This window comes from Cavia porcellus, unplaced genomic scaffold (assembly GCF_034190915.1).
Source record: "Cavia porcellus strain 051 isolate PalLab524CR breed Dunkin Hartley unplaced genomic scaffold, mCavPor4.1 scaffold_5, whole genome shotgun sequence".
In the NCBI taxonomy this organism is placed as follows: Eukaryota; Metazoa; Chordata; class Mammalia; order Rodentia; family Caviidae; genus Cavia; species Cavia porcellus.
Genome location: NW_026947488.1, coordinates 107273815 through 107517607, shown reverse-complemented (window position 1 = coordinate 107517607; position 243793 = coordinate 107273815). Strand labels below are relative to the sequence as shown.

Sequence of the window (243793 nt, the reverse complement as noted above, 5' to 3'; positions counted from 1 at the left end):
CAATACACACATAAGGCTGAAGACTGGAGCCCATGGTAGGGCCACACATGAAGCGAAATCATGCTCAAAGGACCAAAACAGAAACAGCAAATGGCATCTTTCAGCTGACAACCTACACTCAAAGATGGTTGTTACCCTGCATTCATTAGAGGACCTCACTATGTCAGACTCTGCAAAGGAGTCATTGAAAAGGCTTCATTAATGTTTTATGAAACAAAAGCTGGTCGAAACAGTAGAAGACAGGATTTTCTTGGTGTTGATGATTAGTTTTTTTCTCCAAATGTGATGGGGATTTCTTTGTGAATTAAGCTTAAATATCAAAATTGATAATGCATTTTTTCTGTATATTACTTTTTAGGCTTGTGAAAAGTAGTAAGTGTTTTCACAGTTATACCTTTTTCAAATAACCACAAGTAAGAAATTCCAAATATTTTAAAAGACTTACCAAAGTAGAGGGTCTTTGAGTTTGATCCCCATACTGAAAAAAAAAAGAAAAAGTAGAGGGTAGTATAAGAGAATGTATAACACTGTGATAGAAAAATACCCATTGAAATTTAAGAGGGAAATATAGAAAATCAGAGTGCCTTTGGGGACTAAATTGTATATTAGTGAATCAAGGGAATTTCTATGAATCAAGTAATTAAACAAAGGCTTTAAATTCTGAGTAACTCAACAATTCAGTCACTCTACGTGGAATCAGAACTTACATTTTTTTTTAAAGATGTGTTTGCAATTTCTTTGGGAATCTGAAAGCTGGTCTTTTCAGGCTAATTAAAAAAAAGTCAGAGCTGAAAGATGTGTGTCTCTTTAATTATTAGGAGGAACTGTTCCCGGGGCTTAGGAGGGTATTCCTGATCCACCTTTTTGCCTAGTAATGTTGGAGGGGTCTTCTTGGGAAGCTCCAGAACATTCTCCATGAGTCCAGCCCCAACGCACTGCACCACCTGTGCCGTTGGTACGTTACAGCGGATCCTACACAGCAGCGGCCCTGGTGGGGAGTCAGGAAAAGCTGAGAGGCCGGGTCCACGTGGAGGTTCCCAACTGGTAGGATTTTTCTACTTCTGGAAACATTCTGTTACTGTAGATTTTCCTCAGGGTAGGAATGGCAGCAATGTTTTCCCCTCAAGCTGTAGAGAGACTCTGAGATACTGTTACTAAATGTTAGTAACAAGATATTGTTACTAACACTGTGGTAGTGTATTGTTATCTTCTCTACACTGAGGACACTCTGGTGCAGTTGCTAGACCAAAACAAAGCCAAACTGAAAAAACAACAAAAGAAAATTCTTGTCATCCAGGAAAACACTGAATGTCCAGTTCTGCCAGTGATTAAAATGGTAAGCCTTTTAATTGGTCCCAAGTATAAACATGCTCATTTGGCCAGTCAAATTCCCAATCAGCATTAATAACGCTAAAGTCATTTGCTCATCTACATTTTTAATGGACTTACTCATCTTGGTATTATTTTATTCTTGTCTACATTTTACACCATAATTTTCTCCATATGTGAAGTCAACAGAAAAGTATTCCAGGTTTTGGCTTTTAAAACACCAATAGGCACTCTGTCTATTGTATCCACTTACAAACAAACATCTCTCTGTGCATGTAGCGTTTCAAGAGGAGTGCAGCTGTTCCTTAGTTCAAATGAAGATTTACATCTTAGCCTGATGCTGGTGTAACAAGTGGACTTTAGGATTTGACACAGGTAGTTAACTTTAGTTCAGGGAACACCAAGATGATGAACTCAAATTTTATTAATTTTGGCAGGCCTCATAACAAATATTATCAGTTTGGCCTGGAATCAGATAATGTTAGCAGGCCCAGTAGGGAAGCAAACAGATTACACAGAGAAAAAATGAAGACCAGGTGGGAAGGAGACAGCAGCTGACACAGCTGTGCATTTAAGACCCTCTCTACTGAATTACCTTGGCCTTTATTCTGTTTTGCCTCGTTAGGCTAAACAGCATGATTTTTCCCACCAGCACAGCTGCACCTGAGGAGCCTGCGCAGGAGCATCCTGACTGTCTGCCTGCACTCTCGGGCTTACCTGAGGCTCTCTGTTCATGACTACTAGAAACTGAAAATTTTCATTTCTAATTTCATGATAAAACCCGAGAACGGTATCTGTTAACTTCTTCATCTTCTTTAAGTGGAACTCAGGTCCTTGTTCTTTGACACAAAGTATATTAGATAATTACAAAGGAAAAAATACAGGTTTTCCAGGTAAAGAATCAAGATGATTGTGACATATCCGAGAGCATTTTTCTTTCTGCATGTCTCTTCTACTTCATTTCATTTTTACTGCTTCCTTCATATTGTGCAACTTTCTTTTTGCATGCAAAGGGATCCTTTGCTGTTGCCCGACAGCATGCAGTGCTGTTGCATTTGGCTTGATATCCACCTTTGTCTATCACTGCAGTCTTGTCTTCTGTTTTCTGCTGTTTCTTAGCTGACCTCTCCGCCTGTCCTGTGGGTTACAGATTCTCACTGAACAGCTCACACAAGTATAGATGTTCCCTACAAACAAGAGAATTGTAAGAACAGCAAAAGAATATAATACAGTAATTTCAAAATATATTTTAGTAGCTAAACACACCACTAATATCATCAAGTATTGTTAGTTCTGTCCAGTCAAATGGCTACAATCATTTCCCTCCTAAGTCACATTTCAAATTAAACCTTGTATGTTTCCATGTCTCTGCACTATGTTGTCTTTATGTTTGCCTCTATTTTTCTCTACTTGCTTTAATTATTTGTTATAAAAATACAGAAAAAGTACATTAATTCTTCGTAGTGTTGTAGTTTAATAGGTAGTAAAGAATATGTTCTGGTGTCATTGGTTATCCCCAGAGTACTTCACAATTAGTCTGAAATTTTAGCTAAATTTCATAAAATTCAGACAATTTCCAACTATTTGATAGATACTCTGCTGTGCTCACAAAGGACATTGTCTTTGTTTATAGCTTAAATATTTATTTGGTGAAAAAGTGCCCTATCTCACAGTTATTTATCCTTCAGAAAAGAAAATCCTTTTATCTTCCCTTAGCATGTCTGAGCCCATTCAATGACAACTTGGTTTCCATCTATGAGTATTACAACTTACCTCTTTTCTAAATAGGATATGTATGTAACTTTCCTTCTTGAATGCCATTTTTATGCCTTGACTTCCTTGAATTCTGTATAATTAAATATATTTTTCCATAATTTTATTTTTTACACCCTTATTGCCTGTACTATGAGAAAAGTACATGATACTTACACTCACAAAAAATATGTGTAGCAATTTTGATTATTGATTCAACCTGGTATTCCTAGATGGAGACAAAGTTAGAGAGAATGTAAGGATAAACATTAAAGAATGAATTTTTTAAAACTATTTGCTTTTTCCCTCCTTGGATTTCAGGATGTATTTAGAGGCGGGAATGAAGATTTCATCTACCAGACATCATCCACACATCTCCCAGAAGGCAATAAGTGGAAAAAAAGGGCACACGAATGCTTTGTCTATGACTTCCATTCTACCATGTGATTACAATGTCACCACCAACTGAAAAAAGAATGAGGAGAAGCCAGTAGGAGCCAATACTTACAATAATTTGAACCAGGTATGTCAATCCAGCAAAATTCACTAACAGCAAATGTTCCGTGGGTCTCTCTTGCTCCCCAAAACCTTGCAGTGTGTCGACTAGAGAAATTTAGCAGCTTATACGGATAACTCAGCACTTCTACATCCTACAGTGTAGAGGACATGCCCTTAGGGCTCTAGGATATTGTATTAATTTGAAAAGTTTAGAAGTTTAAGGGACTCAGCAGGGGGTCAGGGTCCTCACTTGGGAAAAGTTCTGAGACTGTGCAAGAGAGGGGCAGAGGGTGTGAGTGTTAGACCAGCAGAAGGTGGAGAGCTTGCATACAATATGAGAGGAAAAGAGGTTTGCTCTCCCCTTTTTGCTGTTGTTGCTTTGTTGTCTTCTGCAGCCTTGAACTGTTGCCCCTCAGTCAGGCCACCTCCCTTGGAACCAGCTGATTATGGACTGAAACAAACTGTCTGCCATATCAGGTGGTCAGAAAAGGAAGAAGAGCGGCACACTTTTAACCAACTACCAGAGTCTAGGTATCTGTGAACTGCACTTATTTCATCTCTAAAGTCTATGTCTGATGTGCTTGGGAGATGGCAGGTGTTATGTGCCTGAAAATGATCTGAAAAATAGTTATCCTCCTTGGTCTTTCTGCTTGGGTTTCTTGTTATCTACATACAATATTTGTGTAGGGAAGCATTTGCTTACCAAAATTATTATCCACTTTGTAAGTTTCAGAATAAATGTAAGAATATTTAGTTAAAGTGTTAATATTTATGTAATTTTAAAATTATTATGCACAAAAATGTACATCAATGAAAACATATTACAGTAGGTTAAAGTGCAATAAAACTATGACATCATTTTTGACAATAATAAATTTTTAAGGTGATAATGAGGATTAAATCAAAAGCTATTTTCATGCAAGGTACGTGTTTTACCACTAAACAACATCCCTAAGTCAGAAAAAATAATGTTTTAAAAATACTTGTATCTATTAACGTATAATGCTATAATGAAGTACAATGCAAGTATTTATGATGGAATAGAATGTATGATTATTTGAATAGGAAGGTCAGCTAAAAGTACTTCATGTGAAGTATTATGTTTATACTATGTGCTTCATTTTAAACATTTACATTTTTCTTTAGTGAGGACTTAGACTTCACCAGAGAGTATCATTATAATACCATCAAATATGGGTTTCTACTCCTGAAAGTTAAACAAAAACGTTTAATGAAAAAGTAAAGTGTTCAGTAAAATATCAAACCAACAGAAAAAAATTTAAGTTATACTTTGGTGTGCCTGTCTTATCTATCTTCCTTTCAGAGCATTTTGCTACTCTCAAAATTATAAAATTTTACCAACAATATCAATTAGTTCTCACACACCAAAATTTATTTAATTTTTTTCATTTGTCATATGCATAAAAAAATTGATATCTGAAGCAAAAAGACAGTTATATTAAACATCAATCTATATTTAAAGAAATACATATGTGATTTGTTAGAGTCACAGGAAATAAAAATCTCATTATATGTACAATATTACATACTCAGGAAAGAAGTCAGCAGTTCAGATCAAAATTTATGTATGTTTACATTTACTGCAGCATTGTAGATAAAAAAAATCAGTGTAACTACTTACATGTGTTTTTATTTTTCTACCAACATTTCACATCTTCCATAAAAAGTATGACACAATGTATTACATATTCATTATGAATAAGTTGTGATTTGTATTTATCAAGAAATTTGGTTGGTATAAAATTATAATACAGTAGTGCTACAAAAATTAATAGGGAAACAAAGTTTTTGATTTATGTGTCTACCTTTATGACAAAAATGTGAAAATTTGACATAAGGGAAAATTGGAAGCTTCGTACACAGCTGCTGAGACCTCATGAGACCATGAGGGGTTGTAGCTGCTATTGCCATTAGTCTGCAGGACCCAAAGTCTCAAACCGAGAGGCACCAGCAATTCCACATCTAATTAAGTAGACAGAAATGCCAACAAAACTTGGAGGCAAAAATTCATTTCCATGTCAGGTTTTATTGCTCCGTGGTGATGTTTAATTCATTTTCTTATTGTAAATTCCACTGAGGTTTTTCAATAAGAGTGAAATAGGCCATGAAAGTCTTCTGCTATCACTGTGGAGATGTTTATTTTCCTTTTAATGCAAAATCTTCAAGCAACACAACTGTTCACCAATTGTTGAATTAATTTTTAATATATTATATAGGAATATGATGCAATATTGTCATCACTAAAAAAGAATGAAGTTCTAATAGGTTCTATCACATGAATGTACCTTGTAAACATCATGTTAAGCGTAACAAATCAATTATGATAGGGGATCTTTTGTATGTTTCCATTAAATGAAATATACAACAGACAGACTTAACCAGACAAAAAAGTATGCTATTATTTTTCCAGGGTTGTATGTTGGAGCTTGTTGAAGGAATTCCATGAGGAAAAAGATGTCCCTGTTAGTGTGCATTTATCTTTTCTTACTGGTAGGTTATATTTGTAATAAAGTTAGATTTTGATAGTGATTGAAGAATCATGGGAACTTACTAAAATTATTCAATTTTCCTTTTAAAATAGATTGTATATCGATGAAATGTCTAAAAACTAAAAATATTTAATTTCAAAATCATTATAGTATTTTATAATTCTGATTACTTTTATTTATTTATTTAATTTTGGTACTTGGTATCAAACTCATGACCTCAAGCTTGCCAGGCAAGGGCGGTGCCACTGAGCTGTATCCCCATCTGATTAATTCTAAATGATATATAAAGCTCAACAGTGGATAAAATCTCTTTTAAACATGTGGAAGCCATTAACATAAAATACATTGAGTATAATTACCATGAAACTGATAAATATTAAATAAAAATTCTGCCTCATTCTGCACAATCCAACATTTAATGCCTGAGAATTCTACATACTGAATTTTACTGAAGTTATAACAACTATAATTACTTCATAATAAAAATTCATCTAGCAGTTATGTCTGAAGATATTTTTTATACAATAATATACAGCTAAATCTGTTTATTAAAAAGTCACTGTTTCTTGAAAACATCACAGTTACCCTTACCTAACATTATCCACAGATGTAGTAAGGCTCTGTATTGTTTTGATTATCAAGCTACTATTAACTTATGCATAACTAGCGATACCCATATGGAAAAAATGCAGTTTGAGAAATCCTGCTGTGATAATTGAGACATGTTCTGTATTGATCCAGGAAGTACTTGGCTTATAATTTAACATTTTCCAGTTTGATATAACAAAATAAGCATTCACTAAACTGTTCACCTACACAGGGAACCATGATCTTTCAATTACACTGAAGTTTATTGAGGCCATAAATAGTAGTGATTTGTAAGGTCAAGAGGCTCAAACTTCTAACTCTGTGTTGGAGATCTAGTCACAGATTTTGTGGATGAAAATATAAAGGAAAGTAAAGATGTAAAAATTATAATTTATATTTTATGATTTGAAATTGTCTGGAATTTAAATCAACTATTTTTCATAGTATCCTCTTAATGTTTATTAGCTGTAAAAACTGCTTTTCATTCTAGTGAAGTTTCAAAATAACAGGACAGTATACTTTTTTGATTTCTAACATAGGAGAACCCATGTATTTCATTCATTTTCATGCAAAGTACTACTTTTATAACTGATATTGTTTATTTTTAATGCACAGCGGTATTATATTTGGTAGTATTTTTACTTAATTAGCAAAATATCATTGTTAATTTTACTACTTCATTATCAAAAGACTATGATATTAATATTATAAGTAAACACATATACAATCAAACATAAATCAGGAAAAGTTAGTAATAAATGATCCTTAAAGAATCAAATGAATATTGTATTAGTTACTTTTCTTATTGCTGAAACAAAATGCCTGACACCCAAAGTTCAAAGAAGAAAGGTCTATTTGGCTCATGGTTTGTAGAGGCTTCAGTTCATAGTTGGCTGGTTCCAAGGCAGGGTAGCATGGCAGAGGGGCAACTCACAGAAGGAAAACGTCATGGTGGGCAGAAGACATCAAACAGTGAAGTAAATGAGAAGCAGCTCACAACAACTACCCTCTTTCTATCTGCTATATCTTATTCAGGCTACCCACCCTTAGCATTCACACCCAAGGTGAGGCATCCTTCATCCTAGCATGGCTCCATGAATCAATCCCAACATCACATCCTTGATGCCAGCAGCACACGTCTTAGATTCATCTGTGTCCCAAAAGCTTAACCTATGACTGCATGAGGATGTGACGTGATGTCTAGGTACGAGCCACAACAAATGTCTGGGAAATTAACACATCAAACAGAAAATAAGCAATAGAATTATAAATGAATTTTAGACTTCTTGACTTTTTGTCTTTTAAGTTATAAAATTTATTAAGTATATATTTAAGAGGCCTCACCACAAACCATATGTACTATCCACCACATGCTTCAATGATTAAATGGTGCTTCAAGTTCAAATACGAAGTTGTTTGTATTATGTTATCAATAATATTAAAAAAGATAAAATACTTTTATTTTTTGTTAAAAATGAGATGCAGACAGACATGAAATGCATAGTATAAAGTTTTCCTTTGGATGTTACATGAAAAATTTAAGAATTTTCTAAATTATTTCTTTTTTTTCTAAGTTATTTCTTAAGGAGTAAATATATCACCTTATCGGTATAAGACTGGATGATATATGAGGATGACTTACCTAACTACATGTTGCTTGATCTTTACAATTTTATTTGTCTCACAAAATCTTTTATTACTGACTCTGAGTTCAATGGCTTTAAATATATATAACAGTCTGAGATTTCTTAAATGCTATCACTGCTTTTATAGGCCATATTCAATTACTTGATACCTTATACTCTCAATCCAGCTTTGTAAATGTCTAGAAAACATTAAAGTTATCATTTCAGTCAAACTATTAGGTTGTATGAAATTTTCTTGAATAGAAGATAAATATTTGATTTAGACTTACTGTCTGTATATTTCTTCACAAACTGCAGAAAGGTTTGGACAGCAGACTTGAGAGGAAGCATAAAAATAATAAATAAAGAACAAATTTTGGCCTTACAATTGATATATTTTGGATTATTTCCAAGGAAATTTTATTTGGACAAAAGTTTTCAGGAGACAGAAGGTCATTAAAATTGCTGAGTTAAAAAAATTACCAATGCAGGAAATTTTATGAAAACGTATCTTTTGTCAGTATATTCACATTATTTAATAAATGAAAACAAATAAAAACTTTACAAAAAGAGTAAAACAACCAGAACTAAGCTCTACTGCTTATTTTTTCTACAGGAAATCCACCTTCTATAACATTGCTCTGGTTCTTATAAATAAAAATAAAATATTATTGTATAAAGGACCTTTGTAATTCATCATGAAAGAATACTTAAAGTAGGAAGTTGACATTAAAAATAAACTATTCTAAACAGTTTTACCCATTGCTTCTTTGGGAATTACATGACATAGCATCGAGCAATAGCTTATCAAAATTGTTTTACCCGCACTAGCAGAAAACTATGTATACTGAAACATTTTTTCTCTTGTGCCCAAAAACTTCACAAGTTCAAATTTTCTATAGTTGTACAGGAACTTAATTCAAACAATTTTTGATAATTATGTATAATAGTGTTCACTTAAATTTGCTTACATAAATGTTCAGTGAAATTAAAAAAGATTTTAAAAGGCAGCAGTCATTGAACAGCTTCCTTATAAATAATTGTGAATAATATCATCTTTATGGAAGAGATCTCACTGTTCGATACTGATGCTACAAATGTTACATGAATTATATTATAGACTTTGAGTTGAAAATTATGAAGTGTAACCATCTTTATTTCCTTAATTTGTTTTCATACTTCTTAAAATAGTTTTAACCCAATGCATTTTATCATAAAATTGATATCATTATTAAAGGGAGTGTCACTAATAAGAAAATGAAAGGGGAATCAGCAGATGAGAAACAGATGTATCAAATCACAGATAGGATAAAATACATATTGAGAATATATACTGACTTGTATCTCGAATATATACAAAGACTTCAAAAGCCAGCATACAACCCCATACATAAATTCAGAAACTATCTGATCATATATTTCACCAAAATAAGAATAATGAATTCTTATCATAACATAAGTGGATGTCAAATTAACTATGATTCCTAAATAAAGACAGGCAAAAATAGTTTTATGTAAACATTTAGATTGATCTATTGGAAATATAATTTAATTTGTTATGGCTGAAATTGCCTTGATGTTTATTAAAAACAAATTACATAGAGGTTAATGAACATTTTAGCAGAGAATGTATATCATCAATATTTGATTATGATAATGATCTGCCAGCCATATACCTACATGTAAACCAATTAGCTGAAACAAGTAAATGATTTACATTTTTGTTTTATATTGGGTATAGCCCAATAAATGTAAAAATATTTTTAAAATGAGTATGTATATTGCAAGTTCTATCTTTGTGGGAATTTTCAGGATTTAAAATATATGTTTTGGAAATGTTGATTGAAATAAGGTCAAAAATTATTTTAAGTGTGCTGCTTTTGTGAGTTACCTACCACTCTGAATAGTAAATGTTTAGGCAGATGGTTATTCTTCATAGAAAATATTCCAAACTAATTGTGAAAACTACTTTTATTCATGAAGTAATAAACTTAATATGTAGATATAAACTGAAATAAAATCTAGCTCGTTATTTATGTTTTTATTTCTGACATTAATTTTATTACAGTTCATTAACTGTCACTTAAACCTACCCAGATTAAGATACTGTTTTTCAACAAAACATATATTCAGAAAGCGATAGCAGACTAAATTAGGTAACCACCACAGGCTGATCCAGGAATTCCATCCAAACCATCAAGTACATGGTGCTGTGAGGTTACAGGAAAACCATGGAAAGTGTGAGACAGAATTTGAACAAGGTAGGAATTTAAGTGATTACAAATAGGGAAGAAAGAAGTAAAATTATCCCTATTTACAGATGATTTAATTCTTTAGCAAAAATCTGCATCAGAATTCTTTCAGTGCTTATAAATTAATTCAATGAAGAGGCAGGATATAAAATTAATACATGAAATCAATTGCATCCCTGCATGCTAATAAACAATATGCTAAGAAAAAAATCAAGAAATAATTTCAGTCATGATAGCTTTGAATTACGTACCTTGGAGTTAACCTACCCAGGAAGTTGAAGTCATTTAAACTAAAACTTACAGAACTCTGAAGAACAAAACTGAAGCTGACTTTAGAAAATGGAAAAACTAAACTAAAAGAAAACTGAAATGAATTGTTACATTATTAAAATGAACATATTACCAATAATTGTGTGTAGATTCAGTGCAAACACTATTAAAATACTAACATTGATTTTCGCAGCACTAGATAAAAGATATTAAATTTCATTTGGGAACAGAAAATAATCCTGAATTTAATCTGGGATGGAAAAAACAAAGGACAGCTAAATCTCAAGATAAAAGACCAAGGCTGAAGGCATCACTATGCTGAAATTCAAGCTATACTGCAGAGTCAATACAATGGTAACAAGTATTACATGGAACTAGCATGAGAACAGGAATGGAGACGAGTGGAGTAGGAGAGAAGACAGAGAAATAAACCCAAAGGGCCATAGCTGTTTGATTTTCAACAAAAGTGCTACAACACATGCTAGACAAAAGACGATGTCTGAAAGAAGAATCTACTGATAGAATTTTTAGGGTCTCCTATGTAAGTAGTCGCATCATCTGCAAATACTTTCCTATTCATAGCACACTTACTTCCTGATGTAAACTGCCTGGCCTGGCTAAATTTTAAGCACTATATTGAACAGGTGTGTGGAAAATGCATACACTCTTCTCCTTCCCAATTGTCGATGAAAATTTCATTGTGGGGTTACAATGTATGGCTTTTATCAGTTTGAGGTAAAATATTTCTGCAGCTTCAAGGTTTTTAGTTATTAACATATGTTGTATTTTGGTGAAAGTTTTGTTCTGTGTCACTGAGATGCTCACTTGTATATACATGCATGTGTATACATATCTGAATTATGTATATATTATTTAAAACATATTTTATGTACTTGACCATGTATATATAATACATATATTTATATGTATATAAGTATAAATTCTATATAGCCCAATTAAAAGCACTGATTTTACTTTGTGCTATGACTTTTGCCTTTGTTATTAAAAGTTTGGTGATTGTTATTCAAGAATTTTTACTTTTAACTGCTATTCATAAGAAGATTTTGACATTGGGAAACTTTTTAGGAAATTCAGTAATTATAAGACTTTGGCCATAATATATTAGGAAATTCAGTAATTATAAGACTTTGACCATAATATTTCCAAAACTATATATGTGGGTCAAAAATACAATTTAATTTATAAATTTCAATTCTTATACTCTAAATAGTAACCAAAGTGTACATAGTAACCATAGGTAAAGTTCACATTACACTTCAAAGAAAACCCCTAATTAAACTATCAGTTGGGCCATACTTACTTTGAATACCCTGGAGGAGAATTCTTCCTTATCCCCTCTACCTTCTGGTGGAGTCTGACATCCCTTGGTCCTTGGCAATATACTATATCTCCAGTCTTTGCAAGACATTCTTTTAGTATCCTTGTATCCCATATTCCTACCTTTTCCTTTAAAGACATGTATATTTGGATTGAGGGCACACTTTAAATTCAGGGTGATCTTATTCTGAGATTCTTATTTATGTCTCCAAACACTGTCTTTTTTTCCAAACTGAGATCATATTCACAGGTTCCTTGGATGGAGAGGATATACCTCTCTGGGAGTCACTATTAAAGATGCTACTCATACCAGCTTTTCTGAAAGTAACTACTATGCAGAGTTCCTGAGATATTTTCAAGAAAAATATTTAATTGATTAAAGAAATAGCTTCCTAAAGATTTGTTTCATGTTCTGTCTTCTCATATTCTGTCCCCTCCTCTGTCTCTTTCTCTTCATCCTTTCTCTTACCATTTCTCATTTCTCCAAACACACACATACACACACACACACACACACACACACACACACACACACACACACAATTCCAGTGTATTATTTTATATAGTATATTATGTTATTATTGTATCATTTTAATTCCATTTATTTAGCTGTATGTCACATATATCAGTAACTTTTTAAAAATAACTTTACTAATTTCTCTGGAAATATAATTTACGTGTGCAGGTACAAAACTGGAATAGCAAGAAAATCTTATGCCAAGCTAGAATGATGACAAAAGTTCTGAAATTTGAGTAACATCTAATTTTTAATTAGTTATTTCTTTTTATGTTAACAACAAAATTTAAAGTATAAGCATAGGCATTTATAGCTCCTATTGATATGAGAAGACATTGCAATTAACAAGATTGCAGTTTTAGTAAGATCAAATGGCAGGTAGGACCCAGGTAAGCAGGAGGACCATGCATGCGACTTCATACTCTAATTTCATCAGTTGCAAACGTACTTTCAAGATCACTTCATACACCAAATCGTTCCTAACTTACAAGTCATCCTACAGTCATCCTGGCTTGATCTCTGTTGGGTCAACCCATTACTACTTTATAGATCACCTTTTCTTTGAAAAATGACTTCATCCTATCGTACATCCTCAGATGTACATCCTCTGCCTGCCATTTGGAATAGATGCATTCTCTAAGTTTAAAATGTGCTTTATAAAATTGATGGCTTTCCAAACATAAGTGTTCCTATAAGATACTTTATGCTTGATACTAAGACAAGATGTGATTCCAATAGATAGGAGAATTTCCAACCAATGAAAAGAAGAAATATTAGGGAAGGAAAGTTTCTTTTTTTAACATAGCAAACAACAATATCATTGATACACATTTCTATAGTAACCTTTTTCTTTAAAATTATTTTCTTAATAAAAGTTTTTGGTATGTAATGCAAATGTTTCTTCACAGGTCTTGGCAAATGTCATTTGGATAGAACAAATATCACTTTATTTCATATTTTGAAGGACATTTAGTGACATGGATACAGCAAGCTATTTTTAACTGTTCACTATTAAAATTTTAACTAAAAGAGTATAGTTCAAACTTAAAATAAGACCTATAGCTACTTACAAGACTACACGCTTTGAAAAGTTTAGAAGATCGGATGATTTTTATTTTAGACACTAAGCTATTAAAATAATAGTAGCATATGTGATTTGGGTAGAGAGTGCACACAAGAGAGATAGAGACAGAAAGACAGAGACAAATAAATTTCTTCTTTACTATAAATAATACTTCAAGATATATGTCAGTCATTTCAATTTTCTAGAAATATTATGATATATTGCACATTACATTTAACCTCAGCCTTTCGGATATAATTCATCAAATGATGACAAAGTCTCAGTTTTGTTTTGTTTTGTTTTGTTTTGTTTGGTGAAACAGAGTATGTAGCCCAGAACTTGTTACATAGTCCAGTGGTGTCACTGTGGCTTATTTCAATTATCTTGCCTCAGCCTCCTCAGTGCTGGTGTTAGAGGAATGTACCATTATGCCCATCTCAGTCTCACATGTGAAATAAAAATATTATTACTGTATCAGAAAACTACTCAATTTTTTTCCTAAATGGCTCCTTTACTTCATTTTATCAAGATATTTTACTGAGATTGATATTATTGAAAGATAGTTACACACCAAATAAAATTATCAGAATAATTTTAAATTTAAATACATATTAAGTTACTGTGATCATTAATCATGATATATGGACTTGAATGGATTATCAGCTCCACATAAAAATGTAAACATTATGTGCTGCAACTATATACTAATAAAAATAAACATCTAGGGATTTGTAAAACAGTTTTTGTAGTGTCCGTGGATGTTTGATGTAAAGGACAGCAAGCTGGGGGGAGCAGATCCACCTTGGATGTGATTGGCATCAACCAATAGGATTGTAGCTTGAAGAGAATAAAAAGGGAAAGAAAAAGGAATTGGTCCCATTTTGGAAAACATACTGACTTTGTCTTAACTTTGGATATGATCTGTAGTGTCTTCACCTCTCAATGTAAATTCACACCTGTGACTCTAGACTGAACTTCCAGGGCTCTAGGTTTGGGATGGTGCTGTGTTATTAATATTTCTTTTTCTGGCACTTTCATCCTCTTGGACTTCAGAGATATCGGACCTTCCAGCTCTCCATGGTACAGATGGTCATTGTGAATTTTCTGCTTCTGATCTTTCAAGCCTACTTGATAAATCTCTATTCTGTTCCTCTAGAGAACTTTAACTAATACACTTAAATATTATTATTGTAAAGAAATGTAACAAAATAGGATTTGGTAAATTAGTTTAGTAAATTGAATCAAATCAAGGTATACACATGCGAAGGTTGTTAGAATGTCACATTCTTAATTATTCAGAAATTAATTATTAATCTTCAGCTAAAGTAAATTGAATTGCAAAATGTAAAGAATACTTTCCTTGACCAAATAATTGTACTGATGTTTTATACAGTCCATTCAAAAATAAACTTCCTAACCTTGGCATGTATGAAAGCAAGTGCATATATAAGTTATATAGCAATGATTCAGTTAATAAGGTAGAGACTGTAAAATCTGAAAATAATGCTGTGCTTATTCAATAGATATTGGCATGAAATAGCACACTACACTAAAATATAATGTACTCCTTTAAAGTCACAGTTCAGAGTTCGATGCCTCGGGCCTTCTCTGAGTTTTCCTTAAAGTTTAACTAACTTCTGCCACTTTGTGGTGAAACCACACGTATCTACTTTAAGTGGATGTTCTCAGTTTTGTTCTTAGAGTCCTAAGGTCCTTAAGATGATAGGAAAATGCAACCTGAACTTTTTAAGCTTTTATAAGTATAGTTATTTTGTTGAGTTACATAACTGTGGGAGACAGGGTATTTAGGGCTTAAACTATAAAAACAGGCTTTTATAGGCATTTTTCTGACCATAATTGGAATTCGCTGTTTTACACAACTTGCTGGTGCTCTAGGAGTGTAACCGAAGCAAACTTTGGTGGAACAACCTCTTCTACATGTTTGTAATCGACATAATGATAACATTTTTTTCCCCATAAGAAGCGGAATGAAGTCACAGACAGCTTCATAACCTTTTTTTTTTCTCAGAAACCTTAAGGAAATAAAGACAACATACAGAGCATAAGCTATATACTTACATACAGATAAGAAGAAAATTGATGGCACATTTATATATAAAAATAAAGCATGCGTACTGCTGAATTATGCCCCAAAATCATTCTTGCTTTGAGAGTGGTGCCAACATACTGTAATCTCAACTACTTAACAGCCTAAATCAGGAGGGTTTCAAGTTCCAGGGCAATCTGGATTGGTCTCAAAATTAAACAAATTAAGAGCATTTGATACTCTGCTGTATGGTCCTATCTCTGCTAGTATAAAAAAGAAAGGAAAGGGCTAGGGATTTAGCTTAGTGGCATAGCGAGAAAAAAAATAGCTTTTATACAGGGGATCAAACTCGAGACCTGGTGCCTACCAGGCAGGCACTTATGCTGCTGAGCTAAATCTCCAGCCCCCTGATTTATATCTTTGGTAAATTTGTCAGTCATGCTTTGTTGATTTTGGTCAGATCTTATTTGATTCTTCTTTAAACACACTGGCCAGTTTGTCAGTTCCACTCCCATTTTAGGAGCTTACAAAGTTTCTTTGCTTCCATTTTAACCATTTGTGCAGATTAGCTATTTGGTGGTTTTTTTTTTTTTTTTTTTTTTTTCCTCTCCAGGAGTCTCCCTTGTGTCACCTTGGAAAAATTGAGAGTCAGTAAGTTTGTGATCTCAGAAATTCATATGGTTACAATCTACTCATGAGTATGGGCATACTGGGAAGTGGAATCTTTGGAGGTTATACGTTAATGTGAAGTTATAAAAGTGGTGCCAAAGAGTGAGAGTGCTGTCCTCGTAGGAAAAGGAGGAGCGATCATAGCTCCTTCCTCCCCCATGTAAAGACACAGAAAGAAAGTTCTGTAAGCCAGGGTGAAGCCTCACCAGAATCAATCAGTATTTTGCCCCCAGAATCCCCAATATAGGGACAGCAAGAAACTGTCTCTTGTTTATATACCTTGCCTAAAAAATATTTGATATGATAGTCCAAACAGATTAAAATACTTCATATAAATTTCAAAGGAAATTGTGGAGAAAAAAATAAAGGGAAAGAGAGTATAGAAAGAACAATATGCCTGCTGGGCTTGTTGGTATAGACCTGTAATCCTAGCACTCAGGAGGCTTTGGCAGGAGAGTGTCTGGGAACTTGAGGCCAGTCAGTGCTACAAAGTGAGTTCAAGGACAGCCTGAACTGCATAGTGGGATCCTGTCTCATATAAACAATCCAACAAAAATCAAAAACAAACTGCATTCTTTTTATACTTAAAATTGAAGAATAAAAATCAAACTAATTTATATTAATCTTTGAGAAGAAAGGATAGGCAGCCAGACATATCCAGTTCTTTCATTTTGCTTAGAGGCATTAACTTTTAAATATGATCCAACCTGGAAAGAGAAGTGAATCTGCAAAGATGGTAACAGATGAAACACAGTATGTTTTGGGAGAATTTAAATGAGGGAAAAATATTGTGACATAAATAGTGCACCTGAAAAACAAAGTCTAACATGACTTTTATAAAGCAGGTGTTAAAGACTTGTGTGGTATAGAATGACAACTGGAAATTTTATGGTAAAGTTGGTGTACATTATCATTTAAGGTAAGTAAAATGCAATCATTAATAATTTTATTTTACACACAGGTATGATCACAATGTAACAGCTTGGTCAGAAGCATGGATGTGCTATTTAACTAGTTAGTTTTCATGACTAAAATTTTCTCTATAAGAAATATTTCAGCCCTTCCCAAATTATCCTTTCCAGATTACTAAAAATTCTTTTTCTTAGGGACAACACAATGGCACTGTCAGATATTTTATCATGGCCACTTATTCCTGTTTCCAATGTAGGTTTTCTATATTTTTAACTCTGGCTTGAGAGAGTTATTCCACACAAAAAAAGTCTTCAGACTCACTTTCCTTTTAGTTTACAACCTAAGAATTCAAATTTTCAGGAGGGATATGTGGTTCAAGCTAGAGACTTGCCTTGAGGATATTTTTTCTCCATTAAAGTAAGAAAAATTATAAAACTTCTTTCATGGTTTCTGCTTTAGGCCTGAGGTTCTTTTTGATCCTGGGAAGAATATATGATAATTTTCATAGTTGCTTCAAATTTTGACACTCCCATTTTACACATAAAGGAACTGAATTGAAAATGAATAAATTATTTAAATATACACTGGTTTTTAATTATAAATGTTTTGTTGAAAGTTACATAAAAAGTCACTAAATTTATTCTTATCATTGAGATAAAAGGGTATCTGTCAGAGGTTGAAGATTATATAAAGGTTCCAAGATAATTATGTTCAAAACATTTGCCATGTATTGAAAAAGTTTATTTAATATACTTAATTAATGAATATGTTTAATATGCTTAATTAATATGTTTAATTCACATTAGTGAATTATTTATATGAAGTATTTTTTTTCTTTTGAGAATCAATATTTTACAATCACTCCATATCAAGTGAGTATTCTTCCAAACCACAGCTAATAAAATTATATTTCCCAATTACATAAAAGGTTCAAAGTCTATATCTTAATTTGCTTATCTTGCTTTAGTATTTTACATTTAAATACCGTTATATTTTCCTCAAAATACCATGTTTCTTTCATGAACCCTGTATATCATAGGCAAAAACTTTTGTTTGCAGAAATTTGGATGAATAATTATGATCTGATTAAAATGTAAAGTCTTCAGAGATTCTGTTAATCACACTCCTGTTAATTTTCTGTTTGTGCAAGTGAGTGAAATGTCTTTCATCATCCTATAACTGGGTAGCAATGCATTTTCCCTGTGTGTAAAATGTACAAATTTAGAAGACAGGTCACATTTAGTGCCACATCATGGTCACCAAAATAATTACTTGGCAGTTTCCCTTTAGGATTCTTCTGTATAAAATTGCATAGATTCCCCGAGCCCAGCCGCGCCTAGCCATCAGCGTGCAGAGGAGGAGTTGGGTGGATCCGGAGTGCCTGCAGAAGCCCCTTCCTTTGTCTGGAGGACTGAATACTTCTGCAAGCAGGGAGGGATCGCAGGTTCCTGAGGCACCTCGGCCTGTGGTGAGTGCCCAGCACAGTCTACCCAAATCTCAGACTGTTCCGGACCCCCCAGGCTTCTGGGTGCAGTGAAGTGGAGCAGTGGGTTAGAGGCAACTACAGCCGCCTCCCCATCCCGGCTACACCTGGAGGTCTGCGGAGCTCACGATGGGTGGGCGGGCCTACACTATCCCCCGAGCTCAGCCACGCCTAGCCATTGGCGTGCAGAGGAGGAGCTGGGCGGATCCGGAGTGCCTGCAGAAGCCCCTTCCTTTGTCTGGAGGACTGTGGATATCTCTGCAAGCAGGGAGGGATCACAGGCTCCTGAGGCACTGCGGCCTGTGGTGAGTACCCTAATCCGGCTGTGATTGAAGAGCTGTGGATCTCCCAAGGGGCAGGTGGGCGCACAGTGTCCCTGAGGCCCAGCTTGTCTGGAACTGCAGAGTTCTGAAAAAGCAGAGGAGGGCCATTGGTTCTGCAGGCCCAATGGCTTGGGGTAGACTGGTGCCAGAGTCTCAGTAGCTGCAAACATACAAGGGGATTTTCAACAGATCCTGAGGAAGCTTTCAAATAACACTTGAAACACGGAAATATAGGAAAATGACAAAACGAAAGACCAAATTACAACCTCAAACCTCCAGCCCATCTCAGGAAACCCTAGGAGGAATGTATTTAGAAGAAAATATATCCCATCCTCCTCATATATCAGATACAATAGCTACTGAAGTTGACAAGCAACTCCAGGAAGCCTTAAAGAAATTCAAACTTGAAATAATATCCCAGATAAAAGAAGAAATGATTAAAGAAATGAAAGAGATTCTAAATATATCTAAAGAAAACACAGATAAAAAATTGGAGGAACTAAACAAAAAGATAGAATCCCTAGATGAGCAATATAAGAAACAAACAGAATACATAATGCAGATGCACAGAGATATACAAGAAATAAAAAACTCCACTGAAAGTTGTAAAAACCGCCTTAATAAAAGTGAAGATAGAATTTCAGACCTTGAAGACAGGATCGCAGCTACTGAACAGGAAAGGAAAGATCTTTCAAAAATAACAAGGAATCAGGAAACAACAATTCAACAACTGCAAGATGATGCAAAGAAGAATAACATAAGAATGATAGGGATTAATGAAAAAGAAGGAGACAACATAAAGGATATCAAGAGGATATTCAGAGAAGTAATAGCTGAAAATTTCCCAAGTATGAGATCAGAAACTGACATCAGGATCAGTGAAGCATATAGAACACCAAATAGTCATAACCAAAATAAAACTACACCCAGACATATAATAATCACCATCTCAGAAATCCAACACAAGAATAGATTATTAAAAGCAGTCAGAGAGAAAAGACAGATCACTTATAAAGGAAAACCTATCAGAATCACAGCAGACTTCTCATCACAAACAATAAAGTCAAGAAGAGCATGGAGTGAAGTATTCCAGATTCTAAAGCAAAATGATTTCCAACCTAGACTGATATATCCTGCAAAACTATCATTTAAAATACATGGTGAAATACGATACTTCCATGACAAAGAACAGCTGAAGAACTTCATGAACACCAAACCAACCCTGCAAAAAATATTGAAAGACAGTTTAGATACACAAAGGAGAAAACCACTAAGCAAAGCAAATAATTAAACAGAACAGAAAGATAAAGATGCAACAGCAGAGAGATAAGATTCCTACAATTAACCAACATTTAACAGTAATAACCATTAATGTAAATGGTCTCAATGCACCAACGAAAAGAAACAGACTAGCAGAATGGATCAAGAAACAAAATCCAACCATCTGCTGTTTACAGGAAACCCATCTAACCCAGAAGGATACTCACAGACTGAAAGTCAAAGGATGCAAAACAATTCTTCATGCAGCAGGAATCAAAAAAAAGGCAGGAGTAGCCATTCTGTTTGCAGACAACGTGAACTTTAAACCAACAATGACCATAAAGGATAAAGAAGGTCACTACATACTCGTAAGGGGAAAACTGCAAGAGGAAGAGATAACTATCTTAAATATATACGCACCAAACTCCAGAGCAACCAGTTATATAAAACAATTATTAACAGAAATGAAAACTCAAATTATCAGTAACACAATTGTAACAGGAGACCTTAATACGCCATTGACACCAAGGGACAGATCAACCAGACAGAAAATGAGCACAGAAATAACAGAACTGAATCATACCTGTGAACAAATGGGTTTGATAGACATATACAGAATGTTCCACCCAACAACATCAGAATACACATTCTTCTCAGCAGTACATGGATCATTTTCTAAAATAGACCATATATTAGCTCACAGAACATATTTAAACAAGTGCAAAAGAGCTGAAATCATCCCTTGCATGTTATCGGATCATAGCGCTCTGAAATTAGAAATTAACGATAAAAGATACTGCAAAAATCCCACAAACACATGGAAACTGAATAACACACTCTTGAGTAATCAGTGGGTCACAGAAGAAATTAAAGAAGAAATCAAACAATACCTAAAAGAAAATGAAAATGCAGATACAACTTACCGGAATCTGTGGGATGCAATGAAAGCCATCCTGAGAGGAAAATTTATTGCACTGAGTTCCCACATCAGGAAAACAGAATGAATACAAATAAATAACTTGATGCTACAACTCAAACAGCTAGAAAAAGAAGAGCAAGTCAAGCCCAAAGCCAAAAGAAGAGAGGAAATTATAAAAATCAGAGCAGAAATGAATGCAATACATACTAGGAAAACAATCCAAAGGATCAACAAATCAAAGAGTTGGTTCTTTCAAAGAATAAATAAAATCGATAAGCCCCTAGCCAACCTTATTAAAAAAAGGGAAGAAAAAGCTCAAATTCATGCAATAAGAAATGAAAAAGGAGAAATCACTATAGACCCAATAGAAATACAGAAGATCATCAACACCTATTTCGAAAACCTCTACTCTCAAAAGTTTGATAACACAGAAGAAATAGACAGATTCTTAGAAGCATATGAAGTGCCAAAGCTAGATCAAGAGGGTGTAAAACTGTTGAATAACCCAATCTCTGTTACTGAAATTGAAAATGTAATTAAGTCCTTACCCACCAAGAAGAGCCCAGGCCCAGATGGATTCACTGCAGAATTCTACAAGAAATACAAAGGAGACCTAATGCTGACACCCCTCAAACTATTCAATGAAATTGAAAAGGAAGCAATCCTTTGTGGGGGATGAGGTGTCACTTTGTAGGCCCCAACCCTCTAACCTGCAATATACAATAGCCCCTGGTATGCGAGACAGAGGTAGGACAGGAATGCCTGTTCTCAGTGAGATCTCTCACCCTCTGGAAACCATACTGTGAGCTGGCTTTGTTTTGCAGAAGTCTTGAGGAAGTGGCTGGCCACCCTTTGTGACACTAACAGCAGACAAATTAACAACATTCTTGAGCTAATGAATTTCTTCCTGGGCTAGAGAAGTTAGGAGAACTGTTTGTGATTATTTACTTCACTTAGATAGTTTAGAATAAACATTGTAGTCTGTCACATTGTAGCTTGTCACAAAGAATGCCTTTTCACTACTTAATTGTCTGGGCTCTGTGAACTGATCCGGTTTACTATATATGAATCTTAAAATAAAGATTGTGCGTGCAGTGCAGTGCAATGCGGTGCAGGCAGTAAAAGTGCCGTGTCTCTCCTGTCTTCCTTTCCGAGCGCTGCACCCCCCGTGTCCCGATCAGGCGTGTTTGCGTGTTTGCCTTTCCCGGAGTTCAGAGTACCCTAGATACTCACGACAAGTGGCGCCTGAATTCAGGGACTCTGAAGGTTGCTTAGGAAGGTAAGTATAATTTTATTACGGGGATATGGGACAATCGGCTTCCTCTCCTTTCTTAAAAATTCTTAAACATTTATTATCTATATATGGCATATCACTCAGGTCAGCTGACTTGGATATGTGTATTGATACAATTAAAGAATACAATCCTTGGTTTCCAGATGAAGGAACTTTGGATGTAGAAGTATGGAGGAAGGCAAGGGTTAGTATAGAAAGGGCTATGCAACAGGAGGAGAAGATTCCTTTACGTTTTTGGGCTATTTGGTAGGTTGTGTACTCTTTATTAAAAGCTATGGAAGATGAACATATTGTAGAAAATCTTCAACTAGAAATTAAACCAGTTATTCAGGAATTGCCCCTCACAGAGGAGGAGCAGAATGTAGTTCAAAATGACGCTATCGCTTTAAGTAGTGAAAAGGCGTCCAAACCGAAAGTAAAATCTGCTGCAGCTGACTCAGCTTTAGCTGCCACAGCTACATCAAATTGTGACAATCGCCCAATTTTACAGGCTATACAGCATTTAACACAAGAGGTAAAACAGCTCTCTGTTAAACAGAACCTACCTATACCTCCCTCTGCACCTCCTCATCTAACCCTAATTGGAGTAAAGCCAAACTAGCTTTGGCTGATCTACCAAAATTAGGGGATTCTGACGAGGAAACGTCTGCCTTTGCTTTCCCTGTAATCAGGCCGCAGCCAGTAGATGGAGCGGCAGTTCCCCCTAGATGGGAAGCATTTAATATGGATGATTTAGCAAAATTAAAAAAAGCTGTAACCCTTTATGGCCCTCAGGCTCATTACACTAGAGAATTAATAATGTCGGTAGCAGATCAGTATGGTAATCTTGCTCCTTATGATTGGAAAGCCTTGGCCAAAATTCTTTTAAAAGAGCCAGAATATTTACAGTGGCACATGTGGTTTATGGAAGGTTGTGCGGAAAAGGCAAGGCAAAATGCTGACGATCGAGATCCTAATATTAGACTCATTTCTTATCCCATGCTCTCTGGTACAGGTTTCTTTGATACTGTTGAGCATCAGGCAGGGGCTCCAAAAGAGATTCATGCTCAATTAAAAAATATTGCTTTAGAAGCTTGGGATAAAATATGGCCTAAAGGATCAGAATATGGATCTTGGGCTAAAGTTCTGCAAGGAACCAATGAACCGCATGTTGAGATTATTGCAAGACTTCAAAATGTTATAGAAAGAACAGTAGTGGGACAAGACTTACAACAACATCTCTTAAAACTTTTAGCTTTTGAACATGCTAATGATGAATGCAAAAGGGTTTTAATTCCAATAAAAGATACTGCAACGATTGACAGTTTTATAAAACAATGTAAAGATTTAAATTCAGAATCTAAGAAAGTGCAACTGTTTGCTGAAACCATGGCAACCACGTGGACTAATTTACAGTCTAAAAAGGAACAGTCTTTAAAATGTTTTAATTGTGGTCAGACAGGACATGTAAAGAGGGCCTGTCCAAAACTTTTAGGCAATGATCAAAGAAAGAAATCTAAGGCCCCTGGCTTATGTCCAAAGTGCTGGAAGGGAAATCATTGGGCTCGTGAATGCAGAAGTAAACAAGTTAATTCAGCTGAACAGAAGGGAAACGGGAGAGCGGGCCTTACCCCGGGCCCGGACAAATCAATGGGGTAAACCTACCATATTCTCCCTACAACCAGCCACCCAACACAGTGCCGCAGTGGATATACCAGCCTTAAAAGATATAAAATTAATAGGAGGACAATCCCCTGTGGGAATTCCTACAGGAATTTTTGGTCCCTTGCCTGCAGGAACTTTTGGCTTGCTCATGGGTCGGTCTAGTTTAAATCAGAAAGGCATTACTGTTCATTTAGGAATTATTGATGCAGATTATACTGGAGAAATTCAAATTTTGATGTCCTCACTTACAGATTACAAATTATTAAAGGGAGAACGTATAGCTCAACTCATTTTACTGCCTTATATCCCAATAGGATCCTCTGTTGTTCAGCGAACAGGAGGGTTCGGCAGCACTAACCCTATTAATGTAATGTGGACAGCTAAATTATCTCAACAACAACCTCTTATTAATATTTTTATTGAGCATAAGAAAATTCAGGCTCTTATAGATACGGGCTTGGATATTACTATTGTTAAACCTACTGATTGGCCTTCTCATATTACTTATACTATTATTCCATGTAATATAAAAGGAGTAAGTAAAACTCCAGTAAATACAATTGGACAAGCCACAATGCATATACGTATAAAAAATGAAGAGGGTCAAGTTGCTGTTATTAAACCTTATATCTTAGATGTGCCAGTTTCTATTTTAGGAAGAGATATATTAGAACAATGGGGAGCTCATATACATTTTTAATATTTTACATGTTTCTGCAGCTTAGGAAAATGAATCCTTTAAAGCTTAATTGGAAAAATGATGACCCTATAACTTTGATAGAAGAAGATATAAACAATATAGTTATCCCTTTAACTAAGGAATAATGGGAATATTTGTTGTCAATTACTGAAACCTTATAAATTGCTTTAGCAGATTTCATGGGAACTTTTTCGTATCATTTTCCTAAAAGTAAATTATGGGATTTTTTTAGATGTCAACAATTTGTGGTTAATATTTTATTAGCTGTACAGCCAATTCCACAAGCTTTGACTATATTTACAGATGGGTCTAAAAATAAAGCTGCATATTGGACTCAAAAATCTTATTGGGTACGTCAGACAAATTTTAATTCTGTGTAACAAAATGAACTTTTTGCTATATTGCAAGTGTTTTTAGATTTTCCTGACCAACCTATTAATATTATAGCTGATTCAGCCTATTCTGTTGGAGTAGTGACAAATATCTATTCAGCTGTGTTATATTCTAATAAGCCTGCCTTATTGTCTTTATTTCAGAATTTACAAATACATGTTCAAAAAAGAAATCATTCTTATTTTATTACTCATTTACGTTCTCATTCTCAGTTACCTGGACCATTAGTATCAGGTAACAATACAGTGGATTCCTTAGTTATGTTCACTACACCTGTTGAAGAACATCAATTTAATCATGCGAATGCAGGACATTTGCATCTTAAATATAAGATACCTTTTACAGAAGCTAAACAGATTGTAAAAGCCTGCCCTATTTGTAGACCATTACATTTAAGAATTATTCCCGCAGGTGTCAACCCTCGAGGAACTCAACCTAATGAGTTATGGCAAATGGATATTACACATGTACCTTCTTTTGGTCGGCTTTCTTATGTACATGTAGTTATTGATACCTATTCTTCATTTTTATGGGCTACTGCTCAACAGGGAGAATCCACTAAAAATGTTATTGTACATTTATTGAAGACTTTTGCAGTTATGGGAATTCCTTCTAAAATCAAAACAGATAATGGACCTGCTTAAACTAGCAGAACATTTAAACAATTTTGTGATCTCCATAATATTATTCATATTACAGGGATTGAATATAACCCCCAGGGTCAAGCTATTGTTGAAAGAGCACATGGCGCTCTTAAGTTACAAATTAAAAAATTAAAAAGGAGGAGTCAGGAGGATATTCAGATACCAATTCTGTTTAAATTGCAAAACAGTCCAAAAACATTGCTGCATCAAGCATTGTTTATTTTAAATTTTCTCAATTTACCACAAGGTGAAATATTAACAAGAGCTGAAAGACATTTCGAACAGCAACAACAGCCATATGTAATTAATGAACCTATTTGGACTAAAACAGCCCCAGAGGCTGAATGGGAGAAGGGCACACTGCTCTATAAGGGGAAAGGTTTTGGTTATATCTCCACAGAACATGGAATTCGGCAGTGGGTCCCTGGACGATGGATCAGGATCCGCGCCTCCAGACTCTGTTCGCCAGTCCCGGAGACAACTCCCCCAGGAACCGTATCTTCAGAAGCGAGCGCGAAACCAGCTAGAGGCTGAGGATGCTGAGCTTGTTCCTGTCGCAGCCATGGCCAGATTACAGCTAAGAAATTCCCGCCGCTCACAGCTACTAAATTTAAATCCCCTCCCTACATGGGGACAAATAAAGAAATTGACCATAGAAGGGCAACGGCTTGTCCTTCAAGCAGGGAAGCCTTTAAACCCTGAAAACTTGTTTTTAGCTCTATGTACATTGCTCACCGTTGCATCGGGGACTGAGGTACCCCAACATTCTTATTGGGCCTATATTTCAAATCCCCCTTTATTGGAACCTGTAAAATGGGGAACTAGTGATATTTTACTTTATACTACACCTAGAGAAATTTTGTCAGCACTGTGGGCTGATTTAACCCCCCACAATCAAGGTGATGGGACATTATTCAATTTTACTTACTATGGTAATCAAAGGCCTATTTGCATTGGAGAACCGCCTTGCATCCCTCTGGGATGGCAGTATTGGATTCAACATGGAATAAAAGCAGGCAGCAAAAGGACAAGGCTTCAAGCCTTGGCTGCTCAAACCTTTATAATGTGACCTGGAAAAATTTAACAGCGCCTGATAAAGATACATTTCCTATATGCCCTAATTTCACTTATAAGAATATTTCTTATTATCCCATAATTTGGCAACAGTGTATGGGAAAATTTGCTAAAAATATTGATGGATATATTATTTGGGGACCATTTGGAAAATTCGTTAATGGATGTGCTGAATGGAATGAGACAAGATGTAATCTCTCTGTTGTGTATAGTCTTCCAGATCCAAAGAAAATAACTGATGGAGTTCCTGTCTTCCCTCAGAAGACACCTCTTTTGTGGTGGGGAGATGGTGGAATCACTAACCCTGCTGTTGCAGCCGAAGAATACCCTCATCACCTCCAAAATCATATTTGGAAGATTCCAGCTGCTATGCAACCTGTAACATTGTACAATGTTTCCTATTCAGGGACTAGTCGATCTGTATCTACTACTTATAATTTTACTAGGTTTAAAATGTATAATATTACTGTTTGTGCACCTCTGTCTTATGTCTTTTTAGTGGGAACTTTTAATTTTACACATTTTTCTTGTACTTGTTTAAATTGTCAATTGTTTACCTGTTTAAATAGCACATTGATTTTCACTAAGCCTTATACAGTTATGCTGTTACAACAAAAAACTCATATTTGGTTGCCTGTAAATTTAACTTGACCATGGTCTCAAGACCCAGTAATTTCTGTTACTACTGAATTTTTTCAACATCTGTTAAAACGTACAAAAAGATTCATTGGAATAGTGGTGGCTGTACTGTTAAGTCTGATATCTGTAGCCTCCCTAGCAGCAGTCTCAAGAATAGCTTTACAAACCTCTTTGCAAGAAAAACATGTTGTAGAATTATGGCATGAAAATTCTCATGAACTTTGGTTGACTCAGTGGCAAATAAATGCCAAACTACAGCAGCAAATAGACCTTCTTAAACAAACAGTTGAATGGATGGGTAGAAAAATATTGGCTCTTCAGCATCAAGTATTTTTAAAATGTGACTGGAATTCAACTACTTTCTGTATAACCCAACGACCTTATAATCAAACAGAACATGAATGGGAAGTGATTAAAATGTGTCTAAATGGAAACACCTCTGCCCAGGAGGAAATAGAATCTTTGCATAATCAAATTGACAAGGATTTTGCAAAGCACAATGATGATGAATCCCTGGCACAATTCGCGCAATTGCTTGCTCAATCTTTGAAAGGATTAGATTCCAAAGGAATCTGGCAGAGCATAACCCACACTTTAAGCGGCATAGGACTTAGTTTAATTATAGTTCTCACTGCCATAGTTCGTGTGTATTTTTACTGCATAAGACGAAATACTATTAATAACCTGAACTTATGGAAATTGTTGTTAAAAAATAAAAAGGAAGGAAGTGTGGGGGATGAGGTGTCACTTTGTAGGCCCCAACCCTCTAACCTGCAATATACAATAGCCCCTGGTATGCGAGACAGAGGTAGGACAGGAATGCCTGTTCTCAGTGAGATCTCTCACCCTCTGGAAACCATACTGTGAGCTGGCTTTGTTTTGCAGAAGTCTTGAGGAAGTGGCTGGCCACCCTTTGTGACACTAACAGCAGACAAATTAACAACATTCTTGAGCTAATGAATTTCTTCCTGGGCTAGAGAAGTTAGGAGAACTGTTTGTGATTATTTACTTCACTTAGATAGTTTAGAATAAACATTGTAGTCTGTCACATTGTAGCTTGTCACAAAGAATGCCTTTTCACTACTTAATTGTCTGGGCTCTGTGAACTGATCCGGTTTACTATATATGAATCTTAAAATAAAGATTGTGCGTGCAGTGCAGTGCAATGCGGTGCAGGCAGTAAAAGTGCCGTGTCTCTCCTGTCTTCCTTTCCGAGCGCTGCACCCCCCGTGTCCCGATCAGGCGTGTTTGCGTGTTTGCCTTTCCCGGAGTTCAGAGTACCCTAGATACTCACGACAATCCTTCCTAAGTCATTCCTGGAAGCAAATATTACTCTAGTACCAAAACCTGAAAAAGACCCAACTAAAAAAGAGAACTATAGACCGATCTCCCTAATGAACACAGATGCAAAAATCCTCAATAAAATATTGGCAAATAGGATCCAGCAAATCATCAAGAAGATTATACACCATGACCAAGTGGGATTCATCCCAGGAATGCAGGAATGGTTCAACATACGCAAATCAATAAATGTAATCCACCATATCAATAAAGCCAAAAATAAGAATCACATGATCATTTCTATAGATGCAGAAAAAGCCTTCGATAAGGTCCAACATTTATTCATGATAAAAACTCTACAGAAAATTGGAATAGATGGTCTTTACCTCAATATAATAAAGGCCATTTATGACAAACCAACAGCCAGCATCATACTAAATGGCCAAAAATTGAAAGCCTTTACTTTAAAATCAGGCACAAGACAAGGATGTCCTTTATCACCACTCCTATTTAATATAGTACTGGAAGTACTAGCCAGAGCAATTAGGCAAGAAAGAGAAATAAAAGGGGTAAAGATAGGAAAAGAAGAAGTTAAGTTGTCATTGTTTGCAGATGACATGATACTCTACATAGAAGACCCCTTAAGCTCCATTGAAAGACTCTTAGATACAATAAATAAATTCAGTAATGTGGCTGGATACAAAATCAATACTCAGAAATCAATAGCATTCCTATACACAAACAACAAAATCACAGAGAGGGAAATAAGAGATACTGGACTATTCACATTAGCAAGCAAAAAAATGAAATATTTAGGAATTACTCTTACGAAAGAAGTGAAAGACTTATACAGTGAAAACTATAATACACTGAAAAAGGAAATTGAAGATGATCTCAGAAAATGGAAAGACATCCCTTGCTCATGGATAGGAAGAACAAACATTGTGAAGATGGCCATTCTCCCAAAACTCTTATACAGATTCAATGCAATCCCAATAGAAATACCATCAACATACCTTATAGATCTAGAGAAATCACTCCTAAATTTCATCTGGAACCAGAAGAGACCTAGAATCGCAAAGGCAATTCTAAACAGCAAAGACAAAGCAGGAGGCATCACAATCCCTGACTTGAAATTATATTACAAAGCAACAGTAGTAAAATCAACATGGTATTGGAATCAAAACAGAGCTGAAGATCAATGGAATAGATTAGAAGATACAACCACAACTACAAACATACTCAACCACCTTATCTTTGATAAAGGAGCCAAGCAGTTTCACTGGAAGAATGACAGTCTCTTTAATAAATGGTGCTGGAAAAACTGGCTCTCCATTTGCCGTAAACTAAAGCTAGACCCATGCCTATCACCATGTACTAAATTAAAATCTAAATGGGTCAAAGATCTGAATATTAAAACAGAAACACTAAATCTATTGGAAGACAAATTGGGTAGAAACCTTGGAGACATAGGAGTAGGTAGAGAATTCATGAACGGGACTCAAACTGCACGGGAAATACTTCCCAGAATCAATAACTGGGACCACTTCTTATTAAAAAGTTTCTGCATGTCAAAAGAAATCTCCAGCATAGTGAAAAGAAAACCCACAAACTGAGAAAAGATTTTAGTGAACTCTCTCTCAGACAAGGGACTCTTGTCTAAAACATATAAAGAATTAAAAAAACTCAGACCTCCAAAATTCAAAGATCCAATCCAAAAATGGGCATCTGAGATGAATACACAATTCTCAGATGAAGAAATGCAAATGGCAAATAAATACATGAAAAAATGCTCATCATCATTGGTCATTAGAGAAATGCAAATTAAAACTGCACTGAGATATCATCTCACTCCTGAAAGAATGGCCAGGATTAAGAAAACCAACAACAACAAATGCTGGAGAGGCTGTGGGGAAAAAGGAACTCTCCTGCACTGTTGGTGGGAGTGTAGACTGGTACAGCTTTTGTGGAGGTCTGTCTGGAGGTTTCTCAAAAAGTTGGGATTGGAAATCCCATTTATTCCAGCTATTCTACTTCTAGGCATATTCCCAGAAGAACTGAAAGCATCATACCACAGGGTTATATGTGCACCTATGTTTATAGCAGCACAATTTGTAATCGCCAGATCTTGGAAACAACCCAAGTGTCCATCAACTGAGGAATGGATAAAAAAGTGGTGGTATTTCTATGCAATGGAGTATTATTCAGCTATAAAGAAGGATCACATTGAGATATTTATCAATAAATGGGTGCAGCTTGAGACCAAACTCATAAGTGAAATAAATCAATCTCGCATGTATGAATACCGAATAGTTTCCCTAATGTAAGTAATGATTCAAATATATAAAAATATGTGGTAATCATGATTCCCCATTATGTGGCCTTGAAGCCTTATAAAATTTTCACTTATTAATTAGAAAGGCTTTATTCTGGGCTTCTTGATATGGAAATATTTGAAGCTATAGTATATGAAGTTTTATCCAAATATTTCAAGGAAAAAGACAGACACTATGGTAACTACTATTCTTTAAAAAAATTATTTAGTTATTTCTTATGTTTATTTTAATTAAGGGAAAAATTTAAAAAATTAGGATATATAATAGTAACTCTTTTCGATTTCCTATTAACTTGTTTTGAAGTCCTGTAATACTCCCACAATCTTGTTTTGACTGATTAGACTCTGTTCCATTCTGTGCGATGGTAGCAAGTCTGAGGGTATAGGCAACCAATTTGAAGGCAATAAGATTCACAAAGATGCCCATTCTGGTTTGACTATTGTCTCCTTTGGAAGTCCGGTAATGTTTACAATGCCTAAGTTTTATTGGTCTTGTTCTCTACTGTTCTGTCCAACTTTATAATATCTGATGAGATAGACAATTCTTTTTAAGAAAACAAGAGACAACGTTGATAACCATTGTTAATAACCTTGTACTCTGTTCTACATCATGTGCTATGTCTATCCTTGGTTTTGACTGACAGCTTTGTTTTGCCATATTTGACTCTATTCTCTCCCCCCCCAAAAAAGTAATAAGAACTAAGGAGTAATAAAATCCAAAATGTGTAAATTATATTGTAAAAAAGAGAGGGAGAAAAAAAAAAGAGCTCTAACGGATATAACAGCAAGTGTGTTTAGGGGTGTTAAATAGCTGACTATATTAATGTTTTTGGATCATTGAACACAGCTGTTTTCAGTCTCTCTGTTTGAATGTCCACTTTGTATTCTTTGATACTGTGATTTGAGCAACTATTTCCAAGATGATAATATGTAATCTATTAACAGGTGATTTCTTACTGTTATGTTTTTTTTTTTGTAGTTCTGTATTATGTGTAACCTTACACTGCTTTGTTTTGTTTTGTGTTTTTCTCTTTTTCCTCTTAAATAAAAAAAATTGCATAGATTTATGTGTTTTCAATCTAAATAACATTTAGGTTTAAAATGTGACTTACTGCTTTTTGAACAGCTCCAGATTCAGATCTGTAAATGGTGAAATCTAGCTTTATAGATCATTATTTTTCTATGTTTGAGAAGTAGTAAGTACCAGTCAGCCTAATTCATTTTGTTAGTCCTTGATCCAGTACAGAATCTCTACCAAAAAAATTCTATGATATATTTTCTATATTAATAAATTTAGAACAGTTGAATATTGTCACCAAATAAATACAAATCTAAGAGTTTAAGTTCATATCTACAAATAATAGTTTCAACTATGCAGCAAGTTACAGTAAACAGTCACAACCAAATGTATCTGACATACATAGAAGTAAACACTTACATCATTCTTGAAAACTGGGTATTTTTATAACCTTTTGCTATTGTTATCTTTGCATTACCATTACACAAAGGAGACTGGAGGTGAATCATTAGGACAGATTGCCCTGTTTCCTATAGAATGATATGAGCAAATTAAACTTCTGAGAGCTAAGTTCCTCTGAATTGTGTCAATAATCAAAGAGACATTTCTTAAATTCAGAATGTACTGATTTTTTACAGAACACTGATTGGAATGCTTTAGTCACTCACTAATTCCTGCCTCCCAGATGTTTTTCTGGAAAAACTCTAATTCTTATGCACCAAATAACAAATTTCAAAACTCTGAAAAACTATAGAATCACAGGGTACCATGGAATCACAGGGTACTATGTTAGTGTGTACATTTACATATTAAAATAAAGTGAAATGAAGGAAGTTATTCCTTAAGATGTATGTAGTTTTATCTTTGATGCAACAACATACTTTTCATTGATTTCTATTTCATCATATTATAAAATGCATTTAAATATTTTTGAATGGTGCACGTAATTAAACCTAGGACCTTGTACATGCTAGAAAAGTGCTCTAAAGTTGGTCTGTAAATCCATCCCTCAGATATATTTGTTCAAATTTTATTATAAATATTAATCTACTAGATTTCTTTGCATTTGACACTATAATTACCTCATACGCTACATTTTTACCTACACCTTTTGCTATGATGGCCTCATAATTTTCTGGAACAAACATCACTGTTGTTAAATTTATTAAATGGATATCATTGAAGAGGAAGAAATGAATATTAGGCTTACAGGAATATATAAGTCATTGACTAATGAAAAATATATGCAAAAAGAGAAAAAAGTTACTATAATCCAAAACAATGTAACTTGATTTAGTAAATTGTCTTAATCATTTATGATTTTTAGCCTACTACTTTGTTTTTTTATCCATATGTATGATAAGTAACTTTATAAAGACTCATGCTCTAAATATATGAATCTAATGCAGACCATAACAAAGGAGCAAGTGGAGAGGAAGGGGAAAAATAATTGAGATGTGTTAAGTAATATATATCAATTCCCACACTGAATGTGATCATTTTGTACTGCAAATATATAATAAAACTTTTTAAAGAAGAAAATAATTTTGATAATGATGTGACATTCACTTTGAACTTAACTTTGTAAACTAGAACAATACTTTACAGTAGCATATATGTTAAAATTGTATGTTTTGTACTAGTACAAAAATACATGTACAGCAGAGCAATATATTTCCTTTTCTTTACAGGAGCTTATACAGTCACCAGTGATTGGAATGGTAAAAGCAGTCAATTACAGATCAAGTGCCATCAGTCAAAAATTCACTTGATTTTTCAGATGTTTTGTTCTCAGAATACTAAATGTATATCATGTTAAAAAAAAACATGGTAGTGTTATCTAAATATTGTATTATTGTACCAAAGGAAAACACATACAAAATCCAAGATTTGTTACCTAGTACTCTGAAATCCTTTCATAGTAGCTGTTCTGTGAGTTAAAAGAGATAAAATTTGAACAACTGTATTTATAAGTGAGAGCAAACATTTTTTGGTTAGCATAAGTCAAGGTAAAATGCTGTTTACTTAAACTATCTTTATCATTTCTTTTTTGAACAATGAACTAACTCTTATGTATGCTATGTCCTAAAAGTAACTATTTTCTAAAATAAGTTAATCTTGCTGAAAATAAAGAACAAGATTAAAATATTCTTTTGGTTAGAAGCAGATATCATTTGCAATGAAGTACTGCTTTATAACTAATAATTTTTGATGAATTATTTGTCTACACACATCTTCAGAATTTCAGAATCCAAAGAGTATATGAAATAACATTAAATATCTTTCCATTTTGGTAGATTAAGCTGATTTAACTAAGCCAACTCCAACTATATCTATTTACTTATTTCTTATATAATTGTATTATGCACCGTGATTAAAGCTAGAGATTTAGGTGCTACCAAATATCCTCAAATAATTAATTACCTAACAGTGGAGACAAATTTATAAGCAAATAATCATTGAATCAAATTAGTACTACAGAGAAGTGTGAATTTTATGAATCTTCCCTATTGTCTGCAAAGAGAAGGCAAAATATTATTGTAAAAGATCCGATTATGAAGCAAGCAAATGTTAAGGCCTGTGTGTCCTTGAATATTTTAATTCCCTTTTTGTAAGCTGTGTTCAGATAGAAGATTTTATAATTTACACAATTACATGTCAGTAGTTGAAAAAAGGAGTCTAAAGTTCGGAGGGAATGTGTGAAACATAGGCTTTGATGGGAAAGAGAATAGTAACAGGAGCCCATGCTCACTACTTGTTAGTTTTGTGAGTTTACATGTCGTTGACTTAGTTGATGCTCAATTTTCAAAATAAGAAAAATTAAATGAAATAAAATGAAAAAATTGTGATGCCAATGTGAGACTAAAACACATTTAAGAATTCTCACATTGAAGAAAGGAGAATTACTTCTAGCATCTTGGATCTGGCTGCAGTAGGAAGAATGTCACATCAGGGCCATAACTCGAATGTGGGGTACAATCTGCTCTTGGCAGCCCTTAGCACCTACGTATAAAGCCTGACTACATGAGTATTTAGGTTAAACTGTCCATTCCCAGAGCAGCTGAGGACACCTGGAGATGCACTGGGGCGCAGTTCACGTTTCTGCCATTGCACCCATCTACTCTCAGATTAGAAGGTAATAATGCCTCTTAAATCCTACAGATGAGACCAGGTCCCTGCTGAATACCAGCTAGTCAGCCTCAGCTGGAGCAAAAGATTTGCTCAGCCCATACACTTGTACCAACAGAACAAAACTCATTTTAACTGATATGTTCCTGTGCATTGGGGATTATTGTCACACGATTAGATAATTGGAAAAAATGAAAAACAAAAGCACTTAGGGTTTTGTTAGAGATGAGAAAATCATGTGGAAAACTTCCCACCATGTTAGAATCTCTAGAAAACTGACTTTTGAGTTGAAGGCTGACACTGTGGCCATTAATTCTATGGAGCTCTGATTTTACTGGTGCATATGCAAATGCATACCAGGAAAAAGATGAGAAAAGGAAAGGGAAAGGAACCAAAGCAAGGGGAGGGCATGGGAGTGGAAACAGAGGATATAAACAAGGCAAGGAGATCTGATGTCATCAAAGCAGAGAAGGAACACAATTACATAGGGAGAGCTGCATGTATTTCCCAGTACTATTAAAGAGCTTTGGCTGTGAATGTACAGTAAATAGGAATCAATGCTGGACACAGAGTGCGATCTACACTCAAGTGTAGATGAAAAAAGGAAAACAAAGATAAATTGGTGTATGCAAGAACAAATTTGTTTCTTTGGTGATAATATTAAATTGGTTGACCTTGTTGACAAAATTTGAAATGATGGAGTAGTTTAATGTGTATTTTCAACATTTTTTGGGACCTGTCACCCATGGCTTTGGCTCAATTTTAACTCTATTTGTTCCTATAGCCACATCCTAGTGACTTTTCACATGCCTGAGACAAAATATCCAACATCCAAAGTTAGAGGAGGAAAGATTTACTTAGCCTATAGTTTGCAGAAGTTTCAGTTCATAGTTGACTGGCTTTGAAACAGGGTGGTGTTGGCACAGGGGCATCACAGAGAGAAACACACTAGGGCAAAACAAGAGCAGGCAGTAAGCTGCAAGCAACCAACAAGCGATGGCTATAGCCCACTTTCTTATATTTTATCTAGGCTATCAGCCCTTAGCCTACTTACCCTTAGAGAGGGTAGCACTCACTCCAGGTTGGGACACCCTTAATCCCACCCAGAAGTATGATGAACCAATCAGCGGTCCAATTCAGTAACCATATAATCGTAATCCCAGCATTATACACTTTAGACACAGCCACCTCCAAAATTCCCCATTGGCATGAGAATTTGGGGAAACATCTAGAAACAAGCTATAATGTCATATGCTCCAGACTGAACCTCCTAAATCTTACCTTTGCTACACCAGTAAATATCTCCCACTTGCTTCCCTAGAGACTCTGCAATGTGGACCATGACAGAAACTGATTAGTTATTCTACAACATGTGTAAATCTCAGTAGGGAATTAAAACCTGTTGCATGGATACTAAGCACTGTAGTAAGAATGCTACTGATTTGTTATCTAGTTGTGAATTCTGAAAATAACATCCTTCCATATAAATACTGAAAATTTCCATCCCGTTAAGATTTGTGAAGCTAGATTTTAGGAGCTACTATTTTGCATAGCAAGAAAGGGCACTGGCTTCACCACAGTTGCCTTCCACAAGGCTTTCTTATGTACCACTATTTGAAATTAAATATGTGTCCATTTTCTCTGTCATTTAACTGTATCAGTATTCGTGAACATGCAATTAGCTAATGGAAAATCTTCACTATAGTTATTTATCACTCCTGGTTTGCTTAACACAGAGTGATTATAAACTGCTTCTCTATACTCTACTGTGTTTCTTACATTTTATAAACACTACAAATTCTATATGTTGACCTCTTATCAGAAACATGACTTACAAATGTTTTCTCACCCTGTAGACTTCATTCCCATCCTGTATCCTTTGATGTACAGAATTTACTAATTCTGACATGCATGCAGTCTATTTCCTTTAAAGGAAGATACCTATGATACACTGAGTACACACATATACATATAAATACACATGTATATAATTCTAGTTTAGTATACAGTGACTTAAAATATGTGAGTCTGTTTTTCTCAGGCACTTCTCAAAATGTTTTTAATGTTTTTTAATAAATTATCGAATCCTAGGACTAGAGTCATAAAAGCTACAGACATATGTGTACAGACTTTCAAAGAGTGAATTCCAGGGAACTTGTCCAAAGTTTTCTCTTTTTTTAATGTGTTTTTGAAACAGGGTCTTGCTATGTATGTTCAGGCTGGCTCTGTACTCACTATGTAACCCAAATTGGTCTCAAATTCCCAATCCTTCTGCCTTGGCCTCCCCAGTGCTGGAATTATAGGAGTGTGCCTCCATGTCTGACTTCAAAGTCCTTTCTTATACAAGCTGGCAGCTTCCCTACCCCTTCCTTAAATCTGAGAAATTATTCCCAGTTAATATGAAAATATGCCCCGCAGGGATAATTCTTAAACAATAAATAATAATCAACAATAATAATAACAACAATAAACAACAATAAAATTGGAAAATCACTGCACTCCTAAACATATAAAACTATTCTGTTTTAGAAGAGTAGAAAGAGATAGTATGAAGAAAAGGGTTAACAGTCTCTAATAGGTTCTTTCCCAAAGAGTAGAATTTTGGCATTTAGTTCACCGTGATATTCAATATGGGTGTATGGTAGAGTTTTGTACATTTTGATGGCCACTTCACTAAAATATATTTAAGATAGAACTGTATATAAACAATTCAAAATAGGTTTCTTTTTTGCGAGCACTGGAATAATGAGTGACTATAAACTGCTTGTCTATACTGTACTGTGTTTCTCACATTTTGTTAGGCTAAGATTGTAATGCTGTGTATATCTGATGCATTTTTCTCACCATGGTGACAAAATATCTGACACTCACAAAATAAAGGAAGGGAGGCTTATGCATAGGTCATGGTTGCAGCCCATGGTTGGCCCCCTTCAAGAAAAAAACCCAAGGGCCTGAGGGCAGAGGGTGAACTAAGAAAAGCTGCTCTGGTCATGGCACCCAGGAAGCAGAAGGTGAGGGAAGACACAGGGAGACACAGGCTTCCACGTTATGGTCCAAGGCCTGTATCTTCCATCCAAACCTCTCTTCACGGCATATTCAGCTATGAATTTATCTCTACTAATGAGAATAACATTCCCATGACCCAATCACCTCCTCAAATCCCACCTCTGAAAAAAATGAGTTTTATTGGAGTGGGGCATATTCTAGATCTAAATCATGACAGTGAATCAAATTCGGAAAATAAAGATGATGGAAAGATTCATAGTTGTTACATGTGTTAATTTCTTCAATATAACATCTTCACCTTATTTTGTGATTAGCCTCAGAGTTACTCAGACAATAACTTTGTGATAGTTTTTAAACATAAAGACACTGAAATAAAAAAGTCACTATCATTTTGTGCTGTGGCTTGTGTGCCTCTTGATGGTCCCCCAAGGGTCCACTGTGATTGAGCACTTGGTTCCCAGATTGGGGTGTGAGGGTATGTGTGGAACCCTGAAGAGGGGGCACTCGGTGAGGATTCCCTAGATTATAGGGTGTGTCTCAGAGGCAGTTCTGGCACCCATTGGTTCATGTCATGGAGTAGCTGATAAATGCCTAGCCTAATAGCTGCTAATAGCTGCCATTATTCTTTGTGCTACCTGTTCGAGGTGAAATCCCTTGTTTGCTCTCAGAAGACCTTCTACCATTGGTCAGCTCTACCAGGTGATGCGATCAGGAAGCCACATTTGCCATGGAAACGTGCTCTTTGGACTTTGAAACTCAAAATCGTGAAGTGAAAAAAAAACAATTCTTTTCTTTTTTTCTTTTTTTGTCTTTTCTTTTTTTATCTGTACCAGGGATCAAACTCACAGCCGCCTGCTTGCAAGGCAGGTGCTTATGCCCCTGAGCTAAATCCCCAGTCCCAAAAACTTTTTTCTTAATAAACAGCCTGTGTCAGGTATTTTACCATAACACAAATCTAATAAAATTTACATTAAAATGCATGTAAAATGGACTTTTAATTAACATTTTACTTTATATTTATATTATGTTATTAAATCTAGGATGTAAACATCTATATGAATCTCTACTGAAACCTTGTGAGTGTGGAGGCAATGAAACTAATGAAAGAAGCTGATTATTTCTCCAAGAGTCTGTTATAAAATTGTTTCTTTTTTTACATTTTCCAGATGTATGAATGTGTGTTCATGCATGAATGTACACATGCATGTTTTAGTCTATTTTTTAAGATCATAAATATGGAATACATGGTCTTAAGTTTCTTCATTATGATTTTCATGGAACAAACGCTCCAATATTGACTGGTAGACAAAAATTTAATTAAATATTTGGAAAATAAGTGGAATTTTCATAGTCAATATAATTCCTAACATGCCTGTAAACATCATGAATTCAAGGCATGCCTAGGCTTCATAGGGAAACCCTATCTCTAAGAGAAAGATAGAGAGAGGGATGGATGGAGAGAGAAACAGAGAGAGAGACACACAGAGAGACAGAATGAATGAATGAATTTCCCAAAGAGAAATTTTTTTTCTGAAATCTAGAAGAAATTCCTTTTGGGGACTGCAGGATAATTAGGGCATCTTAATGAAATGAAAAAAGAATAATTATGTTGCTCATTACCATTGCAGCTTAGAAATGGAGCAGTGTTTTTCTAGCACAATGGAAGAGGAACTGTAAGTATTACTTAGCTATTTCCACATTTGAAACTCTCCTTTCATGCTGGAAGGTTTATCTTAGATAGGACATGCAACTGTCTGTGTGGATGCACAATATAATCACAATGAACACATGCATTTGATCAATCAATAGAGAGTAAGTGGCATTTGCCAGTGATCTTCTATGTTTTTTATCCCTCAGCTGTGTTATTCACTAGCATTCAACTTGTACTGTCAGTATTTTGTATCAATGTCAGAAAGTGGTCATCTTGTCTTTAGTAAATAGAATAATGAGAGTTAAAAGCTGAACAAGACAACAGCTATTGAGACAATTTTAGTCTCCAGAAGACAGACATTTTGTCATAGATTGATAACTGTTGTATTTTAAAACGAATTATAAAAATCCATTTTCAGAGTATAAGAGTTGTGAATAACAATTAAAAAGCTTTACTCTGCCAGGTCCCCAAGTAGTCAGTCACATCTGTGTTCCTTTTGCCCAAAGTACAATGTTGTTGTAAATTAAATACTGGTTTTATCAACTGATGCTTCTACCCAGCATTTTGTTTCCTTAAATGAAAAGCAATTAGAATATATTGCAATATGATGGTTGAGAAAGGAAGCCAGAAGTAGAAAGATGAGGCTGGCATTTCCTCTGCAGCACAGAACCAAGCATGCTTATCATGGCAGCACCTGCGGGAGTAGAAGCATGAAGGTCTACATGACAATACTCTTGACCTCAGTCTTTGAACTTACACCTGAATCAATTCTGCGGCATTGAGTGTACCATGAAGTCTGGAGGAATACCAATGCGAGTGACTAAGTAACATTTCAGGGCTTCTTGCAAATATATTTTAATCATTAAAGCAGCTTAAATGTCCACTGAGGGATAAGTAAAGAAAATATGGCATAGTTACAAAATGATATTAATGAGGTATAAAGAAGAGTAAAATGTCATCTCTAAAAACAAACTGAACCTGGGATAATTATATAAAGTAAAATAAGCAAAACTCAGAAAGTCAAATTTTCAAGTTTTCTTTCATATGTAAAATCTAAAAAATAAAAAATTAGAAAGGAAACACAAGCTTATATGAAAGCATAAAGGAAGCTATTACAGGAAAAAATCAGGGAGGGGATCAAGAGAGGAACAGGGAATCCATGAGGGAGAGAGCTTGCTAAGTGTAGGTTACACACATGAATAAATATGTCAAAACTTCCCACCGTGTATAACTAATAGGACCCAATAAAACAAACATGCAAAGGAGGTAAGAAAAATGTTAAAGACACTATAATGTAAATACTATTTTTTGCCTAAAAATATCCCAGAATCTACATCCCAACACTTCTGATCTCATAAATAAATTCTATAAAGTTGCAGGATACAAAAATAAGTAGCATTTTTTCATATGCTAGCTATTCAAAAAAGAAATCAAGAAAATAATCCAATATAGAATAACTGAAAATATATACTCAAGAATATGTTTACCCAAGGAGCTTGAAGCTCTTTTTAATTGAAAATATAAAACACTGTTAAAAAAAAATTGGTGAATAAACAAAGAAATGGGAAGATGTCCTGCGTTTATGCTTTGAAAACTCAATATTGGTAACATGGCCATGTTTACCCATCTGGGACTCTTCAGAGACCCTGCAATCACTATTGAAATTCTAATGATATTCAACGTAGGTCTATAACATATAATTTGAATTGTACATAATTCCATGAAAAATCTGGAATAGCCAAACTGATTATGAGCAAAAAGTATGTGTCTAGAAGCATCACACTGATGCTAGGTATACTTTAAAGCTATTATAATAAAAACTGACTAGCATAAAAACAAGAATACAGGCTAACTGAACAGAATATGGAGCTCAGAAATACATCTATGCTTTTTTAAACAGTTGCTCCTTGCACATTTCCAAGAGCGCATAAAAGAATGGCTACCTCTGATGCCCGGAGTAGTAGATATCTACAAAGCAATGAAATTATGTGTTTTCCTTATGCAATAAATAAAAATAAATTTTAAATGAAGTTTTAAAGGTCTGAAAATGTAAAATTTTTAGAAATTTGAGGAAAAAGTTTGTGAATACTATGGAAAGCTGTAGTTATAGGTCACTGTATGATAGGGAACTGTTTAGCTGTATGTCTCCTAGAAAGCATATAATCCGTAGTTTAGACACTCATTGTTAGACTAAAAATTTTAAAGCACCAAAAATAAAACTAAGCAGTTTATTTAGAGTAAACAAAATATGAAGTGGGCAAAAATCATACATGTGATTAGAGTTTAACATCCAAAACTAGAAAATACTTCAGCTCAATAACCAACCAAACAAAAATAATGTGAATAAAATGATTAAATGAAGTTATAATATTCTCAATTGACAACATAAAAAAAATCTATCAGTTTTGTGAAAAATGCTCAATGTCATTAATCATCAGAAAAGTACAAATTGAAGACACAAGGAGATACTGATTCATAAATGTCAGCATGACTGTTATCAAGAATACCAAGGATAAGAAGTGTTCGAAAGAGGTGAAGAAGAGTAACATCTTGCACACTGTTATAAGGAATGTAAACTGATATCGAACACATGGTGGAAGTTTCTCAAAAAAATAAAACTAGACCTGCTATATGATCCAATAATTTTATTATTTGGTACGTGACTAGAAATTTAAACTGTTATGTGAAAGTGTGATCTGTATTCTCCTATGGATTACAGAATTCTTCAAAATACTCAAGACATGAAATGCACTTAGATGTTCACTGATAGAAAAATGGATAATGAAAATATCATTCATAAGTGCTGTGTGTGTGGGTGTGCTTGTGTGTGACTGAATGCTTTTCAGTCTTACACAAGAAAGTATTCTGTCATTTATAATATATAGAAGAACTTTCACTTGTTAAGTGAAATTAGGCAAAGAAAAATGCTACATGATCTCATAAGGGTAGAATGATATTTAACAAAGGCTGATGCACAGGAAGTGGGGGTTCGTGGTTAATCGAAAAAGGGCTGTTAATGAAAAATCACAAACTTCATTTAGGTAGAATGTTAAGTTCTGTATATTTATTTTAAAAAATGGTGACTATTGATGATTTAACACATACTTAGAAATTGCTGAGAATGGATTTTTAAATACAATAATACCTCAGTATATGAATTCTTCTGTTTGCAAACAATTTGGTTTGCAAACAAAACATTTAGCAAACTTTGTTTCCACACACAAGTTTTACTTCCGTGGTTATACCCATGCAACCACAGTTATTTTCCCCAAAATTGTGAAACAAATAGATTGTAAACCAAGGCACTACTGTATCTCACCACAAGAAATTTGTATTTTTGCCATATTAAATTCCTTTTCTTTTAATCTTGAAATGGGTCTACATCAAAAGCCACTATATTTTGGAAGTATAATTTTTTAACTTTCAATTTTCTGACCGTAAGTTCCCCTCTTCCAATTATAATTAATTTACTTTCCTATCTTGAAATAACTTAGATTTATTTGAAACTATTCATGTATTTTATGGAGTAATTATTAACTATGTACCGTATATCCTCTTTTGATGGTTTATGTATTTATATGGCTTATTCTACATACTATTAATAAATTGCATCAAATTAAATATATTAATGGTATTAAAGCATTGTTTTAGCCTAGGAAAACTGCTCACATTTTTAACACTTCTGTTGTTTTTAATGGCTATCTGATTTCATTTTGGACTAGTAGAATGGAATACTTGAGACGTGGTAGATTAAACTTAACAGACATGTTTCAGCATATGGGTTCACAGGCTGTGAAGGCTACGGTCAAGGTGTAGGCACTTGTCAGCAGCCTTCTGTGGCATCTCCCACAAAGTAGGAACAAAGTGGTTGAAAAGATATAAGAATGGCCCTCAAACACTTTTGTAATGACAGAAATCCCAACCATGAGCATAAATCTCTAGACACAAACACCTAAAGCTTACCATTTAATTTCAGCAAGTCTTAGCAAAAGCTATAAACCATACCACGTAGTTTGTTTCATGTACCACTTAACATTTTACATCATATTAAATAAGCTAATATTTTAAAAACTCTAATTCAATGAAATTCACTCAAATTGCATAATTTTGTTGTTTTTGACTAAATATTCATCAATTTTAGCATGATTACATTTATTTTAATGTACTTTCCCTGTGTTAGCATTTAGTCTCATTTAATGCATTGTAAGTTTAATTTTATTATGTAAGAAGGTGTTCTAAGCCTTACATCTCATTTATAAATTTCATATGCTATTTTGCTTTACCTTTAAAAAACATTTAATATGTATTCCAGAACACTGCTGAAGTAAATCACCTTGAGAACTTTAAATTTTAATTTTAAATATCTAAAAATTTTTAATTTTTTGCTTTTTTAATTTTTATAATTTTGAAGATTTTGTATCTCATAAATTTATGAGATAAAATGATCTTTGATGCTGGCATCTCAACGATTCTTACTGTGATGTTTTATTTCCTTGTTTCTCCACAGAAATATAATGAAGAAATAATAGGCCTCAAGCAATGCACAATTTACCTTACAAATCTGGAAATATTCTGAAGTCAAGGTTTCCTGAATCTCCTCTCTCAGAACTCCAGCTGTCCCTCCTGGATGCAAGGGACCAGTACCAGTCCCACCGCTGTTACTGCCGCTGCTGCTGCCACTGCCCGGTGAGGAGGCAGTCAAGCCATCCAAAACTTTTCGGAAATTCAACTTCTTCATTTTAAGAACTGTTGAGAAAGTCAAAGGAAAAGAGAAAGGGTTGACTAACTACACAGAATTACACTGGGTAAAATCATTTATTTTTCCATATTCAAGGCAGCAAAAGCCAGCCCCATTTTATGAGCATTGGCTGAAAAGTGGAAAAGAAGAAAGGCCTCGTTTTGTCAAATTTTAATTCTAAAATACATATCTTCATAAAATAAAGACCATTCCTAGAGCAACTGTATTCCTTCTTCATACATCAGATTTTCAAGGGCTTTATCCCCAGCTGTAACTACGCTTTGACAGCACTGGGGTCAAAATAAAAGGCAGTGTCGTCCTCGTCATTAGTATTATATCATCATTATTATACAATCAAACCAGAATCAAAAGAACAAGACCCTCCGCGTCTCTCTTCAAGGCGGGATTTCCTTCTAAAGGTTCAGCTAGAATAATTTTTATTTCCAGAAAAACGTTGTGGGGGGGGGGGGGTTGCTGCAATTTACTCTGCCACCATCTTCCAGGCGACCCCCCCCCCAACCCTCTGTCATCTTCAACCCTGCCTTTTTTCTCGGCAAGAAATTTGGGAGGCAAAGACGCCTTTTATTCCACTCCCCATTCCCAACAGTCAGAGCCCAAAACATCTGCGGCTGACAGCACCACAGCCGACGGGAGGGACAAGCGGCGACGCCGGCCGCCTCCGCGCTGCCCCGCACCCTCATCCCGGCCCCTCCCGCCCGCGCCTCTAGACCCCCACCCCACCTCCTCCCACCCCAGCCAACCAGCCGCTCGCAGCCCCCGCGGCGTCCGCCCGCCCGCCCCGGCCCTCTCCGCAGCACGACAGCGGCCCTCAGGGGACGCGAGGCGGTAGCGGCTGCGGCGCAAGTCCCGCCTGAGCCGGCCGGGCGCGCGGAGTCAGGCACCCGCCGTCGCTCCCCGGGGCCGAGCACCCAACGCGCGAGCACACAAACACCCTCAGCAGACCGCCGCGCTCCGGGCCGAGCGCACACACACGCGCGCCCACGGGCCCCTACAGACCCTGCGCGGGCGCCCACACGCATGCCAGCAGGTGTGAGGGAAGCGCGGCTGGACGGCGAGCGCGGCGTCCCGGACGAACGTCTAAGGACCCGGATTTAGGCGCCCGCCTCACCGCCGCTAGCCGCCTGCCAATCCGGGAAGAGAAGGTCGCGGAGGGCGGCGGGCTTACAGGCGTGGGTGCGCCCGCCTAGGGCAGCTCCGCCGGTGTCTCTGGTCCCGGCGCCGGGCGCTCTCCAGTATTAGAAGAGTGTCCATCATTTTGTTTATAAATTCTGTGTTTTATAAGAATTCAAGCCTCTGGCAATGCCTTTGGAATATCTTTTAAGAAATTATCAATGGTTTATTTTGACCAAATTTCCTAAAGTGAGTTCATTGGAATTGTAATTCCTCCATGATAGATTGTGAATGTCAACTTTCAGTCTCCCAAAATTGCCTCTTAATTGCCTTCTACCTCTTGCAATACATTAGAAATTACATTCCACTTTCTGTTAATATGTATTAAGTGCATGGGACAGTAATAAAATATGCTTCAATATGCATTTTATAAATATAATTTTAATCCACAAATTCTAAAACCTATTTTCTGGGTATGCAAAATGAAAGAATTGTCTTTAAAAGATATTTGATTATTCCTATTTTAAGTACTCATTTGGCTGCTTTTCATTTAATCTTTATTTTCATGTTTCTAAAATTTTATATAGGTTATTTGGAGCCTGAAACATTTTGCATTGAAAGAGTGATGACTAAGGATATCATAGAATGGCAGTACTAAAGTGTCATTAAAAATATTTCTATGAGAAAATATAGGAGATAGCACAGGAATAGTTATTTCTGGTGGAGTACATACAGTATTTCTAAAAATGTAACCTTTTTTTCTACATATGATTAAATTTTATCGTGACATTTTGGAATTCTTAGAGTTAGGTTTGCTTTTAATGAAACATTGCTATTTGAAGAAAAAAGATTAAATAGAAAGATAATTATTATGGGAAATATATTTTGGCAATTCCATAAGAAAATCATCTGATATAAACCTCAGAAAAGTCTCTGTGAAGGGAATTATATCTATGCTGAGAGCCGAAGGATGAGTTTTCAGATACACAAGTGAAGAATCAGGACAAAGATGACAATTTTCCAGGAAAAAAACCCAAAATGTTCAAAAGATAGATGGTGAGAATTTTATGTTCCATGACTAGAAATGTTTTGAGTTTTGGTTGGGTTGAATGGCTGGAAGAGAAGATGGCAAGAGATATATCTGGGGCTGTAATCAGGGGATATATATAAATGGTCTTATAAGCCACTTAGAGTAGTTTGAAAATTAAAGTCAATAGGCAGCTAGACTTTAAATGGTTTTAGACAGATGTAATTTGATTAAATTTAAATTTTAAAAATATCCTATTCAGGAATGGAGAAATGATTGGAGAGAGAGTAAAAAATTATACTCTGGGTAAAAATGATAATACTTTGTGGGGAAGAGTTAAGCTGTTTTATTTTTAAAATAGAGGAAGAAGTGGAACAAATATAAAGAGAAAATTCAAGGATGGTATCGAGGTATTTGTCTTGAAGAACTGTGTATAATAGTGCCTGTTACTGAAAGAGAGCCAAAGATTTAAGTTTTGAAGTAAAGCAGTGTTCAATTTTAGGTGTGTTGAACTGTAAAGGTTCATTACATTCAGATGGTAATTAAAAATGAGAAGAGGGATATAGCTCAGCAGCACAGCGCCTACCTGGCAAGCACACTGTTCTGAGTTCAGTGCCTGGTACCCTCACGCCAAAAAAATTAGATTCCCAGTTTTCAGTGAAAGAATTCATAATGAAATTATCCTACTGCAGTATTCTTGCAGGGATCTGTGAAACAATTTTGGTTCTGTAGGCGGGCAATGTGCCATCTAGTTTGTCACAGTTCTTATCCTTTTTAACTCAGTGATTACCATGGATTTTTAAATTCATGACCACATATTACATAGAAATAGATGGCAGTTTAGGACAGGATACCACGTGGTATTAACATTTAGGATAGGACAATATGAAAAGACCAACAAATCAATTTAAGATTCAGATATTCTTTATTATTTTGGGCAGAATCTTTCATGATTTTCATACATGCTTAAGCCATGATGAATGGGAGAAAGAGAAATGAATTGTGATGTCCAGAAGAATTACTGAGCATTGTTTAGGTGCTGTTATATGAATTTATTGTCATTGATTTTTCTATCTAAAATAATTTTTTGAAATTTCATGATCCATAATTTTATATTTTAAAAAGTTCATTATAAATAACAGAAATTTATTCTGATAAACAAATATAATCCTACTATTCTGCTGAATTAGTTGGTTTTATAACCAACTAGAAGAATCTTGCATATAGTTTCATTCCCTAAAAAAATATTTTAGTGATTCCCTTATGGTAAATGAAAAAATATTTCAGTGTACCAACAAGCTTGGAAAATATTGAAGATTTGGGATAACTATTTGCGTAGTACTGGTTCTAAAAAGTTTTGTAGGAAAAAATATTTAACTTTATTTAATTTAGAGTTTTCCAAACTTTAAGGAAATGAGTCACTCTTTCTGTGGAATGTCTTATATCTCCACTAGTTGAAAATGGAATACACTTTGGTAAAAGCAGCTCAGTCAAACCCTAGAGACAAGAGGTTTTTCTTTTATTTTGTGCTTTTGCTTATTCACTATTGTTAGCTACTAAGTGGTAACTTAAACATTATACTTTATTAGAAGTAGTTATATCTTTATGGAAACTATATCTATAAATGGTGTTTTACATATCACTGTAGAAAAAAACTGCAAAATACTAGTATGAAACCTGTTTGTTTTTCTTCTTTCCAGACTATATCGTAGAATGCAAAATAATAACAAATTCCCAATGATTGTCAGAAAAATCATAAAACATACTATTAATAAATGGGTTAATGTTTTGCCATTATATTAGATATTATGTAAGTATAATTTCTAATCTGCACAATTATTCAGTAAGATCAGGCTTACTGAATGGAGGCTAATACTTTGTTTTTAGATGAGAAAATTTAGAATAAATCCACTATTAATATCTAATCTGTATTTATTTTTTCTGGGTCACTGAGAATTTAGTATCGGGGAGCCTAAAATTACTTAAATTTTCACTTTTATCTAATTTTAAGTAGTTTTTAAAGATTCAAATATTCTTCATTGCTTTGTGCTGACTCTTTCATGATTTTCATGTGTATTTAAAAATAAACTAAAACTAGATAATGTGTGCATCAAAATAAACTAGTCAGGTGTGGTAGCACACACCTGTAAGCCCTGCACTTTGGAGGCTGAAGCACAGGATTACCATAAAATACAGGCCAGGTGGGGTTATATCAGTGAGTTTAAGGCTAGCAAGTTCATAGCAAGATCCTGTCTGAAAAACAAACAAGAAAACTAACCACAAAGAAAGTGAACACTAGGTGAGTTTAACCTGGCACGATTACTTTTATTTAAAAAGACTAGGAGAAACTGAGCACTAATAAATCTCTGATCATATCAGGTTATTTCATAATTAACCATAATATAGACCATAATATAGACAATGAAAAAGTTAAACTAGGTATTATGAAAAATATATGGCAGATATCAGAGTAGAATAAGATCAGATCCACAAGGTCCCTTTAAGAATACCTTGTTGGTCTTACAATTGTGTTGTTCATTACATGAGATAACCACAGAATATATGGACTATAGCTAATGAATTAGGGTTCCCCAGCTTATCAGTTTTCTGGAAGATGGCAATCACTAGAATGAACTTCGTTTTAAATTAAAGGTCCCACTGTACTTTTGTTTGGGAGTAAAATCAGAGATTTCATTGTCATAAACAAATTAAATCAGGTATGTACTTTCAAATTCGGTTGAAACAAGTTCACTGCATCAATTTTGTGGTTGTAATTTAAGTCGATTTCAAATTTTCAGATGTTCATATACACAACAAATAATGACAAATCTGATTTTTATGCAGAAATTTGTTCTTAAACCTGATTTTTTAAAAAAATTGCATCTCATTTAGCGCTAATAGAGGGAAGCAAAGTAGTCATAAATAAAACCAAAAATTGTACAAATTTGAGCTTAACTCCTGAATTTCTTTACTTCAGTCTCTAATAACAAGTTAATTTAATGTTTAGTTTTTAATTGCTGCTTTGAATTAATTTAACAGGTCCACCAAAACTCATCCAGGTCCAGTTGAACATTTAAATGATAGTCCAAGAGATGAAGGGAAAGTAAGCATTATAACATCATTATACATGCTTTTATTTTACTCATTCTTGATAAAAATGTGTTCTCCTCCCTATCTTCCTCTTTTTTCTCCTTCCTCTTCTCCTTTCAAAACATTCAGTGTTACAATTAAATTTGAATGTATGGAGTGAGAAAATGAATGAGTGCATGAATTACTCATGCTTGTAAAGGTCCCTAACTAAATCTTCAGTATCATTTGGAGCTAAATTTGATACTTAATTTGAAACTAGAGGAAGTTAATATGTAGAACAATGTTTATTGTCTAATATTTAATGCTTGAGCTTTATGTCAATATCATAAACATTTGTCTTTGTTGTTTAGTTTTGATAGTGATAAATAACCAATGTTAAGTAACATAAATCAGCCAATCTTGAGATCATAAATGTTACTAAAATATAAAATGTTAACAGAATACAGAGAATCCTTATTACTTTTGATTATTTGATAATTGGCCTTTGATGATGAGGAAATAAAATTGGTAACATGAAGCGATCTAAATAATCACTACTATAATATGCTATGCACATGTAATGATTATATACTGAAAGTTTGTATTGATAGAAATAAAAATTTGCTGTCATATATAAGTTTCTTCAAGTATCTAATTTTTGATAAAGACTGTAGAAAATATCAGTAAGTTATTTATCAGGCATTTCATTCTTTATTGGTAAAGGATAGAAACTGAGCTATCTGGTCATTGTGCTGTACACCTGTAATCTTAGCAATTCAGAGATTGAGGCACAAGAATTGTTGCGAGTGTCAGGCCAGCCTGAACTGTTCGTTGTGAGACTCTGTCTTAGAAAAAGGAAAAGAAAAAGAAAGAAAGAAAGAAAGAAAAGAAAAAGAAAGAAAAAAGTAAGAAAGAAAAGAGAAGAGAAGAGAAAAAAGAAAAACTGAAATAACTTAATAAAAATTAAACCAGAATGGCAAGTGTACATGATGGAACTACATTGCATTTCCTCAAACTGATCTAAAATTTGGTGTAATTCCAATCAGGTGCCATCAGAATTGATTTATTATTAAATAATTCAGAAGCTGATTTTGAAATTGATCAGAGAAAGAAAAAGTTTAAGAATAGCCAAGACATTGTTTAAGACGAAATGCTATGTAGTATTATTTCATAAGTGTACAAGAATACCAGTTGTCTAAATACATATTCCTGAAATGGTTCAGGAGAAATTTTACACATTTTAGAGAAGATATTTTAGGACGTAATTTACTTATTTTATAAATAGTATTGAAAAGTTCACTGTCCACTTAAAAAAATAGCAAGATCTCCACCTTAAACCTTTCTCAGTAGTAAATATCATATTAGAAAATACATAAAACACATAAACATTGAAATCACGTCTTAGAAAGCATTTGAAGAAACTTACAGAATATAGTTTGTTCCTTTAGAGTAGGGACACAGGCAAGACATAAAACCTACAACCAGTAAGGAGTATAATAGCATAACAAGATGATCATAAAAGACAATATTTACTACAAATAACAGGTAAATAATGAATATTAAGAAAATACAACAAACCTTTGGTAATAATAAATCAATAGATGATACTTAATAAATTACAAAAAGGCAACAGAAATATATTTAGATATGTGAACATTAGTACTAGAAAAAGTATTTTAAGAGTTGAAAACATGGTTTTCTTATCCCTAAAGATCAGTGTCTGAGAGTGAGGAGGAAATAGCCTCCCAACTAATTACCAGTATACCAATTTCTCCCATCATACTTGCAAAATACTAAAAATTTATAAAAAGCTAGCAATACTCAGTAATGAAAGAGACCACTGTTGCATAGACATCTAGATATATGTTTATATACCAATATGAGAAATTTAAAATTATCTATATTTAAAGCATGTATTTTAAAAATCATTACAATGCAGGAAATCAATTTCAAATGTTTTTATGAGATACTAGCGTGAGATATTTCAAATGTTCTAAATGTCTATCAGTAGAAAATTGAACAAATGAATGCTGATATACAATGGAAACTTCCTTCAGATATATTTTTGAAGGAAAAGTTGTGAAGCAGGAAGACATAGAACCATTGGAACAATGTATTTATATTTGTGTTCATACATTCATTTGCCCAATATAAAAAGCCTGAAAAAATATACGCAAATCAAGGAAGGACACTGGAAATTAGAATTGGGAAAAATAGTAAAAATTACTGGTTTTCCTTGTGCTGTTCGTATTTTTAGGAATGAGTGTAATATGTAGTAGTCATATAATTTCAATTAAAGAAATGCAAAATAAAAGAATACTGGCCTCAGAAAACTATGTGAGTTGAGGTTGTACCACTTACTAACATATAACCTTAAATCACTCTGTCAGTGAATGAAGTAATGTGAAGTTTTTAAATTTACCTACATTATTGAATGTTTTGTTTTTAATAGCTGTCCTTAGATTTTCTGGCATAGTTGTGTATCAAAGCACAACAAATGTAGATAAATTTGATGACTTCCCAATATTTATACATATATATATATATATATATATATATATATATAGTATATTTTAGTGTTTTCTTGGCTGTTACTCTGTAATGTTGAATATAATGACCTTACCTTTGTTTTCAGTCTCAGAGGAAAGTTTTTTAAGATTTTAACAATAAGTAAGATATTGCTATAGGCCTTTGGCCGATTGCTTTTATGAAATTAAAAAATTTCCACCTATTTACAGAATTCTAAGAATTTTAAACTGCGAATCTTGATGATTTCCATTATCTATATTTTATGTTTATCATTTAGATAATTATTACCTGACTTGTTAAGTTTGTTGAAATATGTTAATAGATTAAATTTTAAATAACTATGTACTTCTGGGATTATTCAATTTGGAAGAGAAAGTTCCCTTGAGGTTTGCTGGTTAAGTGAAAGAAAAATTAAAGTATTGCAGCTAAAATTCCTATCCAACAAGCAAAATAGATTGTAAAATCAGAAGACAGAACATTTTATACCCGCAAGATATAATTACCAAAAAAATGCAATTAGTCTGTCAAACAAAAAAGTACTCACGAATGGTACCTATATTGAGCATAGTAATGATTTCATCTCTCAGATTCTGAGCTTTGTTTGTCTCCTAAACCTTGACTGTTCCTTCACCTGAGCTTTGTTAATTTCAAGCAGAGTTAAATTCATACAGTAGTGCTTCCCGAAGTTGGCTATGCCTAGAGTCTCTGGATCCTCTCATTAATTAAGAATTCAAAAGATGTGCCATAAATAGGACCTTCACTTTGGCTTCCCTAAGAAGATATAGGAAATTTTTCCTGCTTTCCTTCTCTTCTCCCTTTTGACTCTGTGATGGATGTCCTTATTCTGGGCTACTTGTTTGTTTGTTTGCTTCCTTGCTTGTTTGACACAAACTGTTAGAAACATGCTACAAGTTCAAATCAATGAAACAATTGCTAAGTGACTGGAATATCTCTCTGCTTCTCCACATAAAATAGTGGTTAGTGGAATAATGAATCACCTTTCTTTTACTTCTTTGTTTTATTTCACTTTCCCTTTCCTGTTACCTTTCTGTATTATTATGCCCTGACATTACACTTTAATGAAACATTCACACTTAAATTTTTCCATGAGATTTTTTCATATAGAATCAGGTTGATAATAGTTATCATAGTTGTTCTAGGTTTAGACTATAGCCCATGAGCCAAATCCAGCCTGCTGCCTCTTATAAAATGTTTTATTTGGAGTACAACCATGTTTTGTTATTAACATATTATCTGGGGCTGCTTTCTTTATATCAAAGCAAAGCAAAGCATTTGTGATAGGGACCATATGGCCTGCAAAGCCTAAAATATTTACTATCTTCCCCTTTACATAAAACATTTGCTGACTCCTATTCCTGATGGTAGACCCTCAGCATGGGATTTTGCATTGGATTGTCTGCTTTCTAAAATCAAAGAATCTATTGAAGGTGCCACATAAGGTAGGCATTAAACTCTGCCACACAGTCACATAATAATTACTTGGACATTCTCTTGGTAGTTAACTGGGATACGGGCTGCTGGAAAGATAAGACAATGAGTGATCAGGTACTTGTGATTATTTAATTTATAAGGGGCAATGATAAGCATAATTATGATGACAAAAATAGATTCATTTGATGGTATTTGCATTTTTTATTACTGATATAAATGATTACAATGTCATTGCTGAAAACAGTAATTTTTTACATTACAATTTTGTAGGCCAGAAGTTCAACACAGGTCTCACTGGACTATAATCACAAGGCATTGGGAATTTAGTATTTCTTTAGGTACTCCAGAAAAGAATCTGATTTCCTGCCTTTTCAGAATCTGCACACATTTCCTTGGGTTATAGCTCGCTTTCTCCAGCTTGAAAGCCAACAGTGTAGCTTCTTTCTGATTTTCTGTCCATTACTGCATCCTGTCTGACAACATGTGGAAAACATTCTCCACTCTGAAGGACTCAGGTGATTAGTTTTTATCCACTTGGGTAAGCCAGGATAATCCTAATGTAAAGACATCAACCTCTAATCCTTAAATATATTTGAAATATCATTGTCATATAAAGAAATTTTTGTATGTATGGTGCTAAGGATCAAATCTAGAGCTGTTTTCATAATAAGCACACACTCTACACCCACAGCCCATTTGGATTATATTTGAATATTCTGAGGATTAGACTGTTGGCATTGTTAGAAGTTCTTTATTCTGTTGAAGTCATACTAGAAGTTAATTACTGATTTATCTCACCCTAAAGCCCTGTGAGATAGCTCTAAAGTACCTATTATTTCCTTTAGCTCTAGGTCCAGTATCTATTTATAGAGTCCAAATACATAGGCTTTTATAGGCATCATTGTTATAGTCAGAGCCCTAATGAAGAATATGACCATAATATCTGGTATATTTTTTAGGGTGCCATAACAAATTCCCAGAAACTGGGTGACTTAAAACAATAAAAATTTAACTTCATAATTCTGGAAACCAGAAGTTTGTAATCAAGTTGTTGTTTAGACCATGCTCCCTCTGAAGACTTGGACAATCTTCTCTTGCCTCTTTCAACTCAGATATTATATGTCTTGGTACACTTTAACTTCAATCTCCACTTTTATATCTTCTCTGTGTCCTTTCTTCTTCATATAAGAACAGTAGTCATTGGACTTAAATAAGCCTAATAAATCCAGGATGATTTAATCTCAAGTTTCATAATTTTATCTGCACAAATACTAATTTCAAATAAGGAAAAACATATTCTGAAGTTCTAGATAGGCATGTCTTTTTTGAGGACACTAGCCACACTCTACCCAGACTGGGTAAATGTCTATAGATAACCTGATAATTATAATCCCCCTCCTGATCCTTCTGCAAGGTGCCTGAACCCTCAAGACTAGCATTTGTGCCACATTCATATTTCAGGGTGAGATGAGTTTCTTATTTCTGGGAGACTATATAATGACTTCCCTTGAGACAGATGAATTGTATGATGTATATTTTCACAAGACTACTTCAGTATCATTCCAGCCTATAATCAGAATCAGAAATATATTTCAGCACATCCTAAGCATAGAAATGAACCACATATAAAAGGACAGAACATTTACCAAAGGAGCTGAAGACCTTTTAATACTGTCATTTCTCGAGGGAATGCGCCTGGGAATGACAAAAAGGATTGTGTAGGGAAAAGTTTTTTTTTTTAATTTTATTTAAGGAGAAAAAGAAAAAAAAGCAGAAAAAGGGTACAAGTTTACAGAATTTCAGAAAAAATAAACAGTAGGATATCACTAGTTAATGGATTACATATTGTCATCTTAGAAATATTTGTTCACATTGCAAAATTAAAGCATATAAAGTGGACATTCAAACATACAATCTCTCTCCTTTATAGTTAGTGCAACCACAGAATGTTTTCTCCTAGCGGCAGTGGTTTATGATCACTATGTAATTGCATACAATCCTTTGCTTTACCCATTCATTGTGACCAATAGATTATGCATCAATCTATTAGTTTTATCATTTGTAGGTGGCTTCTTAATGCCTTAATTCATAATAGTTTTTTTTATTCAGATTAACATTCTGTAATTCCCACCTCATACATGACTTTTATTGTTAGGTTATACCATTGTTTAAGATTTATTGTACAGATCCTGCTCTTAATTATCTACTGGTTTTTATTTTCTTTGATTCATTTCAGGTACTCAGAATTTTGATTGTTCTTATTTCTTATACACTTATTCTATTCACTGTTTTAAACAAGAAGTCTCTCAAAGGCATAAGGAAACCCTTCGCCACCTGCAGAACCCATCTCTTGTCTGTGTCTTTATACTATGGCCCCCTTCTCTTCATGTATGTGCACAGCATCTTCACAAGTAGATGATCAGGATATGATCTTTGTCTGTTTTTCAACATCAGAAATTCTGCATTAAATCCATTTTATTACAGTTTGAGAAATAGACCACTCATAGATTCACTGAGAAAAATGTTCAAGAGAAATGCTTAGGTCTCATATTAATATCTACTCTCTTTTATCTAAAATAAAACATAAAAATGCACATTTTCAGTATTTTTCACAGATTTTTGTGGTTATAGTTCTATAATATTAATGACTTAAGTGTGTGTGTCTTAGTATGTTCTGAAAACATTTGCATCGTTCACTCATAAACAGTTTTAATATATTATGTCATACAAGAAACTTTAAAGCTGAAAAGAAGTAAAACACTTTACAGTTTGTGTTCTTGCATTATTTATATATTGATCAATAAACTACATTGTTCCAAATGACATGAGTATGGCAAATTTATCCAAATAATAACACTGTGTTGTTTGGACTCATATCACATTTATGTTTCTGTGGCTGCAAATTTGTTTTTGAGTAAAAAAAAAAAAGCACTGTATTACTGCTGGTCATAAACAGTTCTTTCATTCTACTTTTTTGGAGAGAGGAAATGGTGAGTTTCATATCTTGGAATTATTCAACTCGTATGTGTTAGAGAAATATCATCTAAGCTTTGAATACTCAAGAATAAGATGGTTACTAAAACATTGAGGTCAAGGCTTAGAGTAAAAGTTGTTTTTAAATTGGTGTTCAAGTAAAGAAAAGAGATGTGCTAGCTTTTTTTGTCCCTGATTTGTATTCACCTTCTTTAAAGCTGTCTTGATTTGTTCTGTGCAATGTAAAAAGCCTCGCTAATTCAGAAAACTAGTGATGAAGTTAAATAATGGATGAACATTGGAATCAGGAGCAGCGTAGGAAATTTTCATCTTCCCTAAGTGTAAACAAAACTAAAAAGATTAACATCCAAACATTATTGTTCACATGAGGGGCTTTAAATTGATTTTACCAAAGTACAAATTGTTAACTCTGATGTAATGAAGTACTATCCAGCTTGGGGCTGGGAAAAACAAAAAAACTTTGAATGTTGGGTTTCCTTGCTCTTCAGATTCTCTAAGTTATAATGTGTGATCATGCTACAGGTTTCCTTTTGCCATTTTTCTCTCACGACTAATATTAGACATAAAGCCAAATATTGAGGCCATTTATACTACCATAGTGAAATTCCACGTTTTTTCTTGTGATACCACTGATTCCCTCACCTTAAAAATTACTTTTTTGTACAGAATTCTAGCTAATATATCCTCCATTCTGCTTATACTTTGATTCCTCTGCCTTACTAAACTTTGCTCTAACATGTTTCTTCATATACAGACTTTAGATTCATTCATATCTCAATTTAATAACACATTAGATTGTCATTATTTCTAGATCTAGGTCACAGTGTTCTGTAGGGTCACAGTTCTGTAGATAAATAGAATAGGTACTTCATTATGTCTTCTAACTAATCTTTTTTAAAATGAAAAAAGAATAAAAATGATGATACAGTATTTCAAATGAAAATAATCAGAGACTAACAGTGGCTAATACATATATGTATTTATCATTAAAGTAGTTGCTCAGATTACAAGACTGGGGCATAAAAAATGATAAACAATGAAAGCCCACACTCTTCATTTTTCAGCAGTTTCTTCCCATTTCACTTTCACAGTATCTATCAGGCATTTACTCTTTCAGTATTTCATACTAGTGAGACAATATGCTGCTTACACAGCAAGTCTGACTTATTTTCCTTATGAATATGGTCTCAAGTTGCATTGATTTATCCATAAAATCTCAAATTCCCCTGGGTAATTTGTAGATAAAAGGTAGAGTAAGAGAGAAAAAAAGGATTAAAAAAAGACACCAAATGTCCTTAGGACTTGCACCAAGGAAGTGGAGAAAGAGCTGACAGGCAGGACACAGAGAGAAAGCCAAGTACACAAATGGTAAGCTGTCCCTCTCTCCAATAGAATATAGGTGAGGCAAATGGGGGAGGGGCAGTGAGTATGTTTAAGACAAAATATATTCACACTTTCCATATACATATGCATTCACTCTAGGATCACTATATTCATATCCAGTCTAGGTCACTATATAAATTTCATCATTATAGACTACAATAGACATCCATACTCCCTCTTACTAATTGTATGTTAATGATGAATAAGGTATCTCTTTGTCAAATAGTGGTCCACTCCAAAAATAAAGTCCTAAAGGTCAGAGACAATCAAGTAGAAACAAAGAAGATGAAAAGTGCCATTATGCAGAGGTGTCCAGAAGCCTATCCAGGTATAGGAATTTCTGTGTATGGTGGTGTCTCCACCCAATACAAGCATCCAGGAACAAAGGAGTGATGATTCCCCCATTTTTTGGAGCCCCGCTCTGAATGTTTCTTATCAAAGTACTTATCCGTCTTCTCCATCTACTCATTCCCTCTTCAAAAATAAAGTATCTTTCATTAAACTTTGTCTCTAATTTTTTATGTATTTTACCATCATGGGGGGTTGCTGGGACAGCACATTTTGGTTGCTCATTCTCTGGATTCAATACTTTTATGGTATAATTATGTAGATCAGCAAAACTTGATATGTACATCAGTATGTCCAAATTATCCAATTTATATGTCAATGTTCACACATATGTATAAATACACATATATTCATATATAGGTATATTAATTTTTGCTGCTATTTTTGCTCACAGTGGCATTATTTGTGGCTTGTAACAATATCTTTGTTAGTTGAATCTTTCTGTATTTTAGTTTGGCTTTGAAGTTACAGTGATCCTCTTGTCTCAGTCTTCCAAATGCTCAGATTATGGATATGCCCCTCCATACAATTTTAGCTGTTAAAATTTTAGTTGTATAACACTTATGGTGATTTGAAGTTTATGGTTTTATAAATCTGTGGTGACTGGGGACAGTGTGGAGTTCTCATTCATGCCTAAATTCACAGTGTCCAACTCTTTGATGCAGTGGTCATTTGTATCATTTTGTAATCTCCAATGTGATAATTTCTGCTCTGCTGTTTATAATTTCCTTCCCTATACAAGCTTCTGGCTTAGCCTGATCTTTTTCTAGAAGTTTGAGTTTCACCATTAAATTGTTTCTGTGTACTTGGTCTGTTTTCCTGGTATGAGTATTTACTGCTATAAATTTCGTTCTTAAGACTGCTTTCATCCTGTCCCATAAAATCTTATATGTTGTACTCTTGTTAACATTCAACTGTAAAAACTGTCTAATTCCTTTTTAAATTTTATCTGTTACCCCTTGGTTGTTCAGATTAGTACCAGTTAATTTCCATGTGTTTGTGAAGTTCTTATGGTTTCTTTTGTCATGGATTTCCAATTTCTTTACACTATTGTCTGATAATATGCAAGGAATGGGATAAGTTTGGTTCCTTTGCATTTACTTAAGGTTGATCTATGGGCAAGTATATGGTATATTTTGGAGAATGTCCCATGTGCAGTTGAGTAGAATATGTATTCTGATGCTAAGAGGTCGAACATTCTGCAGACATCTACTAAGTCCATTTGTTCAAACCTTTGGTTCAGATTTTTTTCTGGTCTACTTGATCTGTGAGAGTGGTTTGCTGAAATACCCCAACACAATTGTATTAAGCCTTATTTGATTTTTCAGATTATTTCTTTTATATTATTGTGTATACAGGTTATATATTTGTTGCATATATATTTATGATTTTTATCTCTGCCTCTTGGATTGTTGCCTTTATGACAATATATTGAACTTATCTCTCTTAATCAGTCTTGGCTTGAAATTCTGTCTGTCTGAAAATTCAATAGGTGCCTTTGCTTTTTTCTGGGTTCCTGTTACATGGCATACTGTTTTCTATACTTTGAATTTCATCTATGAATCTACAGTTTTAGTTAAATGTGTTTCTTGTATGCATCATATTGTTGGATCTTGCATCTTGATCCATTCTGCTAGTTTGTGTCTTTTGATTGGTGAATTGAGATCATTAACATTGATGGATAGAACTGATATGTATTGACTTATCCCTTATAATAACTTATGTTATTTTCCTGTTGTTGGCTCCCCTTTTTCCCACTCTCTGTTTGTCTGCTGGGTTCATTCAGTTTGGGTTCATAGAGTTGTAGTACATTTTATTTCTTTTTAGAATGACTTTCAAAATATTTTTGAGAGCTGATTTGATGATTATAAATTTCCTCAGATATTCTTTATCAAGGAAGTGTGTTACTTCCGCGTCAGTGTTGAAAGACAGTTTTTCAGGGCATATCAGTCTGGGTTGAAGGTTGTTTTCCTTTAGAACTTTATGTACTTCACTCCAAGCTTCCCTTGACTTGAAGGTTTGTGTTGAGCAGTCAGCTGTTATTGTGATGCTTTCCTTTATAGGCTATTTTTCTAATCCCTAACAGGTTTTTAGATTCTATTTTGTGTTGAATTTTAGGATTCTTGACTATACTATGCCTTACTTTAGATTGTTTTCTATCATAATTAACTGGAGTTCCTACTATCTCAATTATCTGCATGTTCAATTTTTTTCTTTATCCACAAAGTTTTCTGCCAAGATGTCTGTGAGCAGTTTCTTAAAAATTATTTGTGTTACCTCCTGCTTTTTTCGTAGACTCCAATCAATATTAAATTATTTTTGTCTCATCTAGTAACCGCTAGCTTCCTTTGTTGTTATTTGATATTTATGAAACAACAAGCCTGTCTTCTATCTTAGACCCTGCCCTCACATTGGCTTAATTTGCTGTGTGTACTTTCAATAGAATTTTTATTTTCCTGAATATATGCTTTAATCTACTTTATGAATTTCACTTCTTTCCTATGCTGTTCATTCATGAATTCCATAATTTTCTTAGGCTCATCTATTTTTAATCTGTATCTATTCTAGAATCACTAAGCACCATCTTTATTGTGGACACCATCTCTGCAGTTACCTGAGAAACCATTTCTGGTTTGATTTTTTTCCAGAGCCTAATTCAATTGCTCTTCTGTAACCACTTCAGAGAGATCACTGATGGGCTTTCAGACTTTCCCACATCATTGCCCCTGGCTTTGTCTTTGGGGAACTCAATGTATGTGGTTGCATCTTGTTGAAGTATCTTCTTATTTTCTTTCCTTAGTTTAATTTCTGGAATAATGCTTGTAAATTATCTACAGTATGGTGCTTTATTGCTAGTATTGAAGACATTTACTAAATGGCTACTTCTCTGGGGTATCTTCCAGTATAGCTGGTTTTGGAGTTTTGAGTCTATTGAGAGATTGTACCTCTTGAATTTGTTGGCAATGAGAAGTTGTTGCTTCTTTGGCACTCTGTCAAAGTATTTTCTATGATACTTATTCAGTCTAAGTCATAGAATACCAGGAGGACCAGTTGTTTATAACAATTATGTCACTTTGGGCTATAATGGTACCAATAGCATCACACACAGTGTAGAAAATGACAAACTGAGCAAACCATTATTTGCTACTTTTAACAATATAAAATAGATTTTTTGGTTACATAACAAAATTTGAACAACCCAGAAAATTACATGCCGTATACAAGTCCTTAATATGTCAATTTTGTCCTCATGGTTAATTTTTATTACGGATTAAGGAAAAATGGAGAAGTGGAAAAAAGGAAGAGATTACAAGTAAGGGTGGAGGATAAAGGGGATCACACTAACTTTGGCAAACTGGTGCAGAATACTGGAAAGAATGAGAAAAAAAGAGTTAAAAACAACAGAACAGAACCATAACCATAAACTCATCCCTACTCATAAAAACAAGATCAAACAATAAAAATTTAATTTAATTTAATTTAATTTCAATAAAATTAAAACAAAAATCAGAAAACAGAAACAATCTCACCACAACAAAACACAAACAAGAAAGAGGAAAGAAAAAAATCCACTTTCAAGTTTCCATGACAATCTTCCAGCAAGCCAGCAGCAGTTTATTGGTGAGGCAGTAGATAATCTCATTAAACCTGCACTTTCTGGTTAAAATGAGATTCATTCCACATGCTGCTGTCCAAGCATATTCTGAGGGTCTAGCCCAGCTGGAAGCCACTAGATAGAAACGCCAGCAGTTTCGAAATTGATCTCAGCTGGTCCATGTCAAAGATGGCTCTGGGCCAATTGCTCTCTTCTGTGGGAGGACTGAGCCCTCCGCACGCATTGCCAGCCAGTGCAGTCCTTCAGGTCCACTGTCCCCTCCCCTGCTGCATCTCTCTCTGAAGGCCGCTGAGGTCACCAGCATATCAGCATGTGTCTGCATGTTGGAACCACTCCTCTTGTGTAGTGACTTACATCTCAGGGTGAAATGTCACCAGCTATCTTTTTCTTACTTATTGAAGTTCTCTTCAATATCTCCATTGGCTTAAATTCATGCTTCAGATTCTTCCTGTTTCCAGATGACTCACTTTCCTTCTTCTTGTCTTCCTCACTTTACTGTATTCCAGTGTCTAGATGGTGACTCTCCAAGAGGCGCTTTGTCTGCTGATTACTTTTTGACCATCTTGGTCTCCCAGGTCTTCTCTGTTTTAAAACTTTTATTAGGTGCTGTACAAGAAATATGGGTTACATTTGAATACACACAATACATGTATAGCAACTGTGCTCCAGTCACTTGGAATATGTTCTTTCATTCTCTTTTCCACTATGTTAACATATTTCCAACATACTTTCAATTGTTTTGTGATCTTAAATGTATTAAATGATAAAATTGCTCTCAATCAAATGACTAAAATTTTCTGAATTCCTACAATCAGATAACTTAATTTGTCATCTTATTAGACTATTTATTTTGGTTCTTGGTAACATGTCTTACTGTGTTATGCTTGAGTATCCTCCCTCTCCTATGTGCCCCAAAAGTTTGAGGATTTTTTTTTTTTTTTCTATTTCTGTGAAGAACTTTTTGTATTTTGATTGGGATTGTATTATATCTGAGTTGCATGACATTTTAATTCTTTCAACCAGTAAATCTAGGTTTCTAATCACCTTTCATATTATCTTGAAAATCTCTCATATGTTCTGTATTTTTCACTGCTGAGATTTTAGTTTTTAAGTTAAAATTAATCCCACATATTTGTTTTTTAGACCATTGTAAATAAAATCATTTTCTTGATTTGTTTCTCAACAAATTTGTTACAAGCATGCAAAACAATTTTTATGTTTGTCTGTTAATTTATATTCTACATTATTACTCAGTTCATTATGTTATCCCTTTGGAGATGTCTTTGTATTTTTGGACATACTAAATTATATCATCTATAAATAAGGATAAATTGATTTCCTCCTTTCTTGTTTGGATGATTGTTACCACTTTATCTTGCCTAATTGCCTTGGCTAGGTGTTCCAGGCCATTCATAAATACCTATGGGGAAGGTGATAGTCATTTTGCTGCACACACTGGTGTCATGGCTTCCAGTTTTTCCCCATTTAGTTCCATTAGGCTATTGAATTATTATACAGTTAATCTTTATTGTGTTGAGGTATGTTTTTTCTTACATAAAATTTTTAAGATTTTTCAAAATAATGAATGGAGAACTTCAGTGAACATTTTTTTCTGCAACAATTGTTATCATTTGATTATCTTTCCTTCTTTGGTATAATGAAGTATATTTACCAATTTGTGTTTGTTGAACTTCCCTTATATAGTTTAAATAAATTCTCCTTGACAACAGTGTACAATTATTAACTGTTCAGCCAGCTTACTTGCATTATATTTAGAATTTTTACGTAAGTGTTCATCAGAGATATTATCTTGCAGTTTTACTTATTCATAACATTCTGATCTCCTTTTGGTACACATGTAAATTTGACATCTTAGTGTGTTTTTGGAAGAGATTCCTGCCTTTCAATATTTTGTAGTAGTTCAATTACTTTGAATGATATAAAGTTGATCTGAAAGATCAACTTGTTCTTGACTTTTAAGATTTAGATCTAAAATGTCCTTCAGTTCTCACACTGAAAGGTGGGACCAAGTCAAAGGGGTGGGTCACTGAGGGCAGAGCATGTAAGGGATTATTTTTGTTGTCTGTGGCTCCTCTCTTCTCTCTCTCTCCTTCTTGACTGACCTAAGATGAATTGTGACCCTCTACCTTGGCCCTTCCACCATGTTTTCTGGCCTTGGAGTCACCCAAATTTGAACTGTTGAAGAAACTGTGAGCCCACTAAAATTCTGTACAGATTTAAACAGACTTGAACAGGCTAGCTTTCTGAGAAGCTTACTTTCTTCAAATTGTGATTGTTGTATCTTGTCCCAACAACAGAAAAGCAACTATTACATGGCCTTCATTTTTGAAAAACCTCATTGTAGATTAAGTACTATTATTACTCATTGGCCTGTTCAATTTTTGTTTATATTCAGGTTATAATTTTGGTTGGTTCGATGCATTTTAAAATTTATTAATTTCTGTATTTTTAAACTTATTGGCACTGAGTTTTTAAAAGTAGTTTTAATGATTCTTCCTGTTTCTCTGATATTAGTTGAGTATTAACTTTTTATATATGATTTAGTTGAATTTCTCTCTTATTCTAGTTAAAGTTTTATCTTTTCATACAGCCAGTTTTGTGATTACTTGATATTTGTATCATATCTATATATCCTTTTTCATCTACTGGTTCTCTGCTTATTATTTCTTTCTTTCTACAATTTTGGTTTAGTTTGTTCTTTCTTTACTACTTTCTTTGGCTGTTTCTTTAAATTACTTTAAAGTTTTCTCTTATTTTGGATGTAGAAATTTCTTTCTATAAATTGTAATATTGCTCCTTTAGGAGTCACTAAATTTTGGCTCTTAAAATTTTCTATTGTAATTTCTGCTCTCTGCTGAAACCCCTGAATACTATGTTTATTATCTGTATTTTGACCCTTGGTTTTTGATAAGAATAATGAATGAGGCTCTACTTAGAGTATTTTAGAATGCATCTGAAAACATTTCTGGACGTCTTCCACAAGCCTGCTTCAAAGACTTGAACCACTAGGTTTGATACAGTCACAACAACAATCCTACTTTTGGTAGAATTTTTTTTAGCATTAATAAATTCTGTTGACACTGAAACATAATACCTGAAACACAAAGCATAAAGGAAAACTGATTTAATTTAGTTCCTGTTTGAAAGTATCCCACTATATGTGCACGAGGGACTGAGACAATAACATTATGACAGGAGGGCATGATGGCCAACATGCTTAGTTCACAGTTGTGAGAAGCAGAGCAGGGAAATAGTGCCAGTGAGAAACAGGTGACAGGTTTTTACCCTTTCAGCATTGTATATATAGAGAGTAAATTAAAATTTCATTAGGCTTTTTTTATCAGTCCCTTAAGATATCAGATTATGCCATCCCAGGTGGACCAAGTCCATCTGCTTTCTTCAGGAGTAAATAATAGGACAGAAAAAAAAAAACCAAGGTATCTGAGACACACTGAAAAAGAAGAAAATATTTATGAAAATTATATTTTTCACTTCTAACCCAGTCAACTAATATTTATGTCCTTTTACTAAATTATTATATGTTTATTATACCTTTGGTAATAAAAGTAGTCCTAGTTTGTTGTTTGGTGTAAGAACAAAAGGATCTGTGCCAGAGTTCTCCCTGGATTGAATTATGAAAGTTTTCCTCTGAATATAGTAACAGATCATGATGACACAAAAAGATGGCCAAAGGAATCTCTTACATCCTAGAATTTTCTCTCATATCTCAATTGTGGACAAACACTCCGGTTTCTTTTAGTATGTAGATAAAAATTTATCAAAAGCAGAATATCCTAACATTTTGGGATTATTTGGAGAAAGAAAGAGCTCAAAATAGTAAGTAGTGGTTTTAGATTGCAGTTCAGTGGATATTTGTGTTTATCCTGGTAGAAACATTCCTCCTGAACTATGTCATCCAAGCCAAAAGACCATGAATTTATGGAGACAGAAAAGAACAATTTTACTAAAGGGTCTCTCACTGTAGTGAATGGTCCAATTTTTGTTGTCTGACTTGGATCCTTGTGATGAATAAAACAGCACCATTTATTTGGTATTAACTCATAACCTATAAAATCTTTTGCAGAATTTTGTGCTATACCACCAGTGAGTCACTACCTAGCTTTTCCTGTACTTGGAAGGTCACTCCTTCTAAGTGACCAAGCATTGACCTTCATAAGGTCACTCCTCTCTTGCATCAAACTGACTTCTTCAAAATTATGGAAAATAGTAATTCAACAGGTAGGAGCTAATTTTTGCATCTCATTTGCTGTGATTTTTTAATATGAAAGCAATTAAATTTGAAAATAAAAATGGATAACTTATTGGTTAGAAATTTAACATTTTATAATTACTGTATGAAGGTATAGCAAGTCCGTATTTATGTGTCATAGTCAATTGTTTGTTACTCTATCAAACATACGAGACAGGGTAATTTTATCTTCTCCAGTCAGAAAACCTAAAGAGTCCAAAATCAGGTATTCCTATGTGTGTGTTATCAAGATTTGGTTGGACCCATGTTGCAGTGGATCTTCAAAAATGCAGAACCAATGTGTTACAATATCATCAGGGCATCTACCAAGATTCCAGAGAAACCAACAGGAGGCCAGGTTGAAGTTTGAATGCCAGCTTGGAATGCCTGATGGGTGGTGTCTAGCAGAGTTACCGGCGTCAGGTCTCCACATCGGCCCTGTTCTCCACTGGGCTCGCTGACCCCTGACTTCAGTGCCACAACTCCAGGTCAGGGCAGCAAATTCAGGTGGCTTCAGGGAGAGCACTGTGGCTGCTAATCTTAGCTGCTCAGATGGTGGCCCCGGACCATTTCCTTGACCAGCTCTTTCCCTTTAGTTTCTTCTTCAGTAGAGAGAACCCATCTCCCTCTGTCTGCTTGTCTCCAGGATGTTTTATTCCTCCATCTGAATTGTTTTTCTCAGGAAACTCTGTATTTTGCTGCTTAATGATCTGCCATCTTTAGCTCCACCCCTATTGTTTCAAATATATCAAATGCACTACAATTTTGTGACACTTATGTAATTAAATTTTAGGTGTCATGAAAAATTCCCATAATTTATAGTTATTCTGACTTATTGGTCTAAGGAGCTTTTTCATAAAGACCATACTGAACCAGGTGTGGTAACACAATTCTGTAATATCAGCACTGAGTGAGACTGAGGAAAAGGAATAACAATGGATCAGAATAAGAAGATGTGAGAGTTTGCCAATGATAGAGTGCCCTAATTTCAGCTCTGATACCTTAAAACAAAACAAAATGAAACAAAAAAACAAGATTCTATTGTTTATGATAAGATCCTACTGCGATTCTTAGGTACCAAACTGACCATGATACTACTATTAGCATTATTTTCAACTTCAGAGTTCTCAAATTTAAAATATTTTTTCATTTAATAGGGAAATTCTTGGTGGTAAAAATTGCATAATCACATTTAATCCATAACATATCTATCTAAATGGATAAGTCATGGAACTACACCTTTGAGTCTTACCCCTGAAAAATAGCTCAAATCAAGTGTCACATTTTAATTATAAGTTCAGAGGTAATTCACTTGATTTTTGCCACATGCTATTTAAAGACATTGGTAACTTCATGTGAAAACAGTCACATGCTGCAGAACAGTGTCTGGTGTACAGATTAGCCTCTTCTAAAATGAGAAAGATTAATGTTACAACAGAGAACATTAACAGAATAAGATGAAATGCTAGTTCAATGATACTTCTCAAAATTTAGCACTCACACAAACATCGAATGAGGAGAAATAAAATTAACCATAAAAAATAATATCATGTTCAAATTCAAATGCTACTTTAGAAATAGTTCTTTAGGTTTTTATTGTCAAAGTAGGATCTACTGTGGAGTTGAAGCTTCAGAACCTGTTACCGAGATTGATGTGCAGGGGTATCACTGGCTATGGGGTCCCAAATTGCACCTCAGAGAAAGAAATCATAAGAGCTTAGGCAGGAATTAAGCCATGATTCAGGCACAGCACTGGTCCTAAGTGATTTCATGAAGAAAATTTGATAATAACTTTGACTGAAAGCAAATTACTTAGCTTTCCATACCATGTGTCATAAGTTGAATGTAAGTCATAGCTCAAAATGTAATACTTTCTCTCTAGACTAGTAGAAGAGGTGTTCATCAGAGAACAAAGACTTTTAATTTGTTGAGCATAGAATGGAAAACTGGAAACTATAACTCCTTCAATGTCATCAGGGTGAGAATAAACTTATACGAACCACAGTAATCCCCCATTTTCAGACGTTTGTTTTTTACTTGAGAGGAAGACACAGCACTATGCAATTGCCATTGAACATGGTAACTGCTGCTCTCAAGGAACTAACTCTAAGCTGAGTTCACAACAATATCTTTGAGGGTCTTCTACTGTCCTATATGAATGTCAACTTCTTGAGTTGTGGCATGCCATAGGAAAAGTAGAACCTATAAACACACATGCTGTAGCATTTCTCAATTTTATAAAAGAATAGCCTTGATCCATAGTGATGATATCTAGGATCTCACACCAGAGGACTAATTAAACTTCAGGTGCTCAAAGCTGGAAGGAACTGTGGTACTGCCAGAAAGAAGTGGGAACAAAATTGAACTTCACTTAATTATGGTCACTTCAGTCTGACATGCCGTCCATTTTAGTATGGAAAGGGCCCAATACAACTAACATCATCAAGTGACATTACTGGTTTTTGAAGGGACGACATGAGGCCTTTGTTGCTGGTAAGTCTGCCATTGGCAGAAATAGCAGTTTTATCAGTTAAAGTTAAGTTAAATTCAAACATATTCTCTGCTTTCTGTTGATGAACATATAGGCTGCTTCTAGGTTTAACCATTAGGGGTTTTGCTACTGTGAACACGGGTAGGCCTAGATCATTCCAATGCCATGTCTTTAATTCTTTGGGGAAAGACAAAGGCTCTAGAAGAACTGGATCAAACATAATTTCTATTTTAAGTTTTATAGAACTCTCCATACTGATTTCCATAGTGGACATACTAGCTGTATATTGCCACCACCAACAAAGAAGTGTTCCTTTCCACACACAGCCTTAACAACATTTACTATTGGATTTCTTGTTGATAGATATTCTTTTGGTATAAGATGAAATTTTAGTATTTTGATTTCTACTTCTGGATTGTCATTTAGTTCACAGAAAATGCTATGGCCTAGATTCCTTCTTCAGGTTTACAGCCATTCTTTACAATACCATTTGATGAAGAGGCTATCTTTTCTCCAGCATATGTTCTTGACTCCTTTTGTCAAAGATCAGGCTTCTGAATGTTCCTTGGGTTGTTTTTGTAACTTCTATTTGGTTATATTGATCTACAGCTTTGTTGTTATTGTTGTTGTTTCTGGGTTTTTTATGCCAGTTCCATGTTGTTTTTGTGTGTCAATGTTTCTTTGTAATGTAACTTGAAATCAGAATTGTGGTGCACTTTGCTTTTTTGTAACTCAGAATTGCTTTTCCTATCCTGGGTCTCTTCTAGTCATCCATGAATTTTAGGATTATTTATTTAGGTCTGTGAGGAAAGCTCTTGGCATTTGGAGTGGAATTATTTTAAGCCTACACATCTGCTTTGTAAATGTGGAGATTTTGACAATGTTGTCTCTGGAAGACTCCCCAAAATCTTTTAATGCCTTCTTAGGATTAGCTGCTAAGTATTCAGTTATTTCTAATTTAGCATGAATGGTCTTGTTTCCTAATTTCTTTCTCATTGGGTTTGTTATTGGTGTACAAGAGTGCTACTTACGTGTGTGAATATTTTTAACCTCTTGTTTATTTATTTGTTCCTTTTCTTTTCCTATATGTATCTCTTTTATTTTGTCCACTTGCCTCATTTTTCAGGTTGCAAGTTTGATTACTACATTGAACATGAGTAGTGTTAGTGGACATCATTGTCTTGTTCCTGATTTTAGAATAAAACCTTTCAAATTTTCTTCCTCCTAATGTGATCTCAGCAGTATGTTTTTGATGGCTTTTATCAAATTTAGAAAATGTCTTTCTATAACATATTTGCTTCAAGGTTTTTATTAGAGCAGATGATGCATTTTTAAATTAATTTTCTGGGTCTATTGAGATGATCATGTGATTGTTTTCCTTGCTTCTATTTATGTGATGCATTGCATTTAGTGATTTGTGTGTGCTGAAGTATTTTAGCATCCCGGGGATGAAGTCTACTTAATCCTAATGTACGATCTTTTTAATTGTTGCATTCTGTTTGCTGGCATCTCATTAAGGATCTTTATATTCATTGGAGAAATTGACTTATAGCTTTCTTTTTTGTTGGGTCTTTTCTGGTTTAAAAAAATAAAAGATTATGTTGGCTTTCAGGAATAAGTCTGACAGTACTCCTTCTGGCATAAGTTATTAAATAGCAGAATATTGACTTTCAATCTTCCATGGAGTTATTGTAAAATTTAATGGTGAGTTTTTGGATTCCTTGTAAAATCTTACTTGGTAGGTTTTTTTTTTTTTGTTTTGTTTTTTGTTTTTGTTTTTTTTTTTTTTTACTGCCTCAATTTTATTGTTTGTTACTCTATTGTTTAACTTTTAAAATCTTTTTGACCTAGTTTTAATAATTAATATATATCTAGGGATCCATTCTGTTGTCTGGATTCTCCCGTTTGTTGGGGTTCAGAATTTTGAAGTAGTTGCTAATAATTTTTTATATTTTGTGTTGTCTATTGTGATTTCCCTTTTTTCATTTCTAATTGAATTGATGCACATTTTTCCTTTCCTTTTTCCTGGCTAAGTGCCTGTCTGTCGAGTTTATTCTTTTGAAGAATCAATTTTTTGATTCAGTGATCCATTTCTTATATTTTAATTTGAATTCCATGAATTTCTGCTTTGCTATTTATTATTTCATTCTTTGCACTACATTTCTAGTTGTATTGTTTTTCTTTTCCTAGGATTTTGAGGTACAGCATTAGACTAATTATTTGGGTTTATTCTGTTTTTTTAATATGAGCATTCACTTCCTTTTTAGGACTGTTTTCTTGTCTCCCGTAACTTTGTTACGTTTTATTGGTAATATTGTTTGATTCCAGAAGCTACCTAATTTCTTCAATTTCTCATGTGACCCATCAATTATTCAAAAATGTTTCATTTAGGGGGCTGGGGATTTAGCTCAGCGGCATAAGCACCTGCCTTGCAAGCAGGCGGTCGTAAGAGTACCCATAAAAATGAAAAAGACAAAAAAAAAAAGTACCCTGGTACCCATAAAAATGAAAAAGACAAAAAAAAAGTTTCATTTCATTTCCATGCATTTACATAGTTTGTTTGGTTCTTTTTTTCCTTTGATTTTTAATTTCCTTGTACTAGGATTCAAAAATACACAAGGGATAATTTTGACTGTTTCTATATTTACTTAAGCATGTTTGTGAGTTAGTAGACACCCTGTTTCTAAGACAGTTTTGTGTGCTGCTTAGGAAAGCATGTATTCTGTTTCTGTTGGGTAGAACACTCTGTAGTTATACCTTAAAACAATTTGTTCAGAAACATGCATCAACTGATATTTGTATGTTGATTTGTCTAGCTGGTTGATATGTGTATTTATGATATTGTTGTATTGAATCTCTCTCAATATTTTTGTTGATAATTATTGAATCTCTTATGTCCAGTAGTATTTGTTTTATGAAGCGGTCTGTGTCACTATATGGTATGGATACATTTACAACTATTATCTCTTCTTATTGATTATTCCATTAATGAGTATCTAGTGACCGATGCCATAGATAATAACATTTGGAATCATTTCTCTTATTAAAAATATATTATACCAACCTACATCACAAAGTAAAAAGTTTTAGTAGAAAATACTATAATTTAAAAATATTTTTTCTAAAGTTTTTGAGTACAAATATCATTATAGTTTCACTGTTGGTTATATTTTTGGTGTCACGATTTGATATATTCAAAAATTTTCTCAAATAGAAGCACCAATGTGAAACTGATTTTCAAATATAGTGATATACTTTTAAAGCACAGTTGAAGGGCCAGCAATACATCTCAGTGGCTCAGCAGTGCAGCCTGGCAAGTGCAAGGTGCTGAGTTCAATTTTTAGTACCAGCAAATAAATAAACAAAAATAAAAAAGACTTGTCACTGTTTATTCCACCATACTTTTTAGGAACTCATACCACAATCACTTTTAAACATCTTAGAAACTCATGTTCCAAATAGGAATTCTTGGAAGGATGCCCATTTGTTTTTGGAGGATGTTCATCTGTTTTTGTTAGAAAAGAATGAAACACCTCTGAGTTTTAGTTCCTTATGTGACCCTTAAGGAGATAAGTAAACTTTGCAGTGACTAAAAATTATTTTTCTCAATGTTTTGACTTCCTTTAGCACATTATTCACATTTGGTTTTATTCATGGGAAAAATGCTCATAGAATTTAATTTTTCTGGCCTACTACTTTCTATTCTTTTATATATTTTCCAAGTAACTAGTAAGTACAGAGCCTGCCAAAAAATAAAAAGATACATACACAAAGACAAAAAACTTGTATAAATATTTTAATGTAAAATTATTGAGACACAATGAGATTAATACAAGTTACCCTTTACCTCTAAAATTAAAAGAGGTATTTAAAGTGGTGGTCCCTACCTTCCAGACATTTTTTAGCATGGCAAACTTAGGTTGAGTGACCTTCATCATTGAGATTGCTAAACATATGTTTTAAATTTCTTCTCTAAAGGCCAGAAGTGTAATGGGTTTTCTGCGACATGTTTTAGGGTTCCGCATACCAGGATAACGCTGATGAAAAAGCATCATACTGAGAGGGGAGCCGGGAGCTGAGCCGCGCGGAGCCAGCCAAGCCGGAGAGCAGCGCCCGCCGAGCTGCGCTGCACGCGAGCCTGTGCCCTTCCTTGAGCCTGTCCCGGTCCCCCGCCCAGTGGCCGCAGCGCAGCGCTGACGTCACCGCGCTCGCGGGGCTCCCGGCAGCGGGGAGCCGGCCTTTATTTCTCGTGGCAAAGTCAGTCCCCTCTCCCTCACCCTTCCGCCTGGCCCCGGCTCATGCGCCCCCCTCACCTGTCTACCTCCGTGTTTTGCTCCTGAGGGCGTTGCAGGGTGGGGGCGCGCAGGGAATGGCCCGGGGTGCAGCTGGGGGTGTCTGTGGGCTCGGGAAAGGGCGGCGGCGGCGCGCCTCGCAGCCGGGGGTGGGGGGCGGAGGGAGGCGAGGGGGAGGGGACCCCGGGTCCGAGGCTGAACGTGCGGGGTGTGGGAACATCCCGCGGAACCCAGGGCACGCGGAGGGCGCGGGCAGGGGCTCACCGTGTGGTCCCCCAGCCTCCGCCCGCGCCCGCCCGCGACTCCCTCCAAAGCTCCGGGAACCTCGGTGCTCTCCGCGGTCGGCAGCGTTGCATGGAGAGAAAGGCAGCGCCGAGGCCGCGCGCTCCCGCTCCCCCCTCTCCCCAGGCTCCCGCGTCCTTCCTCCTCCCCGCCAGGCTCCCGTGTCCTCCCCCCCCCCCCCCCCCCCCGCCCAGCCAGGCTCCAGTGTCCTTCCCCCTCCCGCCCCCGCCCGCCAGCCACACCCCCAGGGCGGGGTGCGCGCTCACCGGTGCAGCAAACTTGGAGCAGGCTGCCGGGTCCGTGGGGAGAAACTTGGGTTGTTGGAACTGGAAGAGCATCACTCTTCGGGTCCTGGAACCTGGGAGCTGCTAGGGCGGCCGACCTCTCTGGGCAGTGGAAGAAAGCCAGCTGGGCTTGGAGAGTCCTGGGGGCATGGGGAGAACCTGCCTGCCGCAGTGCCTGGGGCGAGGATTGCAGCGGGCCTGGAGGCCCACAGTGTCTTGGTCACAGAGCTGCGGCGCTAGGGATCCGAACCTGGTGGAGTCCCAGGACTGATCCCTGGACCGGGACCCTTGGGGCCTACCTAACATTTTAGGGTGGTTATCTTGGAGATGGTACATAGGACCTGGAATTGTCATATCCATTTCTTTGGCAGGTAACAGGAAGAGACACTTTCTCTGTCTCTCTCGCTCTCTCTCTCTTTTTTATGCTTTAAATTTCATTTGGTCAGTAGTTTGTTGACTGCAAAGGTGTTTCAGGTTTTTTGATTTGCCTTAAGTAAAAATGATAGACAAACTTATAATACAGGACCATCAGAAAACTTTTATTGCTAGTGTTTTTTTTTATTAGTCATTGAGAAACTATAAAAATATTATGCATATATTACTTCCTTTAGATTTCTTAATTCTTATTCAAATCATTATATCACAGGTTCAGTGATTATCTGTGTTTTCTGAAGGTGGGTTGTGTCAGATTTTGTTGCCTTGCCCAAATACTAAAAAAAATTAGTTGAAATGGAAAGACATTTTTGTCTCATGGCAGAGGTTTCAGTCAGATGGTTCCATTGCATTAGGACATTTGCAGGAATATCGTGGCAGGGTCATGGTAGAGGAAACCTGCTTCTCTTATGACAGCCAGAAAGAAGAGACAGCAAGATCCAGACAGGAATGAGGTAGAGACCAAATACACCCTTCAAAGCCAGTGACCCCAGTCACTGCTTTAACTAATTATTAATTACTATAATTCCTAATAAGATCACTCAGCTAATTAACTCCTCAATGGATTAATCTACTTGATGAAATTGGAGCGTTTATGATCCATATATACATTGGCTTTGAACACTCCTAATTAGGGATTAAACTTTGAAAAAACTTAATCTTTAAGAGGCATTTTAGATTCAAATTGCGGCAGGAGATTAAGGTTGCATTAAACTGGACAACCAACTCTGTGGTGTGTGCCACATCTCATGGAAAAGTGCAGTTATCATTAGGAAATGTGATGTTTCTTTTAAAAAGAAGATGTGTGCAAAACACTGCACCCAAAATGACTCCAGGAGGCCAGGGATACATCTCATCTATACAGGGTCTGCCTGCCAAATGCAAGGTCCTGATCGGTTCCTGGTACCAAAAATAAAACAAAATAAAATGCCTCTAAGCTTAATGCATCTGGAGCACTGTTCAGGGAGCAATTAGCAAGTGATCATCTCAAATCTTCATTTACAAATGGTCATACTAATCAAATGATGTTGTTCTTGCTCATTAATTTATATTTGGAAAAAGGGCAAGATAACTTTTTGATAGGACAATTTGCATGTGGTGAGAGGCCAAGAGAGTTTTTTTGAGGGAAAAAAGTCACAGAAAAGAAAAAAAGCAAAAAGGCAAACAATAACAAACTCAATACAATAACAGTATAGGTTTCCAAAACAGGATGATAAGAATTTGACAAAGGTTGTAATATTGCATATTGTTACCTTCAAAGGGTGGCTTAGATTAACAGTTATAGACATGTAAAAATGATCTAATCGTATAAGTATTAACTGTTCTTTTCCAATAACCAATACTATTAATAGTATATTCATTTTAGTTATGTTATGTATATATATGTATATATGCATACACACATATATGCATATATACATATATACATATACATGCATATATGAATGAATTTCTGTTTTGTTTTTCATTTTACTTTATTTTTTTCCTCCTTTCCCCTATCCTAGTTACTTTTCCTCTTTGAGCAGTTAGTTCCTGACCTTACACAGTTTTGGATCATATATACATTTTCAGTTTCTCACACCAGAGAGACAATATTTACACATGTGAGTTTGATGTATTTTATTTATTAGTAAGGTCTCATTACATCGTCTTACTTATAAAAGTCTCAATGTGATTTTTTTATAGCTAAAGAGTATTCCATTGTATAAAAATACATGTCTTTTTTATTCATTCCTTGATTGATGGCCACTTAGGTTGTTTCCAAGATTTGGCTATTACAAATTGTGCTGCTAAAAACATAGGTGGACATATATCACTGTGGTATGATGTTTTCAGTTCTTCTGGGAAAATGCCCAGAAGCAGGATAGCTGGCTCAAATGAAATCTCCAATTCTAGCTTCATAAGGAGTCTCTCCACTGATTTCCACAATGATTGAACCAGCTTACACTCCCACCAACAGTGGAGAAGGGTTCCTTTTTCCTCACAGTGCCTCCCGCATTTGTAATTGGTTGGTTTCTTGATCTTGGCCATTCTTTCTGGGGTGAGATGGAATCTCAGTGTTGTTCTCATTTGCATTTCCTGAATGACATTGATGTTGAACTTTTTTTTCATGTATTTACTTGCCATTTGTATTTTTTCAGCTGAGATGTGTATAGTCATCTCAAATACCCATTTTTGGGTTGGGGTCTTTGAATGTGGGGGCCTGATTTTTTAAATTCTTTATATATTCTAGATAGTATTCCTTTGTCTGAGGTGCAGTTGGCTAAGATATTTTCCCAATTTGTAGGGTTTTCCTTTCATTCTGTTGGAGATTTTCTTTGACATGCAAAAACTTTTTAATTAGGTGAAATCTCAGTTGTTGATTCCTGCAAGTACTTCTCATGCAGTTTGATTTTTGTTCATGAACTCTTTGCCTACTCCTATGTCATACAGATTTCTACCCACTGTGTCTTCAAAATGATTTAGTGTTTCTGTTCCAATATTTAGATCTTTGATTTCTTTTGACTTTCGTTTAGTGCATGGTGATAGACATGGATCTGGTTTTAGTTTTTGGCATACAGAGAATCAGTTTTTCTAGCACCACTTATTAAAGAGACTGTCTGTCTTTCAGTGTACATGTTTGGCCCCTTTGTCAAAGATGAGGTGGTTGAATGTTTTGCTAGTTGTGGCTATATCTTTGAATCTATTTCATTGATCTCCAGGTCTGTTTTTATTCAAGTACAATGCTGATTTTATCACAGTAGCTTTATAATATATATTCAAGTGGGAGATTGTGATGAATTCTGCCTTACCTTTGTTACTCAGAACTGCCTTTGCTATTCTAGATCTCTTCAGGTTCCAGATAAATTTTAGGGATGATTTCTCTAGATCTGTAAGGTATGCAAGTGGTATTATGATTGGCATTGGATTAAATCTGTATAACAACTTTGGGTGAATGAGGTCTAGAGAGTTTTTATAGGGCAATTGTCCCAATTTCTTATTTACATGGGATAGGAGTTTTCCAAGGCATTTTGATAATAATTGAGCCTTTCTCTTTATCCTTTGGGCCACTGTGAGCCTTCTTCACCAGTGTACTCTTATAAATTGAATTTTGTTTTCTGCTTTCTGTTTTCAACAAGTCTACATTCTTGCTGCCTTTTCTCTGTGTCTAGTCCAAATCTCTGTTCAAGACATCATTCTTGTGAGTAGCATTGTTGAAGTCTTAAGCAAACTCAGATTTATTATTCTGTCATTAGAAAAAAATAAGGAAATTCACACATAACGTTGCTCTACTCATTTATTGAATGAATAAAACTTTTTATGAAATGAAATTTTATGTATTTAGTGTATGTGGAAAAAAGAGAGGAGGAAGAGATAGAGAGAGAGAGAGAGCAAGAGAGAGAGAGAGAGAGAGAGAGAGAGAGAGAGAGAGAGAGAAAGAAAGGAGTTAATAAGTTGTGTTAATAGTTTTGTTAATAGTTGTGGCTTGGCAAGTCCGGTACCAACATCTAGTTTCCTAGATTTAATTTAGGTAAGTCATTATAAGTAAATAAGAGCCTTATCCTTAATCATTGCAATATATTTCCAGTGAAAAAGTTTTTGTGTTTCATTCACTAAAAGCAGTCACTGGATGTAAGTTTTAAGGTCTATGAGGATAAGGACTGTGTTTGCATGACCCACGATTATAGCCACCGTGTTGATTCCAGATTTGTTTTCAGAATAGATAATCAATACATTTTAAATGAGCGACAAATTTAATGAAGACTTGGTAGCAAAACTTTCAAAAGTAGCTAAATTTTACAACAGTGCTAGGAAAAATGATATGCAATCATGTGATTTATTCATTTACTAAAACATAAAAAAAGAACAAAAATGATGATACAGAATTTCAGACTAGCATAATAGGACATTAGCAATGGTTAGTATATCGCATATTGTTATCTTTGAAGTAGTTGCTCAGATTATGAGTTATAGGCATGAAAAAATAAACACTGAGGTTCCTTCTGTGTGTATGAGAGTGTTTGACACTGGGGGATAAGAAATAAACAAAAGAGAGTAAGTTTGACTACACGCAGCTTACACTTTGAGTGAGAAAACAACAAGCAATGGGAGTGCACATGTGCTGCGTGACTGGCATCGGAATCGACCACTTCCAAGTGTTCCGGTAATCTTGGGCCTTCCCTGCAATAAAAGCAGTGTATCCCTCCATGTGTGATATAACATGCTTTCGGAAAGGTAGTGCATATTATTTCATAGAGCAAGCCTCCAGAAACCTTGTATGTTTTTCTTGACTGCTTTGTTCTTAGGTCTCTGCCATACTTTGATTTCTGTGCAAACATGCCCAGAGTAGACTAATGTATAAGAAAGAAAAGTGAAATGTGGTTGGCTGCCACTCAAATCAAGTGAAAGTCTGAAAAACTTCTAATTCTCAAATAACTTAAGGTGCAGGGGTAATATAATCCTAGCATTATGTGCTCCTGAGATTTTTTTACCAGTTATGCTGTATTCTACAATAGGTTACTGGCACAAAGCAGTCTTAATATTATAGGTAATTAAATGAGGTAAAAATTAATAGGCAGTAAGAAAGGAACAGGCCCAGGAGGAAGTCAATGTGAAAATGAGAATATATCAAAACAGACTGGACTTATCAGAGACTCCTACAGTGAGACCCAATCTCCTGTCAGGTGCTACCATGCACAGAAGAAAGAAAGAAAAAGAAAAAGAGAAAGAAGCAAAAGAAAGATAGAAATGAAAGAAATGAGAAAGAAAATAAAAGAAAAGAGAGAGAGAGAGACAAAGTGGTGGTACAAGGGGATCCAGGATGACCAGTTGTTCACAAGGCTACACAGCAGCCACAAGGAAACTTGACCTCAGCATTTATTGATGGGGGAGGGGATGATCGGATGACAGTAATTTAGCAGGTAGCTGTGGTTTTACACTAATGAGAATCTTGCCCTGGAGATACTTTACTCTTCATAGTTTTAAACTTAATCTTAGTACATGGGAGAGGATGAGTTGCCCCTATAGGGATAATGGAAAATCTCAAAAGTGTGATACACAAAACTTCAAGCCTCTGTTAATCTCTTATGGAAGTGTGCAACACTAGCCATTGTGATTTTTGGTCCCTAACATGAAGGTGTATCTGAAGAAGGCAAGGCCTCAAGATTAAAATACAATGTATAGATTTACATACATCCCTAAAGGGTGAATGGGACTTAAGATTACATTGTAATTGGTATCATCCAGTCCATTAAAACTAGATATGTATTGGACACCCAGTGGGTGACCCGAACAGCTGGACTTATCCATTCTCAAAATGTTCTTGTTTGAGAAGTCATAGATAACCACGGCTAGTGATGTCAGTCCCATACCCTGGCACTCTGCTTCCTATTGGATCAATAAGAGCTAAGTGGCTATATTTATATTCTTGCTGATTGATTATAGTTTGAGCCATGTTGTATCCACATGCTGGACAAGTTGTATTTCACAGAGCCTTCAGTGACAATCCATTTCTGAGACCCCTCTTGTGTTTCAGAGACTATGTCTTAATAAATCTTTCCTATTCTTTACCTGCTTTGTCTTCTGGAATTCATTTTCAAACTCGGCACATCTGAACACGAGCAGGTTTGGTGTTATACTTTTCCTGTATCATTATCACATTTTAAGTGGTGATCATTGCTAAGGTGAAACAATAAAAATAAAGCAGCTCAATGAGAAAATGTTGAACTCATCACATATTCACTGAGAAAGTGTAAAAAGTGAAGAGAAATTTGTGTAGAAATTAAGAATAAAGTGAGAATTCCAATTTAATATTTCTTTTGGCTTAGCTACACACTAAATAGGCCAGTTTCCTGCTTCCTGGTCTTCTCTCTCCTCCACACTTTAGAAAATTTGTAGTTGTAATTTCTGTATGAGATGTAAATATTTTTAAAAACTCCTTGGCGATTTTACAAGAGTGTTTCACTTGAAGGATAGAAAGGCAATCCCTCTGAAATGCATAATTTGATATAGTGCAAAGAAACTAAATGTTCATATGTGTTGTGTTCTCTAAAATTAAGATTGAATTTTTGAATCAACAGACGTTAAGAGCAGAGAAAGAAAATTTCTGTCTGAGAGATACACAGAAAGGGTCCCACGTGGATTGCCCAAGAAAGCCACAAGATGAGGCAGGTCCAACCTGGGCAAAGTGGGCACACAAGATGAGCAAGAGGTGGGACAGAATTATGGTCAACCAGTAAGATTATCAGTCTAATTGCTCAGGTAGCATTGATTAACTTAAGGATGAGGGCCTTTGCTTGTAGCAGCTGAATTAGTGGCCCCTTCTGGCTTCCTCAAGGTGATGTGTATCCATGCAGAATATCAATCCCTGATGTTTATCTTTAGGGTGTGACTGCATTTGTTTTGTCTTTCCTTTTGAGATCTGGCCCAAGGTGCTAGGTATTTGTTTTCCCTTACAGTTGCAAGGTATATGATCATGCTTATAACTGTCAAGGAAGATAGAATCTGTCCTAATGACTGAACATCTATGGGAGTATAAGAATGTAATATAGTTCTAAGTATGAAACTATCTCCTATCCTCAAAACAAGAGAAAGTAATTTTAAAGGTTCTATATGACATTCATAGAGAAATTTGTATGCTGGTGTTTGAAAACCAGTGTAGAATTTAAATGAATAATATTAATTATTATGATACATAATATTCCTAGTTACAGTTATACATAATATTCCTAGTTAATATAATTCCTAGTTCCACTAGGAATATGATATCAAGAGTAGAGTCTCTGATATAAAGGCCTTACCATTAAGACCAGTATCTTCTTCAAGCATAGGCCACCACACAGATAAGCTGTGAGATACCTGACATAAAAAGATAAAGACATATAAGGAGATACAAGCAGATAATTGTGAATAAAAGAAAGGCAGAAAAGATTTTTAGAATATGGGTGGAGAAAGGACTGAATATATAACAATATAAAAATTTACTAAGCTTTTGGAGTAGCTGAGAGAATGAATTAAATGTAAAGAAGACATCACTAAGAAGGCAGTAGAGAATGTCTGGAGAAACATAGCAGGTATATGACAGTTGGCCTTTTTCTTTCAAAAATGACTTTCAGTGTAGTCCACAGGACAATGAGCATATTTATCTTGTTTCTAGTCTTTTTGAGAAATATTAAGAACACTAACTTTTCCCCTTATTTCTTTTTCTTTATAACTGCTGTTTATTTTCTCTTATAACATTAGAATAATCATTAAATATATTTTCAATATTAATGAGATATGTGTATCCCAGCATAAGATTTAACTACCTGGTAATGATAGTACCAACAATAAGAAATACTGTACAATAGTGACCTGATCCAAATTCGGTTTAGATGTTATGCACTGCCAAAGTATTTACCCTGCTTCCTGGGCTGCAACAATTATCCTAAAAGAAATCAGGTAACAGCTTTTGGTATGGAGTGTTACTTTTAGTTACTTTTCTCTTGTTTCTTAGACAAAATGCCCAATGACCACGTGAAAGAAAGAAAGTGTTTATTTAGCTCACCATTTTTAGACTGTGTTTGTTTCAGTCCATAATCAGCTGTTCCAAGGAAGGTGGCCTGACTGGGGGGCAACAGTTCAAGCTGCAGAAGACAACAAAGCAACAACAGCAAAAAGGGGAGAACAAACCTCTTTTCCTCTCTTACATTGTATGCAGGCTCTCCACCTTCTGCTGGTCTAACACTCACACCCTCTGCCCCTCTCTTGCACAGTCTCAGAACTTTTCCCAAGTGAGGACCCTGACCCCCTGCTGAGTCCCTTAAACTTCTAAACTTTTCAAATTAACACAAACAATATCCTAGAGCCCTAAGGGCATGTCCTCTACACTGTAGGATGTAGAAGTGCTGAGTTATCCATATAAGCTGCTAAATTTCTCTAGTCGACACACTGCAAGGTTTTGGGGAGCAAGAGAGACCCACGGAACATTTGCTGTTAAGTGAATTTTGCTGGATTGACATACCTGGTTCAAATTATTGTAAGTATTGGCTCCTACTGACTTCTCCTCATTCTTTTTTTAGTTGGTGGTGACATTTTAATCACATGGTAGAATGGAAGTCATAGACAAAGCATTCGTGTGCCCTTTTTTCCCACTTATTGCCTTCTGGGAGATGTGTGGATGATGTCTGGTAGATGAAATCCTCATTTCACTCCTCTAAATACATCTTGAAATCCAAGGAGGGACAAAGCAATTAGTTTAAAATAATTCATTCTTTAATGTTTATCCTTACATTCTCTCTCTAACTTTGTCTCCATCCAGGAATACCAGGTTGAATCAATAATCAAAATTGCTACACATATTTTTGTGAGTGTAAGTATCATGTACTTTTTTCATAGTACAGGCAATAAGGGTGTTAAAATATGGAAAAATATACTTAATTATACAGAATTCAAGGAAGTCAAGACATAAAAATGACATTCAAGAAGTAAAGTTACACATATATCCTATTTAGAAAAGAGATATGTTGTAATACTCATAGATGGAAACCAAGTTGTCATTGAATGGGTTCAGACATGCTAAGGACAGATAAAAGGATTCTCTTTTCTGAAGGATAAATAACTTTGTGAGATAGGACAGTTTTTCACCAAATAAATATTTAAGCTATAAACAAAGACAATGTCCTTTGTGAGCACAGCAGAGCATCTATCAAATAGTTGGAAATTATCTGAATTTTATGGAATTTAGCTAAAATTTCAGACTAATTGTGAAGTACTCTGGGGATAACCAATGACACCAGAACATATTCTTTACTACCTATTAAACTACAACACTATGAAGAATTAATGTACTTTTTCTGTATTTTTATAACAAATAATTGAAGCAAGTAGAGAAAAATAGAGGTAAACATAAAGACAACATAGTGCAGAGACACAAGGAAACATTGAAATGTGACTTCAAGGTTTACTTGAAATGATTGTAGCCATTTGACTGGGCAGAACTAACAATATTTGATGATATTAATGGTATGTTAGTTACTAAAATGTATTTTCAAATTATTGCATTATATTCTTTTTGCTGTTCTTACTATTCTCTTGTTTGTAGGGAACATATATACTTGTGTGAGCTGTTCACTGAGAATCTGTAACCCACAGGACAGGCGGAGAGGTCAGCTAGGAAACAGCAGAAGACAGAAGACAAGACTGCAGTGATAGACAAAGATGGATATCAAGCCAAAGGCAACAGCACTGCGTGCTGTCGGGCAACAGCAAAGGATCCCTGTGCATGCAAAAAGAAAGTTGCACAATATGAAGGAAGCAGTAAAAATGAAATGAAGTAGAAGAGACATGCAGAAAGAAAAATGCTCTCGGATATGTCACAATCGTCTTGATTCTTTACCTGGAAAACCTGTATTTTTTCCTTTGTAATTATCTAATATACTTTGTGTCAAAGAACAAGGACCTGAGTTCCACTTAAAGAAGATGAAGAAGTTAACAGATACTGTTCTCGGGTTTTATCATGAAATTAGAAATGAAAATTTTCAGTTTCTGGTAGTCATGAACAGAGAGCCTCAGGTAAGCCCGAGAGTGCAGGCAGACAGTCAGGATGCTCCTGCGCAGGCTCCTCAGGTGCAGCTGTGCTGGTGGGAAAAATCATGCTGTTTAGCCTAACGAGGCAAAACAGAATAAAGGCCAAGGTAATTCAGTAGAGAGGGTCTTAAATGCACAGCTGTGTCAGCTGCTGCCTCCTTCCCACCTGGTCTTCATTTTTTCTCTGTGTAATCTGTTTGCTTCCCTACTGGGCCTGCTAAGATTATCTGATTCCAGGCCAAACTGATAATATTTGTTATGAGGTCCTCCAAAATTAATAAAATTTGAGTTTGTCATCTTGGTGTTCCCTGAACTAAAGTTAACTACCTGTGTCAAATCCTAAAGTACACTTGTTACACCAGCATCAGGCTAAGATGTAAATCTCCATTTGAACTACGGAATAGCTGCACTGCTCTTGAAACGCTACATGCACAGAGAGATGTTTGTTTGTAAGTGGATACAATAGACAGAGTGCTTGTTGGTGTTTTAAAAGCCAAAACCTGGAATACTTTTCTTTTGACTTTACATATGGAGAAAATTACGGTGTAAAATGTAGACAAGAATAAAATAATACCAAGATGAGTAAGTCCATTAAAAATGTAGATGAGCAAATGACTTTAGCATTATTAATGCTGACTGGGAATTTGACTGGCCAAATGAGCATGTTTATACTTGGGACCAATTAAAAGGCTTACCATTTTAATCACTGGCAGAACTGGACATTCAGTGTTTTCCTGGATGACAAGAATTTTCTTTTGTTGTTTTTTCAGTTTGGCTTTGTTTTGGTCTAGTGAACTGCACCAGAGTGTCCTCAGTGTAGAGAAGATAACAATACGCTACCACAGTGTTAGTAACAATATCTTGTTACTAACATTTAGTAACAGTATCTCAGAGTCTCTCCACAGCTTGAGGGGAAAACATTGCTGCCATTCCTACCATGAGGAAAATCTACAGTAACAGAATGTTTCCGGAAGTAGAAACATCCTACCAGTCTGGAACCTCCACGTGGACCCGACCTCTCAGCTTTCCCTGACTCCCCACCAGGGCAGCTGCTGTGTAGGATCCGCTGTAACATACCAACGGCACAGGCGGTGCAGTGCGCTGGGGCTGGACTCATGGAGAATGTCCAGGAGCTTCCCAAGAAGACCCCTCCAACATTACTAGGCAAAAAGGTGGATCAGGAATACCCTCCTAAGCCCCAGGAACAGTTCCTCCTGAAATAATTAAATAGACCCACATCTTTCAGCTTTGATTTTTTTAATCAGCCTGAAAAGACCAGCTTTCAGATTCCCAAAGAAATTGCAAACACATCTTTAAAAAAAAAAATGTAAGTTCTGATTCCACGTAGAGTGACTGAATTGTTGAGTTACTCAGAATTTAAAGCCTTTGTTTAATTACTTGATTCATAGAAATTCCCTTGATTCACTAATATACAATTTAGTCCCCAAAGGCACTCTGATTTTCTATATTTCCCTCTTAAATTTCAATGGGTATTTTTCTATCACAGTGTTATACATTCTCTTATACGACCCTCTACTTTTTCTTTTTTTCAGTATGGGGATCAAACTCAAAGACCTTCTACATTGGTAAGTCTTTTAAAATATTTGGAATTTCTTACTTGTGGTTATTTGAAAAAGGTACAACTGTGAAAACACTTATTACTTTTCACAAGCCTGAAAAGTAATATACAGAAAAAATGCATTATCAATTTTGATATTTAAGCTTAATTCACAAAGAAATCCCCATCACATTTGGAGAAAAAAACTAATCATCAACACCAAGAAAATCCTGTCTTCTACTGTTTCGACCAGCTTTTGTTTCATAAAACATTAATGAAGCCTTTTCAATGACTCCTTTGCAGAGTCTGACATAGTGAGGTCCTCTAATGAATGCAGGGTAACAACCATCTTTGAGTGTAGGTTGTCAGCTGAAAGATGCCATTTGCTGTTTCTGTTTTGGTCCTTTGAGCATGATTTCGCTTCATGTGTGGCCCTACCATGGGCTCCAGTCTTCAGCCTTATGTGTGTATTGCTTCTCATTTCATCCTCAGATTTCCTAAGGATTTCATAGCCAAGCCTCGCTCTTGATTTCTCCTGCTCCCCTGGAGCAGCAGGAGATTTGTGGAACGTTCTCAGGCTCTTTCTGTGCAAGATTTTCTTGTCTTGTTTTGCACTTTTTTTTTTTTTGGTGGTCAATAACCCCACTCTTTTTCATACCTCAGATTTTTAAGACTTTTGTGACAGTTATTGTTTCCTTGCATGGCTTAAAAAGTAGTCAATAAAACTTTCAAATCTTTCTTGGGTCCTTATTGCCTTCCCAGCCCATTAGGTTTTTGCGTAGAAGCCAGAACAAAATGCAGGGAAGAAGATGTAGATATGCAAAATGGCTTTCATAAAAGCGCCTTATGTCACATTTATAACTTCAGTACACAGCTGATTCACAGTTCAACAGCATAATCATTAAAGAATAAGAAGGACAGCAGGGACTGTTTGGATGAAAGTACAATGAAAACCTGTTTAATTTTCTTATCTGTAAGTGTGAAAAATGTTTAGTAAGCTGGAATGTCACAAGAGGAAGCCCAGAGAACACAGGGATAACAAACACCAGGAGGACTACGGAAGAGGAAGTTTTATTATTTTCAACACAAGTCTCTCACAGACATTTTCTTAGATTTATGTGTAAGAATTCCACTGGTTTTCCTGTGATAATGGATATTTCACATATATAATTTATATACTGATTTTGTTTCTTACAGCTTATCACTGGATTGTAAACATGTTTTGGATTTTTATTGATATTTTATTTGGATAATCATCTCATTTGCAAAGAGTGACATCTTTTCTCATTTTCTATTTATTGATATATTTTACATTAAAATAGTACCATGTACAACTGTCAAGTAGGTGTACATAATCGATTTTCTGCTTTTTAATTCTAGTTCATTTATTTTTTGCTGATTATTCCCTTAATTATTTGGTCATTTTATTGAGACACAATTGATACTATAACTACACACATTCACATATACAGGTTGGAGTTTGACATGTTCAACCCTATTTTGTTTTGTTTTTTTCATTTACTTATTGGCCTCACTAGTTCATTCACTGTCATTTTGAATATTAATATTAAAACATAATTGTAATAGGTGTTTGAAAAAATAATTCCTACTTATAATTCTTTTTCATCATTTGCTCTTTGTCCCACATTTATGAGAAATTTGCCATTAACCATCTTTAGTCTTTTAATAGGAAAATAATTTATTTCTCATTGTTGGAATAGCCTTGCTTCACTCACATCACGGTGATACTCTCTTATAAATCCTAAATTTTGTAAAGCAATATTTTTTTTATTTCTGTCTATATCAATGGGAGATATGTGTACAATATTTTATTTCCTTAAATATTTTTGCTTTGCTTTTAGTTTAAGGCTTTCCTAAGGAGGAAAAGGATCCATGATAATGTCATCACAGTTTAGCACCTTTCCTTTTCTTGCTTTCTTCTGGTTAATAACCTGAGTAGTGCTTTCTCAGGTCTCCAGGTAGACTTTTATGGCTGCTTGATGAGGTTTGTGAACGTGAGCTCTGATATGTCACCTGTGGGGCCTGTTCTCTTTGTGATTCTTGACCACTTCTCTCATAGCTTCCTCCAATCTCTCCTCAGACTTCAGGAGAGTCATTTTCCTAAACTTTAAGGATTTAAAATATTGTATGTTTTGTTTTGTTTATTTTGTGGTATTGGACATTGATCTCAAGAATCACTGAACTATATCTCCAGGCAATTTTCAAATTTAATTTTTAGAAAAGATCTTACTTAGGATCTTAGGCCTGGGATGGTGATCCTCCTGACTCTTTACCCTCTCAATAGCTGAAATTATAGACCTGTAGCACCAAAGCTGGCTAAGACTAAGGTCACATAAGTAAAACAATAGCTGTGAATTTTCAGGTGATATTTGTCTTGCTTGATTATAGTAAAAGTTCTCTTGGTGCTGACTTTGCAAAAGTATCTTTTAAATTATTTTGATCATATTCCAGGCTATTGGCACACATTTCATTCCTGGAGATGGTTAGAATATGGTGTTTCTAAAATGAGAAGGACTTATCTTTTCTCGTCTACTTTGGAACTAAGATGAGGTAAGTGGCCAGATACCTCCCCCCTCCAACAACTTGTGTCAAGTGTTCCTCCAAATCTGTACTGTTACATGTTTTATGGATACCCTGTTGCCTTCTCCAGTGTTCATGGCTATCTTGAAACCTACATGTGGCAGAGTACACAATTAATTGTATCTAGTTTTATAAGCAGCATTAGGAAGCCAAAAGTAAATACACTATTTTCTGAGTGGTAAAAACTTCACATGTTTTAAAATCTATGACCTGAAATTTGTTCTATGAATAAACCAAATTGTAGATAACACAGGATGAAAAGTCCTCTTCATATCTTTTAAATTATCAATCACAATTTATGAAACCAATCACATACATGAATAATTTTACACTGCCTAGAAAGGTATCAAAATCATTCCAATACTGTGATTGTAAAATGGACCAATTTTTAAAACTATGACAGTTTACATTTGAAAAACTTGAATAATTACTTTGAAAACCAATTGAGCAATACTTATTATGAGCAGTCCATCTTGGGTTATTTTGGAATGGATAAATTTTAAATTGATATAAAAATTTCTGTATCATAATTCTGTGTTATATGGTTCTTGTCTGACTTTCGCAAATGAAATAAAAAGTATGAAAGCTATTTTTAAAGCATCAATTTTTACTCAAATATTATTTAAATGATGAAAAATATTAATGTATTTACAGGGAAAATGTACTCTTAAATCACTACATGTGGGTAGTATAAGATTCAAGAATAAATACTATAAAGATCAGAGGAAGACTTCACAAAATTGCAAATAAATCTGCTTCTGTACATATTCTTTTCAGATGCACATAGAAATGCTTACTGAGTTTTAAAGGAATACTTCTATTATTTGTGATCAGATAATGTTATAAATTATTTCTTATTGCATAAACTTATTTGTAATACTAGAAAAATGAACATTAAATGTATCAGTAGCTTATGAAGTTGATCAGAAATATTCATAAAATCCTGGGCCTCTGACAGCCCAGTTCCTCGGATTGAGAGAGGGTCACTGAGGTTGGGGCAGGCAGCTGGAGACCTGAGGAGCCCGTAGTGTGTGCTGGAGGCCTGGCAGCTCCTTGACAGGCAGCGAGAGCGATGAGCCCAAACTCTGGGGCTCAGGATGGTGGACACTCACTCCAGCCCAGAATTCCTCCACATTATTTAGAGTTTCCCGGCTCATGCCTGTTACTGGCAGACTGTTCACTATCCCCAGGGGCCTCCACTGCAGACTTCCTCTGGATTATCCATGAACTGCTGGCCACACGCCATGGCACAGGGTTCCGGTGCCCTGCACGCCTGGCAGCGCCTGGGCACGCGGGGCTGCGGGACGGAGTCTTCCAACAGCAACCTGGAAACGGTCACTCTGAGGACAGGGCAGCGCCGAGGGGCCCAAACCCCGCTCTGCTCCATACATGCCAGTCCCCGGTGACTTTTTCTTGCTGGTTAAAAACGCGCCTGCGCCTCCAGAGTCGAGGGGCGCCCTTCCCTGGTTCTGAGTGAGCAGCAAGCCAGGCCGGCTTGGTGAGGGGAGCCCTCTTCCCCGCGCCCTGGGCCTTGCCGGTATTCGCCCTCACTCTATAGCAACATTTTTAGAGTGAATATTTTGTGTTTACTTTTTAACAACATTGCAAAATATAAGTACTTAGTACTCAGTGATAAAGTTAACAGTAATTACATCAAAACATGTTTTAAAGGTAAATAAATTTTCTTAATTTATTTTAACCCGTTTATTTTCCCATTTGCTGCTAGGCTACCCACGAGCAGTGGCTGTGACTCTGTCACTTGCAGATTACAGCAAAGAAATAGAATTCAAAGGGCTGCTGCAAAGTTTGCTCTTTTCACAGGGACAAAGTTTGCAAGACTCCAAGATAAACAGTATTTTGGGGTGGAGCTACCTTTTGTAGTTTCAAGCTTTGAAATCTACCACATGAAAATGTCAAATACTGATCATCATACAGCTCTCTGTTAATATTTACTAATGACATTCCAAAATTATATTTACTTTTATCCTACTTTGTATATGCATATAGTACATATACTATTTATATGTCTTGTGGAGAATTATTACAAGTACATAACACACTTTAATTCCTTTTACAGTGCTCCTTCCCTTCCACCTGGCGATCCCCTTCTCCACTGAGAAAGATCTATCCTCCTAATTCTTATTACCTATCATTTATTTTGCTTTATATACTTTTCCTAACTCTCTCATATAAGAAAAGCCATGTGGTATTCAGCTGGTACATTTGTTTAATGTCATTTAACATTTTGTTCTCAGAATGCAATCATTTTCCTAAAAATAACTCAAATTTATTTTTCTTTGTGGCTAAATAGTAAAATGCTTATATTCAAAGTCCTCAGTAGTACTTCCAATGTTTGCATAACTTAACTTTTATTTTAAAGTAAAATGTGAATAATTCAAAATTTCTAAATGGTTTAAAAATATGAGATTTTTATATCAGTATGGTTAACATATATTATTATGCTTAATAGATATTATAACACATAGTATATTATCACAATACAATATGAGTATAATAGTAATTGTGGGAGTTGGTTTAAGAACTGTTACTAATCAAGGCTAAAAAATAAAGGAAATCATTGCTTTAGTTACTAGCCCATACATTCACATCTAGGAAACATTTATTTGATTGATAATTTTTATTTAAGATATATATTTTATTGTTTTCAAAAATATATCACACTTTAATAAACAGGCAAATTGACAGTTTTTTTCTCAGATTGGCTTCCATGTCTGCTTGAATGTTTCATTTTAAGCAACAGAATAGCATGAAAGTAAGAAAAACATGTTTCTAACAAAAATTCAATATGGTAAGAATAGTAAATAAATGTGAACCAGTTTCTAAGAGTATCTCATGGAGGTATTAACTGGAATGCATAAATCTCTCCACCATAGTTCAGAAATGAGGGGCGGTGAAATAAATGTATTAGTCAATTAAGGTATGATTGTCAGTTCGTGAAAAGAAAAGGTTTAATTTTGCCGACAGTTTTAGAGATTCCAGTCTAGATGAGAAAGACTTAGTAGTTTCAGTCCTCTGATGAGGAAGGGGCAGCACAAGACTGCATGAAGTTTGTGGTGAAGTAACCCTGCTCGCATCGTGAGCAGAGAGACAGCCTGAGTCATAATTCCTCAGAGCATCTGTTCATGATGACTGCACAGCACTCACCAAGCCCCAACTCTTGTTTCTACAGCCTCCCAGTCTCAGGAATCACCTTTAACATGTGGACTTTCAGGGAACATTCCAGATTTGAACAACTAAATACTGAAATTGAATATTCTAAGAAAATTCATCAACTTTTATGTGAATTTGGGTATGTCAATTATTTCTCACTCACCATTTACTCATATTAAAATATATATAATGATTCTGCATTCGTTTCTGCATTATATAATTGTTTTGTGAACTCAAGTATGAAAAAAGTTTTATAGGTTTAAAATGGAAACTCTTATCAAAAGGTTTCCAAATATCAAACATATTTTTGTAGATGTTTTTATGACAATTGCACGGTCTAGGTTGTTAGGAATACAAACAAGTATGCATGATATATATGATATAGATGAATATATATATATATATATATATATATATACTTACTGGAAATGTTCAGCTTATTGATTGTCAGTGTTTAATGTATTTAGAGCATACAATATATTAGGTAGCTTGACAGATATCTGAATTGTATGATTGTTTGAGAATCACATTTGTCGCTTTTCTGTTTGGGGCCAAAAATATCTCTCATTTGCAATCCAAATGCACAGAGCTTCATTTTGGCACATACTTTCAGAGATCTCAGTCCCCCTGGGGGAAAAGCATCACAGAGGAAAGCTGCTACACTCATGGCAGCTGGAAAGCAGAGCAGGTTACAAAGAGCCAAAGAAGAAAGTTTCAGTGACTAATATAGTCCGCAACATTATGCTCTCTTGACCCATTTCCTTAAACTATACCCCACGTCAGAAAAGCCCATTCAAGTACAAACTCAGTATTAATGAGGTTACTGCCCTCACAATCTGACACCTCTCCAGGGGTCTCTGAGTCCAGTCAAGACTACAGTGAAGCTCAACTGATTGAAGTCTATGACTTTATCAATTTGACAATTATACATCTTTAAACTATGATTAATCTCTCAATAACCTTATATCTTTCAAATACATTTGATCTTCAAATGAACCATGACCTCATTCTTTAGCTGGTTCTGCTCCTTGCCTATAACTGTTTTGGAGCATGGTCCATTTTCCTGGCATCTCCAAGTTTCTGTGGTATCCACTGCAGCTTCACTCCACTTCCAGGGACTCAGCAGCCTCTCAGGATCTCGTAGCAGGCAGGGATGCTGGTCTTATAGTATTTTTGCTCCACCAGACCACTTAATGCATCACCTTGAACTCAGCCTTACAGAGTTTTAGCATGTGGATAAACTAGAAAAATGATTTGTAAGAATATAGCATTTTGGTCTCTTGTCCAATTGTCAAAAGAATTCTCTCTTTCCATCAGAAGTCTAGAGCTTCTTGAGTACAATTTTTATTCTAAATCCTTTCAACATTCAGAGCTTCTGAGCTACTGTGATAATCATCTATCAGTCTCTGTTTATGGCTTTCTAGGAGTCTGAAGCCCACATCACCAAATCACACATTCCTCCTGAGAAATAGTTACAATGGCTTCTGAGCCCCATGGTCATGTGTAGTTACAGTAATGACCCCACTTCTCTATTGGAAATTTTCTGAACTGTTCACTTTTCTGTTGCTGGACAAAACTTCCAAACCTCATAATTTAAAAGAAAAGCTTATTTTGGTTCATATTTTCAGAGTTTTCAAATCATGATTGTTTAATTTTAAGGCTCAAATATCATGGCAGTAGAGCATTCACAGGAAGACAGCTCAAAATACCCCAGAAGGGTGGGAGAATGGGGCAAAGCCAAAGAGACTTGATGGACAGATGCAGTCCCCGAGGTCCTGTCTCTGTGCCCTGCTTCCTCGAACTTTACCCACACCCTAAAGCCCACTCAGCTATAAACTCATGGATAAACTTACCCATTGATGAGGTTAGTCTCCTCACAATCCAATCACTTCTTTCAAAGTCTCTTCATCTTTTCAAGTTGGTAATGCAGATGAACAGACACAATTTTAAAAGAATAAATACATATATATAATTTAATATAATATTTTATATATATCACTCAGTAAAATCTTTGAAAAAACTAACGGTTAAATATTAGTCCCAATAGGATAGTACTTGTTAGTGGTTCTGGCATCATGTTAAGATTAAAATTCAGTAATTTTCCTTATCTCATAGAAAGAACTGACTTTTCATTGTTTATCTTTTTTCTTTGTTTGTTTTTGTACCAGGGATTGAACTCACAACCTTGCACTTGCCAGGCAGGTGCTTGTGCTACTGAGCTAAATCCCAGGGCATTGTTTATCTTTTAATCAACAACATGAATGCTAGTTAAACTAGTATTATTGATTGTGGAAGTGTGGAGTTTAATTTAAGAAATTCAGCACGATTTCTTCTTGTGTATGTGTGTGTATATGTGTACCAGGCAGAGTATCAAACTAAAAACCTCGCACTTGTCAATCCCCAGTCCCAACATGATTTCATTTTATTATTTTTCTTTTATACTAGAAAGCAAAAGTACTGCGTTAAGTGACATATACAGCACTTTTGAATTTATAATCACCTCTGCTCCGTGGCATCATAATTATGTGGTAGGTATCTTGTAATTTTAACATTTGCTAGAAAAAAATAATGGTCTTATATGCTCTCATTATGTTTACCTGCAGGATCAATTTAGATGCCTCTTTGTGCTGCTAAATAAAAAATTTAAGAATATCAGCTGAACTCAAAACCTTCTTAGAGGTTTTATAAGTCTGTATTTTGTAGTTCATCTGATTATCACTTATAAATTGAATTTTTACAAAACAGAAAATTTTAAAATTTAAGGCAAATGATACTATTTATATTATCTTATAACTTCAGAGTTTGGAAAAGATATGCGGCCATAAAAAGAAAAGCTTGCAAGAATGTTTAATAATAAACATATTGAGACAGCATGAGTTTAATACATCACATTTAGCTTGTAAAATTACAACAGGAGCATGCCCCACTCAACAAGGAAATTGTACATATTCTAGAAAATTCTAATTTATATTTACATTGAAATTAGGTGTTGCAGGTTAAAGAGTGAAAGTGCTACTTTATTTAAATGAATGCAGGATGCATTGTACCTATTTATGAAGTTGCGCCGCATTCTGCTTTCCAGATGTTATATTCTTGAACTTCATCAGTCCTTCCTGAAAACTCTATTTACCAATCTAAACTATCATCTGTGACAAATTCTGAACTGTTTTTAATCTATATCCCTTTCATTCCACCTTTCCTGATGATTGCATACTCATTTTTACTTTCCTCTAGTGTAAATTCCCCAAATAAAAGACTGCGTTTTCTGGCCTTTAAAGTGACATGTGGCCACTGAACTTAGTTCTAGTCAAATGAAATGGCTGTAGTAGTTTTAGATTAGACCTCCTGGAATTTGAGCACAAGTAGAAAGAAAGCTGTATCAAATATCCTGCGTCCACACTCCATTAACCTTCTGGATGTCACTAGGGTCTCTGTACAACCCGTCATCAACACAGTAGCCACACTGACTTTTATAAAGCAAATTAGATATCATTTCTGTCCCCTGCCCAGCCGCTTTCAAAAGCCATACTTTGATTCAAAAACAAATTTCACAGCCTAGTAAATAAAGCCTCCACGCATTTCTTCCATCTCTTACACCTTTAACCACCTTGTCATCTTTCAGGTCCACTAATCTTTAGAATATTTTCAGGTTTTTAAAATGTGCCAAGATCCTTTCTACTCACTCTGCCTAGAATGATCTCCCCCAGCTCTGTGCAGCTAGCATGCTCTTGTCAAAGTCTGCTCTTTAGGGAGAACTTGCCCAATGAACTGGTTCATCTTTTTACAGTACGTTCAATCATGATGTAGTGTGTGTTCTCTGTGTGCTAACCACGGACTGCATTATTTGTTTATTTACTGACTTCTTACAGAAGCACAGGTTTTTAGCTATTCCTTTTTTGCTGAATGAGAACTCATGTTTGGTCCTCAGTGTAGTAAGTATGTGGTGTGAATGTAGCCACTTGCTGTGAAGTATAAAGCCACTATCCTCTTCCCTAAGAAACAAAATTTTCCTTCCACATAAACCGCACCTGTGGTTTTGCCTCCTGTTACACCCAAGACCTAGCCACAGTGCCTTGTTCTTCTCTGATAGACCCAGCAACAGATCCAGCCACAGACCCAGAAATCTAAAAGGCCTACCAATGGGAGTCCTCAGGGAGGGGTACCCCTGACCCTAGTCCTCCTCCCCAGATCCATAGTCAAAGGACTTGATTTAACCTCTCCTCCTCTCAAATAAAAGCACTTTGTCCACTTCCATTTCCTGCTGACACTTAGACCCATGACCCAGGTGTATTTCACTGGAGGGAAAGAGCCCCACTTTAAATTTTCTTGAGGCTGATAATTTTGTTGATTTCACCACAGATCTTTTCTGCCCTAAAACTTCTACACAAATTAATTAGTCACATATCCATTTTACAAATGTTATTGTAAAGTACAAACTCCAAATTGGCACTATTTCCTGTATTTGATTGGCTAAGCAGTGGGTTTTAGAGTCACCCTACTCCTTGACTCATGTTCCTACATCACTGTGAGATGGTTCTGTGAATTAGATCAAGAATGTCCCCCAAATCTTGCTTCATCACCCAGCCTGCTGGAGTTACAGGTTTGTGGCGTCATTCTGTCACTCCTGCTCTCCTTTTCATTCTATAGCTTGTTTTGTTTATTGAAATGTAACTGAACCATAATTATACACAATATATGAATATACAGTTGCTAATTATTTCATGGCCATAAGTGATTTAAATAGTAATATCATGTACAAAATGATCTTGTAATTTTGTAATTGATCTTGTAACTTCATATCAGATGAAATTCATGTGATGTTGAATGTCTTATCCAAGGTGCCTTGAGCCAGTTAGTACACAGGGCTCTCAGAGATTACAGGCTAGTACAGGAAAGATAAAAACTCACATCTGTTCTCTTCTCCAAATAATTGCCATTAACCAAATCTTCAGCAGTTTCACCTTCAGGAGCTACAGGCTAATCTCATTTTGTGCACAGACTTTGGTCTATTATATGATTAAAGTTAATTTGGTGGAATGTAGCATTGACTTTTGTGATTTACAGTTTTCACATGAGATCGGATTAAAACTAATTGACAGATGATAAGACCTTATTATTTATTGCTTCTTTCCTGAACTTTATTTATTCATCTTCCATTGTGCTGAGAGCTTTTGTTTCATATAATAATTCACTTGAAATTGTACCTGAGCATTTACTTCCAAGAAACTTTACTTCCTAAAATAGTGCATCTTAGGAGTCAACCTAGAAATGAGCAGCTGATTTCCAAATGGAAAGGAGAATCTCAACACTAAATACAAGCCATGAATTGACAGCTATTTTGCAATGTAATTGCTAGGGCTTCATTCATAGAGGAAAGGAATGTGCTATATTAAATGATGAGTATTTTGACAATCTAATGCTGCACACATTTAAGATAAATGGGAGAGACAGCAGTTATAAGAACATTAGAATAGAACAGGATAGCTGTTTCTAAATGCCGATGATCAATTTACATGAGAATAATAGATCTTTTAATCAACCATGTACAACAACTTATGAAACTCAGAACAAGCCTGTAACATTTTTAAAGAGCCTCATCTCCTGCTTTGCGAGTGTAAACATAGTTTAATATTGGACATAAGGCATAAATAGTACAAATTCTTAAGTCAAAACAAAAGATGGAGCCTACGATAATAGAGATGTAAACAAAGTATGGAAGAGGAAGAGACAAAGTTTCAATAAAATTATTAGTGCATGTTTGCAGCATGTAACTGTTACATATGTATTATCATACAAACACATTTTTCTTTTCAAAAATTATTTTTGTGAACCTTTTTGTAAATATGAGAAAATGAACATCCCGAATACATTGAATACAACAGTTTTTGTTTACAAATCATTATTTTGCCTATCACTTTGTGATACATAACTATATATTGCATGTGACTAAACTTTTAATATTATTTCTTGGAACAATATCAAATCTTAATAATAGTTCAATATAAAGAGCAGTTAAATATCATATGGTTTCTCTTATATGAGAAAAGACCTGGTCAGGATATCTCTACAGATAACCCCCATGACGAATGTAATCATAATATATTGCAAACATATTCTAATGAAAATATTTTAAAACCTAAAGAGCACTTACATTCTGCAAATGCATACATACGGGTCCTGAGTAGGATAGAATGCTATTGCAATCAAACATTAAAATCCAAACATCCTCACCCAAATTCCTATGATGTGGGTAGTGACTAAAGACGGAGTGATCACTTGCAGCAGAGCCAAGGCCAGCCTGAAGAACACAGAGCGCCCGAGGCAAGTCACTTCACTAAGCAGCTCTGCTCTCAAGAACACTGGGTGCCTGAGACATTGCACATGGAGAAACTATGAGGCAGAGGTTCACATGAGACTCCACCTCCCAAGTGGATAAATAAACGTGCCACAGCTGTTGGCACTCCCGCTCCTTACACCCTTCTTTTTTCTTATTTCTGACTGGCAGAGAGGGCTTCCTGTGGCCTCAGGTTCCTGTATTCTGACTTTGGTTCTCTTTTCTCCATTCTCTGGTTAGATGTGTGTCCCCATCAATCAAAATAGACGAGAATGAAGTAAAAGCAGTAGGATGAATTAATCAGTCCATACTTTATAATGAAAGCACTGTGCACTTTAAAAGAATTTTGTAAATAAATAATAAAGATCTGTATTAGTATATTTTGATAATTTCCACTTTTTTAGCTAAACAAATGGTAATAAATTTTCACCATACCGCTGTGAAATTTTCCTGACCATGTGAATAACATTGTGCTGAACAAGTTGCTACCCTAGCTTGTGGTTTAACCTGTGTTCAAAAGCTCTCTACTTTTTCACAATCTTTTAGCACCCCATGTTTAAAGCTCAATTTCGGGAAAGTTTATGCTTGCTTTCAACATTTTCAGAGACTTCTGTCTTTTGTTGTGATTTGTATTCCAGCTCTCATCTCCTTTATATGGGTTGTTCTTCCTTTTCCTTATTTTTGTGTTGTGTCAGCAACATGGAATGAGAGTGTATCAGGAAGCTGTGGGACAGAATATTCATGTTCACAGCAAGTGTGCAGCCCTGCTTCTCCCTGAAACAGGCCTGCACCCAAGACATAAGCAGCAATCCCCAGATGGGACTCAGCTTTGATCTTACTAGGGCTCCCTCCTCCCTACTGACCCAGCTGCACACAGAACAGGCCCAGTTAATGACTGCACTTGGTGTTCCTGTAAGGAAAGGGGGAAAAAGAGGACAAAGGGTCAAATGGTTAGAAATTTAATCTCATTTGATGCACACTAGAAAGTTCTTGTATTACAGAATTTGGTAGTTTTCAATTTTATTTCTTGCTTGCTTGCTTTTTTTTTCTTTTCTTTTTTTATAGTAGTACTTTAACATTGATGCCAATTACCTTAAGCTAAATATCTTGCAATTTTACATTATGGTTTACTTGTTTCCTAAAATATTTACAATATACTAGTGACTGTGGGAGGCTCTGTTGTATTAGAAATCATGTATTTCATAAAGATATCTAGCTTAATTGAGTTAAGTATTTTACTATTCCTAGGGCAAAAATAAAGGCAAAATCAAACTCAGAAGCCATCTTTACTGTTACCTATATCATCCTTTGTTCTCTTAGAACCATCGTGGAATTTATGAATAAGAAAAGTAAGCACACACTGGCAATAATTTATCCTACATAGAAAATTTTCTTTTAGCACAAGAGTTAATTCAGGGTTTGATATATGGATAAAAATAAATAAGTTAATAAATAAACTTGCAGAGTGAAATGTTACTCTGACTTTCTGCTTTAAAACTTACATTTTCAATAATGACTGTACTTTGAAGAGAAAGACTGAAATATGAAGAAGAAAGAGAATCATAGTTTTTAAATGTCATTTTCATGATTGGGTGACTATTTCTCTCACTGACTGAAGAAGCTTCTTGGTAAAACTATTATGTACTTATTTTTTAAAAAGCTGAGTGAAATACTATATTCACTCATATTCAGAAACAAGAGTTTCAAAAATTGATCATATTTTCTTCTTTAATCAAAGTTTGGAAAATAATATCTAATACTCTCAATAACTCTGTTTGAAGATTTTATTAAAATATAGACTATATCAAACTTTTTGAAGGACCCAAAGCATTTTTATTTGTATACATATATATATATATATATATATATATATATATACACACAAATATAGATCTATTTACCTAACTTTATGCACATTTTTTGGAAACTGAGTTTTTGTAGCATAGAACATAATGTGTTAATGTATGCAATTAAACATTTTGATTGCTTTTAATATGAAATAATAAAAATGTTTAAATAAGGCATAATTTTGCTAGAAACAAGTAATTTTTTATTTTGATATTTTGCGGTATTAAAACCTTCAAAATAACTTAAACAATGACAGAATATTTTTATTTGTTTAACAATAAAATCTATGGTTAAAGGACTTGTATAAATCACCAAGACAGGTAGTTTAATTTCATTTATGCAGGAAGTTATGAGCTATATTAGGATGTATCAAAAATAAGTACTTTCTAAAGGTGTAAGAAAAAGATGCCTTGGGAGCATCTCAAAAATCAATAAGAACCTAACCATCAAAGTTGAAAAGGGTGAACAAGCATAATACATTTATTTTAGAAGATAATGCATGGTACAATTGGTTGGGATAGCTCAAGAGAGGTTTACCACATTTTGGGGGTGTCTGAGTGGGTAGTGGAGAGGAAGCATGGCTGTGGGGACTGTGTGAGGTCTTTGGCCCCTTGCTCTATGAGTCTTTTCTCCTGCTCTGATTTCTGGTCATTATGGACTCAGGAACTTCATTGTGCAACATTCTTCTGCCAACATGCTTGTGTCTTTGAGTAAATTGGGCGCAGACTGTAAACATGAATTAAATCAAAATATTCCTTTAAGTCTTGGATATATAATATTGTGTACTAGAAGAAAAGAGCTGATAAATACAGAAAAATTGGAGCAAAAGAGGCAATCTTTTTGTGAATCTACCTAGTGAAGTTGTCTGAAAACTTTTGGAACTGGCTTATGGAAGGAAATTGGAAAGCATTGGAAACACAGATGGTAGATGTACTAAAATGCTATAAGCAAAACTTCAGGGGTGAGTCTAGTGGGAGCTCAGATCATACTGATGATAGGAATGCAGAGATGAAAAGCCAGGGTTTTTAAATTTCAAGTGCAAATGAACTATACTGGGAAATGGACTAGAGACCATGAGCTGATGTTCTGGATAAGATGCTGTTTCCAATTTGTCCAACCAATAAGACTTTTTTAAAAAACTGAGATAAAGGATAATACACTAATTATTCTAGCAAAGGAAATTGTAAAGCTGTCTAACCTTTAGAGTACCCTTTAGTCCTGGTTGGCTGATTTACCAAATTTTCATGAGAATCAGGGCAAGAAAAACAAAACAAAACAAAATCTTATTAAGAGATTATCATCTATAAAAAGAAAACAAGGGGCTTGGGGTTTAACTCAGCGGCATAAGCACCAGCCTTGCAAGCAGGCGGTCCTGAGTTCGATCCCTGGTACCGATAAAAATTGAAAAAGACAAAAAAAAAAAAAAAAAAAAGAAAAGAAAACAAGTACTTTCTAAAGGCATAAAAAAAAGATGACTTGAGAGCATCCCAAAAACCAGTAAAGCCCTAACCATCAAAGTAGAAAAGGTTGAATAAGAATAATACATTTATTTTAGAAGATAACGTATGGTAGAATTGCTTGGGAAAGTACACTATTAGTAATGTTTCCCAAGATTTATTTTGATGTTGTCAGGATCCAGATTCTGAGAGTTCATGGCAGTCAAGGTTTAAAGGTGTCCAGTTACTGCTCAATTTGAGAGCAGATCTTGACATCATCCACATGACGCTGTTTTTTTACCAATATGCACAAATGAAGAGTTGTGGAATTAGGAAGATGTCTACCTAGATTTCAGAATAGGGCTGAGGAGGCCAAGCAAGGATCTCCTATGAGAGCAATCTGTAAAGCTGTGGGAATAAAGCAGAAAACAAGGCAGAAAGTCAGGGATGCCAGAAATATGAACCATCTAGTAAGGAAAACTAGAGGTCTGGAGTGGGCACTGCTCAAGACAGAGACCAAGTGAACTGCAACTAACAAAGCCATAGTATTAGGGCTACTTAGGCACTCTGGAACTCAAATTTCATCCTTGTTTGCCTTCAATGCCAGCTATGATGCTATAGAACTTAATAGTTGCCCTGTTGGATATTGCTTATTGTCTTGGTTGTTTTATCATTGCTGGGATAATGTGCCCAATGCCCAAAATTTAAGGAAAGAGAAGTTTTCTGAACTCACAGTGTGTGGAAGTTTCAGTACATAATCAGCTGGCTCCAAGACAAAGTGATGTGACACAGGCAACACTTCAAGGCAGGAGAAGACAGAAAAGGCAGCAATAGCAAAAGACGGATACAAGCCTCTTTTCTTCCTTATATTGTATGCAGGCTGTGCCCTCAGTTGAGTGTAGCACTCACATCATCTCTGCACCCTTCTCATGTGCAGGCTCATGTGATGACTCTGGACCCATCCTGAATCACTTAGTTAAACTGCTAAACTTCTCAAATTGATACAATGAGCAATACCCTAGAGTCCTGAGAACATGCCGTCTGTACACTAGAGTAGAACAGCTAGTTATTTAGTTAAGCTTCTAGACTTCTCCAGTTGACAAAGTATATTAACCATTACAATCATGCTTTAACTTGATTTGATTCTAGTCACCTTTTCACTACATATGGAAGAAGAATGTTACCCCTGCACCAGTCTCCTGTGGGATTGCATTACTCCTTTTTGATTTTCACAGAAATATAAAACTAAGCATTGACTAGATTTGGACTTGGACTTTTGAAAAATTCTTGAATTGTTGAGATTTGGGGGGAAAGTTGTTGCATTCCAGCTGTACACAGGATATTTGTTATTATGTAAGACAAAATTATGAACTTTCTATTGTTTTCATTTGGAAAATAAATGTGACTTAAGGAGATGTGTTTTGATGTGATTTTGACAAGGACTAGGATATGATAGCTATGGTAGAGTGTCAACCTCATTAACTTTGAGATCTGATAAGTTTTAGTGATGTACACTTCTTGTTGTGTCTGGGTGAGACATTAACTTGGATCTATGTCCATTCCCTCATTCTTTCTCTCTGTCACTGTTCTCTTGCTCTGCATCCTGGCCACAAATATTGTTTGACTGCCTTTGCTGCATCATGCCATTGTACCATGATTAAAAAGCAGAAATGCTGCTTTGGAGCTGGCTAACCATGGACTGAGTCTCCTTAATATATGACCTGAATGAAACCTCCCCTTTTCCTTTAATTTGTGGGTGTCCACTATTGTTTCCAACAACTTGAATACTCACTAATATATCCTCCTTTTGACAATTGGACAAAACAGATATAGAAGTTGGTATGATGGGTCAAACAGATCAACAAATCAGTTCTCTGTTCTCATAGTTTAACTTTATTTCAGTTTTCTAAATATATCTCTGGTGAACTGTAAATCAGGAAAAAATATGGTAAAAGTAGGATACACTACAGAAAAATTATTAACATTGTATATTAGCTAATATCTGACCAAATATTATACAGCTGAGCCATTAATTAGTCATACACTGGTCATGAATCCAAAGATGTTTATAATGATTCACACCCTCAACATGATAAGTTTTACTATTATCTAATAAATGAGACTATTTTAGATGAAACAATTAGAAAATAATGCCAACATTATTCTTTAATAATATGGAAACTACCCTAATTGAAACAAAGTTTTCTTTAGAAATAGGAATATAGTTAAATAAAGACAAAAACAATTAAAAAATACTTTTAAAAATTCATCCATATTAGTCAGTTAATAGGCATAATGTATTTGTCATTGTACAGAAATTTGACTAGAGCATGAATGGTTTTTTGTGGCAAAGAAAATGGAAATGCAAACATTTTTGTAGTGCTTGAATTAGAAATTAGCATCTTTCGTGATTTACTTGTAATCAAAGCAATGTTGAATCTGCAACATTGACAGGTACCAGTCAAAGGAGCTCTCTTGGTCACTTTCTTGTCACTTGAGAAAAATATCCAATGGAAAACCTTAAATGGACAGAAGTTATTTTGGCTCAGTTCCTACAGGCTTCACTCCATAGTTTCAATATTCCACAACATAAAGTATGGTAGAGGAAGGCTGCCAAAATCAATATCCTTCCAGGTCGTGCCCTAACTCACCTCTAATCAACACCCATCTCCTAACAGAACTCATTAATGAATGAATCCACTGAGTATAGAACCTCCATGTTGCAACACCTTCCAAAAGTCTCACCTCTGATACAATTGAACAAATAGTTGAGATCGGTTTGCAAATGGCTATGAAACATGATGCATAAAATGAATTTATCTGAGAGTGTGGAGGATGAGGAGTTACTTTGAGGCTCTGGCCCCCTTGTGACCTGCAATAAACAATAGCCCCTGGTATGCAGGACAGAGACGGGGCAGGAAGGCCCGACCCCAGTGAGGAAAATGTTCCCCCCTCTGAACCCATGCTGTGTGACTTGGCTTTGTTTGCAGAGTCATGTGGAGGTGGCCGACCTCCAGGTGGCTAGAAAGAACAAACATAATTAAAAGCATTCTTGGGCTAATGGAGTGCATTCTTGGGCTAATGGAGTTCCTCCTGGGTTAGTGGGGCTAGAAGAACTGGTTTTGCTTGTTTAACTTAGAGAGTTGAGATAAACATTGTAGTTGGTCACAAATCTTGTCACAAAGAATGCGATTTCAAGATAATCCTCTGTGCTCTGTGAGTTGACCCGGTTTACTATATAAGAATCCTGGAATAAAGACTTGGTGTGCAGTGCAGTGCAGTTGCAATTGCCGTGTCTGCTGTTTCTTTTCTTCGCGCTGCACCCCCCGTGTCCCGACTTGGTGTGTGTGTGCCTCTTCCTGGGGTTCAGAGTGCACTAGACACTCGCGACATAAGAGATTCAGAGAGAACCCAGATAATATTGCTTGAATCACTAAATCTATTTATTTCTGAAATTAATTGTTTCTTTTACTATTTTAGCCGTGTGAGAGAATAAATTTCAAATTTTGCCTAAATAGGGTGAAAATTCTTTTATCAGAATGGAAAGTAACATTGGTTCATAATTTACACAAGCAGAATAAACTAGAATACAAAGACATTGTGTAAGAAAACAAAACTTTAATTACCCACAAGATATTGCAGAAAAATTTTTGAAGGCTCCATATTTTTAGAAAACATTATAAAAACCCTTACTTAAAGTTAATGATTTGAGGGTTCCTTGTGTTATATTAATTGTTATTATTCAAAAACATCATATTATTTTGTGCTGATACATGTTTCCCTGTAATAGAATCAGAATTATTACTTCAATTGCATGAATTTTTGACCAAAATTTCTCATATTTTGTTATGTAGACCTTATATTTAGTGTCATTTTTGTGAATGTTTCCTGTTAAATTATATCTAGATGTCTTTCTCAAACCTGAAGTGCTTGCAGGTACAGCTTTTTGGAGACCAGGGACAATGGATTTGTGACACTGGATTATAGTGGAGTGATTCTACTGAGATGTTTAGCACAGTTATTGGGTATGAATGATCGACTTACTAAAGAGGAAAGACCCATCTGGGTCTGGGTGGCACCAACCTACAGACTTGCAGCCTGGATGAACTACAAAGGGAAAGAAGAAGGAAGTCCTGCTGCTTGCTGCCTACTCTGCCAAGGACTGTTTCTCCTCTGCTATGACCATCTTTCACAGCACCCTGCATGGAGGTCAGCTGAGTATGTACTGAAACCTCAACACACTATGAGTTCAAATAAACCTTTCTTTGTTTAACTTGTAGGTATGTAATATTTCATATCAGCAACTAAGAAACATCCTGATTTCCACTTCTACATTTATTATAATATCATTTAAATGTACTTAGAATTATTCCTTTCTCAATCACAATAGCCTTTTTATTTTTCTTATCTGTCTTGTTATAGTATAGTTTTAATAACAATCAAACTTCAAGATTAAGACAAAAGAAATGTTCCCCATTACAAAAGAAACATGGACTGCATGTACAATTTATAGGACACCAAAGATTTTTCTATGGATTCGTAAAAATTAGACTTCAATAAGAAATTATTGTGTTAATATAACATGAAGCTAGCATTACTCGAATGTGACACAATTATGAGGCAAAAGATGTTTTTATTAACAATTTTTAACTTTGTTAATAATTTCCTTTCATCTTTCTTTCTTTCTTACTTTCCCTTTCTTTCTTTATTCTTTTTTCTTTCTTTCTCTCTTTCTTTCTTTCTTTCTTTCTTTCTTTCTTTCTTTCTTTCTTTCTTTCTTTCTTTCTTTCTTTCTTTCCAGAAATCAGACTCATGACCTTGCACCTCCCAGGCAGGTGCTTCTTCCACTGCCCTAAGTCCCCAACCCATAATAATATTCTTAATTTTTAATAAGAAATTCAACTTCCTTATAAGCGGCTCATGTTTTTCAAATTCTAATGAACAGATAAGTATAAAAGTACACATTATAAAATCACCGGAGACATGTTTTAAAAGAAGCAGATAGGATAAATTTAATGAAAAGCAAAGAAAAAAGATTATAACAAAATAAGACAGAACTGAATCTTTTATGGTTACTATGGAGACTGGAATATTTGTGAAATTACCCTACTAAAAATGACTCTAAACAAGTTAAAAGTAAAGTAATAATATTTTACTTTTAATACAAATATAAATATATATAATATATATAAATATATATATATACACTTTTACTTATTAATATATACTTTTATTATAAAAAGAAGAAAGAAGAAGAAAAGAATACTTAGAAGAAATCATTTAAGAAACTTTACCTAAAAATTACACTTGTACTTTAATGTTCTAGAAATGAGAAATGAAGAGGCAATAAAAATGACCTACTTATTGAAAATAATTGAGAATCATAGAAAATATCCATAGCAGTCCCTGAAAAATGCTTAGAAAGCCTAAATAACTGAAGCAAATATAAAGGGTAGAAACTTCTAACTAAGTTAATCAAATATCTCTATCAGTGTACTTCCATTTAGAGGGCCTGAAAAACTTAGACAAATATGAGAGTGTACAGACTTTTAAATATACTAATCAAATATTTTTGCTATTTTATTTCCATTCTGTGATGTCATATAATTCCACTTGTTTTTACCTTTTGACAGTTACTAAGCTTATAGAAGAAATTTCACACATTATCCTTGTTACTGAATCTGTACAATGTAGTTTCATAAGAGAATTAATGGCTTAAGGGGTAATGGGTGGAAATAGAATGTTATTATTTTGTAAATGTTTATGGTAAGTGAATATAATCCTGGATGTTGCCTTAAGTGCAAATTTAATATATTTTGAAAATTTTATTTGTGAAAGACATGGGAAGCCATTATTCAAAATAATATATGTTAATGTATTTAATAAACTCAAAACCACTACCTAAGTGTCTGCTAAGTAGGGAAATGATTTCAAGAGTTAGAAAACAAGTTAAGCTAGTTATAATTGATTCAAAAACTGAAAAATATACATGATATTTGCCCATGGGAATTATGACACTAGATAGGAAATGATAACTGTCTCTAAACAAAATTGCTAAATGTTATATTTCCAAAGCAAAATAAAAATGTTTATGAGAGATTCAGTGAATATTCTTAGAGTACAAAATTTTGAGCTTGCCCTCAGAACGTTCTTGTGGTAACAAAAGATGAGACAATACACTAAAAAAGACAGAAAAAATACAAACATTGAACGTGTGAGGCATTTAAAAATAAGATGGCAATTTCTATTAGAAATGCAAATATAGGTTTTGAAATTGAGTAATCATACAAAGAGCAGAAATTCCCTTTAAGTAAAGATTCATAGGGCTTGAATACCTTGCAGGAGGCAAACACGAAATTTTGCTTTATTTAGCATATCACACACACTGTACTAATACACATATGTAATATGTAGTAAGTGTTCAAATTTATTTTCCAAAACCTCAGTTAACACTTTTTCCTAACTGAGTAAGCACTTTTTTCAATTTATACTATCAAAAATGCTATATGATAACCTGAAAACTGAGCTGAAAATGTAAGTGGGAATTAAACACTGAAAAAACTTCAGGACACTATAATATACATTCTTGCATTATTTTTAATTCTGTAAAAGTTACAAAACACAAGAAATGTTTAAGCAGGAGATTTGCATAAGAATTCTAATCACAAGAGGTTATAGGAAAAAAATATTAGGAAATGTAATGTATGAGCCAAGTAAGTTAATTCTATTTGTTATAAAGAGTGATAGGTTAGCTAATTTGGTGAGTTTGTTTATAGTCATAGTTCTCAGGCCTACATGGAAATTGTTCAATAACCACATTTCATCCCAGAATCATTATATCAAAATTCTGAGAAAAGAAACAAACAGAAGATTAAAACTACTAGCTTATGAAGTAGTCTAACAAATAAAATTGTCTACAAGTATTCTTTACTAACAATGATTAGATTGTCTTTACTTTTAAGTGCAGCAGATAATGTTAATGTATTAATTGTCCAATGATCACACTTCATCCCAGAGAAGTTGTATAAAAACTCTGAGAAAAGAAACAAGCAAATGTTTAAAACTACCCTCATGAACCAATCTAACAAATGAAATTATCTACAAGTATTCTTTTCTAACACTGATTAGCACATCTATTTTATTTTTAATGTTAATGTGCTAAACTTCAAACATAATTAGTAACCCCTTGTTTTATTAATGTCATTTCAGAATTTTCCTTAATCTATTATAGTTTTTGTATTCTTGTTCTCCTCACATTGCAGGCAGAGTGAATTCCTATGTATTCATTTGGAATATGCTTTCAAAGTGATAAGTTAAATCTTTATTCTCCAAAAACACACAGACTAACAAGTATTTAGAGTGAGACACAAATTAGACAGTAAGTATGATATAAACATCATTTCTTGAATTTACTAAGTGCATTTCATATCAGTTAAAATGACTTAGATATCTATATTACATAACACAATGAAAATTTAATAATTATTCTCATTATGAATACAAAATATTGTATAAATTCTAAAAATAAATTCTTTGTTTCTATATATGAAGTTGAATTAATTTTATGCAAGCTTATCAAATATTTTGATACTTATAAATTATACAATTTTTAAAATTTAAAAAGACTTCAAGAGACCATCATGATATACTTTCTTGCATTATATTTAATTCTATAAAAGTTAATGTGACACTAGAAATGTTTAATCATGTATAACTTTGAACAAGCTTTTATTTTTTTAATAAAGAAATGGGGTAATACAGTGCTAACTCATATGGTTTTGTGAGGGAGAAGTGAGAGAATCCAATAAAGTTTTTGGCTCAGTGCTTGTCACATAATAATTGCTAAAAGTTGGGCACTATTATAACTATTTCTAACTGTTTAGAAATTAGAATTTCAGTTTGTATTTAACTATTATAAGTAACAGTTAGAATTATCACATCTTTGTTCAAATGGTTGCTTTTTCTTGTTGTGTCAAATCCTTCCAAGAGAAAAAAAGCGTTACTAGGTCAAAAGGTGTGATCCTCCTTTTGTTTTTGTGCCCAATTGTCACATCACCCTTTAGCAAGATGGTTCCCACTGAACAGGCTGCTGCCCACTGTTTTGGAGATGCCCAAACTCCTGGACCCTAAGGTTGCCCTGAGGCCTCTCTAGGTGACTGAAGATGAGCAGAGCAGGGGACAGCCAGGTGGGGCCTGGTGGTGGCCAGCCTGGGCCTTTCCAAAACAGGACTTTATTAAAGTCACCTCCTCCAGGAGGCCTTTCCTGGCCATCATTTCTGAAGGTCCAGCCTCACCTCTGACACTGCATTTCCTCTTGGTAGTCTCTTTTCATCTTCTCCTCAGGCCTGATCTAACAAGGTGGATTTGTCTTGCATATTGTCTGTGGTCTCCACAATATGATAAACACTCAAAGACAAAGATTTTATCCAGCACTGAATAGTGCCTGTCACACACTAGCACTCACTGAGCACATTATCTAGCTGTTGAATAAATGAAAGTGTTGTAAACATTATAAATGAGGTCAAAGTCTTAAAAGCATCCACCAGCTATGATCTCTGAGTGATTCACTCTTTTCTGGACAGCTGGGACCTGCCACAATGTAGCCCTTGTTTCTATGAGGCCCTTTCCATTGCTAGGGACAAAATACCCCTAACTAAGTGCCATAAACCACTCACTTTATCACATTCAGAAATTATGCAGTCAAATTTAGATTAGGACATGGTAAGGGGCTTGTGAAGATTGAATGGCTGTGGTGACTCAAATGGCTGGTGACCAGAAGCATGAAGAAGCTTTTATTCAACCTCCGCCCCCAGTACCACCCTTCATACTGAGCTACATCCCTAATTTTTTCTTTTTAATTTTCAGACAGCATGTTACTAAGTTATGCAGGCTAGGCTTGAACTTAAAATTCTCCTGCCAGAGCCTCCCAGAATGCTGATGTTTCAGGCATGCACTGACATGCTCAGCTTGTCTTTTTATTATTATCTGTGTTCTTAGCTATTTTATTCTTCTAGGAATAAATGCTATAAAATGTGATACTGGTCATGTCTTCCCTATTTCAAATTTGGTCATCTCACATTGGTAGTTTAGAAAGACCATGACAAGAGGTTCTGGGTTTGTGTCTTTGTAGTGCTAGAGATGGAGCCCAGTGGCTCACATATGTGAGGCAAGTGCTGTACTGCTGAGCTATACTCCCTGTTATAACTTGAGCCCCGGTATAAAATCCAAGGAGGCAAGAGACCGAAAATTTAGTGGCAAAGGCTTTATTTCCAGGCCTGGCAACCAGTCTCCGGGAGCCAATTTGGAGACTCTCCCCAAGAAGCTGAAGGGAGGAGTTTAAAAAGGGGCTGGAGGAAAGGGCAGGGGGAGAGAAACAAAGAAACCTTTAGAGCCATCAAACTTGTTGACCCGAGTCTGGAAACTGTATTGCTGTCCACTTAGCTCTGACAATCTAGGGAGTTTCTGGTGTTTTTTAAAAATTATTTCTATCCTGCAGACTGACATTATCTCAGAGTGGCACGTCTGCAGCAATATTTGGAGAAGAAAGTGGACAGTTAATTATCTCAGGACAGCTTGTCTTCGCTAGTGAGTGCGAAGGGGTCACAAGTTATGAGACGCTGGAACTTAAGTTTTACGAAGACCTGATATCTAACTCATTTGATACATACAGAACAAAAGGAAAGCACCGATTGGGGTTTGGGCCATAGTATTACCCGGTAATTTGTTTAAGCTAAGCAGTTCTTAAAATTGGGGCAGGCTCATTTTACAACAGATCATCACCGGGTCAGGGGGAGGTCACCAGAAACCCAAATTCTTTATGGCCTAGATAGATAGGTGAGGGGAGAGGGAGGCAATAAGGCACCATACAGAACAGAAAATGGCGGTAATGTGTCAAGGTCAGGGTAAAGGGTTAAACTCACACGCAAATCTCTCTGCACACAAGCAGGTTACTTTAAACAAATGTAAATTAATTGCCATTTTAGTTTTCCTTAGCTCTTTAGCGGAGAATAGAGGCTCCTAGCAGTGATTAACAACCCTAGTTAGCTTGTTTTAGCACAGCTTCTGTAGTTTGTAGAGAGCAACAATGGTTAACATATCAATTAGGTGAGATTCTTGCAATTCTTTACAGAGGAGAGTGTTGCTCAACAGATCAATTAGGTCCCTTAACATATCAGTTAGGGAAAAAGGATAAAACAAACACATTTAGTAAGCCCCTATACAGGTTTGCTATAATATACATATAACAAAGCTATTTTTTTAGGGTACAACATTCCCCACTGATTTTAGTCAGTGTGTCAAATCATTGACTCCTTAGCATCTGTTTATAACCTTGTATGTGTCTTTAAAATTATAAGCTTTTAAGAACTTTGACATAGTTTATCAACTTGTTTACAACACAAGACCCAGTAGGAGGATTAACAAAGGTCTTGTAGCTGTCATTAAAGCTGTTAACCAAAAGGAGAAAGAAAACCAACATTTAAATTTACTCTGTTTTATCATACAAGTAACAATTTTTAAGTCAGACAGAGGCTTCTTAGGGGTCTCTACAAAAGAGGAGAACACAAAATTATCAGTTATATTAGACAATCTTAAGCTTTAAAGTGTCCTTGGAAGAAATGACAGTTTATTTATCCGCAGGCTAATGGTCTTTTGAAGCTGGGACCTGTCTGCAGTGGGAACGTTGAATCCAGGCAGGCTTTCAGCTACTTTGACAGTCCATTGCAGCTCAAGTGATTTATGGTGAGGTCGCTTGTCTAGGTGTCTAGGCTCTTTAGCTCGCAGTGGGCAGCAGCGAAATAACCAGTGGATGGAAGTCAGAGCTGGCTGAAAAGTCTGGGGGAGACTTAATAAGATCTTGATTAGTTAAATCAGCTAATTTTTAGAAACCTTTAATGATAAGAGGAAGATCTCTTATATAAAACCTCAAAAGAGGAAATATCTGCAACATAGGGGATGCATCACGCACACAAAGGGGCAGAAGGAAAAGAGACTTACCCAGTTTTCGCCAGTGTTTAAGGCCATTAGTAATTATAGTCTTTAAAATATAACTTATCTTTTTATCTCTCCTGAACTCTGAGGCTGGTAAGCCCAATCGAGTTTTTAATTGATCTGCAAAGCTTAGGTTAATTTGAGTTATTAGGCTATAAAAGCCAGGCCATTGTTGGACCCCACGGATAAAAAGGGAGACCAAATCAGGGAAACTGCTATCAGAGCTGACTCAGACTAAGTAGAAAACGCTTTTACTCATCTAATGAAAGTATCAACCATTATAACATTTATATCTTGGAAGTTTTAGGCTTTTTATTTTTGTAAAATCTATTTTTTAGTGTTTTTAGGCATAGTCCCACGATAACCAGTGGTTTCTATTTGTTGCAGTACTTTTAGATTTACCAATTGGCACTGAGGGCATCTGAAGCTCACAGACTGGGCTAGCTTGATATTAGCCCCCGGGAATCTCTCGGAAGTTGAGCTGCCAGATGCTGGTCTTTTTAAGTGTAAATGGGCTCTGACAAAGAAAATAGGTGGGATCAGCAGTAATGTCAAGCTTATCTCAATCCCCACTGATTTTGGGGCTTTCTGGCTGTCTTTTGGAAGGTGGCATTTGCCAAATTATTTTCCCGTATAACAAATCTTCTTTTGCCCAGTGGCTTATATAGCAGATAGTAGCCACTATCCTTGGCATCTAGATGGCAGCCAACAAGTCCAAATTTGGGGAGCAATTTTAATCTTTTGACTCCAGAAGACAATAAACCCCATTTTTGATAAAGACAACTTGAGGCCTCAGTGTGGGCAATGGGTTTAGCCCACTATGCTGATGTCTCTGGCTCTAAGATTTGTTCCCATAGAACCTAAGATTTAGTGTAACGGCAGCTCCCAAGACCCGCTTACCTTGATAGACGTAACTGCTTCCATCAGAGAAGTAGGATGGAACTCTAGATAATGGCTTATCCACTAGATAAGGTCAAAGTCCCGTGAGGTGATCAATGACCTCAGTACAATTGTAGTGAGGCAACGAGGGGTCATCCTCAGGCAGCAAAGTAGCCAGAGTTTGAAGCCGCTGTTTCCAGAAATAGTGCCTGATAATGTATGGCTCAGGAATTAGACATCCGCAGTCTGATGGGGCCTTGATGAGAGTCTCCAGGGAACAGGAAGAAACAAGAGTTTGTGTCCAAAAGTCAATTTTTAAGCTTCCTTTATGAGGGGGCCACTGAGGAAATCACCACAGACAGGGTGGTCATCTGGTTGTTACAGAATCAAGTGTCTTGGAAAGGTAGACAACAGACCTCTGCCAGGGTCCCAAACTCTGGATCAGTCCTGTGGCTCCTAGAAATTTTGCACTTGTCTTTTAGTCACAGGGACTGGAATCTGTTAGATGGCTCACAACAACCAGTGCAGTCTTTCTTTGTGTAGACTGGTTTTGACAAGGTCGGGGGGACTCGCATCAGAGCAGTTACTTTCTCGGCTGGCCTCTCTGATGTGATTGCTACTCTTTGAGAGGCTTGATCTGCCAAATTGTTTCCTCAGGTGAATAGCAGCAATCTGCCGACAGCCAGACTGTTGCCAGCAAATCTAGGATCTGTGGAGCCCCCCCCCTTTTTTTTAAATCTTCGCTCTGCCTGAGGTTAAGAGACCTCGCTCTTAATAGATGGCTCCATGTACATGTATAGTAGCAAAAGCATATCTACTATCTTTATAGATGTTTACCCTCTTTTTCGTGGCTAGTTTTAGTACCTCAGTCAAAGCAATGAGCTCCACCTTTTGGACAGAGATGCCAGGTTCTAACCGCTTAACCCAGAGTACCTCCTTTTGGTGGTCACTGCTGCCCCGGCCACTCATCTGCCTCTGCCGTTCTGGATGAAGCTGCTTCCATCTGTGAAATTTCTCAGGTAGTTGTCAGGCATAAGGGTGGCTGGGTTTAAAACTGAGGAAGTCTTGAAAACTACCAATTCTGGGTCTAGGAGCAGGGCCTAAGAGTGTGAGATTTTAGCACTCACATTTTCAGGAGGGGTTTTGATAAGAGTCTCTAAACTGTGGGAGGTCACTACAGAAATCTTCTGTCCAAAAGTGAGGTTTTTTTTTTTTTTGGCCTCTTTTAAGTAGCATTGCCACAGCGGCCAGAATTTTAGGCATGGAGGCCACCCTCTTGTTACTGGATTGAGCCTTTTGGAAAGATAGGCTATAGGCCTCTTTTAAGAGCCAATGTCCTGGGTTAGGACTCCTTTGGCAATGCCCCTGAGTTCATCTATGAACAAGGTAAATGGCTTGGTAATATCAGGGAGTCCCAGGGCTGGGGCCTCTGTCAAGGCCCACTTGAGCTGCCGCAAGGTCCAGTTTACATTTATCAGTCCAGTTTAGTGAGTTTTTTCCTTAAGGGAGCCCTACAGGGGATGAGCTGTTTTAGTAAAATTTAGAATCTACAGCCTGGAGTATCCGACAGCTCCCAGAAATTCGCGCACCTGTTTCTTAGTTTCTGGGAATGGGATCTGCAATATAGCCTGGACACTTTTTTTGGACAAAATCTTCCTTTTTTTTTTTTTGCAATTTGTAGTCCAGATGAGTAACAGCCTGACAGCACAATTGTGCCCTTTTAGTCGAGACTTTATAGCCTAATTGCCCCAAAGTCCTTAACAGTTTTTTAGTTGTCTCTTGACAAGCTTACAAGCCTTTGTGGGGGTCGAGGCTATTACAAGTCATCCATGAGCTGGAGGAGCACTATCTCAGGGTGTTTTTTTTTTTAATTTTAAAAGATCTCTTGTTAATGTCTCATCAAAAAGAGTGGGAGAGTTCTTGTAACCCTGAGGTAAATGTGTCCGGGTCAGCTGTTTTTTTACCCCCGTATCTGGGTCAGTCCATTCAAAGGCAAAAAGGAGTTGACTCACCAGAGTAAGTGGCAAAGTGAAGAAAGCATCTTTCAGGTTCAGAACAGAGTACCAGGTGTTCTCAGGATTTGGCACTGTTGGGTATAGACTCAGAACTCATGTATTAACTCTCCGAGATCCTGTACAGAGCGATAGTTATTTGTCCCTGGCTTCAGTGACTAGAAGCAAGGGCATGTTCCAGGGAGAGACACAAGGAATGAGAATATCATTGTCTCTTAGCCTCTGCATGTGGACTTTAAATCCCTTTCCAGGCCTGCAGGCTTATCGGGCATTGTCACAAGCAGAAGGGGCATGCTTGGGGTAAGAGCTCCATCAGAAGGGGGACTTGGCTGACTGCTAGCCCTGGAGGATTGTCTTCTGCCCAGACTTCTGGAATCTCCTGATTCCATTTGCCCAACAGTTTTAACTCTAAGTCAGTTGTGAGGACTCAGGTACGCTGGACAAATTTTCCAGTAGACGGTAATTTTTTTAGTTTTAAAAGACCTTTTGTGCTATCTCTATCAACTGGCTGAGGGGCATTTTTTTTTTAAACTCTCAAACCTTTGTAATCTTTTTTTTTTCGTTTCTCAGACAACATTAAAACTCTCAACAAAACCCTTGAAGTTACCTTCTAGTAGTCTAAAACATATTTAATTAATTTTATGTCTTTTTACCACATTAAAATGCTGGGTTTTTTTAAAGCTATAACCTTTTAACTGGCTCAATTACAGTATGACCTGGTTTTTACTTGGTAAAGTTGATATGATTCTTAAAAACCATAAATATACACATATATGTGCACATATATTTATTTTTTAACCAGAAAGAAAAATACTCCTTTTAAAAGGCATGCCAAGGTTGCAAGCAATCAGTTGAAGACTTACATATTAAACAAGGCGCCACAACATTAAAGACACAAACAAAGGGTGCTTTTTGCACAGTTTGGTGAGCTAAAGGAAACAATTTTTCTTATTATGAAGCTTGAATCTAATAAGCCATATGGATCCTGCAACAGAAATGGGCAACAAGCCCCTAAGTTAGTAACAAATCCAAACAGGCAAACAATTTTAAAGAACAAAGACACTGCACATCAATATCTAAATCCCTTTGTCCATTCTGGGCTCGTAGAAGGGGTTCCTAGGAGAGAATGTTCTGTTAGATTTAGGGTAACCAAAAGGAGAAGAATTAGAACAAATGGACAAACAAACAGACATACAAGACGAGACAAGCTGCAGCAAAAATGGCCTTTGCCCAAAAATTAGTCAAATTTTGGGATCTGGAGGAATTAACAAATTAACCAACAGAGTGGTTCCTCACCCGGTGCAGAGTCACAAATGGCAAAAACCAATTGACTCTGTCCTCAGGAGGTTTCACTTCCCAAATTAAGGGCGTCCCCTTCCAAACGGAGCTGTTCCCCACCCGGGGCAGAGTCACAAATGGACAGAATTTGTCCTACAAACCAACTGATTCTGTCCTCGGGTGGTTCCCGCTCCCAAATTGAGGGCGTCCCCTCAAAATTACAAATTGACCGCGGCCCAAACAAATCCTCCAGAGCACTTACTTTTAGATGTTCGGAAATGAATCTGGAGTCTTGCTTCCATCCAGGGCGAGCCCCCAAATGTTATAACTTGAGCCCCGGTATAAAATCCAAGGAGGCAAGAGACCGAAAATTTATTGGCAAAGGCTTTATTTCCAGGCCTGGCGACCAGTCTCCGGGAGCCAATTTGGAGACTGTCCCCCAGAAGCTGAAGGGAGGAGTTTAAAAAGGGGCTGGAGGAAAGGGCGGGGGGAGAGAAACAAAGAAACCTTTAGAGCCATCAAACTTGTTGACCCGAGTCTGGAAACTGTATTGCTGTCCACTTAGCTCTGACAATCTAGGGAGTTTCTGGTGTTTTTTAAAAATTATTTCTATCCTGCAGACTGACATTATCTCAGAGTGGCACGTCTGCAGCAATATTTGGAGAAGAAAGTGGACAGTTAATTATCTCAGGACAGCTTGTCTTCGCTAGTGAGTGCGAAGGGGTCACAAGTTATGAGACGCTGGAACTTAAGTTTTACGAAGACCTGATATCTAACTCATTTGATACATACAGAACAAAAGGAAAGCACCGATTGGGGTTTGGGCCATAGTATTACCCGGTAATTTGTTTAAGCTAAGCAGTTCTTAAAATTGGGGCAGGCTCATTTTACAACAGATCATCACCGGGTCAGGGGGAGGTCACCAGAAACCCAAATTCTTTATGGCCTAGATAGATAGGTGAGGGGAGAGGGAGGCAATAAGGCACCATACAGAACAGAAAATGGCGGTAATGTGTCAAGGTCAGGGTAAAGGGTTAAACTCACACGCAAATCTCTCTGCACACAAGCAGGTTACTTTAAACAAATGTAAATTAATTGCCATTTTAGTTTTCCTTAGCTCTTTAGCGGAGAATAGAGGCTCCTAGCAGTGATTAACAACCCTAGTTAGCTTGTTTTAGCACAGCTTCTGTAGTTTGTAGAGAGCAACAATGGTTAACATATCAATTAGGTGAGATTCTTGCAATTCTTTACAGAGGAGAGTGTTGCTCAACAGATCAATTAGGTCCCTTAACATATCAGTTAGGGAAAAAGGATAAAACAAACACATTTAGTAAGCCCCTATACAGGTTTGCTATAATATACATATAACAAAGCTATTTTTTTAGGGTACAACACTCCCAAGCCTGGTAGAAGTTTTATATCCTAGAAATGAAATGCCACATATCAGGGCCTGACTTGCAGTTTCACTGACTGACTGCAGTCTTAAGAAAATGAGGAAGATTAATGTTAAAAATGTGCTTAATTTAAAAGTGTGCCATGTCTGCACCTGTTATGTCAGCTGCACACAAAATGAAAATGTTCTTCTCCTACCCCAATACCATCATTATTCCATTCAGCAAAAAGTCACTCATATCATTGAGGAACAAGTAACATACAGACATAAGTCCAGATATTTGAACTTTTGTCTTACTACTTAATCTAGAGAAAAGTATCATCCAGCACTTGTGTTGGAACTATAGGAGTTTGTCAGGTGGGGGCATAGGTCAATTATGGATTCAAAAATATAAAAAGCATCCTGTGAATTGATTGGAAAGAGCACTGTGTTTTTACTCTTTATAACTTGTATGTTACATGCCTTTTACAACAGCACAATTTGTAATACACATATGTGTACATGTAATACATATGTATATACATAAACAAATATGTTGGTTATTAAACATTTACTAACACACTGTTGTTAAAATCTCACACTCCATGGGCCTTGTGCTTTCAACTCAGATGTGTCATTAACATTCAAGCTCATAGTCTCGCTGCCCTTGTGTAACCTTTCGGGGCGATTCACCACTGCTCCACACAGAGCGACTCCATGTTGGGAGGTGCTATTCCTCCTGCATGGTCTACTCATTTTGGGAGCGTGAAGGGCTGCTCTGTGTCTGTTCTCCCCCATCAGTGCAGTTGTACTGAGTGAATAAGCTCTCTCAAAAGCAAAAACAATACATTCTGAATGGCTATAGCTTCCTCACATCTAAAAAATGCAGACTATCCCCTTGGGGCAGATAGTACATGGTCTGATTGGGGTAGGACAGGAAGTGATTCCAAGCAGCCAAAAAGAAAGTTTGAAATGCTCTGTGTACATGCTCATTATCACCCCTTGGGTGATTACAAAACTGTCTGCCATGTCATCACCATTTGCTATCCTGCCCCACTTTTATGATTTCCAGAAAATAAAAACAAATCAGAAAGTAACTGACCACCTCAACAAACTGTCCTTGTTTACATGTCATTACAGAGTAGCTATGGAGCAAGAAACTACCAAGGTATAATCTTCTGCAAGATCCTGGTCATCACCATGGTTATGATGAACTGGAGTGATCCTAGTTAGGTCATTCTAGTTATATATTATTTTGGGGGAAATATAATATGTGATAATACTGAATACTACACATTGTATTAAATTCATTAGCTGAAATTCAACAATTCATCACGTGTGTTCCTTAAAACTAGAACCTATGGAGCCACTATCATCACACCCAGATGTTATACACTGAAACAAATATTTTTCTCTCTAAAGGAAAATTAATGTGGAATTTTCTAGAAAGACTCAGTACTACCTAATGAAATAGAAATGATGATATGAAAGAAAAACATCCTAAAATTTCATAGCTCTCTGGGCTCAAATCCCCAGTACTTGATTTCAGTAAAAAAGGCCTTTTTTACATGAAAAAGACCTCCCTGCACTGTGAAAGCTATCAGTGTACACACATGGCTTTAAAAGTGAAGATATCACCAATGATTGAAAGTGCCAGGAGTTTGCCCAGATTTGCTACATATATAGCATGCTGAATGAGACAGATGGTGTATGACTATAATCCCAGCACTCTGGGCATCTGAGTTAAGGAGATCACAAGATAGACCAATTTTGTGACTTAGGAAGACTCTTAGTGTGTATCTAAAAAGAATATCTGAGGATATATCTGTAGTTCACTGTGCAGATGCAAAGTAAAAATAAGAAAAATGCAAATGTAAAAAACTAATAGATGATAAATCGATTCACAGATACTTAGATAAAATAATAAAATAACTAGCCACTGATTTACTTAGCATGATGAAAAAGTTGAGCCATAGGCTTTCTTATCAGTTATTGGACCTCAAGTTATTGGACATAACTTCCTGGCAACATGACCAAGCAGAACTTGGAACCCTTGTAGAAGACATCACAATCCAGTACTGCCCACCTCCCCAGCTCATTTGCCTGGAGACACTCAGCGGAGAGGATGCTGAGTTGTTTCTCCACATCCAGAGGCCACAACCCCAGGACCCCAGGCAGACAAAGTCTATGTCAAAAATTGAGAAAACGCCTCACACCATCCAGATGCCGCAGGCCAAGGTGCGAAAGGCACCCAACTTTCACAGTCAGCCCAGAGACAGTCTCCCCAAGACCAATCAACTGTGAACAGCCAACATCAAGGTACCCACCCCAAAACTCTGTTGACTCAGGTACAAATGACACTGAAACCCAAAAGATTCATGGGCAAGTTTCAACAGGCCCCGAGATACTCAGCAGCTCTGGACAGGTCTCAGCAGAGCTGGCAGCAGTAAAGTCAGACAGACCAAGATGGGAAAGGCACCCAACTTTCACAGTCAGCCCAGAGACGGTCTCCCCAAGACCAATCAACTGTGAACAGCCAACATCAAGGTACCCACCCCAAAACTCTGTTGACTCAGAGACAAATGACACTGAAACCCAAAAGATTCATGGGGAAGGTTCAACAGGCCCCGGGACACTCAGCAGCTCAGGGCAGGTCTCAGCAGAGCTGGCAGCAGTAAAGTCAGACAGACCAAGATGGGAAAGGCACCCAACTTTCACAGTCAGCCCAGAGACAGTCTCCCCAAGACCAACTGACTGTGAACAACCAACATCAAGGTACCCACACCAAAACTCTGTTGACTCAGGTACAAATGACACTGAAACCCAAAAGATTCATGGGCAAGTTTCAACAGGCCCCGGGACACTCAGCAGCTCTGGGCAGGTCTCAGCAGAGCTGGCAGCAGTAATGTCAGACAGACCAAGATGGGAAAGGCACCCAACTTTCACAGTCAGCCCAGAGACAGTCTCCCCAAGACCAATCAACTGTGAACAGCCAACATCAAGGTACCCACACCAAAACTCTGTTGACTCAGGTACAAATGACACTGAAACTCAAAAGATTCATGGGGAAGGTTCAACAGGCCCCGGGACACTCAGCAGCTCTGGGCAGGTCTCAGCAGAGCTGGCAGCAGTAAAGTCAGACAGACCAAGGTGTCCAGAAGTAGAGACTGATGTCACAGTGTCCAGCAACCACCAAACACTAAGAAACCTACAATACGACCAGCTGGGATGAGCCATTATGGAGAATTACTTGGCAGGGAGAGATGCCCAACCCCACACTGAACAGACAATAAAGGCAGTAAGGCCTCCCTCACCCATTAAGCCCTGTATGCCAGTTTTCCTGCATGACCAACCCTTCTCTGACCCATTCTTCCCAAGTACCTCCATGGCCTACACCACCTCCCAACAGGCCCAAGTTGTAAGTGGGGATAAGAAGATGACAAGCCTTGAGATTTTGTTTTCTTCTGAGGGCAATGAACTTCTAGACACCTGCTCATTTGGTAATAAACACCTCACAACAAGATGTGTAGATGAAAAGAGAGATCCATGCAATACGTTACCTCTGTTGCAATTAGAAGATCGATATATGCTTTCTGAGCTTAATACAGATTCTGAGCTGCTAATTCATACATCATCTCATGCACCAAAGTATACTGAGGTGTCTTGTGTATCTGAATGTACTGAAGTGCCTTGCTTACCACAAGATGGAAAGGTGATTTGCATACCAGAAGATCCTAAAGTGCCTTGGGTGCCAAAAACAACTGCCTTGTATGTGTTTAGATCAGAGTTCTTGGGACTGTCTGCAAAAGGATACGGAGGCTCTCCCACCATCATTTTCAGAGGCTCCTCAGGTGTTTTGGGTACAATAACAGCCTAAGACATCTTCTCCAGAAGATAAATCCATCTACTGTAGAGCTTCAGGACACTTGAGAAAGGTTCACTGCGCTAACGGCCACACATTTCGATCTAAAAGGTTCAGTAAACATGCTAATTGTGCTGTCTGCTCAGACCCCACAGGGGGATTTGGACGCAAGGCATACAAATGTATGAACTGTAAAATTTTAGTTCATAAGAAGTGCCATACACTCGCCAGAGTTCCATGCAAGCACCATACTTTGCATGATGAATGCACAATGCCAATAAACCAGGTTTCCATGGCTTTAGATCCCAAACAGGAAGTAGTCTCACCAAATCCTAAAAGTCATGTGGATATGCAAGAAATAGATGACGAGAATGAGACAAATACTGGTGAGGAAAATGGCAGGCCTTTGTGCTCTTCTGCTCTTAAAGACTTTGACTTTCTCCGTGTCCTCGGGAGAGGAAGCTACGGTAAAGTTTTACTAGCTCGGCATAAAACAACAGATCACCTCTATGCCATGAAAGTGGTGAGAAAGGACGATGAAAACCTTATTTGTCTCCAGGTAGAGAAGCAAATATTGGAGAAGAGCTTGAACCACCCTTACCTGGTTGGCCTGCATTCCTGCATCGAGACACCAACCAGATTTTTCTTTATCCTGGATTACATCAGTGGAGGAGACCTAACATACCATCTGCAACAGTTCGGAATCTTTCCCAAAGCACATGTGAGATTCTACTCCGGGGAGACCTCCTTAGCTATCGAGTTTCTTCATGAACATGAGATATTACACAGGGATCTGAAGTTGGAGAACTTGTTACTAGATGCAGACGGACACATTAAAATTACCGATTACAACCTATGTAAGGCAGGACTGAAGGCAGGCGAGAAGACCAACACTTTCTGTGGCACACTCAGTTATCTAGCTCCAGAAATCATCAGAGGCAAAAGCTATGGTTTCAGTGTGGACTGGGGGAATCTTGGAACAGTCATGTTCGAAATGATGGTGGGAGAGCCTCCGTATCCTTTTGCAGACAGTCCCAAGAACTCTGATCTAAACACATACAAGGTCTCGCAATCTATGTTAGAAAGAGAAGTCCACATTCCACATCACCTGTCTGTCGAAGCCAGAAGCATCCTCAAGGGTCTTCTGAAGAAGGAGCCAGAGGTAAGATTGGGCTGTCACCCTCAGAGAGGATTCATCGATATTAAAGAGCATCCTTTCTTTAACAATCTGGACTGGAACATGATGGAAAAAAATGCAAGTGACTCCTCCCTTTAAGACAAGTATTGGTACAGAATTCAGGATAGAAAACTTTGACCCTGAATTACCAACGAACCTGTCCAGCTCACACCTGATGACAGTTACTTTGTGAACAGCATAGATGAATTTGGGCTTTGAGTACATCAATCCCCTTTTCACATAAGAAGAATGAGTCTGATTGTCACCTTCCAGTTAAGCATCTGTTTGTATATCTAATGCATGACAAAACTTGTTACCAGCTTGCATTCAACTGACACTTTTATAATTGCCTGGAAGATCATTTTAATTTCCTTTATCTATATGAAGATGCCCTGCTTGATTTTGGTTTTTGGTTGACAAAGTTACTTTTTATGATAAGACTTAACGATGAGGCAATTTCTTTTTACCAAGTTTGTAAAAAAATTCCATTTTTTTAAAAACACTACATTTCTTTTAGCTGCATTGTACACCCACTAAATCAGTGCATGTGATAGGACAGTGGTAAACACTAGGGTTTGGACTTCTATGCACTTCTCCAGGATGATATTCAATACATTCCAGTTGAAGGGAAAACTTCTGGAAAGTTCAGACCTACATGCCAGAAAGTAATAGTGTAAGAATTCTCACCAGTGAATCTTTGGCAGATAATGCAACCCAACATAACAAGGACAGAGACCTGCTAGAAATTTATGCCTTAAAAGAGCCCCAAAGTCAGTGAAGAAAAACATTTGTTTGCTTTTTACTTCACTGATACATGTTTCAAATTTGTACCCATATATGATGTATTTTAATTCTTCTTTACCCAATCCTCTGTTCTCACTTTAAGAGAGAACAGGCCCAGCTGCAGGCGTGCATGCCAGTGCAGGCGGCCCCAGCAAGAACAGACTGGGAAACGGGTGCGCACTCTTGCAGGCAGGACCTGTGGCAGGGAGCAGTCTGAAGCAAGAGGGAGAATATGAAGCAGCCGCTGGTCATCAGGTGAGCATTAAGTCCTGCCACACAGACAGGAAGAACAGAAGTGGGTGGGAGGATTTTATATCAAAGAGCTCTAGGAGAAAGCAGGAAACAAAAGACCTGCCCCAGTTCCTAAACCCAGAAGCCAAGGTGATGCTCATAGGCTGCCGCACAAGCCCCACTTGACTGGAGTGCGCATTGCTGGATTCGGACTTGGAAACTGCCAGAGAACTATGGACACCAGGGCAATTTTCCTACTTTTATTTTCCTCTGTCTGGCTGTTTGTTCTCTGGTTGGTTTTGCCTGTTTTGTTTGTGGCTGTGTTACTTTGCCTTTATTTTGTCTTTTTCTTTTATTTCAGCTTTCTTTTTTTTTCAACATTTTTTTTTCTATTCATCTTATTTCTCTTTTCCTCAATTATCTCCTGATTTGGTAGCTTCATACGAATGAATACTGTTTCTTGTCTTTCTGGTTTACTTCAATACCCCTTCACTTGCAGTTTCAATTTCTTGTCTCCTGTGTCCTCCAGTTTCCCAAAATTTCAATTATTATTCTTAAACCCCAGCCTTGCTTCTACTATATTTGAACGTTTTCATCTCTCTGTCTTGTCCTTTATCTCTGTAAATTCTTCTCACTTCCCACACAAGGTAAAATCACTCCATTTAGGGGGAAATCATTGCATACAAGTTCCTGATATATATTGCATTTTGTCATATAACTGTAAAATTTGCTCCTTGTTAAAGGTATCAGGTTGACAGTTACAGTTTGTCGGTAGATAGCCTGTACTTGATGCTACTATTATTGACAACTGTACTACGTTAGGCAGGATTTCATATATGTTATGTTTTTGTCCCTTGTATGATATTAATTGATTGTATGAGATCACAGTCACATTCATTGTTCAGGACCAAAGGATTGGGTGCCAAGCCAAATAGATAACAATTTTTCATCCTTAATCAATTGGGAAAATAGGTTTTTGAGATAGACAAAAGACATATCCTAGGGAGTCCTAAATATTACTGATAAAGATGCCTACCATAAGAAATCAGCAAGCAAAACACAGAAAACAAAATAAAGTAAAAGGAGAAGATGAAAATATGCAGAAGCAAAATATAACCCCAGACCCCCCGGCCCACCCATGACAAGCCCAGAGCACAGCGAGATAAAGGAAATCAAAAGCAAAGCATTGAAATTTTCCGAAATGATAGCAAAAGAGTGAAAAAACAAATGGAAGAGGTCATAGAAAAAATCTCTCAAGTACACAGATAAATGGTGATCAAAATGAAAGAAATTAAAGCAGACACAGATTTTAAAAAAGGACAGGACTTTGGAAACTGTGAATGCCCAATGTAGGAAGAAACGGAATCTTTGAAACATAATCAAATAGCAATTCAGATTAAAATCACCGCTGAAAGTATACGCAACAGATCAAAAATCTCTAAGGATGGAATATCAGATCTAGAGTACAGGATTGGGGCTAGTGACTATGAAAACAAAGATTCCTTAAAAATTTTAAGAGATCATAAAAAATCCAATATTTGCTAGAGGAAGCAAAGAAGACCATCATAAGTTTGAATGGAATCAATGAAAAAGCTGGAGATGACACAAAGGCCATAAAAGTTTTCTTCACAGAATTAATGGAAGAAAACTTCCCAAACAGGATAAAGAATTTGACATGTACATAAAATGGAGTTCATAGAACTCCACACATCCAGGATGAAAGGTATGTCTATAAACCTATCTTCCTCAGGATAGTATGTATAAGCATCCATGTGTTTTGAGTAGATGACTACAGTGGCAAAGTAGGCATAGTAATTAGGACAAGTAAGATATTTTCACTGAAAAATCATCTCTAAATTTAGCTAATCTGGAGTTCTAAAGTCTTAACTCTGGACATATGTAAAAACACTAATAAGATTATCTACTGAGTTAAACAGACATATTTTCTTGTTCGCTATTAAGGCTTTCAAAAAACCTGCTATATTAGAATACAATTAGGGTTCAAATTTTAACATAGAGACATATGCTTATGTTTATACATATGAATACAGAAAGATATACACATATGTGTATATACACCCATATACATGGATATATAAAACTACTCACCTAAAACAGTAATCCAAGTAAGACCTTAGTACTAGTTTTAAAACCAAAGTATTAAACACAGGAAAGAAATACAAGAGAATTATCAGTTCAGTGCCTGTACTTGTTATAGTTATGAGTGTTGGGTACCTGAGAGTGAATTTATTTGCTGAAATCATCCTTGATGCCTGCACATAATGGCAGATTATCATTTTTTCCTAGGTGACATGAACAACAATCTTTACACCTCTTCTGCTCTAAACTTTCTTTAGTATAATTATAATATGAATAACTCGTATTTATGGATTGTGTTGAACAGGAAAGCATTTAACCAGGCAATTATAAAGCTAAAAATATAAAATTTCCCTATTCATCAATATTTCTTATATAATGCAACAGAAGCAACGTCAAGACCCAGGACTCCTTGGATTAAGTCTAATAGGATAGAAACCAGCATAGTTGTCAATGTTGAGTTACATAGTTACTATATTATACATTAAAATTGATTATAAATAAAATGAATAATTGCAAAAAATAGATGAGATAGTCTAACAAATGAACCAGAAGACACATTGTTGGGAAAAAAAACAGATGTGCAATCAGAATGAAATGGTAATAAAAGAGAAACAGTCATCATACAATGTAAAATAGAGTACAGGAAGAAAGGCAGTAGCTTTTATGCATTTTTGGTAGGATATCCCAGTGAGAGGATACACTGGTATGTGTGTTACAAATAAAACAGAAATTTGCAAAAGTTAAATGCTGAGTTTTAAGATGAAATGATAAAGTAGGAAGAGTTATGTAGCACCTACATTTATTTTAGACACACATGTTAACTTACTGTATTTGTAAAATTCTATAAACTATTTGTACATGTGTTTACACCCTCATATTTATACATATAGTAAAACTATAAAAATGAAACAAATAATTAGAAGTTCAAAGTTTAAGAAATGTCTCTGTCTCAGGTGGAAAGATTATACTCTGGCAGTATTAAATATTTCTAGATTCATTTAAACATTTTGCAATGCACAAATGTATTGAAACATCACAAAGCAACACATTACAATGCACAATTTTTATTTTTTTGTTCATCAGTTAAAGTTAATTTACAAATTTACACTTTTTAAATAGTCATGTAAGTTATAGCAAAGTGTTTTGCCAATTTAGTCACAGATGTAGGTACATACATTTCAGTATGGTTAGTAATTTTATTTGTACCTATTAAATAATTCATACTTTCCAATTAAATAAAACCATTCCAAAATTTACATATTAATAAAAGTATATTGAGTAACAAAAGTAAAATTTCCTGCAGTCACTTAAATTTTTCTCTAGTTATCAAATAAGCTGACATGAACAATACTATATTGTGACTTTCAAAATGACCTTCATTGATTATTTTCATATAACACAGCCAAAAGTTTATGAAAAATTTTCTCTAGGGAAGTTAACTTCTCAATTCATATTGCCAATGAATGTGCTTTGGCAGAAAATTTGCCAAAAATGACATTTACTTTTTGGGAAATTATGATATCACTTAATAGAATCTTGGAGTATATAGCACTCAGACAACTGTCAAATTGGTCCTAGGCCTTGAGAGATCTGAATGTTCATTAGCAGAAGCGTTATATATTAACTGAAACTTAGCTATTCATTTCAAGATGCTGAATTAAGTATAGAGAGAATGATGAAACATTCTTATTAAAGGTGGCACAATGTTCAAGGTAATATGAATGCTACAAGCCCATAGCTACCTAAATCATTTTGCCAAATAACTGGACTTAAAAATGGTTTACAATTTTGTGAGATACCAATTTCTCTTTTGGAGTTCAGACACCTTTTCAAGAATTAGATCCTTCAATACAAGTATATCTTAAAATTTAGGAAACGCTTAGAAAACAAAGTTAAATTCATTCTTATATCTTTCCAAGTGAAAGGAAACAGCTAAACAGTAATTTAAAATATGTTGCAAAATATTTCAGCATAAGAATCAGGACATTAATAATCCTACTAAATTTTAGAAATAATGTTTTTACTTTTTATTATAATGTTAACTTTGGCAAGGTTTGGGAGGCCCGATTTTTCTGTTTTCACATATATAACATACCAAATTGCTAAGCAGTCTATTTGAGATGAAAAAAAAAAAGTAATAGTCATAATCTCAAGAAGAAATACTTAATTACTACATTTTTACTGCTTTCTTAATACGTTACTTGTATTTGGAACATCAGTTACCTCAATTGGCAAATATGTAATTGTGACTTTTGGTTTGTTTTTCCCTCACTTTTAGAAAGAATATATTTTTCAAAAGTAGCCATAGTCTTTGTTTGTTTTTATAATCAATCCATATTATATCAAAATAATACATTTCAATAAATACTGGTGGAATAAGTGATTTAATGAATGAATGAAACAAGACACAGCTAGCTCCTATAATTAATGTTATTTTGTTATGCAAATATATTACAAGAAACGAGACACAATATGACAAATAGTTGAAAGGTAAAGAAAATAGACTTTAAATTCTGGGAGAGTGGGGTTATGAGTGTGAATAATTCTTAGTAATTTCATGGCATTGGAATCCATAGAAAGCTTATGCACAGAGCTTTAAAATAAAATTAAAACAGAACCACCAATTGATATTGGAATTTGAACGTTGAAAATAATATCAACCGTTTTGCTAGATCTAAAATTTCCCAGAAAGTCTCATGTGTTCAAACTTTGTGTTTTGAAAGGTGCCTGGATCATCAGGGCACTACACCCATCAAGGGATTCACCAACTGTGAATTTAGCAGTTGAGTGTGCTCTTTAGAGTCTGGCTAGAGGCAGGTACCTGGGCCTTGACCTGGAGGCAACTAGGACTGTCTGGTCCCTATTCACTGTGTGAATTCTGACCACTGTAACATGAGCTGATTTCCTCTCATCAGGCCTTTCCATCATGCCATTTCTCTCTTGCAGACAGTGAAATATTAGCCTCAATAAATCTTTTGTCCTTAAGGTTCTGGGTATTGAATATTTTGTCCCTGCAAGAAAGAAAGTCACCAAAATAGATTTTTATACACAAAGCAGGATCATTTCTGTAAATGTATCTGACTTACTGGCTTCCACTTGTTTGGAAGACATTCTTGGGAGTAGTTTGAAAATCTGGCAGAAAAATCTACAATACTGTTTGCCAAGGTAGGTGTGAAATTCTGATCAGAGCTTGAAGAACAGAATACTGATAGGAATGCATACAGTAAAGCTAGTCTCAGGAAGTTTCAGTTAGGAATACGAACTCCATTGGCTGTTGGACTCCTGGTCATGGGTGTCATACTCTGGCAAAAAATCAAATGGAATCTTTATCTAAAGCATGAGACTGTGCAGAAGGTGAAGATTAAGTATGAAGGATTTATGAGGCTGAGGAAAGTTCAAGGCGGCCCAATAGTTCATCTATAGTTAGGGATGCTTGCTGTTTCTAGCAAGATCTGTTATGAAAATGAGAAAAAAAATGACAGTTAAATTATTTTTAAAATTTGCAGTTTCATCAGAAATATAGCATGGGAAAGTTGGCAGAAAGGGGAGCACAGATGTTTAAAAGAGCCAAATTCTTTGCATCAGGAAAATAGGGAAATTATCTGAGGAACATTTCATAAATTAAGCATACTTTACCCATCAGAAGACTAAAAGTCCAAAAATGAAAGAGTTTGATTTGGAACTAGAGCCCTGGAGAGCCAAGTTCATTCAGTGCTATCCAAGAAAGCATTTCCTGTAGTTTAGGCATCAGATGTCTTTGTAACCATGATCCAAGAGAAACTGGAAACTGGCAGATCTGACCACAGACCTCCGCATTTTCCACATGGTGCTGGTTTTATGGGAAAGAAGAAGGTAAGAGCTGTGTGTCTTCTACTCAGATTTCACAAGATGGTAGGTCAAGCAGGGTGGCCCTGAAAGTAATGCTTTAAGCTGTAAAGAAGAAGCCAAAAGTGTAATGGAGGCTTGAGGAAGCTGAAGATGCCGAGTCTGAGGAACATCTAGTCAGAAAAGCTGCAGGTAGCTAGCAGAACCACCCCAATAAAGGCCACGAGGGCTTCAATAGGCAAATTCACATGGACTGGGTTTCACAAAAACTTGGGTTCTCATATGTTTCACAACTTTCCCTGAGTGCTGGACACAGTGCTCTAGAATTTAATGCTCACTATGCTGGGCTCCATTCTCACTTTGATCCAGTCTACATAACTCTCTGTATCTTATTTCAGTCTTTTGGAATAGAAGGTTTATGATGTGCCATTATATGTTGGTAGTATTTTAAATATTTTTAACAGTGGCTCATGGCTAAGAGTATGCCTTCAGTCTCAAAGGAAATTTTAGACTAGGACTTTTCCTAAAAATAGTTCTTGAACTTTTAAAACCCTGGTGAGTCTTGGTGATTGGGTAAGTACATTTTACACAAAGAGATGATAAATCTTTTCAGGACCAGAACAGAATTGTAAGATTTACTTAAAACATCCCCCCTAAATCTCAGGTGGGGTAGTGAAGGTGAGTAGACCATGGAGTGAGTATGTTCATCACTGAATTCACCCTCTAATGAGTTTAGCAACTGCATGTGCTGTTAGAAGTGTAACCTGGCTAGGAGCAGGATTATGTGGGCATAAACTGAAAGGTACCATCATTCTCTGGCTTTTCTTTGCATTGTCTCCCTTTTGGTTACCATGACATGAGAAGCCTTTTCTTCCCAGGTCCTCCCACCAGCAGGCCTTTGTCTTGGAGCCAGTCAGCATGAACCAAAAGAGTAAGTATTCTGCTCTTCAAATTGCAAATGTCAGGTGTTTCACCCCTGTGAACAGAAAAGACACTAAAACACCAAAAATGTTTTCAAGGAGGAAAATCAAGATAACACTTTGCTTAATAATAATAAATAGCAAGAACTACAATAGTAGTTGTATAACTAATAATACTAGTTCTATAATATTGGTTGTTGGAGTGTTTCAGCCTATTCTTTTTTTTTTTTTTTATTTAAGAGGAAAAAGAGAAAAACACAAAACAAACCAAAGCGGCGTAAGGGTACACGCAATACAGAACTACAAAACAAAACAAAACAAAACAAAAAACCATAACAGTAAGAAATTACCTGCTAGTAGATTACACACTATTTTCTTGAAAATAGTTCCTCAAATCACAGTATCAAAGAACACAAGGTGGACATTCAAACAGGGAGACTGCAAACAGCTGTGTTCAATGTTCCAAAAACATTGATAAAGTCAGCTATTTAACACCCCCAAACACACTTGCTGTTATATCCGTTAGAGCTCTTTTTCTTTTTTTTTTTCCCTCTCTTTTTTACAACAAAATTTACACATCTTGGATTTTATTACTCCTTAGTGCTTATTACTTTCTTTGGGGGGGGGAAGAATACAGTCAAATATGGCAAAACAAAGCTGTCAGTCAATACCAAGGATAGACATAGCACATGGTGTAGAACAGAGTACAAGTTTATCAACAATGGTTATCAACGTTGTCCCTTGTTTCCTTAAAAAGAATTGTCTATCTTATTAGATATTATAAAGTTGGACAAAACAGTAGAGAACAAGACCAATAAAACTTGGGCATTGTAAACATTACAGGACTTCCAAAGAAGACAATAGTCAAACCAGAATGGGTATCTTAGTGAATCTTATTGTCTTCAAAGTAGTTGCCTATGTCTTCAAACTTGATACTATCATATAGAATGGAACAGAGTCTAATCAGTCAAAACAAGATCGTGGGAGTACTACAGGACTTCAAAACAAGTTAATAGGAAATCGAAAAGAGTTACTATTTATATATCCTAATTTTTTTGAATTTTTTTCTTTAATTAAGACAAACATAAGAAATGACTAAATAATTTTTTTGAAACAATAAGGGGGAGATTGAGATAAAACAGGACATAACAATATAACAATAGAGGTCACAGCATGACTGTTTCAATAACCTAGTACTTCACCACCTTATAACCTGACTTAATAGTAGTTACCATAGTGTCTTTTTCCTTGAAATATTTGGGTAAAACTTCATATACTCTACCTTCAAATATTTTCATATCAAGAAGCCCAGAATAAAGCCTTTTTAATTAATGAGTGAAAACTTTATAAGGCTTCAAGGCCACCTAATGGGGAATCATGATTACCAAATATTTTTATATATTTGAATCATTACTTACATTAGGGAATCTATTCGGTATTCACACATGCGAGATTGATTTATTTCACTTATGAGTATGGTCTCAAGCTGCGCCCATTTATTGATAAATATCTCAATGTGATCCTTCTTTATAGCTGAATAATACTCCATTGTATAGAAATACCACAACTTTTTTATCCATTCCTCAGTTGATGGGCACTTGGGTTGTTTCCAAGATCTGGCGATTACAAATTGTGCTGCTATAAACATAGTTGCACATAAATCACTGTGGTATGATGCTTTCAGTTCTTCTGGGAATATGCCTAGAAGTGGAATAGCTGGAATAAATGGGATTTCCAGTCCCAACTTTTTGAGAAATCTCCAGACAGATCTCCACAAAGGCTGTACCAGTCTATGCTCCCACCAGCAGTGCAGGAGAGTTCCTTTTTCCCCACAGCCTCTCCAGCATTTGTTGTCGGTTTTCTTGATCCTGGCCATTCTTTCAGGAGTGAGATGGTATCTCAGTGTGGTTTTAATTTGCATTTCTCTAATGACCAATGATGATGAGCATTTTTTCATGTATTTATTTGCCATTTGCATTTCTTCATCTGAGAATTGCACATTCATCTCAGATGCCCATTTTTGGATTGGATCTTTGAATTTCGGAGGTCTGAGTTTCTTTAATTCTTTGTATGTTTTAGACAAGAGGCCCTTGTCTGAGAGAGAGTTCACTAAAATCTTTTCCCAGTTTGTGGGTTTTCTTTTCACTATGCTGGAGATTTCTTTTGACATGCAGAAACTTTTTAATAAGAAGTGGTCCCAGTTATTGATTCTGGGAAGTATTTCCCGTGTTGTTTGAGTCCTGTTCATGAATTCTTTACCTACTCCTATGTCTCCAAGGTTTCTACCTATTTTGTCTTCCAATAGATTTAGTGTTTCTGTTTTAATATTCAGATCTTTGGCCCATTTAGATTTTAATTTAGTACATGGTGATAGACATGGGTCTAGCTTTAGTTTTCGGCAAATGGAGAGCCAGTTTTTCCAGCACCATTTATTAAAGAGACTGTTGTTCTTCCAGTGAACCTGCTTGGCTCCTTTATCAAAAATAAGGTGGTTGAGTGTGTTCGTAGTTGTGGTTGTATCTTCTAATCTATTCCACTGATCTTCAGCTCTGTTTTGATTCCAATACCATGTTGATTTTACTACTGTTGCTTTGTAGTATAACTTCAAGTCAGGGATTGTGATGCCTCCTGCTTTGTCTTTGCTGCTTAGAATTGCCTTTGCGATTCTAGGTCTCTTCTGGTTCCAGATGAAATTTAGGAGTGATTTCTCTAGATCTATAAGGTATGTTGATGGTATTTCTATTGGGATTGCATTGAATCTGTATAACAGTTTTGGGAGAATGGCCATTTTCACAATGTTTGTTCTTCCTATCCATGAGCAAGGGATGTCTTTCCATTTTCTGAGATCATCCTCAATTTCCTTTTTCAGTGTATTATAATTTTCACTGTATAAGTCTTTCACTTCTTTCGTAAGAGTAATTCCTAAATATTTCATTTTTTTGCTTGCTAATGTGAATAGTCCAGTTTCTCTTATTTCCCTCTCTGTAATTTTGTTGTTCGTGTATAGGAATGCTATTGATTTCTGAGTATTGATTTTGTATCCAGCCACATTACTGAATTTATTTATTGTATCTAAGAGTATTTCAATGGAGTTTAGGGGGTCTTCTATGTAGAGTATCATGTCATCTGCAAACAATGATAATTTAACTTCTTCTTTTCCTATCTTTACCCCTTTTATTTCTCTTTCTTGCCTAATTGCTCTGGCTAGTACTTCCAGTACGATATTAAATAGGAGTGGTGATAAAGGACATCCTTGTCTTGTACCCGACTTTAAAGTAAAGGCTTTCAATTTTTGGCCATTTAGTATGATGCTGGCTGTTGGTTTGTCATAAATGGCCTTTATTATATTGAGGTAAAGACCATTTATTCCAATTTTCTGTAAAGTTCTTATCATGAATAAGTGTTGGACCTTATCGAAGGCTTTTTCTGCATCTATAGAGATGATCATGTGATTCTTATTTTTGGCTTTATTGATATGGTGGATTACATTTATTGATTTGCGTATGTTGAACCATCCTTGCATTCCTGGGATGAATCCCACCTGGTCATGGTGTATAATCTTCTTGATGATTTGCTGGATCCTATTTGCCAATATTTTATTGAGGATTTTTGCATCTGTGTTCATTAGGGAGATCGGTCTGTAGTTCTCTTTTATAGTTGGGTCTTTCTCAGGTTTTGGTACTAGAGTAATATTTGCTTCCAGGAATGACTTAGGAAGGATTGCTTCCCTTTCAATTTCATTGAATAGTTTGAGGAGTGTCGGCATTAGGTCTTCTTTATATTTCTTGTAGAATTCTGCAGTGAATCCATCTGGGCCTGGGCTCTTCTTGGTGGGCAAGGACCCAATTACATTCTCAGTTTCATTAGCAGAGATTGGGTTATTCAACAGTTTTATATCCTCTTGATTTAGCTTTGGTACTTCATATGCTTCTAAGAATCTGTCTATTTCTTCTGTGTTATCAAACTTTTGAGAGTAGAGGTTTTCGAAATAGGTGTTGATGATCCTCTGTATTTCTATTGGGTCTGTAGTGATTTCTCCTTTTTCATTTCTTATTGCATGAATTTGAGCTTTTTCTTTCCTTTTTTTAATAAGGTTGGCTAGGGGCTTATCGATTTTATTTATTCTTTCAAAGAACCAACTCTTTGATTCGTTGATTCTTTGGATTGTTTTCTTAGTCTCTATTGCATTGATTTCTGCTCTGATTTTTATAATTTCCTCTCTTCTTTTGGCTTTGGGCTTGACTTGCTCTTCTTTTTCTAGCTGTTTGAGGTGTAGCATCAAGTTATTTATTTGTATTCGTTCTGTTTTCCTGATGTGGGAACTCAGTGCAATAAATTTTCCTCTCAGAACGGCTTTCATTGCATCCCACAGATTCCGGTAAGTTGTATCTGCATTTTCATTTTCTTTTAGGTATTGTTTAATTTCTTCTTTAATTTCTTCTGTGACCCACTGATTACTCAAGAGTGTGTTATTTAGTTTCCATGTGTTTGCGGAATTTTTGCAGTATCCTTTGTCATTAATTTCTAATTTCAGAGCGCTATGATCTGATAATATGCAAGGGATGATTTCAACTCTTTTGCATTTGCTTAAATATGTTCTGTGAGCTAATATATGGTCTATTTTAGAAAATGATCCATGTACTGCTGAGAAGAATGTGTATTCTGATGTTGTTGGGTGGAACATTCTGTATATGTCTATCAAACCCATTTGTTCACAGGTGTGATTCAGTTCTGTTATTTCTTTGCTCATTTTCTGTCTGGTTGATCTGTCCCTTGGTGTCAGTGGTGTATTAAGGTCTCCTGTTACAATTGTGTTACTGATAATTTGAATTTTTATTTCTGTTAATAATTGTTTTATATAACTGGGTGCTCTGGAGTTTGGTGCGTATATATTTAAGATAGTTATCTCTTCCTCTTGGAGTTTTCCCCTTACGAGTATGTAGTGACCTTCTTTGTCCTTTATGGTCATTGTTGGTTTAAAGTTCACGTTGTCTGCAAACAGAATGGCTACTCCTGCCTTTTTTTGGATTCCTGCTGCATGAAGAATTGTTTTCCATCCTTTGACTTTCAGTCTGTGAGTATCTTTCTGGGTTAGATGGGTTTCCTGTAAACAGCATATGGTTGGATTTTGTTTCTTGATTCATTCTGCTAGTCTGTTTCTTTTGATTGGTGCATTGAGCCCATTTACATTAATGGTTATTACTGTTAAATGCTGGTTAATTGTAGGAATGTTATCTCTCTGCTGTTGCATCTTTATCTTTCGGTTCTGTTTAATTATTTGCTTTGCTTAGTGGTTTTTTCCTTTGTGTATCTAAACTGTCTTTCAATATTTTTTGCAGGGTTGGTTTGGTGTTCATGAAGTTCTTCAGCTGTTCTTTGTCATGGAAGTATCGTATTGCACCATCTATTTTGAATGATAGTTTTGCAGGATATATCAGTCTTGGTTGGAAATCATTTTGCTTTAGGATCTGGAATACTTCACTCCATGCTCTTCTTGACTTTATCGTTTGTGCTGAGAAGTCTGCTGTGATTCTGATAGGTTTTCCTTTATAAGTGATTTGTCTTTTCTCTCTGACAGCTTTTAATAATCTATTCTTGTGTTGGATTTCTGGGATGGTGACTATTATATGTCTGGGTGTAGTTTTATTTTGGTTATGACTGTTTGGAGTTCTATATGCTTCACTGATCCTGATGTCAGTTTCTGATCTCATGCTTGGGAAATTTTCAACTATTACTTCTCTAAATATCCTCCTGACATCCTTCATGTTGTCTCCCTCTCTTTCATTAATCCCTATCATTCTTATGTTATTCTTCTTTGCATCATCTTGCAGTTGTTGAATTGTTGTTTCCTGGTTCCTTGTTATTTTCAAAAGATCTTTCCTTTCCTGTTCACTAGCTGCAATCCTGTCTTCAAGGTCTGAAATTCTCAGCCTATTCTTAACATGCATTTCAGTTTATTGATAACATCACCTAGTTCTTCTATATGGAAAACTGTCTCATCTGATTCTTTGCTTTTGAGTCACCGAAACTATCTCAGAACTCCATTTTATTGTTTACAAACTATTTATATTCAAATTTCTCCCTTTGAGAAACACTGAAATTAGAGTCAATAGGACTGAAAGCTATAATTGATGAAATATGATATTGCACTCTAAAATTCAATTACAGAAACCCTAAACCCCGAGCACCTCTGAGGGGTGCTCACTCACTCTTTTTGTGTTACCACATTGTTCAAGAATACAGAGCACACATGAAGGAAGCCAGAAATGGGAGTTAATTTGGCAAAACCTGCAGTCCTTGACTGCAGAAAAGGATTTTTATGGATTTAAAAATGAAACCAAACTGCTCCCTAAGTCTCAAAAAAAAAAAAAATAAAAGAAAGCAGAGGCAGGTTTCCCTGAGAAGTCCACCTTGACCCCTCCTCAGCTGCCAGAGTCCCTGCCAGCACCTACAGCATCACTCCCCCCTCCCAACTCACCTCCTTCCAGCCCTGCACCAGTTCCAGTCAGCCGCTGCCCACACTCAGCCACAGAGGTCCTCTCTCCAGAGCCTTCTGTTTCCTACACTGATCAGATAGCATCATTTAATGCTTACCCACAACAGCTGCAGCAATTCCTTCTGAGTTCTACATTTTGACCAAGAAATATAGGGCTGTGAGCCCTGATGAATGAGTTACCATGATATTTCCCAAAGGTCACTTTACCTTAGAAATAGCCCAATCAAGAACATCTCAGACATCAAAAAGGGACACAAAAGCTAATCACCTGCCATCACCCAGAAACCTGATTAAAGCATATGATGTCCATAAGAAAATTCAGCCTGATAGACAGTCACGCCCTCTGGCTTCAGGCTATTGACACCAGAAAAATGTTTGTTCCATATGCAAGACATAAAGAAACCTGACTCTCCAGGCCCCCTCAGCCTGAACCTCTTCTCTCCATGCTGGGGCTGGATAAAGAGGACAAACTGAGCTCTATCAAATTGGGCCCCTGAGAACCTGCAGTCACTGTAGAAGTTGGGGCAAACCTGTGCCTCCTGATAGACAATAGAACAGAACCCTCTTACCCTCCGAAGTTCCCTCTGTCAAAAGTTACCATTTGGGGCAGCTGGGACTCTTATCTCTCACTCTTTATTTCAGGCACTAACTTACAGCCTGGAAGGACACCTCACCAACATCAGTTCCTGTCTGAGAAGAGGCTTGCTCTTCAAATTAGAAGGGACCATCACTTTTACACCAAGTCAGTCAGCCTCCCCGTCACTTGATCCCTGAGAGGAACACAATGCCTGCATGAGAAAATAACTGCTGTACTGTAGTACAGCAATAGTACAATAGTACAATAGTACAGCCATCACTTTGCACTCTGTGCTTCCCAACCCATACACTTTACTTGCACTGCCCTAGTTCATTGGACTCAATTGTCCTATGGAATTAAGGACTCTCCCATTACTTGGGGGGGCTGGGGAGCCTGAGGACATATTTGGGCAAGCCACCAACACCTTTTCTCTGAGACAGCCTATTTCTCTGTTTCCTTCAGCTCTGTTATGGTCTCCTGGGCAAACACTGTAGACTGTCAAATTGCTAAAATAGGCCTCTCCTGTGTGTAAGGCCCGGTCGGAATCTCTGAGCTAACAATGCTACAGCAGTTGGCCTCCATATGCACTGCCTCAGTCTTCTGCCACCCACTGTCTGCTGGCATAGCTGTCAGGACCTAAAGAATATCTCCTGCCTTTGATTTGCTCCTGTCAGCCAGTTCATGTTTGTTTTAAAATGGAAAGACCCACCCAGCATCAAAAATTATGTGTCCTCTTTTTCAGAAGCCCTCACAGATGACCTTGTTGATTTCCCATCACAACGTATTGCAGCACTTCTGACTGATGACTTCCAAGCTGCCTGCTGGAAAGACTGAAAAGCTCTGCACAATGTCTTGCACAAACTGACTACAAGAAAAAAATCCACAAATTTCTTAGAGCTTCTGCATCCTATAAAATGTGGGCCCTTGAGTTCACATAAACAATGATGCTTACTCAGGGCTGCCTACTCCCTTTTTATCTTCATGCTCTAATAGCTGCTGTCCTTGCGATTAAGAAACCTGACAAGCTCATCTTAGTCCAAGCCCTCACTGTCCAGGTGCCTCATGCTGCACTGGACATCCCAGTCCTGACATGTGTCTGCCCACCACGCTTGGCCCACCAGATTGTGCCTAAAATCTGACTCCCCCTGATGGATGCTGAGGAGACCCTGCTTATGAATGCAAGTGGCTCTGTCATGACAAGCTTAGAGATGCTGTAGTCACCTTGGATGAAGTTATTTTGGCCAAAACTCTCCTACTACTGCTTCCTGCTGCTGTTTGGAAACCTGCTACCAAAATATTACATGAAACTCCATTAGAATGTACAATCTTATGTCTTATTGTATCCTCTAAAATAAATTTCAAAAGTGAATGAAACATAATGAAGAAATGTTCAGATAAAACAGAAAATAAAATGAAATAGTGTTTAAACTGTTTACTTCGTTATGCACAGCTGGGCCTCTGCTTTGTACATAAGACACACAGATGCTTTGCTTTTCCTCTTCTCACAGACATTTTCACGTCTTGAAAACATGGTTCTGTTTGCATGCCCGCCTCCCAATCCTTCTTACCTTTTTGGACCACGGAAATCTAATTGAAATATTCTCATCCCTCATTTCAGTGTTTTATTTTTGCATACTCTGTACTAAATTGTCTGACTGCAAATCCATTCTTTGCTGTGGCCTGTGTCACATCCTCTTATTCTTGCTGATAAGTATTCAATTAATGCATAGGAATGAATAGTATTGAACTGTTCTTATTGGTATTTTTAGTTATCAAAATCATTTAAATACATTAAAATACATATCAAAATCTTCATTCTTTGAAAACTAGTTTTATAACACCTTTGTTGTGCTTTTCATGTGCTTTTAGCTTTATGAGCAAATTCATAAGCAATAATGTTTGTGTTACAGTGTCTGCAGTGGTGGGAAACCTGACAGCAAATCGTGAAAGACTCCTTCCATCACACACTTGCATTTCACAATGAGCAACGGAAACGGTTAATATTCGGAACTGTAATTACAGGATTATTAGCCAGATGTAAAGTAAACTTTAATTAAAAGAAGCTTGGACTATGTATTCCTCTAATGATTCTCCCACCTATAATATACAGGGGCTACAACTGTGTCAGTTCTTGCCAACATATCACAGGGACATAATTACATTGGGTTGTAACTGTTATAGTGCATGTGAATGGATCTGTTTGGGAATCTAATTTGCAGTTCCTTTATGCTTAATAATATTGAGCATATTTTTATGTCCGTATTTCCTTTATGACTGATAATACTGAGCATATTTTATGCACAATTTCTGTACATGGTCCTAATTAGGCTGGTTTATATGAGTTTTTTTTTCTGTAGTTTTGAAGGTGTATGTTATATTTGAAGAAAAAATTCTTCAATGGTTATAAAACTTGCAAATATTTTTAATCTATTATTTTCATAGTTTATTAGGTATGTATTTTAAACAAATACATTTTATATGGATGATTTGAATTTATTTTTAAAATGATTATTGCTTACTAGATACCACAAAATTAAAATCATGTTTTTTATTATAAAATATTTGTATTACTTTTACATTTATTTATATTTTAAATTATTTGCAATGTGCAGAATTAGAAAGGTATCCTTTCATTTTTCTGGTAAAAATGTTTGTTAATTTCAGTTATTTAAAAGATTACCTTAAGTAACTTAAATTGGGAAGATGGCATCAATTAAATAATACATAAAAATGCAAAGAAACATTTTGATATAGAACTAATTTTGCACTATTTTAAAACTTTCTATTGATATATTAGTTTTATACCAGTACCAACATTCTACTGATCATATTACCTTTACAGAAAAACTAGATAACAGTTTTTAAAAATGTCTTTCAATTTTGTCTATCTTTTGCATCTTTGACACTATTATAATAAATATTTAGAAACTATCTGGGTAGTTTATTAAAATTTCATATATTTTTAATGAAACTGAATTAATTCATGTCTATTTAAAATAAAGTGCTGCACATGATACTTTTGAATACAGAAAATGTCCATATTAAAAATTAGATACACATTGTATTGTATACTAGTGCCTTTATCCATAGGAATATATTGCAATGTCCCTTATGTATGTGTGAAACTATGGAAAATCCTAGAACCTGTATACAGTGTTGTATTCTGTGTGCAGATCTGTAGCAAAATTTAAGCTATAAGCACATTGAGAAATTAACATTTTCTCACTTACTATGGATTTTAGCAATCTCAATGTAAGGTTACTTTGCTTTCTCTAAGGAAAGAACTTATTGAGTCAAAAACTTTCACCTTTTTCCTTAAAGAAAACACTATGTCTTCTTTCAGGCATACCCAAATTGCCAACATAACTAATACTGTGTTTTGCACTTTTGCTGAGTTAACATAAAAGTCACTGGACCACAAGAATGCAGTGCCATGATAATCTGAAAACCAAGATTTCTACTGTTACTGATTTAGCATGTACAATGTGGAAATGATTGAGAAAGCAACAGTTAATGTTTGAAGCAGGATAGAGAGGAATGGAAATAGATTTCATTGTAGTACTGTAAAGGGTAAAATTTAACCCTAACAAATGATTTATTTTTGTATAATTCCACAAATCACAGACACAAAGCCTGTAGCTAACTGAAAGTGTGGAAAGCAAAACCACAAATAAGAGGTGCTACAGTTTTTATCTTCAGTGCTTAAGTGTTGAAGGCTTGGTCTCAAGTTTGAGACCATACTTATAAGCGAAATGAATCAACCTGTCATGTATAAATACCATACAGTCTTCTTAGTGTAAGAAATGATAAGAATATATCAAAGTGTATGGTAATCATTATTCCCCATTATATTGCTTTGAAGCCTTATAATGTTTTCATTCATGATGGAATGGTTTTATTCTGGTTGTTTCATTTTGTCTGTGATGATATGAACAGCTATTTTGATGAAAAGACATTATCATAGCTAGTGCTGATTTAATATCATTCTACCATGCTTTTGTTCTTCTGTCTCCATTGGTTTTATCACGTTATATTTCATTGGATTTTGTTAGGTGTGATAGTATAAACAAAAATTTTATGGAAAAGGAAATAATATAGTAATCCTTGTTTGTTTTCTGTTAGTTGGTTCTGAATACCCTGTAATATTTTCAGTCTCTTGAATGATTTTATACTATTTTGTTAGGTTTGATACTGTAGTGTATGAAAGTATATTCAAATATTTCAATAAAAGAAACACTATGGTAGCTATTGTTATGTTGAGTTGTCTTGCGGTGAAACTGTGTTGATTAAATTCTTCTGTTCTGACCTGTTTTGCTATGTTCTCTTTTGTCTTAATCTTTTTAAAATTAAAAAAAGTGTGTTGAAGACTTGGTAGAAGAGAGTGAAACCTCTGATAGGTGGAACTTGGTTGGAGGTACTTAGGTCATTAGAACCAAATCTCTGCAGAAGATCATGAAATTCAGTGTGTTCCCTTCCCTCTACTCTTTCCTAGCCATGAGGTTAGAAGTTTTGCTTCACTGCTCATACTGTGTCACTGCAAGTCAACAGTCCCAGAGACTGGAATCTCTCAAATTTAACCAACACAAAGCTTTTCTTTTGTAATTATGTTTTTTTTTTTTGTAATAATGGAAGGTTTAGTCACACAAAGAGAACTACTGCACATTCTAAAGGACTTGTAGTACTTTTATTATTAAACTCACTACAAACTGCATTTCGGTTATTCTAAGTGATACTTAAATTAACTATAATTTTCCAATTTATTTTCTAAACATTTGAAGATAATTTTGATGAAGTATATTGATCTTATACTTGAAAATTGCTGAATTCACTTATTAATTTCATTACTGTAGGCAATATTATTCAGAAATTTCTGCATAAAAGTTAAATAAGTAGGAAATTGATGTGTAATGACTAAAATCTTGGTGTTTTCTTTCTGCCTTATTGTATAAGCAAAGTAATACTGATAATGAGTGTAATTGCAAACAGCAAACACAAAAGCAATCATTTAATCATTCTTCATTAAAATTCTATTAGTATTGAATTAGTTTTTAACTCTAGAAACCTACAAAAATTGGACTGTGAGTTTAGAGTATAAGTTGAGAATGGTGAAAAGTGGTACTATCAAATAAAATATACCGGTGGCACCAGATTTGACATACTGGTCATCTTAAAGTTAACTTTGAAGATTATATAAACTGTGTGCAACTCTTACCAAGAAATGCATTTTTGTTACATATCACTGTGCAAATGTCTGAAAATTCTTTCTGTGAGCTTATAACACAAACTTTTAGCAAATGCATCTTTTCCTTTCTTATCAACAAGTTTTTCATGCAGGAAAAGATGGAGTTTGTTTTTTGGTTTATATTTAGCTTAGTTATTCTTGCTGATATATTTTTTATTATGGTTGATTAATGTTTATGTATTTGCTGTTTTGCTGTCTAATTTGAAACATCAAGTGCATTCATTTTAAGATAAATAACTGTAAAATACATTCAGATATGAAATGTAACTAAGTTAATGCATATGTCTAATATATAAAGGATATTGGAGCATATAATTTATTTATTATAAGAATTAATTTTATTTTTTAAAATTTTATTTAAGGAGAAAAAAGACAAAAAACAGAAAAGAGGTACAAGTTATACAGAATTTCAGAAAAAATAAACAGTAGAAAATCACTAATTAATTACATATTGTCATCTTAGAAATAGTTGTTGAAGTTACAAAATTAAAGCATATAGAGAGGACTTTCAAACAGTGAGACTGCATACAGTTTTGTTCAATGATCCAACAAAACTCAGTAATATGGTTATCTATCTTATACACTTAAATATATATGCAGTTATGTCTTTTAGAGAATTTTCTTTTCCTTTCTTTGTACAATGACAATTACACATTTTGGGTTTTATTACTCCCATAGTTCTTATTAATTTTTTTTGAAGAAAGTAAAACCAAATGTGACATACCAGGACAGAGTCTGTCAAATCAAAAGGATGGGCATAATACATAATATAAAAACAACATACAAGGTATCAACAATGGTTACCATAATGCCTCTTGTTATCTTAAAAAGAATTGCCTATATCATCAGTCATAATAAAACTGAACAAAACAGTAAAGAATAAGACCAATAAAACCAAAACATTAGAGACATTAGAGGACTTCAAAAGAAGATAATAATCAACCAGAATGGGCATCACAATGAATCTTATTGTCTTCATAGTTGTTGCCTATACTTTCAAACTTGGTACTATCAAGCATAACAGAATAGAGGAAAATCAGTCAAAACAAGATGGTGAGAGCAATACAGAGTTTCAAATCAAGTTAATAGGAAATCAAAGTGGGTTACTATAATATATCCTATTTTTTATTTTTCCCTTAATTAAAAGGATAAAAATGAAAAAGTAGAAAATAAAAAAGAGATTGAGATATAAAAGAGGGCATAGCAACAAAACATCACAGGTCAAAACATAGCCATTTAAGCAAAATAGTGTTTCACCACAAGATAATCTCGACATAATAGTAGCTACCATAGTGTCTCTTCCCTTAAAATCTTTGGGTATAACTTCGTATATTGTAGCATCAAACATATCAAGACAATATAAAACTGTTCAAGAGAATGACAGTATTACAGGGTATTCAGAATCAACTAACAGAAAATGAACAATGGTTTCTGTATAATCTCCTTGTCTATAAAAGTTTTTGTTTATATCATCACATATAATAAAATCCAATAAGATACAACATGTTAAAACCGATGGAGACAGAAGAACAAAAGCTTGATGGGACTTCAAAACAAGAGGATATTAAGTCAGCACTACCTATTGTGATGTCTTGTTTTCTCCAAAATTGCTGTTCCTTCTCTGCCTCATTTCTGTTGAGCTCTTTTTCTGTCATTGTTGTCGGTTTGTCCTATTCATTTCACTTTCTGCTCCATTCATTGCTAATTTTCACATTTTGCTAGAGAATTCACTTCTTTAATAACTACATGTTAAGTGATTTATTGCACAAAACAGATAATTTTTACAGCGACTGAAATTCAATAAATTTCATTTGTTCACTTGTTTTTTATGAAAAATAACATATAACATATTTCAATTATTTAGATACTTATAAACTGTGGAAACCCTGTAATATAACCTTAAGTTATCAACAAATAGCTGTATACTGTGTTACTTCCAGCCTAAAGGAGCATGATATTTTATAGAGAGGATTAAAGACTAATCCTAGGAGATGCAATTCAGGTAATAATGACATATCTTACAATGAACTAACACTACGGGAGAATTATAAATGCCAAAATTGTATGTTCACACAGAGACATATATCTCCACATGCCCACACAAGAATTTTTAATGTCACTGTAGAAACCAAAAAGCAGGGAAAATTTGGAGATGGTTTAACCATTTAAAAAGTGAAATACATACTTGTATGCTTTACTCCTGAGGTTGTTGAATTTCAAGAGAAAGATTATATATATATATATATATATATATATATATATATATATATATAAGCTAGAGATACTGTAAGATGTTGCTCAAGTCTACCAGCCCAGCTGGAAGCTGATGAGTGAGATCGTTGTGAGGGGAATTCTGAAACAGGAATTCCTGTAAGCTTTTGATGACACCAAGCACTCAGTGCTCAGATTAAAAAAATCAGAAATAATAAAATGACGCTCTGTTTGAAGAATCCTTTTAATAGTCAAAACAATAAACATTATAAAAATTGTCAGATGAAAGACAGTAAAGTTATCTGAGTATTGGGCTGCCATTTGCCAATGGGTCTAAAATGAATGATCATCAGCAGTTTATCAGTGACAGGGAAATGAACACTACAGAGTTCTGTCAGGTAATTGTAAGTATCTTCAGTGCATTAACCTGGTGAGAGGAAAAAGAATATCCACTGTTCAATCAAATATAAACTCCACTCACACGTGATCACATGGTGTGATCAAACTTTTGGGTTTTCTTGTTTATGAAAGTAATTTATAAAATTTAGAAAAAGATTTTATAAATTTGAGCATATTAAATATCCTAACCCAAACTTAGTATAAAGAATAAGGCCTTTCCTTTGAATATACTAGTTCTTATTTTTCTAAGATTCATGAATATGTACATATATGTGTTATCAAAATGCTCTACAAGACAAAAATATTTAGATTACTCCTACTATCAGAAAAATAAAAATGAAACATTTTCTTTAAATAATTAAGTTTACAAAATGTTAAATAATACAACACACATCAGGTACAAAATGTATCAAAAAGAATTATACAATGTTAAAGTCTCTTAACCTTGAATAGCTAAATGTATGAATTTTAAAGAGGCTTTGTATTGTTTATGCCTAAATTATTTTCTTACTACACCATCAACTACATTAGAAAACTAGTGCTAACAACTATTTAACATTTTATATTCATAGAAAAGTATGCATGACAATATATTTGTATCTTTTTTTTTTCTTGAGACAAGATCTTGCTATGCAGTTCAGGCTGCCCTTGAACTCCCAGAGATATACCCACAAAAAATACTGAGACTCAAATTTTTTCCAGTCTCTTTGCTTGCTTATTTCTACAGTATCAAACCTCTTATTTCTACAATATCAAAGCAAATGATCATAGCAATTGGACTGTAAACTGAAATATTGATTCCAAATAAGTATTCCTTTTGTTGTTGGTTTTCTTAAGAATTTTGTCACAGTGACAGTATGGGAACACAATGATACATCACAAAATTCCTCCAAACAAAGAAATTATGTAATGATTTCAGTTGATGCAGTAAGTTATTTGACAAAATTGAACATTCATTAATAATTAAATCTCTAAAGACAATAGTTATTGAAGTAGTTTGCATGATCAGAATAAAGATTATGCATTAAAGGCTTACAGTCAATATGATCAATAGGGAAAATCTAAGAACTTTTCTTAAAGATCTTATATAAGGAAAGAAAGACCACTTCCCTGAAAATCTTTACCAAGACAATTATTTTCTTGAGGGCAAAGATTGTTTGAAACAGGGTCTTGCTATTTAGTGCAGGCTGGTCTTGAACTCATGGTGATCCTTCTGCTTCAGCCCCTCGCATGCTGGGATTCCAGATATTTATCACCATGCCTGGCTGCCAAGACAGTTAGACAGTAAAAGGTGACAAAAAGTAACCTATATTAAAATCAAAGATGATGAGTTGTTGTTACAGATAAAATGGTTATATAAGCAGTGAACACCAAAGACCCAATAAAAAAGTTATTTTTGATAAATTCCTGAAAACTCCAGAATACAAAATCATGAAATAACTAGAGACTGAAGAGTAACTAGATTATGTATTATGTTCCTAGCATGGCAATGCCCACGAATTGTGAATTAAATACCCAGCATCACCAAACAGAGAACCAAAAATAATAATAATAATCAGTAGTCATTCTACACGCAAATAATTAACCAATAAAAAAAGAGGTAAGAGGCCAGGCACGGCCACACAACCTTACTCCCAGCACTCTGAGAGACGGGACAGGAGATGTGCAACTTGGAGCCCCACGAGGCTCACTTAGTGCTTAGCAACTTTCTTCTCAAGAAAAGGTATTTTAAAAGGCCTGGGGATGGAGTTCAGTGGAGAACTCTGGCTTCAATACTCAGAATGACAGAAAGTTTAAAAGAAGTGATTGAGAAAAAAATCATATTTGGCAACAAAAAGAATAAAATGCCTAGGAATGAATTAAAAAAATAAAAGAATCACTAAAATTATAAAACAATAGTGAAGGAAATTAAAGGCAAAAAATAAAGTACTCCTAATATTCACAGGTTTGAAGATTTGTAATTGTGAATTACAATTGTGAATTGTCCAGAGTATGGAAAATAACCTGCAGATTTAATGGAAGTACTAGGTGCATTCTTTACATAAATAGAAAAATATATTAAAATTGATATAAAATCACTAAAAACCTAAAGTGGCAAAAGCAACCTTTGAAAAAAGAACAAATTTGTAAGTGTCAAAAGTTTTATAGTTTAAAAATACAGTAGTCAAAATGCACAAAATAGAAAACAAAGCTCAGGGTAAATATAGAACATTAGAATAGTAGAGAAGTCAGAAATACACACACACACACACACACACATATATATATATATATGCATATAGATAGATAGATAGATAGATACTGAAAATGTGTGATAGATGACTAAAAATATTTGTATCTTTTTACTCTAATTTTGATCAGAAAAATTAAGATTCATATTTTCTTATTTTAAGTTTGCATTTGCCTTTACATAGGCAATAATTGGGACATTAACTTTTTAGTTAAGTTTTGGTTAAAGTATGTTATCAACAATAGTCTTTCTAAAACATGCATAGTTTCACAAAATCTTAATACAATTCTTGTTTATATAAATATAATCTCATTAAAAGCAAGATTGTTTATCCATTTATTTTTTTAGAATTTTGAGGAATTTTTGCATTGAATATGAGGGACTTAAAACACAGTCTGAGCAAGAGAAAGGGATCTCCCAAGTGTTGAAAGAGAAGGGTACATTCTGGTTCATGTAGTCTACATTGCAGATCTCAAAAAAGCACAGGCGGTTTTATGGCATTAACCATTATTTTAGCAACACACAAAAAATTATGTTTTGTAAAATGAGCTGGACATTAAAGAATCCTCACTTTATTTTTCTACTTTTTTCAAGTCCAAGAGCTAGAAAAAGTGATCTCGGCTAGCAGAAATAAGTATGGTTTTCTGTTAGGATTTGAAGGAGGAGAAATAGCTATCTGACATGAAGGAAATAATTTTTTTTTGTCTTTTTCATTTTTATCGGTACTGGGGATCGAACTCACGACTGCCTGCTAGCAAGGCAGGTGCTTATGCCGCTGAGCTAAATTCCCAGCCCATGAAGGAAATAATTTATATCTTATTTTGTATGGTGAATATGCAGATTATATAATAGTAATATCTCATAAAAATATTCATGCATGATCTTCAAATTTGTAGTGCATATGCATCATGCATCCATTTTAAATCATTTTCATTTTTAAAAGTTGATTCTCATTTCTAAAATGTTTCTATTATTAGGTTTATATCTGAGTTTGCATTTCTTAAAAGAAACAACCATATGCCTTTTTAAGGAAACAAAGAATACAAAGATTAGCATTGTATTTTCTTTTTTCCACACTTGATTTGACAGTCTACATTTATCAAGTATGCAGTAAATATCTGCAGTATTTAATATAAAGATAGACACTTCATATTCAACATATGCACTAAAATATGTTCATCTGCAAAATATGTGAACATTTTCATGAATTTATTCATTCACTAATTTTCATTTTATTTTCTTTATTTTTTGCATATCTATTAATTAAAAATCTGTTAGGTTCCAGTTACATGGTAATATACATAAAATTATCTAGGTTGCCCTGAAAAAATTATTCCTGAAATAATCTGAATACAATGAAGATTTTATGAACTGTTTAATTAAAATAGCATAAATTACTTATGTTAATATAAGTTACAATTTATAGGGTATGTAGATATATCTCAAATTGTGCTTGAATGTATGTGAAAAATTACAAATTACAAATAAGCAAATTACATTAAAATTACATAAATAGGTACAATTTGATGTATTTATGTCTGCTTGATTAAATGTGGAATATAAAATTATTTCTCAGCAATTTGTATTTCTGAAATTTTAATAAATAGCTTGCTACTTTAGAAGCAATATATGCCTACATACAGTATATGTAACATTTGAAGATCAAATTTCACTCAGATTTGTTATTTAGTTTAGAAAGATGAGCCAACAATATTAAATAGCTGATGAAATATACCATATATTTGAATTATATTAATACAGGATCTTGGGATGGAGATTTAGCTTAGCAGCATAAGCGTGTGCTTGGCAAGCCAGATGTCATGAGTTTGATCCCTGGTACAAAAAAAAAAAGGATCTTATGGCCAAAGCAAGTTTATATTAATAATTTTTATTAAACACCTGTACCTCAGGTACTACAATAAATTCTAAGTAGTGTATTTCTTGAAGATGATACTGAAATTAATAAACATCAAAAATAATATCTCATTTAATCCTTCTACTAAACAGAGAAAGTGATAGGCAAACTATATATATTATAGAAGATAGAATGCTATTTTCTGAAATTATTTAATATTTGTAGTAACTTAGAAAAAGTGATGGGGAACCTATATATTTTATAGATGAAAGAATATCAGTTATCTAAGCTGAGATAATAGAACACAAATTTAAATATATGTTAACAGCAAGAAATATTCTTGTGATCTGATTTATGCTTTTAAATTATAATAGTAACTCACAATAGTATTGCAAAAATTTGGACTTCAGAAAATAGTTGAAATTCTATTTCCACAGCTGTATATAAGCCTCTAACACAAAGTGAAAAAAAAATAAATAAATAAAACAAACCAAAAAGTCCATTTGAAGTGAGTCAGTTTAAAATAAGCAACTGACCCAACAGACATACATAACTTATACTTACAGTGCTGTTTAGATTAAATGTTCCTTGTGATTTAATTCCTGTTTGGGGAATATCAAATGCATTAATGAAGATTAGTTCATGCAGATTACAGAGAATCACTTTTCCCCCATAAAAATAATCAGTGAATTCCGAGTAGACTGCAGCTTTGTAAAAGACAGCCACACATTCTTGTTGAGCATTCATTCTTGCACTGTGAGGAGAAAGGAGAGCAGGTCATGACTAAATTTCACGCTCCTGTGACCCGCAAAATAATTCACACAGTTATCAGGGCATTCATTCAATTTCCTTATTATCTGCCATCTGTAATACACAGATATGCTAGATTAAAGATCAACCTTCTAATTTTAAGCCCAAATAAACTCCACATATTTAATGGCAAAATATTTATCATTATGTATATTCTGAAGTATCACTCGATCTATGTACAGTATGTCCGAGAAAACTAAGTTTTTGAAGAAAACATTCTACAGATTCACAATTTAATTCACAAATTACATTTAAACTACATTAGACTACACTTTCTTATACTTATACTATATTTTATATTCTTATACTTTTCTTATATTTTGTTATACTTTGTGGTCTAGCATTGTAATTATTGTGTGTGCTCAAATTAACAGAAAAATGTGTGCACCCACAATGGGCCATAATGAGCAACAGTTACGGAAGGAGTTAAAATTTTGCCAGCACAAACACACTGCATAATAATCTACTTCTCTCTGGCTCTGCCTTAAGACACACAAAGAAAAAAAGTAAAAGGACACTCAATCAATATGTTCTTTATAATTATTCTATTCCAATGGATGAAATACTCAGAAAAAAGGACACGGGATGTGAAGTTACCAGTGAAGGAAAGAATGTAATGAATATTTATCTGAGAGACCAACTTGGAGAGAAGTTGAGAGCATATCTCAGGGAGCTTTCACACTCATGAATTGAAAAGCAAATGGCAACAAACTGCCAGGATTTGCTTTGAGGAATTAACCTAATAGAAAAATTGAATTAAAGAGAGAGCACTTCAAAACAAGCAGCTGAACTGATGTTGTTACTGCACTTTCGAAATGTAAACTCCTGTGTGGTAAGTATTTAAAAACAGCACTTCTCTAAAATATTTAAATATATCTATGCCTGACTACATATACACAATTGTAATTATATATTCTCATGAGAAAGATTTGATCTTTAACTGTTACTGTAAACCCATGCAATAAAGAGTACCTAGGTACTCAAAGCACAACATGATTTCCATTCAAACTTTGCTATATAGTTTAACAAGATATTTACCTTAATTTTTAATGCATCCAGATGCTAAGTTTATCCATAAAACTCAGCTAATTAATGCTGTACTTGGTCCTGAAGCTCTAACCATTGCAACCCTCCTGACCCCCTTCATCTTAGGGATTGGACTCTACTACTTTTAGAACATGACTCGTTAATTATTTTTACCCCACATAATCCTCCATAAGGCATATTTGTCAATAACTCAAGTGTTTATCCATAAAAATTTTGTAACTTCCCAATCAATAGATATAACCGTAGATTCCAACATGGCCAGTTAATGTACAAAGCAGAATAAGATTAGACCAGTGTTGTAACTTAAATGGCAGCATTCACTGTTATACTGGGGTAACCTTTAATGGAATGTGCTTACAGGATCCCAGTAAATCTAACCACAAATGTGTTAGTAGGTTCTGACAATTCCACAGCTTCCCTCAACCTCCAGTTATTCTGTCCTTTCATTAAAGTACTCTCATGCATCCAAAAATATTCTTTTAAACTCACCAGCACTAACCCTTTATTCTAGCTATAAAGTGCATCCAACAGTGTCTGACTTTGTATCTTATCTATAAACATTCTCTTTTCTCCTTTCTCCTTATTTTCCCCCTCATTTCCCCTTTCTCTGTCCTTCCTTGCTTCCTCATCCCACATTAACTGTCAATAACAGTACAGCATAGTTTAGAATTGGTGCTAATAAAAGGGTGCTAATTGGAGCTAATAATATTAAATGGTTTTAATGTTTATCATTGATGGATGGTTAGATCTGTAGATGGTATAACCTGTAAGAATCTCTACAATAACAGTAGCTGGATATAGCCCAATTCAACTGAATAGAATAAAGTAGCAAATAAAAGCCTCTTGACAAATAAAGCTAAGATCACATCACTAGAAAACAGAACTTAACTAAAGAGATCTTCATACCAACAACAAATTTTCACTCTATTTGACTTCAACCATCAGCACATACGCATACCAAAAAAAACCAAAAAAACAAAATAAAAAATAAAAAAAACAGGAACATGAAAAAATAGGACAGAAAATGATTCCAAAGACTCCCAACTCTCTTTTAAAAAGCCCAATGGGCACTGATAGGGTGGAAGTTAAACATTAGTGGGTGAGCAGCATGAAATGATTAAAATGGACACATGGAAACTCAGCAAGCTCAAATAATATATATAACCCACAAAATGGTGGCACTAAAAAACACAGTGACCAATGTATTTTGGCAAAAACCAAAAATTAAAAGGCCTGATCAAAGCTATTTCAAACATGATTGAATAATTTACCAAAAAACTTGACTTCATGAAAAGATGCTAAACAGAAATCCTTTAGAGATAATGAATTCTACTGAATATGAGCAATGATGAACTTAAAGAATCAGACTTCAAGGATAGCATGGAACTAAAAGATGTTATACATACAGATATGTTAAAAATAGTATAGCAAGATTAATAAGTGTTTATTAGAGGTTGCTAAGACTAACAAGAAAAAATGGAGTTAGAAACAAATTAGAGGATAGCACATGCAATATAAAGTATCTGTTTAAAGAAATCACAACAGAAAAAAGGAATGAACTAAACATATAAACTATATGAGGCTTACAGAAAAACAAGTAATGATTTTAAAATGATCTCCATTGCACATCATAATCAAAATCTGAAAAGCCCAAACCAATGGACAGGGTCATAAAAGTTGTCAGAGAAAAGCCAAAGATCACTTGTAATTGTATTAAGTAAAGCTTTTTTTACAAAAACTTTAATACATTCCAACCAGCTTGAACCACCAATGTACACCAGGTAGTTTTCATGACTGGTAGTAAAAATGGATGTAATCAGTTTTATTGGTCTTTTTAGTAAAAAAAAATTAATAATAACTTGATGGGACAGTCATGCATGTGCTGGTGATGATTCAAAAAACTCAGCACTGAGCCTATGAATTATGGTCTCAGCACAAACATATTAAAGACTAGTAGAGGGTGGATTGAACTTTATCCAGCACTAGAAGTAAAAGTCAACCAAAACTAAAATGTACTGCAATGACCTTTTCAAAATGAATATAGGATAAAGGTATCCCATAACTAAAACACATCATAAGAAGTTCATAAACACTAAATCAAAACTCAAAAAATCATGCATAATTTAGTCAGAGAAAATGAAGCCAACAATTCCCCAAATTCTGATGGAATAAATACATTAAGTAGCATATTGGTTCAAGAAAAAGGAAAAATTAAAGATGTCAACAGAAATAAGGTCATGTTGGAATGTATCAACATTTTTCAGTAATAACTCAATATAAATGTTCAACTCATAAGAAAAAGAGACAAATTTGTAGGCTGGATTGAAAACAAAGCATAGTGATTTTCTGGATAGAAGAGGCTCATCAGTTTGAAAAAAAAAATCATATACTAAAAATTAAAAAATAGAAAAGAACACTGCATGTACCAGAACCCCAGAAAGAAAGTGGAGTATGATTTTCTCCAAGAAAATGTACTTGAAATTAAATTTATCAGAAAAGGCAAGGAATGCAATTTATATTTGTCAAGGGAACAATCCAATGAGAACAGATAATAATTATAAATATATATGTACCATATATCAGTGAGCCCAAGTACATCAAGCAAACACTAATGAACATAAAAGATTACATATGCACCAGCACAATTGTGATGGGAGACCTAAATACCTCACTCTCCTAAACAGAGGTATCAAGTAAACAAAAAATCAACAAAGAAATATCAAAGTTGCACTATACCACTGAACAAATGAAACTAATAGATACCTTCAAAGAGTTCTACTGAACAACAAAGCAGACATTCTTCTCCGCAGTCTAGGGAACTTTTTCAAAAACAGATGACATTCTGGTCCATTAAACCTACAAAATAAGTGCAAAAGAATAAAAGCATGCTACACACAATTAGATCACAGCACAATGAAACTATAAATCAATTATAAAAGAAGCCTCAAAAACCACACAAATACAAGGATATTAAATAATATACTCCCGAACAGTCAATTACAGAAGAAATAAAGGAATAAATCAAACATTGGAGAATCTAGGAGACACAGTGAAAACAGAGTTAAAAGTGAAGTTTATTGTTGTAAACACCTAGATTAGAAAACCAGAGAAAGTTAAAAAAAAAAACAAAACTATATATTCACAATTCTGTCAAAGAAAAACCAATCCAAACTCAAATTACTGCATGAATGCACTCACAAGGATCAGTGTGAAACTCAATTTTAAGAAAACAATAAAAGAATTAATGAATTAAGGGGCTGATTCTTCAAAAAAAAAACAGACCTAATTTTAGTCAACCTTAAAGCAAATAATGAAAAACTCATATTAATGCAATTAAAAATTAAAAAGTCAAAATAACACCAGATACTAGCAAAATCCAGCTGACTAGCAACTAGAGTGAAAACTGTGACTCCAGAAACTTGGAAAGTCTTGAAGAAATGGTCAGTTGCCTAGATGCATATAAAGTACCAAAACTGAACCAAAAAGTCATAAAAACCCGAATAGTGCCTAAAGAGACAATGAAATATATAATTAGTGATATTCTTTCCTTAACACTTTTCAAAAAAAAGAATAAAATTAATGAGTTGCATGAAACTGATAAAAATTCATTATATTTTGAGGTGAGAAACAAAAATCTTCTATACATAAGAAGAGGTAGAAACATTTTTTGGCATAAATATGTAGCTTAAAATCACAAAGAATACTGAAAATTAGATACTGTATAAGCAGAGAAACATTCTCCTATAAAGCTAAGTCTCCATCCAGTTATAAAGAACAGCAGTGCTTTCCTGCATTCATCAGCATAGAGTAGTAAGCTTCTAGTAACAAGTAAAATTGGAAAAGCAACGTAAACCAAGGAAAAGAGTGAGTGTAGGGAAAAAAGTAGAAATATTCTTTCAAGCTATCTCTATCCTCAACATGGAGTAATTTTAGAATAATTTGATGATCACTATGAAATAAATGTCAACTGAGTAACATCAAACTTCAAAACCAAATTAGCTATTAATATTAAGTGAAATGCCAAATAATGATGTAACAGGGGAAAATGTGTCAATTTTAAAAACATAAGCTGATTTATATCAGTCTCTGCCATTCCATCTATGATGTTGCCATTTCAACAAAAAACTGAAAGGCATTAATAAGGACAGAGTAAAAATAACACACTCCCAAGAAAGACAACCATAAAAATATGCGAAAAAACATGTTGGAGACACTAATGGGAAAGACATAAACATGAAAGCAAAAGAAACAGCAACAGAAGAGTTAGAATAGTTACAAAATTCTAATGGATATGACAGGACCAAAAACAGTGAATGCGTAATGAAGAATGTACTTGACGGGTTCATTAGTAGACCGAACTCCGCCAAAGCAAGAATCAGGCAGTCAATTTGAAGTTATTTAATATTGAAATTTGAATAATTTGAAATATAAACCAAATACTTGAATAAATCATCTGAGAGCCATGAGACAGCATTACACTATGTAGCATATTTCCACCTAAAAAACCAAAAGGACAGAAAAAATAAAACAATAAAATAAAGATTTGAAGACACAATAATTCTTCAAAACTAATTTCAAGTATAAGGTATCAAGAGTTAGCTAATAAATTCAGTGAACATCTACTAAATAACAGAAAGGGAAGGAAGAAAGAAAAGGAAAAGAAGAAACAAAGAAAGAAAAGCAAAAGTAGAAGCTAGAATATATATATATATTCCAATGTCCACAATTCTATATCTACCAAAATATGCTTTTCAAATACTAAAAATAGACATTTCTTTAGATAAATAAGAATTGGCAGATTTCTTTGCACCTGATTTATTATACAGTAACTATTTTAAAAAGTTCTTCAGGCAATAATAGTATCAGAGAAGAAGCTGGATTGACTCCTGTTTTGCTCTTTTTTTCTCATCTAAAATACTGTGAAAGCTGAGCTGGTGTCAAAATAAACATTGGTAGTAAAACAGCTTTTCATTAAAAATAAAATCTATGATAAAATATATTCCCAAATTGGAGGAGAATGAATGCAAAATATAAAATTGTAATGCATTATGTACTACATATGAAGTGTTATGATATATAAAGTGTTAAATAAAATGAAAGATAAACTGATCACTTGATGGAGCATTTAGTAATAATAACTAAATTATAAAAATTAGTAAGAAATGTTGAATGTTCAAAAGTAGATCATCTTAAGGTATTAAATGTAAAGGTGAATACTGACTAAAGCACAGCGTGATACAAGAAAGTAAACAGATATCTAAAAATTCAAAACTATAGACAAAATATATTAAATTCTTGAAAGTGCAACCTCTTAATATTCACTAAGGAATATTTCCTGAGTAGCATTATATCTAATTAAATAATGAAATAAGTGCTTAAAACTTTCCAATAACACCAACTATAAAAATTTCTTTGTCCAGACATTTAGCATGGTGAATTCTAATAAATAATAAGGACAGAAATTATATCAAACTTCCAAAATTTTAGACATTTTACCACTGATGTAGTGATGCAACACCATCTTCATGTCATAACTCAGGAAAAATCCTGCAAGGATGACAAAAAGAATACAGAACACTATCCCTTCTAATCACAAATAAAAAACTACTTTTAAAAGTCAAACAAATTTCAGTAATACATAAAATAGGCAACACTTTATAATTTATACTGTAATACTAGCACTATAACTGCTTTCCAAAAATATGGTGAGTTTAATTTAAAAAATTGCAATAGAAAGTGTCATTTTGTCACCTCAAAATATCACCCTTCACTTTGGACACATTCATTGCATTGTTCTTGCCACTCACTGAAAGAGGACTCTGAAAGCCCTTTCGTGGGTGTCTTTGGTTACTGCCTTGAAGGCTGCCTTGATTTTCCAAACAAATTTGAAACATTTATTGTCATGTTCACTAACACTTTTTTGGGGGGAAAAAGTTAGAATTCAAGATGCCAAATTTGGTGAATATCTTAGTTACTCATCTCTTTGCTGACGCAAAACACCCAACATCCAAATGTAAAGAAGAAAAAATTTATTTAGCTGATGGTTTGTAGAGGTTTCAGTACATAATCAGCTGGTTCCAAGGAAGGCTGGCATGGCACAGGGACATTTCAGAGGAGAAACGGTTCATGGCAGAGAGCAGGTAGCAAAGGAACAAGGGAACCACAGCTCTCTCTGCCCCTTATATCTTATCCCTAAGGGCAAGTAACACCCACACCCTTAAATTCTAGTGCCCCTAATCCTAGTATTGCACCATTAATCAAGCAGCATCACTCTAGGTCCAGCTACCCCTGAAAAAGCCCCATCTATACCACATGGACTTTAGGGGTACAATTATAGGCAGTGAAAAAGGTGATAGAGAAAATAAGGTTATATTTTTTGAGCTTTGTAATTTTTATTAGTATATGTTTGTGATACAGAGTAATTACATCTATTGTAGGGAATTGGTACACATATATATTATAATTACATCTATTGTGGGGAAGGAATTGGTATAAACCCATACTATATCTTGATCCTTTTTACTTCCATCTCTCCTTTCCTCCCTAATGTGTCTGTGAGCTTGATTTTGCATTAGGAGACACTCAACAGCAGCATTCACCATATTTTAGTCACATATCAAAACAGCACTCAAAGAAGACTTGACAACTGTTTCGGGAAATAGCATTTTATTTCTTTGCTAAAGCTTTTCTTTTTTTCATTTTTCTTCAATTATATTAATTGTACTTAGTTTTTGGTTGAAATGTTTTTAACACCAATGATTCAAAACATAAGTTAAAAAATTCTGGCATCTCTTGCATTTCAGCACTGGCATCTCATCTGTCCTTTTTAGTTTACATTAGTATCTTGGTTCATATTTACATCTTCAACTTTAACTGGTATTTTTTGATTCTTTTCTTGGAGGCACAAGCTGACTGCCTGATTCCTCCTATGTGGCCTCTGAGGTAGTCAACCTGTGAGGTAGCATCTCACTACTGATGGCCAGGTGTAGAAGCTACAGCTAAGAGTGTAGTTGAATGGCCCAGTTTTGGCCACTTGGTACCAAGTAAATTTGAAAGCACTCCTTAGCCTCCTCATCATGGGGAAGGTGCTTATTTCTGGTGCACGATAGTAGCTATGCACGGGGCTCTTATGGTGTCAGATGACACAGGTGATTAAAGTACTGGCTCCCTACTGGGCCTTTCCTGACAATATTTATATCATGATTAGGTAGAATCTCATGAAGGACAGGGGGGTGGATATTTTGTCTTAGCATTTAGTCTTTTCTGGTGTGTGCAGAGTCAACACCACTGTATTTTGTATGGTATTTTCCTGAAGTATCATCATCACAAATTAAATGTTTTCTTTATTTCTATGCTGCCTCTGTAACTGTTACATGGCTGTATGGAAGAAGCCTTTATTGAATCTTTTAAAATACGTTTGTGCAATTTTTGGATAAAGTTAATATAGAGAAAATTCAGGGTTTGAATAAAATGGTTCCCAAGTAGTTATATATTTTTGCTTAACAATATGAAAAAATTACACACATTAGTTTTAAATATAAAAATTGTATACAAAAACCTAGGATAATAAATTTGTAAAATAAGTTAGGCAACAAGTTTAGCAAAACACCACCAAAGATACATCTATAAAAGATAATATTGTGGAGTCCTTGCCAACTTAAAAGTAGCTCTCCAGCAGCATTATTAAAAGGAGGAAAACAATGTTATTGATCAAGAAAATATACTTGAAATAATTTATGTATCAAGTAACAAGAACCAGAATATAAGAGTTATAAAAGAATCTTTATAACAACATAGTTCTAAAAACAAAATATAATCCAAAACCAACAGCAATGATCAAGTGATATTAATAAAATCTTTATAAAAAAACTGGCAAATAAACCTTGAAACTGTGCGCTAAATAATTAGCCCTTAGGAATATAGAAATTAAAATCAATGTCACACCAAAAATAAATAAATAAAACTAATATAATGAACAAATACTTCATAAATTCTTTTCGAGGAAAAAGTAACATGAGGAGTTTCATTTCAGTACATGCCAACTAAGATGTAATTTTAATCTGCATACACTATTGCTAGGGATTATACATGGTAGAACACAGTTTCTTAAATATTATATATATATTCTTAAATATATTCGAACAACACCAGTTCTGAGCAGTTACTCAAGAAAAATAATCATTATTTGTTATTTGTCTAAAATCCATACATGAATATTAATAGTGTCTCATTTATAATAAGCCAAGCATAAAAACATCTCAAATACCCTTCAATATGTGAACAGATGAATAAGACATTGAATATGTATTCAATGGAATAACCATCAGTGATAGAACAAAATCAACAAATACATACACAACACATGGATAAATACCAGGTATTTTTCTGGGTAAATGGAACTGCTTCTATTTCTATAATACTTATCAAAAGATTAAAAACAGAGGTGGAGTACAGATCACTGAAAGTTTTGAGTTTCTTTGACAAAAATGGAGCAGCATAGGAAATTACAGGTGATGTCTTGTTCAGTGTGTACTTTTGTAACAGAATCATATAGAGTGGCTAATTTATAAACCATAGAAATTGAGTTTTCATGGCAGTGGAAACTCAGAATATCAAACAGCTGACAGATATGACTTGAGCAAATGCTTGGTTTCTGCTTCTAAGACGGCACCTTGAATTCTGCACCCTCAGAGAAGAGAAATGTTCTAATTGCAGAAAAGTGGGAACCACAAGATAGTGCATCACAAAGTTTTCTCAGTAAGGCGTTTAACCCAGAAGAGTAAATCCTTCCTGATCCAACCACTTCATAAATACCCCACCAGCCCAGACTATTATTCTGCCAGTTAAATTTCTGAGGTAACAAAAATTCAAATTATAGTGAAAAAGCAGTGATAGAAATATTCCTTGTATTACACTATTCCATTGTTTAGCAAAACTGTACTTGTCAATACTTACAGAAGCACAGAACAAACAATGAACTGCACTGAATAAAAAGGTTATAGATATATAAGTAACATAATACAAAGAAACCAAAAATGGCATTTTTCTCTAGCACAAGATGACACCAGATACATATGATTTGATAATAATATTGAGTTGGATGATTTATGCTTTAGAAGAAAAACAGTTTCATGCATATAAGTACAAAGGTTAATGGAAATTAGATGTAAATAAAAACCTATTATAATAACCATTCTGGAACTAATAATTTAAGATGTATATATCAAGCAAGACACACTTATAAGAAGCTTAAAATACATGTGCATTTATGAAGCTCAAAATTTCAGAAACACTTAGATTTGACCTTATGTTCTTTAACGTAGGCATTAACATGATGTTTTGAAAATGTGAATTAGTTTTGACAGTCTTTTGTTTAAATATTCACAGTGGCCCTTTACATTCTCTAATGTAAGGACAAAAGTCTTTACTTTCAAGGTTCCACATAACTTGGATTCTTAATTTTAATTTTTTTATCTTTTATTTTTTCCAATCCAACTACTTTCTTGTTTGTTGAGTTTTGGTAACACTAGAGTTGTCTATTACCACTAAATAAATAATTTTACTAGTGTATATTTCTACCTTAAAGTCTTATTAAATGCTGCCTTTCTAAAGAAGTCTCAATTAAAATAACATTGTCTCACATTCAGGCACCTATTTTACCTGTTCTAAAAGTGATTTTTTTCTTATCATCTAGCCTCATGTCACATAAAAACAATTTGTGTTTCTTTTTATTTTATTCATTGTTTATTGTATGTTCTTTTTAAAACGTACTTCCTTGAGAGTACAGATACTATATGCTTCATTCACTCATGCAAACAGAGCACCTAGAAGCTTCTTTCATACAGGTATTGTTTAACATACAATTATTGAAGAAGTGAAAGACAATGATTGGAATTACAAATAATGATATGGCAACACTGTAGTTCTAGATATGGTGTCTATTGTTTAGAATAGCAATGAAATAAACAAATGAAAATGTTTAAACGCACATTTTGTGCAATTCTAGGTAAAGTTCCTCTTCAAATAGTGACTTAGTTCTGTATAACATTAGCATCTTATGACCTAGGATTTCTTTCTCTAAATGAAGTAACAAAGAATGCTATTTCAGATATGGGTTTTATTAACTGAATCCTGAGACAAATTAGTGTACTTTGTATCTGAGTAAAACAGTATTAATACATATAAATAATTGAAGCAGAAAAGCTATTATAACTATCTTTTATTGATCTCATTTAAACATACCACCCAACTATTTCATAATGCAGAGTCAGTGGGTTCGTGGTCTTTTTTAGTTGATTTTCTTTAGATGATCATAGCATGGCATGTTAATTCAAATTCAGAACACAAGATGATGTGGACCAGTCCACACAATTTATTATATAGAACACACCTCTGATTCATTTCTTATTTTAGCTACAGTGTTAAGTTAGAGGCTGGAATCTTATGCACTTGGGGATTATGTCTATAAACTCTGAAAAACATATTACTCTTATAATAACTTTTACAAAAGCAAGATTGCATACCCTTTACCTTGTCACTCATTAAGGAGTGAATATTCTAGTAATATAATTTCAAATATTTGATCTGTGTTTGAAATCCATGTTGGCAGTACATAATTGTTCTTAATGTCTGCATTATAATGCAAAAATAATCTCACGATTCTGCACATAATACCCTTGCTCTTCATAGACAAGAAAATTCTTACTCCTAAATCCTGAGGGTTGGTGGGCCCAAAGGACAGCTGAGAGACATAAGCCAGTTAAATCCTCTTCAGTGAGCAGTAAGAGCTAAAACAGAGGTAGAGGGCTTGACAGCAGTTGTCTTTCTGGGGTTCATTTACTGAAGCCATGGATGCTCAAGAAAAGGGAAATTGTTTCCATAGTTAGAAAGAATAAAAAACTAATACAGCCACTGCCTGGATTGTAAAATATTCCCAGTGCTGATACCAACGGGATGTCTCTCAGCAACACCTGCCTCAGAAAGTGACTGGTGAAACCACTTAGATTCAGGACAAATAGAAATCTTTATTCATTTAACTTACTTGCTTGAGGTCACGATATTAAAATGCACATTGTTTTAATTCTTACCATTTTTTGGAGTTTTAGGAATAATTATGAATTATAGGACTTTGTGGAATTTATATTAATGTCAGTTAAATTGAAGTGTAGTTCATAAAGACAACCAATATAGTCCTGGCATAGAAGTGTATGCATTTAAAATTAATGATAAAGACTCCACTTAATTTACCTGCTTATAAGCTAATTTGAAACATTTCTAAGATTATAAATTTTTTTATTGCTTTTTATTCTAAGATAACAAAGCTAATGTTTTATTGATAAATGCTTGGGTATGAAGGGGGTTAGTGTGTGTATATGTGTACGTATGCACATGCCTGCTAATTTAGTGTTATCATATCATATTTTTAACTTGTATGATTTACTGGCCTGCAATGCGTGCTGGCAACAGGCATGTGAGCCACGGCACACGCCAGCAACTGGTGACTGTCTGCCAGCATGTGCTGGTGACAGGTAGCACGCTACCTGCGCACACTGGCAACAGGCAGTAGGTCACTGGTGTTTGCTGCCAATAGGAAGCTGGCCACCGGAGCATGCCAGCAACAGGCAGCAGTGCCCCTGGCAAGCGCCAGTTACAGCCAGCAGGTCGATGGTACGTGCAACAGAGGCAGAGAGTTGCTGGCACACTCTGACGACATGCTGCTGACCTCCGCCCCACACTGGTGACTGGTGGCAGTCTGCCAGCGAATGCTATCCGCAGCCGACTGGCCACTGGCACGTGCCGGTGACAGGTGGCAAGCTACTGGCGCTTGCCGGCGACAGGCAGCAGGCCGCTGGTTTGCTCTGATGATAGACCGCAGGCTGCCGCCTCGCCCTTGTCAGTTGCAGCAGGCCATAGGTTGCAGGCGGTGACAGGCAGTTTGCCAGCAGTGTGCACTGGTGATAGTCTGCATGCCGCTGGCACCCACTGACAGATCACAGGCCACCAGCCGATGCCAGCTCGTTACAAGAGTGCACTAATATGTGCCAGGGACAGTCAGCAGCCGCTGGCACATGCCAGTTTTAGCCAAGAAGTTGCCAGCGCGTGCAAGTGACAGGTGGCAGGCCTCCAGACCGCACAAGCAACAGGCCACTGGATGCCTGTGTGCACAGTCATCAGGCGGGATGGCCCAGGCATGCGCCACTGACAGGTGGCTGTCCTCAGGCATGGGTGTCTGCCAGCATGACAGGTAGCCGTCCACCTGCCTGCGCCAACAGCAGGCGGCGGGCCACCGACACATTCCGCAGACAGACCACAGGCTGGCAACTCGCGCTGGTGAGTCAAGACAGGCCACCAGCATGCACCAGCTACAGGGTGCAGCTCGATGGCGCATGTCGGTTACTGGGGGCAGTCAGCCGGTGCACACCGGCCACAGGCAGCATGCTGAAAGCGCGCCCCGGTGACAGGCGCGAGGCCACTGGCGCTAGCTGGCAGTAAGCGGCAGGATGCCAGGACATTCTTGAGACAGGAGGCAGTCTGGCCAGGGCATTCCAGTGACAGGTGGCAGCCGGCCTGTGCTTGCAAACGACAAACCACAGGCTGACGATATGCACGGGTGACAGGTAGCAGCCCGCCGGTGGATATTAAAAGACTGCTTGTCGGCAGCCCATGCCATGATGTTGCTGCAAGTTGCCAGTGCTCGCCCTTGGTGCACCCACGTCAATTGGCAGGTGGCCAGTGCACGCCAACAACACACCGCAGGTCGCCAGTCTGTGCTGGCAAGTTGCGGTAGGCGCTTGGTGCGCACTGTCGATAGGCGGCATGCTGCCAGCACGTGCCAGTGACAGGTGGGAGGCTGCTGACGCGTGCTGCCAAAAAATGGCTTTCTGCCTGTGTGTGCTGGCAACATTTGACAGGCTGCCAGCATGCCACGGTGACAGGCGGTAGGTCAACGGTATGCCCCAGTGACAGATAAAAGGCGGCCTGCGGTCTGTCACGGCACACGCGGCCGGCCTGCTGAGTGTCGCTTGTCACGAGTCGCCGGCAGGGGCTGGCAACCAGGGGTCTGTCAGTGGTGCACCCCACTGGCCTGCCGCTGGGTGCACCGGTGACCAACCTCCTGTCACTGGCGCACGCTTGTGGCCTGATGGTTGTAGCTGGTGTGTGCTGGCATCCTTTTATGTGTCACGGGGCATACCGTGGTCCTGTCGCCTGTCACGGCACGCTCCAGCGGCTAACCACCATCGCCAGCACATGCTGGCAGACAGCCGCCAGTCGGTGGCGTGTGCCGTGGCCCACATGCCTGTTGCCAGCATGCACTTCCGGCCAGCCGCCTGTTGCCAGCCCGAGCCGGCAGCCTGCAGCAACTCGCCAACATGGTCCGGTGGACTGTGATTTGTAGCCAGTATGCGCCAGCAGCCTGACGCTTATTGCCAGGGTGTTTCATTGGCCTGCTGCCTGTCTCTCGCACACTGGTGGCCAGCTGCCTGCTGCCAGCATGTGCTGGTGTCATGCTGCCTGTAATTGGTGGGCGCCTGCGGCACACCACAACTCTCCAGCGTAGGCTGGTGGCCTGCGGCTTGTTGCCAGCACACACCTGTGGCCTGATGTGTATTACTGGCACAGGCCAGCGGCCTGCTGTGTGTTACCAGAGTGTGCTGCCCGCCTGCCGCAACATGCCGATGTGTGCCGGCCGCCTGCGGTCTGTGGTGGGAGTGCAGACTGGTGTGATCACTGTGGAGATCAGTCTGGAGATTCCTCAAAAAGCTGGGATTCAAAGTCTACTTTATATGCTTTAATTTTGTAACTTGGACAAATATTTCTAAGATGACAATATGTAATCCAGTAACTAGTGATTTCCTATTGTTTTATTTTTTCTGAAATTCTGTATAACTTGGACCCTTTTTCTGCTTTTTTCTCCTTAAATAATTAAAAAAAGTCCCATTTGACCCAGCTATTGCACTTCTAGGCATATTCCCAGAAGAACTGAAAACATCATAGCACAGTGATATATGTGCACCCATGTTTACAGCAACACAATTTGTAATAGCCAGATCTTGGAAACAACCTAACTGTCCATCCACTGAGAAATGGATCAGCTATAAAGAATAATCACCTTGAGATATTTATAAATAAATGGATGCAACTTGAGACCATAGTCATAAGTGAAATAAATCAAACTCAGATGCATATGTACCATATAATCTCCCCATATAAATCAAACTCACATGCATATGTACCATATAATCTCCCTAGTGTAAGAAATGGTAAGAGTACATAAGAGTTTATGGTAATCATGATTCTTCATTACATTGTTTTGAAGCATTATAATGTTTGCATTCATTAGTTGCAATGGTTTTATCCTGGTTTGTGTGATTTTGTTATCTGTGATGGTATGAACAGCTATTTTAAAGTACACAAGACATTCTGATAGCCAGTGCTGATTTAATATCATCTTACAAAGTCCTACTATGCTGTTGCTCTTCTGTTTCCATTGGTTCAATCCATATTGTATCTTATTGGATTTTATTATATGTGACAGTATAAACAATTTTTTATGGAAAATGAGATAATATAGTAGCCATTGTTTGTTCTCTGCTTTGGTTCTGAATGTCCTGTAATTCTTTCATTCTTTTGAATGGTTTTATACTATTTTGTTATGTTTGATACTACTGTATATGAAGTTATGCTCAACTATTTCAAAGAAAGAGACATTATGATAGTTACTGTTAATTACAGGTTGTCTTGTGGTAAAATACTGTGTGGTTTACATTGTTCTGATCTGATCTGCTTTGTTATGTACTCATTTTTCTTAATCTTTTTAAAATAAAAGTTTTTACAAGTATAAGATGTTTAATCATACAAGCTATTACAAATAATATAAGGCATTTAATCATACATGCTATGTGCTATAAATTTATATTCTGATTATAGGAAATAGGAAAGAAAACAAAAAAATTACCAGAGTTCATTTTATGTGACATAGGTGGCAAGAGATAAAGACACTATTAAAAATGGGTAAGTCAAACCTGTAAGATATGGAGTCCCAATGCTGGAATACAGTAACCTGAGTAAGACAAAGAGGAGGAAAATGTGATACCAGGACCCAGCAAGGATCTGAAGTAAGAACTGAAGCACCAAGAGTGAGCCAAGAAGGAGGCCCCTCAACATAAAAGAGGGAGGTGGCAAGCGGTGCTTTCTCCCTGAGCCCCAGCTCCAGGCACACGAGGGCAGCTGGAATCTGCAGAAGCACAGTGACTACTGGCAACTCAGAGGCATCTATGGAGAAAAAATGCCAGTGGAATGGAGCAGTGGGCACTGTGGACAGCAGGGGCCAGTGCGTTATTTGGGTTCAGCTGTCCCCCAGGAAAGAGTGACCGGCCAGTCACCATCTCATAGAGAGGTCAAGGGAAATCAGAATCCAGACCAACTTTGGGTTGGCTCCATCTAGCGGCTCCCAGTGTCAGAGGGCCAAGCTTAAGCCAGAAGGAGGAACTTGGAGAGATGCGGGCTACTCGGATTTCAGCCTCACAGTCACAAACCAGAAGCAGCCCCAACTTTGGTGGAATTAAAGGCCCAGGTTTCCTGGCCTCACCCACTGCTGCTGTAATTCTACTGCTGGGTTGCTGGGATCAACTGATACAGATCTGGGTTTTATCTATCCCCTCTGTCTACCAGGGCCAGCAGACTATGTCCTGAGGTGAGCTTTTTTAGTTTTCTTTCTGATTTACTTTCTTTGCATTAAAATATTATTTCTTCATTTAAAAATATTTTTTCATGATTGTTCATGTTTTTCTCCAAGAACACTGTTTCTTTATTTCTTTTTGTCGTTACTCTGCTCTGTTCTTGTTTCTCCCTGCTTCCCTTCTGCTTTTTTCACCAGTTCCCAAAGGTTTTCTAATCTTCCTTTGTTCCCCAGTCTTTATTCTAATCCCTTCTCTTTTGCTCTATTTTTTCTCTAATCTCTATTAAATTTTCTCCCGAGGGTAAAATTGCCACAGAGTGAATATTTACTATGTATACAATTTTATAATCTGTTTTCAATTTTTGTTATGTAACTATAAACCTTGGAATGGGAATTTAGCTCAGCGGCATAAGCACCTGCCTTGTGGGCAGACAGTCCTGAGTTCCATCCTTGAAACTGATTAAAAAAAAAAACACTATAAACCTTGTTCACATGGTTAAAGGTGGTAAATGAATGATTTAAACCACATCTAGTTACACAAGGTGATACACTGTTCCAATTAGTTGTTTTTCTTTGTATGCCAAGACTGAGACTGCCTGAGGATCATAAACAATACTTCAGGCCAGGGGCATTTCAAGGTCAATTAGGTAGCAACTTCTCATTCGCAAAAACCTGAAGAAAGAGGATCTTGCAACAGACTCAAAACCCAAAAGCCAGCTGCACCTAAACTCTCTGAAGTGGTAACAATAAAAGAAAAAAGCAGATGAAGGAGGCTCTGGGAAAAAATTAAATCCGAAATGATTTCTCAGATAACTTCAGAGATGATTACCATAATAAAGGGCAGGATTAGTGAATGGAGAGACCATACAGATTTAAAAAAATAAAGGAGCATAAGAAAATGATAGAAAGCATAAGTATATAATACAGTAAAGAAATGGAATCTATGGAACAGATTCAATCAGATATCAAGAGATTAAAAATTCTAGTTAAAGTATACACAGCAAAATTAAACAATGTTGAGGACAGAATATCAGATCTAGAAGACAGGACTGCAAGACAGGCTTGCAATTAGCATCATGACTAGAAAGATTTCTTAAAAATGGCAAAGAACTATGGAAAATCAATCCAACTGCTGCTAGTGATGCAGAGAGTAAGATAAGAGTCAATATAAAAGCCTGAAATAAGGCAAAGGACACAAAAAACCTGTTTACAGAAGTAATGAAGAAAACTTCCCAAGCATGGAAAAAGCATTTGACATACAAATAAATGAGTCTTATAGAACAACAATTAGCCATATCGGAAAAAAAAATCAACAAAAAAAACCTATTCCTAGATTATGTCTTGGCAAGATTCCAGAACTTCAATGCAACAGATTAAAAGCCATTAGAGAAAAGAAATAAATCAACTATAAAGGAGAAGCTTTCCAAATCACAGCAGACTTCTCAAAAGAAACCTTTCAGTCAAGGACAATTTAGAACTTCAAGCCAAACAAGAAAACAACCTGCAATCCAGATTGATATATCCACAAAACTAACTTTCAAAATACATGAAGAAATACTTCCAATGAAACAAAAACCTGAAGAAATTCATAACCACCAAACCAGTATTCCACAATGTTTAAAAGGTCAAAATGTCTAAACAACAGTGCAGGCTACAATTCCGTGAATCCCAGCAAAATGAATCCATCACGCAAGGCAAATAATTAAATAGAGGGGAAACAAAGAGAACTCACATCAGGAAAATAACACAATAAAGATAAGGTAAGACATATCAGTTATAGCTAGTGATATTAATGGTTCTGCATTCACCAATCAAAGAAACAGATTGGCAGAATACCTCAAAAAATAAGCTCCAACATTATGCTGCATACAAAAAGCACATATAATTAAAAGGAAATTCAAACTGAAAATCAAAGGATGGAAAACAAAATTCCATGCAACAGGAACCCAGAAAAAAGCAGGGGAAGCTATTTTATTTGCAGACAAAGCAGATTTCAAGCCAAAACTGATCAAGAGAGACAAAGAAAATAACTACAACCTTGTTAAGTGAATAATCCAAGGGGAAGAGATAACAATCATAAATATATATGTGCACCAAACACAAGTGTACCCACCTATATACAACAAATATTAACCAACATAAAAATTGAATAAATACTAATACAATAATAATGGGGGAATCACCATACACCAATGGCACAAATAGATCAACAAGACAAAAAAAATTCAACAGAACTAAATTATATCTGAACTAAATTAAGCCTGTGAGCAAATACATCTATTAAACATTTAGGAAGTTGAGCCCACAATAAAATAATACACATCCTTCTCAGCTGCAAACACCATATTCTCCAAAACAGACAGCACATAGAAAATGCTTAAGTAAATGCAAAGGAACCAAAACAATTCCATGAGCATTATCAGACTGTAGTGCAATGAAACTGCAAATCAGTGGAAGAAAGAAACCAAGAGTACTGCATAAATACGTGGAAATTAAATAACACCTTCCTGGAAAACCAAGGAAGTTAAAGAAGAAATCACAGTTTCTATAATTAAAGGATAATTCCAGTACAACATCTAGAACTTATTGGACATAATGAAAGCAGGCCTACTAGGGATTTTATAATGATAAATACCACAGCAGAAAAACAGAATGAGGTGAAATAAATAACCTAATGTTGAACTGCAACTTTCCAGCAGTTAAAGAAGTCAAGCCCAAACTTCATGCAAGGGAGAAAGTCATGAAAAGTAGAGCAGAAATTACATAATGGAGACTAACAAAATAATACAAAGAATCAATGAATCGAAGAGCTGATTCTTTGAAAGATTAAATAAAACTGACCAACCCTTAGCCAATCTTACAGAAAAAAGGAAAGACTCAAATCCATGCAATAAGGGAGAAATCATCACAGATCGTACAGAAATGCAGCAGATTATTAATACCTACTTCAAGAAAATGAATTCTGGTAAGATGGAAAACACAAAAGAAATGTACAGATTCCTACATATATACGAATTACAAAAGCTGAGTCAAGAAGATATAAAGTTCCTAAATAGTCCCAATTGTAATTGATGAAATTGAACATGTAATTAAAAACATGCTAACAAAGAATGCCCAGGTCCAATGGATTTACTGCTGAATTCTAAGGAAATTTAGAGACATTCCAGTGCCACTATTCTTCAAAATCTTTCATGAAATTGGAAAGGGAAACAATTCTAAGCTCGTTCCTGGAAACAAACATTATTCTGATATCAAAGCCTAGGTCTAACTAAAAAAGAAAACTACAGGTCAGTGTCCCTAATGGAATAAATGACAAACATCCTCATTGAGATATTTGCAAACAGAATACAGCAGCAAATCATCAAGAAGGTTATACACCATGACAAGTAGGATTCATCTCAGGACTGTAGGGATAGTTCAAATACAGAAAGTAATAAATATAACACACCATTAACACATTATTAACATTAACAGAATTAAGGACAAAACCCACATGATCATCTCAATAGACGCAGAAAAAGCTTTTCACAAAGTCCAACATAAATTCATAATGAAATCTCAATAGAAAATTGGAATAGAAGGTCTCTATCTCAATCCTATAATATAAAGCTATCTGTAACCAACAGCTAACATTATATTAAATAGTTAAAAACAGAAAGCTGTCACTATTATGACTCCTATTCAATAGAGCAGTATTAGCCAGAGCAATTAGACAAGATATAAAAAGATAGAAAAGGAAGAATTTAATTACTGTTAATTGCAGATTACATCATACTTTACAATGCCTACTTCATCTCTCAATCCCAACCAGACGTAATAAACAAACTCAAATGCCTTGAGAGTGGCCCCGATACTGCCTGCCCAAAGATTTACCTAATCCGGCCTTTAAGGTCTTCAGTAACAGAAAGCAGGAAACTTTGGCTCACAGCGACAATACCAGCTCCTAGTGGATGCCCTGAGCACACCCTCATGACGCCTCATTCAGTCTTCCCAAAACAGCCCTCCAGACCTTGTTTCATGTGCAGCAAGGAGAGCCACAGGGAAGAAAAGGAATCTCCAAAACTCCAAATTCCCCTAAATCCTTGTCCTGAATGTAATCAAAAGGGCCACTGGAAGATGGAGTGCCGACTCCTGAAAATGGAAAAAGGCACCACTTCCAAAAAGCCCCCTCCAAGTTTTAATCCAGCCCTGCTGCTGGACCTGTTGGGCCTAGTGGGAGATGAGGATACTGATTGCTGGGCCCAGGCTCCAAGCTACCCACCCTAGAAGGTGACAACATCCAGTTGTCATCTGCTGAGTCAAGGGTGAAGATAAGCACAGTGAGTAAGCCAATCATTATCCTTATTAATACAGAAGCCTCCCAGGCAATCCTCCCTAGTTTTGGGGGGCCAATGTTTTCTTCTCAGGTCTCAGTGGTGGGAGTGAAAGGCCACCCCCAGTGCCCTTGCACCACTGAACCCCTACCTTGTCTGTTGGGTACTTACTTACTTACTCACTCCTTTCTAATTATAATCTCCTGCCTAACAGCTCTCCTGGGAAGAGATGCTCCAGGTCACACTTTCCTTCCTCAGATACCGCTCCCCTTCCCTTATCCTGGCACTCCTACCTGAACATTATAAGATAGGGTCCACTCTCTAGGATGCCTCTCAGCCACCAAATGCCCATTTTCCTTGGGATAAGGTAGATCCCCAAGTCTGGGACACTGCCCAACCCTGAATAGCCAGCCACCACCCACTGGTTCAAGTTCCATCTACTAAACCGGTCCACCTTCCCCAAACACCGCGTTTCCTATCTCACACCAACATTGTTTGGGACTGAAGCCCATAATCAATAGACCTTTCTAGGCCCAACTACTCATCCCTGTCCAGTCACCATACAACTCCCCCATCCAACTGGTCAAAAAGCCAACAGCCTACCTACCAGCTAGTACAGGATCTCAGACAAATTAATTCAGCCCCCCACCCTGTCACCTCAATAGTGCTCAACCCAAACACACTGCTTAGCAACATCCCCTGTCCACCAAACATTTCACTGCCTTAGACCTTAAAAATACTTTCTTTACCATTCCTTTACATCCCAAATGCCAACCTCTATTTACTTTCACTTGGGAGGACCCAATAATAAAAATAACTCAGCAGTTCATCTAGATGGTCCTCCCCCAAGGTTTTCAAAACAGCCTACATTACTTTAGCCAGGCACTCGCAGCTCATCTAACACATCTAGACTTCTTTCTCCCCAAGCACCCTTCTCCAGTACATAGATGACCTCTTGCTCTGTAGCCCCTCAATAGAACCCTCTTATGCCCATACCACTCTTCTCCAAGTCTACTTAGCCTTCCTAGGGTATTGGGTCTCGAGAGACAATGTACAACTCTCTCATCCAAGGGTTACATTTCTAGGCTTCAGGCTCACTCCCTCCTCAAAAGAGCTCACCCTAGACTGCAAAAAGCACTGTGTGCCCTCCTTGTACCACACACAAAATGTCAAGTATAGTCCCTTCCTGGGGCTAACAAGTTACTTTAGGCTATGGATCCCTAACTTTGCCCTGCTGGCCAAACACCTTTATCAGGCAATTCTGACTGATGAACCATGTCCAAACCAAAGGCTGTCCACCAAGTATCCACCACCATCCGATCCAAACTACTGCAGGACACCACCCTGGCTTTGCCTAACCTCAATAGACCCTTTGATCTCTAATCTTTAGAATCCTACAGGATGGCAGGCAGGGTTCTGACACAACTAAAAGTGCTAACCCCAGCACCCATTGCCTATCTCTCTAAACAGTTAGATGCCACAGTCAAAGGATGGTTTTCTTGTTTCTGGGCACTGGCTGCCACTGCCATCCTCACACAAGAGGCCTCCAAACTCACATTCCAAAGGACATATAAATGTCCACTCCACACACAGGGTAACTGAACACCAGTTGCTTCACCCTCTTCACTGTCCCCCTTTGCCTCCAGCTCTTTCATGTTAGCTTTCTGGGAAACCCATGCATAGCTCTATGGGTACAAAAATAGACCCTCTCTCCCTACTCCCATGATCTCTCTACACCTGCCCCACCAGTGCCTTGAAACGCTCAAAGACTTTGCTGTACCAATACTAGATGTCTTACAGCAGTCCATTATTGATGGGACATATACTTGGTTCACTGATGGCTCCTCTACAATATCCTCCCCACCCCAGCAGGATATGCTATAGTCTCACTTAAAAACACCCTTGAGGCAAAACCCATACCCCCAGACACTAGTTAACAAAAGGCAGAATTGATAGCCCTAATAACCTAGCACAAGGAACCACCATAAACATCTACAGAGATTCTAAGTTCAACACCCAATCGTTTACCACCACCACACTGCCATCTGGAAGGAATGAGGTCTTCTAACCACAAGGGGGACCCCTATCCAAAATGCTAAACTGATTGTCTCTCTCTTTAAAGCTACATTCCTCCTAAAACATGTGGCCATTCTTCACTGCAAAGGCCACCAGACCCCCACTGACCCCATATCCATGACAAATTCTCTAGTCAATCAAGCTGCTAAACTGGCTGGCCTGGACTGGGACACCTCTTTTTCTAAGGACTCACAACAGCTAGCCTTACCCCTTTTAGATGCCTCACCCCAGATTCGTAACATTACCTACCCTTCTTCTCAATACTCACAACTTCTACATCAGGAGGCTACTCTGGGGGCTCAGGGGTGGCTCCTCCTACATGACAGTATGGTCTCCCAGAAGACCGAGCCATCAAATTTCTTAGCCAGGTTTATCTACTCTACATGTGAGATGGCAAGCCCTAAAGAGACTGCTTGACCCTATCATTTACTGCCCAAACTTGTCTAAATTACTTCAAGAGATTTCCTCTGAATGTGCAGTCTGTACACATTGAAGGACCAGTCAAGAGACCAAATGTTCCTTCAGGATCCCAGCAAGGAGGATTACACCCTCGTCCCTCCTCCTCTCCTCACCAGTTTTGAGAGTCTTTACCAGAGACTGACAGATTGATTTTATCTGCATGCCCCAACACAAAAAGCTCGGCCACCTTCTAACCATGGTTGCCATCTTCACAGGATGGATAGACACTTTCCCCACATCCCGAGAGACCGCAAACAAGTTACCCACATTCTACTGAGATCATTCCCAGGTTCTGCCTCCCCTGCTCCATCCAGTGAGACAAAGGCCCAGCCTTCATATCCAAGGTCACCCAACAAGTCTTGGAGGCCTTACATATCAGAAGGGTCTTATACACTTTATGGGTCTTGGGCCTCGGGCAAAATTGAGAAGGCCAATAACCTTCTGAAACCCAACTCACAAAGCTGTCCCTGGACATCCAACTAAGCTGGCATGCCTTCTTACTCACGGTTCTGACCTGCCTCTGAGAAATGACCCCCTACAGCTGTCAGGTCTAAGCCCATTTTAACTGATGTTCCCACGGTCCTCTCTCCTACAGATGCCTCCCATAACACCCCAACCTCTGGCTCACTACCTACCCTTCGTCTCCCTCATAAGTGAAAGGCTTCACACTGGTTTGTGTTTGCAGAACAAAGTATCCCTAAACCTTGCAAAGGTGCCACCCCATTACAGGTCCAGCTGGGAAACCAAACATTCCTTCAGGATCTCATGGCATCTGGCCTCCAACCTAACTGGAGAGAGGGCGGGACATGGTGGCTAATGCCTGTAATCCCAGCAGTCGGGATGCTGAGGCAGGAGGATCACTGCAAGTTCAAGACCAGCCTAGGCTAAAAAAGTGAGCTCAAGGCCAGCCTGAACTGCATAGAGAGAACCTGTCTCAAAAAGACCAAAAAAAAAAAAAAAAAAAAAAAAAAAGAAAGAAAAGAAAAGAAAAAAAAAAAAGAGGATCTGAGAAAATGGAAAGATATCCCTTGCTCTTAGGTAGGAAGAACCAACACAGTGAAATCAGCCACTGATAGATCTGGCCAACATGTTAAATACCTACCCTCACTGTCAAAGCCCAAACTTTGGGACAAAAGGTCCATTGCCACATTACAAGAGCCTAACTACCAGAACAATGAAATACCCCCCAGTAATAGAGAGCCCCACTGCCAACCTCCTCCAGAGAAAGACATGTTACATAGAAAGCACAAGCACACAGCTCTCAGCCTACAACTGAAACAATATTTACTCCTCTTTTAACTATCAATAAAAACTCTGCTCAGTCATGCCCTGTGCATCCTTGCCCTGGTCCACTAGGTAAAGTGCCACTTCTGCTTTCTTTGATTTAAACCCCTCCTGTTGACCTTGGAGTTCCAGTTCTTGGCATGGGGTTCAGTTGCTTTATCAGCCATACTCTAAAATTTTTATACAGACTTACTGTAATCCTGCTCAAAACACTAATAGCATTCCTCACAGAATTGGCCAAAAGAAATCTCAAATTCATTTAGAATCAAAAGAGAGCTAGACTAGCAAGAGCAATTCTCAGTACCAATAGCACAGCACAATCCCTGATTTGAAATTATACTATAGAGCTACTTTTATTAAAACAACATGCTATTGGCAAATAGACCTGAGAATCAATGGAACTACTTAGAAGATGCAGAAACAACTCCACAGTGAGCCACCTTATCTTTGATAAAACAGCCAAATACCTTTACTGGAAGACAGATAGATTCTTTAATGAATGGTGTTGGGAAAACTGGCTTCACATTTATTTAGGATTAAATCTAGACCCTGTATCTCTCACCATGCACTAAACTAATACAGAAATGCATCAAACATTTAAATATTAAAACAAAAACACAATCTACTGGAAGATAAAATCGGTCAACCTCTTGAGGACATAAGTGTATGTTGACTTTACAAACAAAAGCCCAGTTTCAAAGGAAATATTTCAAATAATCAACTACTGGGATGTCATCATATTAAAAAGCTTTTTCACAGCAAAAGAAATTACCAACAGATGAAGAGACAACTCACAGTGTGTAAAAAATATGAAAAAATATTCCACATCACCAGTCATTAGAGATGCAAATTAAAACTGAACTGATACTCCATCTCATCCAGAAAGAAAAGTTGTTATCCAGAAATCAGCCAATCACAAATGCTGGAGGGATGTGCAGAAAAAGAATCCTTTTTCACTGTCAGTAGGAGTATAGACTGGTGCAACCAGTGTAGAAATCAATGTAAACATTCCACAAAAAACTAGGACCAGAGGTCCCATTTGACCCAGTTATCCCCCTTCTTGGTATCTTTCCAAAAGATTTAAAAGCCATCACACAATAGTGATACATGCACTCCCATGTTTATAGCAGTGCAGTCCTGTAATAGCTAAATCATAAAGCAACCCAAATGCCCATCAATCAATGAATGATAAAGAATATGTGGGGTGTTTTATACAATGGTCATAAAGAAGAATAAACTTGATATATGTAAAGGGATGCACCTGGAGATCAAACTCTTAAATGAAATAATCAGACATATATGTTCAAATATTTCATGGTTTTTGTAGCATGGCAAACCAAAGGTGTAAGGACCAAAATGCAGTACAGATATGCTGAAACAGGAAGAAAACATTCAAATGGGAAGAGATAGGGGGGCAGAAAGAGAAAAGGAAAAGATAGAGGAAGGAGAGAAGAATGGAAACAAAACCTTTGTAAGTAGGGAAGGGAACAGGGGTTAAAAGAAGTTGAGTGGAATAGGAAAAATACAAAAAATCAAGAGATATGCATAGGTATAAATTCCCTATGATAAATGTGATCATTATATGTATCTAAAATGTACCAATATAATTTAAAAAAATAAAGCACCTTTAAAAAACAAGTCAGTGTACTAAACATTACAGTAACGGGGACCATAGGTAACTACAAAATATATAAATTGATTACTTTTTTTTTCTTTGGGTACCAGGTATGGAACTCATGACTGCGTGGCTAGCAAGGCAAACTCTATGCCACTGAGCTAAATCCCTGGCTCCCAAAACATCCAAACTGAATAGAAGCACCTAGAACTTTGCTACACCTCACAATAAATTTTTAAAATAATAAAAGAAATCAAACTAATTAGCACAGTAAATGTAATATACTATATGTAACAAAATAACATGAAACAATGACAAAAAAGATCTGTTTTACAAACCAATGTAAATGCTTTAACTCAGGCTTTAAAAAACTTTTCTATCTGATTTACAAGAGTACAAATATGTCATATATAAGAAATATAATCGAAACAAAATGATTCAGAAAAATAAAAATAAAGGATGGCCAAAATAAGTCTACCAGGAAAAGGAAAATAAGTTAGAAAGGAGATATTCATGTGTGGTTAATGCTCAAAAACAGAAAAATCAAACTAAAAAGTACCACCACAATAAAGAGTTTAATCCTAGAAGCCACAGTTTAAATTGAAGATATCATAATTAAGAATATCTATGCAGCAATACTTTAAGAAAATCCTAAGAAATACAGTAAGGGGAGGAAAGAAACAGCAAAAACAAATCAAGTAGACAAAATAATGGCCTAGAAGATCTTCTGAATGCATATTAAACTTTACTTCTTGACATTAGAAAATAAACCTTATACAGCACACATGGAACATTCACAATGATGATACCTTTGGTAATAAAGCCATCAGTACGTTCTATAAAGCAAGAAATGTTACAAATATTTTCTAACCAAAATAATATATTACAAAATTAAAAATCATAGAAATTACAAAGAAATCTTCAACTGGAAAGAAACCTAATAAATAGTTAACTGGATAAAAAGTATCTCTAAACTCAAATTACAATATTACTAAAAATGGACATAATTGATACACAATACACTGATCTCTGGAATACTCATTTATAGATGCAAAGTAAAATACATAGGTTTAGACAGTTTAATAAATAAAAATTTAAAAATTCCTAGCTTAAAAGCTAGTAAACAAAGCCAAAAAGAAAGTACAATGAAGAAAATCATGAAAATAGAAAAAATAATGTAAAGAATAAAACCTAGATATAATAAATCAAAATTAATTTTTGGAAAAATGTTAATAGGTAACCTGCTCACCAATTTAATTTTTATGAAGGGAGAAAGAACAATAAGCTAGCAAAAATAACAAGGAGAAAACTATTGAAGGAGACAGTAAAATAAAACATTACAAGAAGCAAGATTCCACTTTACAAACATAACTGCAAATAAACTTGTCGGCCCAGGATAAATGGATAATTGCAATACTTTATTAAAATTGAGCCCACCGGAGACAAAGCTTAAACAAACCGATTTTCTTAGAAGAAATAAAGGAACCATCCTACCAAAAAAGCCACCAATGCTTTCAGAGGGAAGCTTTCGAACACTAGATTGTTTAAATGTTCTATAAACTCTCCTAGAGATTCCAAAGGAAAGAAAATCTCAATTCTTTAAAACTTTATATGTGTAACTTCAATAAACATAATAAACACAAATAAAGTAAATTATAAGCTAGTATCACTTATCACTGTTTATGTAAAAACACCAAGTAAAATATTAGAAAAAATAATCCAATGCTACATTTAAAGAATTGCTTACCACAACTAAGTGTTATTCATTCCAGAAATGCAAAGTTGGTTCAGTATTGGAATCCATTAATATAATACCCCATATCAACAAATGTAGGGAGGAAAGCCACATATTTATTTACACAGATGGTAAGTATTCCAACAAAATACAACACTCTTTCTTGAAAAACAAATTTCAAGAAAACAGAAATGATGTAATAGTTTTTATTACTAAGTGAATTTTTGGATGTGACGGCAGTATGGCTGTGACATGTCAGCCCTTTGATCACCCGTGTTGAGGCAGCTGATTGGCGGGCTCAAAAGGTATTCTCTTTCTCCCTCACAGCTCCAGGTGCATCCTTACCAAAGCTACATGCTGGGGAGGGGGGGCACCCACCCTCAGAGAGAGGAGGGCTGTTTCCTTGGGCAAAGGTATATGAATAGCTCTGCTCCCCTGTTAGAACCTTCAAACCTTTGTGCCCCTCTCCACCAATACATATACTGCAGGCCCCAGCTTCTCATACAGAGCCTCCGATGCATTTGAAGTAGGATTTTTAGGGAGATAAAAGTTAAATGAGGTCATAAAGTTGGAGCTAGGATTCAAATGGTTTAGCGTTTTTACAAGAAACAGAAGAGAACTTGCACAACAAAAAGGTAGTTTTCTACAAGACAGGAAGAGAACCTTTACCAGAAACCAAATTGGATGGCACCTTGATTTAGGATCTCTAGCCTTCAAATCTATGAGAAAATAAAATGTTACTGTTAAATATACTTAATAAACACACGTTTTAGAGGAGCCTGAGTTAAGACACTTCCATTGCATTTCCACCAAAATCACTAGCAAACAAAGGATACCACAATTTCCTCTACTATGGATTTACACAGTTCTGAATGTGAAGTAAGAAATAGTCAATGTAATTAGATTTACACAGAACAATCATAGACATAAGAACTGGAAAAACAAAATTGTATTTGCAGCTGGGACTCTGCATCTGAAAATTCCTATGCAGTGAGTAATAATACTGAAACAATTTAAAAAATCAATAAAATAAACAGGCTTTAAAATCAACATATACAAATCTAACCTTCACATAACTAGGAACCCATTAGAAAAAACAGTGGCAAAAAAAAACCCCACAGAAACACCTCCACTTGTAAAAGTATTAAAGAAGACACAATATTTAGGAGTAAGTTTAACAAAAAAAAATGTGTAAACCTTATATGAGACAAAATTTAAAACATGACAGGTGCAGAATATGAAAAGTACATAAAGTAAAAAAGTACAAATGTCACAGGCAGAAGAAAACTGTAAATACAGTCAAAGACTTGCAAGTGCAAGCAGCAAAAACAATTGTATAATAAGATGTTCCTGGAAAATATTTAAGATGTGGGGCCGGGAATTTAACGAAAGTGGTATAGAGCCTGCGTGGCAAGTGTGAGGTCATGAGTTCAATTTTAAAAAAATGTGGATTCAAGGCAGGCATTCCTGACAATAGGACCACTGCTTTCACGTCTCTCTACATCCTAGCATATGACAGATGTTCAATAAAAAGTATCTGAATGGGTGAATGAGTGGTAGGAATGATAAATATTTATTTTATTTATAAGGTTTTAAAAAACCTCAAGGGCCAGGGATACAGCACAGTGGCACAGTGCCTGCCTTGTAAGCATGAGGTCGAGTTTGATCCTCAGTACCAAATATAAATAAATAAATAAAAATAAAAAAGACAACATGAAATCACTGATGTTCTTAAATAACATGCCATAACAGCCAATGTAGCTTACGTAAAACACAATTACCCCAAACTATCAACAAGCTATTTTACAATGTTATGTAAGTTTATATGAAACTTCTTATGAGCAAATAGGCAAAAATGGTCAAATGAACATTTCTGGAATGGCATAAGCACCTGCCTGGCAGTTGTGGGGTTGTGAGTTAGATTCCCATACCAAAACAACAACAACAACAACAAAAAAAACCCTACACCATAAAGCCTCTGTAATCGAAAATGTGAAGTTCTGCTATACGGACATTTGAGGAATATTAGAGAAAGCCAAGAATGGATTAGAAAAAGTCAAGAAATAGATACAAGAGCATTTAGAAACTAAGTAGATAATAAAATATTTCAAACCAGTGGAGAAAGATAAAGGCTTCAAGCACTCACTGGTGTGGCAAGTGACTAATCAGCTGAAAAACATACAATCAGATCTGCAATAATCTATATAACACACAAAAGAAAAACAAAAACAAAAATGACACATGTATCACGAGCCTAAATATAAAAAGGTTGAACTATATAATCACACTAGAAAAAAATGTGTAAATTCTTTTAAATGGTTTCTATGGAATTGTATATTGTTTTTTTAACTGTAAATTAGGATCCAGATGCAGTAAGAGAAAAGAAAATGAATCTTACCATACTTTTAAAAGTTTGCACAGTAAACACACATACGCATATACACATGTGCGTGCACACACACACACAACCCCCACAAACAAGCTCCAAAAACAAAGTCCAAAGACAACTGACAAATTAGAGGAAATTATCTATACCACATATCACATAGATGGTGTCATGGTTTCATGCCTGCATGTCCCCCAAAGCCTCACACTGCCATGGGGGTAGCTTCTAGAACTTGTGATTGATTCCTGGTCCAATGCTGGGATTATGAGTGTGAGTGCTATACCGATTCTAGGGTGGGTGTGGCCCACCTACAATGTAAAGACAGAAAGAATACTTCTCTCTCATGTTTGTCCCTTTTGCTCTTGCTTTTGCTGTCTCCCAGCCACTATGCACTGCTGCCCTGTGCATGTGCCACTTTGCAATGAGTCAGCTGAATATGGACTGAAATGTTCACAAATTATGAGCTAAATAAGTATTTCCTTGCTTAACGTGAGTGTTGGGTATTTAGTCTCGGCAATGAGAGAAAAGTAACCAACACAGATAGTAACAGCCCTTAAAGATTGTAAGAAATTTCCTAAAACCTGAGAGACACAAAGGGCTGAAAAACTTGATACAAAAGTGAGCAAAAGACATAGTAAAAAAAAAATTCAAATATGAAAAAAATTCAACCTCAATCACAGTTCAAAGAAATGCAAATTACCACTATGCCAGTATACTATTTCTCACTTATCAACTGGCAAGACTTAAAAAGCACGATAACATATTATTATACTGGAAAGACTATGGGGAACAGACATTCTTTTGAACTGCTGGTTAAAATTTGCCCAACCTATATAGAAGGGAATTTGGCAATACGTTTTACCTTTTCTCCTAGCAATTGCACTTTAGGGACTACTTTATAGTCACTTTTCAAAAAATACAAAAATCCAGCATCTGGAAAATAATGAAAACAAAATATTCACACATAACAGAATGATTAAATTAAACTATAAAATTCAGTTTAACTCTAAAAATGATAAGAACAATGTCCATGAAGTGACAGGGAATGATTTCTAGGATACATTGTAAACAGGGAAGACAAAGGGAAGGGTTTTTTGACAGCATATTGGGTTATGTACAAAACAGAAGGAGGAAAGAGAAAATAGAAATACATCATTTGTACAAAGAAAGTGCAGAAGAGATGGAGAAAGACTAGAGCAACTGGTTCGTCAGAGCAGACAGGTAGATGTCCAGCAGAAAGAATAAAAGAAGCAGGCGGCAGTGGGGAGGCCTGCCACTTCCCTGAGTGCACAGCTTTCTGTCTGTTTTTACTTTGTGGACCATGTTAGTGTTCCACATATTGAAAAGAAGGATGGAAGTAAAAATATGAAATATGAACGAAAACAAGTGAATTAAATGGTACCTCAAATAAATAAAAACACAATTTAAGATTTGAAGGTGGCTAAAGGGAAAGAGAGCCCACATTAATTTTGTGCAATGCTGAGAAAGTGCTTAGCACTGAAGTGAAGAGATGCTAAGCTAAGGGTTATTAGGGGTTCTGAACTTTCCCAAACACATGCTGAAAAACTAAAACATATTAAGAGATCATAAGAAGCACATATCTCACTGTCAGAGAAGTGAGTGACAAATATGCACAAAAAATGATAGAATGAACCCTATAATGTTAGATAAAGATTCAAAATACCAGCATGAACTCATGTTTTAAAATAACTATAAATGGGATATGAAAATAGATATACTAGATCTGTTTGTTGAGAGGACATGTTAGCCAGAACCACACAATGATTTGCAACCAGACGCTGTAATCATAATTCCTCAAGAAAATGACTGATTACAAGTCTGGGGTAGGCAAAGCACAATTAAGAAGAAAGCTGGAATATCCTATGCTAGGATGTAAGGAAACATTCAAGGACATCACAGTAGGACACTGGAGTTAGTGTGAAGCGGCTCCCACTGGAAACCTGGGACAACATGAACAATATAATAAATAATAACGGTAAAAGGTCAAAGAGAATCCACTAAGTTCTTATGAATGTGAGAACCAATGAATGTGAGAAAAAAAAGAAAGCTGCCTTTTTCAACAGAAGAAAAAATAAACATAAAAGAAATGATGAAATTAGAAAATCATTTGGCAATTATATCTCACATATAAGAATCATTAATGGATCTAAAAACTAGTGGGTATAAATTTACATTATTTCAGAAAATCTCATAAGATAGGTACTGCTTGTGAAGAAAAAGATAGCTATGGTGTAGATACTTGGGGTACACATTAGACAATAAAATATCAATAAAAAACAAATCAACATGTGTCATGATATGATGCACTGAGAGCATCAAATGTGAGGGGCTCCCATCAAAAGTCTGTAAACTGCACACAATCACAAGAAAGTATCAAATAAACTAAATTAAGCAACAGCCTTAAAAATAACACAATGCTCTTCAAAACTTCCGATATGAAACATAAAAAGAAACCAAACAACTGCCCTTTCTTTTAATAATCTGCCCAGGGCTGGGGGCAAGGTCCCCAACTCAGTCCCCAGTAACAAAAAAAAAAAAAAAAAAAATCTGCCCAGTATTGCAGATTAAAAAGATGTGGATATTGAATAAGATATATTATTGAGTCCTTCTTCACAATAAAGCACCTTACATGGATAACAGGAGAAACCTGAATATGACATCAATGCTAATTTCAATAGTAGTTCTATGTTCTATGTAACTTATGGAAAGTCAATGTCCTTACTTTTAAGGAACTAAACATTTTAATGCACAGAAGCAAGAGGACAACATGCACAAAGCTTACTATCAGTTTAGGGTATATATATATATATATATATATATATATATATATATATGATAACAGTAAGGATAAAATCTTAATGTTAAGAAAGTAAAATCTAGATAAAATGTATATGGAAAATTTTTATCCTATTCTTGCAACTGTTCTGTTAAGTTTGAAACTGCTAAAGTAATCAGCTAAGAGTTTAAGCTCACTTAAAAAGTTATTAATTTCAACAACTGGAGGAATCAGATTGTAAAAGATTAAGAAGTGAAAAGAAAGTAAGATATCTACCATTGAGAGCATGGGTTTTATGAATACTCAGACCTCAGTTCCAACCCTGAATTTTATATAGTTACAGTCAAGTTGATTTTGTCTTCTCTGGTATTTCTGCTTTACAGAAGTAATATAGAATACACTGCAGACTCATGTAGGATACAATGAAATTGTGCATATCAAAAGGTAAGAAACATCAATTCCAGAACTAGGCTTCCTAGTTTTAAAATCTCCTTAGCCATTTCCTAGCTGCAGGACATCAAACCAGTTACTTAACCTCTCTGTACTATGGTTTTCCCAAAAGTAAATAGAGTACTAGTATTGAATTCAAGGGTTCTTGTAAAGACTGCAGTTACCTGATACAGGCACTTTAAACAAATAATACTTGTTCACACAGCAAGCAGTGCATGCATGATAGTTATTTTTATTATTACACAGAGCTCATAAAGAGTTAAGAATTTTGAAACATGTTAGCTGTCATGACCATATACAATATTACTCTCACTAATATTTTTCAAAGAGGTTTAGTGGTAAACAAAAAGAGAAGTTATTTTTTTCTCTTACAGCAGGAAGACCAAAGCATACTGTAGAGACAAATAGTACAGAAATAAAGCTCTGAAGACCTCAGTTTCTTTCTTTACAAAAAATACCTGAGAGTTTAAGGGACGTGAATTAAACCGGTATTTTGAATGAAGTTATAAGAATGTATTTCTTTAATTTTGAACACAGTGATATAAACACTTTTAAATTCCTTCCTTTTCTTGTAATACCCACTAGAATTTGGGGGTGGTATTGGGGATCAAACTTACAACCTTGTGCTTCCAAGAAGACTTTATGCCACTGAGCTAAATCCCCAGCCCCCCCACTAGACTTTATGCTCCCTTTTTATAGACCCATCTAGAATGTACCTCCTCAAAAAAATTTCATTCATGGAAATTTTTGAACAAAGTCAGGAAGAAAACATATAAAAATGGAAAAAGGTTACAGATAAGTAAAAGTTTGATTTTTAACAGTTTTAACATTCTATCTTTGGACTCTATAATGTCTATGGGGGCATGATACTGATTAATGTTTATAGACCTACAGGAAAAGATGCCTAAATGCTGAGAAAAAAGTTACAAGAGAAATAAAATATATAGATCACATTAATAATAATAATAATAATAATAATAATAATAATAATCTGACAGTAAACTGTGGTGTCAACTTGAGTAAGAAGTGCCTAGTAGGATAGCACACCACAGTTACAGATGTGTCTTGGATGATGTACTTTCTCAAAAGGGAGAGCCACTAGCCAAAAGGCTTATAGAAGGAAAAGGAAAAACAGGAGAAAGGCTTGCTATTTGCTTCTTGCCTTTGGAACGTCAGTCTGTAGGCTTCCAGCACAGACTCTTCAGCGTACCAGAGCCTCTTTTACCTGCCAACACAGGCCCTTCAGCTTCCTGAGGTGCAGGGGACTCTGCAGTGAGCTCCCGGCATCAACTTTTGACTGGATGCTCCAGCTCTCCAGCACCTACACAGCTTTTCTCCTACTCTGACTCTACAGGCAGCCACTGTAAGCCTCCCTTGTATATCCTTTATAGATCATATACATATATATCTGTGTATATATATATATATATATATATACACACAAACATTTATAAAGTTTATATAAATATATAAAATATTAGAGAGATTAAGTCTGTTTCTCTAGCAAAGCCTAATTGATACAATAAATAATTTTTATGCTTTTATTTTTATATTTCCAGAGTAATTTACTATATCTTAGATACTAGGTATTAGGAAATAATTAAAAAGGAGAAGTAAGTGGGGCATGGTGTATCTGGGAGGCCGTGACTGGAGGGTAACAAGTTGACGCCCATCCTGGGCAACTCCGCAAGACTCTGTCTCAAAATAAAGCAAAACCCTGATTTCAATCTAAAGGAAAGGGAAGGGAAGGAAAGGGAAAGGAAGGACACAGAGAAGGAGACCAGAAAGGAGGGGAAGAGCAGGAAAGTGAGGGGAAGGGATGGGAGGCCAGGAGAGAGGAGAGGAGAAAGGAAGAAAGGAAAAGGGAAATTCAAGACTTCATAAAACTTTTCCATTCTAATACAGTGTACCTGAAAAGCAACAGAAGTCAGGTACAGACAGCCAATAATTCCTACATTAAACATATACAACCTAGCAATGTCTCCAAGTGAAATTAGTACTACTAATGCAGGGAGTTATTCCACAAAAATTACTGTACAGTTTAGAATTCAGAAAGTAGTTGTATAAAATCATAATTATGGTATTAAATATTATTACACATTAGCCCTAAGAGAACATAAAATAGCTGCCTAACTGCCATATATTCTTTAAGCTTATGATTTTTATAAATTATACCTTGAGAAATAATTCCCCTAATCTCCTTTGATTTATTATTCCATAATGACATCTCTCTTGGGAGAAAATTATTTTTATTTGTTTATTTGTTGTGCTAATACTGGGGATTGAACTCACGACCTCACATATATCAGGCAAGCATTTGAACTGCTGAGCTAAATTCTCAGCCCAAAAGTTTTTGAAACTAACATAAAATTAAAAACCTATTTTTATACCAATAGGATCTATAATTCTAGTGAAATGGAGCTCATTTGGACTTGTGTCTTTCCAGAGGGGCAGTTAGAAGAAAACAAAGGGAAAAAGATCTAGCATCATTATCACTTGAATATTGAACCCTATGTTTCTATGTAGATTTATGTTAAAGAGACTTTCTCTCTTTCTTTCTTTGTTTCTTTCTTTCTTTTGTCTTTTTAAGATATGCTTTTTACAAACTGCTATGCAATTCTGGCTGCTTCTGAGCTCACTACATTGTAGCCCAGGCTGGTGTCCAACTTGCAACAATCCTCTGCCTCAGCTTCCCAATTGTTGAGATTACAGGAATGCACTACCATACCCAGCTCAACAAGGACTATTCTTAAATGATCTTCCCTGTTGTATGCAAGGAAACTTGCTTTCCTCTCAGTAACCATCGGTGATTATCAGAACGGAGGACCCAGCAGAATATGGGTCATGGGAAGGGGTAACAAACTAAGTTCAGATGCAAATATCATCACCAGCCCTTTGATCTTTCTGTAGCTTTCTATTCATTGAGATGAAGAGAGACTAAAGGAAAAGCACACTCAACGCAAGTAAAGAACAGCTACGATTCATTCAACATGCCAGGCAAGACAATATTTTCTTTCACTTGACCTTCCTAAGGTACAGGAGACAACTCTGTAACCTGGGTAGGATCAATTCCTTGCAGGAAGGACCCACAGCAAGAAACTCCTGAAGCCATGATTAGAGAACCCCAGAAATTTAAAATCTGAAGCCCAAATTGTTCCCATGTCACTATTTCCCTCTAGCAGAAGAATCACTGTTTACTGTCCAAAGACAATTCCCTTGTCTTTTGATTTTAAAAACATTTCACTACAAGAGTATTCAAAACAACACAATGAGAGAAAAGCACAACAACTCTTGTGTGTCCTGCATTCAGCTTCCCAAATGTGCCACCGTTTTTCTTGCCTTTTCGTGGTCCAGAAATATTTAAAAATATACCCTCGACATTTGAACTGAACTTCAGAATGTCTCTAACAAGTTACAATAAAAATATAACATTATCACATCTATAATTATCATTCTTTACTATCACTGGATGTCTAATTCCTCTTTGAAATTGCTGAGTGAGACAGAGAGTGTGTTTGTGTGTGAGAGAGAGGCGGGGGAGGTGCTAGCAACCAAATCTGGGGATGTCCACATGCTGGGTGAGCACTCTATCACTGACCTACACCTTCAGCACCACTGATATCTTAAAAATGTCTTCTTTCTAAAAATTAACTTGAATCAAGAATCAAACAAGAGCCAGGTACAAACAAATGCTAGTAATTCCAGCACTTGGGAGGCTGAGGCATGAGGCCTGTCTTGAGTTCAAGGCCAGCTTGGACTGCATTGAGACTTTGTCTTAAAAGAATCCAACAAGACCAACACATTATTCTAGCTGATATGCCTCAATGTTCAATAGCTCCTCCATCTCTCTTTTTTTAAATGATATCTGAATGTTAAAGAAATGAAGCCACTTTTTCTATAGAGTCAGTAAAACATATTTCTTTGTCTCCTTTACAACTTGTAAAGTACTATAGGCGACTAGGCTGGGACTCACCTTTTCTCAATGTTGTTTCAAGAATGTTCAGTGATAGTGCCCCCCCTCTACTGCACTGTCAGCAGGCATTTACCATTTAGTGGTCTTCTACTAGTAAGAGCAGAAATTGTTTCTACATTCTCCATAATCTGAATTTCTACGAGTTATCAGATACCTTATATTGATGGAACTATGTAGGTTGTGATCAAGCTAATATGTTAATCAAGAATTGATGAGAGACAACTGGATATCACTCATCAAACAGAGAAACACAGAAGAAATTTTTCCTCTGGGTGTAAAAAAGAGAAGTCAAAGATCTGGCTAGACATGGGGAGAACTGAGAATGAATGCAGGGTATTAAAAAACAGAATCCTACATACATATTATAGTTCTAAAAGACATTTTACATGCCAGCACCAATGTTTCTAAACAAAGAAAATTCTAGAGTTCTTAATTTTTAACATTACTTCACCAAAACTGTCTTGTAAATCTTTCAAATTTTACTTCTTAAGTACCTTAAGAATGGTACTGATCTCTAAATCAAAGGTTCCAAACTTTGGTTGCAAAGTAAGTTTTCCTGAAAACTTTTATCATACTGAGATCTTGGTTTCACTCAATTCTAATTCAGCTGGTCTATGACAGGAACCACATATACAATGTTTTTTTTTAAAAAGTCTCAGAAGACATGTAGTATGCAGCTATAATTGAGAACAACTTTTTAAATAAGAGTACAATGATAACTACTATTTACTAAATATATGTGTCTGGCATAACTGCTAGTACTTTATTTGAATTAGTTTCATTCTCTATTTCATAAACGAGAAAATGGAATAGTAAAGTGAACTGCCCAAGATCATACAGTTAATTCATGGGCAGTTGGGATCCAAAACCCATCTTCTTACTACTCAGTCTCCTAAGCATGAATCATGCTTGTACTTCCTACTGTAAACAAAATGATCAATGGAAAACACAAAGATAATTTCTTCCTTCTTTGTAGTACAGTAGCATCTTATGCAAAGGTACCAACATAACTTACTAGAAGTGTAAATAGACAACCTTCCTTTTACAAAAGATTCAAATTTGAGATTTCTACACTTCAATAATTTCTCACATACACCTCATGCAGCAGTTACTCAATGTTAAATGTGAAACTGCTTTAGTTTTGAAACTTAAAGCAAAAATGTACTACAAATACACTTCTAAGAAATGTCTTACCTATTTCTGTTCTGCCAAGTCCAATTCCATTATAAATTCTCAAGTAATTAAAATGACAAGAATCAGAATCTTCGTTGTCAACATCACCCAATTTGACCCAGATTCATTCTCCCTTCTTGACACGGATCTCCCATTTGCAAACGGTACTGTTGGGATAGGTCTGCGGGTAGTTTATAGATGCAAGAGTTCCACTTTCAGGGCCTAGTACAGTTTGTCTGCGTCCATCACCTTAAAAAAAAAAAAACAAAACAGGTGGGGTGATAAACTGTTCTTTCGTTTTAAACTTCTGAGTAATCAAGATTTTTAATGGTGATTTAAAAATACGCATGACCTCAGATATTTATACCACCAGTATATCTTTACAGAAAATAAAATGACATAGCTCTTAGCATATCTAGTCACAATAGCCAAGAAAAATCAAGTCAGGTTCAAATAATGATTACTTATATAATTTATAATGTCAAAGACCTTTACAATCTGAACATATCTTAAAACCCAACTTAGCAAAGAGTTACAAATATATAAATATCAAAAGGGCCTAATATTTAAAACAATACCAATTTAAACTATTTAAGATAACTAATATAAAAATGTGAGCAGCTGCACCTTTTTTTAACAATCACAAGCTCCTAAAATCTCCTGTGAAGCAAGATTATTTCTTAATAGCAGTTAACATATGATAAAAAGTAGGCAAACTATTGATTCTATTACAGATTACAAATCATTCCTCTTGAAAGTAGTTGATTTTGAAGTTTAAGTTTATATTCTACTGAAATTTGACTGTTTTGTTGTTCCTTCTCTATTTTCTTCCTATAGAATAGAGAAAATAATTAGAAATTTAATAGCTTATTAAAGATAAATAAAAATTACTTTTATATGATGGTTCTGACATTTGCTTCATTTTTCAGCAAGTAAATACAAGAACTTAGATAACCAGCTTATTGTTTGTAAAAATGAAATATCTCCATCCCTCATTTTATTCACTGACCATGCAGGAGGCATTGATTAAATGTTCATTTACAAGTTTCAGCTGTTACAACTGTATTATTTAGCATTCATTAACAACACGATTCAAATTAATCCTTTTAATAGGATGACTAACGTATGACAATGGGATTCAAATGAATCCCTTTCTAACAGGATCGCAAACATATACTTTTAAAATAGAAGCATTTTCTTCCTTAAAAGTTATTTATAATCATGTTATAGGAATAGTACAGTATTTACACAAAAACTGTATTAAATTCGATGCTGCTGAGTTTTAACCTCACTATGAACACAACTCTAAGAGAATTTTCTTGATTTATTACTTTTAAAAGTACTCATATCACTTATTAGAACAGATTAATTTTCAAAATTATACACATAAAAATTTTAACAAAAATTATACACCTAAAATTATATGCATAAAAATTATACACATAAAAATTTTACATAGTATCTAGTAAGTAGATAACAAATATTAATGGTATGAATAAGGAAATGTTATGAAAAATTAATTCCAAACTAGTCCCAACTTTAATGAAGAAACAAATCATGTAACTGTTATGTTAATACTTAGAAGTCATATCCTTAACTGACAAAGAATTTTTACCCTTGAGTTTGTATTAATATTCATCCCTTGTCTATTTTTTTTAAATCAGGAATCAAACTCAGGACCTTGTGCTTTCCAGGCAAGCACTTATATTGCTGATCTATATTTCCAGCCACTCTCCTGGCCTACATTTAAAGAGCAATACTAAATATATGTGTGCTTGCTAGAAGTGTTATAATCTTTAAAAACCACTGGATAAATGAAATAACTCAAAATATTAGTGTGTTTTCTTTAGTAAACAAAAGCTAAGGCCGCTTTTAGAGTAACTGAAATGTTTATCCATAACTTTGCAACAACAGATTGTTTAATGCATCACCCATAGCCAATTAGTCAACCCAAGGACATTTTAAAATGTGCTTTATGAAACAACACAGGTAGAGTGGTTAGAGTAATTTTAGATGTCTTTATGCTATTTGACCTTGAATAAATATAATGTTTCTTGTCCTTTACACCATAAAGCATAAATTCTATATAAGTTAATAAACTGATAAAAACAGATCTTTTGCATACATGGTGATAAAGAAAACAATTAAAACAGAGCTGTCTTTCTTTAAGAATCTGTGTGGGGGGTGGAGGGCAGGAAGAGTCCACAAGGAATGTGCCAAGAATGTTCTAAAATACGTGATAGAGTGCAGAGCTTTCTAGTCTTGCAAGAAAGATGATAAGCACTAAAAATCAAAGTTAAAAGTCAAGTATCTTGTCTACTGCTCTGGCCAAGTTGGAATATCTCCTATTTCAAAGAATACAGTATTTACTAAGTTCAACCTGACTAGATAAATAGCATAACTGTCACCTACTGATATGGAGTAAATACTTAGAATAATCTGGTTCAAAAGAGAAGGTTGTGCTTTCACTAGACCAGCTGCTTTGAATGTCTGTTATTCTGGAGAAATACATTTTATATTGTGACCCTGTAGATTTCCACATGGTTATTCCTGACCCACTAATGACCTCCCACCTAGTCTGAAAAATACAAGACTCACAACACACAACTGAAAAATACAAAACTCACAACTCAAAGGCTAGAACATTAAATTCTCACATTAAGGAAAGACTTTGTCCTTTCACTTCTAAAGTAGCAATACGTTCCCATGTTATTTTTACAGTTATTGTACCAAAATTCTTCAAATATGACGAAATATTTAAAACTAAAAGCTGGAAAATATTCTTCATCAATAATAACACACAGCAGTGTTCCTCAAACAGGAGGTTGAGATCCCACAGGCATGATCCTACCACTCACTTGGCAGTATCTAGAGACATTCTTAGTTGTCACAAATAGGGGGAGGCATGTTGCTGACATCTCATTGGAAAGGGTAAGAAGCTGCTAAAATATCTTAGTGAATGAATACTCTCCAGAACAAAGAATAATGGGACCTGCATATAAATAGCCCTGAGTTTGGGAAGTGCTAACTTAGAGTCAAGGTTAGGAAATCTCAGGCTGAAAATCTGGTTTAGTTCTTGGCTCAGTCTCATTTGGCCTAAAGGGTAATGCTCTTCTACTCCCTAAGGATCAATGGAGAGAAAAGTTTTCTCCCAAAGGTCAGCAGTTATGGAAAAATTTTGTGCTCACACTTCCCAATTTTAAAATAAGTAAATAGAACACTTCATTTTTCTTCAAGTTAAAGAAGAAAAATAATCCTTATTAGTCTTCAAATTTCAAATGATTTTCTCCCAGCATCAAGAGCTTTTTTTTTTAAAGAGGGTAAAATTAAACAGAACAAAACATCATAAGAAAGCAATTAAGAAACACAGAATTTGAGGCAAGACCACCAGAGATCTTCACTATCATATTGTCTCTTCGTTTCTTCCTAGTAGTTGTCCATATCTTCACACACAGTGAATTCATCCCGAACAAAACAGTACTAAACTGATCAGAACAGGATGATGAAGGCATTTTAGGTCTTCAAGACCAGACAATAGGGAGGTCAACAGTGGCTGCCATAATGTCTCTCATTCTTTTCAAAATAGCTGTCCATATCTTTACATATGTTGAAATTAAACAAAAGAAAACAGACTAACACCACTCTAGACAGAGAATAATAGTTTTGCTAGATTATATATCATGATACCATGGAATTAGCACTGGGTATCTTAGTGTCTCATTTTCTTCAGAGTATCTGTTCATTACATCATACATTATAGAATCTATTCTTGTAAACTGTTAGAAGTTCTACACATGCATGAATCTCTACACATATACCTATTCTTTCAAAACAAGATAGCAACACAAATTCCTAGAAAAACATGAAATGATAAAGACATATAAAACCACAATACTAGGTGATCTATAGTAGTTATTATGATGTCTCTTATTTTCAATAGAATTGTGTATATCATCAGGCATAATATAACTGAACAGCACTACCTAGCAATGTTAATAAAAACAAAACATTGGAAACATTATAGGACTTCAAAAGCAGTTAATAATCAAACCAGAGTGGTTTGATTATTACATCTTGTCATCTTCAGAGTAATTGCCTCTGTTCTTAGTCTTGATACTATCAAGCCTACCAAATTCAAATAAAATCAGTCAAGACAAAACAGCAGTCTAACAAACCAGATTCAAATAAGATCAGTCACAGGAAGACAGTGTAAGTAATACAGGGCTTCAAGTTAACAGGAAATTAAGGATAGCTACCATATAATATATCCTATTGCTTTGAGATAGCTGTCTGTGCCCTCAAATCTAGTATGAGTAGACAGACTGGAACAGAATAAAATCATACTAAACAGAGTGATAAGATTAATGTGGCTTTTAAATCCTGATACACTATTAACAATGTCCTCTGCCTTCCATTTTTAGACAATGCATCAAGCGTTTTTAACATAGGGAGAAAAGGGTATCAATAGGATCTGAAAAATTGATTAGTGTTCAGTGCTTGGAAGAATAATCATCTGTGACAAGGACACACTACCTACTTTTACTTACCATATTAAGGTAAGAAGTGACAAAAAAACTATTACAAGTGGGAAACTAACTTCCAAAATAGATGTCAAAGGTCTAGTTCTTACTCTCCTCAACCACCCCAACATGCCATCTCCTTTCCCAACCACATCTTCACCACCATCCCTGTCAACTAATCTACCTTCTGTTCCTCCCTTACATGGATTCCACTCGTGTATAACTAATCATAAATGATAGAAAGCTCTTGGTGTAATTTTTGAATTGTACTTTTATTCAGTGTAGAAAAATAGAAAAAAAAACACTGAAAGTTGATCTTAGTGCTCTTTTGTTCAGATGCAGATTTACCTAGGGGATTACTCATAGAATACATGTTCACTTCCCTTGAAGAGATGTGTTAAGCCATATATGAATTTTGATACTTTTCCAGGAAAAAAATGCAATGATATTTAAAATTACTTAGCCCTAGAGAAAACAGAAAGAACATTAAATACATTCAAATGCCAATCAAATAATACAACATGAAATGCAAACCTATTATATTTTACCTAAATTGCAAATTAAGTATTTTTAGGATAATGTTCTAATGATGATTACATGTGCCTCTCTAGCCACATTCATATTTTAGTAATACTATTACCAAGAAAGATATATTACAGATTTTTAATCATATGAACTCTGAGAGTGGCAAAAATACTTCCTTTCACAGCAGCCAACACAAATGCAGGAAGCTTATAAAAATATGTTGAAAAAGAAGAGCAATGTATCTTTCATCATAATTGCAGAGAGCCTGAATCTTGTTTTTATCACTGTGACCTATTGAGTCTGCCAGTATCCTCTAAATAAGTACTATTTCTAGATCTTGTAACACATCTGTGAGATCCTACAATAAAATAAAAAAGGTGAAATATTTAGGAATAAAAGTTCAAAAACATGAGGCTGCAACCGTTAACTACTACATGCAATTTCACTGGATACAGTGAAGTTATTGTTATATTATCTACTGCTGTGAATTATAAGGCAGAAGTTCTTCAACTGTGAGGTTTCTTAATTTGTGTCACTGCATATCTCAAACATGTAATCAAACTAGTACTTTAATTTCACTTAATGTCCCCTTTGTCACTTTTAATTTTCCTTTTACTGAAGTTAATTTTATCTGAAATTATGATGCAGTTGTTTTAGTTTACTTCTGATTAGCAGTCACATGGCATATCATTCTCTAGCCCTGTTATTTTTTTTTGTTGTGGTAGTAGTGATAAAATATACAACCCAGAAATTTTGTTTTTTTAAAATAGATTTTAATTTTTTTTAATTTTACTTCAAAGAGGATAGAATTAAACAGAAAAAAGCAGATCAGAAGAACACAATGTAAGACACACAGATCTTAAAGCAAGACAACAGGAGATCATCAATGTCTATCTTACTGTCTCTTGTTTTCTTCTGAATAGTTGTCCATACCTTCATACACAATGAACTCATACAAAACAAAATAGTATTAAACTGATCAGAACAGGATGATGAAGGTATTTTAGGCTTTCAAAACCAGATAATAGGGAAACCAACAATGGCTGCCATAGTGTCTCTCATTCTCTTCAAAATAGCTATCCATACCTTCATATATGTTGAAATTGAACAATATAAAACAGACTGAAACCACTCTGAACAATGAATAATAGTAATGCTGGATTTCACAGCAGGACACTATGGAATCAGCACCGGGTACCTTAGTGTCTCTTTTTCTTCAAAGTAGCTGTTCATTTCACCAGGCATTATATAATCGATTCCCATAAAATTTTTAGGAGAAGTTTTATGCATGTATGAGTCTCTACACTTATACCTTTTCTTTTCTGTATTAGAGGGGGAAAAAAACAAATTCCTAGAAAAACACAAAACAAAAATTAACAATAGCAAAGAGGCCAAAACACTGATAATCTAAACTTTCAAAACAAGGTAGTAGGAGCATAACTGAGGTTGCTGTTTTACATAATGATAAGAGTTTCTCAGATCACCATACAATAACATGCAATATTGTTTCATTCCTAGGAATGTTAACTATTTTGTTCCAGTAACTTATAGAATTTGCAGCACAATTATCTTAGCTATACTGTGTGTTTATATAATTATAGATTTTTTTCTTTTTCCTCATTTTCCCTGAGATATTATTTTCCCCCTTTAAGTAGATTTTTATCCTTTCACTGTATTTATTGAGTTTTTTATATCTTACATAAGATATTCCCATTTCTTGCACTAGGGAGACAATATGGTATATACAGATGTGAGTTTGATTCATTTCACTTATGAGTTTGGTCTCCAGTTATATTCATTTACTCATAAGTATCTCAATGTGATCACTCTTTATAGCTGAGTAGTACTCCATTGAATAAAAATACTACATCATTTTTATCCATTGCTCAGTTGATGGGCATTTAGGTTGTTTCCATGATCTAGCTATTATAAACTATGCTCCTATAAACATAGATGCACATGTAACACTGTGGTATGTTGTTTTCAGTTCTTCTGGGAATATGCCCAGAAGTGGGATAGCTGGGTCAAATGGGATTTCCAATCCCAGCCTTTTGAGGAATCTCCAGACTGACCTCCACAGTGCTTGCACCAGTCTGCACTCCAATCAACAGTGCAGAAGAGTTCCTTTTTCCTGGTAGCCCTCCAGCATTTGTTGTTGGAGTTTTCTTTATCCTGGCCATCCTTTATGTAGTGATATGGAACCTTAGTGTTGTTTAATTTGCATTTCTCTGATGACCAATGATGCTGAACATTTTTTCATGTATTTATTTGCCATTTGTTATTTCTTCATCTGAGCACTGTGTGTTCATTTCAGATGCCAATTTTTAGAAAAGGTCTTTGAATTTTGAGAACCTGATTTTTTTAATTATTTGTACATTCTAGACAGAAGTCCTTTGTCTGAGAGACAGTTCACTAAGATTTTTTTCCAATTTGTGGGTTTTTTTTTTTCACTATGCTGGAGATTTCTTTCAACATGTAAAAACTGTTTAATAAGGGGCTGGGTATTTGGCTCAACAGCAGAAGCATCTGACTTGCAAGCACACAGTTGTGAGTTCGACCCCTGGTCCCAATTAAGGAAAAAAAAAAAAAAATCTCTGGCCTGGGGATTTAGCTCTGCGGCACTAAGCGCCTTCTTGCAAGCATGTGGTCAGGAAATCAATCCCTGGTACCAATAAAAAAAAAAAGGAAAGACAACAACAAAATAAAACCTCTTTAATAGGATGTGATTCCAGTTATTGATTCTATGAAGTATTTCGTGTGTGCTTTGATACTTGTGGTTGAGTTTGTTCGTAGTTCTATCTTTTAATGTACTCCATTGATCTTCAGGTCTGTTTTTATTCTAGTACCATGCTGAATTTATTACAGAAGCTTTGTAATAACTTCAACTCAGGGATTATGACTACATGAGCCCAAGCCTCCTACCTTGTCTCTGTTGCTTAGAATTGCCTTTTGCTGTTCTAGGTCTCTTCTGGTTCCAGATAAATTTTAGGAGTGATTCCTCTTGATCTGTGAGGTATGCTAGTGGTATTTTAATTAGGATTGCATTAAAATGTATAACAATTTTGGGAGAATGGCCATTTTCACAATGTTTACTCTTCCTATCCATGAACAAGGGATGTCTGTCCATTTTCTGAGGTCCTCTTGGATTTCTTTTTTCAGGGTGCTACAATTTTCCCTGAATAGATCTTTTACTTCTTTTGTTAGATTGATTCGTAAGAATTTCACATTTGTGTATGCTACTGTGAAGGATATGGCTTCTCTTATTTCTCTCTCAATGATTTCTGTTGTTAGTGTATAGGAATGCTATTGCTTTTTGAGTATTGACTTTGTATCCAGCTGCATTGCTGATTTTATTTATTATACCTAGGTGTCTTTCCATGGGGCTTTGGGGGGTCCTCTATGTAGAGTATCATGTCATCTACAAATAATGTTAATTTAGCTTCATCTTGTCCTATGCTTTTTCCTTTTCTCTCTCTTGTCTAATTGCTCTGGCTAGTATTTCCAACACTGTGTTGAACAGGAGTGGTGATAATGAAAATTCATGTCTTGATCCCAATTTTAAGTTAAAGGTTTTCAGCTTTTAGCCACTTAATATGATGTTGGCTGTTGGCTATGTCATAGATGGCTAAATATACATAATGACATGTATTCATCTTATAGTACTATAAGGAGGAGTTTCACTGCCCTAAGTATCCCAGGATTTACCTATATAAACCCACCACCATGAAGATTTTTTAATTTATTTATTTTCTTTTTTTTTCATCCACAGTTCTCCTCTGTCCAGAATTTGAGAAAGAATTGCTACATAGTCAGACTGACCTTGAACTCACTATGCAACTTAGGATGGCCTCAAACTCACAATGATTCTCCTGGCTCTGTTTCCCGAGTGCTGAGATTACATGTCTGTACCATCACACCTGTCTCATTTTTTTAAGGGCTTGTTTGCTCCTTTCTTTTACTTATTTTTGCTCAGGATACAAGCTAGACATGTATTTAGAGTCAAAAAAAGTCAATGTAGCAACTTTTAGGCAAGTAAATTGCTCCTATCTTCCGTGATTTTTTAAGCCAAAATTCATCTCTGCACATGCAGTAATTCATAAAATTCAATTACAGGAAGGAAAGCAATATATAAATCCTCAACCCTTACCAAGCACATACACTACCTATCTAGCTCATAATGGTTAAACAAGTTGGAGTCATGGAACAAACTGAAATGCCCTATTTGCCACTATGACCCTGAGAAGGTTATCTATTCTTGCTAAGCCTCGATTTTGCCATCTGTAAAAGTGAGACACTAATAATTCAAACTTCAAACAGTAAGAATTAAACAAAATACTATATGAAAACAACTGACAGCAAGAGCCTAAGTCTTACTAATACGATCAACAAATATATATAGGCACTATTTCCATAATGTTACAACACCACCACTAAAACAAGACCTGAGAAGCTTGTTCAACATATGCCAATCCCGCTTAATCTGGCTATAACTTGACTAAAGCTAAACAACCTCTCTATTTTATAAAATTTATCTCCACTCTAAAGCTAATGTCTAATGCCTTATAAATAATGTAAATTTATGACAAAGTAATTGCTACTGGTCACCTCAGCTCCAATTCAGTATCTCATTCTCAGAGCCACAACTCTGAGATAAAGCTGTAAGATTTACTTTAGCCATTTTAGAAATTATTCTCACTTCTGCATATTACATCTCACTTGGGCCAGGCACTTAGCCATGCAGCTCTTACAGCCACTGTATACTTTCTGGGAACCTGACTTCTCTACTTCTCTATTAAGATCATCTTGGCCTCATTTCTCTTCCTACCCGTCCTGGATCTCATGCCCATTCCAACTATCTACATTCTACCTGATACTTTTGCTTCCTAGGTACTGTGTACCACTTGAGCATCTGCCTGGGAAACTCTCCATCTAGATTTAACAATGATCTCTCTCTGCAAAGGAACTGAGCACTACTGAGTAAACACAAAATAAAAATCACAAGACACACAGATAGGTATCACTAGAAAGTAACAGGTTCCAGTCTAAGGTGGGCACTCAGTATTCTCTTAATTAATGGCTCATAAAGTGAAGCCAACATTAGTTTTATCAAGGGCTATTTCAAGGTTTTCAGGTCTTCATCTCCACTTCCACAGATTGTAGCAAGTACAGGTACGTCAGAAAATGTTTTTAAAACTTGGAAACAGTAACAAAGTTCAAATATCACTCAGGGCAAAAGCCACCCAAAGATTATAGGGCAAATCTATTTGTCCAACTTGCTATTTATCACTGATTAAAGACCCCAATATTGGTTACATGCTAAATCATAGATTACTATCTCATAGAGATTCATACAATTTTTGTAGAGTTGAAAAACCAACCAAGATTACAGTTTCCACCTTGATGGCCATGAATTAATTCTGGCCACCTAACCTAGTAGTCATATCATAATAAACACATACTTTTTCTCCTGTGGTCTAGTTTTACCATTTTACTGATTCCTTCTTTAATGAAAAAGCTGATATCTGATCTGCCCATTTTATATTTGCTTGACAATTGTAACTGTTCTTTTTTGGCAAATTATACCCTATAATGAAGGCATTTAGTAGATCCTTCGATTTGTACTTTAATAAACTTTAACAATAACAGCAGCAATTTAAAAATCACATATGGCTGGGGGTATAGCTCAGCAGTGTGTTCAAGAATGCACAAGGTTCTGAGTTCAAGCCCCAATACTGAAGCACACACACACACCCCTTATTCTTGTATCTGGTAGCCTCTGTCATCTGCCATCTTTCTCACTTTGCTTTACTTTTACAAAGACTATTCTAGTTGCCTACACTTTGTTTAACTTCTTTGCCTCTCATTCTAACTTCAGTGTACTACAGTTTAGCTCAGGACTACGGTGAGTTCAGTGGTGACTTCCAAACAGATAATCTTCAAATCCTATCATCTGGAACCTATGAATATCATCTCACACTTGGAAATATGCTTTTGCTGATCATAATAGGTTAAAATGATATATTGGTTAGGTTAGTCCATAATCAAATGATTGATATTTTAGCACTAGGAGAAAAATACGAAGACAGATACTGCAAAAACTCATGTAAGCACAGAAGCAAAGATTAGATTGATACATCCACAGGAAAGGTACAGAATGCATGTACCAGGAGCTAGGAAAAGGCAAGATCCTCCCCTAACCTTCAGAGAAAGAGCAAACCCAGCTGACATTTTAACATCAGAATTCTATCCTCCCTGTGAGGCAACAAACTTTTGTTTTAATAACTTTGAGCTATTTTGTTGCAGCTCAAGGAAACTACTATGGAGACTCTCTCCTTTCCCACTAAAAATACTTGCTAAATTTAGCAGTCATTTTCTAAACTACCAAAAGCCAATGGACACTTTTCTATCTTTATCTTCCACAATCTTTCCATGGTATTTGACATTGCTAGCCTTCTCTCCTTATTTCTGTGTCTTCCTTATTGAAGTTCTCCCTCCAAATCTTAGTTTTTATTTGAACTATCTGCAACTTCACAGATGCCTTAACTGTGACCTTCTTCCTACTACTGATGGTGCAGTTCTTAAGTGTTCTCACCCATTCTGTGCATATTTATGTGGGTAATCTCATCTGCATCTGACTTCAGTTACCATCAAATGCAGAAAGCTCCAAGGCCCCAACCTCTCAAATTGTTATTTACTGAAAATTAACCTTTTGCTCAGAAGTTTCACAGCATTCCAAGTATTCAATGAATTTCCACTTACCATGCTCTATGCTAGATGAGAGACAATACTGAAAATGACCAGCAAAGTTCATGTTTGTATAGAGTTTATAGTAATTACAGACATAGTAAATCCAAAAATGATGACTAAGTTATGGATGATTTATATATTGTGCATGGATGCTTCTGTGTGCAAATTTTAAAGAGTAGTTAGGAAAAATTCTAGTGTATGAGATAAGTGCTGAGGAGGAAAACAAAGAGGACTTCAAGAAAAAAAATATGGTCATTAAGTGTGACTCTTTCAGTCTCCTTAATACTTCTGAATTTAGTCCCTGTGAACAAGAAAGCCCTCGTACAATTCTCTAATAGGTGTCCCACCCTTTGTTCTCTCCCTTTAACCCACTGTCCATACTCACTGTTATTTTACTTAAATACCAGGAGAGATACACGGTCCCTTATTTGAAAGTTCCTCAACTGCTTTCCACTGATACAATGAAGCTCAGGTCTTCAGTCAGGTCACACACAGCCTATTATATTCCAGCCCTTGATTCCCACTCAAGTCTCAACTCCTGACTTCTCATACAACGTTTCCACTCTAGCTGTGGAACTATGAATGACACTCCTCACACACTTCACCTCTGTGCCACTGCACATGCTATTCTACTTGGTGAAAACAATGCTTATCCTCCTCTCACCCACAAGCAATGATCTGCTAATGTTATTCTGTATAAAACCTTTCTGAAGCTCATCTTTCTCATCCCATCATAATCTCTTTATTGGATATGTTTAATTATGCATATTTATGCCACTTTCCCTCACTGACCTATAGTTATGTTGGGAAAGCAACCCATTCTATTCACCCTTATAGTTATCCACACATAAATAAAACATAACTCTTACCTCATAGATGTTCAATTTAAAAATAAATCAAGAGCAACAGGCACCCTAGGGAGAGAACAAGTCAGCGTCTCCTGAGATCCAGCCATGTTGGAACTTGGGGAGCTGAGCAAGAAAGCAAAGAGCCCTCCTTCTAGGTAGGCGTCAGCAAGAACGAGCAGCAGGAGTGCCAGTGTAAGAACAAGTCAGTGTCTCCCGTGAGCTCCCACACCCACCCCACTTCATTAGCATCTGGATGATGTGGAGGACAGCTGGAGCCCATAGCAACTAAGCACATAGAGCAACTCTTGTTGGGTTGATTATGCTGACCTGGGGCCCTGAGGAGCACCTCTTGGGAGGATGATTGTATGCATTACAGCAAATATGAGAGATTTCCTTCTACCATCTCTTTGAAAACAAATATTGTTTTCATTGTTTTGCTTTGTCCTGATTAATTGTTTTGCTCTATATAATATTCTATCCCTATAATAGGTTTTATAATGTTCTGTTTTTAGTTTGAGTTTGCTATACCTGATTGAACAGACAACTACTGTGAAGATAACAAGACACACTATGGTACCTATTATCACTATCCCAGTATGCTGCTCTGAAGTTCTGTTTCACTGCATTGTCTTGATTGGCTTTGTTCTTTCTTATTTTGTTGTATTTTACCTCGTTCAAAATAAAAAAAAATAATAATAAAATTAAGAATCAAAATAAATCAAGTATTGTATTGTGCTGGGCAAGAAATATATTTGAAAGGCTTTAGAATCATTCAGTTTTTTAAAGCTTAGGATTTTAACCTTTTTAACTTATCCTTCCCTTCAATATAAAGACCTTAAAACAATAAGGAAAATCCCAGTGCTTCTTCAATTAGAGCTGCAAGCCTTATAGACTGCAGGTAGCCATGATTGTTCTCATGTAGACAAGCAAAGAAAGTGAGAAAAACTAGGCCGCCTACTTGGCTTCTGAAACCCAGCTGCAACCTAACTGTAACCTTGCTTTACCCTTAAGCTTAAACTGATCCTCTTCTCTACAAACTACCTCAGAGTCTCTGCAACACACTGCTCCTTCTACATTAAGGGGACTTGAATTCATGCTAGCTATAACCTCAAGAGTCCTAAGATACTCTTCCTCAACCCATTCACCAGAATGTCTCCCTCACAATCAGCTTCTACAACACAGAGTTATCAGAAACAAGGGCCTGTCAGGAGGGAAGATAACTACCAAACAAAATGAACAGAAACAGCTGAAATATACCAAAAGTCATCAAGCTGAGCAAAAGTAAAAAAGGAAAGAGCAAAGGTAAAAAAATGAGAGGCAAATGCAAAAATAAGATGTAGGTGGCATACTAGTTAGCTTTCCATTGCTGGGACAAAATACAGCTTAAAGGCAGAGAGGTTTCTTTCACTTCCAGTTTGAGGTTTCTGTCCATGGTCAGCGGGCTCCAAGACAGAAACATCATGGCAGAGGAAAGCTGTTCACATCATGGATTTGGAAAGCAGAGAGCCAGACCCAGTGAACAATCCTTGCTACATGGACTGCTACATCCTTGCTACATGATCTGACTTCTCTCATTGAGCCACAACAAAATATCCCACAACAGTAACTGGGTTGGGACTAAGGCGCAAAAGATAGAAAAATGAATTTCAGATAGATGTAAACCCATAATCCCAGGGCTTAGGAGGCTGCGGCAGGAGGATCATTCCAAACTGGAGTTGGAGGCCAGCCTGGGCTACTTAGTAACATGAAGGCAAAAAACAAGTCCCAAAGTGTCCAAAAAACAGAATCTCAGTAGAAAACAAACACTTTAAAATTAAAGAGATTTTAACTGCAGAGTAGGGAAAAGTAAAACAATATTTTCATTTCATAGACTGACTCTCCCACTGAACAAACAATTTACTGGCTTACATGAACAGTTTTGAAGATTCTTCTCAGTACATTCTAAAGAGTTTAGTTATAGATTTAAAAACATTTAGAGTGGTTATATGGATCTTAATTTCAATATAGCTAGTTTTAAAATCTTGTATGCCTGCAGCAAAGCCTCCATATTTTCAAAGGTCAGTAAGATTAAAAAAAAAGCTAAGAAAGACCAAAGCACCCAGATTTTTCAGACCAAAAAACCCAAATAAACAACAAAAAAATCTGACAATTTAAATGACAGTTTCAGTAAAGTACAGGACTGCCACAGATTAAACAAGAAATTCATCATCTGACAAATATCTACAGTGTGCCAAAAAGTAAAAAAAAAATTACAGTACAGATAAAAGTCTCTTGAAAGTGTATCATTGACAAAAGCAGATACATATGGGGCTGGGGGGCTAAGCAGCGTTAAGCACCTGCCTTGCAAGCAGGTGGTCGTGAGTTCGATCCCTAGTAACGGTAAAAAGAAAAAAGAAAAAAAAAGCAGAGCTATAAACTCTCTGGAAAGTAAATTACTGGAAACAGAGAGAGAGAGAGAGAGAGAGAGAGAGAGAGAGATGTATAAAAGCCAGTGGCAATGTGTGCTTATTTCCAGAGAAGAGTAAAAGCATTATAGCAGTGTAGGCCACTCTCAAACAACATTTCTATTTCCTAATGGAGGGACCTCCAGGACACAGTGGAAGACAAGGTTCCAGAAGAAAGGAAAAAGAAAATAGGAAGCAAACTCATATTATGCCAGGATAAGGGACAAGATAACAGCTCAGCTCTATACAGTACGAGTCAAAATGCTGTTGCTGAATAGTCATCCCATCTGAGACCTGATGGGACAGAATTTATTTATGCACAGATCTGTTTGGCTCTAACACGGTGCCACATGACTTTCTCCAGTAACTTCACTATCCAGAACCTAAGGAAGCAGACAATGGACACTATCACAGAGGCCCAAGTTTGAAGTTTACCAAGAGAGAAAGTAGGAACACTGTCCAAATGATGAGGCTAAGTGCCTGAGCTTGAAGAGGCAATAAACCTAGAGATGGACAGATGAACTAGGTAAAAGAGCTATGCAAAGATGATGTCATATCTAACCTCTCATACAAATCCTTCTGGCAGCCCCGTAGTGGGCCCCATGACAACATGGCCCCCATCAGCTTCTCTAGCTTTTGTTTTTCATTACTTTCCTGATACCACACTACTGAATTTACCTCTTCCATTCCATAGAATAATAAAGTGGTTTTGGACTAAGGCACACTGGATTTAAGTGCCAGTCATGGTAAGTTCTAAGGTCTACTACCATTTTTAAATACATAACTCATCTCTGTTTAGAACTCCTGCAAGTTGGAACCAAATCTGTATAAATCAGCACATTTTTATACAATGAATTTCATTCAGTATATGAGTGAAAATTGTGTTTCCTTTTCCTTACAGAGAAACCAAGGGAAAAGGAGAGAGCAACTACGAGAACAAAACCAGGGGCTCTTTTATAGTACTGGAGAAGGCTATTTCTGTACCCAAAGGAAAGACAGCATAGTGCAAAGAAGTGCACTGAACTTCTTGGCGCTGATTTAGGTCGTTACTGTTCTTAAGGAGGACTATGTGGGGAGAGCAGAATGTGCTAAGTAACCTGTTTTTACTCTGAGCTCTTACTTAAACAAGGACTCTTCTGGTACTCAAGAAAGAACAAAAATGTGGTCTAATTCCTGTAAGAGAAGATCTGAGGAAAAACTGGGCAGATCATTTGGCCTTCAGCAAACAATCTGTAAGGTTCAAGAGGGTCCTCTAAAGCCCAGGCTCTTAAATGGGAACAACCCTTGCAGGGGTTTGGCAATAACCAATCATAGGAAGCATATGCAAGGGGCTGATACCAAACAATACACTCAGGGCAAGGGATTCATTTCAGAAGGAGGGTTCTTAATATATATATATTCTGAATGACAGATACCATGGTAAATATTACAAGTTAAAAAGTGAACATAATTTTCTACATTGATAAGAACGTATACTTAAAATACAGTGTCAGAAGTACTATGTGAAGATGAGAATGTAGCTATTGGTTAGAGAACTCTTCATACAGGTGATAAAGCCCCAGAAGGGGTTTTAAAGGTATTTAAGAGTTTATTAAAACCAGAAGGAAAATAATTAGAAGCATTCCCAGTAGAGGAAATTGCAGCTGGAGACACAGCTCTACAGGGAACAAGGTAAATCAGCAAGTACTCATATTATATTAAGCCAATTTGTCTGCATTAAGAGGCACCTAAAACAATAATGAGTGTGTGTGTGTGACACTGTTTCAGAGGGTGACATGAGGAACAGAAAACCAAGGGGGGAGACCTGCCCTCTATGTGGCAGCACCCCAAGTAAAAGGGGATTTGAATGGAATAAAAGAGGAAGATGCACAAAGACACACCTGTTCTCTGTTTCTCCACTCCTCACTGTGATGAGGTGGACAGCTGTGCTCGGCCACAGCCTTCTCCAATGAAGGTTTTATCCTGCAATTGGCCTAAGAGCAATGCAGCCAACTAACCATGGACTGAAATTTCTGAAACTTTAGGCCAAAATAAATCCTCTTTTTAAGTTTTCTCAGTGACAGAAATATGACCAACACAACATGAAATTATATATTAGAAGAATAAAAAGTACCTAAACCTAATGCCTGAACTATATAAAATATAAAGGGCATCGGCATGAGATTAGGAGAGAGTAAAACAAAGGGTCAGGCTGTAAAAAAATTACACATACAATATTTAAAGGAGCTTAAGTTGTGCATTACTGATAAAGAGATCCCACTATGGTACCAACTATGAAGAGCAATTCCCCAGTACAGTATATGGGACCATGCCAGTCTACAGTAACCAACCTACAAGTATCTCTCTGATAACTGGACAGGGACACAGGGCACAGGGGTCAAGGAACAAACAGTGGGCCAGGACCAGAGGCTGAGAGGCTTGAAAACACTGTTGTAGGGCAAGCTGCCACACTTTCATACTTTCTGGACTCTCCCCCTCTACTGAGTACTGTGATCTCTTCAAGTGTCTGCAAGCCCCATGGATTAGAAACATGCCAATTCTTCAAAGCTTCCTCACCTAAAATTACTTATCAGTAAAGATTCTCCTGCTTCCCAGGCATTATGAGTTTTCTCTCCCTTAATAACCTACATACTGCATATTTCCTCTTGGTTGTTATTTTATACATATATTCCTACCTGGACAAAACTACTTACTTAAGGACACTACAGATTCTCTGAAGCCGGTGGCTTTGTCTTTTGTCTTCGCTCAATGTCCCGGGGTTGATACACATGCAAACTCTCCTAAGAGTTCTACGTTACAATCTGTCCATTCTGATAGTTTGTAATGACCAAACAGTAAAAAGTACCAATACCTTATACTTTTTAATCTCAAACAATTCCATTTTAATTAGAAAATTACATGTATTCTACTCCACAAAAGCTTTGCAGGGAATTCTGGATCACTCCCCTTGACTGAATCTGTATACTGGAATCTTCCAATCATTGAAGTAATCAGATAGTTAATTATTCTTTCGATTATATACATTTACAAGTCCAGATTTATTTGGTATGTAATACTTTAGCGGTCTTGGGAGATCACCCATGCTCTCATCTGTTTCAACTATATTGGCATTCATTAAATAATTATTTTATTTGAATGCATTTCCTGTCTTCATTTCATTTAACTTAAAATTATATTGAAAAATAATGACCTAAAAAGAACATATGTCAATAAACTAACACTTTTTACTGAAATGCTTTATCAAAGATCCAGTCCAGGACAAATTTAAAATGAAATTAAATAAAAAAAAATGTAACTGCAGCTCTGAATGATATAGTAGTTACTTTATAACGAGTCCTCTGAGATGAAATTTTATATATTGAAATTTTTAAAATGCTGTATATTTTAAGTATTTTTTATTTGTGCAAATTAGACTATAAATGAGTTTTAACATGGACTCAAAGTAACACAACATTATTAAAACTAGAAATTTGCAACACCCTTCTGAACAACCAATGGGTCAGAGATGAAATTTTAAAAATTTAGACAGTTTCTACAATTAAACAATAATTCCAATACAACATACTGGAAATTATGGGATGCAATGAAAGCAGTCCTAGAAGAGAAGTTGACAGCAGTGAATGTCCACATCAGAAAACCAGAATGAGTTCAAAATAAACAACCTAGTGTTCAACCTTAAGCTTCTACAAAAAGGTCAAATCAAGTCCAAAGCTAGTAAGAAGGGGGAAATTACTAACATCTGAGCATAAATCAATAAATAGACACTAAGAAAACAATAAATTAATAAATCAGGGTTGGTTCTTTGAAAAAATAGATAAAAACTGACAGACCCTTAGCCAATCTTATCGAAAAGAAGACTCGAATCCATGCAATGAGAAATAAAAAAGGTGATACCAGCACAGATTCTGCAGAAATCCAGATCATCAATATCTAGTTCAAGAACCTATATTCCTAATAAGATAGAAAGCACAGAAGAAATGAACGAATTCCTAGATATATTCGAATTACAAAAGCTAAATCAAAAGATACAAAGATTCTAAATAATCAAATTTTAGTCAGTGAAATTGCAGATGTAATTAAAAACCTAGCAATAAAGAAAAGCTCAGGTCCTAATAAATTCACTGCTGAATTAGATAGGAAATTTAAAGATTTAATCCCACTACTACTTCCACTCTTTAATGAAATTGAAAGAGAAGCAATAGTCCTAAACTCATTCCTGGAAGCAAGCATTACTCTGATACCAAAGTCAGAGAAGGATCCAAACTAAAAAAATGCATTACAGGCCAATCTCCCCTACACAAGCAACAATCCTTCATAAAATACTGGCAAACAGAATGCAGCAGCAAATCATCAAGAAGACATACATAATGACCAATTAGGACTGATTCCAGGGATGCAGGGATGGTTCAATATACACAAATTAATAAATGTAATGTAACATATTACCAAGGAAAAAAATCACATGATCATCTCAAGTGATCAGAAAAAGCTTTGCACAAAGTCCAACACCCATCCATGATAAAAACCCTACAGAACACTGGTATATACAGTCTTTACCTTAATCTTTTGTTTCTTATTTTTTCTTTAAATATTATAAAATTCATCTATGACAAACCAACACCTAACATTATATTAAATGGTCAAAAATTGAAAGCTTTCTTTCTAAAATCAGGAATAAGACAAAGATGTCTACTATCACCACTCTTATTCAATATAGTTCAGGAAACATTAGCCAGAGCAAGTAAAAGAAGGAAAAAAAGAAGTAAGGATGGGAAAGGAAAAAGTTAAATTATCATTACTTGTACATGACATGACACGTCACATGCAAGATCGCATAACCTTCACCAAAAGACTTCTAGATTTAATAACCAAATTCAATACCATAGATGGAAACAAAGTCAACACTCGAAAGTCAATACCATTCCTGTACACAAATAAACTCACTGAGAGAGCCATCAGGGAAACAACACCTTGCACAATAGCATCCTGTCAGGGATCCCTGTGTGAGTCCCCAATCTCTAGCCAGGTTTTATGGCACAAGGAAGGAAGAAAGAGCAAGGGATTAAATGGCAGTACACAAGGGATCCAGGATGACCAGTTGTTCATGAGGATCAAAAGGCCACAAGGCAGCCAGAACCTTGGCATTTACTGACTGAGGAATTATCACACAACTCAGAGGTGATCTTCAACTACTGAGGAACTTGCCCTAGAGCCTCTCAGTCTCCTTAGTAGTCCTAGTCTGACTGGTTTTAGTCTTCATCTTAGCAGTTGTGAGAGGACAGCCCACTCCTAATGGGATCATGGGAAATCTCAAAAGGCTGATAACAAAAATCCCAAGCCTCTGTTCATCCCTTAGGAAAGCATATAAAGCTATCAATTGTGAATTTGTGGTCTCCAATCTTCAAAACAAAGTGCTGGTAGTTTTATAGTTTTGGTAGTTTTACATCCAAAAAAATAAAATATCTAGGATTCGATCTAAAGAAGTAAAAGCACTTTACACTGAAAACTATCATACTCTCAGAAAGGAGATTGATGAGGATATCAGAAAATGAAGATATCCCTTGTTTATGGGTAGGAAGACACAACAGAGTGAAAATGGTCACACTCCCAAAATTACTATACAGATTTAATGATATCCAGGTCAAAATATTAATAGTATATCTCACAGAATTACAGAAAACATTCAACTTCATTTGGAAACAGAAAAGAGCTATAATATCAAACACGTAATTCTCAGCAACAAAGGCAAGGCAGGAGGCATCACAATCTCTGATTTGAAATTATACCACAAAGCTACTGTGATAAAAGCACAATACTGGGGGGGGCAGACTCAATGTTCAACAGAATAAGTTAGAAGATGCAGACAATTTCAAATCAGCAATGTCTTATCTTTGACAAAGGAGCTAAACATCTTCACTGCAAGGTATCCTCTTTAATAAATGGTGCTGGGAAAACTGGTTTCATACATGGCAAAGATTAAAACTAGACCTATATCTTTCACCATGGACTAAACTAAAATTAAGGGCTGGGGATTTAGTTCCACAGCGTAAGCCTTGCAAGCAGGTACCGTGAGTTCAATCCCTGGTAAGAATAAAATAAATAAATGAATAAATTAAAATCAAACAATGTCAAAGATTTATATATTAAAACAGAAACATCTGCTTAAAGATAAAATTAGTAAAATTCTTGAAGACACTGGCGTAAACAATGCTTTTATGAACAAAACCCTAATCACATGGGAATATCACAAAGAATCTACATCTGAGACCTCATCATATTAAAGAAAACTGTTGCATAGCAAAAGAAAGCACCAACAGAGTAAAGAAACAACCCACAGTTTGGGAAAAAAATCTTGCTAGTTGTTCCTCAAAGGACTAATATCAAAAATATATAAAGAACTCAAAACAAATCAGAGCCACCCCAAATTTTAAAGACTCAATTTAAAAATAGGCACCTGAAATGAATAGCGACTTCTCAGATGTAGGACAAACAGTAAATAAATGCAGAAAAAAATGTTCAGCATCATTAGTCATTTGAGAGACACAAATGAAAACAATGCCAAGAGTCCATCGCATCCCTGAAAGAAAGGCTATCACCAAGACACTAAAGAACAACAAATGCCGGTGGGGCTGTGGCAGAAAGGCACCCTTTTTCACTGTTGGTGGGAGTGCAGACTGGTGGAGGCACTGTGGAAATCAGTATGTACAGTCCACGAAAAAAAAAATGCAGGTTTATTTGACCCAGCTATTCTCCTTCTTGGTATCTTCCTGAAAGAATTAAAACCACAGTAATACATGCACAATCATGGTAACAATGGCACAGTTTGGAACAGCTCAATTTTGAAAACAACCCAAATGCCCATTAACCAATGAATGATAAAGAAGATGTGCGGTTTTTTTTTTAAAAAAAATGCATACTGTTCTTCCATTAAGAAAGATAAGTTGAGGCACTTCTAGCTAAATGGATGCACTTTGAGACCACATTCTTAAGTGAAATAAACGGGACACACATGTTCAAACATTACATGGTTTTCTTAGTGTGGAAACCAAAGTGTAAATAAAAACCAAAATGTGTAACAGATACTGGAAAAGGGGAAGAAGATGTTCAAAAGGCAAACAAGGGCTGTTGGGGGGAGAGAAGTGACAAGAAAACAATGGAAATAAAGTTTTGGCAAACAAGGGGACAGAGGGTTAACAAGGGGACAGGTGGGATGGGAAAAAGGAAGCAAAATATATCATACCCAGGTACAAATTCCCTATGATGAATGTCATATATATATATATATATATATATATATATATATATATATATTATAGCAATGAAATAAAAATTAAAAGTTAATAATATCAGAATTATGTAAGATCATGTAGGTACATGAATACTGAATAAAAGAATAATTGTAAATTGAGAAATTAAGAGATAGAATTATGTATAATTTTCTAAGGTTTTAGTTTTACACAATCATTATCATCTATAAAATGTTTAGAAATACATGCAAAATGCTGTGGTTACATGGCTGACTGAAAGCCACTCAAGAAAAACACCTGCTCCTTTCATTGCCTATTTCAACAATCACATTTTAGGAAAAGTTATTTTTGAAGCTTTTCCTAATCTTTCTAATCTCATGTCATCATCCCACATCCCTCCAACTAATCAAGAACTGGAAGCAGACATTGTCTATTTACATGTATTCAATCAATGCGCAATTTAACTACCTGACCTTCCATAGCTCAGATTCCTCATCTTGCTGAGCACAGTCCTCAAGTTTAAAAACCTACCCTCATATAAATCTAATCTCCTCTCACCATACATGATCTTACTATATCTTTCCAGAAATCAATTCATTAATCTGTCATTTTAATTCCAGTACTGGTAGTTGTACCAAATTAACCATCTTAAGACCTTTTTTTTTTTTTCATCTTGGTTTTTGGTCCTATAGAATTGTAAGAACCGGTGTTGCAGGGAAGAAGACCCCAAGGACTCAGCTCGTAGTGAGGAGTAAAAAGTTTATTTCCATGCGCATGGGGTCCTCCAGGCAAACAAGTGTGGAGGGCCCCGAGGGGGAATTGTGTAGGGTTTTTAAGGGCGCAAACGGGAGGCAAGCGAGTTTACAGAAGCAGATTGCATTGGTTAATTTTGAGCAGCATACGATTTGGCAGAAATTGATTGGAGGGGTTTGGGGTTGAGTAACCATGGAGACTGGGGGTCCTAGCCCAGTCACTATGTGCCCAGAACAGAACAGTTACTTGTCTTACTTATCTCGTTGAGACAGAACAACCTTGCAGGTGCATTCTTTCTTTTTTTTTTTTTTTTCTCTGCTCTGATAGCTCTGGGGAGTTAGGGAGTTAACCCTTTTATTCCCCCGCTCTGGGGAGTTAGGGAGTGAAACATTCTTTGCTGCTTTTTATAACTTGGGGAGGGGGTTATAGCAGGGGGGTCAACTCTCACAGAATGAAGCTCACTTGTTCATACAAAATTAACAATAACTACCACCTCTACGGAGAAATAATGTCTTTGTTTGGATTGTAACATTGAGAAATCTAACTAATATCATTTTTACCTCTAGTTTTATCATTGTTTTCTCATTAGTAAATTTCAAACATGTGAACTTTATATCTGATCATTAGTACCTATATAATGTTTAGTTTCGAATTTTCACTGTGCAAAATTAATCAGAAACACAGCAAAAAAGGATATGATTTTTGCCTCTGAACAAAACTACATATTTTATCTTTATATTTTTATCAAACTAAGAAAATCTAAATCTGATGTCAATATTAGAAATAATTGCACATGTTTCTTAAGGTACTATTTAATATCCTTGCCTTCCTATTATATAGATATACATGTGGCTCAACATAAGCAGGTCATACCCCCAAAAGTTCTCTGGGCTCCCTTTTAAAAATGGATGGAGGCTTCCATTGCAAGGTGTCAGGTATCCTCTTCCCAGAGAAACGACTGGTCTGGCCAAACCCCAAAACCATGCCAATCTGGGGGTCACGCATGGCGTGACCACCTTTGCAACTCCACCCGCGAGCGTGCCCCAGGTTTGCTCACGCACGAGCTGCCCCACGCCTCCCCGGCGCCCTGCCCGGGGACCACTCACCTTGCTGGGCTCTGGTGTCCTCTAGCAGTAGGAGCAGGATAAGTAAGAGCAGGAGGAACAGAGGCGCGGAGGAGGAGGCCAAGGAGGAAGAGGAGGGCACGGAGGAGGGGTTGGGGCCCAGAGAGAGGGAGCGGGGGAGGAGGAGCACGGCCCGGGCAGGGGCGGCAGCCGGACTCGGGGACACTGTGGGCAGTGCCTGGCTCTCAACCACCCGGCTTGCCATTGCATTTTAAAATTTCATTGTTGGTGGGAATAAAAACTAATAAAACCATTATGGAAATAAGTATAGAGATTTCTTCAAAGAATTGAAATTAGAGATTTCATATGACACAGTTATTTTCCTGCTATCCTTCCCAAACAGCTCAAATCATCATACTACAACAATACACGATTACTAATGTTGAAAGCAACACAACTCACAGTAGCTAAATTGTTGAAGCAGTCTGTATATCCATCAATACAAAACTGAATAAAGAAAATGCAGTATATATAACAGAATACTATTCAGCAGTAAAAAAACATGACATTTGAGACATTTGCAGGAAAATGATGCATTTGAAGACAGTTTAAATTGGAGATAAATGTAAATGTTTGTAGGAATATAATGTTGAGTGAAATAAAGCAGACACACAAGTTTAAATACCATATGGTGTCTGTCTCATTTACATGATGCAAAGTACAAACAAAGAAAATGATAAAGGGTGGAAAAATAGGCACAAAGGGATGGATCTCTCACCACAGGTCAGTGACTCAAAGGAATAAAGAAGGGCAAGTGGTAAGGAGGAGGAAAGTGGAAATAAGAATAGAGATGTGCCACTTACAGGAACCCAGTAACTCCAATTACCATAAATATTTTAAAATTTAAAAATAAATAACGTGTGCTTTTGGAATAGATGCACTGACAAAACACAATTACAAAAATCTTACTATATGTTCTGATATTTCTAATATTTCTTTCACCAACTATTTACTATGATTATAAACAAAATTTACTTTAGTTGCTCTTTTCTACTAGATTTTTAATGTAAGTACTACAAGTAGTCTTTAAGGCATGTTTGGCTGCCAAAAAGTAATGTATTGTACTGTTTTTGTGTTCTAGAAGCATTATAGTTCTAGGTATTATTCTGTTTAAAATCTTTTAAACTTTGAATTAAATGACTAGGTAATTCATAAAAGATAATTTACAGATTTGAAATATGCTCTAAGAAATATATTTTGATTTTATGCACTTTTTCTTTTTCTGTAAAGCAGGGTAACACTTCAGTTACACCTAACAGGAAGAAACATCCAAACCATAATTATTAGGATGAAAATCTTTCAGCACTATAATTTTTTCAGATGAAGTAATATTGAGCAATATACTATTATAGGTGAACACACATTTCTTCTTTGTCCAAAGGCATATATTTTGGTATTTATGAAATCTTAAATAGTACTGATAGTACTGAATATTTAAAAATTATTGTAATCAATTATAACCCTTATCATCAATTATTGTAATCAATTATAACCCTTTTAACCCTGTAAAAAGCCATTTTTTTACATGAACACATTTTGTTTAATTTCCTAAAGCTAAAGTAAGTGAAGTGACTAGAGGAGTCATTTTTAAGCAAGAGACAGCATTCTTTTACGGACAATTAATGTTCTTTTAAGAATTTCCATAGAATCTATTATACTGTCACTAGTTGAGTTTACCTATAACTTCTTTTATTGTACAATTATGTACAGACATATATATTTAATTTTGGCTCTCAAACTTGAATCTATAACCTCATATCATCCCAAAAAGATTACCAAAATTTGAAGTTCATGACAATTTACATTTTGCCTGGTTGGCAGAATTACGTTCTAATAGATGAAATAATTTACTGTTGATATTAATGTAAAAATTCAAACTATCTGTTAACCTAATACAGGGCACATTCTTCTCAAGCTAAACATTTATTGAACTGTGTTCTGTTGGCTATCTTTTCTGGTAGCAGAATAAGTGAAAAGTAACATATTTTGTTTTACACTAACTATACAAAATTTGACTTATAATAAGAAAATGTGACATGGATAGTTTATAAAATTAGTATTTCTTCCTATATGTATTTGGACTTTCTGTAAAATTCATTCTAGATCATATTAAACTGTATTCTGAAAATTCATCTTATTATTATTCACAAATGGAGATATGTAAGAATGTAAAATAAAATAATGTAAAAAATCATGTGTTATGCTTTCAATTATCTACTATTTGGGTATCTATCCATATAGATATATAATAGACTGGACTTTAATCTTAATACCTAAATATTTCTAAGTAACTGAGAATATAATTAAAGACGTAAAATAGATTCATGTTACCCCTGAAATTAATTTTGAAAATAAAGACATCTTATGTTTAACTATAAAACATTCAATAGTAAGATTTCAAAATAATAAATTTTCTACTTTCTCTGCTTTTATATGAAATATTATACTCTCCAAAATACAACAATAAGTATTTTTAAAGTTCGATAATTATACATACTTTTTCCTACTTATGTAGATCTGAAATTTTCTGACAGGAGGTTATGATCATTTTCTTTTACAAAGTCCAAAATTAACCTTTATAATGAGAATTCATACAAAATGAGCTGTTTCACATCCCTCTGGAAACCAATTCCAATGCATTTGGTCTAACTTGTTTTTAGAGTCCATAAATGTATCTGGAAAATCCAATTTTTTGTTAGAGTGCACTTTTTAATAAGAGTTTCTCTACTAAATTCTGCAATATTGCTACTTATTTCTGTCAACTTATGGCTTGTGTTTAGATGCCACAAGAGCTGTTGTATGTGGTCATAGATGCGGCTTTTTGGAGATGGCTGGATCTAGGGTGTGTGGTATGGTTTATGGGGTCAAGGATGTGATGCAGCGATTGATTTATGATGTGATGCTAAGATGAAGGGTGTGCATATTACTCACCCACAAAGTTGGAGAGAGAGAAAAAGGTTGATGCTTGTAGCTGCCACTTTACTGCTGTCTACCTGCCACAAAATATTTCTCTTCTTTAATGCCCCTGTGCTGGAGCCACTTAACTATAAACTGAAACCTCCATAAACTGAGAGCTAAATAAGCCCTTCCTCTTTTAACTTTGAGTATCAGATATTTTGTGTCTGAAATGGGAAAAGTAACTAAGACAATTATGACATAATGTACACCCACACAGAGCCAAAGTTAAACAAGTTGGAATATCTGGAATTTATGTTTTTTTGAAGGCATAAACCATACCTTCTAGAACTGAAATTAATTTTAGCAGAAATATATGAGAGCAAGATTTTATTTAAAAGGAAAAATTTACAGTCTATTTGAATGCAACTATTTCTATAACTATATTTACAGGTGTTATTCATAACTATGTTTGTGTTTTAAAAAGCATGTCTAAAATCATATTTATTTTTTCTCCCCCAAAATCTTAAGTTTACACAATTTGAAACTTTCCTAAGTAGAAAATTATTCACTTATCATGGATCAAAAGACATTTAAGGATAGCAAAAGGACAGTTTGTCATTATCATTTTTACCTTAATCTTAAATCCTTTTTAAATGAATTTCATTAGTGAGTATATATATACATACATATAATTTAAAAGATACTGTGTGATTATTTTCACTCATTGCAAGAATTCAGCCATAGAACATTTTGTTTAATGTGAAATTGTGGGGCTGGGGATATAGGTCAGTGGCACAGCACATGCTTGGCAAGCATGAGGTCATGAGTTTGATTCTTAGTAAAACAAAACAAACAAATAAAAAAACCCCACATGAACTGGATTATATCACGTTTTCAGAATAACTTTTTCATGTCTTTAACTTACAATAAAAGTTATTTATTTAGTACCTTCTTGGTAATTGGCTGGTTGATTGAAGACTGAGCCAGAGCCCTGAGCAGCCATTCCACACAGACACTTCCCAGCCTTATAAAAACCTACCTTCAACATGGTATACACAAAGCCTTCAAAACTTCTCCTGGAGATCTTTAGTTCCACATTACTACCTGCCTCAAAAACCATGCCACTCACACATTTAATTTCATTTTATTTCTTTATGTCATTGTGTTCTCTTAGGATTTGTAAATATGTCTAATAAAGCCTTATCTTTCTACCTTTTCCCTGGCTAAACCCTACCATCTTTCAGGGCTTCAATTAAGAGTGATATCTTCTAGGAAACTTTCCTTAACATTAGTTGTTAATCAAAATACTTTCTCTATCATTGTATGAAACCTAGTATTCTTCCTATCAATGCAATTACGTATTAATATTTTTTGGGGATTTCTTGTTCACTACTTAGTATCTAATGGCAGAAATTTCATGATGGTGTATTTGTTGTTCTCACTATATACTGTGTCCCAGCTTATTCTGAATGTCCTTAGTGATTTTATTTATTTCAAAAAACAGGATTGTACAGGGGTCACTTAATAGTATACAGTATGTGTAGCATTACAACAGTTACATGTTACATATTTAATGACTTAGTTGATGTGTGGTGAGAAATAAAACCCTTTAAAAAAGTAAGAGTGAAGACGTGTCACAAAGCTTAAGGGTGAAGTTCAAAATGACAAAAGTTTTAGAAGATGAATCTGATTTTTTAAAGATACTCACTTATGTTCCACTCCTGTCTAAAGTTATCTGAATTTGAGATGGGTCCTTTCTTTTTCATATTTCTTGTGTTCTCTAGTTCAATGACATCTAAATTAAGATCATGTATATTAAATAAAGGAAAAGTAACCAAAGGCATAAAAATGGATGATTTTATAACATGAATGTCAAGTATATAAAAGGTTATCTAAATCTATATATTAAAATATGCAGATCATATATACTCTAAAGTATTTTAAAATGAACAATTTTTAATAGTAAGCCTGTTCAAATGATTACATAGAGTTAACCATTACCTGCATATGGATTGTTTTAAATAACATACTATCATCAGTTTTATTTTTAAATGTATGTTAAATATGTGCATAACAGGAAAATTTGTAAATAATATGAAATAAGCAATAATTCACTTGGCATTATGTTTGAATAAATGTTAACCTTTGTGTTGTTAATTTCTATATTTTTGTTTCAGAAAGCAAATTTTTACAAGCATCATTCATATCGATATCCCCTGCTTATGCCATGGATAAATACAAAGGTAGCTTATATCTTAAAATTGGTGTTCACTGTTCATATTTTACAACATATATTGATAATTTTTATGATAAAGTCTCCTCAAGGATTTAAAATCACCCTTATTTTAAAAATTCATATTCTTTCATTAAAGCAAGATTAACCTGAAAAACATTAACATGGGGTTTTAGTATCTTTGAATAGAAAAATTAAGTTGAATAAATAGAAATAGCACTGATTTTGTGACCTATAATCACAAAATATGAGCTTTTCAATATACTAAACTTATATCTGATATTTTAATTTTTATGATAATTACATATATTCATTAGAATTAATATTATACCTGTAAAATTATAGCCAAATATTTCCAACCATATGTGTTGAATATTAATAAGGCTAATTTTTAAATATAACAGCATTTTCTCCTAGCTGGCTTGATTTTTCTAATTAAAGTTATAATATCAGTATAGCATAAGCAAATATATCAAGGTATGTCTTAAGCACATATATTAAAGTCAAACAACTCATATGGCATTCAAAAGCATGTAGTTTCATAAATAAAATGAAAACAGGATACTATGTAAGACAGGAACAAGAATTTTTCAGTTAGCAATAATAACTATGTTCCTAAGTATGGGCCAGGAATTCTACATATACTGATGAACAAGATACACTTTACCAACCTTATACTCTTATGAAGAAACACGCAATCAGTGTTACCAAACCTAAATAAAGCAATAAAATTATAGAGAATGATAAACTGGCAAGGTAAATTTAAACAGGTTTGGTAAAGCCTTTTCCAGGGAAGTGATATTTGAGCAAATAATTAACTGAAGTGAGAAGAAGCCACGCAAAACTTTTAAGAAGGAACGTCTATGACCAAAATGCAAGTTTTCAGGTAAGCTGAAGGAAAGAAGGAAGGCCATTATATCTAGAGTAGAGTTAAGACCAGAGGGAGTCAGAGATGTTGGCATGACAAGGGAAGCCAGACCTTATCAGTTTGCCTCAGAGTTAAAGGAAGCTATTGGAAGACTTGAGCAAAACCCTGATACAATCTACTTTTAAAAGAATATTGTGGCTATTAGGGGAAGTAAAGAGCAAGAAAAATAAGACAGCTCAATTGTCGAGCTATTTCTACATTAAGAGTAAAGACGGCAGTTGCTATGCTGATGGCAAGCGGTCATATGAAAGACGTATTTCCATTGTAGGAAGGGATCAAGGCTGACTCAAAGATTTGTTAACAGAGTAACTAGGTGGATTATTTTGGCTTTTGCTGTTACTGTTGTTTAAAAAAATGTAACCATAATACAATACCCTGTCCAATCCCATGTCACTCCTATAAATAATTTATATGAATACACCAGGGCCATACCTAACCATTTTTGAACACTGCAAAATGTAGACAAGATAGATTTTTTTAGATCAATATAAGAAAAAAAATGACAGACATTAGAGTTATTCAGAGAAGGACTGGACATCCTCATTAGTTAATGCACTATCTATTAATGGGACAGTACAGACACAAAAATGCTACTCTCAGCAACATATGGAAAGATAGAGGTTTAGATTGCAACACTCCTGTACTGTATGATTGAGGAAATAAATGTGTAGACATACAGAGGACCTTGCTCAAGGTTAAATATAAATTAAGTAGCAAAGCCAGAATCCAGGCTTAAGTGCTAAGAAATCTGACATTTTAAGGTCAAAATGTTCTGTTGCTCACATATTATACTTGTTCCGTTACTCATTTCCTGAGTTTTAGGATGTCTTTTTGCTTTATTTATGTATAAATCAAACGTATACTGGCCAAGTTCAACATGAAATGCACAGTGAATGTTTGTTTGAAAGACGTAATACTTAGAATACTTTTCAGTTATTGCATTTTTAGTTTGAAAGTTTAGAAACTAATTTACACCGATAGTACAGTGTTGCCACATATCTTTTTTTTTTTATTTTTTAAAGAACTATCTATATCTTTTTAAAAGAGCTAAATGCACATAAATTTATTGAAACCACAAATATGTACACTTATTTTTATTACTAACACATACAAATTGCACAAACACCACATACACAGATTTTGCCTTCCCATATACAAATAAGGAGACAGAAAAAAGGAATAAATATCAAACAAACTAATATTAAAAGATATTTGTGAAACAAAACTTATTTTGTATTTTTCTTTATGGCAAAATTTTCCCTCGACACTTAGTTTTGAAAACTCTTTCAAAGTTTATGAGTCTTTGAACTAATTTGAAATTAATATGAAATAGTGTTAATATTTTAATTATCTGTCATATCTAAATACTACCTTTCTACAGTAATATTAATTTAAAATTAAATTTTAATTTTAAACTATGAGTTAATGTTACATTCTCTTTCTTGAAAAATCTCTTCTATTTTCCAATTTAAGAGTAGAATTAAAGCAAAATGGGGAGAAACCAGGAAGCCCCCACCTGTGAGTCCACATAAAGCTCATAGACTGAGAAACTATTTAGAGGAAAACAATATGCAATATAGTAACTATTGTAGATTTCCTATCTCAATTCATTTTCTTTTTGTTACATTCCCTTTAAAATAAAAAATCCATACATAAAAAAGAATACAGTTCAAGCAGCTAAATTAACATGAAAAATACTATATTTGCATTTCAAGACCTATATTTCTTATATTCCTTGATATATACTGGTACACCTAAAGACTGTTTACCAATAATTGAATCAACGTAAGCCAAAACAAATTGCAGCTCCTGTTCTCTTTCTTTCCCAACTGCTTCAATTACTTTACAAAGCTCTGAACACTCATGAACTTCTGGTACAGAGCAGATTAATTCCATCAAAGTCATCCCCTTAATACCAGATTAGAATCATCCTTTCATCTTGTAATGTCTCCAAATAAGCTTTGTTTTGCCATATTTGACTTTGAATTTTCTAAAAAAAAAAAAAGTAATAACTAAGGAGTAATAAAACCCAAAATGTGTAAATTGTGTTGTAAAAAAGAGAGGGGAAAAAGTGCTCTAAAGGATACAACTGCAAATGTGTTTAGGGATGTTAAATAGATGACCATATTAATGTTTTTGGTTGGATCATTGAACACAACTGTTTGCGGTCTCGCTGTTTGAATGTCCACTTTGTATGCTTTGATACTGTGACTTGAGCAACTATCTCTAAGATGATAATGTGTAATATATTAGCTGGTGATTTCTTACTGTGTTTTTTTTTTTGTAGTTCTGTATTACTTGTACTCTTACACAGCTTTGTTTTGTTTTGTTTTTTCTCTTTTTCCTTTTAAATAAAATTTAAAAAAATATCATTTGCTTTCTTTGTCAACACTTCACAACAATGACAGCAAGAAAACTGTTTTCCTTATTGAAAAAAAAATATTAAGGAGAACCCAAATACTTGCTGCCCTTTCTACAACAATCCTCTCACCTAACCAACTCTTGTACTGTTATTCCACTGCAATTCAATGAACAGCTCAGTTCACAATGCCAACACATGAAATGCACCATGAAATATAAAATGAAAAGTTTTAAAATCAAAGAGAGAAAAGAAATACTGTTTTATCCTACTATACCAGATTAGAACTAAAGATAAGCTACCTGAGAACACAAAAAAGGAAGGAATACAATATAAAGTCCAAACTTTTATTTAAAACTGTGTAATCTTAGGCAAGTTACTGGTTTAATGAGAACCTGTATGAAAATTTAAATTAAATAGATAAATAAGTAAATGTTGGATCTGTGGTTCAGTGCAAAAGCCTCAAGTTCAGTTTACCAGTAACACAACCCTACACATGACAAAGAAGTATGCAAGTCAGTATTTAATTTTGTTATACTCTGTTATTAGTGAAAAACCATAGCAAATCTTTGGTGAAGTATCTTAAACATTATACAAAAATTTGTGACTGTTCAGTTTTACATCCACAATGCTGAGAGACAAAAATAGAAATTAAATACACATATAAAAGGACAAATTTACCTTTGGTGGGGAAAATATTTAGAATTATATAAACTCATAGAAGAAAAAAATTCAGAAAACATGAATTTATTTAAACACAGAGATTTCCAAGGTTGTTATTTAAAAGCATATTGTAAAATGTTAAATTACATAAAATACTTAAATTTGGGAAGGGAATATTGGATACTTTAAAACTGACAGTAAAACAAACATTCAACCTTCCACTGAATATTAAAGACAAAATTATCAAAATGAACGTAAGATGCATACAAAAGGTGCAGAAATAAGGTATATATATGACAATAGCAGGAAAGAAATGCAAAAATTTCATTTGTCTCTACTTAATATAAATGAGTAATATAAATGTCTTTTAGAAACTAGAAGTGATTCTAGTAAGTTTCTGATCATCACAATGAACAGATAATTAGAATACAAGGAAATGGAAAACAAATGTTTTCCAGTAAACCATATAGTAAGTAACACTTGAATTGCCATTCTGTTGTTGTTGCTTGTTTATGAGACAAGGTCTTGCTATGCCCTTCAGGCTGGACTTGAGTTCACTTTGGAGCCCAGGCTGGTCTCAAACTTGCAACAATCCTCCTGCCTCAGCCTTCTGAGTACTGGCATTATAAATTAAGCCACCAAGCCTCGGTTTGAACAGCACTTTGACTATAATCATTGCATAAAAAATACTAATAAGGAAATAAGGTAAAATGCTGAATGGGCGAATCTTAAAATATTTGCATTCAAGAAAACTATAGCCTTGGATTCAATTAAAATTTTAGCAGAACACTGAATGTTAATGATATAACATAAATCAAAGGCATGCCTATTATTTATAATATTTTGTTCTTTCAATTTCAGCAGATCTTTCTTTGTGAACTTCCATAATGCTTAATCAAAAATGCAGGACAAGTAGTAGGAAGTCATTTTTAAATGTGAATTTAGGTGTCTATATGTACCCATTTAATATACAATCTCTTCTCATTTTCAGAATTTACTTACTTGGAAATTAGTATTTTGCAAATGTAGAACCAATTACCTTATCTTTATAGAATTTTAGGTTCTTTTTTCTGTGTTCTGGTTTCCCTTTTACTTCTAATGAACCGTATTCTTCATACTTTTACACACTCTACTCACATTGAAAGGGTTAACTCCCTAACTCCCCAGAGCTATCAGAGCAGAGCAGAAAGGAATGCCTAACTCCCCAGAGCTATCAGAACCGAGCAAAAAAAAGAATGCACCTGCAAGGTTGTTCTGTCTCAACGAGATAAGTAAGACAAGTAACTGTTCTGTTCTGGGCACATAGTGATGTGACTGGGCTAGGACCCCCAGTCTCCATGGTTACTCAACCCCAAACCCCTCCAATCAACTTCTGCCAAGTCCTATCCTGCTCAAAATTAACCAATGCAATCTGCTTCTGTAAACTCGCTTGCCTCCCGTTTGCACCCTTAAAAACCCTACACAATTCCCCCTCAGGGCCCTCCGCACTTGTTTGCCTGGGGGACCCCATGCGCATGGAAATAAACTTTTTACTCCTCACTACGAGCGGAGTCCTTGGGGTCTTCTTCCCTGAGACGCCGGTTCTTACATATGGAGGCCCCAGCGAGATAGTACATCTCACGGGAGACGACCTCAACGGCTCCGCCTTACACCGTGGGTGAGTACGACCAGTCACTTTTGTTTACTTTCATTTTGAGATCGATCTACCAGTACTTTACACCCCAAGCCGAGCGGCTCCAATCTAGGGGCAATTTCTGTTATCTGTTCTCTGGTGACCGGGGGATGCCCCACACGGTTTTCCGTGACTCACCGTCTGCGATAGGATTTTCCTATCGGTCTGGGGAATTTCATTCCCAATCTGTGGTCCGGCTGGGCCAATCTGGCGAATTTCATTCCCAATCTGTGGTCTCTCTGGGCCAATCTGGGGAATTTCATTCCCAATCTGTGGTCCGTCCGGGCCAATCTGGAGGCACCCCCTAAGGTGACTCATCTGATGTGAAACTAATGCGTGAGAGTGAGGTGGCCGGCCTGTTTGTCCTGTGTGTTGTGACTGTTGTGATCGGTTATTTGTTGTGTCACGCGTACGCTAACCACTCTTTGTCTTCAGAACACCATGGGACAAACAACATCGTCCCCATTGTCCCTCACCCTCCACCATTGGTCGGAGGTTCAAGAGAGGGCTCACAATCTCTCCTTACAGGTTAAAAAAGTAAATGACAGACTTTCTGCTCGTCTGAGTGGCCCACATTCTCCATGGGTTGGCCACCGGAGGGGACTTTCCACCTTCCCCTCATCTTAGCAGTTAAGAACATCATCTTCCGCCCCGGACCAGAGGGCCACCCCGACCAGGTCACCTACATCTTGATATGGCAGGACCTCAGGGAAAAGCCCCCACCATGGGTAAAACCTTTCCTTCCTCTGCCCTCTCCTTGGTTGCCTGTTTAAACTTGTTACTAACTTAGGGGCTTGTTGCCCATTTCTGTTGCAGGATCCATATGGCTTATTAAATTCAAGGTTCATGATAAAAAATTATTTCCTTTAGCTGACCAAACTATACAAGAAGCTCCCTTTGTTTGTGTCTTTAATGTTGTGGCACCTTGTTTAATATGTAAGACTTCAATTGATTGCTTGCAACCTCAGCATGCCTTTTAAAGGGAGTATTTTTTTCTCTCTGGTGAAAATGTAAACATGTGCACATATATATGTATATCTATGGTTATTAAAAATCATATCAACGTTACCAAGTAAAAACCAGGTCATACTGTAATTGAGCCAGTAAAAAGGTTATAGTTTAAAAAAAAACAGCATTTTAATGTGGTAAAAAGACATAAAATAATTAAATATGATTTAGACTACTAGAAGGTGACTTCGGGGGTTCTGTTGTGAGTTTTAATGTTGTCTGAGAAGCGAGAAAAAAGGTAATTGACTGGTAATAGTAAAAAGAGGGACAAAGAGAGTGGTCTTCAAGTAAAGGTGTCTGGCTATGCCAGAATGTAGAAAAAGATTAAAGCTTAGTTTGAGAGGTATTATTGTAAGTTGTAGAAGGCTCAAGAGGATGTGAATTTTATTTGTCTTGGTCTATAGTACTACAAATAACAGGTTTGACAAAAAGTAAATGTGTTCAGAATTTGACAGTATTAGATCAGTTTTGGTAAAAGTATTCATAAGATTGTACTTTGCTGCAAAATGTTTCCATTAAAATGAGATTATAGGTGATACTAAAAATAAGATACAAGTTCTTACATGTACTATGAACATCTGAGAGATTATGCAGCACAATTTTGTTACCTATAAAAAAGCCCTTTTTGTTAAAAATATAATTTTAGTAAAATGATGGCCTGCCACGTGACACCCTTGGACAAAAAGCAGTGTGCCATCCAGATGAAGCCGGCTCTCTGATCCGGAATGCCAAAACCATGTTCTCCTTTTGTGCCACCCTGACTGGACATCCAGAGGTAAGGAGGTTTCCCAGTATCGCCAGTTGTTCTCTTTGTAACTCAGTCGGCCCCACATGTTAGACAAAAATTACAAAGGTTTGAGAGGTTTAAGAAAATGCCCCTCAGCCAGTTAATAGAGATAGCACAAAAAGGTCTTTGAGAACTAAAAAATTTACAAAAAAATAGCCAAGATGTTAAAATTGCTCTATGAGAAAAAACTTTTAAAAAAACAGACGAGAGTTTCTGGGGGCAATTGGATACTGTAGGCTAAATTTTACTGAAAAGCTTGCCTCTATATGACTCCCATAAGGAAAAAACTCAAAATTCGCTGAACTGGACTGATAAATGTAAACAGGCCTTCCAACAGCTCAAGCGGGCCTTGACAGAGGCCCCAGCCCTGGGACTCCCTGACGTTACCAAGCCTTTCATCTTGTTCATAGATAAACTCAGGGACATTGCCAAAGGAGTCCTAACTCAGGACATTGGCCCTTAAAAGAGGCCTATAGCCTACCTCTCCAAAAGACTTAATCCAGTAACAGGAGTATGGCCCCCTGCCTTAAAATACTAGCTACTGTGACAATGTTACTTAAGAAAGCGAAGAAACACGCTTTGGGCAAGTGATTTCTGTGGTAACCTCTCACAGTTTAGAAACTCTTATCAAAACCCCTCCTAAAAAAAAAAAGGCTCTCCAATGCCAGAATTCTACTGTCAACCCCTGCTTCTAGACCCAGAGTCAATGATATTCAAGACTTCTTCAGCTTTAAACCCAGCCACCCTTATGCCTGATGATGACCTGGAGGAACAAAGGACACCTCTCCATGAGTGTGCTGACATCCTCAAACTGCAGCGGAACCTACAGGCTGATCTTACTGACCAGCTTTTAAAAAATGCCAACAACTGTTCGATGGAAGCAGCTTCATCCAGAACAGCAGAGACAGATGAGTGGCCGGGACAGCAGTGACCACCAAAAAGGAGAGACTCTCATCAAGGCCCCACCAGACTGATGGTTGTCTAATTCCTGAGCCATACATTATCAGGCACTATTTCTCAAAACAGCAGCTTCAAACTCGGCTACTTTGCTGCCTGAGGATGACCCCTCGTTGCCTCATTGATCACCTCATGGAACATCGACCTTATCTAGTTGATAAGCTACTGTCTACAGTTCCATCCTACTTCTCTGATAAAAACAGTTATGTCTCTCAAGAGCCCATTTGCACTTAAAAAGACCAGCATCTGGCAGCTCAACTTCCAAGAGATTCCAGGGGCTAATATCAAGCTAGCCCAGTCTGTGAGCTTCAGATGCCCTCAGTGCCAATTGGTAAATCTAAAAGTACTGCAACAAATAAAAACCACTGGTTATCGTGGGACTATGCCTAAAAACACTAAAAAATAGATTTTACAAAAATAAAAAGCCTAAACTTCAAAAATATAAGTGTTTTCTACTTAGTCTGAGTCAGCTCTGATAGCAGTTTCTCTGATTTGGTCTCCCTTTTTATCCGTGGGGTCCAACAATGGCCTGGCTTTTATAGCCTAGTAACTCAAATTAACCTAAGCTTTACAGATCAATTAAAAAAAACTCGATTGGGCTTACCAGCCTCAGAGTTCAAAAAAGATAAAAAGATAAGTTAGATTTTAAAGACTATAATTACTAATGGCCTTAAAAACTGGCGAAAACTGGGTGAGTCTCTTTTCCTTCTGCTCCTTTACATGCGTGATACACCCCCTATGTTGCAGATATTTCCTCTTTTGAGGTTTTATGTGAGGTTTCTAGAAATTAGCTAATTTAACTAATCAAGATCTTATTAAGTCTCCCCCAGACTTTTCAGCTAGCTGTGACTTTCATCCACTGGTTACTTCGCTGCTGCCCACTGCAGCTAAAGAGCCTAGGCACCTGGACAAGCGACCTCACCGTAAATCTCTTGAGCCACAATGGACTGTCAAAATAGCTAAAAGCCTGCCTAGATTCAACATTCCCAATGCAGACAAGTCCCAACTTCAAAAGACCATCAGCCTACAAATAAGTAAACTGTCATTTCTTCCAAGGACAATTTAAAGCTTAAGATTGTCTAATATAACTGATAATTTTGTGTTCTCCTCCTTTATAGAGACCCCAAGGAGGCCTCTGTCTGACTTACAAATTGTTACTTGTATGATAAAACAGAGTAAATTTAAATGTTGGTTTTCTTTCTCCTTTTGGTTAACAGCTTTAATGACAGCTACAAGACCTTTGTTAATCCTCCTACTGGGCCTTATGTTGTAAACAAGTTGATAAACTATGTCAAAGTTCTTAAAAGCTTGTGATTTTAAGGACACATGCAAGGTTATAAACAGATGCTAATGAGTCAATCAATGGAAAATGTTGTACTCTTAAAAAATAGCTTCGTTATATGTGTATTATAACAAACCTGTAAAGTGACTTACTAAATGTTTTTTTTATCCTTTTTCCCTAACTGATATGTTAAGTGACCTAATTGATATGTTAAGTAACACTCTCCTCTGTAAAGAATTACAAGAATCTCACCTAATTGATATGTTAACCATTGCTGCCCTCTACAAACTACAAAAGCTGTACTAAAACAAGCTAACAAGGGTTGTTAATCACTGCTAGGCGCCTCTATTCTCCATTAAAAAAAAAACTAAAATGACAATTAATTTACATTTGTTTAAAGTAACCTGCTTGTATGCAGAGAGATTTGTGTGTGAGTTTGGCCCTTTACTCTGACCTTGACACATAACCGCCGTTTTCTGCTCTGTATGGCGCCTTATTGCCTCCCTCTCCCCTCACCTATCTGTCTAGGCCATAAAAAATTTGGGTTTCTGGTGACCTCCTCCCGACCCGGTGATGACCTGTCATAAAAAAAGCCTGCCCCAAGGTTTAAAAACTGTTTAGCTTCAAAAAAATTACTGGGTAATACTATGGCCCAAACCCCAATCGGTGCTTTCCTTTTGTTCTGTATGTATCAAATGAGTTAGATATCATTTGTAAAACTTAAGTTCCAGTGTCTCATAACTTGTGACCCCTTCGCACTCACTAGCAAAAACAAGCTGTCCTGAGATAATTAACTCTCCACTTTCTTCTCCAAATATTGCTGGAGACGTGCCACTCTAAGATAACGTCAGTCTACAGGATGGGAGTAATTTAAAAAAACACCGGGGGCTCCCGAGATTGTCAGAGCTACGTAAACAACAATACAGTTTCCAGACTTTGGTCAACAAGTTTGATGGCTCTACAGGTTTCTTTATAAATCACATAACTCAGTTTATTAACTCCCAAGTCTCTCAGATAAAAATAATGGCCCTTAGACAACAACATACTCTCTTAGCTATAACTGACCTCTAAGATTAGAGGTATTATGCAGAAGAAGGGGGGGATGAAAGGGTTAACTCCCTAACTCCCCAGAGCTATCAGAGTAGAGCAGAAAGGAATGCCTAACTCCCCAGAGCTATCAGAACTGAGCAAAAAAAAAAATGCACCTGCAAGGTTGTTCTGTCTCAACGAGATAAGTAAGACAAGTAACTGTTCTGTTCTGGGCACATAGTGATGTGACTGGGCTAGGACCCCCAGTCTCCATGGTTACTCAACCCCAAACCCCTCCAATCAACTTCTGCCAAGTCCTATCCTGCTCAAAATTAACCAATGCAATCTGCTTCTGTAAACTCGCTTGCCTCCCGTTTGCGCCCTTAAAAACCCTACACAATTCCCCCTCAGGGCCCTCCGCACTTGTTTGCCTGGGGGACCCCATGCGCACGGAAATAAACTTTTTACTCCTCACTACGAGCGGAGTCCTTGGGGTCTTCTTCCCTGAGACGCCGGTTCTTACAACATGTTTCTACACAGATGATATTAAAGAATCTTTACCTCTTCCTAGCTTTCCCAGGTTACCTACTAAGGAACTCTAGCCTGCCAGGTAGTCTCACTGACACCAATGAACAACAAGTAAATTAAGACAAAAATGTTATGTCTGGAAATTGTGGACTAAGGTACAAAGGCACAGAGATACTTTAAATACAGCATAGCACACACAAGGGCACACAGCATGCCAAGTGTCTGAGCTGGAAGAGCTGTGACATAGTGAGGTCCCTTGGCAATGTGCCCCCAATGCTCATTGCATAGAAAACTGAAAGGCAAAATTCTTGATGCTTTGTGAGTAGGTGTTGGAACAGGAAGAACAGGGTTCCAAGAGGACAGAAACCAAGAACCAAAGAAAACAGAAGCCAGAAATAACTGAAATTGACCAAAAACACTGCCCACTTTGCATAGAGTATTGATCTCAGGTCATCATGGAAATCTGAGACCATAAGAACTGCAGGAAAAAAAAAGACAGGAGATAGATGGGGCTAAAAGTTATAACTCACTTTACTCTTGCCAGTATCCTTAATAATCTCTGATAAGTGCAAGATTTTTTTAAAAAAAATTAAAAGAAAGTTTTGAGTAATTCTTTGAGGTTTTCATACTCAGTATGATCTGTATTCAGTGGACTTATTATACTCAGATTAAATTAAATATAAAGTAGTTTTTAAGAAACAAATGTTTTCATGATTTTGAGTTGTTTAGAAATGTACTTAAAAAGTTTCTCTACTGAATAAAGCCTAAATTACCAGAATATGAAATGTACAATAAACTATGATAAAATGTATTATTTCTACAACTTACAAGTTTACCTTTAAAAAATTCATATATGATAAAATAATATTAATTTCTTTTCTCAAGGGATTCATCACTCTTGGGAATTCCTAAAATAGCTCAAAACTAACATGAGAATACTGAATAGTATTCTTTACTTAAAAGGTTTTCCTAAAAATTTAAAAGTTTTGTTAAAGTAACAAAATGTATGCAACATTTCAGTTTAGGTATATTAATTATTATAGAAATCAATGCTATCAAATTACTATTAGTAATAGTTTAGTTTGTACAACATTTATAACTTTTATTTGATTTTTATAAATCTTTGTTGCAGAAAGATATCTCATAGATAATCTTAAATTAAGTAGAATAATTCAGGATGTTGCATGAATAAGCCATGTGACATGGAGTAGCTTCATGTTCAAACTTATAGTTCTGATCATTTAAATTACAACAAAAATACAAAAAAGGAAGAACATGTCCAATTCTTAAAATATTTCAATTAATTTTAAAATTAAGTATCCCTGTAAAAGTAGACTTTGATTTACAGATAAGAAAAGATATTAAGAATCCAGAGTTTTGCAAAGATCTGAGACAACAGAAAACATCTATAATTTAATGAAACTGCAGCTTAAATGTAGGTTGTAGTTAATTTCAAAGCCATTTTACCCCTTACAAATTATCAATAAATAGGCAATTACATATTTAAAAATGTGTTGTATATGCTTTTTAACATTTGCTTGGCAAGATTCTCATAAATGATAATATCAGAAAAGAATACAAATCTTTCATTATTTTTACAGTTTGTAGGATTAATTTTCTAATACACAGAATATCTATAAAATGACCTGAAATAGTTCAGGTCATGCTATTGGCATGAACTTGACACTAGTTTTAATGCCCTCTGTCCACTTTGTCTGTTTCCAATTTTAGTTTGACAGGTGAAACATAATTTTCACTTCCTTAATGGCTAATTTTCTATCTGCTAGACATTTCATATAGATCATCACCTTACATCTTATGGTTTACCTTAGCTATGCCTATTTTTATGTTTACTCATAAGCCATACTTGCTATATTTAAGTTAGTCAATATTCTGAAAACAGATTAGTGTAGATTTGTTTTCCTAAGTCATATGGGTCAGAGAAACATTTGTGCTGCTTCTACATTTTACAAAAAAAAAACCTCAGTTTTCTACATAGATATGTTGTGATTTGAGTACAATATGAATATATTTTGAAAATATACTGACTGGCAACTACAAAGGCAGTTGACAGTCACATAAAAGATGTAAACTATGAATATTAGTATGAATGATTCCAGGGCAGTTTATCATTTTTTGTAGATTATATTTAAGACATTTTGTGTGCTACAGTCAGAGTGTCCCCATTTAGGCATCTTTTAAAAGAATGACTTAAATTTAAGTACCCAAGGCTTATCATAATGTATAATTAGAAATAATTTTAATCCAACATAACTTACAATGTAAGAAAATCTGTTTTAATCTAATGGAATATTCAACTTCAAAACATTGCTTATGAAGATTTTTTCCCTAAACTCTAATAATAAAAAGTTATGAAAAGGTTATTAAAGTAAGAAGTGATGATAATTTTGAAAAATATTATGTTTTGTTTTGTTTTCTTTTTTGAGGGGGAGGCAGCACCAGAGAACTGAATACAGAGCCTTCAAATTGAAATACATACAATAGTCCTTTTCATATTTTTTACTCAGACAAAAAATCTTACTAAATTACTAAATTGCCTGGGATGAGCTCAAATTTGCAGTCTTTCTACCTCAGTCTCCCAGAAGGTGAAACTATAGGAATGCACCATCATACCTGGCTTGAAAAAGTAATTCCTAATGAACCTGTTTTCTAAAAATTCAGTTATTTCATTAAATCACAACACTCTTTGGATACTACAACTTCCCCATCTCCTTTCCCTAAAAATTAAAATTACATATTTAAAGCATGATTGTAGCAGAAAAAACCGTATAAACAATAATCTGTGAGCAAAAACACCCTTAAAAATACTTCCCATAGGAGAAAAAAGAGGACTGTGTTAAACTCTACATTTCTGCCCATGCTCCCCTCCACTCCTATGGGGGCGCCTTGATTTCCCTGGTACTTGCATTCACCTGAGCTCACCAGGCGCTGCCCTTGCTAAGTGCTGCCTCTCTGAGGACCCTCTTCCATGGACAGCCAAATGGATCACCATCCTTTTCCTTGGCAGTTTGCTCAACTATTTTTTATTAGTGAGGTCTCCAGCTTCAATTGATTACTCTTTCTTCATTACCCTACTGATCGATTTCTTAGTTCTTATAGTTACTTTATATCATTTTTATTTATATATTTTTATATAAATCATTATTTACATAATTAATTTACAGATTTATTTTCTCTCTGTACTAAAATGTAAGCCAAACAAGTAGAAGCTTGTCTGCTTTGTTCAAAATACAGAGGTTTAAAATACACCTGGCACCTGTGGATAGTCACAATGTGCTTGCTGACTGTATGAAAATACTAAATACATACATGTAGGTAGAATTTCCCAGAGTCTGATGTTGCTTGGTTCCCTGTAAAATCCTTTTACAAGACACTGAAAACAAGAGAGCAGATGACACTTGGCCTTGTCTGCCTCTGAATCAGCAGCAGATGCAGGGTTAGTTCAAGTCTCTATAACACAGTGCTCACTGGCTCTGACTCCAGGCGATGCAGCAGGAGCACCTGAGGTGTGGACTCCAGCAATGGTCTAGGTTAGTCCAGGAGATGCAGCCAGACTCTGCTGACAAGCTTACATTAGTGCATCTGTGAAGCTTGCTGAAAAGAAGAGGGGCAGCAGAAGCAGCCACTGAGCACTGTCCTGGAGCACAGAGGAATCACTTTCTCCTTCTGCCCAACAAACTTAGGAATGATGATAATATTCTGCAGTTACTGATCTTCATGCATATTTATTTCCCTTTTTACTCTTCTAGTTTCTAACACTGGGTGAATTTTCCTCTTTTAAATTCTCTGCGTCTGAACTAACTAGGAAGGTCACAGCTGTCCTACTTAGCTAATACTGATTTTTTTTTAAAGTAACTGTCTGCCAAATACCTGCTCAATCTAATAGCAAGTGTGCCCACTCTTCATAATACAGGAATCACACAAAATGTTAGAGGATGCTGAGATAGCCCACAGTTGCATCCTGTCTGTGTCTTGCCTACCTTTCATCATCTTCCTTAGTTGTGTGTAATACACAATTAGATTAAAATGGAGGTACTTTCTGAGACACTGGCCTAACAATCTATACCCTCTATAGGAAACCAGTATTTTGTGACTCCAATATTTATTTGTTAAGTATAATACATAAACATACATTTTTGGGAAGCTGAATCTTACATATAGCATAGGTAGCACATAATTCATAAGGTTAGTTATATCCAGGTAGTTGATTATACCAGTTTGTATGACTCACTAGAAAGTGATTAGGGGTGGATTTAAAACTCTTAAAAACTACAATTATACTTGTAAAATCTTATACAGAAAATGAAGCCAAAATCTCCCTTATTCTGCTTGGCAGCAGAAAATTTGTAACCATGACACCTCCACCACCACAGTTTGACCCTTATTCCTCTTTGCTCTAAGAACTAAGATACCATGCTTACCCAGATGAACACAAAGGGTTGTTGTCCAAGTTATAAATCATGTAATTTTGTTTTATTATATCCTCTTAAATTGAATAATCCTGTCTTAATCAGTGGTTCAAGCATTTGTTTGCTCATCACAAAATATAGAATTCAATATGAATATCATCTATTACTTTATCACTTTTTCAAAAATACAAAGTTAAAAAAGTCACTTTGCAGAGTCATTTCAATCTAATCCTGAATTTAGATATCACAGTATAACAAACTGGAAGATACTCATCTAATTTTCTATGATAGCATGATATTTACAGTATTATTATCATAAAAATACGGTTACACAATAGAGAGCCTTGAAATGGGATTTTGCATGAAAGTGTATGTACATCATGACAATCCTCTAAGTCCACACATAGAAATCCACCTATCTTCCTTTTGACAGTCAGTGTGTGTGCTGCTTTCTCATCCACACACTCAAATGTTTGGGCTATTAGTCACATTAATCCACTTGGATTAAATTATGGTGCCTATAGCAGAGCTTCTCCTGGATATTGGGAATACCACAATTGACAAAAAAGCTCTATAGTCTCACACAAAGTCTTTTTCCCCATGTATTTTATCCTCTCCTAGTAGGCTCCCTTTGGCTATCAAGTATCCCATATTTTGTAACAGAAGTGATATTTGTTCTTTTCCATTCTTACTCAAATGTGTAGGTAGACAGATCACTGATCAAAGAAATTAGATTTCCTATCTAATTTCTGACCTGTAGCCTGTTATAATGGTTAATGTATTATTTGGGTTAAAAGAGTCAAAATGAGACAATTCATGGATATTCTACTTGTTTCCACCAACATTACAGGTTTTGCATAATAGACGACTAGCTAGAGGACTAGCTAGAGGACTATAAGGATGTCATTAATCAGTTGTCTTCTATCTCCTAAAAACAATTCTTTGAAATCAGTCTTTGAAGGAATATGACAGAGATAAATAGGACACTTATTTGCACTGCCATATGCCAGAGCTTATTCTTGCGGCAAAACCACTTTATATAAAGCTACTAAGCCAGTAACATTCATTCTACTCACAATGAGGAAATTCCAAAATCAATCCTCTCTTTCTACATTTGTTGGCAAAGACATATTTTTTGTTTCTCAAATGTCGTCTTTTATTTATTTCTAATTTCCTATACTTCTGTATTCATTATTTTCAGTGTCTTCCTTCTTTTAGCCCCACTTTGATTCTTTTTCTTATAACTGAGGTCTCTAAAGCATATTCCTCAAATATTCTTATTTCAACACATCATTTATTATAATTGACACTCATAAAAACATCTTGTATAACTGAATATTCAGTTATTTGAAACAGTTGCAAAACGAAAACTGATCATTTGCTCCAAAGTGGTATCACCTTAGTTAACTTTTGTTTGAATCAGTTTATCTTTAGCTTGCCTTCAATGATATTCTGATGAGTTTTAGTAATATTTAATTCCTTTTGTAGTAATTCAACCAATTGGAATAAAAATGATGTATATGCAAGAATAGTGTTTAATTCATTGTGGTAATTTGTAAATTAAATAAACAGTAGCATTTTCTTTGCACTATAAATTACATATGGAGCTTCTCCCCTCTGAGCAATTTTACAAAACAAATGTTTCAGCTGGTGCAATCATCCATCTACATTAGAAACTTTCTTATAACTGAGTTATTATAAACTGAGTTCTTGTTTTAATATTATAGTGAAATATTAAAAACTAATTGAGAGAAGCTTTATCGAACCATAACTTTTTCCTTTACTAAGACATGTAAGAGTGGCCATTATTTTAATTACCAATAAAACTATCAGTACATTAATAAATACCTAGGAGAACTAAATGATTTATTTATGCTTATTATCCTAGGGCAGTGAAGGTGAAATTTTTGGAGGTTTCAGTGTTACAAACAGCCTACTTCAACACACATGCTATAGGTTCATCACCACTGTCCTAAGACAATTAGTAACAATACTCTCTTCATTCACAGAAGGAAACTATTTGGATAATAATAATTTCTTTTAGTTTCCCATGACTTACAATATGGGACAAACCAAAGCCTCACAGTGGGAAACACAGTGATCCTAAGGAATTAAAAACGGTATCTGGTTTGGTTTGGTTTGGTTTGGTTTGGTTTTGGCATCCAGAGAAAATAGAGCACTACAGCTTTATAAGCTAAGGTATGGGGATAAATGGCGATAAACCAAGTCATAAAGGCCAATGAAGGATTCTTTCCTTGAGCCTTAGGAGGAACTCTGACCTTGACATCTTAATTTCCGATTTTTGGCTCCAGAGTTATAAAACAATAAATTCAATACTGCAGGATATTCTAAAAATGAAAAATACCAAGATTCCAGAAACAGTGGCAGAGAGGCCACCATGAATGGAGCAGAAAGTAAAATGAAGAAGACAAACTAACAACTAATGACAGAAAAAGAGCTCAACAGAAATGAGACAGAGAAGGTTGGATGGTAGGAACAGCCATTTTGGAGAAAACAAGACATCATCATAGGTAGTGCTGATTTAATATCATCTTGTTTTGAAGTCCCATCAAGCTTTTGTTCTTCTGTCTCCATCGGTTTTAACGTGTTGTATCTTATTGGATTTTATTATATGTGATGATATAAACAAAAACTTTTATAGACAAGGAGATTATACAGAAACCATTGTTCATTTTCTGTTAGTTGATTCTGAATACCCTGTAATACTGTCATTCTCTTGAACGGTTTTACATTGTCTTGATATGTTTGATGCTACAATATACAAAGTTATACCCAAAGATTTCAAGGAAAAAGACACTATGGTAACTACTTTTATGTCGGGATTATCTTGTGGTGAAACACTATTTTGCTTAAATGGTTATGTTTTGACCTGTGCTGATTTGTTGTTATATTCTCTTTTATCTCAATCTCCTTTTTATTATCTACTTTTTCATTTTTATCCTTTTAATGAAGTGAAAAATAAAAAAATAGCAGGATATATTATAGTAACCCACTTTGATTTCCTATTCACTTGATTTGAAACCCTGTATTGCTCTCACCATCTTGTTTTGACTGATTTTCCTCTATTCTATTTTGCTTGATAGTACCAAGTTCGAAAGTATAGGCAACAACTATGAAGACAGTAAGATCATTATGATCCCCATTCTGGTTGACTATTATCTTCTTTTGAAGTCCTAATATCTCCAATATTTTGGTTTTATTGGTTTTGTTCTTTACTGTTTTGTTCAATTTTATTATAACTGATGATATAGGCAATTCTTTTTAAGATAGCAAGAGGCATTATAGTAACCATTGTTGATCATCTTGTATTTTGTTTTTACAGTATGTATTACGTCCATCCTTTTGATTTGACTGACTCTGTCCTATTATGTCACATTTGGTTTTACTCTCTTCAAAAAATAAAAAGTAATAAGAACGGTGGGAGTAATAAAACCCAAAATGTGTAATTGTAATTGTACAAAAGAGAGGAAAATAAAGTGCTCTAAAGGACATAACTGCATGTATATTTAAGTGTATAAGATAGGTAACCGTATTACAGTTTTATTGGATCATTGAACAGAACTGTTTGCAGTCTCACTGTTGAATGTCCACTCTATATGCTTTAATTTTGTAACTTGAACAACTATTTCTAAGATGACAATATGTAATCTACTAACTAGTGATTTCCTACTGTTTATTTTTTCTGAAATTCTGTATAATTTGTACCCTTTTTCTGTTTTTTTCTCCTTAAATAAAATTTTAAAAAAAGACAATGCATCTGAGTTAATTTGTCATGATTGTCCTAGATATATAACAAATTTCACTTATACTTCGAACTACTCAAGAAGTTATTGGAATTATCTGCAAATTAAATTTCCCACATGGATAAAGATTCACTGGTCATACTTATTTTTTAAGTAGTTTATGAATGGAAAACACTAGGAATACTAGAATTCTTAGAAATACTGAATTATGACTCTGACTTCACAATGAAATATACTACATGGTAGTTGGAGTAAGAGTACAAAGGGAGATGCTTAGTTTAGATCATGAATGTTCTGCCAAGGTTGACATACTAAAGGCTTGGTCTTCAGCCTGTGGTGGTATGAGAAAATGTCTTTTAGGGGTGTGACCCAGTGGGAGGAACTATGTCATTGTTGATATGATCTTGAAGGGGATACTGAGACCCTAGCCCCTTCCTGCTTCTTTTGTTTGCTTTCCAGCAAAGAAAGCAGGTTCCTCTGCCACAAATTCCATCATAAACCCCTTCAACTCAAGGCCCAGAGTGGCAGGCGCATTGACCATGGACTAAAACCTCTGAAACCATGATCCCAATTAAACTTTTATTCCTTGTAAGTTAGTTGTCTCAAGTATTTTGTTACAGTACTAGAAAATAAACTAACACAGCACAAAAGCATTCAGGAGGTTGTAAGAATATCATTTCTATGTGTACACTAAAACAAAATTTTTCTATCAATGCTCACTGTCTTTACCATGGCTTCCCTTAACAAAAGTTATATCACAATAAAACCATTAAGAATAATTATAAAGGTAGAGGTCACTATTTAAATATTTACAGAGCAATATAAATTATGCATATTTAAAAAAAAACAAAAACTGTTCTCTATTCTGTGACTTAGATGAGTGTGCTAAAGGCTGGATCCCTGAGCAGCACTATTAGGAGGTGCTAAAGATCTTTAGGAGATTAAGCTTAATCAGAGGTCCTTAGATCACTGAGAGAATTCCTTCAAATAAGACTGGAGTTGTGCTCTCACTGTTGTCGGTATTCCTGGCTCATGATGTAAACAATATGCAACCCATATGCCTCCCCATCACTGGCGTCCTCCTCACTAAAGGCACAAAACAATGGGCCCACCTTATCCTGAATTGGAACCTCTGAAACTGTAAGCTGAATTTTCTCTTAATCAGCAAATGCCTCAGGTATTTTATTCTAGTATTTGAAAGGTTGTAATACAACATGTAAAGTCTGTGCATCACTTCCTGGTAGTACCCTATTTAAAGATTTATTTTCCACTCTTCAGCATTATTTTTAAAAGATGTTTTCCTTCTTTGGCAATGTAAAAATTTCACTGTACAACATCATTCTCAATAAATGTTTTCCTTTAGCAATATTTAGTTCAAAATAATTAACTGTAGCATCATTGATGCCTTAAAATCTAAATCAAGTAAAACAATTTAAAACCACTGTATACTTCTTTTAGATTTTGAAATCCTAAGGTTTAAAAACTTACAGTTTATGCTTTGAAAGATTAAAGGTTATTCCTTTATAATTGTTTGGTCCTAACTAATAGCATTAGCTAATTTACAGTGAGGACCATTTCACTCTCTTAGAATGTTTTTCCATGTGCAAAGATAGAAATTATCAAATTTATGTATTCTCATGCTGAGATTTCCTGATATTATTTTGTTTCCATCATTCACAAGGGAGATGCTCATCCTCAGAAGTAATTATTAATTTTTAAATATATTTTAGAAGAGTTTTACAAAATGAAGTCAGTGAGCTATCCTTCAATTTCAGTTATTAATTCCCCTCTGTATGTTGCTGTTTCCTATATGTAGCTGCATTAGGCTTTGCTTTTGTATTTGTCAAAACTTGTTCAGGGACAAAAGATACACATACTGTTCTTACTTTATAAGGAACAGGATGCAGAGGGTAACTTTTGAGGACACTGCATCCTACACACACAGAAGACAGGATTAATGCTTGAGTAACATCTCTGTTTCCTTAAGATAAATGTGAAGAGCTGAAGCAAATTGTGCTAGTACCTAACAAGATATGTTTTAAAACAAGATCATAACTATACAGATTATATAAGAAATAACTGGTATTCTGGTACCCACATAGCATGTTTACTACTCAGTATCAAGAACCCTGACAAATGATATGTCTGTGTATCAGAAACTTCATATAAAACACATACTAAAGTACACTACTGGAGCTGAGGGTCCACTGATATTTGTACAAAACTCTGTTAACAAGTATTAACATTTGTGGAGGCTTTAGGAGGGAACATTAAAATATACTTCTAAAAATTTATGCAACTTCTTGGTTACAATAAAAATGAAGCACATTTTCATAATAATTTCTTTTTTTGTGAAATGCTTTAGTAATATCTGCGAAAAGAGCTATTTTATTTTTGTGATATCATTTAGTAGACAAAGATTGAAATATTCTTCCCAGTCTTTGAAAATATAATATTGAACACTGTCTTGCAAAGAGACTGCTCTAAAAATTTAAACAGATGTCAAGTACTATTTGACTCTAAAACTAAAAGTCTACAAAAATAAACAATTTCCTTTCAAAGTGATATTGTAACCCCTTGCTTTGATGACTCTTCTCTTTCTTAATGAAGAAAAATGGAAAAAAATTGGAAATTACTCAAAATTGTGTGGCCAAGATAAAAACAAATAAAGAACTTTCTGGAAGAATATAAAATCAAAGCAATTAGACTTGCTAGTGCAAGATCACTGAATCTTTGGTCTTAAAGCCTGAGGGTAGAATTTTGCCTTTAGGCCCAAAACCTAAAATGCATTCCATACCAATAATAGGTTTTCTGCTTAAAATTCAAATTTTCTTTGTTCTCATCAACAGATGACAAGAATCTAAAACAAATATATGTACAGAGTAATCTGCAGATGTAAGCTGGCAGTAAGAATCTGAGTCAACCTAAATGAGTCTAACCTAGTGGAGGCAAATCAGTAAAATCAACAATTGAAAGATAAAGTATATATGAATGAAAATAATTACAAAATATATCTCAATAGATCAATATGAATATTTAAGATAAATGATAAAAATGATGGAAATTTTTCTATATAAAATTTAAAAATATGCAAGATGACAGAGGAAAGAATACCACACAAAGTTGAGCCCATTTAGTGTAACTTACTGACTTAACAGAACTTTGTCTCAAAAGAGAAATATATAGATACGTATGTATAATTTTAAAGTTCTGAGGATATAACTCAAGGCAAAGATCCTCAGTTTAATCTCAGGACCACAAAAAATAAACCAAAATGCATAAATACATACAAGTAAAGAGACAGAAAGAGTGAAATGAAACAAAAAGGTGATGGGCAATAGTAGCAAAAATCTCCAATCAGAAACATGTTAATTGGAATAAAATCAGGGCCAGGCTAAAGACTACACTGGGTAATGATTAACAACTTAAATATATACTAAAAGTAAAAATTACAATATAGTTAAAACACAACATTAACAAATTATCTTGCTTTACCTCCAAAGAGAAGAGAAATTAATAATCATGAGAGTTACTGGGAGAAACCAGGGATATATTGGGAGATTCACAACTTTACAACAGGACATTTTGGATGGGGAGAAACCAACAACCGAAAACACCTCAAGTGATAAAATTAAAAGTGGGTTCTGAGATTTTATTTAGTCAGTGACACAATAAGATGTCCATCATTTATGGGTTTTCCTTTCCACAGGACTTACATTGTTGTGAACAGACATACGGCTCATTCTGGCCAATGCATTATAAGAAATGATGTGTCAGGTTTGGGCCAAAGCACAGTACAGTATATTTGCATCCCACCTCACAATGACACTATACTTTAAGTCTTGAATATGGCAAATTAATAATCACTTTATGTCAAGATAAATGAACTAGAACTCTTTCAGATAAATCATGGTTTATCATGGTAAATAATGGTGACCCAAATAGTATAGCATATGCCAACAGAAGGAATGAAAATGTAACTCCAATATGTTGAGTGTACACATTTATTTACTACAGATTTGTAATGTGTAAATTTCCTAGAGACATTTTATACTGAAAATTATAAAGATATCCTTTGCAATTTATACTCAACACTATTATACTTAATATGATCATACAATTTGAATAATTTAGAAGCATTATTAAATAAGCTATCTAAATGAACAATACATATTAAATTTAACTCTCTGAAGCACAGTACTCAAAGTGCGTGAATAGTCAAAAGAAATGTGTATGTGTTTATTAGCATAACGCATCCTAGTTTCATATACTTGGTTGAAGGACTTCTTTAATTTCACTTTAGTATTTTTATAGATATTGCTTCCTAATTACGGGGGAGATGGAGACGAATTTAAGCATTACTTTTATTAGCCAACAGGTTTCACTTTGCTGAAATAAACAAAGTCAAACCATTTTAACAACCTATTTTGCTTACTATGGTACATTACTTCAAAATACTAATTGCATGGAGTACAGATTTTAAAAACCTATTTAACATTTAATGTCGACCTATGCTTTTTTTGAAAGGATAATATAAATTCTCTAAAATTTACAGTCTGTCTATCAACCATTAAAGATCCATATGTTCTACTTTTTAATTATCATCTTAATAACAAGGTACAGGATTAATAACCTTCTGGGGTTAATATTTCCCAGACAGATTCAGATCATCAGCTGTTCTAAACTGGTCATGAATTCTTTGAAAGTGTATTATGTCTTGATCAGTGTTGCTTAACTAGCTTATATGATTTTTATAGTCTTTTTATTTGGTAGGTAACAACCTCCCTATCCACCTTTAAACTTTCATTTTATCGAGGAAATTGATGATGAGAAATAGACCATATAAAATAGAGAAGTTAAATCAATGTATAAACTTTTCTACCTGTACCCATGAAAAATAAGTAATACTTCAGTTTTCATAATTATCTATTTTTCCTTTATAGTTGATTTTCCCTAAAGCTAGTATTAGATCATTTTTTCCTAAAATGGTGTTCATTGTGCTTTTTGTTTGTTTGTTTGTTTTGAGCCACATATCTTGCTATTTAGTTTAGGGAGGCCATGAATTCACTTTGTGTCCAAAACTAGTCTCAAACTCATGGCAATCTTTCTGCCTCAGTATCCAAAATGTTGGAATTACAGGTGTGCACCACCACACACAGCTTGATTGCATATTTATTTAGCTATCTGATCAACTCTCATTGAGTATTTGCCATAGGCAGTCATTATGCTGCCCAATTTATATAAATATGAAATATTTAATCTATTATTTCAATAATTCATAATTCAGTGATAGACATTTATATGGTACAAAATACAGCCTACGATAGGCATTGAATTTCCAGTGTCCTAAAAAGGTACTTCCTACTTAAACCTTCCATAAATTTTCCAAAAAAGTTGAGAGAGTCTTTTGTGCCTTGAATGACCAAGAAGAGAAAGCATAATATACAAGAAAGCTGAAATAACCAGAGATAAAAAGAGGTCCTTCCAGACTCAAAGTCATGACCCTAGGCCTATAGATAACAGGAAGTCATGGGAAGACACTACTAGCTTTGAAAAGCTGGAATCTGGAGGTGTCAGAAGGTTGTACAATGTCAGAAGACAGAGCAACAAGTTAAATGGTAGGTAAAGAGCAGGGCTTAGTAGAGGTCTGAGCAGCTTCACCTTTTTTTTTTTTTTGTCTTTTACCTTTTTATCGGTACCAGGAATTGAACTCACGATTGCCTGCTTGCAAGGCAGGCACTTATGCCACTGAGCTAAATCCCCAGCCCCTCTGCAAAGTTTTTGTTCAGATAATTTGTAATGACAATGGCTTTTAGA

At 35.5% G+C, this 243793-nt stretch overlaps 3 protein-coding genes and 2 long non-coding RNA genes across 6 annotated transcripts; 3 read left to right on the top strand and 2 right to left on the bottom strand.

Annotated features, from left to right (window-relative positions):
* Window positions 1-1085: 1085 nt before the first annotated feature.
* On the bottom strand, window positions 1086-73859 carry LOC111754929 (uncharacterized). The gene is made up of 8 exons (XM_063249499.1): window positions 73768-73859; window positions 73525-73698; window positions 73239-73427; window positions 62181-62202; window positions 45919-46105; window positions 44716-44909; window positions 3259-3310; window positions 1086-2516 (listed from the first exon to the last, which is right to left on the bottom strand). Exons 1-8 carry the CDS (start codon window positions 73857-73859, stop codon window positions 2410-2412), a joined length of 1017 nt encoding a protein of 338 aa, XP_063105569.1. The 3' UTR covers window positions 1086-2409.
* On the top strand, window positions 21919-29018 carry LOC134475848 (interferon-activable protein 208-like). 2 transcript variants are annotated; one of them, XR_010047171.1, is made up of 2 exons: window positions 21919-22634; window positions 26431-29018. XR_010047171.1 is itself a non-coding variant. In XM_063247918.1 (2 exons), exons 1-2 carry the CDS (start codon window positions 22924-22926, stop codon window positions 27097-27099), a joined length of 909 nt encoding a protein of 302 aa, XP_063103988.1. In that variant the 5' UTR covers window positions 21919-22923; the 3' UTR covers window positions 27100-29014. The 2 variants fall into 2 exon arrangements, 1 of the variants encoding a protein (XP_063103988.1); XM_063247918.1 differs by having other exon boundaries at window positions 21919-23163; window positions 26431-29014.
* A 132-nt stretch (window positions 73860-73991) lies between the features above and the next one.
* On the top strand, window positions 73992-105268 carry LOC106026084 (uncharacterized). Its single transcript, XR_010047175.1, has 8 exons — window positions 73992-74440; window positions 82780-82830; window positions 83563-85374; window positions 85601-85633; window positions 88078-88176; window positions 91397-91516; window positions 93823-93905; window positions 104923-105268. It is a non-coding gene; the product is annotated as an uncharacterized LOC106026084 (long non-coding RNA).
* A 16109-nt stretch (window positions 105269-121377) lies between these two features.
* LOC134476183 (protein kinase C iota type-like) lies at window positions 121378-122663 on the top strand. Its single transcript, XM_063249498.1, has one exon. The coding sequence runs from the start codon at window positions 121572-121574 to the stop codon at window positions 122661-122663; it is 1092 nt and encodes a 363-aa protein (XP_063105568.1). The 5' UTR covers window positions 121378-121571.
* A 7240-nt stretch (window positions 122664-129903) lies between these two features.
* On the bottom strand, window positions 129904-137569 carry LOC134475851 (uncharacterized). The gene is made up of 2 exons (XR_010047180.1): window positions 136902-137569; window positions 129904-130479 (listed from the first exon to the last, which is right to left on the bottom strand). It is a non-coding gene; the product is annotated as an uncharacterized LOC134475851 (long non-coding RNA).
* Between the last annotated feature and the right edge of the window lie 106224 nt (window positions 137570-243793).

Excerpts from the sequence above, each read along its gene's own strand:
- LOC134475848 (XM_063247918.1), top strand. The coding sequence starts at position 22,924 with ATGGAAGATGAACATATTGTAGAAAATCTTCAACTAGAAATTAAACCA. Across the intron at positions 23,164-26,430 it reads TACAGCATTTAACACAAGAG|AACATGGAATTCGGCAGTGG; the intron begins GTAAAACAGCTC and ends ATATCTCCACAG.
- LOC111754929 (XM_063249499.1), bottom strand. The coding sequence starts at position 73,859 with ATGCAACGCTGCCGACCGCGGAGAGCACCGAGGTTCCCGGAGCTTTGG. Across the intron at positions 73,699-73,767 it reads GGAGGCTGGGGGACCACACG|CCTCGGACCCGGGGTCCCCT; the intron begins GTGAGCCCCTGC and ends CCGCACGTTCAG. Across the intron at positions 62,203-73,238 it reads TTTTCATCAGCGTTATCCTG|TATTCTGCACCAGTTTGCCA; the intron begins GTATGCGGAACC and ends CATTCTTTCCAG.
- LOC134476183 (XM_063249498.1), top strand. The coding sequence starts at position 121,572 with ATGAACTGTAAAATTTTAGTTCATAAGAAGTGCCATACACTCGCCAGA.